The 288358-nt window shown below is 36.6% G+C and overlaps 1 protein-coding gene and 2 long non-coding RNA genes across 6 annotated transcripts; 2 read left to right on the forward strand and 1 right to left on the reverse strand.

Annotated features, from left to right (window-relative positions):
- Positions 1-11865: 11865 nt before the first annotated feature.
- Positions 11866-237986, reverse strand: adgrb3 (adhesion G protein-coupled receptor B3). Of its 4 annotated transcripts, XM_048205752.1 has the most exons (31): positions 237355-237974; positions 234832-235597; positions 129487-129597; positions 126090-126251; positions 122350-122514; positions 119353-119517; positions 113246-113410; positions 111989-112090; positions 109876-109982; positions 106049-106243; positions 101309-101377; positions 93987-94095; positions 85272-85418; positions 82734-82809; positions 75969-76071; positions 72110-72153; positions 58305-58431; positions 55865-55968; positions 55675-55777; positions 34759-34909; positions 29769-29838; positions 29339-29405; positions 28781-28866; positions 26793-26891; positions 25662-25833; positions 23303-23398; positions 22390-22429; positions 17379-18049; positions 15596-15631; positions 14917-15021; positions 12005-12972 (listed from the first exon to the last, which is right to left on the reverse strand). In XM_048205752.1, exons 2-31 carry the CDS (start codon positions 235580-235582, stop codon positions 12784-12786), a joined length of 4587 nt encoding a protein of 1528 aa, XP_048061709.1. In that variant the 5' UTR covers positions 235583-235597; positions 237355-237974; the 3' UTR covers positions 12005-12783. The 4 variants fall into 4 exon arrangements, with proteins under 4 accessions (XP_048061710.1, XP_048061709.1, XP_048061711.1 ...); XM_048205753.1 differs by lacking the exon at positions 14917-15021 and having other exon boundaries at positions 11866-12972; positions 237355-237986; XM_048205754.1 differs by lacking the exon at positions 129487-129597.
- Positions 17918-21334, forward strand: LOC125277348. Its single transcript, XR_007186884.1, has 2 exons — positions 17918-18055; positions 20416-21334. It is a non-coding gene; the product is annotated as an uncharacterized LOC125277348 (long non-coding RNA).
- Positions 164988-168060, forward strand: LOC125277347. Its single transcript, XR_007186883.1, has 4 exons — positions 164988-165090; positions 165716-165743; positions 166088-166180; positions 166969-168060. It is a non-coding gene; the product is annotated as an uncharacterized LOC125277347 (long non-coding RNA).
- Positions 237987-288358: the final 50372 nt, after the last annotated feature.

Genomic DNA, 288358 nt, shown 5'->3' on the forward strand with positions numbered 1-288358 from the left:
TGCGTCGTACCTTTCAAGGGATTGAAAGTGGTAATTGTACTGTCAATGGAGGGACAAAAAGCTTTTAGCTTTCATTAAAAAGATCTTCATTTGTGTTCCGAAGATGAACTAAAGTCTTACAGGTTTGGAACGACATGAGGGTGAGTAATTAATGACAGAATTTTCATTTTGGGTGAACTAACCTGATAACTGATAAATTCTGTGTTGCACGCTATCTGAATGGACTATATGCACAGAGTATTCCACAATAATATATAAGCCAGCTGGAAAACTTCTGGTGAAATGTCAGTTGTTTCAATGGAATCAATGGAATCAATTCAATGGAAAGGATTCCGGAAGAAAAGACAATGCTGAATAAAGTCGTAGTTTTTGTCATTTTTGGACCAAAATGTATTTTCGATGCTTCAAAAAATTCTAACTGACCCACTGATGTCACATGGACTACTTTGATGATGTTTTTATTACCTTTCTGGACATGGACAGTCTACCGTACAAACATTTTCAATGGAGGGACAGAAAGCTGTCGGACTAAATCTAAAATATCTTAAACTGTGTTCCGAAGATGAACGGAGGTCTTACGGGTTTGGAACGACATGAGGGTGACTCATTAATGACATAATTTAATTTTTGGGTGAACTAACCCTTTAAGTAAAAGTGTTTTCTATCAAATGGTGGATTTCCTACATTTTGAAACCTTCGGTTTTACAAATGGAGACAATCTCAGAAGAATGATCAAATAATGTTTGTGGTCATCACATTAAAAATAACATTTGAAGTGCTGGAAAAATGTTGCTTGTGCGTGTCTAATTACAGACAAGGCATTTCTCATTCAAACGTTCCCAATAGCTTTGTCTTTATTGCAATCAATAAAACTTGTTTATTGGCAAAATTAGGCAAGTGTGCTAACTGTATTAAAATATAAATAAAAGATTAAAAAGTCAACCATTGATGGTTTTGTGTCAATGTACAGCGACTACAGAATGGCAGGTCACCGGAAGTGCCTAAGCTGGCTTAACGAAAACCAGGAAGTAACCGTGCATATGTTCAATTGAGCTCTCTTTAGCCTCTTCTTGCACTTGAATGGTTTGAAATCGCTTGAATGTTTAAAGTGGTGAGAACTTAAAACACTTGCAAATGATAAACTTTCTCTCTAATATGGTTAAACTTTGCAACTAATCCGTGAATCATATATGTGGCCTATGAAAATTAAGGTGGAAAGAGATTATTATTATGTTTACTGGGAAAACCGGAAACATACCCAAATGTGAACACCCACATTTTTCATGTTTTTCCCCAAATAATTGAGCCCTAAATTGTCAAAAAAAAAAAAAAGTCCTTAGAGTAAAAAGTCCTTTTTCAGTTGTATTAACTATTTTTTCCTATTGAAATACTAAATATTGCAATGTCACTTTTCCCCCAATATCATGCAGCCCTAACAATAAGTATGAATAATTAACATAAAAGGTCATCTAGGATAGGCTAATAGGTTATAATTGTTCCCATTTTCATGGATGTCATAAAGACCCAACCAATTTCTGAGCCTTTCACTTTGCTGACCAGTTCCTGAAATAGCAGCAGCCCATCTGGACCAGAAAAGGCCATCCTTGCGGGGATGATAATTACTTAGTCAGAGGTCAAAGAATAGAAACTGGTACTTGCTGTGTGATGTCCTGTGCCATTATGAGCGCTGTTAAACTGTGTCCATAAGGAGCTGCTGGCAGCAGGGGAGTCATACAGCTGAATAAAACACAAGCTGATCCTACAGGGAGCCATTAGCAGAAGCCTCTACTTCAAAGCAATTAGAGAACGTCTTGGGACTTGCAGTGTTTATTGAAATAATTGAATGTCCCCTAACTACAGTATGTACTTCAGCGGAGTAATGAATGTTTATGCCCTCATGGCAGACTGTTTGATAGGATGCTTGATTCAGTGTTTTATGAAAGAAAGATGTTTTAATAGTGGCTCAGATTTAAACTTCACAAGCAAAAATAGCTTGTTACATTCATTTGTGTGAATCAATTCAAACCATGTCAGCTGAATATATCATTGCCCATGGAAAGCAGACTAGACATCACTGAAGATTTTTCTCCATGGAACAATTCACTCCGGTAATTCTTCATTCATTCTTCATCAGGCTAACTTTTGTTCTTTATGCACTTTAGAATTTGACGGCTAAACAAAGCAAAAGCAACTCCATTATTTGCCAATTTCAAGCTGAATGTAAGCCATTAGATACAATGTACACCAGGGATCTTCAAGTAGTTTCATTTGAGGGCCGGATTATCAAATCAAAAAGTTGAAGTGGGCTTTGCCCTCTTGGTAAAAATGTATTATTATTGTATTAATAATTAGGCTTAAATGAAAATATTCTCACAGTGAGACCATACATGGCTACTCACTCACTACCACTGTCAAATGATATTATATTATGATATGTTATATAGGCCTATAAAAAACACCTAAACAAAGACATGAATTATATATTCCCCTACTTACCTAATAAATATATTGCAATATAAATGGCTATAACACAGTTTTCAATATAAATATTCCACATTTCCACAAACCATGGTAATTTACTACAGTTCATTCATTGTAAATGTGTGTAAGGGTGGTGATTTTGGGATTTAAAAGTCTTCTATCTTCATTCATGGCACATTTCTCCTGTATTCCTCATCAGTTTTGTTGGGAATGTTGAGGCTGTTTCATCCGATTTAAAACTAGTTTAAAGGATTAGTCCACTTTCAAATTAAAATTTCCTGATAATTTACTCACCCCCATGTCATCCAAGATGTTCATGTCTTTCTTTCTTCAGTCGAAAAGAAATTAAGGTTTTTGATGAAAACATTCCAGGATTATTCTCCTTACAGTGGACTTCAATGGCCTCCAAATGGTTGAAGGTCAAAATTACAGTTTCAGTGCAGCTTCAAAGGGCTTTAAACGATACCAGACGAGGAATAAGGGTCTTATCTAGCGAAACGATCGGTCATTTTCGAAAAAAATACAACTGTATATGCTTTATATAAACAGATGATCGCCTTGCACGTGCTTCCGCTTTCCGTATTCTTCAAAAAGCTTACGCTATATGTCCTACGCCTTCCCGATTCTACTTACAGAAAAAAACGGAACTGGTGCCGCGTTCATTCCGTAAGTAGAATAGGGAAGGTGTAGGACATACAGCGTAAGCTTTTTGAAGAATATGAAAGTGCAGTTTTGGCGGAAGCACTCGTAAGGCGATCATTTGTGTTTATAAAGCATATACATTTAAATTTTTTTCGTAAATGACCAATCGTTTCGCTAGATAAGACCCTTATTCCTCGTCTGGTGTCGTTTAAAGATCTTTGAAGCTGCACTGAAACTGTAATTTTGACCTTCAACCGTCTGGAGGACATTGAAGTCCACTGTAAGGAGAATAATCCTGGAATGTTTTCATCAAAAACCTTAATTTCCTTTCAACTGAAGAAAGAAAGACATGAACATCTTGGATGACATGGGGGTGAGTAAATTATCAGGAAAATTTTATTTGAAAGTGAACTAATCCTTTAATCATTGAGTGATTTGTAGTTTAATAATGGTGACCAAAAATGAACACAGCTCCTTTAAGCTTTCGTTCCGTTATCCACTGGGCCGTGCTGCGTAGTTCAAATTAAACTAGTGAAACGCATGAAAACAGCACTGTTTGTTCTGTTTTTTTTGTTACTGATCGAGAAACAACTACAGATGATTCCGTGACAGAGCGGTCCGAAGGAATCCAAATCGCGTTTGCAAGCGCATTTGGCCAATTCACGGAAAAGAAAGAATCGAGACATAAGAATGATTAATTCATGAATAACTGGTATCGCTGGTTCTGTCGACCAGAAATACAGGACACAAATAACTGCTGAAATATTCACACTGAAAACGTTTCTCAGGTCAGTCAGAGGAGCGTGCATGGTACGAACAGTGCGTGTACAGCTACAGGCGCCACTGCAGCCACGTATCTAACCAAATTTAGCCGCACTGCCAGGATAAGAGGAAGAGGGAGATTGGCGGGCCGGATTTGGTTTGGGTTTCACAGCAATGCCATTTAAGAACAATTTTTGGTTACTCACAGAAGACAAAACCTTTCAGTCAAAGAACCATTTTTTTTTCTTTGTTTGAAGAAAATCAAACCTTATTCCACTATAAAGAACACTTTGTGGAATGGAAAGGTTCAATGGATGTTAAAGGTTCTTCGTGGAACCATCAATTCCAGTAAAGAACCTTTATTTTTAAGAGTGTATGTAAAGCTGTGATGTGCAGCTGTTTCACTCATTTCTCAATGCTCTTCTTATAAAGTGACCCTAAAATGTATTTGGACACTTAAGTGTGTTTGTGCTATATTTCTTCAAAATTAATGCTGCTTGTTTTGATACTTTATCTATGCAATGGCATGACATATAAAAAGCAGCTGTCCATGGTGCTGAAATCACGTCTGTTCAAGCCACATTCCCTTCATTATGACTTTAGTTAACCACATATTTTACAGTATTTACTTGTGAACTATATACAGTGGTAGAGCTGCACAATCCCATGATTTTAGTTTTTGTTTCAAACAGATATCACAATTCTCCCATGATTCTGAACAGACAACTAAACAAAATAACATGTAATTACTAGAGGTTCTGACAAAATGTTAATTGCTGCAGTCTATTTAAAATGTTTAATCTAAATTATTATTAAAAACACTATTTTAATGAATGATTGATTCAGTGACTCGCTCATAAATATGTTACTTGTTTCATTAAAGAGTGAATGAGCGTTTTTGAACAAATCTTTTTTTTTATACCATGGGCTGTCTGAATACTCTATGCTGATTGCCTCAAGGTGTGCAGTAAAACCGTTTAATCACCAGTTTAATCACCATTCTATATCAATGCACTGTTTTCATTGAAGCACACACACGCATGCGTCACTCGCACACAGAGATCGGAGATCGAGCTGCGCACACACAGAAACATTAAGGAGCACAGAAACTTATCAACACCGCCCCTGTGACTTTTATTAGCATCGCTACGTCTCTGCAACAAGGGGGTAATATCACTGGTTTTGAAGTAATTAAACTCACAGCTTCATTGTTAAAGGATTATTTCACTTTAAAATTAAAATTACCCCAAGCTTTACTCGCTCTCAATCCATCCCAGGTGACTTTCTTCTTTCTGATGAACACAATTTGAGTTATATTAATAAATATCCTGACGCATCCAAGCTTTATAATGGCAGTGAACGGGACCAATGAGTACGAAGCTCGAGAACGTGCCTCCATCCATTATAAACGTACTCCAGGGGGTTAATAAAGGCCTTCTGAAGTGAAGCGATGCGTTTGTGTAAGAAAAATATCCATATTTAACAAGTTATAAAGTAAAATATCTAGCTTCTGCCAGACCGCCTGCCGTATTCAATTTAAGAAGAAAGTGTATCTGATGACGGATGCGCCAGGATATTTATTAAAATAACAGAAAGACGGAAGTCATGTACACCTAGGAGGATGAGTAAAGCTTGGAGTAATTTTCATTTGAAAGCAAACTAATCATTTAATAGAGACACTGAACAGATGCAGTTAATTCACACAACCATCTCTCATCTCTCTCAATAATTAATTTAAAAAAAAGTAATCATTTTACATTCAAATAAATGTAATCTTACACTTTATCTCAGTGTCTGATTGAAAGCGGGCAGAATGCTGTTATTGTAGGGACATTGACTTGACATTTTCACACCCCTTAACATGATACAGAACAAAGCGAACTGTGATTGGTTGCTTTACATGTCGGTCAGACGTCCTCATGGGCAGTCCTTGATCAATGAAAGCTGCGACAGAGTCCAGACCTTCTGCCGTCAGTCTGGAGGTCTGACTAAGCGAGCCAGGCCGTGGATTATCCCTTACATAATGAATCCATTTATTATATAATTGTAATAATATCAAACGCTTTATTAGAAACATGTTTTGCCAGTTCATATCAACAATGGTCCCTTCTGATCGTGAATGGAAGTTGTAATCTGAGCACAAGTGAGAATACAGTGTCTGGGTTGACATACGCTTCAATTCCCTGTCCTGCATGTCTGTCAGAGATGAGTCTGTTCCACCTCTCCATATGTCCCCTGCTGGACTTACAAGCACCCACCAGGGCCCACTCACTGTGTGTGTGTGCAGAATTTCATTTGCTGTGATTTCCCGCTGGCCTGTAATGTGATGGATTTGACATTTTGATTTGCACATTGAAGAACAGAAGAGGACAAACGTATTTTCATTTCGGGCCATGGAGAATGAAGAACGAGGCCAGATCTGTTGCGCACGTCAACGTGCTTGGTCGATGTCATAATGGGCTTGTCTCATGCGCTTTATTATTTTTAATACAGTGACATCTCCAGTCACTTTCAGCCATACCCGTCCCTTCCTCCACAACTCATTACTGTGTTTTCTGACCTCGGAGGTCAACATTTGTCCACTAATGAATGCTTTGTCTGATAATCTGCATCATTAGATTGCAATCTTCTCTAAAGTGAAACTAACAAATCGCTTTATATGAGCCCGTCAAGTTGTTTTTCACGTTGTCCGCTGTTTGGGACAACTGACAAATTAATTCTTAATTGCATTACTTCTTGAGTTCTTGAGTGAGTCATCTAAACTTTGCAAAGTTCACTTTAGTTTTCTGTCCTATAATCATATTTATAAACCACTCTGTAAACTAAATAGTTGGCAGAACTCAAAAAAATTGAGGTAATCGGTTGAATTATTATTTATTTTTTTATCTAACTAACTCTGATTAAGTTAGTAAAACTTAAAATTTTGATTTTGTACTACACAAACATGTTAATTGCAATTGAATTGGAATGTTGACTAAGCTAACTCGTACAACTTTATTGCATAATCATCAAATCTTTTACAATTAGCTGTTAGCTAGTAGGGCTGAAATTAGTCGACATTATCGACATCGTCAACAATAAAAAAATTGTCGACAAATATTTTTGTTGTCGAATAGTCTTTTGATCTCATATGACCTATTTGAAGGGCCTGCAATAACACGGTTTGACCAGTGGGGCGCTGTAGCGCAATACTGTAATGCAGCCCTCCCGGATCGAATCCAATAGAAGAAGACACGGTTCTTCGGAGTGCCTAGTGCAAACGAAGTCGCACCCGTAAAATATGGGCGTTTAACATAGCATAAAACATAACGTTTAGCATAACTACAAAAAAAATGCTGTCATGCAGGGCCACCAACTCTCATTCAAACTGACTGTTTGCCACACGTCCATTATCTCACGCAGTGAAAGATACATCGCAGAGCAAAGAGGACACAGGCAACGCGCCGACAGATGAGACAGATCAGGTTACTTTTGATATAAAACAAAGTCTCAACTTTTAAATTCTGTCAGTTTGACTACGGGATTCAAACAATAGATGTGGTTTTGGCGCTCTTTAATGCGGCATTACAAATCGCTGTAACAACTCGGGTCAAGCGGCACGTGAACCTATCATCTCTTCCTCTTTTCTGCTATTACAGCACGAAATAAACATGAATGAACATCAAAAACTATGTTGAAAGATACAGTACAATTTACAAACAAATATGTCACAAAATGTTACATTTACCTCAGGAAAGCCATTCAATGACCATAAACTTGATAGTTAGAAAAAAGGGAAAAAAAAGAACAAATCTAGAGAGGAGCATTTTTCAAAGAATTTTTCCCAATATTACATATTCATATTTTTACTCTTATTAAAAAGTTATTACAATTCCCAGACCTAATAAAAACTCAGTACCAGTAATTTTAACAGTTTTTTTTTTTTTTTTTTTTTAATAACACATTCATTAAAAATACACTTTCAAAAGCTGAAGTGATTTCTTGTTTTAATTATTAAAGTATAACTCAGAATTTTAACTAATTGCTAGTGGAATAATCAAACAAAGCATACTGATTAATCGGTGCAATAATCGATGATTAGTCGATTAATCGTTCCAACAATAGGTAGATTAATCGATTATCAAAATAATCGTTTGTTGCAGCCCTACTAGCTAGCAATAGCAGACTTGCATGATGTGCTAATATAACTAGCAACAAGACTATCACTAAAGTTTTTGCATGTACGCAATGTTGTAGTGTTGTCAAAAGTACCGACTTCGGTACCTAGTCGGTACTGAAATTTAAAAAATGTGACGCTTTGAGCGCTGTTGAGTGGATTCGTAAACATCTCTGATTGGCCGTTGTTTTCACGGCTCATCGGATATGTCTGTGATAGGCTTCAATGATCAACGCTGTAAAAACGTTGTAAACGCTTACACAGATACACACGGGAGCGTTTGAAAGCAGGCGTCGATCGCGGATCGGTCCACTGTTAGACACCTGCTTTCAATCGCTTGTGCTCCCACTTTCAAAACGCTTTCAAATTCAAACACTTCCGTGTGCTTTCAAATGCTCCCACGCGATGATCATTGTAGCCAATCACAGGCATATCCGATGAGCGCGTCAACACAATGGCCAATCAGAGATGTTTACGAATCCGCTCAACAGCGCTCAAAGTGTCACGTTTTTAAAATTTCAGTACCGATAGGTACCGCAGTCTGTACTTTTGACAACACTACAATGTTGTACGCAACAAAATACTTCATTTATTCTTCAGTCTGACGCAAAGCATGCTGGGAACAAGAACTCTGCTGCAGTCATTCATTTTGCTAGTTTAGTAAATATAATCAGTTATTCAGTTCACTTAACTTTTTTTCTAGCAAGTATAATGAACTTTGGTAACAATTTATTTCGATGGTCCACTTTAGACATCCTACTAAACATAAGTAACTATGCTACTACATGTCAACCATACCAGTCATTAGAGTATTTTATTAACGCTTTATTTTGATGCTCCCCCAAAAGACATTCTATTTCTATAATTAACTTTGCAAGTGCATGTCGACTTACTCTACCAACCCGAGTCCTAACCTAACAGTTATATTCTAATGAGTTAGTTGACATTTAGTTGCAAATGAATAAAAGTTAGTTACTTATAGTTAGTAGAATGTCTAAAGTGTAAACCATTTTAAAGACATAAGGATTGTTTACATTGATATATACAGCTGTGTAATGTTTTTGACTGTAAGTGCATTCTTACAGTGCTATGATATTTTACCATCTAAATCCCTCAAAACACCATCCAAGATTCTGAATTTAGAGGCAAACCTGTTAAGTGTGTTTACCATGAGGCTGGTAGTGTTAGTTCATATTAGTGTTATTTGCACAACAGCCAAAGCGAAAAGGCTCTTCCCCCCCAAGTGGAGCTCACCTGAAACCCAAATACAGAAAAAGGCCATGCTGTTACATACTGCTGCTACTTATAGATCTGCAGCTCCGTATGACGTCAGGAGCATTTGTTTAGTGCTTTACCTCACCCTGTAACATTTTCTGAAATCTGGTGTGTCATTATGCATTAGACACAATGAGATTGTCTACAAACTCATGTCATGATTCGCACACCTTGTCAATCACAGGGACCAGGATTCAGTCTCGTCCAGCTGGACCTCAACAATATACCGGGATATAATTGTGGAGCTCATTGGGATTAGATTTAATACTTTTGCCAGATATGACTAGATGCTCACTGAAGACAGATGGGACTATAAAAGCGGTTCATAAGGGATTATACTCCTAAACTTCAGCTTACCTTCCAATATGAGCCTTGAGCGCCATCATCTCAAATGTTGATATTCATTAAAATCACACATACAGAGTGCATGTAAATCCCAGATTCATCCTCCACTCTATGAAAATGATTTTTTTTTTCCCCTGCAAAAGCAGCATTTGATGCCACTGTTAACCCAAACAGTAGAATTAAGTTTGTTTCATTCAAATATTACTAAAAGTTCAGGTTACACTTTATTTCAATAGTCCATTTTAGACATTCTACTAACAATAAGTAACTTTGCAACTACATGTCAACTAACTCTACTTAGAGTATTAGTAGACCATTAGGTTAGAATAAGTTGACATGTACTTACAAAGTTACCTTTAGTCAGTAGAATGTCTGTTGGGCGATCATCATAATAAAGTGGTAGCAGGTATTAAGCAGAAAGTGTACTAATTCTCTGACTTGTAGTTGACACTTAAGGTGCGTCCTAATTTGTGTACTTATACAATATTCTATAGCATTTTGCAGTATAGTGCGAGTAGTGCGTTCACTCCGAAAATTCCCAAAAGAAAAAGTGCACTTTAAAAACCTGGATCATGCACTTAAAGGGTTAGTTCACCCAAAAATGAAATTTCTGTCATTAATCACTCACCCTCATCTCGTTCTAAACCCGTAAGACCTTCGTTCATCTTCGAAACACAAATTAAGATACTTTTGATGAAATCCGAGAGTTTTTTTTAATCGTCCATAGAAAGCAACGAAATTACCACATTCTGTGTCCAGAAAAGTAGTAAAAACATCATTAAATGAATCAACATGACTAGAGTGGTTCAACCTAAATGTTATGAAATGACGAGAATACTTTTTGTGCACAAAAACAAATAAAAAATATTGACTTTATTCAACAAATTCGTAATTTTCCTACGCTATTTACACTGCAGCGCTTCCAGGTTCTACGTCCGAATGCTGGTTCAGTATTGGCCGGCTCCTGCGTCAGCATAACACGCATGCTTTGTGCTGCTCACGTGAACAGCATCAGCCAATACCGAGCTGGCGTTCGGACATAAACATGGAAGCGTAGAGAAGAAATTGTTGAAGAAAGTTATTTTTGCATCAAAAAAAAAAGTATTCTCGTTACTTCATAACATTAAGGTTGAACCACTGTAGTCACGTTGACTATTTTAACAATGTTTTTACTACTTTTCTGGACCTTGAATGTGGTCATTTCTTTGCTTTCTATGGAGGATAAAAAAACCTCAGATTTCATCAAAAATATCGGTAACACTTTATTTTAATGTGTTCTTGTTACAATTATAGTAATAACCATAAATTAGGCATAATTAAATGCAACTAACCCTGAACCAAAGCCTAATCCTACCCTAAACTTATAGTAAGTACATGCATGCATAATATTACACAGTACTTGTATGTATAACTACATGGTAATAGGGACACATTAATATAAAGTGTAACCAATATATCTTCATTTGTGTTCTAAAGATGAACGAAGGTCTTACAGGTTTGTAACAGCATGAGGGTGAGTAACTAATAACAGAAATTTCATATTTGGGTGAACTAACCCTTTAACTAAAAAAAGATAAAGTACTGAATGTTGGCCACTTCATGCACTCAACTGTCACAACTTTAATTACATAGTGGAGGGGGAGGGGCTATCAGAGTCTTGTTGAATGACAAAATAACTTTATACAATTCATGCACTACACGAATGTTTACATAGTGTATACGTGCGTAGTGTACAGTGTGTCATTTGGGACACAACTTTATAGTTAGCAGAATGTCTAACTATAGACCATCGGCATGAAGTCTCACCTTAAACTATATATTTTTTATAAAATGCAAGATGTTTTATAGATTTTCTGTTTTTTGATTCTCTCCTGTCAGGTCATCAGCCGATAGCGTAATTGCACATAAGGTACGCCATATGTGGCGTGCCGTTACCCAGAAGTGACTACACTTCCTGTTATTTTTAGCTCTGCTGTGCTATTTTTATAGCCATTGCCGAAGACGACGACTCACTCTTTCCACTAATGGCCCTTAAAAATACCCTGTTGTTATTTGCCTTTAGGTCTGACAAGTCATTACAGACCATTTTTCTGCTGCAGTTGAAGTAAGGACCTTGAGAATGAGAATTAGTCCTCAGGGATTCGTGTGTCCAGAAAAAGGCGTCAACAGAGACACGTAGCACGACACAGGAGTAAGTCGACAAGTTCTCTGAAGCAGTACGAACATATTTCCTCTTTTATTTACATTCCTTTTTCAAATGTTAACATTTTTCGCTATAACTCTCTCATCAAGTTGGCATTTTCTCTTTTCTCATTAAAATAAACTTGGCACAAGTAAAACATATGTAGACAAAAGTTTTATTTACACCATACAACATTTTTGATTTTTAAATATTTTATACAGGGCTGCAGATGAGAGAGCTTTACTGAGCTTCCAGGCAGATTCTGCAGTATTAAAGTTTTGAAATATATTATTCATAAAAAAGTGAGTATTACCTTTATTGCATTTAAAGCAATGAAGAATGTAGCTTGACAAACATTCATTTTTAAATGACAGAAAAAAATCCTCTTTGCCTCTGAATAGTTTTGTCTTTTCATATTATAAAGTAAAAAGTGTAGTCATGGCCAAACGGACTTGTTATAAACTTCTTAAAAACCTGCTCAAGTATATACATTGTGTTCCTGGGCTCGTCTCCCGCCGAACAAAAAACTGAACCCAGCCGCCGCTCGTGGGTGGACGTCACGTCGTGTCGTTTTTCTCTTTGAGGTCTCGTCTGGAAAGATAGCGCTTTCGGAACCGATTATTTTCCAAGTGGTACTTTTGAATCACATGATGTTTGATATTGTACATGTCTGCCCCCCACTAAATACACGAGTGAGAATACAAAAAAAAAAGATAACACAGATGTTTTTTTGTCTTTTTCTAACATCTTTATATCCGTCCTTCTTCCATCTTCTTCTCTTTTTTTTTTTTTTTGAAATCTTATTGGCACATATTGTCCCTGCTATACTCCTAGAATCCAGATATGTCTTTCCAAGGCTGCATGAAAAGTCTTCTGCGTTTTTGTTCAGTGCAAAATATGTCCACCTTCATCCGCGTCCCTGCTAACGCTTCATTATTCCTCAGACTTCTGTCTGAAAGTCTCCCTCCTGGACGTCCAAAGGGAGGTTGACACACTTTTCCCACTCAGCGTTAGTCATCTCCAGAGAGTTCTTTGTGTCTGATTCTAGTACATTCATTGTGGCGTAGTTCTGATATTCACTCGCCGGGTTGAAGCTCTCCCATGGGTTCTTGTTTTGCATTGCCTTGTCCTACGGAAAAGGACGAGAGGGTTCCGTGTTAGAAATATTCTCAATATGGTTACTCAAAGACTTTTGTTTTATGACACTGTCAAGCATAGAAAGTTGCACATGGACATGAATCATCAAGCTTTAATTCATGTTCTCTCACAGTGGCACTAAAATATTTGGACACTTAAAAATATATGAAAGTCATTGCATTCGATACAAATGAATCAATCCAAGTGGCCAATAAATGACGCTGTGCTGGTGCGGTCTTTCTTGAAAATAAATGTCACGTCACTTGGTTTGATATTTCGTTAATTCATGCAATGGCATTCATACATTTGTGTTCCAGAAACATGTTTGGGACCGCTGCATGTACACATCCAGAGCTCAATAATCAAAGTGTTTGACCTGACAGCATGTTTGGAGTGTTTCCAGATTCAGGAACATCTCAGATTTTTCAAGTGAATAAAAACACAGGATCATTTCTTTCAGTGGTTGGTTACTAAGCAACAGGCAGTGAGTGGCAAAGTTCTGCAGAGCTGATTGAACATGGGTAAAAGCGAGTAACATGTGACCAAATGGACACATCGCCAGGAGCTACGGCTATACCTGACATAAACATGCATTGCTAACACTGAACAATAAGGTTCAATTTGTTAACATTAGCTAATGCATTAGGGTTCTTAAATGCAGCATTTATCAATCTAGGTTACCTTATAAATCTAATTGTTCATTGGAAATTCATGTTCTTTCATAATACATTAATGCTAATTTATACAGCTTGAAATGTATGTATAAATTAGCATTAGCATAGATTAATAAATGCAGTAGAGGACTATTTCACTGTTAGTTCACGATGCCTGATGCATTAGTTTATGTTAAAGTATAGAACCTCATTGTAAAGTGTTACCCATGCATCTTGTATCACGATCGTATCTAGACGCTTGCACGATATGGAAATGCCACTTACATACTAAATTAGAGATTGCATTAAACAGAGATTTCTCCATCATTGATGGATAATTCAAAATGCTTTCCGTCATATTAACTGCTTAAAAAGCATTTGGTCTATTTCCTGCTTTAGCAACATTCTCACAGTAAAGAATGCTAATGCATTACAAGTGAATGAAAGAGGACAAAATCAAGTTTTTAAGCACCTTTGTGAGTCTACATTGGATTAACAGTCTAAATTGGAATAAGTCATGGGATATTTGTAATTTAAATCGGGTGACCATATTGCAAGACCACATTAACATTTACACCTGCATTGAATACGATCAGAATGTGGTTTCGGTGATCCGATCACAGCGCATTCTGAGTGCGTTGGCTTTTATCAAGGTCAAGAGCGTATGGACTGCGATCCGATCACAGAAAATGCATGCTAATAGCAGAGCTCGTGTCTAAAAATCGCTTAATTATCAAAGCGAACCTTCCAGTGCCAGTCAGCTGGAGAATGTAACAAAATGACACCGAACGCTCGTTTTCTACATGGTGCTGGATGGTGGAATGCAATTGTGTTGCAATTGGCCTGCCCGAATCAAACAATCCCACCTGCCTTACAATTACAGATAATTTGTGCAGCATACTGCGGAAATCACAGAGAACCACTCCAATATCTGAAGCAAATCAAGTGTTTTTTGTCCCGTGCATTCACCAAACAGTGAGAAAAAATAATAAGCATGTTAGCAGCTTATGGCCTTGTGTTTGAATGAGCATGGATCACAATGACGGCTCAGTCGCTCTTCCTCTCTCTCATCCCTTAATACTTCCTCTTCCACCCCCCGGGCCAGGCAGCGTACTATTTTTCCACATGAATACATTGGGTGGATAACTATTAATTCCTTCAGTCACTCACTTCCTGTGCACAAGAGTGGGGCGCCACAAGAAGACACAGCTAAACATAGACAACGCGGCGCCCCCCCAGTACTCGGTAATGAGACACACTGAACCCCGTTTCCTGTTACTCACCATGCCGCCCATATTTGGTATGTCTCGAAATCGGTCCAGGGTTTGAAATTTCTGATTGAGTTCCTGGAACAGCTCCATATGCCTTTTCCTGGTGTGCATGACTTTCTGCAATGGCAAGGGTAGGAGGGGGGAGGGAGGGGAAGGGGTAGGGGGTGGGATTTGGAGTTCAGTCAAGCTGAGAACCAGAACTTTGCAACAGGAAAAAACCTGGTTACTTTCAAAGAATTTATCACCGTATAAAAACGCCGTGCTCACCCTGCAAATTTGGCTGAATGCTATGACAAGGTTATGACAAACGGCACTGGCATATATGAAGGGTCAGTGGTAGCACTTGACATTCAATTTCACTTTTTGGTAAAGGGCTGAAACGCTCTGGGGGATACTGCAAGTGACCTTAGAAACGTGAAAATATACAGGCTATTTTTTGATTTTCAGCTTGAAGTCAAGGGATGTAAAAGGATAAAATGGGAATATGTGGTGGCTGACAGCATTGCTTTTATGCTAAACCACACAACGCTTCATAAATCGCAGTTGTGTCAGGACATGCTACTCCAATAAGCTTAAGTGCTACACAAAGTAGTTGTAAATTAAAGGGGCAACACAAACGCAACAAATGGCCCTTCGCTTGGTGCAACAAAGGCCTGACGCATGCACTTCGCCATGCAGAGGTTTCACTCACCTCGAAGTCTAGATCCTGGTACCTCGACTTTCTTCTCTGTAAAACCAAGACAGAAAGACAAAAAAATAATGTTGTTGGATATTACGAAACTTAGAGAAATAATTCTGCTGAAATCTGAAATTTGGTCCCATCTCTAAGAAGACGCATATGAGCAAGTATGTTTCTTGTACATCAAAGCAAGACTTGTATGCCTTGAAGCTTTTGGCAGGAAACGGTTTCGGCTATGGATCGGGTTCAAATGTATTTCCCCTCAAGGCAGCCGGTCGATACCAGTGCTTTTCAATATTTCAGTAATGATGAGAGGTTGAAATGTCTTACAGTGCCTCTGCAATGACCTTTAAGGCCAGACAAACTCTACATAAGTACGCAAACTTGACCTGTTGTACATAACACAAAAGAAGATACTGTGAAGAAAGTTTGGGTCTGAACAACATTGAACCGTTTTGACTTTTAATATACGGACAAAGAAAAAACGATATTGCAATCTGCAGAAGAACGTCATGTAGGTCTGGAGTAAATGACAATTATCATTTTGAGCTGAACACTCCCTTTAAAGTTGCATGAAATTAAAATTCACTCTGTTTTTTGAACACTTGAATTTTCACTCGAAGTGTAAGAGCATAATCTTCCAGTGAAACGACAGACTTCTGTCTGCTGATGAATGCTGGACTTCCAATCATTTAGTCTGCTTAAACCCACCCCTTCCTTATAATCAATCTGCTTCCATCCAATCAACAACCAATGGACAGAACCAATCAAAATATGGAAAAAAGATATGTTGCTACTTCCATTTCTTCATGAATTTAACTAACTTAAATATTTATTATAGTTTTTTTGTTTTGCTTGCCTTTTGCCTTTGGCTTAATTTGGGGAATTAAAGGGTTAGTTCACCTAAAATTTAAAATTCTGTCATTATTACGCACCCTTATTTCGTTCCAAACCTGTAAGACCTTCGTTCATCTTTGGAGCACTTTGCTTTTCACTTGAGCACCACGATGCATACCTGCTGACGCAGGAGCCAGCCAATACTGAGCCGTTATTCTGATGTAGAACCCGCTGCACTGTGTTTACAATGTGAAAAGCACCAGAGAGAGAAGCGAAAGAGAAGAAATTTTGCTAAAAAAGTATTCTTGTTGCTTCATAAAACTAACGTTGAACCACTGTAGTCACATGGACTAATTTAAATATGTCTTGGGTAACACTTTAGTATAGGAAACGCATATAAACTTAACCATTAACTTTTCCCTTAATAAACTCCTAATATACTGCTTATTAATAGTTAGTAAGGTAGTTGTTAAGTTTGGGTATTGGGTAGGATAAAGAATGTAGAATAAGGTCATGCAGAATAAGGCATTAATATGTACTTAATAAGTACTAATAAATAGCCAATATTCTAAGTAATATGCATGCTAATAAGCAACGAGTTAAAAGACACTAAAATAAAGTTTTACCAATGTCTTTATTACCTTTCTGGGCCTTGAAAGTGTTAATTGCGTTGCTGCCTATCAGAAAGCTGTCAGATTTCATCAAAATATCTTTATTTGTGTTCCGAAGATGAAAGAAGGTCTTACAGGTTTGGAACAACGTTTGGCAGCTATAACACATTTGTGGCAACAGTAAAACAGCAGCACAGCATTATGAATTGCACAGTTCGGCACACATATCGGTACGCAACATTGAGTAAAATCACGCTTGCGCAGCTAGAATCCTCTGCATTCATGTACTTGTGTAAAGCACGCCTCTGCCTAACTGTTTACACCCAAGACTAGATTCGAAGTCGCACCTCTAAAGAGCTCATCGATATAGTTGAACCAGTTTCGCTTCGTGACAGCCCTCCGCTCTCCTCCATTTCTGCCAGGAAGTTCTTCACAGCCGTGCGTGGCTCGAAGGGAAGATTCTGCATGTGTTCGGTCTGGATGGGATACTGCTGTTCCATTCCCATGTGCTCCATCCCCGAGTGGCCGAGGTTAAACTCTGCGCCCATCTTGTAATGCATCAACCTGTCATGAGACAGAGAGTCCATAGTCATGCTCATCTTGCTGTCCTCCTTCAGCAGGGTGGGAACGCTGCTGGACCCGGACGCCGACACCGCTGCGGAACTGCGAGGCAGGACGATGTAGTCCGTCTCCATCTGTCCCGGCTGGGGGTGGCCACTTAGGTCGTGGGCGCTCAGCTCCTGCTCGCTTTGCCTGGTGGCGTCGTCCGTACACAGGTATACCGTCCGCCGCATGTCTGCCGTGCTGTCCATACACTGGTCTCCCAGATCGCCCACGCCCATGGACATGTGAAGTCCAGAGGGCTGCTGGATAAGGACTTTAGACATGATGTTGCCAGGCAACGTGGAGTAATTGAGCCCCTCGGGACCTTTCTCTTCCTCCTCATCATTGAGAGAGATGCGGGAGAGGGTGCCGGTGATGGTGGCCGCTCGACAGGAGCCCATGTCTTTGTGGAGGGCTGCAGGTAGGAAGGAATATCATTAGTATAAATGTGTGATGCAAAAACGTGCACTGTGCTTTAAATGTTAATAAAGAACTGATTTAAATGTTGGTAACCAAAAAACTTAACCAATCAGAACATTTTTCATAATAGATCGGGTACATAGCTGAAGTGTCAATACTAACATATCCAACAATCACGGCCCTAGTGTGAGTTTATAGCTGCATTTCCACCGCAGGAACTTTCCCCAGGAACTAAGGACTTTGGGGTGGTACTCGGTGTGTTTCAACTGCAGGAACCAGGGCCTAAATGAAGTTTCGGGTAAAAATTTCCCCCTCAGAAAGTCCCTGCTCACGAGGTTTTAAAGTTCGAGAACTTTCGGGGGTGGGACTTGGGCGCTGAACACGCTGATTGGTTGTGTTCATGCAGCATTTTGATTGGTTGACTCCACGCAGCATTTTATTTCAACCACCATTTTAAAAGTCTGTTGCGGTGTGTGCAGTAAGAGTTAATCAACAATGGAGTTTAAAACATACGACCGATGGTCCAACAGCGAGGTTCAGGCTTTATTAAAGCTTATATGTTGCGCGCAGTCCTACGTCACCGGACTAATTTAGCCTGCAAAGGAAATGCAGACAGCAACAGGTCTGGGGGGAAAAATTAACAAAATTAACAAAATTACCCGGAACAAAAAAAATTACCTTTTTGTTCCAGGTAATTTTGGTGGAAATGCGGCTTATTCCCCAAAAACGCGTGACTTATGAAGCTACAATTCTAGCGGTGAATTAAAAAAAAACAAAAAAAAAAACAAAAAAAACAAGTATATTCAAAAGAGAATAACAATTACACTTTATTTCAGTAGTCCTCTTTAGGCAATCTACTAACTATAGGTAGCTTTCCAACTATGTACATGTCCGCTAACTCATTAATTTGCAACCACATCAACTAACTCTCATTAGAGTATTAGTAGACTGTTAGGGTTAGGGTTAGTAGAATAATTTGAGAAGTAACTTATAGTCAGTAGAATGTCTGTTGGGGGACCCTCACAATAAAGTGTTAGCAGATATTGAGCAGACTGTCTACTAATACTCTGACTGGTAGTTGACATGTAGTTACAAAGTTACTTATAGTTAGTAGAATGTCTAAAGCGGATTCAAAATAAAGTGTTACCTGAATAACTGTTCATTCCAGTTGAAGCATATGTCATGTTGTGAGCCAAAAGGTTTAATCAGCATGAACCAATTTAATACAGAACATATACCCCTGGTTTCACAGATGAGGCTTAAGCTAGTCCTAGACTAAAATGCATGTTTGAGCTGTTTTAACTGAAAGTAACTTGTATTTACATATCTTAAAATATGTCAATGCCATTGATTTGTCTCAAGATGCACACCAGTAATGTCTTTTTCAAGTGTATGTTAATAAAAGCTACTTAAATATCCTAATTGAACTAAGGCCTAATCCAGGTTTAGGCTAAGCCCTGTCTGTGAAACCGGGCCATATTCTTTTACAAGAGACCAAAATGATGCCTAGTACAAATGAGTTTTGCTGGTGAATGGCATGGTTGTGGCAATCCATCAGCACTAACCATCTAAACTGATCTTTTCAGCAAGAACTACTAGGGATGGGTATCGTTAAGGATTTAACGGTATTACTACTCTTACTGATACTGCTTATCGATCCGGTACTTTAACGGTATTCTTATCGGTACTTTTTTTTTTATATATATATATATATATATATATATATATATATATATATATATATAAAGAGCTGAATTAACTTTGCTTTATATTATATAGTGTCTGGCATTTTTGGTGTTTTATATAAGATACAGTAAGAACATGAACAAAGAAACAAACTGCAAAATACAATAAAACAAAGACACAAATGAAATAAAGTGCTTTCATTTGTTCTTGTGTTCATGTAATTAATATAGGCCTAGCCTATAAAAGAAATCTAAGTAAAATAACCAAATGTAAAATAACACTGCATGGTTTTCACAGTATAAATTAATAGATTAACTCTTATTAAAGCTAACTATATTCAGAAGAAGGGCTGTGAGTGATTTTCTCTTTGCATTTTGTTGTTTGATTAACACTGATGGCATATAGAAACAGCTGGCGACTCTGGCGAGATAGAATCTGCAAGATAATGTCTATATAGCAATAATAAATGCACGTGTATTTTCTTCATAATTTCTCCAGTACCGATAGCAGAACCGTTAACGTCAGAGCTTATCGATACACCGGTCTTTCAAAATTTAGCCTCGGGGCCAATTTAATACCGGGTTTCGGTACCCATCCCTAAGAACTACTGTATGCATTGACAATCCATAGACCTCCTTACAACACCTGCTGTTACAGAAATGTGTCCATATTTAGACTGGATTGATTCTGTTCACCTGAAAGAGCCACACACATCTCCAGATGCAATGTCAGAAGAAGCATCAGCACTCTGAGAACAGCCTGTCCTCTGCAACACCACTCTATCTCCACAAATCCATAAGGGAATTACTGCCACTGTTCATAACTGAACAAGGAGACCAGAGGACAACAACGCCTGCCTAAAAATCCTCCAGCTCTGATGGTAGGCCACACTAATGCATCACACAACATGGCGTCTGAAGAGCGCAGCAGAATACTGATAGAAGAACACAGAAAGGGCTTCAGGCTCAGGACAAGGACTCTCAGGGTGAAATCTGTTGACATGTCCTGGTCATATAACACCCCTATATCTTTATTTTTTTTACTGTATAAAATGAATGCAATATAATTTAGAATAATAGAATAAAGTATGTGTTACAATAATGAGGATCTATTTATCAATAATAAGATTTTTTTGGAAGTACATCACATAAAAAATGTTAATGGTCCTAAAATAATTATTAATTAATTTATTTTATTTATTATTATAATTATTTAAAATTTAGGGGTAAAATATGACCTTATTTTTGTGAGACTCACCCTTCTTGTTTTTGGTAGTTAAAGTAAATCTTGGATTAAAGTTTTATGCTGTCCTAATGAAGGACACACCAAGTCACAATATCACCTCTGAGCTGATCTTAATCCAGCTTTAATAAAGAACACTAGAGTCAGAGCGCTGTTATATTACACTTAATTTCAAAACAAAAACAAAATCGTGTGCAAATCGTGTTACTTGCTGCATTTCAGGACTACAGTGTAAGCTAATTATCTGATTTACAATGTCCTTGTTAATCAACTGTTTTTTTTTTGTTTGTTTTTTACGAGGTTTAAATAGCATTTGCCATAAGTAAAAATTCACAAAAAAAAAAAAAAAAAAGCCCAACATTCAGACAACTGTCATGACATCTGATTATGCAGTTTAAGTAATTTAGTGGCTCATATCGATGTCAAAATGAGCTCTGGCTGTGATAAGTGACAGGAAATTTTTATCAGTTGCTTGGTTTCTATTTATGTGGCGTCACACTGTGCAGCCCCACCCATAGTGAAGTCTAATTGGTCTTAACTGTCTAATTGACTGTGCTTGTGTTGTATCATGCAACATTTTCGCCTTCGGTGCAGACTGACATGTAAAAAATGTGATAAGAGCCACCATGTTGTCTAGGGGCATAACATTCCTACATAAAAACTGAAAAATGGCTGTAATGAAGACTTCATGCTGTTTTGAACTTTGTTGGCTGGATGTCAGAAGAATAGCATTTTTTTTAAAGAACACTTTTTCAGTATAACAATAAAACAATTCTGTCTAGACCTTGAAACAAAAATCTTGGTTTGAACGAATTTCAAGGGACTTAAAAGCTTCATTGTTCTTCATCAACTGTTTACTTAGGGGAGATAATTAAACAGTACACTCATGGATTCACGTTTATTCCATACGGCAGCTAGATAAAGATAAAAGGGAATAACGTGTGGAATAAAATAATCATGATTAATTCAACATCAATATATGGACATCTTTTACAGAAGTACTTTAGAGACATACAAGTGTTTTACAAAACTTTAAAGACTGAAATTGCCAGCACATTTGTGTGCTTAATTTTAACAAGATTAAATTTATTTTAATTAGGTTTATATATTATTTATACAATGAAATTAATATATAAAGTCCATGAATATAATATTCTATGAAATTAAAAATTAAACTTTTTATGCTTTAGAAGCAGTCCAAATGTGTATCAGTATCTATCAAAGAAAAAAAAAAAAAAAATCTGCACTTTATCTATGAAAACTATCACATTGGATGACTGTCCCATTCCACTGGGACCTCTACGGTTCTGATGTTCAACCTGAATGTTTAGTCTCTTGGGCCTTTTTTGGCCCAGGAGAGTAGAAGTAATTATGAAACACATTAATAGTGCACCATCTGTTTCTTACCTGATCGACATGCGATGTCCACGTCTTTCTCAAAGTCCGTCTGTGGAAAAAAAAGAAGCAGACAAAGCCATTGTAAAATTAGACATGCACAAGGAGTTTGATTTAGTACTAAAACATAAAAGCTTTATTTTAACTTTGACAGTTGCAGACATAAAAGCATTTTCCCGTCTAATCAACCATGTAAAATCAGAATAATACATCTGTAAGGTAATACAGTCCAACATATTAATGCTATCATGAGATTATTCTCAAATTGTATGACTTTGCTGGCTTGTGTCTGCAGTCTAACCACGTCCCAGAGCCTCACAGAGAAAACAGTCGTCTGTCGAACCCATTTATAAATAGAATGAGATTATTCAGGTATCACAATAGAGGAGCCATCGACAGTGGCGAATCAAAGGCAGTCTGTACACTGGAGGCCTCATTATAGTGAAATGCTTCTAGTAAAGAAACTTTAAATCAAAACATAAATGAGAACTGTGATCATTATGTGCCAGTGGTTCTGCACGGGTCACGCATCTCTGGAACCGTTTTAACAGCAATTACTCCCTCAAGCAAGTGAAGGATGAGAAAGACCGGTATGAAATATGACAAATGGGTCCCATCTGAGAAAAGCGAAGGCCAGAGGAAAGCCAAAGGATATGGATAAAAGAATTGCTGTTATTAATTAAGTAAAGACAATTCTCCATTTCTCCATATCCTGTCAGAACTGTATAAGCAATAACACTGTATAACAAAGACTCATAGTAGGGAAAAGCGCTCCATTATATCAAGAGGTCACAGCGCATACATCTAATAGCATCAAGCCAGATGCAAATGTTTTTGCACCTAATTTATGAGAAGAGCGTATTCCTGCTGAGTTTGTGACTGTACAGTGGAAGAATACTAAACTCTCGGGAGTCTTGTTTCTTACCATGATCTGTGCATGCCCGTTGGGGAATGTACCAGTCGCGTCAGCATTAATGGGGTCTTGACAGTTTCTCAGACGACATCTGAAGGCATCTTGAACCTGTGAACCATCATTTTAGACGCATTGTTAAACCTCGGCAACAACATATGTTATCATACTATACAAAACATTACGAAGAGGCACGTTGCTTCAGGGTTTTAAAATGTTTCTGAAAGAAGCTTCTTATGCTCAGCGAGGCTGCATTTATTTGATCAGAAATGCAGTAAAAAAGTAATATTGTGAAATATTGTTACAATTTCTCTTTCTTTTTTTTTTTTTTTAGGTTAATCTATTTTAAAATGAGATTTATTCTGCAGTGTTGGGTAAGTTACTCTAAAAAAAGTAATTAATTACTAGATATTGTTACATCTTCAACAGTGTAATTAGATTACTATACTAATTACTCTCTCCAAAAAGTATTGCATTACTTATTACTAATTAATTTCTAAATCCCATAATCGACCTCGACAAGTTGAACAATACAAAGACATGAAACTGGTCATTTAATTCTTTCAAATACATAATATAAAATAGCATAAATTATTCTTGAACTGAGGAAAGTATTTAAAGGAAGAAGGTTAAAGGTGCCCTAGATTCAAAAATTTAATTTACCTTGGCATAGTTAAATAACAAGAGTTCAGTACATGGAAAAGACATACAGTGAGTCTCAAACTCCATTGTTTCCTCCTTCTTATATAAATCTCATTTGTTTAAACGACCTCCGAAGAACAGGCGAATCTCAACATAACACCGACTGTTACGTAACAGTTGGGGTGTACGCCCCCAATATTTGCATATGCCAGCTCATGTTCCCAACATTATGAAAGGGATTACACAAGGGTAGCCAGTTAACGTCTGGAGCTGCACACAGCCGAATCATCAGACTAGGTAAGCAAGAACAACAGCGAAAAATGGCAGATGGAGCAATAATAACTGACATAATCCATGATAGCATGATATTTTTACTGATATTTGTAAATTGTCTTTCTAAATGTTTCGTTAGCATATTGCTAATGTACTGTTAAATGTGGTTAAAGTTACCATCGTTTCTTACTGTATTCACGGAGACAAGAGAGCCGTCGCTATTTTCATTTTTAAACACTTGCAGTCTGTATAATTCATAAACACAACATCATTCTTTATAAATCTCTCCAACAGTGTAGCATTAGCCGTTAGCCACGGAGGACAGCCTCAAATTCACTCAGAATAAAACTTTAACATCCAAATAAATACTTTACTCACATAATTCGAAGCATGCATACAGCATGCATGACGAACATCTTGTAAAGATCCATTTGAGGGTTATATTAGCTGTGTGAACTTTGTAAATGCGCTGTAATATAGTCGACAGCTTGTGTGGCAGGGAGCACGCGATTTAAGGTGGCGGCGCCGAGTGTAAATCAGTGCATTGTTAATGATGCCCCAAAATAGGCAGTTAAAAAAATTTATTAAAAAAAATCTATGGGGTATTTTGAGCTGAAACTTCACAGACACATTCAGAAGACACCATAGACTTATATTACATCTTGTGAAAAAGCATTCTTGGGCACCTTTAAATTAAAAACACATTTTAACATTAGACGTTAAATTTTGATATTAAGTCCACTATTTTTTTTATACAGAATTGTTCTATAAACTATACAGTATTTAATGCAATTACATTAGAAGTAACTGTAATTAAATGACAGAAAAAATAAGAATAATCCCTTACTTTACTTTTTCAAGGGAAAAGTAATTAAATTTCAGTAGTGAGTTACACCCAACACTGACAATATGACAAACTTTTGAGAAAAACAAGATGTTAATCGAGGAAAAAATGCAGGATTTAATTGGACTTGAAAAGTGTACCAGAATGGGCCAGCAGATGTGATCTCTAAATGACAAAATAAAAGGGCTTGTTGATGTCAGCCCAAAAGGAAAGTTGTTTCAGAGGCAGAGGGATTCATCAGAGATTCATTTGGGGATCAGTCAGGACATATTTTAAGGGTGAATATTGCTGGTTTGGCTGGTCTGAAAGTGGTTTTGTGAAATACTAGTACTCATGGTAGTACTCACATTAATGAGTACACGGTTCAGACCAAGAAGTACAACTGCTTTTCTTTATTTTGCAGAAGTTAATTGTATAGTAAAACAAAATCAAAATATCTTCTTTTGTCTTCTACAGAAGAAAGAAAATCATACAGGTCTGAACATGTTGGTCATTATATGATGACAGAATATTCATATTTTGGATGAGCTATTCCTTTAAAGAAAACTGGGCACGGAGTAAAATTAACTGGACCTGTGAAGGAACTGTAAGGGATTTTACTGGTTCCAGCCCTACCTCTCTTCTGAGGATACAGTGGACCATGACTATGACAAAGCCTTGCAGGGAGTCAAAGACCGCGAAGAGGATCTGGAATAAAATTGAGCGTTTGTCCGTCATGGCCAGCACTGCAGACATCCAGGTGAGAGCTAACAGAGGGAGGACAACACAGGAACTCCACAGGGAGGCCCTGAGACAGAAACAGAGATGGTGGAATGAACAAAAACGACAGCATTGTGGCATTGGTCCCAAAAATAGTTTGACCCATTCATTTCCTAAATAGGCATTCAAAAAAACACACAAACACAATTCAATGAAAAAGCTCTAAGCCTCAAACAAACCAACCAGCTTTAAGAGGAATCATAACATTAGTCTTTGATTTGAATTAAAAAAGTACATAAAAATCTGAAAAAAGGCAATTAAATTTGTTTGTGAGGGAATTACTTATCACTTGACTAATCATTGATAAATAAAATATAAAGTATATGATAATTATTATATTGTATTGCAGTAATAAAATAAATAAAATATTCAGTTATACTAGTAATTAACTACAGGTATAAAATACAATGTTTATTATTTTATTGCAAAAATATTCAAATATACTGGTCATTGACTAAGTATAAAATACGTTTATTATTATTATTATTACATTTTATTTAAATAATTATTAGAATATTTTATATACTAGTTTGAGAGTGTAGGGAGGCTACATCTCATAAAAATTACGTTGAACTCAAACATCCTCAGATGTCATGGTTGGTCTGTCTTGAAAGGTTTATGTGCCATTGTAAAAATATATATTTTTCCATTGGAAAAATTGTGGGGATTTGTACAGATGTCTTCTGTTGCACTCTATAGAACATATACGGTGAAGTGAAGATAGATTTTGTTTGCCAGTTTCATACCAGATGAAAGCATGCATGTCCAAACTGTCCTAAATTGCCGCCATTATCATCAAGAGCACAGCAAACAATCCATTGTTCCAATAGAGTGTGTCAACATATTACAGACGGAGAACAAGAGCCAGCTGTTCATTTAACACCTCCACAATCTCCTTCCCTGAGGCAAGGGGAAGGACACGCGCACACTCGCGCATGCAGCTTAATCAGCATAATCGATTTTGCTGAGGCATTGCTGGGTACTTACATGGCATTGCTGGCCGTTGTTGCTGATAAAGCAGTAGTTGAGACAACGCCACATTTGGCACATTTTAAAGTTAGTCCTGTATGGGGCTCGCTCATCTGCCTGCAGGACAGTCAAATAACCAGACAACACAGAGGGAACATATTTACATGGTGATCTGATTATACCAAAACAGTTTCTTTTGGAAGTGTGTAATTTCTGCATATTTAGTAGCACCAGAATTTGAATCGGTTTGTTTGAGCAGCTAGACTAAGCTGGAAATATCTCTAATGGTGTAAATTTGGATCAGGACAACCTGTTTCTGCAGTTATGTCATGCTCAGATGACACTATAGCTCTGTTCCAAAACCTAATGAGGTCTTATAGCATACTGTCAACACAGGTGACTACCTTTTAAGGCGGTTTAGCATGACACTCACTGTTGACTCCAAAACAGTTTGGTGTTGCTAAGAAAACAGGTTTTAAATCTTCTGTAATATTATAAATGTATTTACTGTTACTTTTGATCAATTTAATGCACCCTTGCTATATATTTTATATATATATATATATATATATATATATATATATATATATATATATATATATATATATATATATACCCATCGAGACATGGACTCCACTAGACCCCTGAAGGTGTGCTGTGGTATCTGACTCCAAGATGTTAGCAGCAGATCCTTTAAGTCCTGTAAGTTGTGAGGTGGAGCCTCCATGGATCGGACTTGTTTGTTCAGCACATCCCACAGATGCTTGATTGGATTGAGATCTGGGAAATTTGGAGGCCAAGTCAACACCTCAAACTCGTTGTGCTACTCAAACCATTCCTAAACCATTTTTGCTTTGTGGCAGGGCACATTATCCTGCTGAAAGAGGCCACAACCACCAGGGAATACCGTTTCCATGAAAGGGTGTACATGGTCTGCAACAATGCTTAGGTAGATGGTACGTGTCAAAGTAACATCCAGATGGATGGCAGGACCCAAGGTTTCCCAGCAGAACATTGCCCAAAGCATCACAATTCCTCTGCCGGCTTGTCTTCTTCACATAGTGCATCCTGGTGCCATGTGTTCCCCAGGTAAGCAACGCACACGCACCCAGACATCCACGTGATGTAAAAGGAAACGTGATTCATCAGACCAGGCCACCTTCTTCCATTGCTCCGTGGTCCAGTTCTGATGCTCACTGTTGGCGCTTTCGGTGGTGGACAGGGGTCAGCATGGGCACTCTGACTGGTCTGCGGCTATGCAGCCCCATACGCAACAAACTGTGATGCACTGTGTATTCTGACACCTTCCTATCAGAACCAGCATTAACTTCTTGAGCAATTTGAGCTACAGTAGCTCGTCTGTTGGATCGGACCACATGGGCCAGCCTTCACTCCCCACATGCATCAATGATCCTTGGCCGCCCATGACCCTGTCACCGGTTCACCACTGTTCCTTCCTTGGATCACTTTTGATAGATACTGAACGCTGCAGACCAGGAACACCCCACAAGAGCTGCAGTTTTGGAGATGCTCTGACCCAGTGGTCTAGCCATCACAATTTGGCCCTTGTCAAACTCACTTAAATCCTTACGCTTACCCATTTTTCCTGCTTCTAACACATCAACTTTGAGGACAAAATTCTGCCTAATATATCCCACCCACTAACAGGTGCCGTGATGAAGAGATAATCAGTGTTAAGTCATAATGTTATGCATGATCGGTGTACATATATAAACTTTTGAATGGAAGTGTAGATGTTCTTCTTTTCATTAGTTCATTTCCACACCTTAGCTATACTGACAGGATGTCAGGAAGCAGCAACAAGCATGTGTAGTTACTGCGAGCTGCCCAACCTTATTGAAACTGCCCAACCTTATTCCTTATTGAAAAGACCATTTTTAGTAAATTGTCAGGACACCTTGTGAACCCAGAATTAGGTTTTGGAACAGAGCTAATGAGTTTTTTGTATGTATGTGTTTGTGCAATGTTGCTAAATTGGCACTTACCCTGCTCTATGTTTTAGTTTCTTATCCAGGATCCCATCTCTCGAAACCAGTTTATTAAACACCAGAATGCCAATCACCATGTTAACCTGTAACACACACACACAAACAGTAACACTGTCAGGACCTGATCTGTGCAGTAAATTAACCACACATCTTCAGCATTGTTTATAGCATAAATGCAAAGGCTTTCTTTGAATATAAACAAATTATAGTGCTTTTCAATGTTTTTGAGTATTTTACAACTAGCTTCAAGCTGTACTATAAAAATACAACAATACAGAAATAAATCTACTGTTTAGTGTTGTGTAGAAGCGTGGTTGTGTGACTCTGTGCCACCCTTACATCTTAATTCAGTCTAGAAACGAACTGCTTAATGATGCATATAAATGACGGGGGGTCACACAATCTTCATTTCGTACTACAATAGAGTGAGGCAATTTTCCATTTCAACATTGGCACGCTAGACTAGTCCAGTAAATGACATAAAACATTATAAAGGCACTGGTGTGTGTAGTTAAGACTGGTAAATGACTGTAAATAAACAAGGTGTAAAATTACCAGCACCACTGCAGCAGCAGGTCCCACAAATGCATAGAGAAGACCACCTTCCAGAGATAGCCAACAGCTGCAAACACAAAAAAAACGAATTATCAGCAAATCTTGCATAAAATTTAACATCCGGCATCAACTTAATGGGGCATGGCAGTACACAGTCGTATCGTCCTTGAGTGTCTGGGGATCTGGAGCCATATGCCATGGTTCTACATGAGAGACTTTTAGTGTGGAACAAGAACTCTAAAGAGATCTTAAAACACTGTTTATATCCAGGTATCCTCAGGAGAACTAGGTAAGACTGTTGCAGTCTCTTGGCTCTGACTCACTACTTCATGCCACTGTTTTAATTGGAATGATTTTCATGTGCTATGTGTTGGATCTTTTACGTTTCTGGGTAGAGAAACCAATAAGTGAAAAAAGCAAGATGTCTTACTATTGAGGTGTCCCATATCCTTTTGCTTTCGTGAATCCCATTGAGATAGCGACCACCAAGGCAGGTAATCCTTCAAAAGAGACACAGGAGTGATTAAAGGCCACATACTGGGTAATCCTTCAGAGCTGGAGACATTCACAGCACATGTACAGTAGCTTCAGTCAGAGGTTAAGTATAAGAAGAAAGTAATGCGAGTGGAGCTTGTCCGTGCAAAACCAGCCGCTACGATGCTTAAGTGTTCTGAGTGGATGCTAGAGTATCCCTGTGAAATATGGGATATTTTTAACTGTTGTGTCACTTTGAAAAGTGTTAAATGGCTGACATTTACCCTTTTCATGCATGACTTATGACAACCTCAGTCAGGATTATTTTCCTGTGTTTTTATTGCTCTTAGGGCATTAAAAACAAGATTTGAAATGTTTTTTTACACATACTTTTCAATGAGATTTCAGATGTCCACTTTAGTGGACAGTATATGTTTATGGTTTTAACTGAAGAGGTACTGTATTAAACAATACAGTAATAACAACAATATTGTGTGTATTTAACAAACCAATTAATAAAATTATATAAAATCATGTGAAAACTATAAAATATATACACAAAATTGTGCAAACACAACTTACAACCTGTCAAGGTACAACTGTGGAAAACCAACTCAGATGCTACCATTAAATAATTAGTGTTGTGAAAATAATCTAAAGATATAAAATAGGGGAACTTAGCACATATATATATATTTCCGCCTTATTTTTATACACATACACACACACATACATTATATATATATATATATATATATATATATATATATATATATATATATATTTACACTATATTGCCAAAAGTTCTGGGACGCCTGCCTTTATGTGCACATGAACTTTAATATCATCCCATTCTTAATCCATAGGGAGTAATATGGAGAGAGCCCTTTGCAGCTATAACAGCCTCAATTCTTCTGGGAAGGCTTTCCACAAGGTTTAGGAGTATGTTTATGTGAATTTTTGACCATTCTTCTAGAAGCGCATTTGTGAGGTCAGGCAGTGATGTTGGACGAGAAGGCCTGGCTCACAGTCTCCGCTCTAATTCATCCCAAAGGTGTTCTGTCGGTTGAGGTCAGGACTCTGTGCAGGCCAGTCAAGTTCCTCCACACCAAACTCGCTTATCCATGTCTTTATGGACCTTGCTTTGTGCATTGGTGTGCAGTCATGTTGGAACAGGAAGGGGCCATCCCCAAACTGTTACCACAAAATCTGGAGCATTAAATTGTCCAAAATGTCTTGCTATGCTGAAGCATTAAGAGTTCCTTTCACTGAAACTAAGGGGCCAAGCCCAACCCCTGAAAAACAACCCCACACCATAATCCCCCTCCACCAAACTTTACACTTGGCACAATGCAGCCAGGTAAGTATCATTCTCCTGTCAACCGCCAAACCCAGACACATCCATCGGATAGAGAAGCGTGATTCGTCACTCCAGAGAACACATCTCCACTGCTCTTCAATGGCAGCGTGCTTTACACCTCTGTATCCAACGCTTTGCATTGCACTTGGTGATGTAAGGCTTAGATGCAGCTGCTCGGCCATGGAAACCCATTCCATGAAACTCTCTACGCGCTATTCTTGAGCTAATCTGAAGGCCACATCCAGATTGGAGGTCTGTAGCTATTGACTCTGCATAAAGTTGGCGACTTCTGCGCACTGTGCAGAAGTCGCATAGACTTATTGCACAGGTGGCAACCTATCACGGTACCACGCTTGAATTCACTGGGCTCCTGAGAGTGACCCATTCTTTCACAAATGTTTGTAGAAGCAGTCTGCATGCCTAGGTGCTTGATTTTATACACCTGTGGCCATGGAAGTGATTGGAACACTTGAATTCAGTTATTTGGAGGGGTGTCCCAATACTTTTGGCAATATAGTGTATCATGCATTTCTAATCAAACATCTGACATCAAGTCTGCAGTGTAAACATGTTACAGATTTGTTAAAATAATTAACCAATAACATGAGCAACAGTTGCCTTAGCAAACACCGCTGCAGATCTTCAGAAGCACATCATGTTTTCAAGTCAGGAACAATATAACTTCTAAATCGTTTGTGACATGAGAGCAGGTAAACAATCTAAGAATCCCTGGAGTTTTACACTAAAAACCAGCATGTGAAAAGCAATTACCACAACTGCTTTTGAACAGAGAGGCTGAAACGAATCAAACAGGTCTTGAGCTGAAGTATAATGTCATATCTGCTATCTTCCTAATACTCTCTCTCCATTTCTCTGTCTCTCATCTTAGCTGGTCTCGAGCAAGACTGCCATTATGAAAGGGCTCTTTCTGCTCCTGCCACTGTCCCGTGATCTGAATATTAACACCATCCCTCTCGCACTGGTGGCTGAATTTATTGATGCAATCAGCTTGTCTGAAGAACCAGTGAGGAGTCTTGTGGGCCCCCTCCCCTTTGCTGAGTCTAACCAAAGCTCCGCCCCTATCCACCAAGCAGTTTCATCCTCGACCAATCGGAAAGCGCACTGCAGTGCACTCAACGCCTCTGTTTCTCAAAGGGTCCTCAAAGACATTTAGACTCTGGATGGATGAAAAAAGGGGGAATATCTGAGAAGGATTAATGAATTTGACCTACAAGCTGTCCATAATGATATGGCTGTTCCCTCACAGATGTAAACTATACCTGTGGATTTATAGTTGAACAAACACAGCACAGTCTGCCAGATAGTGAGAACGACATGCCTCTTGTGTTCATATGACCTCAGTAGGGGTCATGCAATTAAACAGACCAGCTGTTTGTTTTCTGATCCTTAACAGATGTTTCAGATTAGTACCTTTACACTGAGACACCATTTATCTGAGACATCATTTAGTTCCAAATAAAATGAAAAGATATTACTGCATGGCTGTTTACTATAGAATTCATTCAGGGGAAAAAGTTTAGAGTAGGGCTGGATGATATTAATTATTCTCGTTTAATTTAATGACTTAAAAAAAAAAAAAAAAATGTTGCCCTCATAGTTCACTGACAAGGTTTGTACTGTAAGTATGCTTGACTATTAAAGGTGGGATACCAGTACATTTATTTGAATGCATTAATGAGAGAGCGATTGCATGTGTGAATTTGTCATACCATCTCTCTATTAATTGTGAAGCTGTGGGTTGTAAGTAGTTAAGTAGAAAAATATGTTTGTTGACTCTGCGTTTGAGTTCGCCTCCGTGTTGCTTCCATGCCGCTGACTGGACGGGGTGGAGTCACGTGACTACACACGTGGTAGTATGTTTTTAGGGGGAAATTATTAACAGGATTAAAAAGCTGAAATAACCGACATGGGAAAATTACGTCGGTTAGAGGTTCTGAATTTCGGTTTCGATTACTTTTCGATTAATCATCCAGACCTAGTTTAGACATGGTCAGAATGATCTGCTGAAGTTCAAACTGAGCATCAAAATAGGGAAACGGATGATTTAAATGACTTTGAACATGGCATGATTGTTGGTGCCAGACGGGCTGGTCTGAAGGCAAAAGGGGGTCCAACCCGTACCAGCAAGGTGTACCTAAAAAAGTGGTCCCACATTTTTGTGTTGTGTCATGTTAGAGGTAGACATTAAAGGATTAGTTCACTTCAGAATTAAAATGGAATGTCATCCAAGATGTTCATGTCTTTCTTTCTTCAGTCTAAAAGAAATGAAGGTTTTGAGGAAAATATTCCAGGATTTTTCCCCATAAAGTGGACTCCAATGGGGATCAACAGGTTTAAGGTGCAAACTGCAGTTTCAATGCAGCTTCAAAGGGTTCTACACAATCACAGACGAGGAATAAGTATCTAATCCAGCGAAACGATCTGTCATTTTCTATAAAAAAAATAAATAAATGTATACTCTTTTTAACCACAAATGCTCATCTTGCACTGCTCTGCGATGAGCCACGCATTATATAATCACGTTGGAAAGGTCACGCGTGACGTAGGCAGAAGTACCGATCCAGAGTTTAACGTGCAAAGACTAAGTCAAACGCCATTTGATGTTAGATGAGAAAATGAGAGTACTTCCGCCTACCTCACGTGTGACCTTTCCGATGTGATTGTGTAATGTGTGCCGCAGAGCAGAGCATTTGATCGCTTCGCTAGACAAGACCCTTATTCCTCATCTGGGATCGTGTAGAGCCCTTTGAAGCTGCATTAAAACTGCAATTTTGACCTTCAACCCGTTGAATCCTGTTGAAGTCCACTTTATGGAGAAAAATCCAGGAATGTTTTCCTCAAAAACCTTAATTTCTTTTCGACTGAAGAAAGAAAGACATGAACATCTTGGTTGACATGGGAGTGAGTATTGGTCTGGTCGTATTCACTTCTTAGCAACTGTTGGGAATGGAGTCACGGACCGATACAAAAGCAGGAGCAACAAGCTCATTTAATAGCAGACGTCACTCATCAATTCTTCCGCCATTAAGCTCTGAGATACTGAAAACAAACCACTTATGAATGAATTGTAACACTGAATCTAAAAAGTGAGTCTTGTTTTATACATGTGCTGTGCACTGGTGCATACAACTAATTCAAGAAACATTTCATGGATACCAATAATTTAATTAATCCACCATCAATGTTTTTAAAATTGCAAAACTAATAAACGGTTCACATATCTTCTTCTGTCATGTCTTTTTCCTCTGCACACAGCAAAACACTGCAATGATGGAAAGACAGAGCCTTGTTTGTTGCTAGGTAACTGGAGGGATGAGCATTTGCTCTTCTGTAATCAATTTGATGTGTGCGTAAAGTGGTCCTGTATAAGAAACCCTGGGGAGGTATGGAACATACGAGACGATATTTAAAAATTACCCACTCACATTGTCCATATTTGAGAAGTAAACACCAGCTGCATGGTGATGATGATGATGGAGCAGTACAAATGCACAGTAGTGAAGAAAGAGAGATAGAGGGAGAGATGTAGAGATACTGTAAGTGTTATGGAGATCCAAGCACTCACCCCATCCCAGGCAGAGGAAGCGTTTCCGAATGAGCCTGGTCCGAACTTTCCCTGTCACAGCCATATAGGACTGCCAAGCTTCTGTCAAAACCCAGCAGAAGGACGCCAGGAAAAAGAAGTGCAGAAATGCAGTTGTCATCGTGCATATGCCCTGTCCATTCAACAGAGAGAGAGAGGCGGAGGAGAAACTGATCAAATATTTTGAAACATTCATGTCAAGTCCAAATGAAGGTTTTTGGACTGTCAATCCAATATCACACTGACCGAGCCAGACTTTGGGTGGAAAGTACTAACATTCACTCATTAAAATGTATTAAAATTATAGGAAATGTGAACTCACTGAAACCACCAAGACTGAAAAAAATAGTGAGGTACAAAAAAATTGATCCTTTAATGCATCTACTCCCTTTGATTTTCACAAAAGGTGTCATGAAAAGTTTGCGACTAAAAAACAACAAAGTGGCAGAAAGAAAACATGTTTTGCTCCAGACTTGTCTAGACCATCATTTAGGACTGGGCATTGTATGTACCGTGTTCACAATGTGATCTTGTGGATATTATTTGGATTAAAAAATATATATACAGTACAGTCCAAAAGTTTGGAACCACTAAGATTTTTAATGTTTTTAAAAGAAGTTTCGTCTGCTCACTAAGGCTACATTTATTTAATTAAAAATACAGTAAAAACAGTAATATTGTGAAATATTATTACAATTTAAAATAACTGTTTTCTATTTGAATATATTTCACAAAGTAATTTATTCCTGTGATGGCAAAGCTGAATTTTCAGCATCATTACTCCAGTCTTCAGTGTCACATGATCCTTCAGAAATCATTCTAATATGCTGATCTGCTGCTCAAGAAACATTTAATGTGTACAATTGTACAAAATATTTGTGTACAATATTTTTTTTCAGGATTATTTGATGAATAGAAAGTTCAAAAGAACAGTGTTTATCTGAAATCTAATCTTTTGTAACATTATAAATGTCTTTACTGCCACTTTTGATTGATTTAATGCATCCTTGCTGAATAAAAGTATTCATTTCTTTAATTTCTTTTCAAAAAAAAAAATAAAAATTCTTACTGACCCCAAACTTTTGAACGGTAGTGTATAATGCTACAGAAGCTTTGTATTTCAGATAAATGCTGTTCTTTTGAACTTTCTATTCATCAAGGAATCCTGAAAAAAAAAGTACACAACTGTTTTCAACATTGAAAATAATCATAAATGTTTATTGAGCAGCAAATCAGCATATTAGAATGATTTCTGAAGGATCATGTGACACTGAAGACTGGAGTAACGATGCTGAAAATTCAGCTTTGCATCACAGGAATAAATGACTTTGTCAAATATATTTAAATAGTACACAGTTATTTTAAATTGTAATAATATTTCACAATATTACTGTTTTTTACTGTATTTTTAATTAAATAAATGTAGCCTTGGTGAGCAGACGAAACTTCTTTTAAAAACATTAAAAATCTTAGTGGTTCCAAACTTTTGGACTGTACTGTATATAATAATTTTATTCATAGAAAATAATGGGGTCATTAAAATATTTTTTGGAAAGAAATTAATACTTTTATCCAGCAAGGATGCATTAAACTGATCAAAAGTGTTTTACATGGTTACAAAAAAAATGATACTTCAAATAAATTCTGTTCTTTTGAACTATATTTCCTCCAAAATATTTAGCAGCAAACTGCTTTCAACATTAATAATAATAAATGCTTCTTGAGCAGCAAATCAGCATTTATGAATGATTTCTGAAGGATTATGTGACACTGAAGACCGAAGTAATGCCTTCTGAAAATTTAGCATTGTCATCACAGGAATAAATTACATATTAATGAGCAAACAACGTTTCAACCTATTCGGTCGTCGTCAGGTGATATAAATGAGTCAGTATGAGCAAATCAGTATGACCAAGTTTAAGTGATATAAACTTAAACATACTGTATTATTGGTCATATGGCCCACATCCCATGCTTCTGATTCCAAATCTAGAAAATCTTGCTGTAATTAAAACGTGTGATCTGGACATTCTTAACACTTTGCCACCAATAGCGAGCAGACAGAGAGTATGAGATGTCTTCAGCACCAAAAGCACATCTTTCTCACCAAATGAGTATCACTGAATTTGGCAGTCAGTGTGTCTCATGCAAATCTTTTAAGACTGGAATGATCAGCATGTGACAAAAACACCTCTCTCCTAAAACTGGGGTTCCCACTAGATCTGACCAATGAACTTCCATGACATATATATACATACAGGGCCTAAAATTTTATAAATCCTAACAATGCAATGCTGTGAGAACATGAACGTGAATAGCTAAACGTGAACAACGCTGAGCCTTGCCAATTTGAATATTCAAGTGCAAGACATGAAAGGGACTATATGCAGTGCCTTGTACTGTATTAATGTGTGCTGTTGCTTATAATTTGAATATCTGTTTTTTTTTTGTTCTTTAATAATGTTTTACATTTTATTAGGCTAGTAGTTTTAGCTGTGGTATCTAAATTGGAATAGAGAATCTAAAATGGTATCTAAAATGCTGGTGTCATTACTGCCCGTTTTTGCGAAAACAGTTTCATGGCCAGTAAAATATATTTATGGCCAGTAAATTTTCTTAAGTCACTGGCCATTGGCAGGTGTGGCAAAAAGTTAGTTTAGGACTTCAAGCTAAATCTCTCATGAAAGCTGGTTTACTGAGGAGTTGTGGTCTTATGAGAGCTCAACAGCATCAGGTGTCCCATCACATGCTGCCAGCTGATCCATTTTCACAGCATTTGTCTTGGCCACATCAGGTGGACCGGGATCAGGTGTAAGCAGGGTCTTCGTTACGTTCTGTCCAGCTTGTCTCTGGCTCATGTCAGCTGTGCTCTCAGCTCTCTTCTGTGCCATGAGCATCCAGGTTCTCCCTCTACCAGATTCACTTGTCGGCGGCTAGCTGCTGGGTAGATTTGCCTCCAAGTTCACCACCCTTAATGTGCTTTACCCAAGACATGTTCCTGTATCAGCATCCATGATGGGTCTTTCCTATCAGCCAATCAGCTTTTCGGGACTTTAGAGGGTTTTATACAACATTCTTATCAACCAATCAGCATCCATTGACTGAAAAACTGGCCTGGCAGTTCTACCAGGTGTCTGAAAAAGACAATAAATTTGCAACATCTTTGTGGAGACATTGCAATGACAGCAACAAACTAGAGCTGTGCGATTTTAGTGCATTTCTTTCCTTCACAGTGGTGCGCTTTCATTCCTTCCTAAAAGTCCAAACTTAACGTCCAAATCAGCTAGATCAATGATTGTGGTAAAAAGGAAGTCTATTGTTGCTAAACTGAAGGATGTGCTCGATAATAAAAAGAGATGTTAAAACTGCATTATGCTGCAAAAGAGATACTGTTCCTCAACCGTCTTTCTGTGCGCTTCTGTCCGAGATGGAGTGAAACACGGAAAAGCAAAGTGAACTCTGAGCTTTTGGATTCACACCTAAATGGTTAAATACACACAAATATGTCAACATGCCCGGTTTTTTGAGTATTCGCTTAAAACAGTCTGTTATGTATTAAGTGGACATAAACATTTGGGAAATAATTCACATGTGTAACAGTATATTTGGTCCTAAAGTTACAGCAGCCTAATAAACCTGCGGCCGCCTGTTTCAATGTTGATTAAAAAACAAAAGACAGAAATATCACTAGTTGCTCTCTACAGTAGTAGATTTAGATTGATTAATCTATATTTAATTTACACATTAAAGACTATGCAGTGTTGTTTTACACTTGATTACTTTCTGTTGATAAAGACTGTTTTTTTTATTATTTATTTCACAAGAATGCTCTATTTGTTAAGCTCTAAGCTGTTCCTAATCACCTCTAAGAGAGGGAATGGAATATGTTGCACATGTTGCTTGACAATAAATAGTTGTCAATTCATGATACTTTAAATAACACCATGGATCTATTTGAAGCATTATATTTATCATGTAGTATTATTTATTTCAGTGATCATATCGGTGATCAGTATCAGCCAACACTGCTTCCAGTGATCGGTAATCAGTGATTGGCCCCAAAAACCCTGACCTGAGCACCCTTAATATATATACACAAGTCAATGGATGCTGACTGGTTGATGATAATGTTGTAAAATTCCCTCTAAAGTCCCGAAAAGCTGATTGGCTGATAGGAAAGACCCATCATGGATGCTGATACAGGAACATGTCTTGGGTAAAGCACATTAAGGGTGGTGAACTTGGAGGCAAATCTACCCAGCAGCTAGCCGCCGACAAGTGAATCTGGTAGAGGGAGAACCTGGATGCTCATGGCACAGAAGAGAGCTGAGAGCACGGCCGGCATGAGCCAGAGACAAGCTGGACAGAACGTGATGAAGACCCTGCTTCCACCTGATCCCGGTCCACCTGATGTGGCCAAGACAAATGCTGTGAAAATGGATCAGCTGGCAGATGTGATGGGACACCTGATGCTGTTTAGCTCTCTCATGCTGTCATAAAACCACAACTCTTCAGTAAACCAGCTTTCATGAGCACATGCACACAACATCCGGGAGATTTAGCTTGAAGTTCACACCCAGGGTGCATCTAAGCCAGACGACTTCTGGACCAATGTTTCCTTCCGCATACACTGTTCCTTGACTTACAGAATTGTGGTTATATAATTAGTATAATCTCTACAATTAGTATACAACTTCACAATCTCTACAATTTGGATCTTTTTATAACTTTTAGTGACATGTGAAGGCCAAGTATGGTAACCCAAATTAGAGCAAATCGTGGACACACACCCAGAACAGTGGGCAGCTATTTTGCTGTGGCACCCGGGGGGTGATTGGGGATTAGCCCTCAGTCATTTCTTGCCGGTATTGAAAATGTATCACAAAAATATTAAGCAGCCCAACTGTTTTCAACATTGATGATAATTATAAGATGTTTCTTGAGCAGCAAATCAGCATATTGGAATGATTTCTGAAGAATGACACTGAGGACTGGGAGTATTCATCTTTGCATCACAGGAATAAATGATATTTTAAAATATAATAAAATGGAAAACACATTAGAAATTGTAATAATATTTTACAGTATTACTGTATTTCTAATCAAATAAATGCAGCATTAGTAAGCATTGGAGACTTCAATATTGTGTAAAAGCAGAAGTAGGCCTAACTACTAGGCCACAGCTAAGGATTTTTCAGCTAAATTTTCACACTTACTGTTACATAAACACTTAGCATTGTCTATTCATACTCCAGTGCTGGAAGATACTTTAAACTAGAGTTAGATACTTCAAAACATTTACAACTGGATCTCAGCACCACATTTTTAGAGGCATTTCTAGGCGTCAGATGCATTTCGCTCCATTTTCTGCCTAATGCTAGCTGCTTAGCAAACAAGATGGGAGGTGATGTGGCTCATGGCACATGCATGTCACCGCAGGACCTCACAGCCATATGGGCCAGTGCTAATGACTGATGAAGAAACACTTATGCCACACGGAGCATAAACTAACTGCTATAAATATAGTATCGATTGACACTCTTAACAAGTAGCTTGCATGACCGTTTAGGCAAATACACATAGCAAAAAACTACAAACAGAACAAAAACAAAGCATACTCCCGCAGGTCTCCTATATAGATAACATCACACAGAGCAACAAGGTGCGGTCAGATCACATTTAAAGGTAATTGAAAGCACATGAAAGCTCCTAACCTGAGTGGGAATTTGACTTGTATCTTTAAGTACCAAATGTACTATATCTGTATGCGTGTGGGTTTGCCTGAAGAGCTGGGCAGCAGAGGAAGTGGAGGGGGTGGCACACAGCCTCAGCTGAAATCCTGAGTACACACTGCCCTTTACAAAGGCAAATTGCCGGGAGATATTGAGCCCACTGTGTCTGTATCCATGGCAACAGAGGAAGTTCAAGAGAACGGTAAAGAACAACATAGCTGACGTAAAGGAAGGCGTGTGTGTATATGTCGAAGGGCTGATGCTGGTGCGCTCTGCTGGGATCCATGTACGTGAGCGTGAAGCCAGGGAGGGTTCGAGACATTAACTGTAAGGTTAGCGAGTTCATTTTCATACATGAACGATGAGACTCTGGTGTAATGCTAACTTGCTTCAGTAAGCTTCCGGACACACAGTTGAGGTTGAAACAAATATGAAAATAAATAATCCTATATAATATGCTTCAATTTATGAGAACTGTTAAATCATGGTAAAACAATGGACATCTAATGAGATTCAGCTGGGTTTCATTAATGAAACTGCATGTTTGAACTCACTAGAGAACATTATGTTGATACACTTCAACAAAATGCTAATACAACGAATGCAATAATGTAATGAATTTAAAGCACTTCACAAATGAAACTCATAATCAGATATCCTAAAGCTTTAATTGTGGAATAGCTTATTTTACAAGATGTTTTTTTAACAATATGAGTTTTAGTCAAAATAAAATAAAACATATCTATGATGTTGAAAACTAGAGATGCACTGCAAATCGTGCTGTAGTATATATATATATATTTTTAGGTTAGATCATATTCATCTTTATTGTCATTCTGCAGAGTGCAAGTACAGAGCCAATGAAATGCAGTAGCTCTCTGTTATGATTTAGAAAATGCATTTTAATCAAAATAAATAAAAAATTAACTCCAAGTTTTTGAAAACTTGAGATGAACTGCGAATCAACTTGATATATATATATATATATATATATATATATATATATATATATATATATATATATATATATTTTTTTTTTTTTTTTTTTTGATTAGGTTCAACTTGTCATTGTGAAATGCAGTAGTTCTCTGTTATAGTTTATAATATGCATTTTAATAAAATAAAATTATGAAAACTCCATGTTGTTGAAAACTTGAGATGCACAGCAAATCATCTTGGAATCAAATCGTGACTCCCTGAATTAAAATCTCGTGGTGCCTAAATATTCCCGTCCCCCTTTTTTCTTCCAGTTCTCCCCTAGTGAAAAATAAAATATACCAAAATGTATTTGAAATGAAATAATAATTTAATGTATTAAAATAATTGAATGCAAATAAATTACTGAAGCACATGAAATTGCACCATTAACGTAATTTAGGTCACGCAGATAGATGATCTTAAAAGGCTACAGAGATGACAGAGAGAATAGACTTATTCATTCCAGTGTCTGTTTCGCTTTAAAACACAAACACTCTGTCATATTGTGTCATTGTATCTGAACAGCGCGAGCCCTCCCACATCGCACTGTTCCTGTCTGAACGGAACGTCGAAACATCCCACCGCTGTATGGCAGTATGAAATGCAAACTATGTTTCACGGTTGGATAAAACAAACCAGTGTCTTGCTAGTAAAGTTTTGATGGATGAGGATTGCAATCAAAGTAAAGACGATTGTGGTGACGTACAGGAGTCGTACATTAAGCACGCGTGAGTCCGTTTTATTGATGCGCAAACAAATCATGTATGAGCGCTCTCAACGCTCTGATCGCACACTGTATTTATGCACAGACACATTTCAGTACATTCACGTTGTTTTCACACACATTCAGGATAATGTTTGGATTTGTCCTGTGTATGTTGCTGTGTACTTGAGTATATATGCAGGTCAAGGCAGTTGGTTTAGGTTTTTTTTGGCATCTCCATGTGGTAATTTTCAGTATCGCAACTTGACTGGTCTAAAATGTTTGCTGTTGCACATACTATACACTGTGAGTTCTGAAACATTTTTTTGCTGTGATTTTTTTATGGGTGCTTTGGCGTACCTACATAAATGTATGAATTATATGGACTCATATCATTTGGTTATTTAGTGTCCTTTTGGAGTCTGCAAGTGTCCTTTTTTGGAAAGACACCTAAATTCACCTTAAAAAAAAAAAAATACAGTTTTGTAAAAATAACACTTAAATCTGATGGTTTACTTTGCTGAATAAAGGCAATGATGGCAAAATGGACATGTTAAACAAGATAAAAGGTGTATGCTTAATTTCACGATACACAATAGGGCGTACGATTAATCGTGATTAAAAATTTTAATTTTTAATCTCCCTCAAATACATTTACATATTTATGTATTTAGCATAAATACCCTGCAACTGAACTTTTGGTATACGAAATCAATATACTTAAAGTCTGCTAAATTGAAACAACTAATTTTGTACTTAAAGGTGCCCTAGATTCAAAAATTGAATTTACCTCGGCATAGTTGAATAACAAGAGTTCAGTACATGGAAATGACATACAGTGAGTCTCAAACTCCATTGTTTCCTCCTTCTTATATAAATCTCATTTGTTTAAAAGACCTCTGAAGAACAGGCGAATCTCAACATAACACCGACTGTTACGTAACAGTTGGGGTGTACGCCCCCAATATTTGCATATGCCAGCCCATGTTCCCAACATTATGAAAGGCATTACACAAGGGCAGAACGTCTGGATGTGCACAGCCGAATCAACAGACTAGGTAAGCAAGCAAGGACAATAGCAAAAAAATGGCAGATGGAGCAATAATAACTGACATGATCCATGATAACATGATATTTTTAGTGATATTTGTGAATTGTCTTTCTAAATGTTTCGTTAGCATGTTGCTAATGTACTGTTAAATGTGGTTAAAGTTACCATCGTTTCTTACTGTATTCACAGAGACAAGAGCCGTCGCTATTTTCACTTTTAAACACTTGCAGTCTGTATAATGCATAAACACAACTTCATTCTTTATAAATCTCTCCAACAGTGTAGCATTAGCCCATTAGCCACGGAGCACAGCCTCAAACTCATTCAGAATCAATGTAAACATCAAAATAAACACTGTACTTACGCGATTAGACATGCTGCATGATGAACACTTTGTAAAGATCCATTTTGAGGGTTATATTAGCTGTTTGAACTTTTTTTTATGTTGTTTAAGGCAAGCGCGAGCTCTTGGGGCGTGGAGCACGAGAATTAAAGGGCCACACACCCTGAATCGGCTCATTTCTAATGATGCCCCAAAATAGGCAGTTAAAAAAATGAATAAAAAAAATCTATGGGGTATTTTGAGCTGAAACTTCACAGACACATTCAGGGAACACCTTAGACTTATATTACATCTTTTAAAAAAAAAAGTTCTAGGGCACCTTTAATGTGCTTTAGTTATCCGGAAGTACTGAGGTCCAACTAAAGATAAAGATATACTTATGTATATTTGATTGTGCTAAAATGGAACTATTGCAAGTATACTTTAGGTATACTATACAATATCTTTCATTTAAAATTATACAGTGATCATACTATCCTTACTAATAGTGACATTAAAACACATTTTGGCTTAATATTAAGAAATGTGTATTTTGCGATAAAGAAGCACTCCAAATGAAGTTTAATTATATTTATATCAATAAGTCTCAAGCGATATGACAGTAAATATGTTAATGAATTCATACTATACTTGTTTTGAAATACATGTATTTTAGGGTCTGTAAGCATTTGTCATCTTACACTTTGTCAAGGGTGATACTTCAAACAGCGCTGCTCTGTTGTTGTTGTTTTTTTTTTTTACAGGAATGTGTCTACGTCATTCTATCATAGCACTCACACGTTGCGCAGGGACCAAGCTGTCAGTAGATATCTATAGAATACTGCCTTCCTCACAAAGCTTAACTAAAAGGCAGGCGGAAAAAATACCACCCCAGATAACATCTACAGATGTCAATGTCATAAGTTTGCCAGTGCAGTAGGTCAGTTTGCCCATTAAGTTGTCATTAATTATGTATCATTCAGCTGTTCAAACATGAAAAAGACTGACTCATTTTACCCCAAGGCAAAGTTATAGATAAAACAAATTAGAGCATGTTTTTAGTGAAAGCTATCTCTGCAGATCATCAAAGTGGCTGATGTGTCAGAAGCATTCAAATTCTTGACTTTAAGCTTGATAATTTGATCTGTGAGTCATCCGTCATGGTTTCTTATCAACAGAGAATCCTTTCATTTCAGACGATTCTTCGAGGGAGCTTCAATATTCTCTCTGAAGATGTGATTAAATGATGCCATGAATAATAATAATAAAAAAATAATAATATAGCATAATTGTACTCATTTAAAAGTAAATATGTGATGGGAATATGTCACTGCATTGTCCTCTGCCAATGAGACTCTACCAAGCGGAATAAACTTCTGATAGTTGGAGGGAGCAACTTAAAATATTTAAACATATACGTAAATACCAAAGCCATTAATTCAGTACTGACATTCAATTTTGCAACTGAGGAAAATTATGTAAGAAATATGTTTTCAGAATGTTACACTGTGCAAGACTTGTTTTCAGACCATCTATCATAACTTAGATATTTTCCGGTTAAAACTTGAGTATGGCGAACAATTCTTACTTTTAACTAGTTGCTTATTAGCTTGCATATTGGATGATTATTAGTCCTTATAAAGCACATATCAATGCCTTAGTCTGCATGACCATATTCTACATCCCTAAATCCTACCCATAGCTAAACTTAAAAGCTACAACAACTACCTTACTTACTATTAATAAGAGTTTTTTTTAGGCAAAAGTCATAGTTAAAGGGTTAGTTCACCCAAAAATGAAAATTATGTCATTAATTACTCACCCTCATGTCGTTCCACACCCATAAGACCTTTGTTTATCTTCGGAACATAAATTAAGATATTTTTGATAAAATCCGATGGCTCAGTGAGGCCAGCAATAACACTCCCTTTTTCAATGCCCAGAAAGCTACTAAAAACATATTTGAAACAGTTCATGAATTATTCAACAGCTCTTTGACAGTGACCAGGTGACATAAAAAGTAGTCAATTTAAAAAGTATTCAATACTTCCATTCACTATCTTTCAAATATGCTCCGCAATATGACAGCTTTCTGTGAGCAGCGACTTAAATCTAAGCCAGAGCTGTAACAGCAGCGGGTGTTTGTAATATAGCAACGATCTCACAGATCAGCACAATGTAAAGGAAGTGTTGATATTGTAAGCTGTGGCTAAGAGTCAAACTGACATGATGCTGATATCCAGGCCAATTAAGCCAGACTCATTGTACAACAGAAAAGAATACGTTTCAAAAATGGTCCTATTCCCCCAGTCTGGATATTTCGGGAACCCTGCCTTCATTACACTCTTGAGCTGTAGCACAATATCTCAGTTTAACAACTATTTATTCGAACTCTGTCAAGATTATTGTTTGAAATGCTTTTCTCCTCGGCAATTAATGTTACATACTCCCCACATCTACCCTGATACAAACAGCACTCTTCAGCTGTTTGAGCAGGGTTGTTCCTGTTTTGACATAAATGCCTTTCCTACATTAATATTTATGATAAATGCTGCTGCTACGCCAAGATATGAAAATGTTGCTTTCTATTATTCAACAAGTGAGGTAAAATAAAAGCACAGATGCTACACTAGTAGCATCTAAACAATTCATAAAGTATGGCTGCACCAATCTCTGCTTAATAGGCAAATATTTAGTATATATACAACAAATAATCATACAGCATTTTCTTCACTGCTGCCTGGATTGACTATTACTATTGTCATCGTTCCCAAAACAAAAATTCCACAGGAAAAACCTCAGAGAGGTAAGTAAATTGCGAATGCTTTTCATCAAGTTCAAATGTTATTTGGATCGGTTCTTTCCAATCAAATTCCTTGATGTTTGTGTTTGGAAAGGTGCCGCGGGCTATCCTCACATCTTAGTACTTGAGGAGATAAACAAGTCAGCAACTGATCAAAAGGAAGTTGCACATAAATACAGACACTAAATTATAGACTCGTCTTGAAGGTGAAGATTAGAATCATTTACCTCCGTAAACATGATGTTTTTGAGGTCTGGTGCAAAATGATACTGAGAAATATTCAGGAGAGCTGACCATCACTCCTTAAGAGAGCAGCTACAACATGATGCTATGTTCCTGTCATTTAAAGTCAATATAAAATCAAGAAAAAGAACCCTTTTTACTTTGTAATGCACATTTATGGTCTTATTGTGCATGGTGCATCAGTTCACAATATTCAAAAATGTCTTTGCAATCTTCTATTAAACTATAAATCTTGCTCTGTCTTATCAACAAGTTTCCTTTTGGTTGTGCATCATACAGAACTGCCTTTTAAAGTCCAATTTAATTCTGGAATTTCAAATGAGCAAATATGATAGAGAATAGCAATTCAAATTTGAATGTTCAGAAGTAGAATCGAAATGAATTGAAGTGTAAAGAAATTTTAACTTTTAACTAGAGAAGAAAGTTTGTCAAGACTATCATATTAGCTTCACAAAGACTTGCCTCAAAGTTTAAAAAGGTTTAAAGCTTTATATGCTTTATGTACTTTGAAAACGAATATATACAGTGGTTGTTAGAATGACAGAAAGAATGAATGATAGATAGAATGAACAAATGAACGATAGACAGAATGAACGAATGATAGATAGGTAGAACAAACTATAGAACGAACGAATGATAGAACGAACGAACAACAGACAGATCGAACGAACGAATGATAGATAGGTAGAACAAACTATAGAACGAACGAATGATAGAACGAACGAACAACAGACAGATCGAATGAATGAATGATAGATAGAATGAACAACTGAACGATTGACAGAACGAATGAATGAAGAACAGAGGGAACGAACGAAGGATAGAACAAACGACAGACAGATAGAACGATATAGAATGAAGGAATGAACGATAGATAAAATGAACAAACAATAGACAACAAATGAACGAATGAAAGAACGATAGATAGAATGAACAAATGAAAGAACGAACGATATATAGAACGAATGTTAGATAGAATGAATGAATAATAGAGCGAACGAACAATAGATAGATAGAACGAACAAAAGATAGAATGAACAAATAGGTAGAATGAACAAACAAAATATAGATAGAATGAAAGATAGAACAAAGGATAGACAGAAAGTTAGAATGATAGAATAATAGAATGATAGATAGATAAATAGATGATAGATAGATAGATAGATAGATAGATAGATAGAACGATAGATAGAACGATAGATAGATAGATAGATAGATAGATAGATAGATAGATAGATAGATAGATAGATAGATAGATAGATAGATAGATAGATAGATAGATAGATAGATAGATAGATAGATAGATAGAAAAAAGTAAATTCGAAAAAAGTAGATAGAACGAACAATAGATAGAATGAACAAATAGGTAGAATGAACAAACAAAATATAGATAGAATGAAAGATAGAACAAAGGATAGACAGAAAGTTAGAATGATAGAATAATAGAATGATAGATAGATAAATAGATGATAGATAGATAGATAGATAGATAGATAGATAGATAGACGATAGAACAAATAGATTATGATAGATTAGATAGAACGAATGAACGATAGATAGAACGAATGAACAGACAACGAACAAATGAATGAAAGATAGAAGAAATGATAGATAGATAGATAGATATAATAGAACGATACATAGAACAATAGAACAATAGAACAACAGACAGACAGATAGATAGATAGATAGATAGATAGATAGATAGATAGATAGATAGATAGATAGATAGATAGATAGATAGATAGATAGATAGATGATAGAACAAATAGATTATGATAGATTAGATAGAACGAATGAACGGTAGATAGAACGAATGAACAGACAACGAACAAATGAATGAAAGATAGAAGAAATGATAGATAGATAGATAGATAGATAGATAGATAGATAGAATAGAACGATACATAGAACAATAGAACAATAGAACAACAGACAGACAGATAGATAGATAGACGATAGAACAAATAGATTATGATAGATTAGATAGAACGAATGAACGATAGATAGAACGAATGAACAGACAACGAACAAATGAATGAAAGATAGAAGAAATGATAGATAGATAGATAGATAGATAGATAGATAGATAGATAGATAGATAGATAGATATAATAGAACGATACATAGAACAATAGAACAATAGAACAACAGACAGACAGATAGATAGATAGATAGATAGATAGACGATAGAACAAATAGATTATGATAGATTAGATAGAACGAATGAACGATAGATAGAACGAATGAACAGACAATGAACAAATGAATGAAAGATAGAACAAATGATAGATAGATAGATAGAATAGAACGATACATAGAACGATAGAACAATAGAACAACAGACAGACAGACAGACAGACAGACAGACAGATAGATAGATAGATAGATAGATAGATAGATAGATAGATAGATAGATAGATAGATAGATAGAGCAAATGATAGATAGATATAGCAAATGATAGATAGAGCAAATGATAGATGGAACTATAGGCATAACAATAGACATAACGGACAAATTCATTAAAGATAGAACGAACAAACAAACAAAGAACAACAGATAGAATGAACCATTGAACGATAGAATGAACGAACAATAGATAGAACGAATGATAGAATGAACAAACGATAGCTAGAACGATACGTAGAACGATAGATAGAACGACAGATAAATAGATAGATCTATCTAGATGAGTGTCACTGTGGCCCCCAAACCAATCTCGCTCAATGAAATGACCCAAACTCCACTGAGATAATTGGAGGCTGATGTAACTGAAAAGTTAGACCAACTTATACTTTAAATTGAAAGTAAAAGTTCAGAGCCTCAAAGTGAATAAAGTCTGGTTCATATAAATCTGCCGTTTCATTTCCACTGACAGCTAGTACATACTGGCACTCGGATACTTCACAACGCACCACTGGATTAAATGGCACATTTTCTTGCAGCGAGAGATAAGAGAAAGTCTCGGAGCACCATTTAATAATCCTACAGCCCCATAAGACAATTTAGGTGCTGCTAATGGAATAAGCGCAGACTCTGCCTCTGTCCGGCTTACTCTTTTAAAAGAACTACAGCACAGAACATACATCTTTACCTCTCAACTCAACACACACTAGAAGAATACACATAGTAATTTCTCATAGGTCTCATAAAGGGTGTACTGCACACACACACACACATGCACAAAAAACATATTGTGCCACATTTCAACTGAAAAGGTTCCTATTATTTGCAATTTGTTGCATGTCCTCAGTTGCGTGTTTTATTCACTAACCAACACAACCATGTAAGAGCCATGTCTGTGTCTCCTACTTTCATAGCCACCTTTTAGTCAAACCTTATCAAGGTTGCAGACAACAACCAAAAAAAAAAAAGAAAATCACATTTTAAATAACTCACAGGAGACTAAACCGTTGTCAGCAGCCTTAATCATTTCGTGGGAGGGTAGCTGAACCGCTTTACATCTTTGATGCAATAAGGACGTCAAACCTTTGTTCCACTAAGTAAATGAATCATTCTATAATACAGCTTTTGCTTATAATGATGGTTGTTGATAGGTCAACATTTATTCATTTCCATTGAAGCAGATTTGCATTCATTTGGGGAAAATGTTGAACCCTCCCTCACGCTAAATGTAAAATGATGTGGTGTGGAATTAAAAAGGAAGATGGCAGTGTGTATGATCAGCACTGACAGGCCTTCAGATCAGCTCAACGTTCAGAGAAGCCGCAGGCTGAGTGCTCTCTCTCACATGGCCATCACGTCATATGTGTGACCTCCATCTGGAGGCAAAAACCTGCACCCTCTGTGACACGTATCCATCGTCTTCACCAGTGTGATGAAGCAGGAATTACACTAAATTGCTACTTGAGAGCGTGGCAAATGGCTGTAAAAAGAACTGGCAAGACAGTGATACACTAGAGAATGGCATTTTATTGTCATGGTAACACCGACGCACTGACCATTTAAAATGCAGTACTGATGCCTTAGATGTGGACAGAGTAGAGGTCCAGATGTAATTATGGCCCATTAATGGAGGACTGGACCTGCTGCACTGCTGTCATCAAGACTTACACTGTGCGTTTTCGTACCTCAACAAAATAAAGCAGATGCATGTCTAATACAAAAAAAACCCCTACGTAAATGGCATGTTTAATGGCAAATAACCCATGAAGACACCAAAGCTCTGTTCCAAAACCTTAAGGCATTATAGGCATGCTCCCAAACACAAAAGCTGTTCCAAAACGTAGGCAGCAAAACTATTCTGCCTTTAAAGATATCTCGTTTTGGCTACATTCTGAAGGCAGTGTCACATGTAGTGTACACGAATAAGGAACTAACAGAATACACTGCAATAAGCTTAGTGAAATTATTCAACCAAGATGGTGGATGGATGAAGAGAAAACTTAAAAAAGCATTGAACAAAATAGATTCATACATTGACTACGTTTACGTGCACGCTCATAATGCGATTATAATGGGATTTCGGCAATATTGTGATTGAACTTTACCTCATGTAAACACAATACTTCAATCAAACTAAAGCGATTAAGCTCATAATCATAGTAACCACAACTGCATACATCGATTTTAATCACAATAAACAGGCATGTAAACGCCTTAATCGCACTCTGACAAAAGTGCGCATGTGCTCGGACGTACACGGATGATGTGTTGTTCACACACCTTCACGTATGTTTTCCCTCAACTCCAAATCACTAAACACTTTTTAGCACAGTCTCTTCTCCTTATCTTCATCCAGAAATGCTGCGAAGAATTCGACGGCAGTGTAGGCAACCCCAGTTACAGTGGCATTGCTATGTTTATCACAAGCCGAATACTATTCAATACGTCCATAGAAATGTGTTTTGCTATTAAAACAGTGGCCAGTAACACACCTACTGAATGTGAGTTCTTCATTTGTGCTATACATTGAGGTATGAGAAGAATGGCGGTAAAATTAAACACTTTTAGTGAATAATCAGAATAATGAAATTGCATGTAATTGCAAGTTTTGCTCATCTCATGTAAACATCTTACTGTGATTAAAGTCCTTACTCTATAATATTAATATAATCTATAATGTCCTTATATATATATATATATATCAAAAGCCTCTAAGTGGCATCTGAAATTTTCTTCTAAAATGAGCATTTTTATCAAGCTCGTATGTTTAGGTTCAGTAATTTCACTTTAATAGCAATTAATAGGTCCTTTTCATTGCCATTAAATATATATAGTCAAACCAAAAATTATTCAGACATTTTCAATATATTTTTACTAGTGGGTGCAGGACACTATAGTTCATTTATGTAAGTGAGGATAGCAAAATAAAAGTAAACCATGGCATATTACACCCAAATATTCTTCATACAGTGGACTACCAGTAAAATTGATAAAACTTTGGAACCAAAAATTATTCAGACACTTTAATCCGACCATGTTTTGCTTAAGTGTTATCTGACATAATTAAGATACATTTTTTCTACAGTTTAAACTCAGTTTAACAGTTTAACTCTGAGATCTTGAAAAATTTTATTAACATTTATTTTTAAACTATAGTGAATAAACTGTATTAATGAATGAAATGTTCAAGGTGTCTGAATAAATTTTGGTTTGACTGTATATATTTACATTAATCAGAGTAAGAACTTAATAGCAGTAAGATGTTTATATATATATATATATATATATATATATATATATATATATATATATATATATATATATAAATTGCATTATTGGTGCACACTTAAACATACTCATTGTGAATGTTACGTAGTGCAAAGAAGAAAAAATATTCAATAATTAAAGTAACGCGTATTGAATTATTGAGTAATTAATTATTCAATATTTTTATATTGTACAGTTTTACATTCATTAAAGTGCAGTAAAACTAAACCTCTGTTTTTCATTGTTTCATTGTTGAATTATTGAGTCTCTAAAGTATTAAAAATGGAGAGAATACATTCCTGCAGTCTTCCTTAAAAATTCTTATATTTATTTAAACAGCTATGTTCTTTCTTGCAATGGATCTTTACCTGAAGAAGCATTGCTGTTAAAATAAACATGAAGATTTTGGAAACTGACTATGGTGTATGGGAATGTTTTCTGTACAGATGTCAGTGTCTTACGCACACGCCTGAGTTGGATTTATTGGGTCTATTAAAAAAATATTTTCTTTGTTAATTTTGAATGTGTTGCTTTAAAATTATTTAACAACATTTTATTTTATTTTATCATATTAGATAATAAATAATTAAAATAATTTCAAGCAGCATTACTTGATAGCAACAATCCACAAAAAAACGTTGGTCTTTTAAAATGTTTTATAGAACAAATAAAGTCTTTCTGTTGGTCCTAAATGCACGCTTTTATAACCCATACGCCCTCAAGGTGCAGTCAGAGGAGCCGCAGTCAAGCGTCTCACCAGGTGATGGAACAGAGCTAGAGTCAACGTCTTCTTTTGATCAGTTTAATGTAACAGGAAATTCATTTGTTTTAACCTTGGGAATTGACTTCCATCCCAGAACGCTCGTTAGAATTAGAATTGGATAAAGCTCATGCCATGTGCTGCCTGAGAAAAAAACTGCACTGAAATGTCTGACTGTGTGACTGAGTAATGTGTTATTCCCGCAACGGCGTTGACTCACTCAGAAGCCCTATTTGTGTGGGCAGCGTAGGAATAACGTTCCACTCTGTGTAAACCCTCCTCTGATGATAACCAAAAACCACCAGTTGTGCTAGTCCTGACAAGCTTGTAAGCAGTGAGAAATCAACCTCTTTTATCTTGTTTACTCAAACGAGGGCAAATGAGCATCATTTGTAAGCGTGAGAGTGAATAATTAATCTTTGTTCTTCCGAAGTTCTGCAATTTCCCATATCCAATCATCTCTGATGTTGAATTTGAAATGGTGAATGTGAGAAAATTTGACTCTAGGATCTACTGATCAGGATCTGAATCTTATAATTACATCTTGAATGACTTATATGCACCATCTCCTCACTGTGAGCAGGAAAAAAGAAATCATTTTGAGGATTGCCATCTAGCTGGGAGCCTATTTAGTCCCATTTAAAACGAATTGCAGACATGTAAAGAACTTAAAAATGCTTCCACCCTACCTGGATCCTAAAATTTAGGCGTTTACAATGGCAACAAATGTTCAGATTCATGTGGGCTCCGGATATTGCAGAGAGACTGTTATATAACTGAACCATTTGGGCTGTGAACACTAAGGGAGTTTTGCTTCAAGTTTACTGCGATGCATTATCTACTAATCATCATCACATACAGGATAAACTTTAGTTTAAAGGGATAGTTCACCCAAAAATGAAAATGATCCCAAATTTAGTACCGTAAGCCAGTTATTATAGTTTATAAAGTTATATAAATATGGATATTTTTGGAAAAAAACACACAAAAAAAAAACACATCAGTTTACATACTTTATTAACCCCCCAGAGCTGTATGGATTACTTTTATGATGGATGAATGCACTTTTTTGGGAATCAAAAAATGGTGCCCTTCACTCCTATTATAAACCTTGGAAGAACAAGGATATTTTTTTATTATTATACCTCTGATTGTGTTTGGTTAAAAGTAGAAAGATATATCCACCTAGGATGGCTTGAGGGTGAGTAAATTATGGGAAGATTTTCATTTTTTGGGTGAACTATCCCTTTAAGACTTGCAAGTAAATAAATCTTTTTGCTACTCATATCAGACAATTCTCACTCCCAGCTTCCTTAACTGAACAAAAAAAATAGTTTGATGATGAAAGACTGTTTAGTCCTTAGGGAAGTTGATCACTTGGAAAGAGGTTAGGATAGTTTAGATTTTGATGTCAAAACTCACTCATCTCAGCGAGAACAATGAAACAATGTCAATAAATCAAAAGAGTAACTTTTATGTCTCGTATGTGGAATTACAAACTCAGAGCAAAAAAGTTCACAGTCAAATGTCTATTCTATGGATTACACAGATACAATCTTTCTTGTCTCGTACCTGTGTATGTCCATTTTGCATTTGCATTGTATAATTCAGACTGCAGACAGCTGGATTTTGGCTAATGTATTTAGTGACTCTGAACATAAAGGCATCAGCATCATTTCTCCTTGGCATTGGACACAGAGCGATGTACTCATTTGCTAAAAATAACTGCTATGGCTTGCTGAGTACTAATTTAAGATTCAAATATAATCTAGTATACTGATAAACAATGGTGAGAAGAATCTCATGCCTGTCTGAACGCACAGAAAAAACAATTTACTCGTATAATGTCAGCAATAAAGAAATAAAATCCAACAGCAATTGTATCATGAATTGGGCTTCAAATCACACAAAGTTAGCTTAAATTAGAATAATAGAAGAATAAGCACCTGGCCCTTTTAGGTTCTGTTTAAATGAACCAATAACAAAAAGCAATTCAATTATCAGACATTTGCTAAATGAACCTAAACTGCTCCTTTGGGAGAATTAGTGTCTATTCAGCATAAGAGTATAAAATATAAGCATATAAAAATATGTATAGAAATTGCTTACTAGATGAAAAGAATGCAATTTGTTTATACAAACACAACATAAGCATATAACAAAATATGTAGCTCACTACACAAAGACTTGAACATCTGGATAGGTAGGTAGGTCACTTCAGAAAAAATTAGGGCAGCCAGCTTGAATTTAAGTGAGTCACAATGCCTCAAAATAGAGGAATTAAAACAATCTGGTGGGGTGGTATGATATACAAACAGCAGACAGAAAGTTCTTCACCAGTAATAAATAAACCAAACGTTTTGTTTGCATTATAAATCCGGAAATGTCTCGATCGACATAATATTAGCGCAGAGAAGCTGGCATGCAAGACAAGCCTACAAAACCAGCCCACACACAAGCCAAGAAATAAATACGAGAATCCAGAGTGGACATTTTGTTCAAGTACCAATCAACGTTCAAATAACGTTCAGTAAATGCTCGGTGGCCTTCGTTGCGATTTCAATCAAATCCGGCAGTATCCGAGTAAAATGCATTAAAGACAGATAAAAGTAGATAAAATTGAAATATTTACCGCATTATGTGTCTGCGTCTGTCCAACTAGTATCAGGATGTTGGAGCAGATGATTGAAAGGCAGAAATTGATCAGAATGATTGATCTCTCCGACCTGATGTACCTGAAAAGAAATGGTTTATCAAAGTTGCATTCCTCCAAAAGTGCCATGGCATTATTTGTAATATCCCTTGTACATCTATGCACTTACCTCCATAGAACAGCATACACCACGGCCAGTGTGATCAAGGCCAGACAGGACAGACCACAGCCCACTATTAGTGTCACAGATGGAACCCCTGAGTACTCCATAGCCTGTGAATGGCACACAAGAGCTTCAGTGAGCGATTTTCAAACCCTTGTACCGCTAATAAAAGCCCATTTCGGTGCCTTCATTATGGGGAGCTTGCTTATTGCAGCACAGCCATTAATACTGCACAAATTCAGAGGATTAAAGCACAAGCTTTTTTTGGTCTGTAATTCATTTTTCCCCATTCAATCTCCCCTTCACATGAATAAAATGTGTTTTGCCCCCACTCAAATGAACAGTGCTCATTATCAACAGGTGGGTGATTAATGTCACAAGGCATAATTAACTAAAATACATAACAATCTGTTTTAAGCCGTCAGTCCACTTTGAGGTTATCTTGGCAGTTATTTCCAGTAGTGCAAGTACAGCTTCTTGAATAGAGAAACATGGAAATCTCCAAAACGGAATGTCAGTCTTCAATTAACATTACAACTATGATACGTTATGTTTCACATTAAAATATGAAAACAATGGTCAGATGAATTAATTCTTTAGCTCAAATCATGTAAAATAGTGGTTTTTAGTGGTATTTTTGCATTCAAGAGCGAACAAACAAAAAATGCTTCAATGAAAAGCATAGGTTTTAAAAGTAGGGTGGGGGACTTTCAATTGTCTATCAAGAATACGATTGGCTCTTTAAACTTAGGATGGACTTTCGCTGACATATTGAGTTGTTATAATTTTTCCTATTTATTTTTATTATTTTATTGTATATATAAATATATACATACAGTATATATATATATATATATATATATATATATATATATATATATATATATATATATATAGTGCTCAACAAATTTATTAGACCACCTGTCATAATAAAGAGAAATTCTGTCAAAATTTTATCATCATTTATTAATCAAATAGCAAACTGAAACAACTAAATAGTCTGTATTAATACATAATAACAAAAACATTTATTTTAATTTTAATTTTGTATGGTCTCCATTGGCCTTGATAAGGCATTGTTTTTTTGTACTTTTCCACAGTCTCTGTTGACTTCCAAATAGTATCTAGTTGTTCCCCAAGATTTGCTTTTGATGAAACATTTGAGCATTTTGTCTTTGAATCCATTTAATCTTGACAATAATTATATTTTAGCATTAGAAACACTACTGACTAAAAAAGGCTTACACATACTGGTGTGGATTAACCATTACAGAAACATAAAAAATGATTTTGGTAATCACCAATACTGTTAGTTTAGGGCAGCTGTGGGACAAACCTTCCATTGGGTGGAGGTCTAATAAATTTGTTAAGCACTACATATACAGTATATATATATATATATATATATATATATATATATATATATATATATACCTATGATCTTATCTATATAAACCTATGAGGCCTTAACTAAGCCCTCGCAGTGCATATCCCAGCTAGTCCATTTATTTATGCCTTTTCCCCCAGAATTCCATCTGACAAACCCCCCTCAATCCAGCTCCCGGGAGTCACAAGTCATTTTGACATATCAGCCGTGCATTGCAATGATAGGAGTTATCAAACTTTGCCCCTGCTGCATCACTGAGATGCAGACAACACCATTATTTTCACACGGGAGCCATTTATTCACTGACTGGTCACATGGGCAGAGAAAAAATGGCTGCCTCTTACTCTGTAGGGTAAAACAGCCATGTTTTGCTGTCTACTGAATCTACTAGTAAAGAGACCACCGCAGATGGCATTATATCTCAAATGTGAAGCTTATCCAAATGCTATGAGCAAAGGTAAAAGGTAGATTAATATTATACAGTTACATTAATCTACATCAATAAGTCCGGGAACTTTAATAGAGGATGAAGCCATTATTACATAATATGAAAGCCATAATTTATTTGCACAATCCAGGAATACCTGCATAATATCTAAGAATTATTTTATTCATATAAATAGCCAATTTAATCTCACTGATGAAGAGGCTACAGCTGATGCCATCTCAAACGTGAACATATCCAAATGCTTTGAGCAACATTTAGGAAAGGCAAAATGGAGATTATGTCATTTTTTACCCTCAATTTACATCAATATGTGAAGGGGGAAGCTTTAATATATAAATCAAAATATTAAACGATTTATTGTTTATTTAAATATGTATGATATACACTCACATATATGCAGATATAAGTAATTACTTAAACACAGGAGATTCTGAGCACTCTCTCTCACACACACACACACATGCACAAGCTTTGCACAGGTTGATTACTATCTTAATCAAATATGACATAATTAAAGTCAGTTATTAAATATCACTTTGAAAACCACACACGCACTTTAATCAATACAGCATCTCTTGAGATGCCCCGTAGAAGACAATTCCAATACTTACTATTTCTCTGGGTTGTTGAGCCAAAATGGCGAAGGTAGATACCCGATCACATAAGCATTTGGTGTGGGATGCATCGGTGAGCACAGTTCTGCATCCTTTAGAGCTCCAGCTGCCCCAAGAATCGTTCCTACACAACACAGAGAAGATTAAATCGCTTTAACAAGCTTTTTCCCTGTGAATCCGTCGCTCTGAATTCTCAACAATGCGCTCTCCTCTCACCCACTTCACTTATTACTTAAGCGACAGAAAGTAAAAGCAACGCATTTCAGTGCAGATCGTATTGAGTGCGACTGAAGCGCTGAGGCTCTGTGGTGCTGAACGACTCACTGCTCACAGAGATACACTCACACCACACAGCAAAATAAACCCGAACCTGTGATTCCTTTGGACGCTTTTCCTCACGTTCTGCTTCAGCTTTCTCTTATCTCTCTCTATCGATATGTATTTCCACTCGCTTTTCTAATTAGCGCCCTTTGGACGCTTTCCTGAGGGAAAAATTCAGCCTAGAAACGGCGGACGGCATCAGATTGATACTCTCTTGCCTCCTGCCTCGCGCTACAGCGGAGGGGGGAGATACCTCAGAAATAGTCCCCTGTTCTTGTTCGTTCATCCTGATTACGGCATTTAACCGTAAATGTTTGAAGTTTATTCGATTTTATAGCTTTTGTTTTCACAGTATTCTTCCCCCGAAACGTAAACGTCAGGGAAAAACCGAGCCGAAGCGTTAACCACCCCGTGAAAACGGGCTGGATGGTAGCAGCCAATTTCTCCTTCTCTGGCTACCAAAATGATAGAATAGACATCTCACATATTTATTAATGCTTACACATCTTGTCTGATATTGCAGTGGTTACATCTAAAGATCGCAGGCTGATATCTAACTTAACTTAGCCTGATAATAAATCATTTAAAGGGGGAAAATGCTTATAAACATCATTCGAGGATGTATTTACTTAACTGATCAATGTTTGATTACATTGTGTAAAATATTCATATCTGAACCTCTGATATAACGAAATCAGTTAGTCAACACTGTAGTAAAAGTAGTCTACTATGATTAACCAGTTGATACTGTAACTAGTATAAAAGCAACACTGAATAATAGTGCCTCCAAACGATGCATAACAAATACAGCCCTTTTCCGGAGGCTGTATAACATGACACCCTAAGTGACTTTTCCCTGAGGAAGACGATGCAGGATTGTGTCTGCACATCTCCATAATTAAACCGCAGCAATTGCTCTCTTTTCAAGGTTTAATTAAGCTTTATAACTCACTCTTTTCCATATGCATGGATAGCATGCATAACTTTCATTAAATGCGAGTAACGGTCATTATGTAATAGCATATCTGTAGTTCATATATTCATATATGAAAATGCATGGGTCATCTGAAAATTTCATGACATTTCCAAGTACCCAAAATGTGCATGATCTGTAATGATCCAAACACATTTCATGCATACAGTACCAAATGACCCTTGGTTTTGGATCATATTTAGCTGCAGATATGTGTACAGCGTAAATCAGGCTGGATTGATTCGCTCATGGAAGACGAAGTGTGGCCCTGTCCTGTCTAACCGCATCGACAGCAAGCCAATAGCGACTGACTCCAGGCATCTATTAGGACATTGTGGAATGGATTTCTGTGGGTTACCATGTCAGCAAACCTATATGATTTGATCCACTCAATATGCGGTCAATTCATCCAAACTATATGACATTATAGAAGCAACACTATGGTATCATAATTATCAAAACAAAAAGGCTTTGTATATATATATATATATATATATATATATATATATATATATATATATATATATATATATATATATATATATATATGTCTTTACTTTGGTAATTCCAGTTCCAAAGCATGTTTCTGAAAGTTGAATATATTTTCTACCAGAGAGAAGGCAATTTATTTTCCGTTTAGTTGCATCTGTTCTCTTGTTACTCACTTGCCTCTTCCGGTCTGGGTGGAATTTGAAAGACACACAGTCTGTGGAGGAGTCTGTGGGTGTATGAATTACGCTAGGCTCAAGATAGACTCGGTTTCTAGGCAATTGTATGAGGAGAAACTAATGACTTTAAATAGCCGAAACGTGCCGCTGTCCATGGTACTGAATCACTACATTTAGGGTAGCAGTTAACACTGTAAACCATAGTTTTGACATTTGAGGATATATTTTGAATAGTTATAAGCATGACACTTTAGCAAAAATCTATATTGTCTCATACTTATGATTATTTAATAATAATCATTTATATTTTATACCAAATGTACTGTTAGGGTGCCAGGTTATTGGCGGTAATTCACTTCATAAAGGAAACTGCGTGCTTTGAACTGCCATAATGTTGAAATCAGGGGTCTATTCATGTCTGTTATGAGGTTATTTTTGGACTGTTTATTTTATACATAAGCCTGGAGTCTAACAATAATCCTTTAAAGGCACTTACACAAAGCAACTCAGCATTACACTTAATTCAATGCTGTATGAAAAAAGTATTGGACATCTGACAAAAAAATACAACACAATGCCCACCAACTTCTTTAGTCCTATACAATACCAATTAAGAAAATTATATATGTATGTGTGTGTGCATATATATATATATATATATATATATATATATATACACACACACACACACACTCACCGGCCACATTAGGTACACCTGTTCAACTGCCGATAACGCAAATATCTAATCAGCCAATCACATGGCAGCAACTCAATGCATTTAATGCAAACTGAGCATCACAATGGGAAAGAAAGATGACTTAAGTGACTTTGAACATGGCATGGTTGTTGGTACCAGGCAGGCTGGTCTGAGTATTTCAGAAGCTGCTGATCTACTGGGATTTTCACACATAACCATCTCTAGGGTTTACAGAGAATGGTCCGAAAAAGAAAGTATACTGTGAGCTGCAGTTCTGTGTTCAAAAATGCCTTGTTGATGGAGAATAGTCAGACTGGTTCAAGCTGATAGAAAGGCAACAGTAACTCAAATAACCACTGGTTACAACCGAGGTCTGCAGAAGAGCATCTCTGGACGCACAACACGTCGAACCTTGAAACAGATGGACTACAGCAGCAGAAGACACACCGGGTGCCACTCCTGTCAGCTTAGAACAGGAAACTGAGGCTACAGTTCACACTTGCTTAAAATATTGGACAATAGAAAATTGGGAAAATGTTGCCTGGTCTGATGAGTCTCGATTTCTGCTGTGACATTCAGATGGTAGGGTCAGAACTTGGTGTAAACACCATGAAAGCATGAATCCATGCTAATGCCTGTCAATTTTCAAGATGTGACAGCTGCTTGAGACTTTATGTTCAACAGGTAGAACATAAGAAAGCCACTACTTTTGAAGATAACTACTTCATTATATTAATAAGAAACATATTATGTCATCATTTTCAAGCATTTTATTTACGATATTTACCATGAATATATTTTTTATATAAAATTTTAGGATGCATCCTTTTTTCCCCCATCACTTTTCAGCATCATTCTACATTAATTTTCAAACATCACTACTTAATTTTTTATCTTGTGATGTGACAAATTAAGTTTTTTTTAAAGTGAAGTTCTCAATTAACAGTTTTTCTTAATAGTTTAGTTTTAAAAGTATAGTTCCCAATTAATTTAAGGTCATAAAATGTCATAATAATTATAAAATAACTTGGAAAAAAATACTGTTTAAAATTTAGTTTTAGACTGAATACAGCAAACCACATTACAGAACGTGTCACTAGTCACTGCATGTCAGCTACCCATAAACTAACACAACATGTCAATGCCACATAAGGTCATCAATATGAATACCAATTCTCTGAGTCTGTGACTCAAGTTCAAGATTACTACTACCTACGCCACTAGATAGATAGATAGATAGATAGATATTGATTTGAATATGAAATAAGGAACATAAAGCCATCTCTTAGGAAAAAAACACATCACAAGAACTTTGCTATACCAGTCATCACCTCTATCTCTTCAGAGCAAAATTTTACGAGGGAAAAATGGAGATTTATGTCACAGTGTGGCTGCCCTGTGCTTTTTCATACATGCGAAAATTGATAGAGTTGTAAGTATTCAAGTGAGAGTCTGCATGACCGATGCAGAGCTAAGCAACATTTGGCCTTAGAGAGAAAGATTCTGCCTTTAAATCAAGGTAACTTATCATTTTCACAATGCTAGGAAATATACCAAACCTTACTGATAGCTTTGGAGAAACCTGTCATCAGTTGTGCTGACATGGGGAAGAAATAATTTGAATCTGATTATATACAAACGCTATCCTGAAGCCATGTTTAGGATAACGTAAGCCATTTAAGTGAACAAGGCTTACAAGCAAACAGGATTATAATGGTGATTTCAGGTATTCGCAACACATTGGCCTCCTTTTTTCCTGTTGCTCAGTAGCATTTTGTAAAACAGTGCCTTTGTGCACCTACAAGAGAGGCTCTCTTGCCAATTGAACATACTTCATTGTTTTTCCGTGTAAATAGAGTGTTAATGGCAATCAACAACATGCATTCAAGTCTACATGAATGAGGAATCCAATTTAGACACTGTTTAACCTCAGTTTGTCCTCAAACTTCATGTTTTTCCAAACCTGTATGACTTTCTTTCTTTCGTGGTACACAAAAGAAGAAAAACAATAGACGGTGCTGTTCCTGTTTTCCATGCAATTACAATGAAAGGGGAACTAAAGCTTTCAAAAGGATGTAGAAGTGCCATAAAAGTGGTCCTCAAAATTGTATGCTATATTTTGAGTTTTTTTGAAGTCATATTACCACTTTGTGTGAAGAATAGACCCAAATTTAAGTCATTATTCACTGATAATCTACCTCTCCAGTGAGTTGTTAACCACCGCAACCCGGATCATTTATTCAGTGAGTCAAAATCAAGAATCAGATCAGTCTGATTCATTTCCAAATCATTTAGACCAGCTGAAGTGAACTGGACTGAAGTGAAATGATTCACTGAAAAGATTCAATCCAAAGGAACAATCATTCACAGATCACCCAGGGGTTAGGGCAGATAAGATTTTTAGTGAATAATGACTTAAATTTCAGTCTAATTTCCACACAAAGCTATTTTAAGAACATGGAATATAGTGCACGGCTGGTATTGACTATTTTTATAATGCTTTTTTGATGCTTTTGTGTCCTTTCTAAAGCTTCAATTTCAGTCCCCATTCACTTTAAATGCGAGACCTGCACAAAAATCCTCATTTTCTGTCCACAAAAGGACAAAACAACATGAGGGTGAGTAAATGATGACAGTATTGTCATTTTTGGATGAATTATTCCTTTAAAGGTTCCACTCAGCCTGAACCCATGATGTCAGAGGTTAAAAAGATGAGATTTCTCATTCGCACTGAGCTTGTATACGCTAGTGAGTATACATAATGACTTCCAGGAAGAAAGGCACAGAGTTATGATATGAATGTCATCGAAATCAGCAGCTGTTTCCCCACATTGTTGGAGAAAATCTCTTGGGGCTAATTAAAATTGCACCTCAAAATATGCACAATCATGCCAGAGAGAGCTGATAGAGTCGTGCATTTGTGTTCCGTAATTGTTTGCTTGCACAGGCCAATTTTGATTTTGTGCAAAGAGTAAACACGTTAACGAACAAATTTATTAATGAACATGCGTCCACGTAAATAATCATGCAAACAGATTAGAGACTTAACTCAACAGCAAATTTATTCAAATTTATCACCAACAGGCACGGAATCCACATTATTTGAGCCCAATAAGAGCGGCTCTTTTTTTGATAGCAAATATGAAGCCTGTTTATATGCCTGAGCTTTTCAGGGCAGAGACCCCTCCCTCTTTATAAGCTGCCTATAATAATACCACAGGGCTAAAATCCATTCCAGTGGCTCAAATTACACTCAAGGGGGCAGACTCGGGTGGCCCTTCATTCAATGAAAATTGAATTTGGTAAATACGATTTCTCTGTGTTCTTATCGGTCACCGCACAGAGAGGCCTGGCTCATACTCCCTCATATTGCTTCTGAAGCACCGTGTAATTTTCATATTTGAAGATGATTAAGATTAAATAGAAGCCATTTTCAATTTGCAGCATGGACCAGACAGAACTAAATAAGTAAATAATTAAATGACTGGAATTATACAGATATTATATAATTATTGAGAAAGATCATAACAAAACAACCCGAATTAACACGATAATCATGTTAAAGGGATAGTTCACCTAAAAATGAAAATTCTATCATCATTTGTTCACTCTCATGTAGTTCCAACCATGCATGACTTACTTTCTTCTGTGGAGCACAAAAATAATATTTTGAAATGTGCATACAATGAAGGTCAATGTTGTTTGGACCCCATTTATTTTCATTATAAGACTGTTATCTTCTTTTGTGTTCCACAGATTACACTCTTAGCTAATATACTTAAAATATTTAAGTTTGGTTGCATTACTTATAAAATATAAGTATATTCTACTAATTTGTGGGTGTATTTGAATGTGTTAATAAATGTAAGTTAAATGCACTTAAATTATGAAGTTTTTCTCCTGACCACGCCTCCTACACACTGGTTTGCGGCAGGTAATGATGCCATTTTGTCGTGGTGTGTGTGAATTCAAGGAGCTTTTGATGAGCAGTTGGAACATTTGTTTTGGCTGTTCTACAGACATTTTTTCCAAACATTTACCTTTTTATAGTTTTTCACCAAAGGAGAAAATCACAATTTTTAAGTTACCATCATCGAGGTCAGGGTTTGTTTTAGTTGAGCGCTTTTAACTGCATTAAAACCAACCAGACAAGCAAAGTTAAAAGATGATCAGGTGGTGTTGATTATGTTTTCACATAATCATTATTTGAACTGAATCACTGAACTCATTTAGAGCCCAATCTCTGAGTTAGATTTACATTATTGATTACAGCAGCACTGTGATTCTACGGTGGAAGATCAACTTTTACAATACAATTTTTTTTTTTCAAAATATTTTAGGCACACACAGACATCAAGAATCAGCGTATGAATCTCAACAACGTTGACAAGCAACATATTCTGATAAACAGATCAACTCTGAACATTAGAAAACAAGCTACTAAAAAGTCACAGAAAAACAGCAAAATTTAAATAGTGAGAATAAAGAAAATTACTAAGACAATTCAGCTCACAAATTATTCATGCAGCAATGCATGATGGGAGGCATGGATGAATTTTGATTGGTGGCAAGTTAACTTGCTTAGTACATTGAACTTAAATATACTAGGTGTAATAACTACAAAGTAATTAATATTACAAAACATTTTAAGTTAAATGAACTCGAATTATTAAGTTAACATTACATAATTTTTTTTAGGGCAACCAGTTTACTCAATTTTTTTTTAAGTAAATTCAACTTATCCGGGCTAACAGTGTAACAAAAGTCATACAGGTTTGGAATAAAATGAGGGTGAGTAAATCATAACCAAATTGTAATTTTTGTGTGAACTATCCCTTTAACTATGGAAGATTGTTTTTTTCTGCCACTAAATAAAAAAAAATAAAAAAAAAAAATCACAAAAAAGGTAATTGTGACTTTTTAATCTCACAACTTTTTTTCTCGCAATTGGAAATTTGCATCTCGCAATTCTGACTTTATTTCTCAGAATTGCGAGATTTAAACTTGCATTGCGAGTTATTAAGTCAGAATTGCGTGGTAAAAGTCAGAATTGTGTTATAAAGTCAGAATTATATATAAAGTCGCAATTCTGACTTTTTCTCGCAATTGCAAGTTTTTAATCACACAATTCTGACTTTTTCTCGCAATTGCAAGTTTTTATCACGCAATTCTGACTATTTCTCACAATTCTGACTTTTTTCAGAATTGCGATATAAACTCAATTGCGAGTTATAGTCAGAATTGTGAGATATAAACTCACAATTGCGAGTTATAAAGTCAGAATTACAAGATATAAACTCGCAATTCTGAGAGAAAAAAGTCAGAATTGCGAGTTTATATCTTGCAATTCTGACATTATAACATGCAATTGCAAGTTGTAAAGTCAGAATTCTGAGAAAAAAGTCAGTCTTTTTTCCCCTCATTTTTGCGCATTACATACAACTACGAGTTTATATCTCTTTCTGACTTTATAACTCACAATTCTGACTTTATAACTCGCAATTGTGAGTTTATATCTCGCAATTGTGAGTTTATATCTTGCAATTCTGAGGGAAAAAAAAGTCAGAATTGTGAGATAAAAAGTCGAAATTACCTTTTTTATTTCATTGCAGAAACAAGCTTCCATATTTAACTATTCAGGGGTACGTTTCCCAAAAGCGTCGTTAGCCAACTAATGTTGCAAGTTCCGTCGTTACTAACATAGTTTAACAATTTGGTGTTTCCCGAAACCATTGTTCAACTTCAAACGAACATTCACAAACTGCATCGCAAACTTGTGTGGTTGAAATGACAGCTGTGGTTAGAAGAATAGTTTCTTGTTTTTATGATCTGAACTTGATAAATTGTTATCTTGAGCAAAATAAGCAAGCTGACATTAAGTACAATGTATATCTTTTATTTCGAGTATATACAATTGTCATTTACATATTTTACTTTGTCATGAAATTTTAAGCACCGTTTTTGAAGAGTGCGCATGTGCTGTAGTACATAAGAATGAGCCTATGATTGAATCTGGAAATAAAGCAAAATAACTGAGAAAAATAAGAATTAGTCCTCAGATGCCATGTCTGTAATTTATAGCAAAAAAAAAAAAATCTATCATTAATTAGATCTCAAACGGATTCATTCAAGTTATTACTCCACCACCTGTGTGACATCATTCACCAACGTGGCTGAACGACAGGTTTGCGACAGTACGGTTTCAGGAAACAGTCTTGACTAGATAGTTGATTTGCTCAGCGATGCATCGTACTGTGGTAGTAAAGCAGCGAGTTACGTCGTTGTACAGGAAACGCACCCCAGATCATACCTTTTTTGGTATTTTTTAGTTCTTTTCGGAGTCAAAAAAATAAATACCAAAAATATATATATATATAAAAAATAACAGCACATGATATGTATGGTACATACAACACTAATTACTAATGTAAGTAGAAATTGTTAGCGCTACAAATATTTCTGTGTGACCAAACATGACTCTCATTTCTAGAAATCATCCTTTCCATAGAACCTGTCACCACACAGCCTGGCCAAAAGAAATACGTGCTTTATTAATTGCACACTGAGGAACAAAGGGGGAAAGGCTGCCAAATCCAAATGGACTCAGATGAAAAGCAAAGACGAGACTCGGTGTCTCTGAAGAGGGTCTCAGAGCTATAGTCACAAGCACAAGTGACAATAGAGAATATTAGATTCTCAAAATCCACCACACAACATTTATTCTAGACAAAGAGATGTCTCATGGTACTGACAGAGAAGCTGCTTTGGAGGTAGTTTAGCGGTTAAAAACCTGAACCCAAACACTTTCGGTTAAATCCTCATAAGGATCGAACCATGAACCATCACAACTATTCTTTTGACAAAATAACTAAATATTCCCTGTAGAAGATTTACTAGTAAGTCACTTCCGAATGACAAACCTCAAAAACAAATATATAAGAAATGAGCCACCAATACTGTTATGCTCTACAGTTCTCCAGAAAGAACATTTAACATTTTTTTCACATTGTTTCTACCTTATATCTCATGTATCAAATTATCAACAGGTACTGTCACGGTTCCAGTCATTCCCGGACTACACTTCCCATAATCCTCCCTGCCAATCACCTGCATTCACTCCACCAATCAGCTAACACTAATCACCACACCCAGCTGCCACGCATTACCTGGACTATATAAGCTAGTCACATCCTCACACACATTGCGAGGTCTTGTATACTCTGGTTACATTTCTGAGAGCTTCTTATTGTTATTGTCTGCCTGTTATTTACCCTGTCTATTCCCCGTCTATGATTCCCTGCTGCCTGCCTTTGGACCGTGTATTGTTTATTGGTCTTACGATTGTTATCTGCCAGCCCTGACCTATTACCTGCACCTCAACTACGATTCTGCCTACTCTCGGCCATACCTGTTTGCTGTTGTTCCACAATTGCCTGTTTTACTACGAACTCAGTCTAATAAAGCTTGCATATGGATCTCACCTCGTGTCCCGCCTCGTTACAGGTACACTACCATCCATTTTATTTTTTAAAATGTAATTTATTCCTCTGATGATCTCTTTCTGGTAACACTTTACTTAAAGGTGCAATACATGCGATTTTTGCAGTAAAATATCCAAAAACCACTAGGCCAGTGTTATACATTTTATTCACTTGAGTACTTACAATATCCCAAATGTTTCCAACTATTTGTAAATCGTGAGAAAATTGCAATTTTATCCAAGGCTCCGGGACGTGTGAGGAGTCGCCTGTCAATTGTGTCATACCCGCGTTAACCTTCGGTCTGCCTCGGTTTCCGGTTTTAATCGACAAGTGAACAACTGTTTTGATATATTTATAGACAGAAAACTAATTATAGCTCAACACGTTTAGTCTTATTGTTTAAATCAAATTTTTTTTTACCATGCCTCAGAGAAAAACATTATTTTGTTAAATAGCTAACATAGCATAATCAGATGCAGCTTTATTTTTAGTAACAGTAATACAGCATTTTCTCCATCATACAATACTTTTAAAATGAATTGCATGCCATTTATCAACACATGCCATCCAGCATTTAATATGATATTCTAAAATCAATCTAGCTTACAGTGTGCAAAAAGTGTCTCACAGCAGCCACCACAGAGCAGCAAATTGCACAGAGTACCGATATAACATAATTTTCAACACACTCAAATGTATCTAATATGATAAACAGCTGTTACCTCATAATCATGACCGGAAAAGCGTAAGCGGCGCCGGTGACTGTGGCATAATAAAAGTTCTGCTGCTCGTGAGGCGTGTGTTGCGCAATTGCTCCAGCGGCCTCGTTCAGCTCCCACAACACTCTGCCCTGCTCTGCTTCATACTACAGTAACGTTAATAATCGCATCCATGAACATGATTTCTTTCCGACTCCTATCCCTATTCTTTTGCACAGTCCGTTGAGGTGGAGACCACATGTCCCAAGATTCTGTGCTCAAACTTGGCATCATCAAGCTACGCCTTTGTTTAGAATAGGCCTCTAGCGACCTCTAGTGGACAGAAATCCTACATACTGCACCTTTATATAACACATTATAAAAGTATTTGTAATGCATTAATTATGCCATGTATGGTCTCATGAATATTTGTAACCACAGTTATAATACTTATCTATTCATTGTTACACCTTTAGAAAGTATAATGCATTAAAGCACATGACAATCAACCAATTTCAGATGTAACAATGAATCTGGAAATATTATAATACATTTTAACTTTGGTTACAATTATTAATGAAAAGATATTATGCATTATAATGTACATTATAAATACCTTTTATAATGCATTATACATAAAAGCTTTTGTCACAGCTGGCTGAGGATGATGATGTGGCGAGGAGAAGCGGATCTCAAATAGCAACTTAACTTTATTTAACATCCAACAAAGAGTAATCCAAAACAAAGAACAGGCAACATATCAGTGTGCATGACACACAAACAATACCAGACCATGAGTAACAGAACTGAGGGCACTATATACAGTACACGTGAACAAATGAGGAACAGGTGTGAGTAATCAATGAAACAATGAGTAACTATAGCTGTGTCTCATTTCGAAGGCTGCGTCCTCTGGAGGTCGCATTTGAAGGCTGCATACGTCATCGAGGCGGTATTGTTTAAGAAAGGTAACCATTAGATTGCAAAGTAAGAAAGAAATTACAGTATTTTACATCCTATATATCCTTGAGGATGTATGCAGCCTTCAAATGCGACCTCTGGAGGACGCAGCCTCTGAAATGAGACACAGCTCAAACACACAAAATGACAATAACAAACTAAAAGTCCTTGAAAATGACACAGAAACACAACAGAATATAATGGTAGTATGCTGTATAATACTTCTTCAAAAAGCACTTCAAAAAGTGGGTAAATACAGTTTACACTATCATAATGTATCCCCTCATATAATTTCTTCCAACTACAAAAATGATTACGCCAGAGCCAGAAGTAATGCCTTGCCGTGTTTGGGGATCTGTCCGTTTCATTTTTTACTCATTCTTCAGTGACATTGGAGTAATTATTCTCAAACAGCCTCTGAAAGGGCATTGGTGGAAATGACAATCTCACACTCCAGTTCCGTTTCCTGTAGAAGCTAAAGGTTGTGTCTTTGGTTGAGGTAAGCTGGTCCTTGATCTATTCTGAGAGACAGTATTCTCAGAATAACATCCGGATATGAATTCTTTCAGGCTAATTTACAGTATTTCTCAGAGTAATACAATGAAATGCTTTTTTGCAATCCAATTTACTTTCATAATTAGCCATATTTCTATGTGGAACAGGAAATTCAGAGAGGAAAAATAATGAATCATGAATATCATATAATCAGAATGATTTTACTAATTATACTCAAAGGGTTCTTTCACCCAAAAATGAAAGAATGTCATTAATTACTCACCCTCATGTCGTTCTACAGCCGTAAGACCTTTCATCTTTCGAACACAAATTAAGATATTGTTGATGAAATCCGATGGCTCATTGAGGCCTCTATTGAGAGCAAAGCCATTCAAACTCTCAAGATCCATAAAGGTACTAAAAACATATTTGAAACAGTTCATGTGAGTTCAGTGGTTCTATCTTAATATTATAATGCGACGAGAATACTTTTTGTGCGGCAAAAAAAAATAAAGACTTTTCAACAATATCTATATGGGCCGACTGCAACGCTGCTTCAGTGCTTTACGAATCGAATCAGTGAATCGGAGCGGCAAAGTCACGTGATTTCAGCAGTTTAGCCGTTTGATAGGAGATCCGAATCACTAATTTGAAACAAAAGATTCATAAAGCTCAGAAGCTTCATGAAGCAGTGTTTTGAAATCGGCCCATCACTATATTGTTGAAAAGTCGTTATTTTGTTTTTTGGCCGCACAAAAGTATTCTCGGCGCTTTATAATATTAAGATAGAACCACTGAACTCACATGAACTGTTTCAAATATGTTTTTAGTACCTTTATGGATCTTGAGAGTTTGAATGGCTTTGCTCTCAATAGAGGCCTCAATGAGCCATCGGATTTCATCAACAATATCTTAATTTGTGTTCGAAGATGAACGAAGGTCTTACGGCTGTAGAATGACATGAGGGTGAGTAATTAATGACATTATTTTCATTTTTGGGTGAACTATCCCTTTAATTTTCTATATATATTTTAAACATTTCAATTTACTTGGCTCAGTGGTTGTTTGGATAAAATTTCAACATTTTTAGCTTTATTGCTTTGCCTTAGAAGCAAGTTATTACATTTTGATTTAAGATTCCAAAGACATTGTTTCCTTGAATTGTGCACAATTACACTGATAATGGGCATTCGGGCATAATCAGGTCAGTTCTGATTTCATGTTGACTTTAGAGTGAAAAGACAAGAGGAGCCTGACAGCACTACAAGTGTTCAAAATATTTCCTATCAAATGGATTCTCAGAGAATAACACGATCAAAATTCTATTACTGCTAATGTCAACCACTGTTTCACCCGGATGGCAGTGGAAACACGTTTCCATGGATACAATGCTCAATATTTCAACAAGCTATTTATTATTGCCCATGAAGTTATTGTATTAAAGTCTCATTTTCACAAATCAGAACACAATCTTGCACACACTGATTTCAAAAACTGACTTTCACTTACATAATAGAGCTGTCCCACAGTGCACAGAATGGATTCATTGTTCCCTGCAAGAAAACACACACACACACACACACACTGTGATTGGACAAGCAACATAATGATTAGACATATCACAGTACATACCGATAAAGAGACATTTTCACTACGATAGCCAGTATTTCAAAACATAAGTCACGTTGTTTAATAGATAAATTAAACAGGAAAGGAAAAAAGGAGAAAAAAGCTCCCATTGTAATCATCTGGGCCATATCTTGATGACACAATGAGGAGAGAAATAACTGGTGATGGCAAATTAATTATCGCACTAATTACTGCTATTTGTCTGTTGATTAATGAGCCTGAAACATATGTCAGAGGTATTGTAGAGCTCCCCTTTGATTGGCTGTAGTGATTTAAAGAGGAACAGAAGACCATATTTCCTTCCAATTTCAACCCAAATGCACCCAGATTCGTCTTCTAGTTTCTCTTTAAAAGACCATATGTTTTATTCATTAATGTGCTTTTTACATCAATCACAAGGGAGGATTTGGATCACTTTGATTAGTGTTAAAGATCACAGGTTGCGCACCGTACAGCAGGGGCGTGCCGTCCATATAAGCTGTGAATGCTCTGCATACCCAAACCATTTGAGAGAATGAGATTGTGGACTTGCTAAATAATATTAACACTATACATGACTATAAATTCCTTGTAATTTGAGGTGTAACATAAAGCTTACAAAACAAAATGGTGGTGATATATATGTAACTGTCTGTCATTTATTTATTTGCCAAACGACTGTAATGTTTCAGTATATTCACAGCTTTGGCAGCTACGCTCTATTGCTATGTATCGTCATCATCGTCCCACGTTCTCATTGGTTTGCTGGCATGTGGGGGATTTCATGCGCAAGGAAAGCTGTCCACGAATTGCTCGTCCAAGCGGAAAAATGTGTTGTTGCTGCCAGATCTAGAAAATCACATTGCATTTGATACAAAACTAATTAGACTAGATAGGGAATTAATGTGTTTTTTTTTTCACAAAAACGTATAAACCGTTAAAGACAGATCTGCTGTAACAATCTGAGGTTGTTAATCGATAGTAATATATAAGCCTAAGTGTTTGTTAAAGTCATCAATGTGCATTATTTCAACTTATTTTTTAAAGAATACTTTTTTTTATTATACTTATTGTCACGTATTGTGTGGTAGCAGCGCACGATGAAGACGAAGAAGATAGCAATAACAGTCTTTATTAAACTTTACAAACTCGGGACAAACACTAGAATAATCTCAGGAACAGTAATGATACCATACATTAACCAGGAGTAACTCAAACACAGGGAATAAATACATAGGGCAAACAAAGGGTGCTAAATGAAACGCAGGTGAAACTAATCAGTAACTCTGGAAATAAACTATAGGGCATGATCAGTAACTATAGAAAAAAAACAAGGCTTGGGAACACAGGCAAACTAAGGGGCTGTTTACACAACATAGTTTTTAACTAAAAAAACTTTTTTATGTGTTTTGGCCGTTTATTTACACAACAATGGCGTTTTGGAGGTCTGCAAATGCAAACTTTTGAAAACAGGATTCAAAGTGTAAGTTTTTGAAAACGATACCATTATCGTCTCCATGTAAACTACAAAAACAAGCATTTGTGAAAGCTGTGACGTCATGCGCGTGTGTATTACGTGTTCAGTCTATAGGCGCGTAGTGTTTCCGCCGAACACAATAATCGCCGATTATTGGCCTGGCATGAATAATAAAGCCTCGTTTTTGTGGATCCATGTGAATGGGGATCGTTTGGACAACGTTGTTGTCTGTAAAAATGCAAAGGAAAAACATTTCCATTTTTAGTGCATCCTTGTCGTGTAAACGTACCTTAAAACATAATCAAACTGAACATAAACGTGATGCTTATGGGCCCTATAATACACCCGCCGCAATGCGACGCAAGGCGCAGCGCAAGTGCGTTTGCTAGTTTGCGTCCGGCGCCATTCGCGTTTTCCCGTTCAGCGCCACGTCCTTAAATTAGTAAATGCATTTGCGCCAGTTAGTGCGCCCATGGGCGTGCTGGTCTAAAAAAGAGGTGTGTTCAGGCGCATTGCCGGCGCATTGCTATTTTAAGGATCTGAAAATAGACTGCGCCATAGGCCAACTCAAACCTGGTCTAAAGTCTAAAGTCAATGGCGCAATATTTTTTTGTTAGAGCGCGTTGGTAGAAACTGCGCCTCTGGGCGCGTCCACAGTGCGCGTTGACTTTGCTTATTACACACAGGGATGCGCATAACACAAACATGCCAAATATTAAAAACAAAAGGATTACAGTGTAAAAGAATATTATTGTGTAGGCTACATAAATATAAAAATGTAATGATGAATAGTCATTGCATGTATTACAATTAGGCTACCTATTTTCAATTCAGCCTATTACTACTTATAATGATGAACGAAATTGTCCCGAAGATGAGCAGATCGGTAGCAGATCGAGCAGATCGGTTTCTTCGCTTGAAAAGCGTTCAGCTTTTCCGCCAACAAATTCCGCCATGTAAATAGCAATCCGCCATGGCGCGAGCGCATCTCGCTCTTAAAGGGAATGGGAGATGACACTCTGATTGATTCATTGAACATTACGCCCATTACTCATTAAGAGAATAGGGACAACCCATTTCAAAAATGCGCCCCGGCGCACGGACCGTTTTTCCGTCGTTAAAATAGCAAAAGTGGATTTGGACACGCCCTGAGTGCACCTGCGCCGTGCGCTTTACACTTTGCGTTTAGATCGTTAAAATAGGGCCCTATTGTCTTTTAAAATGAATTATATTTTACTTAAAAGTTATTTATAACAGGATACTTATGTTTATATGTATTATATTATACTTATATTTTAGTTATTATAATATTTATATTTATTATATTATACTTCTTTTTCAATTCTTTATTAAAAATTTAAATTTAAATCTACACCTGCCATGGTGTTTCAAATTTGTCATCTCTGATTTAGATCTGTTTATTTGAGTGTGTCCTAAGTCAATGCGTTTAAACGGTACCATTTAAACTACTGTTTGGTTACGTTACGGGGAAAAATGGGGGTAGAGGCACTCAGCATACCCCATAAAATAAGTCACCTCTCACCACTGCTGTACAGCATACAGTATATATTAATATGTTTTGTAAATGAATATGCTTTTTTTAAGGCGTATGAAACAAATGATAGACACAGCCAGTATTGCGACAAAAATTCATGTTAAATAAATCACAGTATACACAGTTGTTAAGGGAAATTTAAGAAATTTCCAATAGATTTGGGAACCTTTAGACAGATTAAAAATTGTAAACATTGTATGGTTTTTTGCAATTCAAATAAAGAAAAAATCCCTGTATTGGCTACACCAGTGGTCTCAAACTCAATTCCTGGAGGGCCACAGCTCTGCACAGTTTAGCTCCAAACACCTGCTCGGAAGTTTTTAGCAATCCTGAAGACCTTGATTAGCTGGATCAGGTGTGCTTGATTAGGGTTGGAGCAAAAGTATGCAGAGCTGTGGCCCTCCAGGAATTGAGTTGACACCAATGGGCTAGAAGTAAGATGAGGGATGGGGTCATTGTTATCTCTCAATGTCATTCTCCACCCAGCCTATTTAAAGGATTTCTATGAATGGATGGTCTTTGGGATATAAAGGCTGTAGATCATTCCCTTGTTTGAAAAATGGATTCATGCATTAATGGTATATTAACATGCTCCTTTGAACCAACAGACCAATGAAACAGTAAAAGAGTCAAAGGAGGTTTGAGAATGTTTGTGACCTCCATGTCGCCATCAATTAGCCTCTATGGATTGTGTTTGTGAAGCGTGTTGAGATCTGACTGGTGCTTACATTAGCTAGATGAGCTAACTCAATCTCCAGCTGGGCTTCTGTAACCCTGGGTTCTGGTCGGACAGTCACAGCAATCACTTTTGAGTTCACAGCAGTGTTATTCCTGTGGGTCAGATCACAGCCACACACAACAGTCAGTTCAAGCTTGAACGAGAAACGCTAATTTCATTCATTTCAATACTTCCATTATCATCAGCATTGATTTTTGTTTAAACTCCCCATTCTGCACATTTTAATGGAAAGAGCTCATTTAGCACAGAAGTATCTTTCCAGGTTGGACTCATTTTTAGAAAAAAGTGGTGTTTGTAATTATTTCACTTCAAATGAGATATTGTCTGCTAGCAGAGACCTGAAATGTTGATATGTTTGACTACACTGATTTTGGGAGATAGATAAATAAATAAATAAATAAATACTATACAATATCCAACTTTAAAGATATACAATGTTACAGTATATTAAACACAACAAATTGAAATCTGTTTTTTCCTTAAGGATTTTTTTTGATTAACTCGATTGATGATTGCCTCTGGGTAAAATGATCACATACAGATGAAAAGCAGTCATTTGTCATCACTAAACTCAGAAAGTTACTTCAAACACTTTTATGTACGTTTTTTTACTTTTTGATTTGATCATCAAAACCAATATTTGTTGGCTATGTATATATTTTAAACATATTCAAGTGCTTTCATTTTAAGCACAAGAGTACAAAATCATTTTGATATTAAGCTTCAAGTAGACTTAGAACTCAAAATATCTCTCTTTCCTTGCATGATTTCCTCCTCCTCTAACTAAACCAATTTTGCTTGTGAAACATTTGTCAACTTGAACTGTTTAGGGCATGATTTCATGGTCCATTTAAAAAGAAGCAAAAACAGAAAATGGATGCCCAACAAGTAGCTATACTCAAGAGTCTGCAGTGAGAAATGAATGTCTGAAAGTAACATTGACAGTCTGTCACACTCTTTGTTTTCGATTATCATAGTCAGAACGCACATGTATTGACTTGAAGAAGAAAACAAAACTCAGTGGACTTAGCCATGGGAAAAGGAAAAAAAAAAGTCTTTGTGTTAGTAGATCATCCTAAAGGCAAAAATGAATCCTTTTGAAATGAATGTATAAATTAGATCAAAGACATTATCCGTGCATGGTTAACCAGCCTCTTGGTTTGATTTAATCAAGCAGAAGTGGACTTGTATGGTGTCGTGAATCTCCACACAGCCCGGAAGGCATAAAATAACACAAGACTCTTAAAGAGATAGTTCATCCAAAATTAAAATTCTGTCATTATGTACTCAATCATCACTTTTCAAACCTGTATGACTTACTTTCTTTCATGGATCACAAAAGTTGAGTTTTAACAGACTGTTTTACGTTTTTGTTAAAATTATTTTACCATATAATGAAAATAAATGGTGACCAAAGGGATTTAAAAAGCATCATTAAAATGGTCTATAGGATTAATAGAACTTTTAAAAAATTACTTTGTACTACACAAACTTGTTAATTACAATTTAATTGAAATATTGAATAAACAAACTCATTATCTTTATGGTTAAGTGATAGTTAGCATTAGCACACTAACATGTGCTAATGTGAGCCTAATAAGAGCCTATCACTATACTGTATACTTGCATGAACTGTTAATCAACATGCAGTATATACAGCCTTGAGTTTTGCAGCCCATTCTTGACCTAACCGCAGGCTCTACTCTTCATCATGATAGTAATCCTACAAAACTTCAACATAACTGAAACACTTTTAAATAATAACAGAGCATTTAAAATAACCAGTGTTGGGCACGTTACTTTAAAAAAGTAATTAGTTATAGTTACTAGTTACTTCTCACAAATAGTAACATCATTATAAAAGTAACTAATTACCAGGGAAAGAAACTATTGTGTTACTTTAAAAAAAATTCAAATATGTCAAATAACTTGAATGCCCCCATTATTAAATATAAGTCTAAGAATAAATAATTCTTGATCCAACTCGTGACTCATGATCCGCTCTTGCTTATGAAATTTCTCTGTACTGTCATTAAAGAAAATGTAGTTTCATATATATGCTTAAGTAGTCCTATGTTATGTTTTAAATTCATTTACTTGATTATGAAAAGTGAAAATCATGAGTAAGATGCATCATAAGATATCGGGAGTCATGAAGTGGGTCAGACATGATTTTGACCACTTCATTAAGTTTTGTTTTATATAAAGACACTGGCGCATGAACTGGAGCGCGACTTATAGGCTAAATGAACCGAAACTCAGCGTATAGTCTGCTTGCCTCGCAGACATGAGAAATATATCTATAGAAAGCTTGAAATATCTACTTTAAAACGAAATAATTAAAAACAAAAAGAGTCTACTCTTATTATGTAATCCGAATGAAATGTGCATTTTCTCTCTAGGCGTGTCCAGTATATGCGGAGATGATGAAAGTCAGCAATGTCAACTTCATCTTTGCAGCCGACACTGATTCAGAAAACATTACTTTATTAATAAACAATTAAAATGTCTCCTTGCTGTTTTTTGTCATATTCATAATCATTACTTTTGCCGGTTCTTTATGGCAAGCGTTATGTGTGCATAGCCTATATTACATAAACGCTCATTATTAGTTTATTCTCTCCAGTATTTAAGAAATTAAATTAATATAAATGTGATTAGTCAACTAATGGCTTAAATGAACAACTACTATTCGACTAGAAAAACTTATTTCACATATTTCGATCCAGCATGTCACATGTTTATCGCAGTAGATAGGACCTTCAAACCAGAAAGACACAGCTTACATTTGACTAAAAGGTTTTTGTCTTTATGCTCAACTAAAGTGAAATAATGAGCATATTTCCACTTTGAGAACTCTTGCTCTTGCTTTGACTCGCCAGGACTGCCGCACATACTTGAATAAACGGAAACACGCCCACAGTGCGTCTTCGTGTTTACAGTGGTTGGCATCCACCAATCCTACAATGCGTCGCTGCTGTAAACAGGTTAGGCTGTAGACTACACTTCAGCCAAAATTAATTAATTTAAAAAAGTAACGTACAACGCACCATATGGTAACGGTAATGGAGTTAATTTATTTAAAAAGTAATGCGTTACAGTATTAGTTACTGTCAAAAGTAACTGCGTAACAGTAACGCGTTACTGCCCAACACTGAAAATAACAGAGCGTTAAACAACAACACATCTCACCCTATATTAATCTTGTGCAAAAACACACAAAATAACTTATTTATTAATATTACTTAATTTCAACTTCCTTACGTAGTATGATGCAAAGCATGCTGGGAACTTGATATCGGCTGCAACTCAGTCAGTTTAAGTTCTGCTAACTAATATCATATTTTGAGTTCACATAACATTTCTATATTAAGTACAATGAACTTTCAGTAGTATTTGAGTGAAACATACTCATTTCATTTAATTAGTTTAAATTGTTCGATTTTACAGTGAAGCTATACAACTGACTGAAACTTGAAAATCTTAACTGAAAGCCATAGTCACCATTTACTTTTTACATTTTATATTTACTTTCTTTATATGGAAAAGAACAGCTTGGACACTTTGGTATAAATTGTATAAACCTCATTTCATGTGAGCAGACAGATTTTAAATTTTTTCACTTTAAAATTACATTTCCTGTAACTGTTTGCGTCTAAATCACTAAAAACAAGGATCCAAACATTTTAACCGTTAACACTCATCATCATAGTATTCTGTCTTGCGATTAAATGTTCAACAATGTGACCCGTCATTACAAATCCCTTAGCTATGTTGCATTGTTTGTTTGTTTGTTTTTTAACACTTTTCTTCTGTTATCCTCCACTGTTTGTACTGTTCTCCATCTCCCTACTGGCTTCAGTGAATCCAACAAAGCTCAAGAACAGAGGAACGCCCTTTTTCTCTGTTCGTCCATGAACTCTCTCCCTGTCAGTGGGAATTCCATGGAGGAATCATACTCAGGTTTACTGAGATTTGATTGACAGCTCAGAGCCACACCAGGAAAGGTCTGTTCTGTCCTGTATGTGTCTCCGGAGGTTTGAACAGAAGTCCTCAAATGAAACAGCAGGTTTTGATCCAGAGCTTCAAGACGGACTCCGAGGATAACCAAGAATTTTCATTCTGACGTACAGTCTGGGAGAGAAAACACTAAAATACCTGCTTCTGTTTTAAGACTAAAGGAAAATCAGAAGGAATTTGAAGGAACAGCTCTCTTAAAACACATTTGTGTGTGTGTGTGTGTGTGCGTGTGTACAGTATTTACCACTAGGCTTTAACACATTAGCCACATAACTCAGATGCATACAAGGACAAACTCCTTATTAGTACTATAATAAACAATGACTGCACCAGGCATGTGAACCAAAGGATTGGAATAGCGCTGCAATCACGTCATGTCAGAATTGCCGTAATTAGATGACAAATCAGAGATTCTACTTTAAGCAGTTTACGTCCTCAGACTCAGAAATTATTAGTTTCTATGGCAACACTCGTGATGCCATAGGAATCCATCCAGCAAAATACTTCACTACATTAGTTTATATACATCGAAAGAGTAAATGTTGAGGACACTGTCATTTAGGTTCTTTTTTAAATTACATCATATGGCCAAGAAGTCTTAGATTTCTAATGATGAGAACTTGTAATGATGAGACAAAAACATGAATGGCTTGAAACTTGGACATATGGTAAATCCAAAACTGACATGAATGCTGCATATAATTCATATGCTAAATAAAAAGAGAAAACCCAAAAGACGCCTTCAGGAATAATTAAAAGTGACTGATTATAAACAACCAAACTGTGACATTAAAACCATCTTTTTTGTTATTCAAGATATTTACAAAACTGTTAGCTATGTCAGCAACTACCTGATATTCCTTTATATTGATCATGTTAGTTGAAGTATAACGTGCAATGGGTGCCGCCATGTTAGTTCGCACCGTAATTCAGAAAATCGTATCTGTCAGATTTACAACATGTAAATTCATCCACTTTTCCTGAAATACATGAAAGTGGCCGGTGAAGTGGGAGAAGAATAGAGTAAACTATATAGTTAACTATACAATGTATATCTGATATGAATAAAATACACCATCAATTTATAATTGAAAGGATTGTTATTGCTGCTTCCATAGACATATGTGTGTATTTTACAAACTATTAATGAAAAGTTCATTTGCAAAAACAGATAACTCCGTTTTTATTAATTCTCACAAATCATGTTTTTTTTTTTTTTGTTTTTTTGATTGTGCATTCCGAGTAATATCAATCAAACTGCAGTTGGGTTGTTGTAAGTAATACTAACTAAAAAAAAAAACAGGTAACTAACAAAATTAAAGTTAATTAAAAGTTTTTTTTTTTTTTTTTTTAGCAAAAGCAGATAACTCCACATTTCATGTTAAACCAAACCAAGTAATTTCTTTGTAATTGCATCTACACACACTCAAACACATGTGTGCACACAAACGCGCACACACACACACACGTTTGTTTTTGTGAATTGTGGGAACATTCCATAGGCGTAATGGTTTTTATACTGTACAAACCATATTTTCTATCGCCCTACACTACCCCTACCCCTAAACCTACCCATCACAGGAAACTGTGCACATTTTTACTTTCTCAAAAAAACTCATTTTGTATGATTTATAAGCCTTTTGAAAAATGGGGGCATGGTGTAATGTGACCCTCTCCTTGTACTACCTGTCATACCCATGTCATTATACAAATTTGTGTCCTGATATGTCACAAAAACACGCACAAGCACGCACGCATGGACACACACACAAACACGCAAACACAAAAGGACAACCAAGTGTTCAGAATAAGACGTGTGTGGTGTGCAAGGAGTCGAAATTATAAATCCTCAATCACTTTTAGTCAGCTCTGACGAAACTCCTCTTTTTGAAGTGACTAACGGCCTTGTCACCTGACCTGAATACTGTGCGCTGATTCGCTAAAACGGACTCAAACAACAAGGGCGCTTGTCGGTTTCTGCTGTAAAACGTGAACTTGCGATGCCTTGACAGTGGACAATACAAAACTTTTCTGACAAAACATATTTAGAGTTCAGAATGTGCTATATGTGGAGAATAACTTAGAGCAGTCAGTTCATTTTTTTTTTTAAAGTGGCGTTTATCGGTTTTTGCAAATAAACTCTTCAAATGCATTGTTTTGCTAGTACTTATGCGTATTTAAATATATGAAATCTAAAATAAACATTATGTGTTTGAAAACACTGCTGAGTGCGTCTGTCTCTGGCTCAGCTCCAGACAAAGCATGAAAGCACGTTTGAATTTAGCAGCCTTGTCAGCAACATAGTGTCGGCACAGATCTGGCCCACATCTGGTCCATGTGTAATCCACATGTACCAGGTGTGGGCCGGTTCTGGGCCACGCTATGTTGCTGTCTGGGAGTTGATCACGTGAAAATCTCAGAATTACAAGGTAACATATCCTGCTACGGGTCTCACAAATTTATAAAACTTGCAAACATTACACACATTATTTTAATTCCTTTCCTTAAAAAGGCACTTTACAAGATAACTTTACATAGAATTAATCTTGATTAGTTTTAATGAAGTCATTGTTCTGATTTAAAGTTTTAATCAATCAAAATCTTTTTAAGCAGGAACCCACTTAAGTAGTCCCTAGGGTACACGTACCCCAAGTTGGGAATCTCTCCTCTATAATATCCCCGTTATATCTTCGTAATATTTCATCTAAATGACCGGAGATGAAGCGAGTCTTACCGTGGAGCGGGCAGCATTAGGCCAAGAGTCTTGTAGAGAACCATTCCGAGAATGAATACAGGAGATCCATCCATGTCTGCCGGAAAACAGTCTAGGTTAGATGATACGATCATCACATTATGTAATCATATCAAATAGCATCTCCAGACAAAGGTGTGTTTGGCTCAGCTCCCTCTTCAACTTTATACTCAGCAACATGCAAGGTTTTTTGATAATTCTGAGTGCAGGTTTGTTTCAGAGTCAGACAGTAGGAATTCTCTCCTAATACCTTCCCCTTCCACATGGGAACCTTTTAATCCAAAGTAATTGAACAAGATTTCTTTTTTCAAAGCTATGGGAATTAATTAACCTCCAAACCTGCAAAATACTCATTAAATATCAGGTCTCTTGCCAAACAATATTCCTGACAGCTAATCCATCATAAATTTCCTGCCAATAATGAATAAAGTGGTAGATTAAGCTATACTAGCAAGGTTATTGATAACTAAGAGCAAAGGTCTTCCCTGCTGACAGGAAGGCTAATCCTGGTTCAAACAGCTCTGTACAGCCCTCTAGTCTAGCTCAAGGCGAGCTGGAGTGAGTTATGTATTAAATCAATCCTTCATTACTTTCCTCTGATACACTTCAGATAAGACTGATCACCCTAATTAAGTAAATAGTCTGGTGCTTCGGTGCTTAGCTCTCTTTACTATCATTGTTTGAGAGGATACAGCGAGTGCTGTGTCATCTGAATTGATGTGGTCGACCAAGTGCAGTCTTCTCTAAAACAGACAAATGGCAAGTGGTTGACATATAATCTTGTAATCTTAAAGCTATCCTATTAAACGGTCACACCATGTCAACGCTTTGAATTTTTAAATCACAACTGTATGGTAGTGATTACGAAATCCAAAATAACTGAAAATTACGTTTTTTATAGTGTTTTATAATGATGATTTTAAATGTAAAAAGTCTATTGGGATGAAGCATTTCCATGCCCTGAGAAATTAATATGTACAGTCAGTCATTATCATAAACTCTAACGGGGTGATCAAAACACTAATGTGAAGTTGTACATTACCCCACAGTACTGTATACCATTTGCATATTAAATGGCTACTTGTTAAACAAATAAAATATCATTTAATGTAGATGTAATGTAATGTAGTACATGATTTGGGTGTAATTTTATACTATTAGAACATACTAGCACAACTATGTATTTTTGTATAATGAACTAGTGGTCATTTTGCAGAAATATGCAAAAGTATAACAGAAAGGTGTGCAATAAGAAAAAACAAATATATACAGTATACATGGGTGATTATTCTTCCAACTTCTTTGTTTGTCCCCCACAAAGACTTTTGTGAAAATCAGTGAATTCTACTTTGCACTTTTTAATATGAACTTTATTTTTTATAGGCCTACCAAATAAAAACAATCCTGTCCTTTTATTTTGTTTTATGAGTGCAGCGTTTTGTCTGATTGTTGGCTTCATTTCAAGATTTCATATAGTAAAAAGCAACTCTAATAAAATAATCACCCATATATGGTTTAAATGTATAAAAGCTGTCAACTTATGCACTACTCAACTGCAAAAAAAGACAGGTCTACCAACTACTAGCTTTTACAATGTAGCCTTAAAGGTGCCCTAGAATTTAAAAAAATTGAATTTATCTTGGCATAGTTGAATAACAAGAGTTCAGTACATGGAAATGACATACAGTGAGTTTCAAACTCCATTGTTTCCTCCTTCTTGTGTAAATTTGATTTGTTTAAAAGACCTCCGAAGAACAGGCGAATCTCAACATAACACCGGCTGTGATGCAACAGTCGGGATCATTAATATGACCCCAATATTTGCATATGCCAGCTCATGTTCAAGGCATTAGACAAGGGCAGCCAGTATTAACGTCTGGATCTGTGCACAGCTGAATCATCAGACTAGGTAAGCAAGCAAGGACAACAGCGAAAAATGGCAGATGGAGCGATAATAACTGACATGATCCATGATTACATGATATTTTTAGTGATATTTGTAAATTGTCTTTCTAAATGTTTCGTTAGCATGTTGCTAATGTACTGTTAAATGTGGTTAAAGTTACTTACTGTATTCACAGAGACAAGACTGTCGTTATTTTCATTTTTTAAACACTTGCAGTCTGTATAATTCATAAACACAACTTCATTCTTTATAAATCTCTCCAACAGTGTGTAATGTTAGCTTTAGCTTTAGCCACGGAGCACTATCAAACTCATTCAGAATCAATACACAACTTTTTTTATGTTGTTTAAGGCAAGCGTGAGCTCTTGGGGCGTGGAGCGCGAGAATTAAAGGGGCAGCAGCCTAAATCGGCTCATATTTAATGATGCCCCAAAATAGGCAGTTAAAAAAATCTATGGGGTATTTTGAGCTGAAACTTCACAGACACATTCAGGGGACACCTTAGACTTATATTACATCTTTCGAAATCACGTTCTACGGCACCTTTAATATACTAGACATAAGATATATCAACAGTATTATCAACTTCCACAGTGTGGCATCATGTACATTACCTGCTGTCTGGGGTACAAAGATTCCTTTGGGAATGACAACTTTATCTTCAGAGTTTCTGGCCCAGTCCACCATCCCTTTCCGTCCCTTCATTGGAAAGTTAATGTCTGTCATCACAGATACTGCAGGCAGCCTCTGTATACTTGCAACTGAAAAAAATAAAATAAAATAAATAAATAAATAAATAAAAAGATAGGGTTATTGGTTACTAGTGATTATTATCATTAAATAAAACTATTAGAAACATTGCTGTTAACTGAAGTAAAGCTTAAATAATTGAAATACATTTAAAGTTGAAGCACCAAAATTATAAACTGGAATTAAACAAATAAATAATAATAATAATAATAAAAAACTAAAACTAAACCTGAAATAAAAATAAACTTCTATAGCAAATGACAAAAGCACATAATGAAATTACTAAAAATTCAACTAAAATTAACATGAAAACTAAAAATATAAAAATAAAAGCTAATTCTAAATATTAATAAAACTATAATAAAACTAAAATAAAAAGTAAAATAACACTGAATTACAACAATAATTTTGATGAATTATTCCTATTTATTACATAATATGCAGAATACATTTTTATCAATTAATTATACATACTTTCTAAACCCAGCTAAATAAGTAACATCAAAATTGCAGCAAGTATCTATTTTGTTTTCAGAACTTCATATTGTTTGGCATCATTTGAAGATAAACTAATGTTACATATGAGTATTCCTGGAATTAAGTGTTCTTCACCATGGTCTGAGTCAATACCATAATCATCTCAGTGTAAACAACAAAGACGCAAATTTGTGTAAACGATGATGTCATGCGTATTGCGTGTTCAGTCTATAGCCATGTAGTATTTATTTACAAAGTGACATCGCCATCTACTGGCCTGACATGCATAATACATTTTTAGTCGTTTTCGCAGATCCGTGTGAATGGGGATTGTTTTGACAATGTTGTCATCTGAACATGAAAAACACAAAGGAAAAACTTTTCCGTTTTTAGCACATCGTTGTCGTGTGAACGTACCCTTAGTCACATTTGGTTGCCAGATTGCAAAGATTAAGTAACCGGGCAGAAAATTTATCCTTTCAACAGAAAAGCTCTGATTGGGGATTTAAGCTCTTAACATCTGGCAACCGCAAGCATGAAAGCTCATAGAAGCTATAATATTTTGTCTCTTGTTTTCGAAAAAAATAACGAGAGATTTTGGTAAAGTTTTTATTTTATAACTAAATTTTCGTCAATGATATTGCATGTTGATATTGCATTGACGCACATTTTTCATCATAGTTTTGTTAACGAAGTTAACACTACTTTTAAATACCGTGGTGCAAACCCTGGTGCATGACTGATCTGTCCAGGAGAAGAGAGAATTGGCAGGTAACGAGCGTTGAGGTGTAGGTAAGCCTTCTGTGATTGTATGAGGAGGAGGAGGAGACTGGCAGTGCTGCCAGCTGCTGTGTGTGGGGAGCTGCATGGGGGAGGGCATTAGTCACAGGAGCACATGGGGCAGAACTGAAGAACAGTGGGTGAGGCAGCTCACACCTTAAGCTCTAAAGCAGCATGAGATCACAGGCCCTTTAGTGATCTTTACTTCCATACAGGCTGCTCTACTCACTGAAGGAATCCTGATCTATTTATGTACCACATAAATATGGAACTTACTTATAAGTAGGGTTGCAAAATATACCACAATCACATAAATATTATTATTATTATTATTATTTAATTGCTTGCATTTCCCCTATTTGCATTATGCACTATTTCTTGCATTGCCCCTATTTTTACGTTTAGATTACATGTGCCATTATTTAACACTCAAAGTTAATCTTTAAAAAAAACACTCATTTAAAAACACTTTTAAATACTGTAAATACTGTACATTATAATGTTATGATGCTTAAATTCATTCAGATCACTTAGAATTTTTTAATGTATTTTTTAAAATACATTTAGACAAAATAGAATCATTTATTGCACTGTACAATTTATATGATCAATAAGTCATGCTAACATACACTCATCAAAATAATTTAAGCAATTTAAAAAAAAAAAATATTATCCGGGATTCATCTAATTTTTTTTTCATATATTTTCAGTTTCATATAATTTAAGTTGAAATGACTTACAGCCAATTTGATTATACTTAAACATTTAAGGCAGCAACTGAATTTAAGGGTGCCCTAGAATCAAAAATTGAATTTACCTTGGCATAGTTAAATAACAAGAGTTCAGTACATGGAAATGACATGCAGTGAGTCTCAAACACCATTGTTTCCTCCTTCTTGTGTAAATCTCATTTGTTTAAAAGACCGCCGAAGAACAGGCGAATCTCAACATAACACCGACTGTTACGTAACAGTCGGGATCATTAATATGTACGCCCCCAATATTTGCATATGCCAGCTCATGTTCAAGGCATTACACAAGGGCAGCCAGTATTAACATCTGGAGCTAAGGTATCCAAACTAGTTATGAAAAGTAAAAGTCTACCAAATTACCATATTATTAACATGATGAACATTTAACATTTCGGTTTGAATTGTATATTGTTGTATACTAGTATGCAGGTTCACATAAAACAGTAGGCATTGGCATCGATATACACTAGTATTGCACTCCAAACACAGCCTTAAATAACCAAAAGCAGAATAAACAAACAAAGAGACCGCACATTAATGTTGAAGAACAGTGTTGTGAAGTGAACAGCTCCTCTTATATGCACAGGTTCTAATCATCTCCTTCAACAATGATTTATTCAGTGCATTTGCCGCTGTGTGTGAGATCCCTTTAGTTGGGATGTGTTCAACGCTTTTTTCCTGCTCAAGTCTGTAGTTAGACGCCGCTGTGGGTAATGGTCCTCAGGGAACCCAGCCAGGAGGCATAGGCACCTGTGCCCACCTGTAACTAATGAGCTTAATGACTGGATCCTACCGAGCAATATCAGGCCATTTCAGTCACGTCAAAAATTTTGGTGCAATCTCGGCTAAATGCAAAGGTTAGACTATTTATTGGAGTAGACGACAGGGTCTCTCAACTCATCTGAGCAATCAATGCACACAAATCGATGTCCATTAAACACATAAAAAAAAAAAAATAAAAAAAATCAAATTTCAGCTTTAAAGAGCTGCAACTAAGACAAAGTCATTGTTTATTCTTACGAGAAGACATGCAGTGGGAAAAGGAGCCTCTGCAATCAAGGTTATTTGGCTAAAAGCGGACACAACAGTGTGTCGTGCTGACAGAAGGTATTTATTGTGGTGTCAAGAATGTGCTATAAATTTGGCTGGAAATGATGCTGCAATATCTTACTATGACGGATGATTTTCATTTGGCTAGTACAGGCAATACCGCTTTGTTCTTTTAATCAAAGAGAGCAGACTTTGGCTAAGATGGTTGTTTAATTTCACTGAAAATGATTAGGAAATTGAAAAAGCTGATTTTCTTTATTTATATTTTTGTCTTTTGGCATGTAATATATGATGTTAATTGACAAAAAGTTAATAACTCACATAATATTACATAATATGCAAATAAATTAATTAATTAATCACATAAATTATATTTAATACATGACATTTGCTGAAAAAGTTTTATGGCAATCAATACAAATCTGGAAATCATGTTAAACATTACATCGGTGCTTTTGTGATAGTGTGTATGTATATATATATATATATATATATATATATATATATATATATATATATATATATATATATTGTCACAGAACCCTTGTTTCCCTGGACTTCATATCCCATGATCCTCCTGTTCTCCTCACCTGCACTCACTTCCCTCGTCAGTTCATCATCATCACTCATCACCTGCACCTGGACTCTATTGTCAGCACTCCCCATATATTGCACTCACTCCCTTCACTCCTCGTCCGTTCTCTGTTTATGTTAAGTGTATGTTTGGTTACTCCTTGCCCGTGTTGATTAAAGTATTGTCTATAATTGTGGAAATCCGTATCTGCCTCGTCTCTCTACCAGCTACACGTAACAGAAGAACGGACCATAAACGGACTGGATTTCCACAAGAAAAAAAAAAAAAAAAGGAAAAGGAAAGAACATGGACTCGTGGACTTTCCCCGGCTCCCTGGATCCAGCTCCTCCAACGCCTCTCACCCTGACAGCCAGCGATCGCCTTATCGGGCTCCTGCAGGTAGGTCGTTCGCTGGAGAGGTATGTGGAGGAGTTCATTGAGCTCGCTTATTTGTCGGACTGGCCTGAAGCAGTTTTGATCTCCCTGTTTTTGGATGGATTGGATGATGACACTATCCGTTTTGATGAACCTGTTTTTTGTTTCTCCTTAAGCGAAACTATCAATTTAATTTTGTGGTTAAATGGCTCCAAATTCTACGTGGATAGGGTTCAGGATAAGTGTTGTCGTCCAGTCCATCCAGAAACACGGTTGGCCGGGCCAGTCAGTCAACCTCCGGCTTCCTCCGCATACCCTTCCAGCGAACTCCCTGCCTGCCCCATGCTGGACCCACATTCCTCTACTGGGCCCAGTAAGCGGAGGAGGAGGAAGAAAGCGGCTCCAGTATCTCCAGAGCCCGCTCCAGTGTCTCCAGAGCCCGCTCCAGTGTCTCCAGAGCCCGCTCCAGTGTCTCCAGAGCCCGCTCCAGTGTCTCCAGAGCCCGCTCCAGTGTCTCCAGAGCCCGCTCCAGTCTCTCCAGAGCCCGCTCCCGTCCCTACGGGGATTCTAATTGTGTTTGAGGGGATGGACTGGCCCTTAGCTCCAGCCGCCGCCGCCAGCCGCCGCCGCCGAGCCCTCTGCTCCAGCCGCCGCCGAGCCCTCTGCTCCAGCCGCCGCCGCCGAGCCCTCTGCTCCAGCCGCCGCCGCCGAGCCCTCTGCTCCAGCCGCCGCCGCCGAGCCCTCTGCTCCAGCCGCCGCCGCCGAGCCCTCTGCTCCAGCCGCCGCCGCCGAGCCCTCTGCTCCAGCCGCCGCCGCCGAGCCCTCTGCTCCAGCCGCCGCCGCCGAGCCCTCTGCTCCAGCCGCCGCCGCCGCCGAGCCCTCTGCTCCAGCCGCCGCCGCCGAGCCCTCTGCTCCAGCCGCCGCCGCCGAGCCCTCTGCTCCAGCCGCCGCCGCCGAGCCCTCTGCTCCAGCCGCCGCCGCCGAGCCCTCTGCTCCAGCCGCCGCCGCCGAGCCTGCCGCTCCAGCCGCCGCCGCCGAGCCAGTCGCTCCAGCCGCCGCCGCCGAGCCAGCCGCTCCTGCCACCACCGAGCCCTTTATTATGATGAACTTTGCTCTAAAAGTCTCTAATTCAAAGACTGTTTTCCCTCCCTGCCTCCCTCTCCCGCCTCCTCCCACTAATGTACTCACTGCACCTCCACCTCAAGCCCCCTCGCCCAGATCTCCACCTCAGACCTCTGGGCGATTACCTTCACCCCGGCTCCAACCTCCCTCTGCTCCACCGTTGCCCATCAGTCCACCAGCTTCACCAGTATCCATCCTGCCTCCACTCACACCTTGTTCACTCGTCAGCCTGCCCTCCCCTCTGGACTACACTCCTCCGTCTCCACTCCGTCACTCCGTCCCTCAGTTCCAGTTGGCCTCCTCACTCCCCCCGGTGTTCGTTTTGTTGAATGTCTTACTGCTTCCACTGCGGCCTTCTGGAGCCCCGGCTGCGCTTCGGTCGGCGGAGCCTACAGTTTCGCCATCTCCCGCCGGTCCTTCACCGCCGCCTGGGCTCAACGGCCCTAAGCCTTCGGTCCCGGACCAACCATGGCTGCCCGCCGCACCTGACCCGCCGTGGCTGCCCGCCGCACCTGACCCGCCGTGGCTGCCCGCCGCACCTGACCCGCCGTGGCTGCCTTCGGCCCCTGACCCGCCATGGCTTTTGAACCTGCCCTGGAGACCTCCACTCCAGTCTGCTCCTCCCCCTGCTCCGGCTTGAGGTCTCCAGGGCGCCCACCCCCCCCCTCCCGGTTGTTCCATCTACGGCGCGAGGACGCGCCTACCGGGAGGGGGGGGGTAATGTCACAGAACCCTTGTTTCCCTGGACTTCATATCCCATGATCCTCCTGTTCTCCTCACCTGCACTCACTTCCCTCGTCAGTTCATCATCATCACTCATCACCTGCACCTGGACTCTATTGTCAGCACTCCCCATATATTGCACTCACTCCCTTCACTCCTCATCCGTTCTCTGTTTATGTTAAGTGTATGTTTGGTTACTCCTTGCCCGTGTTGATTAAAGTATTGTCTATAATTGTGGAAATCCGTATCTGCCTCGTCTCTCTACCAGCTACACGTAACATATATATATATATAATATATATGCTGCTGTGAGTAAGACATAGTGCTGCTGCACAAATAGCATATATCAATAACCCATAACAGATCTAAACAGGTGGAGCTGAGGAAGGTGGAGGATTTTAAAGGAATGTGATTTTAAACTGAAGCGTGTTGCAAATTGCTATAGAGAATGTAACCAGCCATTTAAATGTGTGAGCAACAAAATCATTGGCTGCAAATGTGACATGGACCAATCAGATTGTGCCAAGTATTTAACGCTGTAATTATCATCAGCTTGTGTTAAGACCCGTCAGCCTGTGCCATCTAGAGTTTCATGACAGAACTATATATATATATATATATATATATATATATATATATATGTGTGTGTGTTTTTGTGTTTCCCTGTCTCAATATCACCTCTGAATCTTAAAATAATTGAGCATTGATGAGGCTAAAACTTTACCTAGTGTTTAAAAGAACTGAAACACATTTTTATAAAAACATTGATTTTGAGGCTGCATAATGAAATTACTGGGTAGGATTGACTTTAGAATTCTGAATGCTTTAATGCATCCTAAGTAAATCCAAAGCTTCTGAATAAAGCCTGTTCAAAGTTAGTTTACAATTCATTTAATATATATGGCTGGTAATCAGATAATAAAAAAGTGGGCTACAAACATGTGTTTGTGTCTGGACAGACAGACATGTGTTTTAATAATGTTCTTGGTTGCCTGAGTGATTTGCTAAAGCCTCTTTTTGCATCTGTACTGTAGCAGCAGCTGTAAGATGCAACATCACTCAGTTTCACCTTCAGACTACAAGAAGTTGTTTCGATCACAGGTTTACTTTGCCTTGTAAGTGTGTGTTTTATCTTACACACTGAAATGTGGTTGTCATGTCTGAACTGGCTTGATGAAGATTCATTTTTGCCTGAAAAAAATGTCGAAACATCTGTTCTGCAAACATTTTTTGTGCTAAACAAGGTTTTTTTTTATAAATGTGACAGCAGGTAAATAAATATAAATGGCACTTCCATTGATGAGATACAAATTAGGGCTCTAAAACTCTCTAAAACTCTGATTATTTTTATTTAAATGGCCAGTGAAAGGTGTTTAACCTTTAAAAATCTCAGGAGGTCCAAATAAATATTAGATGAGCTGTTTTGGATATAGTCAAGAAGGTCAAGGTCATTAAATTCAATGCTTATATGCATTTTTAAAAAGTCATGAGACACCAAATTGTACTACATTTACAGAAAAACTGATAATGAAATCTGTAATTTCAGAATGGTTTCAATTCAAATATCAGTAACTTTATTTTAGGGTCCAATTCTCACTAGTAACTAGTTGCGTATTAGCATACATATTACTAGGATATTGGCTGTTCATTAGTACTTATAAAGCACATATTAATGCCTTATTCTGCATGACTCTACACTCATTAATCCTACCCAATACCTAAACTTAACATCTACCTTACTAACTATTAACAAGCAGTAATGAGGAGTTTATTGAGGCAAAAGTCATAGTAAATAGTTAGTTAATAGTGAGAACTGGACCTTAATCTAAAGGGCCCCAAAGATATTTTTTTCATACTGTATCTCCAAATATTGCATTCTCATAATACCAGAATTTGAATATCTGGATATGTCTTTGTACTGAACAAAAGGCCATGACACTTTCTGTCAATGTTTTATGGCAACCTACATAAAACAAGGTAACATTAAAGAAGATATCAAAGGTGCCCTTCAATGGAATTAACTTTTTAATGATAGTTGGGTTTATAAGCACCATTCTAAGCAATATAGACTCTATATATGTATCTGCTGATGGATAGGAAGGTCACCCTAATCCATTCATTTTATATTTGTTGAGCTCTGCAATTCATGCAGATTGCAATTTCATGGGTCAATGTTCTGTGTACTCGAATAAGGAGAACTAAGCAAATGTGCTTCACCACCGGAAGCAATTTTTTATTTATTTATTTTATTTTTTTGCTCTTTAACTTTGATTGTGTTTAAATTACTGTAAGGGAAATCAGTATTCATGTGTGAGCTGACATTTAGCATTGGAATTCTTTGAGTGACACAGGAGTTTTATAGAAAAAAGCATGAGTCATGCTTCATTTTTTAACAGCCTTACTTTATAAAGTGAAATAAAAAAGCAATCAGACAAGAGGACAAAAAAAATTGTGTTTTCGAAAAATCAAAATCAAAGCACGCTGCAATAGATGTAACGGAATCCAAAAACAGTCTCCTCTTTTTCAAGCTGAAATAAGACACGGCTGTTTGCATTAGAATTTAGCACATTAAGTGGAAAGGGCTTGATTTTAATTAACATTATCGACTGGCGGTTGTTTGCCCCCCTCCATGCACCATTTATCCTCAATTACTGACGACACACAGAACTGACGAGAAGAGTCAGCAAGACGAGTGGTTTGTGGGAGTGGTTCTGCAGTTCTCTTACCCAGATTTCCTGTCATCAGATAGGCATTGTGGAAGTCTTTCATTCCCAGCCCGACGATGTGGATGAACTCTTCAATGACCTGCATGAGCTCCACTGACCCTGGGTAAATCTAAAAAAAGGGAATCATGGGGGACAAAAGGAGAGAAGTGAAAAATGTTACTAAATGTTTGCAAATTAATTCCAAACACGTTTACAATCTGACTTTAAATGGATTTGTAATCCAATTCAGTTTAATTATCTGAAATTAAATAAAAGTTTTGGTGTCAAACTTGAAGGCTTAAAAAGTTAGACAGATATATTTCATAAGACAGGCAGAAGGAATGATAGAAGAAACAAATGATAGAATGAATGAATGACAGATACCTAGACAGTACAATAGACAGAACAATAGATAGACAGATAGATAGATAGATAGATAGATAGATAGATAGATAGATAGATAGATAGATAGATAGATAGATAGAAGGACAGACAGACAGATATAGATAGATAGATAGATAGATAGATAGATAGATAGATAGATAGATAGATAGATATAAGGACAGACAGACAGATATAGATAGATAGATAGATAGATAGATAGATAGATAGATAGATAGATAGATAGATATAAGGACAGACAGATATAGATAGATAGATGATAGATAGATGATAGATAGATGATAGATAGATAGATAGATAGATAGATAGATAGATAGATAGATAGATAGATAGATAGATAGATAGTTACAGAATAATAGAACGATAGAATCATCGATAGAATGATAAATAGAATGAAGGAAAGAGAAAGACAGACAGATAGATAGATAGATAGATAGATAGAATGAAAGACAGACAGACAGAGATAGATAGATAGAATGATAGAATGATCGATAGAACGACAAAAAGAACGAAGGAGAGACAGAGCTAGATAGATAGATAGATAGATAGATAGATAGATAGATAGATAGATAGATAGATAGAATGTTACAGAATAATAGAACGATAAAATGATCAATAGAATGATAAATAGAATGAAGGAAAGAGAAAGACAGGCAGACAGATAGATAGATAGATAGATAGATAGATAGATAGATAGTGTGATGGAAATATTTTATGTCAACATGAAATGTACAGAAAATGCAGACTAAGGATGCTTAGGTCAAAGACCAGTCACATGATTAGCTTAAATCATTACAAACCAATCACCAGAACAAATCACAGTGATGAAGACATTGATTTTTACTCAACTGTAAGACTTAAATGTGCATGTATCTTTCTATTCATTGAGACTCACTCTGTTGTTGTGACAAGTGATCTCCCGGCCGTAAATAAAACTTCATTTCTACAAAGAGCAACTTGGAAGTCGTGTCAGGTATATGCTGCGCAGCTAAGGAATAGAAGTACTAAAGATTCTACGCTCAAAAGACCACAGCAGAGACAGTGATAGTGTTGGAAGACTATAGAGTCGCCCTCGGGGTGAGGCTGTAATACTCGGAGTTAGTATTAATGATCCTATGTCGGACCAGCGTACACCTGAGAAGGACGGTGAGAGTGTATAGATGCTAAAGACCTGTGTGCTCATGTGTGATTGAGGTAGTGATAGTAGCTTCTTGACGGGACACCGTCACCTTATTTCGGGAAGGGAATTACCTCGAAATATTGGAAATGTATTAGAAGTATTCGAGAAGGGAATTACCTCGAGATACTGTAGTATTATATTGTATTATATTCGGGACGGGAATTACCCCGAAGGTACTGTAGTATTGTGGTACTGTAGTATTGTATTGTATTATATTTGGGATGGGAATTACCTCGAAGGTACTGTAGTACTGTATTGGTACTGAGTATTATATATTATATTGACAACTGGAGGTTGTTTGAATTGTCAGTAGTCGGATTAGTATTGAGAATTTCCACGACAATAGATAGATAGATAGATAGATAGATAGATAGATAGATAGATAGATAGATAGATAGATAGATAGAACGAAGGAGAGACAGAGCTAGATAGATAGATAGATAGATAGATAGATAGATAGATAGATAGATAGAATGTTACAGAATAATAGAATGATAGAATGATCGATAGAATGATAAATAGAATGAAGGAAAAAGACAGACAGACAGACAGACAGACAGATAGATAGATAGATAGATAGATAGATAGATAGATAGATAGATAGATAGAATGAAGGACAGACAGACAGAGATAGATAGATAGATAGATAGATAGATAGATAGATAGATAGATAGATAGATAGATAGATAGATAGATAGTTACAGAATAATAGAACGATAGAATCATCGATAGAATGATAAATACAATGAAGGAAAGAGAAAGACAGGCAGACAGATAGATAGATAGATAGATAGATAGATAGATAGATAGATAGATAGATAGATAGATAGATAGATAGATAGATAGATAGATAGATAGATAGATAGATAGATAGAACGAAGGAGAGACAGAGCTAGATAGATAGATAGATAGTTAGATAGTTACAGAATAATAGAACGATAGAATGATCGATAGAATGATAAATAGAATGAAGGAAAGAGAAAGACAGACAGACAGACAGACAGATAGACAGATAGATAGATAGATAGATAGATAGATAGATAGATAGATAGATAGATAGATAGATAGATAGATAGATAGATAGATAGTTACAGAATAATAGAATGATAGAATCATTGATAGAATGATAAATAGAATGAAGGAAAGAGAAAGACAGACAGATAGATAGATAGATAGATAGAATGAAAGACAGACAGACAGAGATAGATAGATAGAATGATAGAATGATCGATAGAACGACAAATAGAACGAAGGAGAGACAGAGCTAGATAGATAGATAGATAGATAGATAGATAGATAGATAGATAGATAGATAGATAGAATGTTACAGAATAATAGAACGATAAAATGATCAATAGAATGATAAATAGAATGAAGGAAAGAGACAGAGACAGATAGACAGATAAATAGACAGATAAATAGACAGAACAAAGGACAGACAGATATAGATAGAATGACAGACAGAGACAGATAGATAGATAGAATGTTTCAGAATAATAGAATGGTAGAATGATCTATAGAACGAAGGAAAGAGACAGACAGACAGACAGATAGATATATATATATATATATAGAAGGACAGACAGAAATAGATAGATAGATAGATAGATAGATAGATAGATAGATAGATAGATAGATAGATAGATAGATAGATAGATAGAATGTTACAGAATAATAGAACGATAAAATGATCAATAGAATGATAAATAGAATGAAGGAAAGAGACAGAGACAGATAGACAGATAAATAGACAGATAAATAGACAGAACAAAGGACAGACAGATATAGATAGAATGACAGACAGAGACAGATAGATAGATAGAATGTTTCAGAATAATAGAACGGTAGAATGATCTATAGAACGAAGGAAAGAGACAGACAGACAGACAGATAGATATATATATATATAGAAGGACAGACAGAAATAGATAGATAGATAGATAGATAGATAGATAGATAGATAGATAGATAGATAGATAGATAGATAGATAGATAGATAGATAGATAGACAAAAGCAACACCCTAAGCAACAGTCAGCCTAGTAAAAGCCCTTAGACTGACTCTTTTGGAAAGAGACTATAAAGTCTTTTTAAAGGGCACTTCCTCTGTATCTCACACTTTAGAGCCCTGCATCCTGTCTGCTCAGTCCTTCACAAAGACAAACTCATGCAGCAGAGTGATTGTGCAGGGCTCAGAGCCTCTCCAGAGGACCAGCCATCAGTGTCAGCGCAAATGCGCCGGAGGAATTCAGGCCTGTGGCTGGAGCACTGGCTCACTGCCCTCCCGATTCCACCGTCTCTGCTTGTCAAAGTACCTGTTCTCTTTCAGTCAATAGCATCACGGTCTGCTGATCCAATCCTTGACCTTCAGGTGACTAAACTTAGCTATTTACATCTGACATCACTCTGAAAGTCTGCAAAGATCTTTAGAGGGAACAGAAGGGCTAGGAGAAGTTTTATCAAGAGCAGGCTTTTTTCAGGCTTTCATTCAGGCTCATCAGTTCAATTAATCATTATTTAAAGTCAACTATCAAATGCTATTTGCTTGTTCACAACTTTCAGGACTTGACTGTATTCAACCGAAATATATAGTATATAAATAATATTAATAAAAAACACTGCTCTGTGTTTGTTGTACTAGTTTAAAACTGTCTAAAGTCAAGTTGTCTTAACCATGTTACCCATCAGATTTACTGTGTGGATTTATAATGCCATATGACACTGTGCTTCCTATTTCTCTCATCTCATTAGCATCATCTGAACCCCCTCTCCTCATTACAACAAAAACACATTGCAGCTGATCTGCAAAAGACAAAAAATATATAAATAAAAACACGGGTGCAGAAAAATAGCACTGAGTGACATTTCATAATTAGCACCCTTATTGAGGTGCAGAAACAGGGTGATGGAGTCACATATCTAATAATCCCCCTGGCAGGAGTCGGGCTCTGCTTTCGCATGGGGGCCGATCTTGGGCCAAGCCAATCAGACTGGCTGCAGACGGGGAGAGAGCTGCTGAGGCCACGCAGGCGGATCGGCCCATCCCCCTTCGGTCAGACTGGTGGGGGACAGCAGAGAGCATCCCTCTCCATGGCAACAGCGCTGGGCTGCTGAAGTGTGCAGGGAAGACAGCAGTGCGGGAAATGGCCGAGGCTGACGGCCATTAGATGAACCAGCACTGTTGCTGCACGGAGTGTCATGCAAATACAGTCAATTGTGCTGTCATATGTATTTTCTACTATTGTGTACTCATCTGCTGTATGGATTTCAGCCATAAGTCATAAGTAAACATCCGACTACTATATGCTAACAGATATGAAAATAGCACTTTTGTAACAAACTTTAACAGGCAATTTCCTTCACTAACAGAAAGGTATCAAAATATAATATTATAATATTTAATACATATAATATAATATAATATAATATAATAATAATATAATATAATACATATAATATTTACTGCTGTGTACAGCTTATATATATATATATATATATATATATATATATATATATATATATATATATATATATATAAGCTGTACACAGCAGTAAATATTATATGTTTAACTCAAAGTTTTTACATTTTTGTATATAAATATAATATTTTTGTAGTAAATATAATTAATATAATATAATATAATATAATGAAATGAAATGAAATGAAAATAGGACATTTGACATTTAAAAGGCAGTTTCTTCACTTACAGAAAAGAACCAAAATAATACTATATGATTTTTGGTTATAGTATATTATATTTTAAAAGCTGTTAATATTATATATTTAACTAACTTATTTTTTTGCCTGTAGAATGTTTGTGTATGTGTGTGTAATAAGTTATAACGTTTGAAATATGTTTATTATATTATATAGGTTCCAGCATCCCTGCAACAAACAAGTGGTTTATAATATAATATAATATAATATAATATATATATAATATAATATAATATAATATAATATAATATAATATATATATAATATAATATAATATAATATAATATAATATAATATAATATAATATAATATAATATAATATAATATAATATAATATAATATAATATAATTAGGGCTGTCAAACGATTAATCGCGATTAATTGCATACAAAATAAAAGTTTGAGTGTGCCTAATATATGTGGGTGTACTGTGTGTAATTATTATGTATATATAAATACAAACACATTCATGTATATATTTGAGAAATATTTACAAGTATATGTATTTATTTATATTTTATGTAATTTATATTATATATAAATAAAAATATTTTGTATATAAATAACATATTTCTCTTAAATATATACATTAATTTGTGTGTATTTATATATACATAATAATTACACACAGTACACCCACATATATTAGGCAAACTCAAACTTTTATTTTGTATGCGATTAATCACGATTAATCGTTTGACAGCCCTAAATATAACATAATATAATATAATATAATATAATATAATATAATATAATATAATATAATATAATATAATATTACTCTTCTTGTATATGGTTTAGGATATGGAAGATAAATTATATTTATCTCAATTCTATTTATAAGCAGACAGTAAACCATGTTCTCCTTCATTTCAAGTTGTGATTATCCGAGGCAGTCAAAGCCTCTTCTTTTAAGCACTTCCTTTAAAAACTTTCCCTCCCAGCTCGAACAGCACAGACTGCCATGAATCTGAGGTGTGAACTCTAAACTGGCAATCAAAGCTCAGGCAAGCTGACTCTAAAGAAGAAAAGACAAGACAGACAGACAAGATAAAATCCTGGGTGATCTTTAAACGTCAAGGCTTTCTAAGGTCAGTCATTTGACAGAGCCGGTGACAACCGTCTCAGATGTCCTTTAATGATTTGAGGAGCTTGAAGATTCAATCTGTGACAAAGCAGAGGAGGAACATGAATGGAAAACAGGTGTGCCGGTCTGCTCTGGGGGACCGTTTAAACCATGCAAAACACCTTCAGCAAAACAAGCGACTGGTTACGTGACCTGATCTCCGAATACACTCCTGACTGAAAAACTTATTACTTTTCTTTAAAAGCCTTGTGACACTACCCTACTGTAAACTCCATTAAAGGGCTAATACAGTTGACACACGGCACCCCGTTTCACTCAAGGACACGTTTTACCACAACTCTCAGACTACGGGTGAAAACATTAGACGAAGGAGCGCCAAAGCAGCTTATGTTTGACAGACAGTAACATTACCACTGTCTGCTTAAGAGGAATTACCAGTTCAGGCTTAAAGGAAAGAAAGACACATTTAAGACACTCAATTTGGTCCAAAGCAATAATAATGCAGTTGGAGATTTTGTTTGAGTTTCTGAAGAACATTCAGCTTTGCGGAAAACAAATCCCCCAGGCTGCTTTTACACCGTCTCTCAGAGAGTGAGAGGAGACAATGCCGTCACGGCTGACGGAAAGCACGAAGGCTGGACATATGCTGCCAATGCTGCTGCCACCAAGTGGATGTAGAGGATATTGCAAATGTCCTTCCACCAATCAGCACAGCAGGGAGGTCGGTATTTGGCAGAGAAGGTTTGATTTGACGCAGCCCAGCCTGTGGAGACAGGCACCTCTTTGACCCGACAATTACCTAAAGCATCTGCACTGGTGATGGCAATCGATTCGCTGAGGGCTCATCACACAATATACAGCCACGGAGTGACACACAACACCAGATACTCTCCACAATGTGACTGTAATAAAGCAATCTCGAGCTTCAAAAGCACACGTTCACAATGTTCGGACCCACCTGTTGTGCGTCTTCCCACTTTTCTCTGTTCTCCTCTTCCAGGAGATTGCTGATGATCTGAAAAAAATTCTGGGGAGAGATGAAACTGTAGTTAGTAAAACGCTGCTGTCACAGGAACAGACTGGTAACATTATTTGTGTAGGATCATAACAAAGAAGCATCTCATTTCAGTCATTATGCTTTGAAAGTTTAATATACATAATTTATACAGTTTGAAATGTACAAACACTGTGATACTAAAAAGGTTTTGCATCCCATTTTTCTTCTGACACTTTTCGGAGTAAAACAGGATATTGAATTTGATTTGATTTGTAGAGTAAAGCCTATTTAAAATGCATTATAATCCTTATTTATTTTTGTTTATGCCTTTAAAGGGTTAGCTACCCAAAAATTTAACCAGTTAAACGCAAAAATGAAAATAATATCATTTATTACTAATCCTCATGTTGTTGACCTTCATTCATCTTTAGAATACAAATTAAGATATTTTAGTTGAAATCTGATGGTTCAGTGAGGCCTGCATTCACAGCAATGACATTTCCTCTCTCAAGATCCATAAAGGTACTAAAAACATATTTAAATCAGTTCATGTGAGTACAGTGGTTCAATATTAATATTATAAAGCGAGGAGAATATTTTTGGTGCGCCAAAAAATAACCGACATAACGACTTATATAGTGATGGCCGATTTCAAAACACTGCTTCATTAAGCTTCAGAGCGTTATGAATCTTTTGTGTCGAATCATGATTCGGATCGCGTGTCAAACCGCCAAACTGCTGAAATCACGTGACTTTGGTGCTCCGAACCGCTGATTCGACACAAAAGATTCATAACGCTCATGAAACAGTGTTTTGAAATCGGCCATCACTACATAAGTCATTATTTTGCTTTTTTGGCGAACCAAAAATATTCTCGTCACTTTATAATATTAATATTGAACCGCTGAACTCACATGAACTGATTTAAATATGTTTTTAGTACCTTTATGGATCTTGAGAGAGCAAATGTCATTGCTGGCTATGCAGGCCTCACTGAGCCATCGGATTTCAACAAAAATATCTTAATTTGCGTTCCGAAGATTAATGAAGGTCTTACGGGTGTGGAACGACATGAGGTTGAGTAATACATGACATTATTTTCATTTTTGGGTGAACTAACCCTTTAAAGTATATAATGCAGGATATAATACATGGATATGGTTGCTAATTTTTTTTAAAGCTTTGTGCTTTTAAATAATATTAATACAAATTTGAAAAAAAAAAAAAATTAAATAGTAAATTAATTAAAAGATAAGTTCACTTTAAAATGAAAATCACCCCATGATTTACTCACCCTCAAGCCATCCTAGGTGTATATGGCTTTCTTCTTTCTGATGAACGTAATCAGAGTTATATTAATAAATATCCTGACGCATCCAAGCTTTATAATGGTGATGAACGGGACCAATGAGTTTGAAGCTCAAGAAAGTGCATCCATCCATCATAAACGTACTCCACATGGCTCCAGGGTGTTAATAAAGGCCTTCTGAAGCGAAGCGATGCATTTGTGTAAGAAAAATATGCACTTTTAACAAGTTATAAAGTAAAATATATAGCTTCCGTCAGACCGCCTTCCGTATTTAACCTACACTAGGCGCTCTGAACTGTGCCTGAGCACATTTGACACACAAAGCCTGGTTCGTTTGACTAGCATGATCGCTCCGTACCATGCACGGGTGCAGTTCGTTTCACCATCCCTAGCCCACTTGGAAAAGGTGGGCCAGAGCACGGTTCAGTTGGGCTCAAACGCGGAACGGATGCGCTACTGTCATCATTACGGCTACAAACATTTTTATTACTACTTGGATAGTACACTTTTCAATTAACTGAATTAATTCGAGTGTATTTGGGTTTACAACAGGTCTGGTTCTCACCTTACTGATGAACAAGAATTGGAGTAAAACTGCAAGTTCCTCCATTAACATCAGCTGCCTTCGAAATAATCCTCTGATACTTGCAAGTGAAAATCGCTATGCGGCATAAATTATAAATCTATTAGGCAGAATCTTAGAGAAAGTGATTTTCTTCCTCTTTTCTTCCATACAAAAAGTTGTAGCGGGGGAGTGGGGAGAGCGTAAGCGTTTTGAACTGCGAGTTTTGAACTGCGAGAGGCATTACACTGTCTTCGTACTGGCGGAAGTTAGATATTTTACTTCATACCTTGTTAAATGTGGATATTTTTCTGACACAAACGCATCGCATCGCTTCAGAAGGATTTTATTAACCCGCCGGAGCTGTGTGGAGCACGTTTATAATGGATGGATGCACTTTCTTGAGCTTCATACTCATTGGTCCCGTTCACTGCCATTATAAAGCTTGGATGCGTGAGGATATTTATTAACATAACTCTGATTGTGTTCATCTGAAAGAAAAAAGTCATATACACCTATGATGGCTTGAGGGTCAATAAAGCTTGGGGTAATTTTCATTTTAAAGTAAACTAATCCTTTAAGGCTGCAATTATTCATGACAACATAAAACAAATCACGAGATGTATTATAAGGCATTACGAATGACTGAATTTATTCTTCATAATATATTTTAGAAACTCTGATGAGTTTATATCACTGCACAGCACCCAGAGAATATTGTTCTGTATGTCAAGGACTAGGTTATGTTACAGTATAATGATAATGAATTTGCATAATAAAACTCTATTGTAATGAAAATTGTGCCCTTTTTATGAAGCATTACAAATGCAATAATGTAGTTGAGGAGGACTATTGTGAAAGTTTAGCTGTGATTGTATTAAAAAAAGTAGCATGGATTTTGCACCTATTGCTTAAATATATTAAGGCTATTCAAGTATTAAACTGACTTTAAATTGAAATTTTACACAGTCCTTGAAAAAGCAAACAAGAACTAGTTCATATCTGGAATGTTTGTTCCCTGAAAAAGCAATAATGAAGAATCTCCTCTGCATTTTCAAAGTCTAAAAACAAACAGTGTCATGAGGAATTACAGCACTGATTTACAGAGAGATGATGGGATATGTCCAGCGGCATTGGCTCTAAAACACACCTGGGATTTCCTGCTGCTTTCAATTCAGAGATTGGTTGATCTTTCCTAAGCACTCGAATGTGCACAGAATTACAGGAGAAGAACAGAGAGCGTTGGTCGTGTTTGAAGGCAACTGGGAGAGCCGTCTACTCAAAGAATGGAAAGAGAGCTGATGTGTGCTGCGGTGACTGGGCTGAATGAGATATCCAGCTGGACGTGTGCCTGTCTTTTTTTGTTGTTTGCTGCTCTGCCTCTGTGCCACGAAAGGCAAGAGAGAGGCAGCGTCTTGGATCCGGCATGCTTGTTTTTCTACTTGAATGCTTATGCTCCCTCTGGTGGTAATGCGTCCACTTAAACACAGCATTAATACGTTCCAAAACACACAACCCACCCCGGCACACATGCGTGGGGAGGAGGGGCTGCTCCGGTTCACATCAGGGCTTGGATAAAACCTCCCACACCGACCCAACACACAAACATACACGCAAAAAAAAAATCACATTACACTCCGTATTATGTAAAAATACCCAGATTCTCACAAACAGGTCATGAGAAATCGGTTTATTTTGGCATTGGGAAGGTTATGACAAGGCTTTGAGATAGAATGAGATAGACTTAGTGACTATCTCTTATCAGCAGCTGGCTCACGGTGTCACAATCCCATAAGCTCTCTGTGAGGGGCAAGAACGGTGAGATATTTATCAGTCACGGTCCCAAGTAGTGACATTGCCATTTTGAAGGTGCTGTATATGCTAACTTCAACCAAACGCATATAATATCTGGAGAAAGCTATCGGCATTCCCGTTCATCTTAATCGCAGTTCCTTGACTAGCACGTCACCCTTCTGAAACACGCCAGTGGTATGCTGGAGATGAGTATTTTAGAGCCAATCACAATAAATTCCATGTGATTAATTAGGAAAACTATGTCATGTGGCTGATAGATGCCCTTCACTAGCGACTAAATATAATTGCATTAAATGCTTTTATTAACCCTTTAAAACATCATATATTGAAATATTTCCAGTTTATTCTACTGTTCAAAAGTTTGAGGTCGGTAAGATTTTTTAACGTTTCAGAAAGAAATCTCTCCACGGCTGTATTTATTTGATCATAAATACAGTAAAAACAGTAATATTGTGAAATATTAAAATAACTGGTGTCTATTTTAATATTTTAACATGTAATTTATTCCTGTAATGGCAAAGCCGAGATTTCAGCATTATTACTCTATTCATCATCAAAAATCATTGGAATATGCGGATTTGATGCTCAAGAGACATTTTTTTATTATCAATTATTAATATCAATGTTGAAAATAGCTGTGGTGGAAACTGTGATACATTTTTTAGGATTCTTTGATGAATAGAAGGTCAAAAGAACAGCATTTATTTGAAATAAAAAGTTATGTCTTTACTGTCATTTAATATTTAATGTATTCTTGGTCAATAAAAGTTTTCATTTTTTATTGTATAAAACATCTTACTGAACCAAAAATGGTGAATGTTATGCTGCTTGCAAAAAAATAAATAAATAAATAAATTCTTGTAGTCAGGACATCAGGACATTTTATGCATATACTGTAGTATTAGTACTTTCAACCTGCATTACCAACATTTAAGACTCTAAATTAATACTATTGCATATATAACCTTGGAGGTTGGCAAAACAATAAAAACAACAACATTGTTTTCTCATTTACCTGAACGTCATCAGAAGAGGGTTCATAGCTGGCCCTTTTGAAGGTGTCAGTGACATTTCGAAGAATCTCCACAGAGGAGAGAAGGTCGCCTGCATAAAAATTGCGTCTCTGGGTGAGATCCAGGAGGACCTTCGTAACCTGGGACATGCCGTCCCCTGCCAGATTCCTCTGACCTTTAGCAAGGTGCCCCTGGACCTGAAGACAGACAGAGAAAAAGACTGGGTTCTGTGTGTCCTTCAAAGACTGTAACACTAACTCCTGCTCATGTTACAAACATGAATGAAGTTGTGGTACACAGAACTACCATTACTATGGTGAAGGGTGTCATTTCTGTTCCTCAAGTAATATTAAACGGAATTTGTTATATGATGTTTCTCAAACACTCTGCAGTTACAAAGGTGGTGGTTTTAGCCTGTTTCTATGCAGTTGCTAAGGCATTCTAGGTGGTTTTAGCTTGTTGCTATTAGTGTTGGGTGTAACTCATTACTAAGCAATTAATTACTGCAATTTAATTACTTTTCCCTTGAAAATGTAAAGTAAGGGATTACTCTTGATTTTTCTGTATTTTAAATACATTTACTTCTGATGTAATTGCATTAAATACTGTATAATTCTATATAAAACAACAGTGGATTTAATATGAAAATTTAATGTCTAATGATACAATGTATGTTTTTAATGTATCCTTCTCCCTTTAAAGGTGCCCTAGAACTTCTTTTTAAAAGATGTAATATAAGTCTAAGGTGTCCCCTGAATGTGTCTGTGAAGTTTCAGCTCAAAATACCCCATAGATTTTTTTAAATTCATTTTTTTAACTGCCTATTTTGGGGCATCATTAACTATGCACAGATATATAGGTTGCGGCCCCTTTAATTCTCGTGCTCCCCTGCCCCCGGAGCTCGCACTTGCCTTGAACAGCATAAACACAGTTTACACAGCTAATATAACCCTCAAAATGGATCTTTACAAGATGTTCGTCATGCATGCTGCTTGCATACATCGGATCATGTAAGTATAGTATTTATTTGGATGTATTACATTTGATTCTGAATGAGTTTGAGGCTATGCTGCGTGGCTAAAGCTAACATTACACACTGTTGGAGAGATTTATAAAGAATGAAGATGTGTTTATGCAGTATACAGACTGCATGTCTTTAAAAATGAAAATAGTGACGGCTCTCTTGTCTCCGTGAATACAGTAATAAACGATGGTAACTTTAACCACATTTAACAGTATATTAGCAACATGCTAACGAAACATTTAGAAAGACAATTCACAAATATCACTAAAAATATCATGATATCATGGATCATGTCAGTTATTATTGCTCCATCTGCCATTTTTCGCTATTGTTCTTGCTTGCTTACTTAGTCTGATGATTCAGCTGTGCACATCCAGACGTTCTGCCCTTGTCTAATGGCTTGATCATGGGCTGGCATATGCAAATATTGGGGGCGTACACCCCGACTGTTACGTAACAGTCGGCGTTATGTTGAGATTCGCCTGTTCTTTGGAGGTCTTTTAAACAAATGAGATTTATATAAGAAGGAGGAAACAATGGAGTTTGAAACTCAGTGTATGTCTTTTCCATGTACTGAACTCTTGTTATTCAACTATGCCAATATAAATTCAATATTTAATTCTAGGGCACCTTTAAATAGTGGTCAATTTAAGAATAATTTATGCAGTTTTACATTACTTATTTGAAAGAATTAAAAGAGCAGTTTCACATCGATCCTTGTATTATTCAACTGATCAAGGTTAATATGGGACTTAGAAAGTAATTAATAATAAGTAATGCAATATTTAATACGTATTTAGTACAGTAATCTAATTACACTGCTGAAAATGTAATTAGTAACTAGTAATTATTTACTTTTTAGAGTATCTAACCCAGCACTGTTATGTTGAGTTGCTAAGGTGTTCTAGGTTGTTTTAGCTGGTTGCTATGCAGTTGCTAAGGTGTTCTAAATGGTCTACATGTTCTCCCATTTTGTCATTCACCAGGGGGGGAAATCTGGTCAAAAATAATAGCACTCCACAAATAACACCTTTCCTCAACAAGCAGAGCAATTTGAGGTATCAAAATTGTTCAAACTCTCAAGCTAAAGTACTGTACGTGTAAAAACTACCAGTCATCCTATCTTCCACAGGTACCATTCAAAAGTTTGGGGTAAGAAAGAATTTTGTATTTTTATTCAGCAAGGACGCATTAAATAAATAAAAAGTAACAGTAATAAACAGTAAATATATTTACGATTCAAAATATCACAAATATATTTAAGTTACAAAAGATTTATATTTCAAAAAATGTTTCTCTTTTGAGGTTTATATTCATCAAAGAATCTAAAAACAATGTACCACAATTTCCACAAAAATATTATCGATAATAATAAGAAATGTTTCTTGAGCAGCAAATCAGCATATTAGAATGATTTCTGAAGGATCATGTGACACTGAAAACTGGAGTAATGATGCTGAAAATTCTTCAGCTTTGTCATCACAGGAATAAATTACCTTTAAAACCTATTAAAATAGTAAACAGTTATTTTATATTATAATAATATTACACAATATTATGGTTTTTACACTTTTTTTTCAAATAAATGCAGCCTTGTTGAGCATAAATTATGACCCCCAAATGTTTGAACAGTAGTGTATCTGCCCCAAATTTTAAACTGGGATAGGAGTATCAAAAAATGACACACTTCACCACATAGCAACAGGCCAATGAACAAACAGGCATAAATCACGCTGACATGATGTCACACATGATGTCTCAAAAGAATGAGACTGAAGAGTCGGGACAGAAGAGAGAGAGAGTGAGAAGAGAGAGAGTGAGAGTGTGTGTGTGTGTGTGTGTACACACGTGTTTTGTGACATATCAGAACACAAATGTGTATAATGACATGGGTATGACATAGGTATTACAAGCAGAGGGTGACTTATGAGGACATTACCCCATGTCCCTATTTTTCAAAAGGCTTATAAATCATACAGAATGAGTTTTTTTGAGAAAGTAAAAATGTGCAGTTTTCTGTGATGGGTAGGTTTATGGGTTAGGGTTGGTGTAGGGCCATAGAAAATATGGTTTGTACAGTATAAAAACCATTACGCCTATGGAATGTCCCCATAATTCACAAAAACAAACCTGTGTGTGTGCGTGTGTTTGTGGGTCAGGTTTTGCTTGCACTGACCAAAGCCCCCAACAGGACAGTAAAACCTGACCAGCCAGCAGACCCCACAAGGGAAATGACTTAATAAAAATAATAAATAGTGCCTTAATTAATTTTTTAAAAGGCAAAAAGGTGTGAGAGCTAGGGGACGGAAAATATCATTACCTCAGTATAAAACCAATACAGATCTACAATGGAAAGTCTCCCCTATGCTTTTTCTGCATGCGTATGTGTGTGTGTATGATACATCTAAAGCTTCACTTGGCAATAGCACAACATGTACTGCAATTGAGAAAGACTCAGATAAGAAGAGGAAGCTGAAAACAAAAAGAATGAAAATCATTCATTTGTGTCCAGCGGGTATACGTTCCCAGAAAAAAGCTCCGGTGGAGCTGGAACAGCCATCTTTAGGATTTTATAGGAAATTAGAGCGAGTCCTCCATTAACGCGGGGTCTCGAAAACTGCAATACTAGCGGTTTAATTTGCCTCTCCGATGATAGCAGTTTATCTCGCAGACCTGCGTGGTGGTCTGGGGTGCTGGGTGGGGAGGTACTGCTGGAAATAGTTTGGGTGATCGTGACGACTGCAGGGATAATTTATGGCACGTCACAAACAGAAGCAGAGCGCAGGAAGCTGACTTTGCACCTACTGATTGCTGCAAGTATCTGTATTCATTTGCAATGCATCGAGCGTAGCTGGGTTGCTCCCAATAGGCCACCCCGCGGTGATCCAGTGAGCAGCGTCGACTAGTGGTGCCTGCAAAGAAGGAGGAGAGAGAAAAGAGAGATACAGAGACAGAGAGAGATACAGAGAAGGGGTTTATACTTGTTCTTGTAAGTCTTTTTTCCTTTTTCATTCCACCTGCCAGCCCACACATCTTTCAGCGAGAGGAACGCAGGGATAAAAGCAGCAGCCTTCATCAGCATCTAGATGCGGCTGTTGCCAGATCACATGCGCTGCACATGTGCCACTGCAGTATAGCTATGTGCGCGAACAAATGAAACTGTAATTACATGCTTTAAAAGACTGATCATAATTCCCGCTAACAGAATTACGATGTTAACCGACGGCAGCTGTCATGCACCAATTTGACTTTTTTGTTTTTGGCGACTGCGAACGGAACCCTGCAACCTGAGATATCAACAAAACTGCCTCCCACGCGTGGGAACGAATAAACAAACGCACACAAATTTCTCGCCTCCGATCCGTCAGAGCATGTCACACACGTACCGTATCGCATTAAATACGCGTCCTTGCCTTTTGAAACCACCTCACCACACCCACCCGCACCCCTCTACCACACACGTCTTATCAGCTCTCGTTCCAACACGGTTCCACCTCCTGCTACCCAGCCAACAGAGTAACACGCTCGGCCCACCTGAGACGCAGCTGCAGCCAGCCGCCTGCCCCCAAGCTGAGGCATCCAAGCAGGGAAATCCAGCCCACAGATCACGGAAAACTCCCACAGAGCCGGATCAAAGAGGACATTCTCAGATCTAGCCATTAAAACACACGGCACCACAGAGGGGTCTAACCAGATTTAATCTCACACGCACACTTACGCGAAGATCACACAAACCTCATCCAATCACGCTTGTGCTCAAAAATAGGACAAAGCAAAAGTGAAGAGTTCTCATTCTCAACCTGCATTATGTTTTATCTCCAATCATTCCTTTCATTCCCAATTAATCGTTCCCCAAAAGCTTCAACTATTTCCAGCTGTTTGATTTTTGTTGCTTTCATTCGTTTTCGTTGCAATGGGGATGGAGTTTAATTTCATTCCAACCTCACAATGAATGAAGATTTTCCAGCATTTCATGCTGCTGGCATCAGATCCCACTCCAGTGCTTTTGCATGACCCGAAAATTTTGACGTGGGTTATGCGGAAAACAAACAATGTAAATCTAACTAATTCCACCCACAGCTTGACACACTGTCTCTTTTATGTATAAATGGTATAATTAAATGTTCTCAACCCAAAATAAAAAAAATACAAAAGTACATTCGGGCCTATGGTGGCAGTCCTCCCACATATAGAAATATATCCACAAAAGACATTAATCCATCTATACAAGCATTTGAAGTCAGCCTCTGCTCGCCTAGTTCTAGTTATACTGGACTGCTTGCTGTTATCTGAGTTCATGGTGCCTGCATTTTTTATTTTACTTCCAGCACCTGCTCTTTCAAGGACATTGTAGTGGTGTACTGGAGAATCTTCACAACAGGATATAGCAGGAGGTTACAGGAGCTCAACAGAGAACAGTACAGCACCTTCTGCCATTTTCAGAACACAATCAGTAGGGCTCACACCGGTCCGAGAAGAAAAAGAAAAAGTTGGGGACGCCTCTACAGCGTATCTCGAAGAAGAATATGGAGAAACGGTTTCTCTCTTTTTTATATTTTCCCCCTTTATGTCTCCGCTGCAGAAAGCGGCCTCACAAAGAATTTGACAAAATACTGGAGGGTTCAATGGTATGCAAATGACAAAAAAGTCTCTAGGTACACACAGTATAAGCCATTTAAAGGCAGTCACAGCAGTGCTGAACATACTAGTCAGAAACATTTGTCATCGTAGCCTTTACGAATTTATGAATAATTTCAATATCACTGAAGTAAATGCACTGCAAAAGAAAAGGAGAACAAAAAAACATAATCTGTGTTCTTTTTTCTTTTCTTTTGAAAGCGTCTGTGACTATTCTTCCTTTGTGTCTTTGTGTTTAGCTGAGTGCTCTTCAACCACTGACTGTGGTGGCTTTTCTTACCCGTGGCATTGGGCGGACACCTGTTGAAGGCCAGTTCCCCAGAGGGAGTTCTTCTCCACAGCATGGACACAGCATAGTCCTCCGGGCATATTTCATAAGGAGCTATGGTTCAGGAATAAAAATACATATCTTTAGTAGAACTATATATATTTTTGGAAATTATTATTATTATTTATAGGACATTTGAGAGAGGACAAGTAAATGATGGTGGAGAATGGGGAAAGGGATCAGAATATGATGCAAGAATTTAATTTCACATTGCCCACAAATAAAATTTGTGGCCTTATAATAATTGCTGCAATGTTATGGAGCCTTTCACATGACACGCAGGAAAAAATATGTATATCGTGGCCACAAATTAACAATACGACTTACTAATACATCAGAACGTTTTACTAATTCGTAAATCATGTGCACCATATAATATTTCGTTCCCTCGTTTTGCTAAATCGTGACCACATTGAAATAATTCAAATCGTTCCCTTATTTTTGTTACATCAAAACGAGGGAATGAATTAGTTCACCATGGCCACGATTTACTAAAAAAAGGGAACAAATTAATAAGTTGTGGGAATGAATTCTTAATTTGTGACCACGATATATATTTTTGTCTGCATGTCATGTGCGGAGCTCCGTATAATATAAGTAAATAAATAAAATGTTGAACCTAATGTGTCTCTAATGTACATACATAATTAGTTTTATAGTTTAATTATATAGTTTTTTTTTATACATAGTTATATAGTTTTTTTTGTTATAAATACTTTTTATATTGGTTCTTCAATGGCATCATTGTGTAAAAAAAATCCTTTGGAAAACTTTATTTTTAAGATTATATTATATTGTATTATATTATATTATATAATATTATATATTAAACTATATTATCATATATTATGATAAGAATGATAAATTCAGTCAAATATGTACAAACATTTACATCAGAGTTTATATAACTGTACAAGTAACATACCTAAATACATGTATATGCATGAGCATAAAGCACTGTTTCCATGGAAACTGTTTCTAATACTTGAGAATAGAATGACATCATTTATGTGACATTAAATACCCATTACTGGTCAAAATTGTGTTGATCATTCCTGGCTGGAAGATACAATTATGGTATATGTTCATTATTACCAGCGCAAAAACGGGCATGGAAAAGATAATTATTACCACATCCGTCTCTCATTCATCCCTCTCTGCCTATTCTGACATAATTTACTCTTGGGGCTCAATTATTTGCAGGGTTACCTGGGCAACGCTGCTCGCTGCATCTGCGGACCTCCTCCCCGCTGCCATCGCATGGCTGACCCGTGACCGCCAGACCCTGGCATACACGTACCCTCCGCTGCCAACCACCGTCACAGGACTTAGAACACCCACTCCATGGTGCCCATGCGTTCCACTGCCCATTAGCTGAAAGACAGATAGACAGACTGTTAATTGTCAAGTCACATTTATTTATAGAGCACTTTATACAATATTTAACAGAGGCCAGCTACTAAGAGCGACTGATGCTAGAGGCTGCAATCTTTAGTGTCCTTGTTAGCAGGCCTGCCTCCTATGCCGGTGCGAGTAGAACCAGGGAGGCTAAATTGGTGCCGTGACCCTGATGGGAGTGAGGTTTAGGGTGGGTGAGTGTAACGGAGGCCAGCTAGTAAGAGTAGTGTGAGTAAGCCTCACTACCATGGCCTCAATAGCCACACTAACCACTGACGCTAAATACTGTGGTCTTTAGTGTCCTTGTTAGTGTGCCCTCCTCCCATGCCAGAAACGACGGTTCTAATCCCACTCGGAGCAGTGCGGGTAGAACAGGAGGGGTTACATTGGTGCTGTGACCCGGATGAGAGTGAGGTTTGGGGGATGAGTGTAACGGAGGCCAGCTAGTAAGAACAGTATGAGTAAGCCTCACTCCCCTGGCCTCAAGAGCCACACTAACAACTGACACTAGAGGATACGGTCTTTAGCGTTCTTGTTAGCGCGCTCGCCTCCCATGCCAGAAACGACGGTTCGAATCCTGCTTGGAGCGGTACGAGCAGAACCAGAGGGGTTAACATTAGTACCGTGACCCAGATGGGAGTGAGGTTTAGGGGGTGAGTGTAACGGAGGCCAGCTAATAAGAGCTGCGTGAGTAAGCATCACTCCCCTGGCCTCAAGAATCACACTAGCGACTGACGCTAGATACAGCGGTCTTTAGCGTCCTTGTTAGCGCGCTCGCCTCCCATGCCAGAAACGAGGGTTCAAATCCCGCTTGGAGCGGTACGAGCAGAACCGGAGGGGTTAACATTGGTACTGTGATCCAGATGGGACTGAGGTTTAGGGGGGTGAGTGTAACGGAGGCCAGCTAATAAGAGCTGCGTGAGTAAGCCTCACTCCCCTAGCCTCAAGAATCACACTAGCGACTGACGCTAGATACTGCAGTCTTAAGTGTTCTTGTTAGTGCACCCACCTCGAATGCCGCTCGGAGTGGTGCAGGTAGAAACGGAGGGGTTACATTGGTGCCGTGACCCAGATGGGAGTGAGGTTTAGGGGGGTGAGTGTAACGGAGGCCAGCTAATAAGAGCTGCGTGAGTAAGCCTCAATCCCCTGGCCTCAAGTATCACACTAGCGACTGATGCTAGCATCCTCGTTAGTGCGGCCACCTTCCATGCCAGAAACGCTGGTTCCAATCCCACTCGGAGTGGTGCAGGTAGAGCCAGAGGGGTTACAAATACAGATCGTTTCAAAGCAGCTTCATAGTAATAAATAGGAAAATAACAGAATCAATGATGCAAACTTCACCAAATATAAGACAAATTCAAATTCTGCTGTAAACCAGTTCTAAAAAGACAATAGTGTCATAATTTTAGTGTTAGTTTAGTTCAATAACTTTGTAAAGTTGATCAATTATGAAAAAGTTAAATTCAGCTATAAGCAGCTTTACAGAAGGCAATAGTGTCATTATTCAGTTCAATGTTGATTCAATTCCATTCACTAACATTGTCAATGTTGCAAAATTAATCAATTATGAAACAAATTTGATTCAGCTATAAAGCCGCTCTGCAGAAGACAGTGGTTTCATCATCCAGCTCAATTCATTTGAGGTTTTGTTCTCATCTAGTAGTGTATCTAAATAAACAATATTACTAAATATTACGAGTCTTTTAAACCCTAAGCCAAAGGCGACAGTGGCAAGGAACCAAAACTCTTATCAGGTGACAGAAATGGAGAAACAAAAAAGCAGTATTAGTCGTGTGGCCAGACATCTGGCCAAATGAATGAACATAGTGTGATTTATGATTCTAGGCTGCATCACAAGTCAGACTGTCTGGATCATCTTATTCTGTTCATCTTCTCCTACATTCCATCTTTCAAGCTCGATAATTACATTGAACCATTTTGTGGATGTGCACTCTTGAAAGTTTTTCGAGCCATCTTCCGTGAAAGTTAAAGAATTATGAGAAGTACAGTGTGGAACATTATAAAACACACTCGTTTGCAAAGGAGGGTTTGGCGCATTAAAAACCATCCAGTTTCTTGTCATGTTGACATGCTCTAGAGGCCAGAGATGCAATAAAACCAGATTTTTGGCAGAATTCGCTCTTGATTTAATTAATAAAATCATTACCACGATACTTGCAATGATGGGATATTTGTCTCTGCTTTATGAGCATGAGGGTGCCCTACAACTGGGATAATAATTTTCCTCACTTTGCCAGTCCCGAAACACATTTTATGGTAAAGTTTTAAAAGGCTTCAGGATGTTTTACGAGCATCTAATGAACGGAGTAAAATATTGTTTCTTGGCACTGGAAAGGGAAAAGTGAAAAAAGACAGATGTTGCCCTCAGTTGTGCTATAAATCATGTGTAAGAGAGGGCATGTTTACCTGTAGACCAACATTCACCTGTGCTGTACCTTGTGTTCAAGGACACATTTACATTAACATTTACACTATGTGGAGGCTGCTGGAATGTTACTCTGAAATCAATAAATATGGTCAATTCATATAAAAGCACTGGGAGATACAGTATTTGACCTCTACGCAGCTTCATATAAAAGCCTTTAATCAAGGCACCTCAATAAAAGTGTCACAAAGTCCAGTTAAAAAAAGGCTCAATATCTGAACTTGCACAAGCATTCAAGCAAATAAATATTCTACCATTCAAAAGCAAAAAGTCCTCAGAGTTAGTCTATGTTTTATCATATATGTAAGGCTTCTTTTTTAAATGATCTTCAGGTAAATAGATTTGCATTTGCAAATGCTCGCAATACAATTCCGCTTTATATTAAATATAATAAAAAGGTATATTTCACATAATTTTGACTTCATTTCAGTCCCACTTTATATAAGGTGTCTTTAACTACTACTGTATGTACTAACATCTAAATTAATCATTTGATACATTTGATGCACTTATTGTGTATATACATTTTTACATTGTACTTCTATGAATAAAATAATACCTGGTTATAATTACATCTATAATTACACTGTTGGCCCTTCCCTTACCCCTTAACCCACCCTTAAACCTATCCACACCAACAAACCTGTCCCTAACCTTACCCACAAAGCTGCACAAGTGTTTTGCAACACAAAATGGACACAATAAGTACACTGTATTTATTTTGATGTATTTTTTGTAAGTACATAGTAGTTAAAGACACCTAATGTAAAATGTGACCTTTATTTATTTTTTTATTTTGACTTTATATCTCACATTTTCAACCTCATATCATAACTGCAACTTCACGGTTAAATATAGGCAAGTAAAATAACATTTACAACAATAAAAACACACAATTCAGAATTCAAATATTACAATGCCGACATTACTGTTGGTTACATTTTGGATGTTTAACAATTTATCAATGCAAGGCAATTTAAATAACATATAGATATTTCATATATAACCTCAATTCCATATCTAAAAATAAATATTAATATCATATAACATTTTTACCAATCCGCATGCGCTGTGGTTATGCACATAGTAAACAAACATCTTCCATTTTAGCTTTGATGCTACAACATAGCGCGTCTCACCCTGTAAGCAGCTTCAAACTCACTGAGACTCTCTGTTATCATGAACCACATAGAGCAAGAAACTTGCTGCTTACAAGAATCATGCTGTGGGGCCCCTGTGTGTTTTAAAGAACTACCTGCCAGGCATACTGTGCATGCGCTCTCAAGCGAGATCCACCACTGTGGTCTATCAACACAGACTTAAGCTGATGCTTGACACAGTATATAGAACAGTTTCTTGACTGTTGAAATGATGTCATAGTTAGCTTGGGGATAAAATCAATGTTTTTAAAACAAAGTTTTATGGCGTTTTTTTCCATATCTGTTGCTACATGTATATCCTACTATCCTATCCTATTTGTTTAGTAAATACACTGATTTTAAAATGTATAATCTTTCTCTCCTGTAAAAATGAAACAAAAATAATGACTTGTCTTGTATCCAATTCCATTCACTACTGGTCAAAAATTCAGAATAATTTGAAAGAAGTCTCTAATGCTTACCAAGGCAACATTTATTTGATCAAAAATACAGTAAAAACAGAAATATTGTAAAATATTATTACTATTTAAAATGACTGTTTTAATATATTTTAAAATGTAATTAATTCCTGAAATGGTAAAGCTGAATTTTCAGCATCATTACTCCAGTCTTCAGTGTCACATGATCCTTCAGAAATCATTCTAATATGTGGATTTGGTGCTCAATTCTTAAATACAAATCATTTGAATTTGTCATTGTTACATAATATTTATATGTGCAGTTTACTTTATTAATGTTATGTTAAATTTATAAAAGTTTAATATGTAAGGTGAACACATTTATTGACTTAATTTACCTTATTAAATGAACTATTTGCTCTACAAAATGCACTTAAAAAGAATAACTCGTTGAACAAACTCAATTTAATTGAGCAGGAATTCCATCCTATAAATGTGTATATGATTGCTCACAGACTAAACACAGGCGCCACTCTTCTGCATAATAGTAACCACAAAATTTAAAAATATTACAGAAACTCCTCTAAATGTCCAACATAACTGAACATTAAACACTAATATAAACTTGAAAAGCATATAAAATAACACTTTAATCCCTAAATTTACTTTCCTAATGCAGTCACTTGCAAAGCGTGCTGGGAACTACGGATCCACTGCCCAGTTAGTTATGTCAACATTAATTTGTGCGTTTCACTCAGCAATGTTAAGTTGACTGAACAAACACTTAAGTAAAGCTGACAATACTCACTTTTAGTAGGAACAACTCAGTTAGATTAAGTGCATGAGGTTTTATAAGTAATGTGAACAAGGATGGATTGAGTGAAACTATAACCCTTCCCTAAAAGTTCATTTTTTTGAGCGTTGGGGATTTGTTGCTTTTCCCTGTTGTTCCGAACTCGTATCAAACTGTGACCCCAAAACCGAGGTATGTACCGAACCGTGACTTCTGTGTACTGTAATTCTTATCAATTATTGCTGGTACTCAAATATTATTACTTAAGAAATTATTTATTGAAAACGGTTTTTGTTGCTTAATATTTTTGTGGAAACCGTGATACATTCTTTGACTAATAGAAACACTTTTGAAATGGAAATATTTCGTAACATTATAATTTTCTTTACTTTCACTTTAGATCGATTTAATGCATCCTTGCTGAATAAAAGTATTATTATTTTAATCTTACTTACATTAAAATTTTGAACAGTAGAGTATTATGGTTTCCACAAAAATATTAAGCTAAACAACTAAAACATATAACTAATATCAACACTGATAATAATAAAAAATGTTTCTTGAGCAGCAAATCAGCATAATAGAATAGTTTCTGAAGGATCAAATTCTGGCTTGTATAATATTTCAAAGTATTAATGTTTTACTGTATTTTGATCAAATAAATGTTTTGGTGACCATAAAAAAAACTTATTTCAAAAACAAACAAACAAACAAAAATCTTAATTATTCCTTAATTATTATTAATTATTATCTTTTCACTTATGTATACTGTTCATATTTTGAATCTTCTATGATGATCATTTTTCAATTTCTGAATTACAATGTATTTTGATACTTTTGAGACTCAAAACAATTTTTTTTTAATTTATGATACAAAAAAATAAAATATAGTACTTAAAAATTCCATTCATACCAGTTGTGCATTAACCTACAAGGTCTTTGATTTGACTCAATCCAACTTCCTGTTTTAATAGACAATAATAAACATAGTCATCAACTAATTCATGGAGACATTAAAACTGTCCTTTCTCTTTTTTCCCTTTTTGTTGGATACTGAAAGAAAAATATACACATAGATTGCCCTTTGAATGAATGAGATTCAGAAGAAACCTCAGTCATACCTGTACACTCAGGATTGGAGCATTCTCTGCTCTCCGCCCAATGTCCTCTGCACTCAGATCCCCCATGAGCAGCCGCTGAACACTGCCTCTTCCTCTGCTGCGTTCCGTTGGCACAGGTCACCGAGCAATCGCTCCATGCACTCCACTCCTGCCACTGCCCGTCCACTGTGGGCACCCATGCAGAACGCAAAAACAGCATCCCAAATAGAAAAGAGAAAATATGGCAGAGAGAAGAGAGAAGTAAGTTTCCTCAAGTTAGTTTTGGAACATTTAAGTCCTGCATATTCTGATTAAGCCGAAATTACCTGCCATATCTATGTCCTTATATAAGGTGAAGTATGTCATTTCTGTGCCACTAGTGGCACCAATTGGAACTGCAATCTGTTTGCTCGGTTCTACTATGGGCATGATATAACACTTAACGCTTGCAACCACGAGGTCATGGGTTTGCTTCCCAGGGAATGCATTAACTAATAAAATGTATATAATAAAATTAGTGCTTTTTAGTACTTTAGTATTGCATTTAAACAAATCAAGGAGAGGGGTGAAAATTACTTTTCTATGCAATAGTAGTTGTGATTGTGGGCAAATAAAATAAAATGGGAAAAAAAAAAAAAAAAAACAACATAGAGGGACTTTTTTTGACTAGCAACCACGCTTCTTAGCAATCACATAGCATAGCAATGCCCTGACAATCACACACAACAATCTTGCATCATGGTGGTACAGCTTTTGCACTATTCATGTTTTCACTTAAATATCTCTGTAAGATATCTAGTTATAAAATATATATAATCTAGTTATATTTGAAATTCTGTTTGGAATAGAAATGACACATTTCACCTTTCAAGGTTAACCTTCTCATATATGGAACATTTGCTTTTATATAATTTCTGCTAGTATTGAAAAATTCACAATTTTTTGAACATGAGTGCTTCAATTAGAATGTAATCAGGATCAGGACAGAAATGATATATGAAACAGAGAGAAAGGGGGAGAGAGAGAAAGAAAGAAGAAAATCACATACATTTGGAATTAGGGCTACTGTCAGCCTGAATAACCCCATTAGCCCCGGGGAAAGAGGTAATAATACTGCCTGAGTGCCTTAGATAGCTTGTTAACTAGCCAACATGACCCAGTAAAAGCTACTCTTATACTGAATATTCTGTGCTTGTAATGCGTTCCACTCCCAATCCAAAAGAAAACTGTTGAAAACGGTGGAGGCTTTTCCTCACACGTGAGCTCTGAGGTCAACTTTAAAAGCTTCAGACTAAAATATACAAGCCAGAATTTGGCAACAGCACAAGCTCCGGGTGAGCTGACGCGACAAAACACAACACAGAGGTGTAAAGAGGGGCTAATTGCCTCTTTTTTGCTGAATGGGACGAGACTTTTAAAGCATGAGACAAACAAAGCTGACCAAGATTGGACAATCTGTTACAGTATTTACCCATCTACAGTGTATAGAAACTCAGCATATTTAAAGAGGCTATCATTCACAGGTGATTGTGCTTAAGTGATTTTTACTTCAGCTCCATTCTAGGTTGAATATGAAACAATGTTTGTCTCAGCCTTGTGGGTTTTACTGCACACCACACGTGGCTGCTTTCCACATGCCAAGAAGCCTTGTGAGCGCATCCATTTTGTCCCATGTAATAAACTATTCCGTAATTGATCCTGTAATGTTCCACCACTGGCAGCTGCTGCTTACTCCCCAGAGCCACCTCCATGTGAGATGAGCTTTGATTCTTTATAGACAGGATCAAACATTGAGGGGCTTCCATGTCAGGCCTAATTCCACCAAATCATTCTCGGAGGACGATGGCTCACAACCGCATCCAAATTAGTGGAGTGGTCTTCAATTTACAACAAAATTGATTACGGTTAGAGAACGGCTAGAAAAGCAAGAGGCTCAGGGGAACACTGAAGGCATCAGATTTGGAAAAGAGAGAGAATGACTCAGTAGAGAAGAGAAGAGAGGTGAGTCAAGACGAGAAAGAAAGAGAAGACAAAAGGAGAAGTAAAAAGGAGAAAAACAAGAGAGGTGAGACAAAAAGAGAAAAGAAAAGTGGGATGAGAAAAGAAAAGAGAGTAGAATAGAAGGAATAACAAGAGAAGTAGGGAAGGGAAGGGAAGGGAAGGGTATGGTATGGTATGGTATGGTATGGTATGGGGAAGGGAAGGGAAGGGAAGGGAAGGGAAGGGAAGGGAAGGGAAGGGAAGGGAAGGGAATGGTATGGTATGGTATGGTATGGTATGGTATGGTATGGTATGGTATGGTATGGGGAATGGAAGGGAAGGGAAAGGAAGGGAAGGGAAGGGAAGGGTATGGTATGGTATGGGAAGGGAAGGGAAGGGAAGGGAAGGGAAGGGAAGGGAAGGGAAGGGAAGGGAAGGGAAGGGAAGGGAAGGGAAGGGAAGGGAAGGGAAGGGAATGGTAGGGTAGGGTAGGGTAGGGTAGGGTAGGGTAGGGTAGGGTAGGGTAGGGTATGGTATGGTATGGCATGGCATGACAGGGTATGGTATGGTAGGGTAGGGTATGGTATGGTATGGTATAGGGAAGGGAAGGGTATAGGACAGGACAGGGTATGGTATAGGGCAAGGCAGGGCAAGGCAAGGCAGGGCAGGGCAGGGCAGGGCAGGGCAGGGCAGGGAAGGAAGGGAAGGGAAGGGAAGGGAAGGGAAGGGAAGGGAAGGGAAGGGAAGGGAAGGGACAAAAAAGACTGAGATGAGAAACAAAGATGAAGTGAGATTAGAAGTTATGACATGAGAAAAGAAAAGAAGAACACAGACAAGATGAGACAAAATGAGAGGACAAGAAAATAGAAGTAAACTACTGGAACACAAAAAGAGACACAAGATGAGAAAAGGAGACAACAGAAGAGAAGAGCACAGACCAGATGAGGTGAGGTGAGTCAGAATGAGCCGAGATGATGCGAGAAGAGGCAAGTTGAGACATGAAGATTGGAGAAGGCAGTGAATCTAAAGCAGACAGACCTGGGCAGAGGGCAATGTTGCAGAGTTTGCTTTGGGTCTCGGGTCCATCACACGCTCTTCCTCCGTGCTGGGGTGGAGTGCACATCCGAGTGCGGGTGCGATGACCCCGTCCACAGGTGAAAGAGCAGAGGCTCCATGGAGACCACTCTTCCCACACACCGTGCACTGCCAACAGAGGACAAGAGTTAAGACACATACACTCCGCTCACGGCACACATACACCCACACCCACACACAACCTCATTCAAATGCAGCAGTGAAACACCTCTAGCACTGACTCTGTGGCTGCTCAGCGAGCCTGTTTATCAACAGCTGTTACACCGCCGCAATGAATCAAAACAACTGCATCATTTCCCCTTTTCTTTACAATTTACCTTTCCCACTCCACCCCCATCCCGAGCACCACGGCTGATGACATTCTTTTGTCTTTGCGTGATGAAAGACGCGCCGGGAGGGCTGCCGCAGCAGTGCTGCATTCGTCTCGGTTCTCTTAGCGTACTTATCAAAGTCCCAGGTGTGCGTTCTGTGCGTGCACTTACTGGGGCTTAATCCAGTCATCAGTGTCAAGACTGCTGGGCACCGTTTCCCCTCCAAACGTCAAATCCCCCTCTCTAATGCTCTTACTGTATAATGAAAACTCCAGTCCCACTCAAAGAGCATTAATTAAAAACAAACTCTCATTGAAGCACTCATGGAAAGCCAGTCTTCGCAAAACCAGCTCAATAACTTTGCCATTAACAGGAAGATTTTTTTTATTTGCTGCTGGACTCTCATCTATGATGAGATAAAAGGTGATGTCACCAAATAGTGTGTTGTTCTTTTGACTTGTATGTAAAGGTATTCGATGGACTTGACTTTTTTTTTTTTTTTAACTGGGGGGTTGTGAACCAAAAATAGGTTAAATCAATGAAAATAACAGAAAAAATAAAATGCAACTATCTCTAAAATTGTGCATAGTTGGAATAGCTAAATAAATATGCTTATAAAAAAGTATGTTTTGTTGTCTACAAAGTCTGTCCAATTCTAAATTATTTCGAAGCTTGCTACATTACAGTTCAAAAGTTTGGGTTCAGTAAGATTTTTAGTTTTTGTTGTTGAAAGAAATTAATACTTTTATTCAGCAAGTCATAAGTGACAGTAAAACCTTTCACATTTTTACCCCAAAAAATCCTTTTGAAATAAATGCTGTTCTTTTGAACATTCTAACTTAAACTAAATATCTTTTTAACATTGATAATACTATCATATGTTAATTGAGCACCAAATCAGAATGATTCATATTAGAATGATTTCTAAACACTTAAGTAATGGAGTAATGACTGCTGAAAAATCATAGCAAGAATAAATAATAAATATTTTTTTTTAGTTTTAATCAATAAATACAGCCTTGGTGAGGATAAAAGATGTCTTTCAAAACATTAAAATATCTTACTGATCCATAGTGTAAGTTATTAACTTATCTGACATTGTCTTATCATCAAAAAACAAAAACAAATCTAAAGATTAAATGTAGCCAATTTTCCTATTCAGCAATATTAATTTGTTTTATATGAATATATCAAAATGTTTTCTTTTAAGGACATTTTACTCATTTTTATTTACCCTGTTAGGTCGCCACTTGATATTCAATGTAAAATCAAGGTTCTGAAGCAAGAGTAGAATGAAACATGACATTTGTACTCAACAATACAACAGAATTTTTTTTTTTTTTAAACAAATTGACCAATTTATTATTATTATTTGTGTAAAGCAGAGATCTCCAAACTCGGTCCTGGAGGGCAGCTGTCCTGCAAAGTTTAGCTCCAACCCCAATTAAACACACCTGAACCAGCTAATCAATGTCTAACATACAAGAAACTTTCAAGTACAGTAGGTGTGTTGAAGCTGGTTGGAGATAAACTCTGCAGGACAGCGGCCCTTCAGGACCGAGTTTGGAGTTCTCTGGTGTAAAAAGATGTCAAGAGAGGAATTCAACTATATATGGCCAACTGTATGAACTCTCCCAAACTATGAAGCACATACTGTAGTGTGAAAGCATTGTGTGCTAGAGCATAACTTATTCCAGAAATGCTTTTATTTTGCCACATAATACAGTAAAATGATGTAAATAAGGGCTGACCTCAAAAGAAAAGAAATGTTGTGCTCAATTAGGCTGCTGTCCAAGCTATTCCAGAGGGGGAATAAATGGATTTATTTGAGCATTCAAGAGACATGGTGGTCTTATTTCCAATCCTTTAAGCTCTGGGCCGGTGGTCTAGCCTTATGTCATTTATATGTGCCTCCGAGCCTTTTCCAACACCAGAATAATCTGAGATGCATTTAAGTTTTTGATATGGTTTTGAAAAATTCTGCACTCAACAGCAAGTGTGAGAATCATCTTTAATCTTGGATGTGAAGCAGCTCCATTAATGTTTCTTAAAAGTATGTGCAGGAAAGTTAATTAGCAGCATTTATAAATCCTTCCCTTGACTGTGAGCAAAAAGTGTAATTTCATAGCTGTTTTAGTGCTATATATATATATATATATATATATATATATATATATATATATATATATATATATATATATATATATATATATATATATATATATATATATACATAGTGGTCAAATATTGCTGTTTATCTTACAAACCAAATTATCAAAGCTGAAGATGATTACACTATCAGTAACAATTTCCATACATATACAAATACACACACACACACACACATTTTATGCGGACTTTCCATAGACACAATGATTTTTATACTGTACAAACTGTATATTCTATCCCCTAGCCCTAAACACACACATATACACACTGTATATCTAGCACGTGTCAGTAAGATTTGTATTTTTCATGGCGTAGGGAAAAGCTGCATATCAATAATACTGTGTAAACCACATTGATTTAGCCATATAAAAAGTCTTAAAAGAGCTGAATTGCCATTTTTAGAGCTAATGGTGTAAACAAAACAAGTCTCTTTTCATGCCCCTTTACTTAAAATAAAAATCCAGTTAGCTCGTGACATAAGTTCAATGCTGCTGAGGTAACGTGTAAACAGCATTAATTTACCGATACCAAAAGTCCTAAAAGAGCTGAACTGCATTTTCAGAGCTCGTGATGAAGGAAAAAAAACAAGCCTCTTTTCGTGCCCTTTTACTTGAAATAAAAAACCAGTTAGCTCCTGACAGCATGTTCAATGGCGCTGAAGTATTGTTGAGCCTAACTCCATTAAGATGGCACCTCCGAAAATGATGAATTAAAGGTCGATACCTCCAGTAATTAAAGATTTTAAAACAAGAGGGTAATTCAGGTCGCTTTCCTGGCCACAGGGGGATAGATTAGTCTTTTCACCCTTTCTTCTACATTTTTCATCTGCATGCACCAACAAACACTCTTCTGACAAGTTTCGCTTTGTGTTTGAGCAAGGTTTGTGTTGGAATTATATAAAAACCTTAGCTAAGTCATACATTGAAAAGAGAAACAAAAAAAGAATGATAAATGAATGAGAAAACTGATGAAGCAAAATAAAACAAACAAATTACAAGAGGAATGACTGAAAAAAAATCATAGCAGACACAAAGATAAATAATAATTATGAAAATAATAATAATACATTGGATATAAAAGCATAATATGAAGCAATGACAGCAAATAATTAAAGGAGTGAATGAAAAATGACAGCAATTTTCTGCCCTGAAGATGAAAGATATAGATTCTGAAGGACAGTCCAATGTTTGCGACTAACACTACCTGGGCAGGGGGCAGTGTTATTGCACACCCTGGATTCTCTTAAAGGGCCGCTGCAGTGTGATCCGTAAGGTGAGACACATGTTCTTGTTCGCACCTGCGACCCTTGACCGCATGTAACTGAGCAAGAGCTCCACTGGGACCACTCCTCAGCACCAGGGTCACCTGTAGGAGAAGGGTGACACCAGTTAAAAGCAGTAAAATGGTCATGTGACACCCCGAGGGGGTGGAGCCAGTAGGAGCAGGAGGGGCCTCACTAAGTTACACACTAAGAAGCCACAGTAAATCTTAAAGGCTCTAAGAGATAGTGGAACGAGCTCAAAAGGAGCATCTTTTCTCATATATTTGATATGATCCTGCCTGAATGACTTTCAGGGCTCATTGATCCAGAGCAGAGATGCCCGGTCATGCTACGTTTCTGCAGAGTTTAGCTCAAACACACATCAATTTAGATCCTGAAGACCTTAATAAGTTGGTTAGGGTTAGAGTTACACTAGGTTGTGTCCAAAACTGGAAAAATGCTAACACCTTGTCTACCAAGACAACTACATCTGGTCTTATTTTGACCAGAAATGGCATGATCTCAAAGGGATAGGTCATCCAAAAAGTTCTGTCATCATTTACACATCCTCATTACATTCCAAACCTGTTTGACTTTCTGTTTTGTCCTTAAAATGAAAATGAGCCCTACTGACTTTCACTGTATGGACAAAAAAAACAGACATTTCTTAAAACATCGTCTTTTGTGTTCCATAGAAGAAAGTCATTCAGGTTTGGAATGCATGAGGGTAATAAATGATTGCAAAATTTTTGGGTGAACTGTCTCTTTAATTATTTCTCACAATCCTCTGTGTGAGGTCGGTTAATAGAATAAAAATGGTGTCTGACAGAGCAATTGAAATTTAGTTTATAAAAATAATTTATAACTTATGATATAGTTTAAAACTTAATAACTTATGATTCCATTTCAGCTGAGAAATAAGCATTAAATATTCATTAGGTTATCTCTAAGCTCACTTGAATTTGTTCTAGATCATTAGACATGACATTACGGCTCGGTCCTAAACGGGTTTCCTTAGGAAAAACCTTCGTACAGACATGCTGTCTGTAAAATCATTGACTGACCGGGAAGCAAGACGTCTGCCTTTGGATTCGGACACAGCTAAACTCTGCAGGAAGGAAGATTTCCAGGAGCACAAATGAGAAAATTTGTCCTGCTGGTTAGACAAGAATGGCCCATATAGTATAATGGCATTAAACATAATACAATTTATAAATATATTAAAAAAATTACATTGACAGTTGACAATCAAAATCCTGATTTATGAATAATTCATACATCTATGCATATTCAAAGCAGGATCATACTGATTTTACTGTGTGGCCACAATATAAATGTCATATTAGGAGCTTTTACTATCTTAGCATCCTAAGAAATACTAAAGTTTAACGTCATTTATATTTTAAAATCATGCATGCAACCAATTAGATGAAACAAACTGAAAGTAAAAAGGCAAAAGAAACTAATAGATGAAATATATAAAATATGATAAACTATGCAGAATGCATGCAACATGGCTTCTAAAAGTTAGAGAATGATCTTTGATGAGAGTTAGTTTTCTACTAACTACGGTTGCACAGAAGAACAGACCTCTGGCCCTCAGTCTAGACTGTGGTTCGCTCTTTTAGATCTCCTGGATTTATGCTAAAGCTTCTTGTCTCTCTTTGAAGCGAAATCAATTAGAATTGGAGATTGTCGAGAAAGAAGGGAACGGGGTTCATTTCCCCCAGCATATTCAGCAGATCACAGCAATTTTCAGTAGCGCTGGTCACATTTGAGATTCACTTGATGGAAGAACTTTCTATGTCGAATCCAAACAATCGAGGCTGTTGGAAGTTCCGTTTGATTACGGTTCCTGAGCTGGAAAACATTATGATTTACCAACTGTAATGTCAATTCAATCATTGGCATTGTTTGCTGGCATTAGAATACATGATTGCTAAATAAAGTTTATGTAATTGTTGGTTTAAAAAAGCATATAGGCTGCTTTCTGGGAAACACATAGAGATTAGCTTTGTGCTTTATATGTGTTCACTAAATACTGCACTCTGGATCGGCTGTAATTCCCAATGAGCAATTGCATGGCTAAACCAAACACTAATAAGACATTTGATTTCCAGAGAAATTTTGACACTGCCAAACATTTAATAAGCAAGAAAATTGTCTCTCTAAAAGCACATGTTATCAATATCCACAATATATCGATCAAATTGCCATGTAATGCTGAATAAAGGGATAGTATGAGAAGGAAAATGTTGAACTTAAACATTTAATGTTTTAATTTTGCCTGTCATCAGCAAATAATGGATATAATAAACTTTATGTTTTAAGAAAGAGTTGAACAGTCTAATGAGCATATTGACCATAAATACTTTAGGATCTTATGCTCAAAAAAAATGTATGCAACTTTTTTTTTCAGTTGCTAGTACACTCAAGACTGGTTTGTTTGTTCTAACTTCCAGAGAATCTACTGGCATGCCCTTGGGTACATATGGACAATTTTCTATGCCATTCTCAGAGATTAGTTTAGATTGAAAGGTGGATCAACTCTGGATGAAGTGGTACAACAACTAAGACAATCTGAAAATGAGAAACTAAATGTAGGGTGAATGACTTTCTGTTCAGATCTTCATTTATTAAATGGAAATAAATCAACAAACACATAAAAAAGACTGGATTGGAATGGAAACAAGGTTGTTAAGGTTTAGTATGCACAATGATTTGCAACTTAAATGATATTAAGTGCTACACAAATGTCACAAATATACAAAAGGTGCAAAACAAAATAAGATGGCTGCTTAACGTCCCTCCCCATTATAGGTGTAAATCATCTAGGGTACATGCAGAGGGGGGGAAAAATCAGGGAAATTAAAGCAAAGGAAAAGAAAGAGAAACATTTTCAAGTTTCTACAAGTAATGTTTTTTTTTTTTTGGCACTTTAAAAGGTAATATATCAGGGTTATTTAGGCTCTAAACAGCTGGATAACCACATATGTTTACTGTTAAATCTGTTAGCCAAAAACTGTTTGTCATTTAATTAATCTCTGTTTAAACAAATCTGGGTTATATTTACTTTTAGCTTTTAGTGGTTAAAGTCATAAAAACTGTCAAAACAAATAGAAACCAGAAATTCCAATTGGGCATCTTCGACAGTATGCAAAAATGGCCAATTCTGTTTTTCTCAGCGTATTAATAAAGTGGAAGAGGGACAGAAAATAAATATGATAAATAAACATTGTCACTTAAAGGTGCAGTACAGAAGATAGCATGCAAGTGACTTAAGATGAAAATTAAGTTTAGTTTACATAGGAAAGGAAAGAAGCATAACTATTGTATTACCAGTTTGTGCCATAAATTTAGCAGATTCATCTCGCTCCTGTAGGCCCTTTGTGTCATGTACTGATCTTGGCCGCTGACTTTTTACAGTATGTTCTCCGATCATTCCATATTCTAGGGACAGAATAGAGGTTCATGAAAACTAGGCTTTGATACAAATCTTCAGAAAGAGAGAGAGAAAAGGGAAAAAAAGAGCTTAGAAGAACAGTTCTGGAACGTAGAGGTGGCTCGCAGTACATGGCTTTAAAACAAAATAAAAGTATATCACACATGGACAACTCGATTTAACTTGTCAGTCTTGTCGTTTATCTTTAGCCTTTCGAGGAAAGCAGAGAACAGTGCACAGAACGGTTTATCAGTGGTGAGCTGGGAGTATTAATTGAGCTTAGAAGCACAGCTATGACACATAGAAACACATGCAAAATCAACTTACATTGGATTTTTAACAAGACGTTGAATTAACCTCCACCCCTCCCCTCCCTTCCCGAAAACGAACAAAAAAGAAAGGATAAAAAAAAAGAGAAAGGAAAATGTGTAAGCCATTGGAAAGCCACAGAGGAAGGAAGGGGGGTGGCGAGGGTAGGGGGGGGGGTGTCATGGACATGCTAGATTGATCCACAGTGCCTGCAACAGATCCAGGCTTTTGGAATAATTAGTTAGTTAAGACCCAGAATTAGTAAAGGAATTATGTGCTGCTATATCTAGAAGAATATCAAAAGATGAATTATCTCGCAATTGTATGCTAAGCTGTATATCGCTCGTTTTGGATTAATTACACTCTTTTCGGCACAACAATATGCTTAATTTGTCTTTGTTCATATCAATTAATTCATTAAAAGTGCTTCATCAGAAACAAACACAGCGTCCCGATTCGAAAAAACTCACCGTGAGCGTAATCGTTACCCCAGTTGCTTTTTGAAACTATTTTTGCTCGTCTCGATCCACGTATAAAACCTTTGCTCTTGTCTTTAATTGCAGTCTTGTTTTCAACAGATGGAGTTGAAACACATTAAAAGCAACAAGACACAGCCATGCTTCCATTGCTAATTGGGAATTACTTCATTGATGTGAGCGGAAAAAGACACACAACTTCTACAGTAAGTCACCCAAAGAACAGAAACCCTGATGTTACAAGCAAAGGTTTGAGGTGAACGGTCACCGGCTGTGTATTTAAGTGCTACACTGAATATAATGCAGCTATGGAATATATCAGGCCCGTGGCTGCAAGAGCCATTTGGTCGTACACATGTTTATGGCTCTGCCCTTGACACAGGTGGGCCTAGATCATTTCCCCACTCCCTTTCTGCTTTCTACAGTACAACTTAAAAGAAAAAAAAACAAAAAACAAAACAAAACATTCAAAGCACTGCCTCTTCCATGCCCACAAAACATACTGTATAAATTATAGCAATGTCACACTACAACATAAGTCACAAAAACATAGTTAGTGTGGGTGGCAAGGGGTTGTCCTCAAGGAACACATTTTTATAACTCTGACACAATGCCACGCTGGAACCACATTTGAAGATGTTACAAGTGGGAATGTGTGTTGGGATAATAAATAAGGATTTTTCAAAATGTTCTATGGAAGTTCTTACCCAAAAAAGCAACATTTTAATCATGTAGTTCCAAACAAACATGACTTTTCTTCTTCTGTGGATCAGAAAAGGTTCAAATTGACTTATACTAACATTCTTGTTTTTTTGCCATATAATGACTGTCTAAAAAAAAAAAAAAAAAAAAAAAGAAGCATCATAAAAGTACATCCTGTGCTAAGTCTTCTGAAGTGTTTTGATAGCTTTATGCGAAGCTTTGAATGACATTTGAGTCATTGCTCACTGAAAATCTTAACCTCTGCTAGCTCTCAAAACAAATATGGCACCTTTAGACAGGGTCACGGAAACGTTGTCATTGAGAGCAACAAAAGGAGCGCATGAGTAAAAGATTAGCACATTTTCATTTTTTTGGGTGAAGTATTCCTTTAATATGAGAACAGAAGGATAGTTTCTCAATCATTTTGTCTAGCAGAACTTAGTAACTTAAACAAATAAGCATACAAATTAACGGATAAAACCTTGCATCATAAGTGGAATACAGTCTCGCATGTTAATAAATGATTTGGACAGATTCATGTTTATGCACTGCTGAACTAAGAGGTTTGAAGAATACTTTTTTTTTTGTTTTCTGATTTTTTTGATTTGCTGCAGACAAAAATTTCATAGACGTTTTATAAATTGAAATTAGCTCTTAAAAGAATAGTTCACGCAAAAATGAAAATTCTGTCATCGTTTACTCACCCTTATGTTGTTACAAACCTGTATGACTTTCTTCTGTGGAAAAAACAGACAAAAGTAAGTGAAGCATCAAGTAAATAAAGCTAATAGTCATTCACATATTGCAAATACAACTTATGTGTCTGATTAGCACTATTTTTTTTTAGAGCGTGTCATTTAATTTAACGCTAAATTTTAAATCACATCCACAAATAAATTCTGTGTTGCAGTTTAATTTGATAAAAAGATATATATTTTTTTAAATTCCTGTGTGTTTTTGGCCATATACGTAGCCCCGCACATGACATGCAGGAAAAAAAAAAATAGTAGGCTAAATTGTGCGCACACATAGGAACGAAATGCGCACAATTTAGTAAATCGAGGGAACGACTAATCCAAAATTATTTTGGACCCCTTCAAAATATCCTTTCTTTTGTGTTTCACGGAAGAAAGAAAGTCATATGGTTTTGAAACAACATGAGGGTGAGTAAATGATAGCACATTTTAATTTTTGCGTGAACTATCCCTTTAACACCAGGAAGGTACTTTTGTATCTTTGAGCACTGAAAGCTGTAATCATCATTTTCTCAGCTGAAAAGACCCATATGGTCACTAGCATTGTGTGATCGCTGGTTCCTCCATAATATCTATTAATTAGATTACAGAAACTGAGCAGTATTGATACAACACTAAACCAGAATGAACAAGCCTGGTCTAGCATGGAAATCCAGGCTGGTTTATACTGCTCTTTACAGCAAAGATGACAAAATATCTATTGGGACACAGGCAAACTTTGGTATTGGAGAGAACACATCCATATTGTCAGAGAGAGACGTTCCCATTAGAGACAGTAAACTATATCAAGCTACATTGATTGAGTCTCAATTGTTCAATAGAAGAATCACAAATTCTCTACAGACCTAATGAATCCTTTAGCATCACTTCTACAATAGCATGTTTCCACAGCAACAGTGAGTCAGAGAAAGACAGGAGGAGAAAAAAATAAAAAATAATAAAAAATAACTATTTAAATAGGGACTCGTTTGTGTGGGATTCATGGTATTTGCCTTTGCCAATCAGCAAACAGACACAAGTAAGTGAAATGTCAAGTAAATGATGCTAATAGTCATTCACATATAGTAGAGCTGGATAAATTGAGAATCACGTTTTTTTTGTTTTTTGTTTTTTTAATAGAGATCACGATTCTCCCACGACAAAATGTTAATTACTGCAGTCTATTTAAAATGCTTAATTAATTTAAAAGAATATTTAAAAAAAAAAAAAAATTGGCTTGAATGAATGATTCAATCACTCACTCATAAATACTGTACATTGGGCCCTATCATACACCCGCGACACAAGTGTTTTTTGCTAGTTTCAGCCCAACGCAGTTATCATTTTCATGTCCTGCGCCACATTGTTTAAATAGCAAATGCATTTGCGCCCATTTGTGCGCCCATGGGTGTGCTGGTCTGAAAACGAGGTGTGCTCAGGTGCATTGTTGGCGCATTGCTATTATGAGGCGACTGAAATAGACTGCGCCATTGTCCAACTGAAACTTGGTCTAAAGTCAATGGTGCAATTTTAAAAAAAATTTTTTTTGTTATTTACTGACATGCGCTTATAGGCGGGTGCACAACGCACGCACACTCTGATTATTACACACACAGGGACGCGCAGCAGCACACAAACATGCCAAATATTAAAAATAAAAGGATTACAATGTAAAAGATTATGATTGTGTGCATAAAGATAAAAATGCTTTGGTGGAATGCGGCTTTTCCCGTAGATGGTCTGCTAGCTCGCTTTAACTGAGCAGATCCGTTTCCTCGCTAGAGAAGCGTTCAGTTTTTCTGTCATGTCAATAGCGAATCCGCCATGGTGCGCGCACAACTGGCTTTTAAAGGGAATGGGAGATGAGACACTGATTGATTTATTGCATGTTACGCCCAAAAACACACCCATGACTCATTAAGAGAATAGGGACAACCCTTTTAGACCATGCACCGGGTGCACCAACTATTTTTCCCATCCTTAAACTAGCAAAAGTGGATTCGGACATGAATTAGGTGCACTTGCGCCCTGCGCTTTAGACCGTGCGCTTAGATTGTTAAAATAGGGCCCTTCACTTGTTTCATTACTGAATGAATCAGTGTTTTGAACGAGTCTTTTGAATGAATGATTCAATGAAAATAAGTTTTTTCAACAGTCACTTATCGCCACCTAATAATGTAATTGATACAGTTGTTATTTGAAGCACCAAGTTAATTTCAAAAGGGGATTTGCTCTATTTTGATCGCTACAGTAGACATCAGTGTTTATATCATAACTATTAGCTTTTATCCCAGTGCTTCTGTGATCATTTGAATTACTGTGACAGAAATAATCATACTGTGTGGTTGAAAAGGCTGTTTATGAAGCTGTTTCATACTCTAGGTCAGTGGCAATGCAGATTTGAATGTTCGCTGTGATTTTGTCAAAGGTTTACAGAATACAGGTAGTTGTCATTTAGGATAGGAATAAGATCACGTGGGTGTTTGAATCGAGATCGCAACCTTTTAATGATTATTTGTGGAGCTCTAACATATAGCAAATACCACTTACATGGCTGATTAGCACTATTTTAACAGAGCTTGTTATTTAATTTGAACACTCTTTCCTTATAATTTAAATCACATGCAATAAGTAAATGCCTACATGCATTATTATGCATTAGTTATATTAAAATGTTTAATTTGATGATTTCAATTAACAGATTAAAAGTTCTACAATATGATTGACTTTTCCAGACTGTCTAAAGAGACATGTCTTTATGCATTATCCTTGAGCTTTAGCATACATTTTAAAGATTAAAAAGGTTTGTAATACAGATCTGTTTGTGATTTTATAGTGAGCACAGCTGAGGTCAGGGGTGGAAATCACAGAGCTCGATCCACAAATGTCACCCAGTGGCCCAGCTGATGAAGAGCTCATCAAACACGTCCACAACATCACTGAACAAGAGGTGCTGGTGAAAGCTGTAATCAAGGCAGCTGTGATGTTTGAAGTGTGAAGAGCACTGTGAAGAATACAGAGCTCTTTGGTATATGTGATCACACATAAGACCTTTGCTCTGAGAGAGTCCATCTGTCAGAGCGTTGGAAATGAACACAACTGTTCACTACAAATAGCGCATAAGGATGTTTCTTCAACTGTGGGCACATTTTGACCCTGTGGAAATGACTCCCTAAAAACATACTTTTCACATTCTTACTAGTTTGATTTTTAATAGTTTAATAGTTTATTTTTTTAAATAAAATGGCCAAAACCTGTCTTTTCAAGATAAATTTCATAGCTATTGTTCTATAGTGTCCTAAAAAAACCTATTCACAAAATTACAGCTTGACTAAATATGACACAGTAAAAAATATTCTGTTACAAGTGATATTTAGCTTGTTTTTCCTTTGTTGTTTTCACACCTCACATATCTCATATTTCATCTCAAGATGTTCTTCACTGACACTGTTGTCTCCTTGGTAACCATAACTTTTGAGAAAAACTAACTAAAAATTTTATTAATTTACCATTGGATCCCAATATCCCATTTTTATATGTTTGGCTTGTGCAGATTATTCTAGTTTTAAAATAATAAAATACTTTTAATATTTTTATCATATTTTTTTCTTTGTTCCATAATATACTTTATATATATTATATATATACTGTATATACTGTATATACTGTGTGTATATATATATATATATATATATATATATATATATATATATATATATATATATATATATATATATATGAAGACTTCAGATGCAAAAGCCTCTAAGTGCCATCTGAAATTTTCTTCCAAAATGAGCATTTTTATCAAGCTTGTATGTTTATGTTCAGTTATTTCACTTTAATGGCAATGAAAATGACATATTAATTGCAATTAAAGTGAAATTAGTGAACCTAAACATGCAAGTCTGATAAAAATGCTCATTTTGAAGAAAATTTCAGATGGCACTTAGAGGCTTTTGCATATAAAGTCTTCATATATATATATATATATATATATATATATATGAATTTTGAAGGATCATGAGACACTGAAGACTGGAGTAATGATAGCTTTGACATCACAGGAATAAATTACATCTTAAAACGTATTAACATAGAAAACAGTTATTTTAAATTGCAATATTTCACAATATTACTGTTTTTACTGTATTTTCAAGTAAATACAGATACTTCTTTCAAAAACATTTTTTAAAATCTTACCAAAGTTAAAATTTTGAATGGTAGTGTAATATATATATATATAAAAAAAAAAGAAATTAGGAGTAAAACAATCTGAAAAGTAGCTGAAATAAATGAAGGCATGATAAACATTTCTTATGTCTTGATATACAGTAGTGCAAAGCTCTTGAGGTCTTGAACTACGAAGAGAAAACATCCTGTGAGATGATCAGGGCCACAAAAAACAAAAAGAAAAAAAGAAAAAGAAACAGTCCTCGCTTGATTTATGGTTCAGGAAAACTCAGCTGCAACTACCACTGTCCTTTGTTTCATCGGAGGTTCAGTACGGGTGCCGTCAGAACAAAGCCAGTGGCCCATAGCAGCTGTGGTGATCAAACATGAACCAGAGGCATGAAGCTCAGCCCAAATGTTCATCTTCTGATGCTGGAACAGCAAGAATTTTGTGCAGTCCTCCAAAGTAGCTACCCATGATAGATTACGTCCAAGCTATCTATATTACAGTCCAAGTAGACAGCTATCTATGTTCTGGCTCTCTACCCACACTAGATGGGAATGGATAGCCCTGCTCTTTACTCTGACAATAACTTGAAAAATAGGGGACATGCTGTCTAAAGGGATTCACCCCGCGTGATTCAGACTCCAGCCCGCTTTCTGTGCCGTGGCTAAAGAGCAGCTAAATCACATGTAGGCTTGTTCTGACAAAAAAAGAGATGCTATTCTGTCCAAACACCCAGAATGAGAGAACTTGGATGATGGGAGTAGAAAGAAGAGTATGAAAGCTTTTTTCTGCCACAGGATTTATAAATAAATAATAAAGGTAATTGCTACTTTTTATCTCACAATTCTTACTATTTTCTCACAATTGCGAGTTTATATCTTGCATTTCAGACTTTTTTTTCCTCTAAGAAATGATATAAACTCGCAATTGTGAGTTATAACATCAGAATTGTGGAATATAAACTTGCAATTGCAAGTTTTAAAATCAAATTGTGAGTTTTTAAGTAGAATTCCAAGTTATAAACTCAGAATTGCATGTTATCAAGTCAGAATTGTGAGTTTTTAAGTCAGAATTCCAAGTAAGAATTCCAAGTTATAAACTCGGAATTGCATGTTTTCAAGTCAGAATTATGGGATATAAACTAGAAATTGCGAGTTATAAAGTCAGAATTGTGAATTTTTAAGTCAGAATTCCAAGTTATAAAATCAGAATTGCATGTTATCAAGTCCGAATTGTGTAATATAAACTAGAAATTGTGAGTTTTAAAGTCAGAATTGTGAGTTTTTAAGTTTATAAACTCAGAATTACACGTTATCAAGTCCGAATTGTGGAATATAAACTAGAAATTTCGAGTTATAACATCAGAATTGTGGAATATAAACTTGCAATTGCAAGTTTTAAAATCAAATTGTGAGTTTTTAAGTAGAATTCCAAGTTATAAACTCAGAATTGCATGTTATCAAGTCAGAATTGTGGGATATAAACTAGAAACTGTGAGTTATAAAGTCAGAATTGTGAGTTTTTAAGTCAGAATTCCAAGTAAGAATTCCAAGTTATAAACTCGGAATAGCATGTTTTCAAGTCAGAATTGTGGGATATAAACTAGAAATTGCGAGTTATAAAGTCAGAATTGTGAGTTTTTAAGTCAGAATTCCAAGTAAGAATTCCAAGTTATAAACTCAGAATTGCATGTTTTCAAGTCAGAATTGTGGGATATAAACTAGAAATTGCGAGTTATAAAGTCAGAATTGTGAATTTTTAAGTCAGAATTCCAAGTTATAAACTCAGAATTACACATTATCAAGTCCGAATTGTGGAATATAAACTAGAAATTGCGAGTTATAAAGTCAGAATTGTGAGTTTTTAACTCAGAATTCCAAGTTATAAACTCAGAATTACACGTTATCAAGTCTGAATTGTGGAATATAAACTAGAAATTGTGAGTTGTAACATCAGAATTGTGGAATATAAACTTGCAATTGCAAGTTTTAAAATCAAAATTGCGAGTTATAAAGTCAGAATTGTGAGTTTTTAAGTCAGAATTCCAAGTTATTAACTCAGAATTACACGTTATCAAGACAAACTTGTGGGATGTAAACTAGAAATTGCGAAATCAGAATTCCAAGTTCTAAAGTCGGAATTATGAGCTGACTTTTTTCTCAAAATTGCGAGTTTATATCTCACAATTTGGACATTATAACTTACAATTGTGAGTTTATATCTCATAATTCTGACTTTGACCTGGTTGCACAGACAGGGTTTAGATTAAGCCAGGATTAGGCCTTAGTTCAATTAGGGCATTTAAGTAGCTTTTATAAACGTACCCTAGAAAAAAAAAAACATGACTGGTTTTGTGTCTTGAGACAAAACAATGGCACTGACATATTTTAAGATATGTCAGTGCAAGTTGCTTCAGTTAAAACAGCTCAAACAGGCATTTTAGTCTAGGACTAGGCTAAAGACTTATGTTAAACTGGGGGTTTATTTCTCAGAATTGCAACTTCATATCTCATAATTCTGAACTCACATATCTTACAATTCTGAGGAAAAAAGTCAGAATTGTGAGGGGAAAAAGTCATAATTACCTTTTTTATATTTTATTCCGTGTCAGAAACAAGCTTCCACAGAAGAGAGCAGGACACCCAATGAAAAAAACACATGAAAAAGATACATGCATAAAGGCCCCGAGATCCATTCCCAGTGTCATACATGAAGGAGACACATACATATTCAAAGCACAGAAAGCCTTTTAAATTATGATGATGTTAAAATCCTGCATAAAATGAGGGAAGTGATGAATGTTCACACAAGATAATGATCCAGAGAGAGGAGAGTATCAGTTGGATGTTTCAAAAGGTTGCTTCTGCACTCTGTAATCTTGCAAAACACACCGAAAGCTCTTGCTATTCAGAATACACACTGTGAGTGGTTTTCCTAGGGTGAGAAGTGCTTAAAAGCAGACCAGAGGCATAAACAGGGCCTTGTGAAATTCAATGAAGTCCATTATTCTATGAAATATTTACTGACAATATGGTTACAGTTACAAACAATGACAGCGTAGACATGCTACATGACTTGTTCTTGTACTAGACAAATTTATGCATAATGCACTTGACAGCAACACAGAACTATGAATTTGATCTTGGACTCTTTAGCTCTGTGTTCTTTTTAAATTTTACCTCACAGCTGTTATGCTGATTGTCTGGGAGAATAAATCAGCCTTAGACAAAAATTCATGAAACAAACACAGCGCACATAATTTGCACCATTGGGTGAGAGAAATAAGTGCAAAATTTTCCATGAATAAGAATTAAAAAAAAAAAAAAAAAACCTCTTTAGTATGTTAATTGTTTCTTCTAGGCAGCAATGAGATAATGAGATTAAATTGAGAGAAGAAAATGAGATGTTTGCTGAAATATATATCAAAACTGAGAGATTTCAAACTATGCTCTATGGCCTCCTGGATTAATTTGCTCCAGTTTTTATTTGTCTGAAGAAATTATAGAAGAAACATCAGAGATAAAGTTGATACTTAGCCAAAATAATTGAAATCTCTAGCGCTGTGACAGAGAATTGTTTTTTTTTTTTTTTTTTCCTTTGGGGAACATGAAAGTTAAAGGCAGCTCAATACCATAGAGAACTCCTATCAGGTACACATTAAACAATAACAAAAAAATAATAAAATAAAAATGGTTAGAAAACAACTTTAAAATATAGTTTAATATGACAAAATCAGGTACACCGTAAAATAATACAAAAATAAATAAAATAAAACTAATTGACAGAAAGCCTACAAATTAAGTTCAAAATATCATTTAAAGGATTAGTCCACCTTTAAATAAACTTTTCCTTATAATTTACTCACCTCCATGTCATCCAAGATGTTCATGTCTTTCTTTCTTCAGTCGAAAAGAAATTAAAGTTTTTGATGAAAACATTCCAGGATTTTTTTCCATATAGTGAACTTCAATGGGCACCAAACAGTTGAAGGTCAAAATTAGTTTCAGTGCAGCTTCAAATTGTTCTACACGATCCCAGATGAGAAATAAGGGTCTTATCTAGTGAAATCATCTCTCATTTTCTGAAAAAAATAAAAACATAGTTTTAACCATAAATGCTCATCTTGAACTAGCTCTCTTCTTCTTCTCTATTAGAATTCCAGCAGTGTAGACACTGCTAAGTGTATTACTGCCCTCCACAGGTCAAAGTTTGAACTAATTGTTATATACTATTGAACTAGCATATTGCATATACAAATTAGTTTAAAACTTTGACCTGTGGAGGGCAGTAATACACTTAGCAGCGTCTACACTGCTGGAATTCTAATAGAGAAGAAGAAGAGAGCTAGTTCAAGATGAGCATTTCTGGTTAAAATGTGTAAAATTTAAAAAAAAAATTCAGAAAATGAGCGATGGTTTCACTAGATAAGACCCTTATTTCTCATCTGGGATCGTGTAGAACAATTTGAAGCTGCTGTGAAACTAATTTTGACCTTCAACTGTTTGGTGCCCATTGAAGTTCACTATATGGAAAAAAATCCTGAAATGTTTTCATCAAAAACTTTAATTTCTTTTCAACTGAAGAAAGAAAGTCATGAACATCTTGGATGACATGGGGGTGAGTAAATTATCAGCAAAAGTTTATTTAAAAGTGGACTAATCCTTTAAAGAGGCCATATTATGCCCTTTTACAAAATCTTGATTTTGTTTTTGGGGTTTACTAGAATTGGTTTTCATGCTTGAATGTTCATAACACACATTATTTTTTCACATATTTTCCATTGTCAGTAACGCTCTGCTTAGTTCCTGTCTCTGTGAAGCTCCTCCTTACTAAAAGCACAATGTGCTCTGATTGGTCAGCAGAACCAGTGTGTTGTGATTGGTCAACTGCTTCGAACATGTTTCGGATGTCAAATAAAGTTCTGTCACGCCCAAATAAAGTTTGAATGTCACGCCTCTTACCATAACACCTTACCCTACTAACACAATTCAACCTTCTTTTTTTTGCATATGCCTTGGGCAGGAATTATTTAAATGAGGGATAGTGTGATATGTTCGTTCTCAGAAGGAAACTCAAGAAAACAATTGAGGCATTTCAGGGAGTTCAAAAAATAAAAAAAATAAAATAAAATTCAAAATAAAATAAAATGGTAATTTAATGGAGTTGTACAGCGGCACAGTTGTTATTGCACACTATGCAATTAATGTAGAGAGGAGGCAAGAACAAATCTCATCTCCTTCTTAAGTACCAACAGGACAATATTTAATAATGCAAGAGTAAATGGCAACATAAATGAGCAAAACCAGTGGGCAACATCAATGCTATACACAAAATACACAGCTCTCATAGTAGGCGTTTCTCAAAGAGAAGCACTCTGATGTCAGGCTTGAGGGGGAGGTGTGAGACATGGCCAATGTCATCTTGAAGTTTCCATTCAAAAAGCACTGGCATCTATTTTACATCAATAAACTGTTAATAAGCTTAGCGACAGCTCATACTGCCCTGACCACCCCTGATTACATCTAGCCTGACGTGGTCATACTCAATTCTAGTTCGAATATGAGTCTGATACTGCTCCATTGGGCTTTGATTATGGGGGCGTATTTCAACCGATCCAGGAAAGTCCTCAATTGGATAGACCTACAACTAATCAGAGCTACAGAGTAAGTGACGTATGTTGAGCGACGCATAGTTGTCAACAGAACTCTTCTTAGCGACCATCGGGGCCAGCTGATAAATCAAACTTTTGCCGAATCCCGTAGGAAGGACGGCAAAGACATCTTTCCCATCGACAAATGCCTTGATCGCGGTCCTCTGTTCCTTTTTTAAAATTAATGCACTGTCGATATCTAATATAACGGACGCGATGGCGGAATCTACACATCTCAGTTCTTCAACAGCCATCATTGTTGTAAACTAATTGACCTTTCGCAAAGACCCGCCCCCCTTAGTTACTGTTGCTTTGTCCGACAAGCCGTGGCGCTGTCACGCCACACAGAGTGGAAAATACATCGCGGAGCAAAGAGGAAACTGACAACACATCGACAGACGAGACAGAGCAGGTTACTTATGATATTAAACAAAGTCCCAGCTTTCAAACTGTGTAGTTATTAAAAAAATTCAAACAATAAAAAACGTTTTGTGGCTCTTTAATGGGTTGTGACCATGACCGTGACAGATTGCTGTAGCGCCTCAGCTCAAGAGGCTCGTGAACCGATCATCTCTTCCTACTAGTCCATTTATAGCATCAAATAAACATGAATGAACATGAGAATGAATGTTGTTTCAAACGCGGAAAGACGTCAATATGCACAATTTTTCAAGTTTAACTCCACCGAGGTTAATCTTCTAACTCCTGACTGCTTTGTCGGACAAAATGGCGGATGCGGCGTTCTGATTGGTTAGATCGCTTGTCAATCAAACTCCCCAAGCGCTCTTTGATGACGTGGCTGATTACGTTTCTGGTGATAATCTGTCAATCATCGCCCTGACGATGTGATTGGTCCGAACAGTTTCTGTTTGGGCATAATTACTCCTCTACGGATCGAGTCCAGACCGAACTCCCCGACCTCAAAATGTTGTGGGCGGGGCTAAGTTCGGCTGGCATCCAGGCTAGATTACATCAGGGTTTATTGGAAAATCGTACCATAATGCAGGGCCGTAACCACCATAGACATTGAGGGGGACAAGTCCCCCCCAAATAATTAGAAAAAAATATTAAAAAAAAAAGGTCCCCCCCAATCTTCAAGACATGGTTATGGCCTTGCCATAATGCATAAACAAATGCAGATCAAACCCATTCAGTTGGTGAAAACAGGGTTTGTTTAAAACATGCTGATCCAACAAAACCCGTTAGATGTTGGCATTTGAGGGAACAGTGCAAGATAACCATAGAAGTTGTAGCTTCTTTCTAGGGTTTTTGAAAAGGAAAAAAAAAATCCTTTTGGTGAATCCTTTTTTCCTTACAAGTTTCAGCAATTCAAAAAGTGCTGATATATGCCTTAAAATTTTGCTGAAATGAATTCTCAGCTTGTGCCAGCAGCCTTGTGCATAATCAAGCCTTCTCCCCATCAGAAAATACAACATATAGCCCACTGTCTGGGTTGTAGGTCTTGCGGTAGGCCATTAAAAATAAAGCTTACTTTAAAGGAGCCATTTTGACTACCGCAGCGTACGGGAGAGAATATGTGAGGCAGTATTCACCGGCTCTCACGTAAACCGGCCTGTCAACGCAGAGAAAAGGAAAACGTTCGTGCTCCGGCATCTAACTCAGATTAAAAGCAGCCAGATGGGAAGACAGAGATTTATCAACGCCTTAAAGAACCTTTCAAAGCTGTGCCTCGTACATCACTTTCAGTTCTTTCGAGACAAGCAATTTACCCTCCCACCCCGTCACAAATCTCGCACCGTGGAACCACCACCTCAGACAGAAGCAAACCTTATTTTCAGGGCACACTTTTGACTGGTTAACTCTGAATGTATCTGAAATTACTTAACGGTCAGTGAATCATCGTGAGAACGGCTCTTTTAAAAACCGGCCGGCACCTTTTTCCCTCACTTGTCATTGTGCATTATACTGTACAGTCACAAAGTTTCATGTGTTTCGGGCCACTTTTGCGTTGAGCAATTATGCTCAGCCTTGATTTAAGTGGAAAAGCTTTTTCAAAATAACTCAGCGATTCTTTTCGAAGGGGTTACAGCATAAGGTGGGAGGACATTTTTTTTCCGACTGGAACTGTCCGCCCACTGCTCTCGCTGTTGGCAATCACATTCAATTCAGCCTAAATGCTTGCTGTATAGAGCTGATGCTCCACGCTGGGGACACGGGGATTTAAGCCAAATAAGCAAGCTGAAATACAATCGTTACAAAACTGCTGTGGCGAGGAGATGAGATTCATGGTTGCTCGAAAGATTTCTCAAGGCGTCAATATCAAGTATATTTCAGTACAGACCAATTACTAAAAAAAAAAAAGCAGCAAAACGAGCAGTATTAATTGCAATCTAAAGGAGTGTCACGCAATAATCCATTACGTTCAGCTTACCATGTGAATATTTCATTCACCCAATGATAATAACAGTAATAAAGCATATGGGCACAGATCGCAGACCTTCTGTCGAGGAGGGAGGTGAGAGAAATCATGAGGTTCAAATGACAAATGGCCTGCCAGTCAACAACCCCAGCGTCCTCATATTGTTTCAATATAACACTGACACGCAGTTTCCTCCAAGCACACAGACGTTTGAAATACTCTTTTAAAGCGGTTCCAAAACTAGTGAGCTGCCCTCACAGGCTGCTTCCCTGTAAGACAACATCCTAAATGAAATATAATGCTCTATATAGGGAACTCTGTAGGTCATTAATTAAAATATACTGCAGTAGTGCAAAACTCACAGGAGACTTGACTTGAATTGATTTCAATTGAGCGTGTTGCTCAGATAATTATGGAAGCTTGTTTCCGCCACTGAATAAAAAGTAAAAAAGGTAATTGTGACTTTTTATCTCACAATTCTGTCTTTTTTTCTCCAAATTCCGTGATATAAATTTGCAATTGCTAGTTATAAAGTCAGAATGGCAACATATTTCCTTGCAGTTCTGACGTTTTTTTTCTCAGAATTGGACTTATTGGGAGTTTATATTTCACAATTCTAAGAAAAGAAGTCAGAATTGCAAGATATAAACTAAAAAGATATCAAGTTTATATGTAGCAATTCTGACTTTATAACACGCAATTGCGACTTTATATCACAATTCTGACTTTATATCACACAATTCTGACTATATCACACAATTCTGACTTTATATCACACAATTCTGACTTTATAACACGCAATTGCGACTTTATATCACAATTCTGACTTTATATCACACAATTCTGACTATATCACACAATTCTGACTTTATATCACAATTCTGACTTTACATCACACAATTCTGACTTTATATCACACAATTCTGACTTTATATCACACAATTCTGACTTTATAACACGCAACTGCGACTTTATAACACACAATTGCGACTTTATATCACAATTCTGACTTTATATCACACAATTCTGACTATATAACACGCAATTGCGACTTTATATCACAATTTTGACTTTATATCACACAATTCTGATTTTATATCATACAATTCTGTCTTTATAACACACAATTTTGACTTTATATCACACAATTCTGACTAAACTCGCAATTGCGAGTTTATATCTTGCAATCTGAGAAAAAATTGCAATCGGAGTCAGAATTGTGAGCTATTTTAACGATCTAAACGCAAAGTGTAAAGCGCACGGCGCAGGTGCACTCAGGGCGTGTCCAAATCCACTTTTGATATTTTAACGACGGAAAAACAGTCCGTGCGCCGGGGCGCATTTTTGAAATGGGTTGTCCCTATTCTCTTAATGAGTAATGGGCGTGACGTTCAATAAACCAATCAGAGTGTCATCTCCCATTCCCTTTAAGAGCGAGATGCGCTCGCGCCATGGCGGATTGCTATTTACATGGCGGAATTTGTTGGTGGAAAAGCTGAATGCTTTTCAAGCGAAGAAACCGATCTGCTCGTGCGCGAAGTTAAACGTTTAGTTAGAAGTTAAACGAAGTTACATTTTTATATTTATGTAACCTACACAATAATATTCTTTTACACTGTAATCCTTTTGTTTTTAATATTTGGCATGTTTGTGTTATGCGCATCCCTGTGTGTAATAAGCAAAGTCAACGCGCACTGTGCGTGCCCAGAGGCGCAGTTTCTACCAACGCACTCTAACAAAAAAAATATTGCGCCACTGACTTTAGACTTTAGACCAGGTTTGAGTTGGTCTATGGCGCAGTCTATTTTCAGCTCCTTAAAATAGCAATGCGCCAGCAATGCGCCTGAACACACCTCTTTTTTAGACCAGCACGCCCATGGGCGCACTAACTGGCGCAAATGCATTTACTAATTTAAGGACGTGGCGCTGAACGGGAAAACGCGAACGGCGCCGGACGCAAACTAGCAAACACACTTGCGCTGCGCCTTGCGTCGCATTGCGCCGGGTGTATTATAGGGCCCAAAATGTCACAATTATCTTTTTTTTTTTTTTTTTTTTTTTAATTCTGTGGCAGAAACAAGCTTCCGTAGATAATTGTGAGATATTCAAATAAGCATGAAAATACATTCCACACAGACATATTGCGAAAAATATGCATTTTTTTATTATATTTAACATGTTTTAGTAAATAACTTTTTGTATTGAAAGAATTATGAATATATTTCCAATAGAAATTTCTTTCACTTCATCCACGTCATCCACATGTCAAAGCATTATGGGATTGTCTTCTTTGCAAAGTATACCATTCAAAAGTAATTTTTTTATTAATATTTTTATGCAGCAAGGAATTATTAATTTGATCAAAAGTGACAGTATGACATTTATTTAATATAAATGCTGTTCTTTAAAACTCTCTATTCATCAAAGAATCCTGGAAAAAAACAACAACAACAGTATCAAAGTTTCCACGAAAGCAGCACAACAGTTTTCAATCTTGAGCACCAAATGAGCATATTAGAATGATTTCTGAAGGATCATGTGATGCTGAGGACTGGAGTAATGACTGCTAAAAAATCAGCTTTGACATTACAGAAATAGAATATATTAATACATAAAACAGTTATTTGAAATTGTAAAAATCTTTCACAATATTATTGTTTTTACTGTATTATTGATCAAATAAATGCAGCCTTGGTGAGCAGAATGAGCTTGACCAATTCAATCCCCTTTCATTTACATAGAAAACAGCAGCTACAGGGTGTGAAATAATGACAGAATTTTCATGTTTCATGAACTATCCCTTTAAGTGAAGTGTCCAGTAATCCTCTAACCCACTTCTCACACAGTTGACACTTTAGGCAGAACTTTATTTGACTATCTCTCAAGGAGTGAAACATACTGCTTGAGTGCTCTGATACTCAAGGAAGCGGAGTGTCTGACTGACTGATGTGTGTAACCTTGCATGAAATGAGTCTCCTCTTCCTGCCCACCCCTAGTCTCCGACAACCCTGATCTGAGCTAGTCATCTCATCACATAACTCTGTCCAGCATGCGGCTCGTAAGAGGTTCTACGCAACGGCAAAAAAGTTCCCCACTTTAAAGCAATGAAAAGCCACATCTCGACCTTTCTGTGTAAGCTGGATGCATTCTGGGATACGCTTTGAAGCACGGAATGTGAGATGGCAACGTCGCTCCGAGATGGCTCGCTGTTTTCAAGCTTCACAGGGAAAGGGGATGGAGTTGATTGCAAAGAGCGCAAGCCGTACCAAAATGTTGTTTTGTTTGGATGATGAAAGCCATGTTACTGGTAACGTCAGTTTCGGAGGAGTGTATTATCAGCATAATCTGGTGCATCAAGCATGTAATTGTTAAAGCCTCTTTTTACAGAATACCGCATCCCCCTTAACTCCGATTTTATACAGCACACTGGGTATTATAATGATTTTGGCCGGAGTGACGTAAAAGATAGGCCCTGTTTCATGGCTCAATGACTACATTTCCAATATCAGGTCTGAGTATGTCCCATGCTCAGCTTACAGCAAAATCATTTTTATATCACTCATGACCAACAAGTCACACACACACACACACACACACTCAATCTCAGCAGGGAGGCAGAAAAACATGCCCCAAACTCGCCCATCTGTGCTTCTGTAGTTAACAGCAGATTACTAAAGCAGAGTGATGGATCAGTGTGAATATATCTGTATAAGAGTAATACTTATTATTGTTGGTTTAACTTAAAAAAAAAAGTAAGTAACCTGGTTGATACAAAGTTAGAGATGGGTTTAATTGACAGAAAATAATATTATCTGAAGAACATTAATTATCTATGTTTATTTGACAAAAATGTTGTGAAAATCATGAAAATGTTTTTTTACAGTATAGGTCCAATCAAATTCAAGGCACCCTGGACAAAATCTCCACAAAACAGAGCTTGTCCTCTTTGAATGCAAGAAATGTAAATGGGTCATTGACAAATAAAGCTTCAAAAAAGGTATTTATGTCAGGCGGTACAACCAAATAGTTGTATACTGCAGTTTTACCACCTGACATGGAAAGTGTACCAACCTACACATATTTGAAATTAGCAGTTTTACCAGTATTTGAGAGAGATCTACAAATCTTTTCACTCTGCCACAAGGATCAGTGGGAGTCATCTGGATGATGCATTACCATGTTTACTGTCATTACCTTGTCAATTCAAAATAAAAGAGCCAAGTTTGCAGTTGTGCCACCCTTACATTTAAAGGGATAGTTCACCCAAAAATGAAATTAGGATGTTTATCTGCTTACCCCCAGGGCATCCAAGATGCAAGTGACTTTGTTTCTTGAGTAGAACACAAATTATGATTTTTAACTCAAATGATGATTTTTAACACCGGATGCTCAAGGCAGTTGGACATAGTGGTGTATTAGAGGTAAAAAATGATATAAATACTGTTCGGTTTCTCGCACAAACTGATCATTTCGTGTCTTAGGACATCAATGTGTCGTCACGAGCCGCAGGGTTTAATTTGGATTTGTCTGTGCGTGTTTTTTTTTTTTTATTCACATAGATGGTGTTACCGTTTCAATGCATTATACGACTGACAGACGGCAACGGTTGGAGTTAAAAATCATCATTTGTGTTTTACTGAAGAAACAAAGTCACCTACATCTTGGATGCCCTGGGGGTAAGCAGATAAACATCAAATTTTCATTTTTGGGTGAACTATCCCTTTAAGATGCTGGACAAAAGTTTTTCAGTTATCTCAACAGCTTTAAAACTACTAATATAAAATGTTTATATAAAATGTTTCAAGCCTAAAATGATCCCATAGTATTTAGGTTTTAAAAAATATATATCATTAAGACACCATTTTAAATAGGATTCTCGTCAGTTCATTTATTCAGACAGTTGCACCACCTGACATTTTGGGGGTTTAAGATAACAAAACATTATTTAAATGTACTAAAAATGAATTCAAACTAAATGGGTTTTATAGAATAAAGTGATATATGTCAAGAATTTATCAAATTATTTTAAGTAAATAAAACACTTGGACACAAAAATATGCACATCATGTCAACGACCCAAATATAAGGCATTTGATAAAAATCTGTTCTGTGTCCACATAAATAAATATAATGAAATTCGTATCAATATATTAATACATACACATACTGTATGTGTATCCATGGATCAATTATGTATTCACAAAAGCTGATCGCAATCTCTGCCTGAACACAAAATGGCATCCTACTCTATGTAAAACAGCAAACTGTTAACTGGCAGGAAAAAAAATAAATAAATAAATAAAAATAAAAATGTAATGTCCAGTTTGGGGTAGACAGAAATTAAAAACAGCAAAAAAAAAAAAAAAAAAAAAAGAAAAGAAAAGAAAAAAAGGGGAAAAAAAGGTGTGTGTGCGTGTGTGTGGGACAGGACAGTAGAGTAGGAAAAAAATCAACAAGAAAAAAAGTCAAAATGTACTGTTCAGTTTAAGGCAGAAAGCAATGAAAAAAAAAAAAAGAGAGAGAGAAAACATGGTTACGTTTGGGGTCCATTCAGAGTTCCTGCTTATAAATTCACAATGATCTCATCCGGCAGTACCACATAGGGCACCTAGATGGCACTCTCATGTTGTCTATGCCGTGCTGCAAAGGGAGCCCTGTTGCTGAGAGAGACACACACATGATCTTGAATATACACACACCCACACATAGTTCAAACCGCCCAATGCCAGTTCCGTCACGGACTGCCTGGAAGAGCCGTGGCCCGATTCTGTTTTTCCGACAAAATAAACAAGTGCATTTGAATTCAGCCCACCAGTACTTACAGCCTAATGCACGTCAATGAGGCAATAAGCTGCAGCGCAAATATGCGGCTTTCAGTATTTTCATTTCTCCTCACTTAGGTGCCTAAAACATTCACACAAAATAAATCAGCCAGATACAGACGGAGCTCATGAAAGCGCAATGAAAGCATTAAAGCAGCGGAATATATCCGCAGCCCTGGAAACTGCTTGGGATTACGTTTAAATGTCATGATACCATTATGTAGTCTGTGAATTCTCAGAGACTAGTTTTCATCAAAATACTAATCTGTGCCATCAAATCACATTCACAAATGCACTTTCATTCCATAAAAAAAGGATAATGTTTGAAAAGGGACATCTTTGAGATGTTGACCAAAAAGCATTATAACACACCAGCTTTAACAAAAGGTCTGTGCGGTTCTCATAATTGCAGTCACATATCTCCTTCCATTAATATTTTTCCACTATTCAAGCTTCAGTTTTATGGATAAAAAATTAGATCTATTGTTACTGGGCCGTATTGAACTGTTTTTCTGTTTGTGATAGGTTGCATGCATTGTGCTCAGCCAGTTTATTGATGTTGAGCAATGACTGAGCATGCAACATCAGCTCACTAATGGTACTGATCGCAAAGAGCAGAATGTTAAGAAGATTACGTGTGAGAGAAGCATAAATTATCTCTTATGTAACAAAGAATTCATAATAGGTTCATTTCACTTAGCGTTGTCAAAAACGATTTCACTCAAGTCTTAAAGAAGTACTTTTAGTATATATTTTGGTCTCAAACTAAAATGTATCCATAGCAAACACTACTTCTATGTAAAGTCAACAAAGTTATGTTTTCTTTAGCATATTTACATTTATTAATTTGGCAGACATTTCAACAATACATTGTATGTTGCTCCCATGGAAACAAAGCCACAACTTTGGCTAATTTGCAAGTTACAGATGCATTGAACAGCTCAGAAGATATGCTGTCATGTCAGTTCCTGGTGCTGTTGGAATATTTATCGATTCCAGACAACAGCTTTTTTATTTTTTTTTCCACAGATTTTTGGGCTATGCAATGTCCTAAGAAATGCTGGGTTAAAAACAACCCAAGTTAGGTTGAAAATGGACAAACCCATCGATTGGGTTGTTTTAACCCACTTAAATGTTTTATTTAACCTAACTACTGTTTAAAAATGACTATTTGGCTGGCTTAAAATGAACCCAAAATAGTTTGGAAATTAAAAATCAGACACATTACGTAACAGTCGGGGTGTACGCCCCAATATTTGCATATGCCAGCCCATGTTCCCAACATTATGAAAGGCATTAGACAAGGGCAGCCAGTAACGTCTGGATCTGCACAGGTGAATCAACAGACTACGTAAGCAAGAACAACAGCGAAAATGGCAGATGGAGCAATAATAACTGACATGATCCATGATAGCATGGTATTTTTAGTGATATTTGTAAATTGTCTATCTAAATGTTTCGTTAGCATGTTGCTAATGTACTGCCAAATGAGGTTAAAGTTACCATCGTTTCTTACTGTATTCACGGAGACAAGAGCCGTCGCTATTTTCATTTTTAAACACTTGCAGTCTGTATAATACATAAACACAACTTCATTCTTTATAAATCTCTCCAACAGTGTAGCATTAGCCGTTAGCCACGGAGCACAGCCTCAAACTCATAGAGAATCAAATATAAACACCAAAATAAATACTTTACTCACATAATTCGAAGCATGCATACAGCATGCATGACAAACATCTTGTAAAGATCCATTTGAGGGTTATATTAGCTGTGTGAACTTTGTAAATGTGCTGTAATATAATCGAGAGCTCGTGTGGCAGGGAGCACGTGAATTAAAGGGGCGGCGTGCTGAAAAAATCAGTGCATAGTTAATGATGCCCCAAAATAGGCAGTTAAAAAAATTAATTTAAAAAAATCTATGGGGTATTTTGAGCTGAAACTTCACAGACACATTCAGGGGACAACTTAGACTTATATTAAATCTTGTGAAAAAGCATTCTTGGCCACCTTTAATAAATCATACTTTAATAAAGATATTTTAATAAATGTCCATTTAGTAAATATATTAATAAATGTTAATTCCCAACATATTTTGGGTTCATTTTAAGCAAGCAATACAGTAACTTTTAAACAATAGTTGAGATAAATAAAACTTCCAAGCAGGTTGGGCAAACATTTAACCCAACCGCTGAGTTTGTCCATTTTCCACCCAACTTGGTTTGTTTTTAACCCAGAATTTTTAGAGTGAATCTTATCGATCACTGCTTTGTACACTTGATTCTCATCTGTACACAAAATAGCTTGCTAATACTGTACGTGGTATTTAAATGGTGCATTGTGGGTAACAGTTTGCGAGGGCATCCACAGATGCGACCTGCAGTACATGAACCTCCCACAGACTCTGATCAGCTGTGAGTGTGAGGATTTATGTGATTTTGAATTCATACTGGATGCTCTGAACACTGAAATGTAGGACATTTTGTAACAATATACCACAGATAACATATCAAAGTTGAGTGGTATGTTCACAACATGGGCTCCCCAGTGAGCACAGTTACCTGACTTCAGATCAGGAGCTTTCACTGATCAATAATAGCATATATTGAGACAACATAAGTGAAAACAACACAATCAGGGATGTAACCAAAGCTATGAAAGAAAACTACATATCCTTATGCCCTTTAACAAAACTAGACAGAGCTTTCAATGTCTCTGCATTATTTCAGCTTGTTGAATCATTGGATGAAGATATTGCACTACCGTCTAGATGAAAAGGACAAGATGTATATATATTATATATTTGATAAGTTAACTTTATCTGCACAACTCTTGGACAAGAGTTAAGCATGCATGAAACATTTAATGTACAAGCTGATTACTACTTAATTTACAATCGATATAGCAAACAGTCCATGCATAATTGCTGGTCGGCTGCCCACCCTGCATAACTCCAGTTGACACTGATGAGGGCTAATTTCTGGCTGTGTCTCATTCCGCTCTCCTTAGATCTCTTATGACGAGTATATCGTGAACCTGAATTCAAGGCACTGGAGCGCTGGTGACTCAATTACCTTGACATAATTACAAGGTCGGACTATAAAACAGACTTGGAACTTATCAATAACATTGATGTGTAACACACCATGGCTGGTATGCTTTCACTGTCATTTGTTTTGTATACTTTGCATCTTTGGAAATGGGAGAAAGTGGGTCTTAAACCACACCATTTTGTCTGAAAAACAGGGAAGAAAAAAAAAAAAAAATCAGTAACATACATAGCATAATAAATAATGTAATACAGTTTACATTGAAGACATATCTGCCCACTTATTTATGTATTTAATTAATTAACATTCTATTTATATTGGGAAATCTTATATTCAAGTTAGAAATATCAAAAAGGCTGCATTTATTTGATCAAAGATACAGTAAAAACAGTAATATTATGAAATATTATTTCAATTTAAAATAACTCTTCTATTTTAATATATTTTAAAATGTAATTTATTCCTGTGATGGCAAAGCTGAATTTTCAGCATCATTACTCCAGTCTTCAGTTTCACATGATCCTTCAGAAATCATTCTAATATGCTGATTTGATGCTCAAGAAATATTTCTTATTATCAATGTTGAAAACAGATGTGCTGCTTAATATTTTTTTGTGGAAACTGTGATACTTTTTTTTTCAGGATTCTTTGGTGAGATGAGCAAAATTAGTTTGAAAGAGAAATCTTTTGTAACATTATAAATGTCTGTATGGTCACTTTTGATCAATTTAATGAGTCATTGCCTAATAAAAGTATTCATTAATTTATAAAAAAAAAAGATTAGAGACCCTTAAACTTTTGAACAGTATATATTTAGTGTAGAAATTATATATATATATATATATATATATATATATATATATATATATATATATATACTTTTGAATTTGTTAAAAATTGTCTAATTTCAAGGATATATATATTTACTATATATATATATATATATATATATATATATATATATATATATATATAAAATATACAGTAAATATATATATCCTTGAAATTAGACAACAATTTTATATATACATATATACATACACACACACACAGTATCTCAATATCTCACTATTTTTGTAAATATTTTATTATATATCTTTTCATGTGACAACACTGAAGAAATGACACTTTGCTACAATGTAAAGTAGAGTGTACAGCTTGTATAACAGTGTAAATTTGCTGTCCCTTCAAAATAACTCAACACACAGCCATTAATGTCTAAACCGCTGGCCACAAAAGTGAGTACACCCCTAAATGAAAATGTCCAAATTGGGCCCAATTAGCCATTTTCTCTCCCTGGTGTCATGTGACTCGTTAGTGTTACAAGGACTCAGGTGTGAATGGGGAGTAGGTGTGTTAAAATTGGTGTTATCGCTCTCACTCTCTCATACTGGTCACTGGAAGTTCAACATGGCACCTCATGCTTGGCTAGTCCAAAAACGATATTTTTTTTCTCCCCATTGGCAAAAAGTACACATCTAACAAATTGTAGTGAGGTTCATGTGAGGTTAAACAATTGCTTTGGTGACCACAAGAGAATTAATAATGAGTTCTTGATTTTCCAACACAGAACAGATCCTGTGATTGACACATCAAGGAATGCGCATGTCTTCTCCCGTAACGTCATGGAGTTCAAAGGAAATGCTGAAGGAATTTGGCATAAGCCACCAGCAAATCAACCGTTTCAAGCCCTTAATATTCCTTAATGGCCACTGCCAAGACCAAGGAGTCCATGCCAAGAGCTGCATCTGTCATGTGAAAAACATGCCACATTTTTTTTCACCTTTAATGTAGACTTTAAAAATAAGAAACATCTCTTGTGGCTTTGAGTTATGAGTATGGATGTCCAGATCTTAAAAAGCAGCCGTTAAAAGAGCGCCTACAGAGTGGACAGACAGAAAGCCCCCATTTAATGTTCCCGGCTTGTGCACTCAGAATAAAGGCCTCTGTAATGGCCACGCACTATTATAAGAGCACAATTCCTAAAAGTACCCTGACTGATGGAACTCCCATAACTCATATTCCCACTGCAGTGCTGCTCCTGTCACCTGCATTACAACGACAAATTCACCAATCGCTGACCACCGTTCTTGATCTAGCAGACACGGAGCACGTTTTGTCATAAGCGCAAGGCAGCCATGAGGAAGATGTCCAGTGCCAGACTCGCCTTGGCTCATTGATAAAGCTCATGTTAAGGCAAATACGCTTTACTCAATCCATAATTCAAAGAGACGCAAGAGACAAGGGCAAAGAACATTGGGAAGACAGCCGCAAGAGCCTCCCTGGACATAATGTGCAGATGCAAATTCATTAGAGCGGACAATATCACACTTAAGGACATAAAAGGTTAACTAAAATGGTTTGCTTTATGACTGATTTTAAACATGATGAATATAAAATCACCCATGAACTCAAATTGCATTGCAATTAAATTACATATTTCATTTGAACAATTCATGAATTCTAATAAACTCAACAATGCAGAGCTCATTATCGTGGCAAAAAAAGAAAAAAAGAAAAGATTTTTGTAAAAAAATTATTTAGTATAGCGCTATTAAGAAATGTTTCTCTTATTTTGCATATTATATTCCATTCTGATTGTCTATGCCATGTTTTTGGTTAATATTTATTTGGCTGAAAGAAACTAATGGTGAGTTATCATTAGAGCTATTAAGATTATTACCTCTGGAAACAGTGGAATCATATTTAATCCTTGCGGCAATTAAAAAAGCAACAGTAAAAACAGCATGCTTCACAGCATGTTATCCAGATCATTACTTTCATTAGAAAATAAATAAATAACTTCATCAAATCAGAACATGGTGTTATTGGTGTTACTGTTAACACATAATCTATAACTTCAAGAAGAAAGACAGATAAATACAAGGTTGATGTAAGTGCTCAATTGTAAAATACCAGTCTGTGTTAGCATTCACCAATGTCATCCTCTGATAAATTGAATCCCACCCAGAGAGGAATGCCTGTGATTGCGGTGTATTTTTTTCAAAACAGTTCTAATTTATTTTGACCTTCGCCGAATACCGTAACTAAGAGTAAATCTGCTGTTACGCTACCCGGTGCACCATCATTATGAAATGTGACATTTTTTTGCAAACTTTCTGGGAAAATAACACCTGGTTGTTTGAGTATTACTAGTATCCAGTGTTGGGGAAAGTTACTTTAGTAATAAAAGTAATGCATTACAATATTGCGTTAACCCCTAAAATGTAACTAATTGCATTACTTAGTTACTTTTTATGAATTAATGCATTACGTTACTTTTTCTCACCTGGGCTGGGCTGGGCTTGCTTGTTTGTTTTTTAATTACAAAAAAAAAAAAAAAAAAAAAAAAAAAAAAAAAGTATTGTAGAGCAATTGTAACACACCAAAAGTGAAATGAATAAGCCTCAGGCTGAAGGAAATGCATATTTACACCTGTACAGTAGAGGGCGCAGCTCAAACAAACCTTTCAGCTGTGCTGACATTCTGGATTAAAGAAGAATAGGATACAGGAGAAGGAAGTTCAACACTCAAATCATCATGTTCACATAGCGCATACAACGCCTCTGCACTTTATTTCTCTCAACATGGCGACAGGAGAGCTGTCAGTCAATAAATGTGGAAAAGTAACTTTGATATTTTGTTGTAAATTGAAAAATATGGTACTTTACTAGTTACTTGAAAAAGTAATCTGATAATGATACGTAAGTCAAGTTACTTGTAATGCGATACCCCCAACACTGCTAGTATCCTATCTATCAGATTTACAGGAAAAAAGAACAGAATTAAACCACTAGAACCACTATTACTGTAGCAGTGTCTATATATATATATATATATATATATATATATATATATATATATATATAGTATACACACACACATAATATATATACATACAGACTTACTGTATGTAAATAATTGCAACAGAAACTGAAAACGAATACCATTTAAGCACAAAAGTAGCATAACATATAGGTCTGTTTGCCTGGAGGGGATTATTTAGATTTGCCATTTCCATGTTAACAGTGCAGATATTTCAGCAGTGTGTGTGTGTGTGTGTATATCCATAGGCTTTCTGGACAAACACAAAGTGACTCATGTATCCACTATGAGCTATGCAGCTCCAGCTGAAAACAGCAATACTCTAGAGTTATTAAAATTCTATCAGTGCTGCTTTCACTTCCACCCCAAACACACACACAGTCAGACACACACACCTTACACAGATCAGCAGGACATGAAATATTCACTCCGTGGCTTTCTAGGACATATTTCTATGATGTACAAATAAGGTCCAATGCAAGATGACTTTTTTTAATAACTATGACAATTTCATAATGAATAAATTCACAGGGTTAAATGAATTTAGCTTGCTTTTGAACAGTGTTGTTAATCTCAACAGAGATCGATACATGAAGATAACGTTCGCTCGGGTTGCACCGTCCTTACAGAAACGTACCTGTGAAATAACATCACTGCAAGCATCAGATTTATTTATGTATCCGAATAAGGATCTGAAGCACGTAACGTCTCGCAGAACCACCGGAAGCTGAACATCCTGCTAAGAAAGCACACAGACAGCTGGCAGTGTAGGACAGACGGTTCACAATGCTGTCCGTTTCCTTAAATAGGTCATCGTTGATGAGTAGTATTCAGCCACACCCCCCTCCAGGCAGTCATTCCATGACACTTATAATCTTTCTGACCATGTTGAAGCACACATGACCATCAGATAAGTTAACAGGGTTTACTGATGTATATGGACCTACATAATCTCCTAAAGGCTGCATCACAAAATGGATATGACAGACCAGTGATGCAGTGGGAAAAAAAAACAATGCTTTTCAGCCTTTCCGGTACATCCCTCATGTTAGCAGTCCAGGACTGCTTTTAGCGTGGCTTTTGTAAATGAAGCATGAAATGGCTTATCAATGATGGACTTCTTGTTCTAAAGAGCCACGGAGGCAGCCAAGAATAGCGGCGCTATTGGAAATTAATTGTTTCTTAATGCGTACCGTCGTCGACGCCCACCGTTGCAAAGTTAAGCCTCGTTAATGTGTGCAATTAACCGTCCGACATTCTCTGCTGGTCACAAGCAGATGCTGGAATGTATGGAACTGCTTATCATTCCACACACTTCATCCTGCAGTGTTTTGACATGGCATGAGAAACAGAGCAAATATGGAGTGACCAGGGTTGGGTGAAATTCAGAATTGAAGGATCCACTCCTTTGCAATTCATGGGTGAATTTGAATTGAATTGGATATGACCCAAAGGACTTAAACTAGCATTTCAATATTGTGTCATTCCCTAAAAAAGTAACTCATTGTGTAACTATGTACTTTTGCATTATTTTTTCTCACTTGGGCTGGGCTTGCTTGTTTGTTTAAAAAGAAAAAAAAGGAAATGCAAATTTATGCCTGTACAGTAGAGGGCGCAGCTCAAACAAATCTTTCAGCTGTGCTGCCATTCTGGATTGAAGAAGAGTGTGATATTTTTTTCCCCAAATGGTTCAGCAGAAATCCCCGCCTTGCAACCAATTTCATTGGCTCAGGTTACAGTGACGGGTAGGTTTAGGGATCAGGGTTGGGTGTAGGCAATCGTTATTGTGATGAAAAGCTTAGAATCGGCTTTAGGGCGGGATTCCACTGAACTGGTTTGGGAAAAAAAAAATCATGCTGAAGAAGAATATGATGTAGGAGAAGAAAGTTCAACACTCTAATTTTAATAATAATAAAAAAAATTAAAAATAAATGTGATGTTTATCTAAAGTCATTTTTGCTTATTTGTATTGTTGAATTGTATCTTTGAAGGTCAGCAGCAAAGATATTAGTGAGATTAAACACAAAGTATATTTGTGTAATTTAACATTTAATTATTGCAGGTCTGCATAACATTCTGAGTTCGCATTTCACTATTTTAATTCATTTTGAGGAATACTAAATCTGTTTTTGTTTTAGTGAGATGAGTAAATGCATGCTCACGTTTATTCTAAAACTACAATAACCATCATGTTTACTAGAACTGGGATAATGCTTTTGATGCATCGCGATTCGTGGATAATTTCTGATATTTTCCAAATGCATTGCAAATCGATTCTGAGCTTAGTTTTTAACAGCAGATGGTGCTCTAGGCTATTTTTTAACCGCATGCTCAAATGCTCATGAAGAAGAGCGCTTGAGCGTTCGGCTGAATCTGACAATGTATTTGCACCTCAGAATGCTTTTATGACGCAAGATTAATGTAAACAGCCCACTGCAAACACCCTTGTAATTCGCTTCAACCTTTTCGAAATTTATGAATGATTATTTTATAGAAGGTTCAAGTGGTGTGTGTAAGGAATTGGAAGGAAGCAGAGTACGGCTGTTTGTAAAGTACGTAGTGCCATCTGCTGTAACAAACTAAGCTCAGAATCGAATTGAGAGAGAATCGCGATACATACGGAAAATATCAGAATCGATCCAGAATCATTTCTCGATTAGTGATGCATCAATGTATTGTCCCAGCCCTAATGTTCACACAGCGCTACTCCTGATTTCACTCAACATGGGGACAGAAGAGGTCAGTCTATAAATGGGAAAACAAAGTAACTTGCATTACTTATTTGAAAAAGTAACTCATATTTTGTTGTAAATTTAAAAGTAATGCGTTAATTCACTAGTTACTTGAAAAAAGTAATCTGTACATAATCAACTCACGTTACTGGTAATGTGTTACCCCAACACTGTGTGTGTGTTTGTGTGTGTGTATAGATAGATAGATAGATAGAGTACTGTAATTAGTTGTCATTTTTAACTTTATAATTTTAAAATTAATTTTAAAACGAAACTTTAAACACATTTCTTTAAACATTTTAATTTAAACTCTTTGAATTACAATTACAAAAACATCCTGTTTGCCATCTCAATTCAATTCAAATTCAGCAATTGATATGCCTTGTTATAATGCCACAAGAAAAAATGTTAAATCCTTTAGTCTCCTTAAAAGATATACTCACATGCATACTGTAATTTGAACACCATCTTTCACCCATAATGTTCACATTTTTAATATTTGTTCTGAATGATTAAAGTCAGGGAGCATTAGGGAAAAGTCCCTTTTGCTCAGTTTCAAAGCAGTGCCATCCGCTGTGACATTCAGAAAGATTGAAATGCATTATCTGCCTGCACAATGTGTGCTGTTCTCCCAGGCAGCGAGCGATGCTGGAGCGCTGCTGAGCAGCCGAGTGAGAGAGACACCACAGAGAGTGAAAAGTGGAAGGGCCTTTTAGACCCGTTGACTCCCTAGATCTTCAATAACTGCTCTTGAATAGCCTGACTGACCTCCTGTCAGCTGGGCCGCCTTACTCCCAAAGACCCTGTCCGACACATTCTCTCAAATCCCCCATGTCTCCCACTCAATAGGCTAAAGGAAAGTGTGTTTTTAAAGAGGATGCAGCCACACCTATGCTTTCACTCCTTGGAGAATGTCACAGACAGCAACAGCCCTGTGTGTGTGTGTGTGTGTGTGTGGCAGGGATGTCTGCTTCAAAGAGACAGACAAGTGAGACAGGAGACTCCTAAAAAATTAATAAAATTTTGCAAAAAATGGCTAATTTATCTACAACAATAACACTATCCAACAGCAATACCAGCAAAAGTGGCTCTGTATTAGAGGCGTGGACGCTTAAAGCAAGCGTCTGAAAACAACAGAACTGCTAATCGCGCGAATGTGTCATGCCTAATTGCCTTGTGTATCTCTAGCATCACTGATGGCTATCTTTACCTAAGACAAGGTGGTATTAAGCCAAAGGATTGATTGCTTGCATACGGCTTACAAATCAGAGAATCTGTTTTTTGTGCACACCCTCTATTTTTCCCTTTGAAGATCATTACGCAATCAATGCATTTGTTTTGCACGACTGGATATGGCCATTTGTTTTATCTTAAACAGCGTGGGCTCCAGACATGCGTCTCTAACGGTGAACCTGATTTCACCAGGTAAGCCTACAACACGCCCCTGGATCAATATCTTTTTTGGTCCTGGAACAACATTCCAACCAACCCCACATGGAAAAAACCTATATAAACATATATGTTTCAATATAGGTTTTGATATAGGTTTTACATATATGTGACATATATAAAATTGGCCGTTTTCCTATATTATATGTACATATATGTACATATATGCACACATATATGTACACATATATGTACACATATATGTACACACATATATATATATATATACACATATATGTACATATATGTACACATAATATAGGAAAACGGCCAATTTTATATATGTCACATATATTAAAAACCTATATCAAACCTATATTGAAACATATATGTTTATATAGGTTTTTTCCATGTGGGACCAATTTCACGTGTTCGTGTAGCGGTGTGTTTTCTGCGTTGTGTCGTAATCAAAGACAGACTGCGAAAAATCTTGCCATCAGGTCCTCACTTTATTCTGTATAACACAAATGGCAATATATGAGGACTTGTGCAGCATACAAACAGCATGCGGCAGCAACACACAACGCTGAGAAAGAGAGATATTAAAAGTAACTTAAGTAAAGAAAAATAATCAACGAAACATCTGAATGTACATCACAGAGGGGTTTTGGATTACAATCATACAAATATATCATGTGAATTCAGCTGTTACATGAAACATGGCCTTAATTGAATCACCGCAAAAACTTTGTGCGACCTACCGCTGTGATGTCTCATGCAGACTGGGAAGCAGCAAAGTGCGTCAACACCCCAAGTCAGCATGGCGGCAGGAAACCCCAAATATGGTCATGGCAAGTGGAATCACAAAATAATTGTCTAAATACATAACTGCTACATTCGCACATACATAAGTTCTTGCATAATTTTTTTCGTTAATTCTTAGTTTTTGCCTTGATAATAGAAAATATGAGCTAGGCATCATGTATGACAGTCAAAAATGAGATATGAGCTACAAAATGACCAGATCCTGCCATTAGCTATATAGAAGACATATCTTGTATGTATAGGGCATATATATGGATATGAAGAAGCAATACAGGAGACCTATATTTCCTGTATATGCACATATATGCACCTCAATTTTGCCTATATGTGGCATATATACACATATATGCAGTATATATACGCATATATGCAGCATATATATAGCATATATGCAGTATATATGCGCATATATGCAGCATATATATAGCATATATGCAGTATATATGCGCATATATGCAGCATATATATTATCATATATGTGCATATATGCAGCATATATGTACATATATACTGCATATAGGTTTCATATATGCGCATATATCCACATATAGGTTCTTTCCATGTGGGACCAATCAGATCTGAGACACAAGTTTACAGTTTAGGTCAAGTTTAGCAAGTTTAGAAACATTTATGGGGAATGTTAGATTTAGGCTTGGTTAAGACTGAATTTTCACACAGGAATGTTGTTCCAGAATCAACAAAATAATTTGACCCTGGAACATGTCTTACTTGGCAGTTTTATGGAGGGGATGAGATGTGTGCAGCAAAAAAAGAAAAGAAAAAAAAAAGTATTATTATTATTATTATTATTATTATTATTATCAGTATGCGTGTCTCATTTTCCAGTAAAATATCTAAACAAGATAAATTGACTTGAGGGACAAAATTGCATTAGATAAAACTTGGTTTCAGAGAATATGCCTTGAATTACATTTATTTTTCATACCCCACTGGCAAAGTTTTTTTTTTTTTTTCGCAAACATTTTATTAGATGTTTGCATTAAACATTTGCCAGTGGGGTACAAAAAATAAACTTAATTTAATATTCTCTGACAACATTGTTTATTATTTTATGCAATTTTGCTTCTCAAGTCATTTTTCCTTGTTTTAAGGCCATTTTTTATATATTTCTTTACAGTAAAACATTAAAACCACTGAATAAGAAAATCATTTTTGTCAATGTACTAATCAGTAAAGTGAAAGAAGGCTGTGTCCTTGGAAGATGGCCTGTCTTAATCTAATTAGAATTTATTAAACTCTTCACAAGTTGAAGGACATAAGATGAGGACAATTTTGTCTTCTTTCTGTGGGTCCTGAGAAGTCAAATAGCCTCTCAAGATACACTGTCACAATCACTGATTTCTAAATAAATGAATATGATCACCTGTGAATAGAGTTAAATGCTCTTTGTTTTTGTTGATTTAAAGGTACCCTAGAACTCTTTTTCACAAGATGTAATATAAGTCTAAGGTGTCCCCTGAATGTGTCTGTGAAGTTTCAGCTCAAAATACCCCATAGATTTTTTTATTATTAGATTTTTTAGCTGTCTATTTTGGGGCATAATTAAATATGCGCGTGCTTCCCCTTTAAATGCTCGCGCTCCCCGCCCCCAAGCTCGCGACTCTATAATACATTGCATAAACAAAGTTCACACAGCTAATATAACCCTCAAAATGGATCTTTACAAAGTGTTCGTCATGCAGCATATCAGATCATGTAAGTATAGCATTTATTTGGATGTTTACATTTGATTCTGAATGAGTTTGATAGTAGCCTATGTGTGGCTAACGGGGCTAAAGCTAACATTACACACTGTTGGAGAGATTTATAAAGAATGAAGCTGTGTTTATAATTCATACAGACTGCAAGTGTTTAATAATGAAAATAACAACATGGCTTTGGTCTCCGTGAATACAGTAATAAACAATGGTAACGTTAACCACATTTAACAGTACATTAGCAACATGTTAATGAAACATTTAGAAAGACAATTTACAAATATCATTAAAAATATCATGATATCATGGATCATGTCAGTTATTATTGCTCCATCTGCCATTTTTCGCTATTGTCCTTGCTTGCTTACCTGCATAAAGTCTGTTGATTCTGCTGTGCACAGATCTAGAAGTTAATACTGGCTTGTCTGATGCCTTGAACATGGGCTGGCATATGCAAAAGTTGGGGGCGTACATATTAATGATCCTGACTGTTACGTAACAGTCGGTGTTATGTTGAGATTCGCCTGTTCTTCAGAGGTCTTTTGCAAAAATCTAATTTACATAAGAAGGAGGAAACAATGGTGTTTGAAACTCACTGTATGTCATTTCCATGTACTGAACTCTTGTTATTCAACTATGCCGAGGTAAATTCAATTTTCAATTCTAGGGCACCTTTAAGTAGGTTATTTTTAATCTCATCATATACACTGTAAACCCTAATGTTGTCTTTACTTAAACAATCAAGTACTGTTGACTAAACATTACTTAAAATTTTGCATTTTGGACCTGTCACTTAAAAATATGAGTTGATTTAACTTATTTAGTTTCAAAATGCATAAACTTAAGATTTCAAGTGATGTGAGCTCAAAATCATGATTAATCCTTTGAAAAAAAATAGGTAATTTTCACAAATGTAGTATTCTTGACTGTAAAATTATAATACCATGTGCAACTTTTGTGCAAGGTCTTTTCTCTCTTTTTTTTATCAGAAAACAAATGGCTTCAATTACAATTATTGACCATAATGGGAATAAATATACTTATTTTTATTTGGGGAAAAAAACTTTTCAAAGTGGATTAACTTTAATACATATTACAAGTGTTTTTGTGACAATGGGTTGCTCAGTTTTCACTCAAAAGCCTTTTGTATGCACGTACATTTCTGTAACGTTAATATGTTAACACACATACATGGCACAAGAAAAAAAGCGTGTAAGAGTTCCTCACAGCCTCCTCCCACGTTTCTTCAAAAATCATCCTAATCGCCTCATTCTGTTATTGATATGGTTTTGTTCGTTTCTTTTTATTTCATGCGATCAGAAACATGCCGCTCCGTTTCGATGTTCAAATCTTTCCCACTTTCCTCCGAAAGCGGCTGTCAGATGGACAGCGTGAAATTACTTTAATACAGCTGTATATTTCCGACAAGCGCGTGATGTGTACAATCGGGACAGTTTCAATGAAGTTGATAGTGCAAACGGTTGAAGAAAATACACCTTGTTTGTATTTATGTGCGACCACACACATTCAGGTTTGCTTAATCTGTTTTTGCTCTAATGTGATTGGCCATGCAAGGAGTTCTGCCTAGCAACAAGAGAACTAATGCACTGATTGGTGGATAACAAAATTGGTCCTGACCTTTTGGCCTGTTCAGTTGCTGGCTGCTGACACCAAATTTCAAGACGGAAGTTTTTCTTCGTGTGCTATGTTCGGTAAGTAAAATTATGTATCTATATAAAGTTATTTTGTGTGATTTTTAAGAATGAAATATCTCTATTTAAATCCTTGTGGTACGTTTTTATAATAAAAGACAACGCAGCCAAATTAGGCTACAATATTTCCCGGTAATATATTGCCAGCGTAGCCATCAAGTACGTTAACGATATGGATTTGTGATGGTATGATAACTGAGATATCAAATGATTCTTTGTTTGATTTGTAATACTGAAACATCTTAGTTAATACACTTTATCATATTTTAAATTTGTTTTTCTGTGGGAAACGACATGGCAACCACTTTTGAGATCAGTTAACGTTATTTTTTTCCACCGCTCAAACTTTGTCAACCTCGACATTAATTAACTTTAATTAAATTTAAATTTTCTAAATGATTTTGTGATGGTATGATTATTGAAACGACAACTTATTTCTTATTTTACCAGTGAGGTATACATATTTGATGAAGTCGCCTAATCGTTTTCCTGTGAGAGAAAGAACATGCCAGCTATTGCTTAACGTTAGACCATGTGGGTTATTTTTTCCCGGGCAAACTTTGTCAGTGTTTTTTTTTTTCACTGACTTCGTTAAACTGAATATTTTCAACTTTTTCTGTTACAGGTGACATGAGATAAGGAGATGTGGAAATGTAAGTATTGCATTTTTGACTCTGCAAAAAGAGGGGAACTTCTCAAACATTATCGTTTGAAACATGGTGGTCATACAAAAACTGTACCATTTCCATGCCTACACAATGACTGTCTTTGTACGTTCAACTACCATTAGTAGTTTATGACAGAATTGTCATTTTTGGGTTCATTTGTCATTTCATTTTGTCAACATGTAATTTATTGAATTTATATTTTCATATCAGTAATCTGTAATGTATGATGGATAATCTTAATTTAAATAATATATTCTAATAACAATGCTTAAAATATATTGATAGTGAGATTTTCTGGCATTAATAGAATTTCATGTTTTTCTCTAAAGTCAGACCAGCCAACTGAGGTCCGAACCCTTGTTCTTCGAGGACTGCCTATCATGCTCGGAGATGAAGACTCTTCTTTCTTCAAGTCATCTTTAGTAAGTACATCTGTTCTTAAAAGGGATAGTTCACCCAAAAATTATTACCCCATGGTTTACTGACCCTCAAGCCATCCAATCAGAGTTATAATAAAATGTATCCAGGCTCTTCCAAGCCTTATAATGGGTGTGAATGGGGGATGAGATTTTGAAGCTCAAAAAAGTCCATCCATCCATCATAAAACTGCTCCATATGGCTCCAGGGGATTAATTAAGGCAATGTGAAGTGAACCAATGTGTTTGTAAAAATATCCATATTTAAAACTTTATAAAGTGAACTATCTAGCTTCAGGCGGACTGCCTTCCATATTCAACTTACGAAGGGTAATGCCTCTCAAAGTTCAAAAACGTTAAGGTACATCCTACATTATAAGTCACATCACTTGCGCTTTTTCACTTATTCCAAAAGCTGGATATTTTACTTTAAAAAGTTTTAAATATGAAGAATTTTCTTACCAAAACCCATCGAGTAACTTCAGAAGGCCTTTAACTAACTCATCTATATATTGAAAGGCATGAGTGTGAGTACATTTTCATTTTTGGGTGAAGCATTCTTTTAATATACAAATGAAGCTAACGTTTCTATCCAAGTTTTCAAAATAATAAATGTAATTTATAATGCATACTTTAAAAAGTGTATACCAAATTCTTTGCAGGAAGCATCTACATTAATATAAGTTCAAATGTATACATGTCAGTATAATGGTGGATTAGGGTTAGTGATTTGTTTTTTTAATAAACTTTGGTTCCTAATCACAATACTATATTTATACCTGTTTTTTCACTAGGTGTCTGATCATCATAACACTATCCTTGATGTGCCAGTGGGGATCTTATTCGAGGACACTGATCTTCAGCCCCCAAAATCCTTGCATTTGACTTCTTCGATTGGAATAATTCTTGAAGGCCAAGTGGTGATGGACAAAATGCAGGACCTCCCACAGGCAATCTGTCTTCTCTTCGGTCTGATTTACACACTAGACCTGCATTTCCCAAAATCATTTGCCAACACGTTTAATTTCATCCAGCGTGTACTAATGTCAATGGGACAAAATGCTCATAAGCCTAGAGTGTAGTCTCTGGCAAACCAGCTATTTGCTTAAGAAACATCACTGTGATACTTAAACATTGTATTGGGTTTTTCTCCCCCTAGATTTACTCAATTATCCATTTTATGAAGAATAAAAAGTGTTTAAATAGTTAAATGCACAGAGTTCTTCAATTGATGTGCAGTTGTTAATTTGAGATATTGTTGCCATTGTTACACCTCTGTAATGTGGTTGTGACCCGGTAATATTTCCATTACAGTGTAGTTTGTACTGTAATATTGTGACATTTGGACCAAAGACACTGAACATGTTCAGTATGTTATTTTAGTTTGCCGTGTTTGCACAGAGCTTAAATGGTGAAATGCAGTAAGAATGTAGTTCTTATGTTTAGCCTACATGTTCAGTACATTTAACAATTGTGATGCGTAAAAAGAGAAATTATGAAGTGCACAGAGTTGTACAAATGATGTAAGTGCCTTTACACCTTTTACAGTGTTGTTGTGAACCAGTAATATTTCCACTACAGTATAGTTTGTACTGTAAAACTGAAATTCTGGATAAAGACACTATCTGTTGAGTATGTTTTATTTTAGTTTGCTATGTTTGCACAAAGCTTAAACAGTCAAATGTAATAGTTATGTTTACATTAACATAATTGTGATACTTGAGTGAAGTATATATGTGCAATGTATGTTGTGCAATTGATGTACTGCACTAGTTAATTTTGTTACCACCTTTACATTGTGGCTGTGACCCATTTCCATTACAGTATAGTGTTTACTGTATTTTCATTAATATTGTGACATTGTCAATAAAAATTCAAAGATTAAATATGCTGTTCACTGTTTTATTTCAATTTAGTGTGCACAAAGCGATTTAAGTTAACTTAAATCGAGTTAACTTAAATATATAAGTACACTTGAAATTAATACCAAGTTAAGTGAACATAATTGTTTAAGTACATTAAATAAGTGCCAAGTTTGGTGAACTGAACAATTTAAGTATAGTCTACAAAACCGCCAAGTTAAATAAACTAAAATATGCAAGTTTTGGGAGGCTCCATTACTCAATTAAATTGAGGCAACGAGTTTACTCAATTAATTTAGTTCAGTCAACTTATTAGGGTTTTCAGTGTATGCTGTCAGATGAATCCTGATTTATTTATGCTGCAGTGGAACCAAATCATTTTACTGATATACAATTCCCAGACAGAATCTGCAGACATTTCTGTGGAATTCTAGTTAAATATTCTAAAATGTGATAAATGGGGCTGAGAGTACACATCACAGAGCTAGCGTAAGATGAGCATTTGTGGTTAAAAAGTATATACATTTTATTTTTTTTAGAAAATGACCGATCATTTAGCTAGACAAGACTCTTATTCCTCGGCTGGGATCGTGTAGAGCTCTTTGAAGCTGCATTGAAACTGCAGTTTGGACCCATTGTACCCCAGTGAAGTCCACTATATGGAGAAAAATCCTGGCATGTTTTCCTCAAAAACCTTAATTTATTTTCGACTGAAAAAAGAAAGACATAAATATCTTGTAATTTCATAATTAATTTAATAATCATAAACAAGATAAAGTAGCATTTGACTTTTCATGTGATCTTAAGGTCACTGATATAATTTAAGTCTCAAATAAATTGTCTTTAAAGTTGCCATCGAATTGAAAATTGAATTTACCTCGGCATAGTTAAATAACAAGAGTTCAGTACATGGAAATGACACACAGTGAGTCTCAAACTCCATTGTTTCCTCCTTCTTATATAAATCTCATTTGTTTAAAAGACCTCCGAAGAACAGGGGAATCTCAACATAATACCGACTGTTACGTAACAGTCGGGGTGTACGCCCCCAATATTTGCATATGTCAGCCCATGTTCCCAACATTATGAAAGGCATTAGACAAGGGCAGGCAGTATTAACATCTGGATCTGTGCACAGCCGAATCATCAGACTAGGTAAGCAAGCAAGGACAATAGCGAAAAATGGCAGAAAGGGCCAGCAGCCTGAATCGGCGCATTTCTAATTATGTCCCAAAATAGGCAGTTAAAAAAATTCTTTTAAAAAAATCTATGGGGTATTTTGAGCTGAAACTTCACAGACACATTCAGGGGACACCTTAGACTTATATTACATCTTGTAAAAAAACGTTCGATGGCACCTTTAAATGATCACGTTACTTAGGCCAGGTTCACACAGCAACAGAATACAGTTGTCAGTTCTGTATTTGAGCCCATATTACAGAACAGAACTGTGTGTGAACCTAACCATATTATGGGCTCAAATACAGAACTGACAAACATATTCAGCAACAGGTTCCGTTCACAACCGTATTCTGTTTCTGTGTGTACCTGGCCTAAGTAACACGATATTTACAGTAGTGACAACTGCATTCTATAATCAAACTCACACCCATAAATCTTTAGGACTCACAACCACATTTTCATTTGCTGTGTGAACGCAAACTGACTGGACAAGTAGTAGGCTGTCATGTAATACAGTGGGAGAGAGACGCTCTGTGTTGCTCAAACACGTGTCTACAGTGTGCTGTGGCTTTTATGTGTGGTTTCGGTAACTAACAGGCACTGGAGATTTGAGCTGTGTGTCATCTTTAGGTTTTAGATCACCTTTTGGTTTTAGATGTCACTTTTCTCCACCGGACTGGAGCTGTTCCCGTCAAATTAGTGTTCAACGTGTGTATCAAATGTTCCACTTTCCACCCAGATACAAAAGCTGCTGTCGGTTAATGGAGATTTGACAGATGAACTTGCGGCTCGATTGGAGTCTTGTCATGTCAAATGTGATAAGACTTTTCAGTTTTATGGACGTCACCATCTTTAATATTACGTTCCCACATTATATTAAGTGGCCTTAACTACTATGTACTTACATCAAAAAATAAGTACACTGTAGTTATTGGGTTCATATTGAATTGAAAAACACATTTGCAGCTATTGAGGTGGGATATGGGTAAGGTTAGGGAAAGCTTTGGTGGTATGGGTAGGTTTAAGGGTAGGGGTAAGGGTTAAGGGATGGGTCAACAGTGTAATTATAAATGTAATTACAGAAATTAATTACAGATGTAATTACATGCAGGTGTTTTTAAAATATAAGTACCGTGTAAAAACATGTATGTACACAATAAGTGCATTGTATCAAATGATTAATTGAAATGTAAGTACATAGTAGTTAAGGCCACTTAATATAAAGTGGGTCCGATATTACTTTGGCCACTGCCACATCAGCCACATTATGTGTAAGAGAAAACCGGCTTGACTCCCGTTGCATGTTCATACAGACAATATTTGAGACGCAACTGTAAGCTGCTGTGTGAATGGGGCATTTCGAGATTCAAACCTGTAAGTAAATGCGGTTGTCATTACCCAGAACTGACAGCGTGAACATAGCCTTAGTGCACCTTTAATTTCTGCCATTAAAGCCAATGAAATTCAACCCATTTTCTCTGCTGTAAGTCTAAGAATTCATGAGTGCAAGCATAAGGTTTCATTATTGATGGGCTTTAATTTATCTTTCTACACCTGGCATTTAAATAGTAGAAAAGCCAGAATAGTTAAACTGTCTTTCTCAGTACCAGCTTTCTTAGAATCAAAAGAAAAGCATTACATTTGTAAAACTGCATAATTTATTGAAGACAAATGATTTTCATCAGTATATGTGCAGCAGAGCGCCACTTGTGCTGCATGATCAGATTCCTGAAGGACGGGCCAAAACTAACACCTCTAGTCTGAGGCTTTTGTTTCGGCATGCATTCTTCAAGATGTAAAATACCCCATAGGCTCAACAGCTTTCACTCCATCTGTAGCATACAAACTGTTTCCAACATGTGGATTGTGAGTTCTCAGTCTTGAAGAGCGAGACTTTTGACTACCGACATACATTCTAGTCCAGTTTGGAGCCTGTTCTGGCCAAAAAACACCCATTTAGGCCCTGTTTACAAAACTTCTGAAGAAGCCCATACACAGACCCTCCCCTCGAAGAAATCAGGACGGAATTAGTTGAAAGTGGACAAAAGAGACGGATTAAAATACCAGGTGTAAATGGGTATGCGTCTCTCTCATCCTATTATAATCTGATCGACCAAAATGTATATTAATACCAGGTGTAAACAGGACCTTAGACAGGTAGAGACCATCTGACCGTTATGTAAAATGACCAACCACAGTTAGCATTTTTAGACATTTAGGAGTGCATACATCTAAAAACAAATGACACCACCATAATGCAATGAACTGGTAATTTGTTACCAGAAAAAAGGGGGGACTCCGTCTCCACAAATGATTATAAAGCCAATCCAAAAAGAGTGCGTAGACTCCAAAAGTATAGATTCATTAATACAACTCTGCATTGAAATATTCATTTTGGCTTGAGTATTTCTTGTTTACTTGCTACTTGTTACCAAACCCTTTAAAAGGAACACTCCATTTTTTTTGAAAATAGGCTCATTTTCCAACTCCCCTAGAGTTAATCAGTTGAGTTTTACCATTTTCAAATCCATTCAGCCGATCTCCGGGTCTGGCGGTACTACTTTTAGCATAGCTTAGCATAGTTCATTGAATCTGATTAGACCGTTAGCAAAAATTTCAATATTTTTCCTATTTAAAACTTGACTCTTCTGTAGTTACATCGTGTACGAAGACCGACGGAAAATGAAAAGTTGCGATTTTCTAGGCCGATATGGCTATAGCTACTATACTCTCATTCCGGCGTAATAATCAAGGAACTTTGCTGCCGTACCATGAGTGCAGCAGGCGCAATGGTATTACGCAGCGGTTGTGACCCCCTGCTTGCACACGGAGCGTGCCTTGCAACCATGGAGACATTTGTAAGAGACGCTGAGTAATATCATTGCGCCTGCTGCACCCATGGTACCGCAGCAAAGTTCCTTGATTATTACGCCAGAATGAGAGTATAGAAGAGAAAAGTTTTAAATAGGAAAAATACTGAAACTCTTTGGTCATTTTTGAGCGAGATGCTAACGGTCTAATCAGATTCAATGAACTATGCTAAGCTATGCTAAAAGTAGTACCGCCAGACCCGGAGATCGGCTGAATGGATTCGAAACCGGTAAAACTCAACTGTTTATCTAGGGGAGTTGGAAAATGAGCCTATTTTCAAAAATAGTGGAGTGTTCCTTTAACATCTTGAAAAGAATTAATGCCATGAATCCCACATACTCTGCAAATCCAACATTCAGTTTTCCCTGGAAAATACTCAACCTACTGTACATAACCTGACCCTGACATATCACATATATTACAATTCCAATGTTGAAGGCTTTGATGCTCATGTTTCTTATTAACATATTTAAGCCTGTACAGCAGTATTTACCTCATTAAAACGGGTTAGAAGATCAAACAAATGCAACAAGTAAGCGACCGAATAACCCACAACATTTAAAAGGATTTTAAGAAATCAAACGGGTCTTCACAAGTTAGTGAGGCCTGACACATCAAACCAAAAGCAACGTGACGCTTGTCTCTAGTGTTATCATCAAAATAGAAGAAATCTTGCAGTAACAACAGCGACTACACACTCTGTTGCTAGTTCTCGAAGTCAACAGCAGACCTATTTTAAGTAAGTAGGTCAAGCAGGAAGAGGGAATGAGTCCCGTAGTCGACTAGTTTTATAATTCAGTCACATCTAAACACATCAACTGGTTTAAGTAGGTCCCCTGGCAGAGGAGATCCGCTAAATGCAATTAGGTGAAGTCATTAGACAGTTCTCGATACAGCCAGATGAACGGATATGAGTAATGCCACATAAACCAGATAGATTCACCTCAATAAATGTAAAAAAGGACTTTGGAAATCAAATAAACGTGGAAATCATTTACGAAAAGAGAAGGTAGCCATGTAAAAAAAAAATACTGAATAAAAAATCATTCAAGGTGCAGTAAAAAATGAATTGCATGAGGACAGCACACTGAGTTTCCCTTTTAAATATTAAAAAAGGGATTTAGAAATGCTAACAGAGCCAACTAACGAGCCAAGACACACTCACATGGCATTTAATTCAAGTTAATGCAAAATCTCGTACATTCATTTCAAGTTGGCATGGTCAGCATTTCTGCAGACCCCAGGCATCTCACTGAGGAAAAATTCATCATATATCTTATTAATAATTCATCTTGCACGTCTTTGACCCTCTCAGATCTTAAAATGACTGCCCTCCCTTCGTTTTCCACAGCCACGCTCGGAACGAGACATTCAAAGCATTACGAAAGACACGGACTCAATGAACATGTCAACTATTCTTCATACGTCCACAAACACCCAGAACAACTTTCGTTCTCATCGACATCAACACACAAGACACATTAAACATTTCCTCGGGGAGCTGAGGTGGTATCAATCAAAGTAGCTGTTTTTTCTTACTTAAACGGTTTCTGTCTCACTCTCTGTCGCCTGTCTTTCTGCTCTTGTACTTCCTTCTCTCTTCTCTTCGGTACTTTACCAACTCCCCATTGCCAAGTTCCTCTCTCTTCCATTTCCACGCCGGTTTAGTGGTTTGAATGATTAATAAGCAGCTGGGAGCAAGGATCAAGTCGCATCTGTTATGCCTTAATATCTGAAATTAAAGTTCTAATGGGAAAAAGAGCAGAACTGGAGTCCATTCTGGAGCATTTTCCAAAATGAGCATCCCTGAAATCTGGCTATACTATTTTCATAATTCCATTTACAATTCCCATGTGCTTGGTTTTAGTGCTCATAATATGCAGGTGTTTACTCTATAATGTGTCCACAGCCTTTTGATGCTACATTATGTGCTTTTTCAACTAGAGTACAAAGTACAGCATGCATAAGATACTGTAGTGCAAACAGACTGCATTGCTCTCATTATATAAACAGGGTATTTAAAATGTATTTGGACACTTAATGTAAGAATGACACTGCATTATAATAAAAATGTCAAACCAATTTGTATGTTTTTAATTGGCAATAATGCATGTGCTCTTCAAAATAAAGACAAAAAAAGTCATCTTCATGTATTCAATATGATGAAAAGGGGGTTTTCACAATGATTTTTGGTTACCCAAAGAACCTTTCAGTAAACAGTTCTTGAAAGAACCATTTTTTCTTAGCGCAAAGAACACTTTTAAAACCTCAAGAACATTTTGTGCAATGCAAAATTTCTATTGATGTTAAAGGTTATTCATGGTGCCATTTATTTATAAGAGTGCACCTGTGGTTTTTACATCCACTACAAATATCTTGACTCTTGAAGTCATTATAAAAATGGCACAGCTCTTACATTTACAAAAAAAAAAAAAGCTCTTACATTTCAGAAGACACTTGGTTTGATATTTTGATATCTAATGCAAATGACATTTTATACAGTTTTAAGAGTGACTTGTTTGACTTAAAGGGATAGTTCACCCAAAAATGAAAATTTGATGTTTATCTGCTTACCCCCAGGGCATCCAAGATGTAGATTACTTTTTTTCTTCAGTCGAACGCAAATTATGATTTTTAACTGCAACCGCTGCCGTCTGTCAGTCAAATAATAGCAGTGATTGGGAACTTGAACAATAAGAGTCGAAAAAACTTCCATAGACAAGTCCAAATTAAACCCTGCGGCTCGTGACGGCACATTAATGTCCTAAGACACGAAACGATCGGTTTGTGTGAGAAACCGAACAATATTTATATAATTTTTTACCTCTAATACACCACTATGTCCAAGTTCGTTCAGCTTCCGGCTAGTGAGGTCTGATCGCGCTCTGACAACGGAAGTGATGTCTCGCGCTCATTGAAGTATATGGGCGAGACATCACTTCCGTCTTCAGAACGCGTTTTTTGACCTCACTAACAGGAAGCTGAACGAAGTTGGACATAGTGGTGTATTAGAGGTAAAAATTATATAAATAATGTTCGGTTTCTCGCACAAACCGATCGTTTCGTGTCTTAGGACATTAATGTGTCGTCACGAGCCGCAGGTTTTAATTTTGATTTGTCTAAGCAAGTTTTATTTACTGTTATAGTTGAAGTTCCCATCTACTGCTATTATTTGACTGACAGACGGCAGCGGTTGCAGTTAAAAATCATAATTTGTGTTCGACTGAAGAAAAAAAGTCACCTACATCTTGGATGCACTGGGGGTAAGCAGATAAACATCAAATTTTCATTTTTGGGTGAACTATCCCTTTAAGTGTCCCAATACTTTTTAGGCCTGTATTTTCAAGTGACAGCTGATATATCAAATATTTGGCCATTTATATACACTGCCCGGCCAAAAAAAAAAAGTCGCTGTTTGGATTTTAATACTTAAGAATCTATGAATGGATCATTATTACAGTGATTATTATGTTTCTAGCATGTTATATGTTTGGCAACGGGTCTTTTAACCCTTGTGGAGTGTGTAGCTTTTTATTTCTTAAACAACCATGTAGGAAGACACATCATGGTCATATTCCAGGATGACAATGTCAAGATTCACCAGGGTTAAAATTGTGAAAGAATGGTTCAGAGAGCATGAAGAGTCATTTTCACACATGAATTGGAACCAGACCTTAATTTCATTGGAAGTCTTTGGGATGTGCTGGAGTAGACTTTATAGAGTGCTCACCTCTTGCATTGTCAATCACAATATTTATTTTCATCGAGAGGTGCATCAATTTCATCGAGATCTTGTATTGACAACGCAAGAGGTGAGCACTCTGTAAAGTCTACTCCAGCACATCCCAAAAACTTACACTGAGGTTAAGGTCAGTGCCAATTCATGTGTGAAAATGATTCTTCATGCTCAATTTGAGCCTGATGAATCTTGACATTGTAAGAATCATTAGCCTCATTTCTCTTGGCTAATTAACAATGTTTGTTGCCCTTGTGTTAATTTCAAAGTTAACAGACAGCTTTAATGTATATTACAATTTCTGTATTCAGTTTAAGTTAATTATTAAATATCATGTAAAACATGCGTTTGCTTCATGTACTTTTTTCAAATCACTTGCTAACTGCAAATTATATTATATACCAGGGGTCTCCAAACTCTGTCCTGGAGGGCCACTGTCCTGCAGAGTTTAGCTAAATGAGTTTGGAGAACCCTGTTATATACTGTAGACATTATATTTGCAGTCCAAAAAAATCCATATCATCCACAAATAATATCTTCTATGTGCTAACGTTATTTTGAAACACATTAAAAATAAAGAATTCTGAATGTCTAATAATGCAGAATAATTAATCTTCCAGTCTACTGACTGAGCGTGATTGTTCATTTAATGTTCTAATTTGTTGTTCCAAGTCTATTTACTGTCTATTAAAAACCTTGTCATTTAAAAGATAAAATAAGGTAAGACCTTCTCTTCATGCTGGTACATACAGTATATGGCCATTTAAATGTGACAGTGTCAGAAAAACATGACAAAACTAAGCCCTCATTAACAAATGGAAACGATTTATACTCTAACATACACAAACACTAACATACAGAAACAAGAGTTTCAAATGCAACGCAAATTCATTGTTAAAACAAAGACTGACTTTTTTCCCCCATCTCCCCACATTTTAACGTTACTAGGCAACCAGTTTTGAGAATTCTGACCCGACAGTATAAAAGGCTGCTCTTAAAAGAAAGGAGATTCCTTGTCAATTTTGCACAACAAAAAAAAAAAAAGCCTGTATATGAAGGGCAGTTGAGTGGGAACCGAAGCTGTGGATCAGAGAGTGAAAGAGACCTGTTTTTTCCCTACTCTCTCTCCCTCTTTCTCTTTTTTTCTGGAAGAGAGAGCTTATTCGTCTAAGAGGCGACATCCTACCACAGGAGGAGGGGTTGTGACCAGAATGGAGAGTAGCTAAATTGAATGGACCGGGCCATAAATGCTTTTGGGAGAGAAGGAGAAGCCACAGAAAGAGACAGAGAGGGGAAGAAATAATGAAAGGGGAGAGAATGCAATGTGACTGGGTGGAGGGCTGAAAAGGAGACAAAGCCGACCTGCAGAGTTTACTTCAACAGTGTGACAGAGCATTGAGTCACTGCATAGCTGCCTGAACTGAGCAGTTATTGACTACGTTTTAGACTCCCACCGCTGCCAGTCCTGGAGAAGCCTATTTAAGAAGGGAACTTGTCAAGTTACACAACTTAAAATTTTTTAACTACTGTCAAACTACACTTCTGACTTAGCTACACTAAAAGCTACTAACTACATGTAGCCATCTACAGTAGGGGTTGCACAGACTTGTTGATTAGTTGATTTTAATGCCATGACGCTTTTAGCTTGATGTCGAAAGTCACTGGTCATGGCCTATAGAGGGCGCAACAGAATAAGAAATCTTTGAAGTCCACTTTTACGCTGCGTTTGATTATATCATCTGAAAGCTCAATATTCATCGGTTGAATGCACATTTTAAAAAGCTTATTGTACAGGTCAGGTAATCGCCGTTCGAAACTAATGCACTTCTGCATTGTTACGCACACACATACAGACAGTAGCTAGATCGCGCGCACAGGATCATTCGGTAGCGCAGAAATGTATTCTGTTCTGTAATTCATCAATAAAATAGCTTAAAAACTGAAAATTTCTAGCATATATTTCTTAGTAACCAAAACCCACAGCTTCATTATTTGTAGAGAGAAGCTGCCAGGTAGAATTCATTCACTAATGCATTCATATAAATGTAATCTTTACTGTGCTACTTTATCTGTATCTGATTTAGAATGAGCAGAAATCTGTGAGAAATATAACAACCCAATGAGAAAAGTACTGATAAAAATAAGCTGTTCTGTAGGAGCAATAGCCTTGTGGGCAGCGCTGTGTCATATGTCATAGCTGTGCACAAGGCAACCCGCGTTCGAGTCTCAGCTTGAGGTTCAGGCTTAGTTGTTCATTAATGACTTCATCAGCAACGTCGACTTTTATCACATAAAAATCTGAACTCATTCAACCCCTAATCTACAGTGAAGTGTTATAGTGAATTATGACATTTCTGATTTAAAGGGTTAGTTCACCCAGAAATGTCATTAATTACTCACTCTCATGCCGTTCCACACCTGTAAGACCTTTGTTCATCTTTGGAACACAAATTAAGATATTTTTGAGGCCTGCATTGCCAGCAAGACAATTGAGGCTTTCAATGCCCAGAAAGCTACTAAAGACATATTTAAAACAGTTCATGTGACTACAGAGGTTCAACCTTAATGTTATGAAGCGACGAGAATACTTTTGTGTGCCAAAAAAATAAAAATAATGACTTTATTCAACAATATCTAGTGATGGGCAACTTCAAAACACTGCTTCATGAAGCTTCGAAGCTTTACGAATCTTTTGTTTCGAATTAGTGGTACGGAGCGTGTATCAAACTGCCAAAGTCACGTGATTTCAGTAAACGAGGCTTTGTGACATCATAACTGTTTCGAAATTTCAATGGTTCACCACTGGGGAGCATGACTTTAGCAGTTTGTTACACGCTCCGAACCACTGATTCGAAACAAAAGATTCGCAAAGCTTCATGAAGCAGTGTTTTGAAGTTGCCCATCACTAGATATTGTTGAATGAAGTCGTTATTTTTATTTTTTGGCTATAAAAAAGCTAAAATGTTGCACAGGGGCTTGCACGAGAAACACAAATCTGTGAAAAGCTTTTTTCAGTCTGGTTCCTTTACATGAAACGTCCAACTAACTGATTCATTCATTAATGAATCATACTGTCCAATTACTGATGCGCCGATATTAAAGGGATAGTTCACCCAAAAATGAAAATTTGATGTTTATCTGCTTACCCCCAGTGCATCCAAGATGTAGGTGACTTTGTTTCTTCAGTAGAACACAAATGATGATTTTTAACTGCAACCGCTCCCGTCTGTCAGTGGTATCATGCAAGTCAGCGGGAACTTGGACTATAAGAGTAAAAAAAACACGACAGACAAATCCAAATTAAACCCTGCGGCTCGTGACGACACATTGACGTCTTAAGAGACGAAACGATCGGTTTGTGTGAGAAACCGAACAGTATTTATATCATTTTTTACCTCTAATACACCACTATGTCCAATGGCATTCATCACTCGATTCGTTTGGTCTGATCGCGCTCATATATTCATTGAAGTATATGCACGAGACATCACTGCCGCTGTCAGATCGTTTCGTGTCTTAAGACGTCAATGTGTTGTCACGAGCCGCAGGGTTTAATTTGGATTTGTCTGTCGTGTTTTATTTACTCTTATAGTCCAAGTTCCCGCTGACTTGCATTATACCACTGACAGACGGCAGCGGTTGCAGTTAAAAATCATCATTTGTGTTCTACTGAAGAAACAAAGTCACCTACATCTTGGATGCACTGGGGGTAAGCAGATAAACATCAAATTTTCATTTTTGGGTGAACTATCCCTTTAATATCGGCGCATCAGTAATTGGACAGTATGATTCATTAATGAATGAATCAGTTAGTTGGACGTTTCATGTAAAGGAACCAGACTGAAAAAAGCTTTTCACAGATTTGTGTTTCTCGTGCAAGCCCCTGTGCAACATTTTAGCTTTTTTATAGCCAAAAAATAAAAATAACGACTTCATTCAACAATATCTAGTGATGGGCAACTTCAAAACACTGCTTCATGAAGCTTCGAAGCTTTACGAATCTTTTGTTTCGAATTAGTGGTACGGAGCGTGTATCAAATTGCCAAAGTCACGTGATTTCAGTAAACGAGGCTTTGTGACATCATAACTGTTTCGAAATTTCAATGGTTCACCACTGGGGAGCATGACTTTAGCAGTTTGTTACACGCTCCGAACCACTGATTCGAAACAAAAGATTCGCAAAGCTTCATGAAGCAGTGTTTTGAAGTTGCCCATCACTAGATATTGTTGAATGAAGTCGTTATTTTTATTTTTTGGCTATAAAAAAGCTAAAATGTTGCACAGGGGCTTGCACGAGAAACACAAATCTGTGAAAAGCTTTTTTCAGTCTGGTTCCTTTACATGAAACGTCCAACTAACTGATTCATTCATTAATGAATCATACTGTCCAATTACTGATGCGCCAATATTAAAGGGATAGTTCACCCAAAAATGAAAATTTGATGTTTATCTGCTTACCCCCAGTGCATCCAAGATGTAGGTGACTTTGTTTCTTCAGTAGAACACAAATGATGATTTTTAACTGCAACCGCTGCCGTCTGTCAGTGGTATAATGCAAGTCAGCGGGAACTTGGACTATAAGAGTAAATAAAACACGACAGACAAATCCAAATTAAACCCTGCGGCTCGTGACAACACATTGACGTCTTAAGACACGAAACGATCTGACAGCGGCAGTGATGTCTCGTGCATATACTTCAATGAATATATGAGCGCGATCAGACCAAACGAATCGAGTGATGAATGCCATTGGACATAGTGGTGTATTAGAGGTAAAAAATGATATAAATACTGTTCGGTTTCTCACACAAACCGATCGTTTCGTCTCTTAAGACGTCAATGTGTCGTCACGAGCCGCAGGGTTTAATTTGGATTTGTCTGTCGTGTTTTTTTTACTCTTATAGTCCAAGTTCCCGCTGACTTGCATGATACCACTGACAGACGGGAGCGGTTGCAGTTAAAAATCATCATTTGTGTTCTACTGAAGAAACAAAGACACCTACATCTTGGATGCTCTGGGGGTAAGCAGATAAACAGCAAATTTTCATTTTTGGGTGAACTATCCCTTTAACGGTCATGTGTGTACAATTATGTGAATCCAATCCGTTGAGTTTGTTTCTGTACAAAAGCAGGATATTCTTCACAATGCCAACAAACCCCCTTAACCCTGTGACAGCTCTCTGCATGACAGATCATCTAGACATGAAACGCATCTAAATTATGCAGTCACCAAGCAGTGCTCTACCCCAGCACTCGCCATCCTACCGCTGGATAAACTTCTCAATGTGCAGGCTCAAGCAGGAACTTTTAGCATGCTTCCCACCTCATGAGTTTTCACAGGGCTTTGTCTCCTTTTGGAGGCGCTCACTGCTCTGCTGTGACGGCCTGTCAACGTCAGCCTGCAGATCGCCTGCAGCCCCTCTTCAAACCATTAATCTAAATTAGTGCTCTGACAAAGTGTCAAAACATTGAAGCTCAAATGTGATGTATGCTCCAGAGGACCCCATCCATTTTCACCCATCTCATGACATTGACGTGTGTAAATGCGTAAAAGTACAAAGGATAATCAAAATAATTGCAGGAAAAACCTTAGAAATTGGTTGGAATGGGACTACGAGCAATTTTAGTGAAGAGGCAAGATCGTTGATCGAGCCCTTGAGATCTCAAACACTCCCCATGAGGAATGACGGGAGTGCTTCACTTTCAAACTGTATTAATAAAAAATAATTAGAACTGGTGCGTTCGCCATGTCACAGATAATAAAAAAGAGCTAACTCTAGAGTTGTACTGATAAGAAGCGAGTTTAAAGGAATAGTTTTCTCTAAAATTGAAATTCTGTCATTCAAACCCGTATGACTTTCCTTCTTCTGGGAAACAAAAGTAGTAACTCTGAAGACTTGGTTAGTTGCTCTTTTACAGTGGTTGCACTTTTTTTAATCTTAGTGTCACTTTCATTAAACATAAAAAACTAACAAAAAATTAATAAGGTAAAACATGTACAGTACATGTTCTAATTTGCCTATATGTCAAAACAACAGATTGCAACAGCGCCCGCTCCCTTTTTCAGCGGCTGATACCAGAAGTATTTTTTCCATTCGTTTTTCCCATAGGGATTTAAAAAAAGTCTTTGTTAAAGTTCTAAGGCATGAACCAAACCAATCAGCTATGAGGTGAATCACAACACTAAACTTTGATTTGAAGTAAAAAAGTTTTTGAAAATCACAAAGGTACAAGACCGTATACGTAAAGGTGCCATAGAATTAAAAATTGAATTTACCTCGGCATAGTTAAATAACAAGAGTTCAGTACATGGAAATGAAATACAGTGAGTCTCAAACACCATTGTTTCCTCCTTCTTATATTAATCTCATTTGTTTAAAAGACCTCCGACGAACAGGCGAATCTCAACATAACACCGACCGTTACGTAACAGTCTGGGTGTACGCCCCCAATATTTGCATATGCCAGCCCATGTTCAAGCATTAGACAAGGGCAGGACGTCTGGATGTACACAGCTGAATCATCAGACTAGGTAAGCAAGCAAGAACAATAGCGAAAAATGGCAGATGGAGCAATAATAACTGACATGATCCATGATATCATGATATTTTTAGTGATATTTGTAAATTGTCTTTCTAAATGTTTCGTTAGCATGTTGCTAATGTACTGTTAAATGTGGTTAAAGTTACCATCATTTCTTACTGTATTCACGGAGACAAGACTGTCGTTATTTTCATTTTTTAAACACTTGCAGTCTGTATAATTCATAAACACAACTTCATTCTTTATAAATCTCTCCAACAGTGTGTAATGTTAGCTTTAGCCACGGAGCATAGCCTCAAACTCATTCAGAATCAAATGTAAACATCCAAATAAATACCATACTTACGTGATTAGACATGCTGCATGACGAACACTTTGTAAAGAACAATTTTGACGGTTATATTAGCTTTGTTTATGCTGTTAAAGGCAAGCGCGAGCTCTGTGGGCGGGGAGCGTGAGCATTTAAAGGGGGCGCAACCTAAATCGGCTCATATTTAATGATGCCCCAAAATAGGCAGTTAAAAAAATTAATTAAAAAAAATCTATGGGGTATTTTGAGCTGAAACTTCACAGACACATTCAGAGGACACTTTAGACTTATATTACATCTTTTAAAAAGACGTTCTACGGCACCTTTAACAGCTTTAGTGAGAGAAAGAACTACAATTCCATGAAGCATTGCAAATAGCATAATCGAATTTAAAAAAATATATAAATAAAAAATATATAAATATATAGGAAAATATGAAGTATATTATATATACACAAATATTTAGAGAGATTACATAGTTTGCAGTGCTTCATGGGAGTGGGCAGAGCTAAATAGCTATTTTGGTGCATGTTTTTTTTTTTTTCCGACTCTATGATTGGTGTAATTTTCTGCACACCATCATTGGTAATGTGAGTTTTTCACTAGGTATTCCACTGTTAAACATGATTATTTTGTGTGAGGGCTGACGGCTTCAGCAGAATAAATACCATGGATTAACAACTTTGTAGCTCACAGTAAGGCTGTTATCACTAAAAATCAATTTCCCTGTGCAGAAAATGAATGGAGTTTTTCTGGAACACAACTGTTGCACTCTATTGTCTTGATGGGGGGAGGAGTCAATTAGGTCGTGCTCAGGTACGGCACGCATTAGTGATCATTTAAAGTTCATTATCAGCAGCCATCATTATGGAGCACTACTTAATATCAAATAAAAGACAGCGGAATTCAGATACATCTCAGAATAGCTTGTATTATCCTCTTGTAATCTCCCATTGGTGAGTAGCTACTTTGGGAGGCTTAAGCCCTTGATGTTTTATCCAAAGCCCCTGAAATTTTTGAAGATTCATATAACATCAAATAATAGATTTTAATATAGTTTTTTGCACTTTGTTCACCCTAGCCTAGGTGATGAAAAAAGAGAAAAGGTTTTTTTTTTTTCAATCTAAACATTATGTGTTAAACAAACATCTTTGACAGTTGCAACTAATGTGCTATTTCAGCTTCTCGTGACATGTTTTTAAAACACTGTGAAGTTAAAATTAGTTGAACTATTAAAAACATGTCTTGAGATTCTGCTCTCTTTTCTATTTTTATTGTATATTTAAAAGCACAAAGGCATTCTGTGTGAACTGTTTGTTCATTTAGATCACAGCAGTTTTAAAGCCCTCATTACCTGTTCCAGCCAGTAGGTACAAATGTCAGGCGGCAGGTTTCAATAAACCGTTACTGAATCAAAGAGCTGATAAGCAAAATTCTGCGAAATTGAGTATATATGCCAAACATCTATGCTCTTAATAACTACACTCTTTTACATGAAAATACAATAAACATGGACTGCAAAAACAACATAATTTTTTTATGTCTTCTGTGATATTCTTCTGATGCCATATGATGGTTCTTCTGTGAGGAACATATCTAGATCATTAAGTCAGTGAGTCTCATTCACAAATTAATCATTCAGTTATGTGAAGTGGATGAAAATATTTGGAAAAATTATTACTTTTCTCATGAACTTTAATAAACACAACCTAGAAAAATATGTGATTGATGGAGATTTCAGGTACATAATGGTAAACTATAATATGTCTTAAATGGACAGCTCCTGATCCAATTTACTGTAATTAATGATGGATGGATGGATGGATGGATGGATGGATGGATGGATGGATGGATGGATGGATGGTTTTGTGTTCCACACAAGAAAGTAAGTATTTTGGGTCTAAAATTATTATGAATAAACTAATCATTCCTATCATTACTCTTTCAAAACATTAGATTAGAATGAGCAATACTAATAATTTTAATTTATCAATATGCTATTGAACCATTCTTAGTAGAAACATGCAATACAATATACACAGTTCATTTGGACAATATGACAGAAGAAATAGGAAGCAAATAAGAGTTCAGCAGTACAATATCAAAATATAGTGGAAACATTACAGCAGAATACATGTATGTACAGCTTTCATACAAATGATACAAAAACTAATAAATAAATAAAATGACAAAGTTGTCAATTTTTAGCATAAATATTAATCACACAACCTGTCAATTCCTGTTAAAATACTGTAATATTATGCTGAGCAAAATGGCAACTTGTGTATCTCCTTTTTTTTTTTTTTGTACCTTTGAATATCTGACCTAAAAAGAGAAATAAAAAACAACCCCATCAAGGTATTTTATAAGCACATCTAGAGAGATACAGGCAGATTTGCGTCCTTCTTCAACTATGTCCCAAAAGAAGAGTGAGAGAAAAAACAAAACAAAACAAAAAAAACATCTGCAGTTACGAACATAAAAAAAAAAAAAAAAAAAAAAATGGGCTAACACAATTATAAACCTATTGTGTTTTACTGCACCGCTATCTATGTGCATCCTCTGAGTAAAATCAATTCAGTTGGCTCTTGGTAACCTAGATGTTTCAGCAAAATGATACATACTTCAAAGGACGAAGCTATATTTATTTATTTATTTATTTATGCAAGTGCGACCACTGTAAACTTTATATCATTAAATATAGGTGTGAAAAATGGGAGCCATGGGTGCTGTTAAATCTAAACAGCATTAAAAAATTATGAATTGGAGCATGCTTTTCTGTTTATTCACAGCATGATGTGCTTTGAAGTTATGTCCAATCGTTATGTGGTGCATACGAATCAAATGTGACAATGTAAAGAGTCTATAAAATCCTCCACAGCAGGGTAAAGCTGGAGCATATTTTCTTTTGTTTATTGACTTAGTTACAGGCAAATATATTGTTAGTAATGCAACTCGAAGTCCTCATTAATACTGAAACTTGGAGACTTTTGGAAAATAAACTATTCAAAACTTGGTATAAGGCTCTACTATGGAAACAAAACAAAAGCAACATTAAAAATTTTTTTTTTAAAAATTGATATTTAGCCATTATCATGAAGAATATTCACCTCCTCACCAAAATAATCAATATTACATTATACAAATGTGTGGTTTGGACACATTAAGGTCATAAATTGTTAAAACTGTGAAGAGAAAAAAACAATTAGACAAAAAAAAAAAAAACAGTGTTCTTCTTTTGCCATTAAAACTGCAGTTTTAAAGCAGTTTTAAAAGCTTTTAAAGGGTGATTTTCCATCTGTTAAATAGTTGTGCTAATATTGTTTCTTGCACATCACTGGTGCTAACAGGTCTCAAAGCTGAACTAATCGATCTAATTACTTCTTGCATACGTTTTCAATGTGCCGAAGAGAGACTTCGCACATAAACAGCGCTGGCGCGGCCCACACCTCGTATGACATAAATGCTTCATTTCCAATTCACTACTCTCCTTTCTTGCTATAAATAAACACCCCATGACCACAAATTGCTTTTCCATCTTGTATAAAAGTCTGTGTTGCACTGTGCCTCCCTGTGGAGTGACACAAGGTCACTGTCCTGCAGGACCAGGTGGCACCTCTTGGCTGAGCTGGAGGCATCATCCTCTTCAAATATCTATGGTAATGAGGCGGAAGCCGTGCGACAGTCCAGCCAATGGGGAGTCAGAGCATGTCGGTGACTCAGGTGTGGGTATGAAAGAGTCAGAGAAGCAAAATTAAGGCTCTGAGATGTCAGGATGACTTCAACGACACGCCAGGGGACATGCTAATTATAGCAAATGGAAGTAAAGCAGGAAATGTTGATGAATTATCATCCGGGGCTATGCGAGATGGAACTTTGGGAGGGGAATGCGAGATCAAATGCAGACTGGAGTATTAGACTGGAATATAAGATCAAATGATGAAGGTCGAGAAACCCTTGCTTCGCTTTCTGTGATGCACAGTGAAGCAAAGTTATTATAATGCAACCGGATTAGGATTCTACAGAACGGGTGCCATTTGTGTCCAACATATAAATGTAAATGAGTAAAAAATTACTGGACCAAAAACACATTCATTATTTTCATATGCTTTGTATATTTTCATCATCTTTCATCAGTGTATGTCTTTTTGGCAATATGCACATATTGATGAAATATATAAGATATAAACAGAAATAAAAAATAGCATTTATTTTCTGTAAAGAACAAATGTAGATTAGATAGATAGATAGATAGATAGATAGATAGATAGATAGATAGATAGATAGATAGATAGATAGATAGATAGATAGATAGATAGATAGATAGATGAATGCTAAACAGCCATTTAAATGTTGTGAGCACGAGCAGCAAGCTCATTGGCTGCAAATTCGACATGAACCAATCAGCTTGTGCCAAGTAGTTAGCGCTGAGAATATCATCAGTTTGCGTTAAGGACCCATGAGCCTGTGCCTGTGTTTCATGACAGAACTAGGCATATAAAACTGATTAAAGTCATAATTAAGACCCAACATAATTAAACTTATGTCACAGTTGGTTGCAATAAAGATGAATGCAGGATCTAAACGCAAACGGTTTACGTTTTACACAGAACTCAGAAAAAATAAACACGAACGGAACAACCAAATCTTACACGACGATAACAGACAATGTTAATAACGAAATAAACCTTAAATACACTAAACAAACTAATTAACGAAATGAAAAGCAGGTGTGCAAATTAATCAAACAAATTAATCAAACAATGAAAAACTACAGCAATGAACTGAAAACCAGAACACAAAACTAAGGGTATGTTTACACAACAACAATGTACAGAAAAAGGAAATGTTTTTTCTTTGCTTTTTCGCGAACAGATGACAACTTTGTCAAAATGACCCCCGTTCACATAGATCCGCGAAAACAACAAAAAAGACTGTTTTACGCATGCCAGGCCAGTAGTTGGCGATGTCACTTTGTAAAGAAACACTATGCGCAAATAGACTGAACACGTAATACGCATGCGCATGACATCACAGTTTTCATAAATTTGCGTTTTTGTTGTTTACACGGAGACGATAACGGTATCATTTTCATAAGTTTGCGTTTTCAGGCCCCCAAAATGCCCAAAACGCAAAGTTTTACATTTTTTGTTAAAAACGGTGTCATGTAAATAGCCCCTAAAACACATGACAAAAACATGACTTACGACTTAATATAGCTAATACAATAAAAACAACACTTATAATATTTGTCTGAAAGAATGTTTAAAACAAATAGGGGTGGGAATCACAGTGTACCTCAAGATACGATCGCGATACACAGCTCACAATATCACGATACAGTGATTCTGCGATAATTTATATATTCCTAGACAATCCTACAATGATACATCATGATATCTGTCTAACTATGAAAACAAAATGCCAGTGAAAAGGTTAAGTGAAGGTTTTCTCTCTTTAATAAAGTCCAAACTGTCTCTACTAAGAAAACAACACAAAAAGTTTCAGTGTGTAAGCGCTCGGTGAAGAACGTCAAAGATGTCTACGGTTGTCACATCAATGGTATAAAAGTGCGTCCAGAATTTGAACTAAACGTGGCTCTTGCTATTAACCTCTCTTTCTTAGGCTCTTAACTTATGTTCACGTTTCCCTCATTCATGTGCTGGGAGCAGGGAAATCTATTTAGAGTGCCTTATTTTATTCATTAAAATATCGATATTTGGCGAAAGCATATCGATTCTCGAATTGCACAGAGAAGAACGAAGATATATCGCCCTAACAATATTTTGTCCCACCCCTAAAACAATGTTTAAAATCACCTTATTAAATTGGAAAAGGCACTTTTTTCATATGGCCCAGCTAACTAATTGATTATTATTGATTTAAGTAATTTTGATTTTTTCCCTTATACTATAAAGGTCTTGAAAACCTCTTCCTGAAGGTCAGTCTTTGTCCATGATTTTAATTGCTCATTGGCTTAAACCAACATTTCCTTCAGCCCATCCTCCAGAGTCCCGCTGTTCTCAAATGCTGCAACTTAAATGTCAAGATATCAACTGCTGATATTTGCACATCCTTCCAATCAGTCAGCAAGAGAATCTTTTAACTCCATGTCAAGGCTCTGAATTACTAATAATGAATACATGCTGCACCCAACTGTTTCATTCCCACCTCACTGCATCCAACCTCATCCTTCAAAAACAAATGAGCGTCTGCTAGAAAATAAGCCATGTACGGTTGATTACTTCCTTTTTCACACATCATAAGTATTTTCAGTCCTCCTCATTCAGTAATTAGGAACAATCATGTGTCTGTTCTAAATGCTTCATGATAGGTCTATACTCCAGTATAGCATGGCTCAATTTAACCTCTTGATCTGAAATCTACCTCCAACAGATATGCAGACATGTGATTACATTAGATCAAATAAATTACCTGAAATAATCCACACTAATCTAATTTGTATTCATAAGTATTTATTTGTGAAGTGTGGTTACAGAGAATTTACTTTTTAATGTTTGGATAAACACTGCTGGGTAAAAGATCTAAATATGGACATAATATATCCATATACAACTTTAGAGACATGCAAATCTTTATGAATTCTTTGAGGTTCTGAAATCCTGTAAATCATTGATTGATTTTCTTGCATTTCTAAAAAAAAAAATATATATAGATCTACATCTTTCGTACATCTAAAAAAGAAGGTTAATTGCATAAATTTAACAGAATCTCATTTAACGCAGTTAATGCTTTTGACATTAAGGTTTCATTCTGTTCTAAGTTATTTCTAAAGACTGGTCATTACAATCGTGACACACAAATTAGTAAATTAGTGAAACTTATGTATAACAATGAAGTTTTTTACCGGTAATGATAGTTAAAATTCAGAAATTTCATTTCCAGCAAGTTTCTTCATTCATAGAAGAGTTTTAATAATGAATTTTCATAAGAAAATGGTCAATAAATTGATATTGCATGTTTTAGTGTCTATCCAAACATTCAAAAATGTTTGTACGAAAAAATACGAATGAAATCCAACCGTAATAATTGATGTAAATTCAACACACACATACTGTAAACAGAATGTTAAAAAAAATGAAATGTATTGTTTAAGAAGCCTAATAAATACCTGTGTTAAAAAAAAAAAAAATAGAGAGAAAAAAAACCCTCATCATTACTTACCTTTTGGCGTTATTTTGGCTCCAGATTTTTTTTTTGCGAATGAAATATTTCTCTGATCAGTAAGACAAACTGCACCACACACTCTCAATTAGACTGAATTTGATACTAAAAGGCAGGATATTTATCTTTCATATCTGGTCTTGTGTTCATCACGCCGAAAGACTTTCTCTCTAGTTTTTCTGCAGACTGAAGCAGTTCATTTGCACCATCCATTCTTCTTTTGATCTGAACAAGATGCCTATTCGCTGCTAATGAAAAGCAGCATGATCTTATCATCACCATTCTTAACTGTAGGAATGGTGTTTGGAAATATTGCCTGAAAGGTTCCATCCTGCTCTCATCATGACCACAAAATAATTTCCCACATTCCAACTGGGTCACTATTATGCTTTCTGCCGGGCTCCAGACGTGATTTCACATGGATCTTTTTGAGTAATGGCTTCTTTTGTACCACCCTCCCATACAAGCCAGTGTTATGTAGAGCTCTAGATTCAGCTGGCACTTTTACTCTGTTCTCAGTTACTGAACTCTGTAGCCCCTTCAAAGTGATTGTTGAGTTCGCCGTGACTTCTCTCCCAGCTCTCCATCATGTTCAAGCAGGGAGTGTTGAGAGACGACCTTTCCTAGACAGTCTCTCTGTGCTTTGATATAGCTTTAACTTCCTGATAACTGAACCAAAGCTTCCCACCAGGACATCCAAACACCCTTTGCCTAATTTATTTGTTTTACTTTAAGTTCTACGGAAAATTCCTTAGTCTTCATTTTCACAGCAGTCATCCAGATTCATGAACTGTAGGGTTTTATCCAAAAATTGCGGTACTTATTTTAATGATTCACAGGTAGAAGCTAATTTCAGGCAATTGTGTTCCTATTAGGACATTTTTTTCACCTGTTAAAATTCTGAGCTTCTGCAATACCAACATGATCTCATTATTATTCTTAGGTTTTTGTAAATAAACTGTTTCTAGCACACAGACTTTTTAAAGTTTGGATATAGAACTGGTGGGAACTGGAATTGCCAAGACTATAAAGATGTTCCAAGGTAATGTAACAGAGATGACAGATTAAATTTCACTGTGTTCTAAAGCTCTTAAATCATCATTTGTGAGCACACAAAATACATTTTATACTAAGCTTTGATATAGCTTTGAAGTACACTTCACCACACAAAGAATGCAAATTACTTTAGTTTTGTTACAAGTCCCATCTTGATTGACTTATAAATAAATTAGGCATTAAAAATGTATTATTCAAAGTTTCTACATCATTTAATGATAAACAAGAATCCTGCTCTGAGACTATTTCTGAATACTGAATTCAGTGACCTGTAGCAGTACCTTTAAATGTTCCAGTAATTCAGTTCCCACCAGCATTTCATTGACAGAACAGATGATTTGTAAAAGCGGTTATTTGATACTGTATGTTTTAGTGGCCCTTACAAAAAAAGAAATCTATTCAAGAATGCCATTAGTATACTTATTTTAAATTAAAATAAGGTATATTTTCATTCTACCTTTATGTACTTCTCAGAAATATACTTAAAATTACATTTAACTATACTTGAAATGCTGACAGATCAAATCTAATTATATTTGGCCTATACTTGTATTTAATATTTTGATCACGATATACTTAAATGTATAATTAAGTATTAAGTATACTTGGCTTGTATTTGAGTTTGATTGAGTAGCCTATTAAATATATACTGTCTTATAAACTTGCATGCTTTGACATCCAATACAATAGATTTGTTTAAAAATATTGAATTGATGAAACAGATATGTTCCAAACTCTGATTATGTGAATTTTTGTGTAATCCACTGGTAGTGTACATAGGAATTTCTACAAATCTCCTTAACTCTTTCCCTGCCATTTCCCAAATGGCAACGGGCGGTATTATGCATATTCTGAAAGAGTACAGAAATGTTGCTTTTTTTGGTAATGAAACTTTTAAAAAGTATGCATTGTTTGTTTGTTTGTTTAAAAGCAGAGACTCTCTTCTTTTGATATATTGTATGTTTATATACAGTGGTGGTCAGAATTATTGGAACCCTTGGTAAATGTGATCAAAGATGACTGTAAAAATAAATCTGCATTGTTTATCCTTTTGATCATTAATTCATCACAGTTGGAGAATTGCAGAGATTAGTTGAGTCTAGAGTCTCTGAAAGCCTAAAAAAAATGATCAAACAGCACCAACATCCCCACAAGTTGTTCGGGAGGGTTTCAAGAAAAATCCTCATCGCTCATCCAGAAACAATCTCCAGCATGTTCAGTTGTCAGACAAGACTGGAACTTCAAGAGGGACCGGCTTCTATCATCAGATGAAACCAAAAAAAGAGCTTTTTGGCAGCAAACCCACCAGATGGGTTTGGTGCACACAGGGATAAAAAGTACCCCATGCCCACGGTTAAATACGCTGCTGGATTTTTAATGATGTGAGCCTGTTTTTCTGCTGGAGGTTCTGGACATCTTGTTCAGATACATGGTATCATGGATTCTATCAAATACCAACAGATAAAAAAATCAAAACCTGACCACCTCTGCTAGAAATCCAATAATGGGCCGTGATTGGATCGTCCATCGGGACAATGATCCAAAACAAACATCAAAACCAACACAAAAATGTGTCACTGAGCACAAAATGAGGCTTCTGCCATGGCCATCTCAGTCCCCTGACCTGAACCCTATAGAAAATGACTGGAGTGAACTGAAGAGAAGAAGCACCAACATGGAGCTGGGAATCTGAAGGATCTGGAGAGATTCTGTATGAAGGAATGGTCTCTGATCTCTTGTCAGGTGTTCTCCAAACTCATCAGGCATTACAGGTGAAGACTCAGACCTGTTATCGTGGCAAAAGGAGGTTGCAAAAAGTATTGAATAAAAGGGTGCCAATAATTGTGGCCAACGTGTTTTGGAGAAAAACATTTATTTCATAATGTGATTTTCTCCCCACTTTCAATTCTTTTCCTTCAATGAAAGGTTAGATTTTTGCTAATTTTATGAATTAAAGATCAAAAGGATAAACAATGCAGATTTATTTTTACAGTCATCTTTGATCATATTTACCAAGGGTGCCAATAATTCTGACAAAATATTCCAAGGGCCATGAAAATTTTGTGAAAATGATCAAATATGCTGATGCCGGGCTGACTTTAAAAAAAACACGCAGGGAAAGAGTTAAAATACAGTTAAAGGTATATTTCAAGTATAAAATTAATACCTAGGAACATAGTAGTATACTTTAAAGTCTGCGTGAACCGGAAGTTGCAAACAATTTTTCTCCAGTTTTGTGACATATTTCCAAGTGAAATGGAATACTGAATAGAGGGCAGAGTTTTACTTTAGCGCTCCTCCTCTCCATCTCTCGCTCATAGCAGACTAATGGTTGCAGGGGACTGGTTTACGAGTTTTCAACCCAAGCCGTCAAACTGACGTTATCAGAGAAGGAATGCCATTCTAGACCGAAAGTAACTTTTCCGATTTTGATTAAAGATTACCGCGACAAACAATTTTTTTCTGTGTATTAACTTGCACGGATTAATTGTTTACCACAAGACTAGTAATATGCACTAACAAAGTAAATAGGGTCGATTTTGATTTCATGCTGACTTTAAGTGCCAAAATAATATATAAATAGTAAACTATAAGTATGATGTTAAGTATATTTGCAGAATAAAGTCTTTTTCTGAGAGTAGGCTATACTTCAAAGTTTACTTTCATAAACAAAAAAAAAACGAAAACTAATGAAATCACCCTAAAAATATAGGAAATGTACAACAATGCACAACAATGTCACATACAATATAATGATTAAATCTGTGCTTTGACATAAAAGCATTCTTACAGTAAAATAAGAGAATATGCAAAGGGTGTTTATGATATGAAATGAAAATACATGTAACTGTTTAATTTGCTTTGCTTAGCAGAGGTCATGTTTACATACGGTCTGCCATAACCAGTGGAAACCTTCGTTTGATGTTATAATGGGCAACATATGGCATCTGCTCTAATCAAGTGTGGACAAGTTAGTATGCATACATCTGTTTGGACTGTTGGCAACTATGACATGCACAATTACGTGCAGCAGATTGACATGCTTTTCGTATCTCTCTGCACAGAAACAAGAGACAATGTCCTTATACTGAACACAGCAACAACATGTAAATATCAAGACATTTGTTCACAGATGCATTTTTAGAACAGAATTTATGGCAACCAAATCTAGGTCAAGATATATCTGTTACGTTTCTGAATAATGAATATGTAAAAAAAGAAATCATTTAATAAAAATCTACTATGCTGCAATAAGTCGCTTTAGTTTGTAAGGTCTAGATATGACAATCAGAGGCAAATGCAATCATGGGATATTAGACAATGATGAGCAAAACCTAAGACGACAGACTCTGTAGAGATGATTGTTTTCATATTCAGAACTGCCTTAAGGGAAGTACTCATATTTTATAATGTGGTCATTAATTCTCCTGCACTGTGATATTAGTTTAGCTTTATTAAGGAGTTCTGTTGCATCTCAGTGAAGACAAGAATAGTTCCTAGTACATATCCTAAATGATTCACAAGTCATCCATTATGAATGACTAGGTTAAAACCTAGCCACAAACAAACAGACGAAGACCGCTGAAATATCTGAGTGTATTACTTTCACGCAACCTGAATAATGTGATGAAATTGCTGGCTTGTAGGTGTATGTTTTAACACGGTGGTTCTCAAGACGTGTCGAGACCTATAAATGGGCTGCAGGTCTGTTTTGCTATATGATTACAGAGAAGAACATGGAAAAAACAATAAATGGTATATACTGCATGATAGGAAAAAAGTAAAGTGAACCACATAGTAAATTTGATTCATTTGTGTGTAACAGTGTAGCAAAAACAAAACTCTTCCTTTTTTATTTGTTTTAGACATAACTCATAATCATGAGACAAAAATGAAGAACTTTTAAACTACTCTAATTACACGTTTTTGGGAAACTTATTGGCCAGATATAAAAAGCTCATTGAAATCATTGTGTAGCCTATATATAATATTAATATTAATTAATATTAATATTATTAATAGGCTGTGCAACTTTTAAAAGGAAGGATAGATGTTTTTTAGGGCCCGAGCACCGATGGTGTGAGGACCCTATTGTAATTGCTCCTGAAGTCAATTCTTCTTCTTCTCCGAAATGAATCACATTTTTGAGGGCCTAAACATGCTCGAAAACGCATGAAACTTTGCACACGTGTCAGAAGTGGTGAAAGTTGACGTCTGATATGGGTTTCAGAATTAGGTGTGGCAAAATGGCTCAAATTTCAATTAAGCTCCCTTCGCAGTACGTTTCACGTACAGGTATGAAATTTGGTAGACACATGTAACAGCCCAATACCTACAAAAAAGTCCCGCAGTGTAAAATCTGAAAACCCAACAGGAATTGAGATATTTTGAATTTTCTCTGCAAAAAATTAGGCAGTTTTTGCCATTTCCAGCTGTTGTACTTTAACAAACTCCTCCTAGAGCTTTATTCAGATCAAAATCATATTTGGTCAGTTTAATCTAAAGGCCTTTGCGACATTAAAATGCAAAGATCTAGAGTTTACGTTGAAGGGTGTGTCCGTGGCGGCCTGACAAATTTGATGTTTTGCCATGAAACAGGAAGTTGTTGTAACTAGGGCATAAAATGTCCAAACTTCATGTTTTATTAGAGTCCTGGCCTGAAGACATCTACACGGCAATATTCAGTTACAGTCATAGCGCCACCTGCGGGCAACAGGAAATGGCATGCTTTACACTGTAATTCACTCCCTGAAACACATTTAAATATGCCATGAAGTACCAAACATGCTAGAAACATGTTAAATCATGCGACACTTGGCTATCTGGCGTTCTCCTCTTATATTTATATACTTAAAGGTGCTCTAAGCGATCCTGGGTGGAGTAACTTCCTGTTGACGTTCAAAGTGTCAAACAAAACAGAGGCTATTTAGACCCTCCCTCCTCCTCCTCCTCCCCTCCGTGCTTCCTGAAAGTCATGAACGCGCATTTAAAATCATTCTTGTTGGTTATTGGCTGGAGCATGTTTATTATGTTTCATAGTCCAGGCTGCACCAATTTGTTTTTGTTGCTGTTTTCGACTACAGAGACCGCGTTTTTTTGCAGTGTGTTCAGGGGACAGGCAGCTAGCGGATAGTGAGGAGATGTTTGCTGTATGTGACAAAAAATGTTTTGGCCTAAAAACAAGTGACATCGCTTAGAGCACCTTTAAATGCATATTGCCCACCGTGCTCTGTTTTCCTAAAGCCACCAGGTGGCGGTGACATGGGTGTGCACGGTTTTCATCGTTGCCTGCAGCTTTAATTAGAACTGTTTTTGGTGAGGTCAAAGGCAGGAAGGAAATCAATTTCCACAGAACTATGGCCCTATTCAGGGTAAAAAAATATATATCACTGTTTATTTTTAAAGACATTTTGACATTATTGCCACCTCCAATGTAAAAAAAAAAATCTGTATTGAGACCAGTATTAAAATTTATGAGTATTCTCATCACACATTTAATCAAAAGATCAGACTTTTGACCAACCTACCATGACAAGTGCAAACAAAGAAAGCACTCGGTTTGGGCTACCTTCCTGTGTCCATTAGTGTAACACACAATAAGGACATGATTTTTCACTCCAATCTCAGAATTATACCAATGCAATAGTTTGCTGATGCAATCCAACCCACAGCACAGTAGAGATTTCCACTGGTCACGTGATCTGACTGCTAGAGTCTGCAGAGGTACATCCCCTGTTTTTTACATTATTGTCTCATAGTCCTTCTCGGATAAGATAATATTCTGATACAGACTGATTCACATGGCTGGATCAATTACTGTTAAAGCATCATCATAACTTGGTGCACACAAAGCAGAAGGCGCTGCCAATATCGCTCGTCTGGCGGGGCGGAAACATGCCCTCACATTGCTTTCATCTCTGCATGCACCATGATTCATAATTCATTATTTGTAAGAATGAATGAGAAAAAACCCCAACAAGTTATCTCAGCTGTGCAATTCATCTAGGCATAAAAAGCAACTAAACAAGGTCTTGTGCATTAAGCAAAAAGAGGGAGGGAGAGCTCTTCTATAGGCCTATTCAAACACAAAAACATAATTGATAACTCAGAAACTCTTAGAAATATTTGAATTGTGTGCATGCATGATTAAGGACTGAAAAAAGCATTTGGGGAAATCACTTTTGATTTACAGCATATGTTTGAATACGTTTTCATGCTTGCCAGCAAAAATGGAAAATGTGAAATGTCTTCAAACATTTATATCTTGCTCCATATAAAACTTACTGCAATGTTAAAACTATTGCAGAAAAAGTGAAATTTCACTAATTTAACTTAAATCCCCAGCCTTAGCACAAGACAATAGCCCCTTTCACATAGCTAACCCAGTGTAAATGCACAAATGTGATACACATGACTACCAAAATAGCCTACCTGTAAACTCACTGACGTCAATCATCAGAGATGACCTTTAAACGCTGAGCAGTTTTCTGCATCAACCTGGATGAGGAGACGCGCTTTAGTATCATTTTAGTTAGCCTACATTTTTTTAGTGACCGGCGGAAGGGGATGGACGCGGTTTTGCTCTTAAAAACACGAAACAGACGCATATGTTACTATAGTACTGCAGTTAGCCCAATAACTGCCGAGCCGCAGCGCTTATGGAAAACAAGGCAGGATCTCGAGCGTGAGGCGTAGCGCAACGGTCAGACGTCCATATAGCGCATGTTTACACAGAAAAACAATTAAAAGCAGTGGAACTTGACGTTAACAGCTCCAAGAGAGCTTTACGGTTGGCCCAAAGCAAACGTCAGCGCGTTCGGACCTCTAATATCCATTATTTTTTAACACACTGAATCATATCGGTATTTTAGCATTTTGGTAATGTTAGCCTACAATACTGGTAAATTGCCAGAACCAATTAACCGGTATTTTTCGAAAAGATCCTGTTCACACATTATATCTTACCAGTAAAGACTGTAGGAAAGGGCCTAATGATGAATTTGATCGTTGTGCACAGTGTAATTTAGAAAAGTAGACTAGAACCTGTTCCTGGATCATTATTTGCTTTTGCAACAACATTCCAATCAAACAATCATGACCATCAACAACCTGAAGGAACTAAAAAGCAGGCATACCTTAATATACTACCATATATATATATATATATATATATATATATATATATATATATATATATATATATATATATATATACATACTACCTTATATTATACATATATATATATACATACTACCTTATATATATATATATATATATATATATATATTAGGGCTGTCAATCGATTAAAAATTTTAATCTAATTAATTACATACTCTGTGATTAATTAATCTAAATTAATCGCATACATCATTTTTGCTGTGAAAGTATTAAATATTTCAATTCAAATGAATCAATGCAGGGTTTTTCCTGGGTCAAAAATGGTCTTCGTGGTGACAGACATGGTCATCCACACAAACAGTAAAAAGTGCCCTACCCACGTGATCTGCGAGCCCGATACTGACAATAAAGTACCCGATTTTATAGCTTTGTAAGAGAAGATGCTTTTTTGCTAAACCTGAAAAGTATTAAAAAGTAGCATTATATTAACTAATAATATAATTTTCTACCATATACAATTGAATGCACCTAGCTAACAACAACTTGCTTTGTTCTGGTTTCACCTCACTCCAGTCTGAACTAACTGATTTTATAGGTAGGCCTAATTTACTACACATTGTCATTTAAATAACCTGAAAATATTGTGGATTATTAAGGCTAATTTTACTAACCACTCTTGCTAAATGGGGTAAGCACACTTATGTTCTCATTTCAGAGTTGTTTGAGTAAATGATTCATTATAGACCATGTGGACAGATCAGTTGTTGTCATGAATCATTAAAATGAATCTGTTCAAATGAGTCATTAGGTCGCGAATTGGACATTAGCGGACGTTGACGCGTTGCAAAAGCGACATCGCAAAAGATTTGTCCACACAGAAAACACTTCACCACTGGATAGGATTTTCTTTTTGTTTACTGAAAGTGTGGTTTATGTCAGTTGCACGTGCAGGGCGCCTGTCAGAGAAGATGAGGTGACGTTCTTTTGAGCACTATTCAATCACACCCAGCGGTTATTCAGGAAAAACATTCTCCGAATGCGCCTCGTGAAACATGGATTCGGTCTTACGAACTTTTAGCATTGTGTCAGTTGATTTAGATTATTATGTGTGAGGTAGAGAGAGTGCAAAGACGGTGCTTACTTTGAAGAGAGCTCGCGCGCACGAGGGAGGAGCTCTGCTCGTTCTGTCCGTCAGCGCAGCAGTCATCTCCCTCCTTCATTTTACAGTCGAATGGTGGCTAGAACGGCGCCAGGTTCAAAGGTCAATGCGGAATGGATTAATCTGCGTTATTTTTTTTAAGGTTAAAAAAAAATCTCCACCTGGGACCCAGGAATAGATTGTTTAAGTCTGGATGTCCTGTAAAGAGCACATTCAGGGCTTTTCAGAGTTACCAAATGTTCAGAGGTTTCACCATGACCACACCCTCTCCTTGGTCTTTAAAAATGGATGACATTAATTTAGTGATCAAATTTAACACCCTCATATTTTGTTATAATCATTTACATCTGATTAATTTTCAAATTGTTTGTCATAAATCAACATTTCAGGAAAATGTTATGGGGTTTCAAATCAAAATATGACTTTCTGTTACAAAATAGGGCATTGATTTCATACATGTCCACTGTAGAGGACACCAGGACTTAAATCATGTTTATCAGGAATTTTAGGAGACACCTAAAGTGGATTGCGAAATAAATTATATATCAATAATCCTATTAATTATTAGATATTATTAGGAAAATGATGACAATTATTAAACTTCCTTTTTCATTACATGTTGCCCCAAAAACACATGAATATGCAAATTAGATACAGTGTATAGATGCATTGTATTGAATGGAGAAACACATGTATGGCTATTTTACCCACATACTGCATAAAGTAAAATGATATATCAAATCATTCTGTTATACCTTTCATAACATAGTTGAGAATAATCTTTAAACAAAATTTTGGTTAAAAAAAATCCTGAAGCCTAAAAATTGTTTGGTGAATTTAAAAAACAAAAACAAATCCCATTGTTTTTGCCTATACATGTCATGTCATTTCATGTCACTTTATTTTTAAAACAACTTAGTCATGGTGTCCACTACAGAGGACATAGCATAACATATGAATAAAATATAATTTTTCAAAAATGTTATGCTCTAAACAATATAATGATGTGAAAAAATACTGAATTCAATCTTTATTTTTCTGGGTCCCAGGAGGATGAATATATACACACACTATAAACAAACAAAATAAAGAATTAAAAAAGCAAACATATTATAATATTGTTTTTCTTTTGATATTAAGTTAATTTTTTTTTCTGTCATTGACCTAGAAATCATTTAAACACCAACAATGAATAAATGTATATTGTACTAAAATAAATGCAGAGAATGAACTTTCTCTTCATTTCTAAAGAACACCAAACTGCAAACCAACTCAGCCAGATCTGAAGGCAGTGATTGGTTAAAAGGAATATCGCTCCAGGAACAAAGGATTCTGATCCAGGAAAATGTCCTACTTTGTCTTTGTTATGCGAAATACAGCAGTTATTTCGCAGAGACTGTTCATGGATAGAATGGCGATGACATGATAGAATGATAGAATGTCGATGTCCCTTGTCCCTGCAGAATTTTAAAACTAAAATAACTTTCAGTTTTGGCCACTTTAAATGCTGACAGCAAATGCAAGACCTGGGTTGTTCAATAATTCAATGGAAACCTTTTTGTCCTCTTTGGAGCAGACAGACAACATCCGAAGATATACTTTGTCTCGGCTGACACTCTCCATTCACTCACAGAAAGCCTACATTACTCTAATTTTACAAAATGATAGTTACAAAGTTTTGCAGAGCATCAGGTTGTAAAGCATTAAGCATCATTACTCTTTCCTTTGCAAGTCAGTCACACATTTATTTTGGTGATTGTTGAATATTGGGCCAAAGATTGCACAGCCTTAAATTAAATATGGAGAAAGAGCAAAAGCTTTTTGAAAAAGCTCTAATAAATGCCCACTCTTCGTTCCATCAGAAACTGACAGTAAAAAAACAGCATTATATTCTTAAAACATTTTCTGAGAACGCTCTAGAAAGCACTTATGTGACAAAGAAGAAACTGAGTGAAATATTAATAAAAAAAATCTATTTGATTCTTGTCTAGTAACTATATGATATGACTTACAAGGCATCTTGTACTTAATGAAATGTTGCTAAGCAAAAAGAAGGGGAAAAGCTAAATCCTACACAAGCATATATACTATACATACTCTAATCACAATTTATTTCATAAACCACGTGAGAGAAAAATGCAATAGTTCAATAAATATACATAGCATATATAAATAGTAACTTTTTAATAATTTAACACACACATACATGTATAATGTATGTGGTTGTAAACATTTGCATGCACAATGGGATTGTTGCTTAGAACATGTCATGCTGCCTTAGAATATGAGGCATCTTGTGAGGCAGCCTATGATGCCTATCTATATCCTGGAACAGAGCTATACAATAAGCACAATTTAACAATTTAATAATGTAAGAATTGCTATTAAACTGAGAACACAAGTTCTCAGAATACAAGTGATGCCATTTTAACAGACTCAACATAAAATTAAAGCTGCTGTATGTATATGCGCATTAGCAGAATTAGAAAAATAATTCCTGAACAGAAGTATCTATTCAACTTAAGCATCATGCACATGCCCTATAAGTTGATTTGGAATACAAGTTCCAAAAAAAAAAAAAAAAATACTAATAAAAATGTAAAATACACAGTTAAAAAGCAAGGGATCAGCAAGTGTCATTTTTAAAATACTTTTGATCAAGGATGAATGAAATGAAAACATTCAAAATAATATGTTTTAAATAAACGCTGTTCTTTTGAACTTTGTTCATCAAAAAATCCTGAAAAAATGTATCAGGGTTTCCACAAAAATATTAAGCTACACAATCGTTTTCAACATTGATAATAATAAGAAATGTTTTTTGAGCAGCAAATCAGCTTATTAGAATGATTTCTGAAGGATCATGTGACAAAACTAAAGTAATGATCCTGAAAAATTAGCTTGCCATCACAGGATAACATTAAAATATATTAAGATAGAAAATGGTCATAAATTCCCACATGGAAAGAACCTATATGTGGATATATGCGCATATATGAAACCTATATGCAGTGTATATGTACATATATGCTGCATATATGCGCATATATACTGCATATATGCTATATATATGCTGCATATATGCGTATATATACTGCATATATGTGTATATATGCCACATATAGGCAAAATTGAGGTGCATATATGTGCATATACAGGAAATATAGGTCTCCTGTATTGCTTCTTCATATCCATATATATGCCCTACATACAAGATATGTCTTCTATATAGCTAATGGCAGGATCTGGTCATTTTGTAGCTCATATCTCATTTTTGACTGTCATACATGATGCCTAGCTCATATTTTCTATTATCAAGGCAAAAACTAAGAATTAACGAAAAAAATAATGCAAGAACTTATGTATGTGCGAATTTATGTATTTTTGTATTTAGCAGTTATGTATTTAGACAATTATTTTGTGATTCCACTTGCCATGACCATATTTGGGGTTTCCTGCCGCCATGCTGACTTGGGGTGTTGACGCACTTTGCTGCTTCCCAGTCTGCATGAGACATCACAGCGGTAGGTCGCACAAAGTTTTTGCGGTGATTCAATTAAGGCCATGTTTCATGTAACAGCTGAATTCACATGATATATTTGTATGATTGTAATCCAAAACCCCTCTGTGATGTTTTTTTCATGTGGGTTACGATAATATTTGATAACATTACAGTTTTACTGTATTTTTATCAAATAAATGCAGCATAAGCATGGTGAGCATATAGAAGACTTTTTTTTTTTTCAAAAACATTAAAACCAACCCCAAATGTTTTAATGTTAGTGTGTATTTCATAATATTATATATATATATATATATATATATATATATATATATATATATATATATATATATATATATTTATATATTTATCTTTGCTTATTTTTCTGTAAGTTGCATGATTATTGTATGTAAAACATGCAAAAATTGGTTTCATTACAATCAGCACTATTCATTTTTAATGATAGTGGAGTAACAATGACAAACTTCACCATTAAACAAGTATCAGAAGCACAGAAAACTCCTCACTGATGTTTACTAGACATGTTGTTCAATGAATTCATTCCTTTAGTTTGAAACAATGGGCCTCAAGCTCTACATAAAACAAACCACGTAAAACAGTATAACTTAAAAGCAAAGCGTTGGTTAAAAACTATCGATTCTTTGTCTATGCAGCCCTCTCCACGTGGGTCCTCCAGCGCCTGCTGTAGTCTGGGATAAATGCAGCAATAAGCTGTAATTCATTAACCTCTATCTCTAACACTTTACTGCTGTGCCAGCAACATATGTCAGGACCAATCCGGCTCCATCGAAGGTTCATTCCGTCCAGCATCCATAAGATATGCAAATTATAGAAGGTGGAACGTGCATTGGAGGGGTCTGCAGCGTGGATGGGAAATGGAGGGTGAAATTCACCTCAAGGATGCAACAGAGATCCCACATATATTGCCACTCTGGATAAAAGGTCTATGCGAGCATGCAGCCCTCTCACATGCCCTGCTGTGATAAGCCTGGACAGGAGAGTGAGCAATCACTGATTAAATCGGTGATTTAGCCCACGCCGGCACCCACCCGCAGCCCTGACCCCTGGGTTAGAGACTGCAGCAGATATCTGATCATGAACAAAATAGCTCTCAGCTGGTGGGGCTCCTGCGCTTGGGAATTTTTCAGTGGGGGTCAAAGGTGTGATCCATACGCAGACACAGGGGGCTGATTCGGGAACAGCTGTGAACAACACTCCACCGGAGTGAAAACAGCACTGATTAGCCCGTTAAACTTGACCACACTGACAAAACCCGCAACATTATCACAATTACGCAAACACAGGGTTTAATAAAGCATTTTTAATGCTAATGAAACAAATCTGATTGTTGCAACAGAAAAAAAAAAAAAAAAAAGAGTAGATGGATCTCATTTCATATCAAAAAATTCAAATTCATTCATTTTGATTAGAGGGGAAACACACTGTAAGAACTTTTATTGTTTGTACATGTCTTTTAAATGTATTATGTTGCTATTTTTTGGTTGCATCAAGGATGTAAACAAAGACCAACGCGTTTTTGCTTTGCTAGCCAGTTAGCTAAATTCTACTGCATACTTCAACAAATGCCAACAAACACCAACAAACTTCTATGTTCATAGACAAACAGTTGTTCATGCTATAAATTAAACGATACCTTTACAAAAATGCTAATACTCAGTCACGTATTCAGCTACAGTAAAGCTTTAATCCAGATAAAACCGGATATATTGAAAGCTAACAAACAGCAGTAACATTTACAAGTGACAGCATATCTAAACACTTTGACAAATACAAACGGAAATACTTACCATTCATAAACGTCCTTTAAAAACTGTGCTTGCAGAGGTTCTGCTTGACCCTCTTTATCATTACTGCTATCTGGGTCTGACGCTTCAGCGAATCACAATACACTGCGCCAGCTAACCAATCTGAGCCCATTGCTGAGCCCTGGGGCCGTGGTATCATAGATCCAGGAAGCCAAACTGGCCGTTCAAATTACAATGGAGACAGCGGTGTAGAATAAAGGTAAAATATATGAAAAATACAGCTTTTTTTTTTTTTTTAAACAAAGCATTAAGACTAATGTTAAACTGTGCCCCATGAACACAGTCAAGCCTAGAAAAAAAAAACAGTGAACCACCCCTTTAACGAAGCCTTGTTTCTGAAATCACATGACTTTGGCAGTTTGATACACACTCTGAACCACTGATTCGAAACAAAAGATTTGTAAAGCTTCATGAAGCAGTGTTTAGAAATCGTCCATCACTAGATATTGTTGAATTTTGTCATTATTTTGTTTGTTTTTTTGGCACACAAAAAGTATTCTTGTCACTTCATATCATCAAGGTTGAACCACTGTAGGCACATGAACTGTTTAAATATGTCTTTATTAGCTTTCTAGGCATCTGAAAGTGTTAATTATCTTGCAGTCAATGCAGGCCTCACTGAGCCATCGGATTTTATCAAAAATATCTTAATTTGTGTTCTGAAGATGAACGAAGGTCTTACAGGTGTAGAACGACATGAGGGTGAGTAATTAATGACAGAATTTTCATTTTTGGATGAACTAACCCTTTAAACAGCATAACAGATTGTTTCTGTGCTCTTACATTAAAAATAAGGTGGATACAGTGAGGTCCAAAATCCAATTTAAGTCTGCAAATAAACAAGTTTTAGGATTTAGAAAAAATGTACAACAAATCTGTATGGCACCATTTTTCAATTCAACATTTAATTCAAACTGTCAAACTGCTAATATGATTTATAATTAAAAAAACATTTATTGAAGTAAATAAAAAGAAAAATAGAAGCATTTTTCAGTAGTAATCTCTCAGACTTTTGGACCCTAATACATGCTACACTTTTATCAAAATATCTTAAACGTATCACTAAACAGTTTCTTCTCATGTTCAACTAATTTTGCTTTTACTTCTATCATTTAGCGAACTGACAAGATATTCTCTCACACACAGAGAATGCTGATCCTTCTCACTATCTGTTTTCTTTCTCTAATTTGTCACTGCTAATCAGAGAAGAAAGCTGCAATCATTGCACCTCAGTGTTGAAGCAACATGCTGATGACAGCCAAAATCTTCTTCACTGATCTGATGAGCATGAGAGATGCAGTGAAGTACACTTGTGGACTTGAGGACTTGTATTCCCAGATTGAGACAAGCATCTGTTCACCTCAAGAGCTGCCGACTTGCATCAAGAAATGCCTAAGTACAATCACAAAATTTCCTTAAGATCTGTAGTATGATTTTGAATTTGATAGAAAAGAAGAAAAAAAAAAAGATATGTATGATCATTAGCCATACCTAAAGATCCATTCATTTTGATTGGAGGAGAAAATATCCAACCTTATTTTGCAATGTGGAAGTAAGCTATTTTCTTTGAGTGTGTTGAGACTTCCCATTCAAGTTGTGAGAAATCAAGATTAATAAAAATGCAACACATTGAGAAATTATGCCTTAAAAGGTTAGTTCACCCAAAAATTTAAATTTCTGTCATTAATTACTCACCCTCATGTCGTTCCACACCCATAAGACCTTCGTTCATCTTCAGAACACAAATTAAGATGTTTTTGATGAAATCCATGACGTAAACAGAGAAGCTCTGAACTGCGTTCAACTGCGTACAAGACTGAGAGACAAATTTGTTGAATAAAGTCGTTATTTTTGTTTTATTTTTGCACACAAAAAGTATTCTCGTCACTTAATAACATTAAGGTTGAACCACTGTAGTCACGATGACTATTTTAACAATGTTTTTACTACTTTTCTGGACCTTGAATGTGATAATTTAGTTGCTTTCTATTCAGTTTGTGTTCTGAAGATGAATGAAGGTCTTATGGGTGTGGAACTGTTGAGAGTTGATGAGTGTCAACTTAATGTTGATATTTTTTAACAGTCTTTTAATAAACCTTTTTCAGCAATGTTATGTTACCAGATGTAATTTTTAAAAACCAACTGTTAATTGCAAAACATTCAACACTGAATTCATCAAATCCATTGCTAAAACTTAGGCTGCATCCAAAATCACATACTTCCCTACTACAGGTGTGGTCATTTAATTAGAATATCATCAAAAAGTTGATTTATTTCACTAATTCTATTCAAAAAGTGAAACTTGTATATTATATTCATTCATTACACACAGACTGATATATTTCAAATGTTTATTTCTTTTAATTTTGATGATTATAACTGACAACTAAGGAAAATCCCAAATTCAGTATCTCAGAAAATTAGAATATTACTTAAGACCAATACAAAGAAAAGATTTTTAGAAATCTTGGCCAACTGAAAAGTATGAACATGAAAAGTATGAGCATGTACAGCACTCAATACTTAGTTGGGGCTCCTTTTGCCTGAATTACTGCAGCAATGCGGCGTGGCATGGAGTCGATCAGTCTGTGGCACTGCTCAGGTGTTATGAGAGCCCAGGTTGCTCTGATAGTGGCCTTCAGCTCTTCTGCATTGTTGGGTCTGGCATATCGCATCTTCCTCTTCACAATACCCCATAGATTTTCTATGGGGTTAAGGTCAGGAGAGTTTGCTGGCCAATTAAGAACAGGGATACCATGGTCCTTAAACCAGATACTGGTAGCTTTGGCACTGTGTGCAGGTGCCAAGTCCTGTTGGAAAATGAAATCTGCATCTCCATAAAGTTGGTCAGCAGCAGGAAGCATGAAGTGCTCTAAAACTTCCTGGTATACGGCTGCATTGACCTTGGACCTCAGAAAACACAGTGGACCAACACCAGCAGATGACATGGCACCCTAAACCATCACTGACTGTGGAAACTTTACACTGGACCTCAAGCAACGTGGATTGTGTGCCTCTCCTCTCTTCCTCCAGACTCTGGGACCCTGATTTCCAAAGGAAATGCAAAATTTACTTTCAACAGAGAACATAACTTTGGACCACTCAGCAGCAGTCCAGTCCTTTTTGTCTTTAGCCCAGGTGAGACGCTTCTGTTTGCTGTCTGTTGTTCAAGAGTGGCTTGAATGTGACAGCTGAAACCCATGTCTTGTATACGTCTGTGCGTAGTGGTTCTTGAAGCACTGACTCCAGCTGCAGTCCACTCTTTGTGAATCTCCCCCACATTTTTGAATGGGTTTTGTTTCACAATTCTCTCCAGGGTGCAGTTATCCCTATTGCTTGTACATTTTTGTCTACCACATCTTTTCCTTCCCTTCGCCTCTCTATTAATGTGCTTGGACACAGAGCTCTGTGAACAGCCAGCCTCTTTTGCAATGACCTTTTGTGTCTTGCCCTCCTTGTGCAAGGTGTCAATGGTCGTCTTTTGGACAACTGTCAAGTCAGCAGTCTTCCCCATGATTGTGTAGAACTAGACTGAGAGACCATTTAAAGGCCTTTGCAGGTGTTTTGAGTTAATTAGCTGATTAGAGTGTGGCACCAGGTGTCTTCAATATTGAACCTTTTCACAATATTCTAATTTTCTGAGATACTGAATTTTCCTTAGTTGTCAGTTATAATCATCAAAATTAAAAGAAATAAACATTTTAAATATCGGTCTGTGTGTAATGAATGAATATAATATACAAGTTTCACTTTTTGAATGAAATTAGTGAAATCAACTTTTTGATGATATTCTAATTATATGACCAGCACCTGTATATAGTAGGCGAAAAACAGTATGTGACAAAAGAAGTATGTCCGCATTCACAGTACTCATAAAAGAGTAGGCAAAAAGTAACCCGATTACCTACTTCTTCAGGTCGAGATTCTTAAGTGTGCATATGACGGACACTTTACTCTCCCATGAGGCCACGGGAGCAACGCAACTGATGCTGTATGTCACATGACAATGACAACCTGGCAGATGTAGCATGTCCAAATTACATTCATACTACACACATTCATAATATTTAGAACAATTTTTTTTAGCAGTCGTTAAGTAATTTCTTATTCAAAATAAGTACCTACTCAAGAGAGTATGCAATTTTGGACGCAGCCTTACTGATGTTTGTGTTTCTGTTGTCCCACTAAAATGACGTCACTTCCAGTAGGATGATGTCATCAAAGGAATGTTATTTAAAAGCACAATACAAAATACTAACACTGAAAGTGGCATTGAGGACATAGGGAAAAAACTATGAAATGAATACCAATTAAACAATAGCAGGTTTAGTTTGAAATATTTTCATTGAATGATTTAAAAAATAACATCTTTATAAATTGCTTTTTTTTTCTTCTTTTTTCCACCTGCTTAAATCAAAGTATTGACATTGACATACATTGACTTAATTTTAATTCTTTGATAAAAGAAAATCAAATAATACTTTTCTATCTTTAAAATTGTGACTTTAGTATTTTATATTTAATTTATTATTTTATTTATTTAAATTAATTTATGGGATGACCATATATGGAATTGTATATGCCAATATATATATTTTTAAAGAATAGCAAGAGTCACACCAGCGTTGATGTATTTCCACTGCAAACAAAATGAATAGCACAAATTTCCATGACCAAACAACCTCATGTTAACATGACTATAGTATAGAGGTTATTTGCATCATGTAAACATTAAATGCCGTGCATCGATCCCAAAAATGGAAAACAGTGCCATACTAAGCATCTAATCGGTTGAATTTATGCACCATGGCTGTTTTCAGCATCTCTGCATATTTTCTCCAGCAACCCGACAACCACAGACAAAAATAACCATTTAAATTATGAAGTACCATATGCCCGTACACTCTATGGATTTCCTTACTGTCCCCAGTGCAGCCACAGAGAGCTGTAGCCATGCAATTAAACACCTTAATTATCAAACTGCCCTTTCACCATAATAAGATAAATGTTAAAATTAAAATGCAGATTCTACTATTCAGTCTTTTTTTTTTTTTTCCAACCCAGTTCCAGGTTCAGAATGGTTGCCATGGCGATATGGATCCTTAAGAAAATAAATAAGTGCCATTGATAAGCTAACAGAATTACAAGTTATTTAACATGTAGAGGCAGAAAGCGTTCATCACAAATACCAAGCAACAAGCCTTCATCCAATTCTGCATAAAGAGGAAATATACTCCGCCACGACTGTGCAAACAAGAACGTGTTTGATTTGGTTCAAGGTTGGAAGAAATGAAATGACTGTGAAGGTATGGTAAAGGCAAGAAACAGACCACTTTAATAATCAAGATGAAAACAATCACTATGTCTCCTTGGAAACATGTTTGTACCGATCAGAGATATATAGGAGCAACGAACGAACTACAAATTGGACATTCCAAAGCTCAAATGCAATAATGAAAGCTGTTACATTTCATGCCATTTATTTGTTCCAGGCTGACATTTTTTATTTGAAGTACATTCAAAATGAATGACATTCCAACATTCTGGCTTATGTCTGACCGTTAATACTGCTAAAATAAAGAAATACAGAATGTGGTACACATGGTTATGGAAACACAATTTAGTATTTTGTCAAAAATGCAACAGGGTATTGTAAGATATAGAAATAGTTATATTGTGGCATATAAAGTCACATTGTAAAATATAGTTGCAGTCGTTACATCTAAAGTCACAATTATGAGAAATAAAGTTGGATTTATAAGACAAAAAGTCTCCACTAGGAGAAGTAAAGTCACAACTGTGAGAATTAAAGTTGCGCTTGTCAGATATAAAATCACAATTGTGAGATATAAAGTCAAAGAGTGAGAATTACAGTTAAAATTATGAGAAATAAAGTTGCATTTGTGAGAGATAACTGTGAGTCATATTTACCTTTTCATTTGTTTTACTCTGAGGCAGAAATATATTGTGCCAATGGGTAAATGGGAAGAAATGCAGGATTTCTGTTTGTTTGTTCACACATAGACGCATTGGACAATTCATAGTAAAACAAAAATTAGTGTCTGAATGAGGCATGACATGTACCTGTTAAAAGCTAAATTGTCTCCATTGACCAGTGGCGATGGGGAGCAAGTTTATCCAGTGCATACCAATATTCAACCAGACTAACAGAGTGCAGTGTGTGTGTGTGTGTGTGTGAGTGTGTGTGAGACCAGCTGACAGGGTAACAGGCAGATTCAATCACAAGTAAATGTGCTGATTACCAAGATCACAGTCTTCCTCTCACACACTCGTCCCCTTGAGAAAATCTCTAAACTACATATCAGCGCTGTCACTTAAATTCACAGAGCGTGAGCAACCCCTCCCCCCGGGCCCAATGATAGGCTATACGACAGAGGACCTTAGTGGATGACCCTGGACTACATAGATTTAGCTCTGTTACAAAACTATATAGTGAGCTGCCTCAGTGGCTGCTGTCAACATAGGCAGCTGCCTTCTAAGGCAACATATTAAAGGTCTGTTTTGAAACGCTTAACATAAAAAGCAACATGGGGTACGTTTACACACTAATGTACAGGTGATAACGTTGTGAAAGGATTCCTGTTCACACGGATCTGCGAAAACTAATAAAAATGCTGTATTACGCATGTCAGGCCAGTAGTTGGCGATAGGGATGTATCGATGCACTACGAGTCGGTTGAAAATCGATAAAAATATGAAACGATTCAAGATGGTTGTGATGTTAAACGAATCACAATATAAATTTTAAAAAGCATGGGTGCTGCCGTTGAAGCTGATTACTGTGACGCTGCTTACAGGCGCGAGAGCAGCGAGCATCAAGCGTTGCAGCGCTAAGCACTGATGTTGAGGATGACCGATCCTCATTCAAATGGCAGGTTGGCGGCATTTACAAAGGCTAAAAATGAAAGTGTTGAGGTGCAAATACCGCAAGATGATGATATTAAAGGATTAGTTCACTTTCAAATGAAAATTACCCCAAGCTCTACTCACCCTCAATCCATCCTAGGTGTATATGACTTTCTTCTTTCTGACGAACACAATCAGAATTATATTAACTCAACAGCAGGCCCGGATTGGCTAATCGGGAGCACCGGGAAAATTCCCGGTGGACCGGTCTGTTTACTTGGCCGTGAGGGCCAGTGTTGTCATGGCACTGAGTTGAAATATGGATGCTCTAGAAACTGTCGACACGGCCAAATGTACTAAGCTGAGTAGCCTAACTTTTTCCTTAAAACCAATCAGTGATGGATTTAGGCCTGGACGACATGGGCAATGGCCCAGGGCGGCATCTTCCCAGGGGCGGCACGGGGCACCCGTGCAAGAAAAAAAACAAACTAACGAATGCGCGATCGGGTTTTTACCGCTCATTTGTACGTAACACCAATGATATCATGTCACTCTATGGGTATCGGGAGGGGCTCGGAGTGTGCGCCCTGAGAAGACAACTCACTCAAAAGTAGGCCTATACGAGAAGAAGGGATGAGGTGACGTCTGTAGGGGGAGAAGGACAAGTTCTAAATCAACACTAAATTACGGTAAGGCAAAAGGTCTAAGCCACCGGAGGCCGATTTAAGTAACGTAAATAAATAAAAAGGAAGAGGGGAAACACGCAAAAGATAAAGCAGCTATTACTCATATTGTAATAATAGTAGGCAAATAATAAAATATAGGGCCTATTACTTATGTTATGTTGCTAGCTATGCTATTACACATTGGCCAACAATATTCATTTTTCTGTCCAACTAGCTTACATAACCAGACAGTAAAATGTGATTTTGTAACATACTGCAATTTTTTTTTAAACAAACGTAATACTTTAATATTTTACTCTAAAGTTGTGCAATTTGGGGGGATTTATGGTATTTTGTGTTATTTATTTGCCTCAATTTGTAATTAATTAAGTATATACATTTATATAAAATAGCATTTTTTTTTTTGGTAAATCGTCTTTAATAAAGATCTACATTTCTCAATTTCATTCATAGTGATAGACATGAAAAATGTGCCTGGGTTTAGTGGACGATTGCTGCCATCTACTGGAAAGCAAACACTTAATTAAATTAAAATTAAAATAACATGAATTTTTAACTACAGCCACTAGATGGCTAGAGAAATAATCAATGGTTCGCATTATAAAATCATTATTATAACAATAAAAATGACTCTATATCAAATTTTAGCATTTTTTGTACTATAATTTTTGAAGATATTTTTGAAAAATACAATTAATTACAAGGCTGTAGAGAACAGTGCACTATTGCAGACTTATATACTGAGGTTTTAATTACATTATTTTAATATTGTGAGTCGTGAATTAAAGTGGGCTGGTCTAAGGCATGAAACTCCAGGGCTGAAAATGAGTCCCAATCCAGCCCTGCTCAACAGGACCAATGAGTATGAAGCTCAAGAAAGTGCATCCACCCATTATAAACGTACTCCACACGACTCCAGGGTTAATAAAGGCCTTCTGAAGCGAAGCAATGTGTTTGTGTAAGAAAAAATATCAATTTTTAACAAGTTATAAAGTCAAACATCAAGCTTCTGCCAGACCACCTTTCCCTATTCAACTTGCTCCATATTCAAGGATCTAAGGATTATCACAAAACAGCATTGGAAGATCTGATTGGAGGGACTTTTTGGGATTAGTTCTAAAATTTCAATTTAGATTAGTCAAAGATATTTCAATTTCACAACGAAATATGCAGCATTTTGTCTTAGAAATAATTATTTAAAAAAAACACTTTTTCATTCATAATTTGCCTTAAATTTCATTTTGTTAAAAAAATAATAATTGTGAATTGAATCGTATCACAGGGTGAGTAGATTGAATGAATCGTTACATCCCTAGTTGGCGATGTCACTTTGTAAAGAAACACTACGTGGCTATAGACTGAACACGTAATATGCATTACATCACAATTTCCGCAAATTCACATTTTCGTAGTTTACATGGAGATGATAATGGTATCGTTTTCAGAAATGTGCACTTTGAAACCTATTTTCAGGCCCCCAAAATGCTGTTGTCGCGTAAAAGCGCATAAAAGTTTTTTTTTTTTTTTTAGTTGAAAACTGTTTTGTGTAAATGGCCCCTTAGTTAAACAGTCACAATTGATTCTAAAATCACAGCTGATTCTAATTACATCTAATACACTTATTAGTGTCTGTTTATGCCTTAATCCAGCCAGCTTCAAATTCAGGAATACTCTACATATATATATATATATATATATATATATATATATATATATATATATATATATATATATATATATATAAGAACTGTATATCTTTAAGAAAGCCTCTGCAGGGAAAATCACACAGGAATGCAATGGTGGATCTCTTGCCCATGAGATCAACATAAACCGAACACAACTCCTTACATTAAATATTACATTAAATATTTATGTTTTAGAGACACAGACTAAATGAATTCTAGACTATAAGCATTTGTAGTCTAGAATTCATTTAGTCTGTGTCTCTAAAACATAAATATTGAAAGACCTTGACCTACACTGTGTTTTGTCCTTAGATATGCATGAAAAGAGGAATTACATTTTACTCATCACATCACAAAGAACATGATACCCATTAAAGACTCTTCTTTTGATCTCCCATACAACTGCTATAAGGAGTAAACCCCATTTTCTCAACCACCCGTCAAGAAAATGCGTTCAGGCTGTGGTCCAAAACCCACAGCAAATCCTATACTACAAAATCCACTCAGCGTGAAATACACAAAGAAACATGCTCATAATTGCCAATTAATAAGCCCACACAATGGCCATTTCTAATAGAAAACGTTTTACTGAATGATTTGTCTGTAACAATGCCTGGGTGGATTTTTTTCTTTTCTTTTTTTTTCACTTAAAGTATCCTTGGAGATGTTCCGTCACCTATTTGCCTCAATCCTGATTTTTTCTTAAAAAAATGATTTTTGGGAAATTGTCTCCAGCTTCCTGTCGTCTAAAAGAATGAGGTACTGCGATAGAGGGCAGGGGAGGAGAAAGGCTGCTCAGGTGGGGTGTTGCTATTGATTCCTATGTGGGGACAATTTCCTGAGTGCCTCTGATTTGTCTGTCACATCCCATTATGACTTGTGTGCTTTGAGTTCCACTTTCCTCTGTGTTACTGCATGAGGTGTCGCAGCTTTTTATGTGCCACCAGTATTGAGGGAATGTATTGAATTCTCTGCAGTTTGGTTATTATTGTCTGCGAACTTGATTTACCCATCTGGGCGAATTTCAGAAAGCAATACTGAAATGCTGTAATCAAGTTACCTATTGTAAAAGTGTTTCAGTCAATGTGTGGGCAAGGTTGGTGGGGGCATGTCTGGCTTTTGGACACCTCGCTGTGCTTAGGTCTGGAAGTTCTGGCAGTCACAATAAGGAAAAATTGTCATGTATGAAATACTGTATCTACCCAATAGAAATTCTCTCATTGACTTTTTTAAAGACTTCAATGCATGTGTATGTCTCAGTACTATGGAGGTAAAGGATCAAAGTACTTTTTTTTTTTTTTTTTTTTTCATAATTAGGACCATGCTGCCTAAAATGCATAGAAACACTGATCATGCAGAGGTGGATATCTATTATAACCTAGCAGAACAAAGTACAATACCGAATGTATGAGATTATTCTGTGGTATGATAAAGCTGAACTTAAGTTGTATGATTATCAGAGAAGGTGTTTATTATATATTAAAAGAGCTGTTCTAATAAAATATTTGTTCAAGTATAGAAGTACCAAGACTAAGTAGTTAATAAAAAATAAAAAAAATAGAGACTTTTTTGAGACTTTTAAAGGGTTAGTTCACACAAAAATGAAAATTCTGTCATTTATTACTTACCCTCATGCTGTTCCACACCTGTAAGACCTTCGTTAATCTTCGGAACACAAATTAAGATATTTTAGTTGAAATTTGATAGCTCCGTGAGGCCTCCATAGGGAGCAATGGACACTTCCTCTCTCAAGATCCATAAAGGTACTAAAAACATATTTAAATCAGTTCATGTGAGTACAGTGGTTCAATATTAATATTATAAGGCGACGAGAATATTTTTGGAGCGCCAAAAAAAATAAATAAATAACGACTTATTTAGAGATGGACGATTTCAAAACACTGCTTCATGAAGCATCGGAGCAAAAATGAATCAGTGTATCGAATCATGATTCAGATCGCGTGTCAAACTGCCAACGGCTGAAATCATGTGACTTTGGCGCTCCGAACAGCTGATTCGACACACTGATTCATTTGTGCTCCGATGCTTCCTGAAGCAGTGTTTTGAAATCAGCCATCACTAAATAAGTCGTTATTTAGTTTTTTTTGGCGCTCCAAAAATATTCGTCGCTTTATAATATTAATATTGAACCACTGTACTCACATGAACTGATTTAAATATGATTTTAGTACCTTTATGGATCTTGAGAGAGGAAATGTCATTGCTCCCTATGCAGGCCTCACGGAGCTATCGGATTTCAACTAAAATATCTTAATTTGTGTTCTGAAGATTAACGAAGGTCTTACGGGTGAGGAACGGCATGAGGGTACGTAATAAATGACAGAATTTTCATTTTTGGGTGAACTAACCCTTTAACAGCAGAATCTAAGATATGAGACTTTGCCAGAGACAAAACAAAACAAAACAAAACAAAACAAAACAAAACAAAACAAAACAAAACAAAACAAAACAAAACAAAACAAAACAAAACAAAACAAAACAAAACAAAACAAAAACAAAACAAAACAAAACTTTTGACACTTTTAAAGCAGAATCTAAGATATGAGACTTTGCCAGATAAAACAAAACAAAACACAAAACAAAACAAAACAAAACAAAACAAATAAAATAAACCTTTTGACACTTTTAAAGCAGAATCTAAGATATGAGACTTTGCCAAAGATAAAAAATAAAAATAAAAAATAAAATAAAATGTATCCTGAACCACAGAGAAAGTCTTTATTTTACAAAAGAAACCAACTCCCTTAAATGACACCTGCCACCTTTTCTGCTGTGTAAGAAACCTTTTGAAACATTTAATTCAATCTGCTTACTGAGCCCAACAGGAAAATCAAATTATCTAGACTTTTGCTGAGGTATCTCAACCTGCGCGCTTACACCACAATGCACATGTAACGCAGGACTGCAGGTGATTCCCTGTCTTCTTCCTGTAATTGAATGTGATCATCCTTGAAACATCCACAGTTGAACATTTATCCAAGGCGTTTGGAAAAACGAAAGGATTAAACAAAGTTGACAACTTCCTGCTATAGTGTCATTGCAACATTTGCATTTCACAGGAGAACGCCAACGAATGAGGATACTTTTCATAAACATTGATGACATTTCTTTCATGTTCCACTTTCCATTGCATCAAAGATGATTCTAATAGATAATGCCAAGGTTATTTGTGATAGTAATCAAAGGAATTGTAATTGTAAAAGCAAGCAGAGACTGCTTATGCATTGGGTGGAAGTGAAATTAGCATTCGTTAGCATAATCACATGGGAACAAAGAGAAATCATCATTTCCTTTAAGGACGATGCGTCAGAGAATAACGCCTTGAGAAACTATCTCAAAAATAACTCAGACCAAGGTCAGTGTGTGTAGTGCATTTTTTCTTTTTCGTTTTCTTTCTTTCTTTTTCTTTCTTTTTTTTTCTGGGGACATAAAATGATCTCCACTCTAATTGTTTTTATCTCTTATCTCCCAAATGGGGGAAAAAAAAGAGTTACAACAACTCTGGGGGAATTCACTAAAAAGTGCACCTTTGCACCTTCAGCACAGAAATCTGCATCTTATTCACTAACCACCTGCAATCCAATTTAACAAGGAGTTAAATGCATTGACATAGAGTTGCACTTTATTTGAATTGTCATCAGCAGTTTTTTTTTTTTTTTTTGTAGCATGAACACGCCTTCTTTCTATGCAAATTAAGCTCATTATATCTTGTGCCTTTATATTTATGCAGTCAGACTGCAGGAGTCTGCTGCATCCTTCCACAACATAGCACTCAAAACCAACCCGCAAGAACAAAAATTATGCCGTGCAAATTGCCTTCAGATTTTGTGGATACGTTTGCGCCATTACCTGATTTGCATAACTCGTTTAGTGAAGCTGAAACAACAGACAGCGTATGAAAAACGGTGCTATCAGTGGAGTCAATTCTTTCCTAGCGAATTCCCTGTCTGCATTTTGAAACTCATACAAAGTGATCCAGCTTCCATAAAAATCATTCAAATCATCAAAACATCTTACTTAGCTCTGCCCTGTATGTCATGTTTTAACAGATAGAGCAAAATGAGGCAGACCGTCTAGGAAGTCAATTAAAACGTGTATTCAGGGCAAAACATGTCTGAAACTACAGACCTTAAAAGAAATTTGCAAAACTTCTGTAAATAAAAGTGTCCTGAAAAGCTTTTTGTGACATTTTGATTAGCTCTTTCAAGATTTTTTTTTTTTTTTTTTTGCAAATGTGTCAAAAGAGGCAAAAAATACAGCCTGTGTTGATTAAAACACACACACACTTCCATGTTTTATAAGGGACATTCCACAAACTGTATATTATTTCTCTTAAAGGATTAGTTCACTTTCAAATGAAAATTATTTTTCATTTTAAATTATATTATTATATTAATAAATACCCTGACGCATCTAAGCTTTATAATGGCAGTAAACAGGACCAACGAGTATAATATATTCCGTATTCAACTTACAAAAGACGTCGCGTCAGTTAAGCTTTTTTCATAAGTTGAATACGGAAGGTGTAGGATGTAGCGTAAGTGTTTTAAACAGCGAGAGGCATTACACTTTCTTCGTAAGTTGAATACAGAAAGTGGTCTGGCGGTAGCTAGATATTTTAGATATTTTACTTCATAACTTGGATATTTTTCTTACACAAATGCATTGCTTCGCTTCAGAAGGCCTTTATTAACCCCTCGGAGTCGTGTGGAGAATTTTGCTTTGGACGGAGGCACTTTCTTGAGCTTTATACTCATTGGTCCCATTCACTGCCATTATAAAGCTCGGATGCGTCAGGATATTTATTAATATAAGTAAGATTATGTTCGTCAGAAAGAAGAAAGTCATATACACCTAGGATGGCTTGAGGGTGAGTAAAACTTGGGTAATTTTCATTTGAAAGTGAACTAATCCTTTAACCCTAACCCTACACCTAAACACAACCCTCATTGAAAACTTTCTGCATTTTTAAATTTTTAAAAAACACTAATCTGTATGGTTTGTGACCCTGGCCCACAAAACCAGCCATAAGCGATAATATTTGTAGCAATAGCCAACAATACACTGTATGGGTCAAAAATCATTAGGATATTAAGTAAAGATCATGTTCCATGACGATATTTTGTAAATTTCCTACTGTGAATATATAAAAAATTCATTTTTGTGAGTGGATATGCATTGCTAAGGACTTCATTTTGACTACTTTAAAGCCAATTTTTTCAGTATTTTGATTTTTTTGCGTCCTCAGATTCCAGATTTTTAAAAAGTTGGCCAAATATTGTCCGATCCTAACAAACCACACATCAGCTTATTTATTCAGCTTTCAGATGATGTATACATCTAATTTAAAAAAAAAAAAAAAAAAAAAAAAAAAAAAGACCTTTATGACTGGTTTTGTTGTCCAGGGTCACATTTATGAGCTGTTTTCCTCATAGGGACCAAAAAATGTCCCCACAAGGACAAGGATTTTGAATATTGCCATCATTGTGGGGAGAACAGTAAAAGAACAGTAGGTTTCTTACTGTGCAACACCCTATTATAATAATATATGGTTTGATAACAGCTTGTGTGACATGTACATTTAAAAGTGTCATTTTAATTGCTAAGTTCTTTTATTCTAACTCACAGAGAGTTGTACTACACTTGCAGCGGCTGTTGCTAACCTATAATTGAATTTTCAATTCCACTATCAGCATATTACAGAGGCAACAACGATTTCAATTTCGATTTTCAAGTGAAACACAATCGCATTTTCAAATTCAATATGACATTGTACGTCGCATGAAAGGAAACACGCATTATCTCTGTTCTCATTACATTACACAGCTGCTAAACAAACGCTGCCCTCAAATAACCCAGCGGAGAAAATAATCACTTTTGAAACATGCTTCTTGACCCCCGTCGACTAATCGGAGTCTTACACGAGGCGGCCCAGGGTGACTTTAAAGTGCAGCCTTGCTCGACTAAGGTTGTGTCAGTCTGTGTGTTCGTCAGCTCTCCCTGGACGCCCAACTCTCCGTCAACTCGTCCTTGAGAAGCACTCTCATCTCTGCGGTTTGTCCTATCACATCACTGTTTTATGGCTGTAACATTAATAATAGGCCAGTTAATCTCATTGCCCATTTCTGAAAGTTCTCTCTCTTGGTGACTAAGTTTTATTTGTGCATGCTTCCTACATTATAATGAGGGAGAAAATAAGCCTATTTTCCATTCTAATGCTTTATTAGACTAATGAAATCTTTTTAACTTGTTTATTTTGGGTCTTTTATAACAGTGTGTGGTTGTATACTGTGGAATTTCAAACATTAATTATTCATGTCCCAGTTGTATCTAAAGTATTACACTTCAACATAAGTAAAAGAAGTTTTCTATTTCATTTTGATCTTTTACTATCCTTAAAATGTTTTTGAGTAGTCTTCACTAGGAGTTCTTCAATTTACTATCAGAAGACAAGACATAAGCTGTGGAATGGTGATACAAATAGTGCAATGAGATCTTCCTGTTATTAATCTGGGCTGCGTTTCCCAAAAGCATTGTAAGCCTAAGTAGATCATAGAACCAGGGCTTGATGTTTTAACACCCGCCAAACCGGCAAATGCTGGTGGATTTCATCAGTGGCATGTAACGCAGTCACTCCTGCTAGCCACATTATATAATATATACATTTTTCAATTGTAGTCTTTTAAAAAGGCATATGAAATTATAATCTAAGTGCAAAATAGTATTGTCAAAAATATAGATTTTTCGATACATATCGATACTGAAATATCTGAAATGCTTTCAAAGCTCATTTTCCGCAGAATACATACACAATACCAGCTGCGCTTTCTCGATTTCTTATCTCTCCGACAGCGAGTTGGCCTCCCCTCACTCACTCGTTTCGTTTGTTCCAGGTGAATATTACTGGTGTTACAGGACTTGAATTTCGATGTGGGATTCCATGTATTGCGCATAATTTTACTCATTCCCGCAGATATTGTGCTCACACCCAAAGTGTGCACATATAAAGCCATCTCTTCATTTACGCTGCTTACTGCGCTAAAACAGTCAAATACACAAAACAATGTCAAAATGCAAGTCTTGTTGAGTATTCACATAAACACAGTCAGTTTAACAGTTGAGAAAGAAAACGCATTTGTAACAGTATAATGGATCTGTGTGTCAGGTGTTAAAGTGATAGCAGCCTAATATACCTGCTGCCAAATTATGAGATATTTACATTTAGTCATTCAGCAGACGCTTTTCTCCAAAGCGACTTACAAATGAGACAGCAGAAGCAATCAAATAAACTTAAAGGGATAGTTCACCCAAAAATGAAAAATTGATGTTTATCTGTTTACTCTAAAACACCACTATGTCCAACCGCGTTCAGCACTCGTTAGTAAGGTCTGATCGCGCTCTGACAGCGGCAGTGATGTCTAGCACTCATTGAAGTATAAGCGCGAGACATCACTGCCGTTGTCAGAGCGCGATCAGACCTCACTAAGCGAGTGCTGAATGCAGTTGGACATAGTGGTGTATTAGAGTTAAAAAATGATATAAATACTGTTCGGTTTCTCACACAAACCGATCGTTTAGTTTCTTAGGACATCAATGTGTCGTCACGAGCCGCAGGGTTTAATTTGGACTTGTCTATGCAAGTTTTATTTACTCTTATAGTAGAAGTTCCCATCCACTCGCATTATTTGACTGACAGACGGAAACGGTTGGAGTTAAAAATCATCATTTGTGTTCTACTGAAGAAACAAAGTCACCTACATCTTGGATGTGCTGGGGGTAAGCAGATAAACATCACATTTTCATATTTGGGTGAACTATCCCTTTAAGTACAACAAGTGCTGTGTCAAGCAAGGATTTTTTTTTTTAAATAAATGGAGAATAGAAATAGAAAAAAGAAAAAGTAAGACATGACAGCAGCGTCTGATTTGTGAACGAGCTGATTCTTTTTAATGGACCTGTTAATGAACTCAACAACTCACTGATTCAAATGATCCGGTCAGAGCAAGTCTCTAGTCAACAATTCACAAGTCTGGCTTAAAATGAGAAAAGAACGGGAGATCCTCTGAGCTTGAGTGCACGGACGAAAAGTAAGTTACAATACCGAATTTTAGGATTTATTATTGTAAATGAAACTCATTTTTAGGTCACAACTGTCAGTTGTTTGTGAACTAAATCTGCCATAAAAGGGCTCATTGTATAAAATGATTGAATGTGGACATGTCCACATTTGTGTATTACTGTCTGAATGGGGAAGATTTTAAATAAAAACTAAACATAACGTTACAACAAGGCAAATTAATGCCCATGCATCTTCCCCGCTGTTGTAGCAATTTCCAATGATTTTTCTTAAAATGTTAACACATTTTGTTCCTCTCTCTCTCTCTCCAACATTGCTTCCTGTCAGCTTACTATCCTGTCATAATAAAGTCAAAAACAAATCTTTAAAAACATTACTGGAGTAATATTTTATTAGGGTATCTGTACTTTTACTCAAGTACTTGATTTGTGTACTTCGTCCACCACTGTTGCTCACCGACACTGACTTCTTTCACCAATGCTAAATTATCACCGAATGGATTGCTTACTTCTGCCCTGTCAGGATAAAACAGCTTTTGTGACTGACAGTCTCATTTGGTTTGAATACAGGTTAGATGTTAATGGAAAATCCTCTTTTCTGCTCACTGTAATTGCCATGCTTTGATGTGCAATTGTGACAGTGGAACACTAGATAGTGATCTGAATGTATAATATCTGTTGGAGTATTGTTCTGCAAAGAAAAGTTACAATCTTTGAATATGCATAGCATTATTGGATGAATGGGTGAGACTGAAGAAAACAGCTGTATAAAATAGTTTTAAAAAAGGCATAAAACATGGAATTTCATGGCATGCTGCAAGTATTTTTGTTAATTTCTCTCCGAAATGCCACAGGTGTTAAAATAACACAGTAAATGCAAGTGCTTGAGGATTGCATTCACTACAAACAATACATTCAGGATGAAGCAAGCCACTGTATCTTCAGAGACACATTACTGGCAGCACATATTCATGTGACACTGTGTTTGAAGTATGAAGGACAACGTGAACACAAGCACATTTGGCTCTTGCTTTGATGTAGTGAATTAACTAATCACCTCGTCCTGAAGGTTGGGGGGGGGGAATCACATATACCAACCAGATGCAACAACTAAAAATGAATGGTAATGTTAACATGACTCTTTTGCTCTATTCAATAACTACATTCAATAACACTACAGCAATAGTCATAATAAAAAAAAAGTGTTTGTGTTATATTTTGCTTATATATTAAACATTATGAGTGATTTTGAAGAAAAAAAAATTACTCCACAGTAGTAGTAGTATTAGTGACAATATAGTGACTATAGTGAATATAGGGGCCAAATAACAAATAAATTAATTTTAAAATGCATCTTTTTTTCAGTAAATGCTTAGTAAATATATAATATAAGATAATATCATAATGCTTAAATAATTAAGTTGAATGATAATTAAATATGAGCCATACTGATTGCCCACTAAATACATGCACAAAGAAACACACACACACCAAATGAATATTTGCTTTGAAGAGAGAAAAACAATGCTAGTTTAGTAATCATATTTCTACAGAGAAAATGTCTTAAATTTTCAACAGGAAGCGTAGCCGCATTCCATAAATCCTCTTGTTCGAGTTATTTTCTCGGTGCATGACAAAAACTTTCCTTCAGAATGATATCAGCACCCGGCGGATGTCACTATTATCATTACAAAGTGACTGAGGCAGCCATGAATTATCCAGCTAAAGGCTCAAACCCATCCACTGTCCGTACAAATCAGTTCAGCTCATTTCACACTTGGAACGACTTATTGTAAGCTATTCACATAAAATCTGAATCAAATGCATGTTGGACTGGCTCGAGCGACCAAATATTTTTGATCAGCTAAATAACCTTGCACTGTATCACACTTTAAAAGTGCATGAACAGAATCAGTGCCTTGAGCAGGCCATTGTTAGCCACAAAGACAAATTTGAGCTTCTCTACGAGAATGACTTGCCATATAACTGTGCCAAATAGATGCAGTACGGACTCCCAAGAGATGCCAAAGAACAAAAATCCCCAGTAATGTGAAATGGAGGATGTGCTCATTATATCTGTTTCAGATAAACAGAGGTAAATGAATATTAATGGAGGATTTATCATCAGCCTTTAAAAATATGGGCTTAATTTCTGCCATGCTGAGAAGCCTAAATAATTGAAATAACACAAAACTCAGGACAATTATCGTCTGCAATTTTGCTCCACCCACTTTCAGACCAGATGTCAACAATAACTACCAATGCAGTTTTTCGCACAGAAACAACAATTCATTTTTATGAGGACAGGAAGACATGAAATATCACTGGCCATTGCGCTTGTAAAGCTCAATTGGGCATCATCATAATTTTGTGACAAAATTGTAATTTGTGACAAATGAGTAATTTCACACCTGCCTGCCATTTTAAAAGGTATTCTCACCTCAACTGCACCAACGCACAGTATCTCCATTCCTTACAATACTGCATTCGCAAAAACTACATCATATCACTACAACACTGTCTCAACCAATGATGTGAGTTTTGGACTAGGGACTATCTGACCAATAGCAGACAGTGGGGCGTGTCTGGGGAAACAAAAAAAAAAAAGAAGAAGAAGAATATGATTGCAATTCCATTTAGTGCCACTAGTGGTGAAGAAATCAGACACAGCTTTAAATGCAGTGCTGTAGTAATTGTTTCACCAGGATACAAAGTATATGACCTCACAGGTTCTAATCAGGGAATACTTTAATTAAGCACATTTATGCAATGTTTATTTCTGCAGGTTCACTGCTTGTTGTTATCTGCATTCCCTTCTAATCAGACAGTGACAAACGGTAGGTCAACGTGGCCACTGAACAGGGTCAGCCCAAAGCATAATGAATCAATGAGTGTTTGAAAACATTTCAGCCTAATGTGTCACAGGAGAAAGTCTTCTCACAAAGACTCCACAGAGAGCCATTCTGGCTGACTATTGATGTGAAAATTAGCGGTTAATGATTATTTCACTCACTATACAGTTATTACAAATACAGTGGTGCAAAAGTCTGAGAGCACTAGTGAAAATGCCTCTATTTTGCATTTTTTTTAATTTCATGTGCTGTTGTATTAAAACATTTACCTGGAAAATCGGCCATTGAATCAATTCGATTTCTAGGGCGGAGCAAATAAAAGCAAACAAGAAGCAGAGTAAACCAATCAGAGAAGGGCGGATATGACGTTAGCAAAGCTACAAGAGAGTCTAGGGATGTGCAATGATTAATCGCTATTAATCGTTTGCAAAATAAAAGTCTGCGTTTACGTAATATATGTGTGTGTTCTGTGTATAATAATTATGTATATATAAATACACACACATGCATGTTTAAATAAATACATATATTTATATACATTTTATATTACATATAAATATTTTATATATAAATCTAACATTTTTCTTAAATATATAAATGTATGTGTCTGTATTTTATATACATAATTATTATACACAGAACACACACATATATTACGTAAACACAGACTTTTATTTAGCAAATGATTAATCGTGATTAATCGTTGCACATCCCTAAGAGAGTCAACAGCGAAAAGTAAATAATTAATGTGTTTTGGTAATTTAAAACTGAATTCACGGCTGAATAGAACAAACTCTCAGGTCTCCCGTGCGTAATCTTTGTTGATATTGAAGGGACTTTCGCCGCACTAGAGTGACGCTGTTTGCGTCACTGAAATAAACGAATCTGATTGCACGGTACGGTTTGGAGTTGACTCGAGGCGCGGCGGAGGGCGGACTGACCGGACTGATATATCTTGTAGAAGATATATCATTCTGGACTTGCCAGGCAATTAAAACATTATACAGTTATTACAACTATAGTTATTACATATAGTTATTGCACAGTTATTATATAGTTATTACAAAAAATAAGAGAAAGTTAAATCCAAATTAAACTTTCAGTTTTAAATATCGTTTCAATGTGGCCTCATATTTTTGGAGCCCATTTGTATAGAAATTTTCACTAGACAGTCAATTCAGAGTAAAATAATCCTGAGAGATAAAAGTCACTGCAGAAGTATGACCTAACATTAATCTTATATCAATGTTTTGACAACCAGCATAATCTTCCAACTAGATCAAATCTGACATCGTTTTGATCTGAACTACTTTCGAATAACCAGGAAAGCCAAAATATTTTGGAGGCCATGATAAGATTACAAATGCTCTTGGAAAGTTATGTCTGAAAGACCAGAATTAATGGCAAAATAGTGTCGTATGTAAACACAGTGAACGTGATGATGATGATGATGAACACTCTAACAAATGATCATAAAAAGCTTGAGTGTTCTTCTCACTTGCAGTTCTCAGCATTTTTGATGTCCCAGTCACTGTGTACTTTGACCCTTTCAAAGTATAATCCTCAAATCAGAAGCCATCAAATTTCCTATGCAGCACGAGAGCATAATTTTGATGATGATGCTAGTAACAGGACCATATGGTCATTCAGCAGTCAGGGACCTCCCAGGAAATCTAAGCAACTATGCACTTGCCAAACATTTGTGGGATGTAACTGATTGGCAGAGAAAGGAAGATGGTATAAATGAGAAATAAATTATTTGGGAAATGCAAATCAGGTTATTTGCATAAATATTACTTCATGCCAATCAATATTAATTAAAAATGGTGATGAAAGAGTTTGATTTGTCTGCAGCTATTCTGAAAAATTTTCAATATTCTCAAATCACATAATTAATCTGAACCGTGTTATACAGGCCAAACCGGCCTCCCAGCGTTCAGAATATGCAAATGTGAATTTCTGTGCTCACTTATTTATATACACAAAACATTTGAAATCACAAGTGGAGCCTTGGGATTTCTTGTTTGTCCACGTGATCAATTACAGCTATCCACCTGATTTGACTTTGTAAACACAGCAGCGCGTACGACCCAAATAATTACAAAACAGTTTTGCTCAGGGCTACCTTTCCCATCATGTTTTCCAAAGTGACACAGAGGAGCCTAATTCGGTAGATTAAAATTGAATTCAATATGCACCCAGTTATGGCTGTTCTATCCAACAGGAAAATATGCAAGAGAGATCATTTTTGATAACATACGGCAATCTGACAATATATCGAGCGTTTTATTGTTTGAAAGAGAGATGGCAGCTGCATAGAAACGATTATGGACTTTGGGTACTGAATATAGTCAAATGAAGTCACTATTCTGAAATAGTCAGATGTGCATGCAGTTGATATTTTAAATAGTACCAAAGTATATAAGGCATATTCTGGATTAAGGATGAGTAGAGCTCAGTTGACAATGTTGATTACCACAATTTCATTTCCATTTGTCCCTCCTTTTCTTAAAAAAATTAAATACATAAATAAATAAATAAACATAAAAATCGGGGTTACAGTCAGACACTTACAGTGGAATGAGGCCTAAATGTTTATGTTTATATATATATATATATATATATATATATATATATATATATATATATATATATATATATATATATATATATATATATATATTACAACTTTACAAAATGTAAAATTAGCTTAAGAATAATTAATAGAATGAAATAGAATAATTAATCTATTAATTAATAATTAATAGAATAAATTAATATAAGTGCTTTATAAGATAAGAAGATTCCCATTTCTGCTTTTAATTCCTAATTATGGCCCCATTAAGTTCCATTTTAATTGCCTAACCATAACCTTTATTTTTGCTTTTTTTAAGATAAGGATGAGTTTTGCAGTCTTGTAAAACCACATACATCCTTCATGATTCCCTACAACGTTTATGAATCATGCCACCTTAAATGTATGTAAAAAGACAATCTATCATGATCTCATTAGCAATTATATTTCTGTCATGACAACTCTCAGAGTGTATGGCATGGTAATGGATATGACAATGTTAATGTATTTGGTCTTGGCAGAATAGACCTGCTACGCTGCTGCTGCTATTGCTGCTATTACAGAGCAAGTACAAGACTTGCTACTTCCAATACATACACGACATGCTGCTATGAGCAAGGCATGCTGCTGTACAATATAGTATACATGAATTACCCATAGCAGATCTATACAGGTGGAGCTGGGGAAGGTGGAGGATTTCTGAAAGCGTGCTGCAACTGCTATGCTGTCAAATGCTGACCCAGTATTTGAGGTTGGAGCAGATACTGACACAGGCTACAGCATCATTGCTGTATCATTGGCTACTGATACAGCAGGAACCAATCAGCTGTGCTCTATAGAGATTGATGTGATTGCAAACAGATTGAGTTAAGGACCTATCAGCCTGTGCCATCTAGAGTTACAGGACAGAACTTTATATGCATTCATATGTAAAGTTGGTTCTGGCACACCAACATTTTCATTATTCAAAGCAGCTAAAATGCAAGAACTGTACATATGAATAACTTCAAAGATGTAAAAACTGTTTAGGGACCCTTGAATTTATGAAATTAATAAGTTGATTTATAAAAAAAAAAAAAAAACTATAAAATATAAAACTATAATGCAAAAAAATCACTGCGAGTTAAAAAATAAAAAGTCACATATGTTTACATGACCATCATGTACTAAAAACGGCATAGTTTTCCGTTTGCATTTTTCACGTACAGATGACAACTTTATCAAAACGATCCCCGTTTGCACAGATTTGCAAAAATGACAAAAACACTGTATTATGCTGCCAGGCCAGTAGGTGTCGATGTCACTTTGTCAAGAAAAACATAAAACATTTTCATCATAAAACTTGCACTTTGAAACCCGTTTTCAAAAGTTGCCATTCCAAAACATTGTTGTCATGTAAATAAATGTCCAAAACGCATAAAAAGTTTTCTGTTTTTAGTTCAAAATGGTGTTGTGTAAATGGCCCCTCAAATACTTATTTGATAGTAAACTATGCAAAATATTTAAACATGTTTAAAAATTAAAAAAAAACTTTACAAGTACTCCAAATTAATATTACTAAAATTGACCATATGTCAATTCTACTAACTTATTGATGCTTGTCAGCATGTCCATATTGTATGGGTATTATCCAAAAATGTATACTTAAATTTTACATATTAATACCTACAAATACCAATGAGATCAGACTTGTGATTCCTTAAATCATTCATCCCGGATCTGTGCATTAAAACAGACCTTTTTGCGGTGTTATGTGGTGTTCCCCACTTCCTCCCAAGCACACAAGTGCAAATCCATCTATGAATAAAGCGGTTTAATGTGTTTGTGTTCTTGCCATTGTCTGATGTCGCATACCTGTGATATCCAGAAATTGCACAAATTCATCACATTTAAAGGTTGAACACACAGGAGAGTTAGCAGTTCCTATTACTTTTTTTCTTCTTGCTGGCTTTGCAAAAAATAACACAGGCGTCATTATAAAAGGCTTTAGAAGTAGTTTTACTTACATGAATTTGATTGATATGAGCTTCACATATAATCCCTGCACCACGGAGGGTTTGAATGCTATTGGTAAATGCAATTTTCAAGGATGTACATATGCTAAACACTCCCTCGTACCTATATCAGAGTCTTAATCTTAAAGTCAGTAAATAAATCAAATGGTTCCTATTTAAATGCACATTCCTGGTGCGTTCGTAATATGTAAGACAATATATAATGTTACTGTAAAATATTCTTTAAAAGAGATAAAAAAGAATGAGTTTACACAACATGTTTTAACTAAAAATGGAAAACTTTTGATGCATTTTGGACATACATTTACACAACAACAGCATTTTGGGGGCCTGAAAACGCAAATTTTGAAAACAGGTTTTAAAGTGCAAGTTTTTGAAAACGATACAGTTGTTGTAAACTACAAAAACGGCAATTTGTGAAAAGGGGGATGTCATGCGTATAATGCGTTTAGTCTATAGGCGTGTAGTGTTTCTTTACAAAGTGACATCGCCAACTACTGGCCTGGCATGCATAATACAGCATTTTTAGTAGGGGGTCTTTTTTTGTTATAAAAAGCAATGGAAAAATTTTTCTGTTTTTAGTACATTGTTGTCATGTAAATGTACCCTTAGATTTAACAAGGCAATGCAAATACTTTCACAGTAAATTATTGTTAAATTATGTACACCTATCATTCCCTTTTTAAGGGCATTCCATTTTGAGTTGAAATTTTGTTTATATGTTGTATATTATTTAGAGTTTCCACTAAAAAAAAAGTCATCACAATGTACAAAACTACCAGCCTAGCAACAAGATGAACACTGAAACAATATTACAGTAGCCTGTTTCATTCAGAAATATCCTATTGCAAAGGTAAAATGAGTTGTGAAGTGAATTTTACATTGACTTTAAAAATATTTTTTTCATAAAACAAAAGACACCTCTAGCACAAGCATAACATTTGACATTTACAAAAAAGAATGAAGGAATAAAGATAGATAAACGCATTCTCCCCTCAAGAAATGACTAGAATTCAAGATGGCCTCCAAGTTGAGAGAACAATGGTGATGAACATGATGCGCTGTGACTACTGATCCAAAGTGAATAAAAGGCTCCACTATGCAGTGGAGATGCACAGCCTTCTCATGGCCCCTAGCTTCAATAAAAGGGGCCTCGCTCTTCTAAACTAGCATGCGGTGTTATCAAGAATTCATTTGATTGTAACAATAAACCTAAAGGTTTTAAGACATTTTTTTTTTCTGCAAATGCACCTATAAGAAAGTCTACAAATAATTCATCAGCACAGTGATGCAATCCACCCAACACTCTGAGGTCAGAGAATACTAAATAAATCATCACGCTCTTCATTCTCATTTGTAACCATTCAAGTTTCTCTGAAATCTGACATTTTAAATTCCAGTGGGTGTATATTATCACTTGTGCATGACTCAGCACAAACTGACACACTGTGGACGTGCACTTCATTAGCATCAGCCGAATTCCCCTTTCTTGCTCCGCAACACGCTCTGGAGCCCTCAGCCTGACAAGGGTCGTTTGCACAAAGTGACAGTTCAGTTCCCCCACAGATCGAAGTGCAAGGGGCCCGGACCCTGCAGTGCAGTCAGGCAAGTTTCTTCTCCAGAAATGGTCAGGCAAAAGAGCAAACGGCCACTGCTGTCTGAGGGCAAACCAGTGGTGGAGAGAGAGACAGAGAGTAATGAGAAACAGCCTCGAGATGTTGCTCTTCTTCAGCAGGGCTTCATTTGTGACTAATTTAGGCGACACAATTCGGAGCATCTGACTTTAAGCCATCACATCAAGTGTCACTGTGCCTGGAGAGGAGATGATGCAGAGATAAAGAGAAGAAACACGACTTGCTGAAAATAAGAATGTGGGATAGCCCGCATGTCCCATATATGGCCACCACACAAAAGCAGGGAGCCCTATGGGGACCACTGTAAAAAAGATCATCCATAACAAGACTGTGGTACAAAAATAACTCCATGCCACGTAACATATGAGTTACATGGGCCTATCAACAATATAAAGGACTTGGGAGTGGGACAAAAATAGAAAATATTGAATTAAAGGGGTTATGATCTTTTGACATATAAGAGGTCTTTGTACCATTAAAACATCCTGCAAGTTTCGTTGCTTAAAAACATCCTCCTCGTTATAAACAATGCATTTAATCAAGTTTCAAAGATGGCTTGTTTTGATATTTTGCGGATCTGTGACGTCGCACGGCAAATACATCTGCATATGACTGCCTATGGAGCAAGACATTGCACCATAGGCTCCGCCCACTAACATTCAGATGCTTAAAGGTTCACATTTGCCTACACCGAATGTGCGTTCCCGTCAAAAGCAAATAGAACCCATTATAATCAATGATGCTGTCTACACTGGATACAGTATACAGACGCCCATTCACTTTCTGACATACTCCATGCACTTGAGTCTGTCGACAACAAGACAAATGGAAGAGTAAAAGAACGTTCGCTTTGATGCATCCAGTTTGAACAGCTCTTTGCATCTCTGTACAGACTTCAAAAGGATCCCTTCGTTTTAATGGTGTCCCGGATCATGTTAGAGGATTTTATGTTTGTTCGGAGCATTTTGTGTTCTAAGCAAGGCACAGTGTAATGATGAGTTCGCAAAGAAACTTTTGTTGAAAGATGAAGCAGCCATTTCTATTGAATGTGACAGCAGCTGCATCACAAACCATAAGTGAATGATTTCATAATGTTTTATTTTATGGATAATGTTTTCAAATGTCATGTTTCAAATGTTTCCTACGCAGTGATGTTAGCCAATCATAAAAGTGGCCATTTACTGACAAAGAGCCGCCTCGTAAAAACGTATCATTTCAGGCAGAGTGTCAGAATGAGGTTTGAAAATAATCATTTTTCTGCATATATATTTTGTTGAAGGAACATATTAAAATGATTTTAAAAAATAATTAAATGCCTTTTTTTTAAAAAGCACAAATGGTCAACATTTCAGCACAACTTAGTCCAAAGCCATTTAATGCTATTTTTTCACTCCCAAGTCCTTTATGTCATATCAGACAACCATGTCATTTCGAGTTGAATGCTGGAGCTGTGAATAAATTGTGGCAGCCTATTTTATAGACTACCTTGCAGTGCAAAACTAGCCTTGGCATCCCATTTTCCTAGCTGCGGCTTCATGGTCAAGGTTGACATTTCTACAGAAATCACTAGTTAGAATGTATGAAGGCTGATGAGATGGATTTCACTGCTGTTTATATGTCGCTGACGTTCTTGTCAAACTTTTGTCAAAAAGTGCCACATTTTGAAAACGGGTTCCAACTTTAAAAGTTTCAAACATTCTAAAAGTGTACAAAAGCCTTTCCCGGTTACATTAGCAGTGATCAAAGATGTGTCCTCAAACAAATTACTATCTGGCTGTTTCGATTCAGATCTGTGTATTGAAATTATAGTTAGTTATAGTCAAATATATCAACCTGTTTGAGGCCATGTTTAACAAACCTAACGTGTTAATACAGCAACACCACCATAAATCGGTTACTGCAATATTACCGCAATCAGCTAATGCCTGCTCAAGTGCATTTAATGTGCACCAGCATCATAATTATCCATTATGCAAGTCTAATATGTTTTTACATTTCAAAACGCTTTACTTTCATCCTCAGCAAGGCAGCATTTCAAACACTGATGTTATCATAAAGTATAATCAAGCTCATGTTTTTGCTGGCCTGCTGGATATCATCTTGCAGAGTGCAATGAACCAGAAAACCAGTTTTAGTGATCCTCTCATCGCCCCATTCAACGGACACACTTTGTTACATGCACACAACCAGGCGTGAGGGATATCAAAGACAACCATTTATTTTGGACCCACTCTGTACAGATCTCTCTTTTTTTTTCGTCGTGGCTGTTTGAAGGCGTACGCCATTGAACGCTCATCCGGGAGGGCAGAAGCTTCATTTGACACTACAGCGGGGCTTGTGTGCTCTTTTAAACCTGTGATAGCAATCCACTAAAGCCTCCGCTCTATAAATAGAAGCTTTCAGTGTAATCTTTGAAAAAAGAGAAAAAAATAATCTAGTGCATATGAGCTTCTCTAAACATGCAGATATCTGAAAGTTTGACTTTTTAATAGTAAAGCCAGTGGCTATAATGACAACTTGATACAAAATGCTTTGAGATGGGATGGGAGTTCTGTTTAAGAATTCATGCAGAAGGAGTGATATTAATTATAGAGTCTGTGCCGTAATAAAGCGCTTACACAATAACTGGGGAACAAAATAATCAATGGCTTAATCTTCATTTCAAGCTTGATTCATATTTAAAACATTATAAAATGAAAATCACTCTCAGCTACAAGATCATAAATGGAATATGACACAGTTTGGAATAGAATATAAAGCTAATTTGAAAAGGGGGGTGAAAAATGAAATCGGGGGGCCTACTTAACTCTACTGAACCTTGATAATTCCGAAGCACAGTGTTCCGCTTGATCGGAAAAGCTGCCACCTTCTCCCTATGGGGTTATTATTTTCAGCAAGTCAAACCGGAATACCATAGGACGGTTACTCCCTCCCATTCTCTCTCTCTCTCTCTCTCTCTCTCTCGCCACCTCATTATTCATTATTTTTGAATCACTGTGCTGGAATTGAAGTGAGACTGTCAGCATCCATTCTCAGCCAACAATCTCTGTGAGCTGTTGTCCTTTCACAGTATGCTGGGTCATTCCTGCCTCCAGTTGATCTCTATCTTGTGCCAGTTGTGAAATGTTACAGATGCTAATTAGCTGTAATATCCGTGACCCCGATGCAAGTCCATTATGCATCATCCCCCTTCAGAAATGCTAGCAAATTCCTTCAAAGGCATTTGTGGCAATCTGTTGCTGCCAGCGTCCGTGGCAAGAGACAAAGCTGGACAGCAGAGGGACGACTGACAGGAAGACGCTTGTCATTGATGGAGGCTGACAGCAGCATTACAATTACATTTAGGCCAAGAGGCTAAGTATGGTGTCAGGTGCTTTAAGCAAGTTCAATTGACCCTCTTCACTGCCAAAGCTTTCCCAAAGACAGTATTTGGGGATTCTTTTTAATGCCGTTTGGATTCACGATTGAATTCCAAAAGACTGAAAAACGTTTACTAGATTAAAAGAGATGACATGATGTAAACATACATTAGACTTAGTACCCCTGTTTCAAAAAATAATGAATTAGTTAATTAATAAATCACCATCCGGGTTGTGTTACACTTCTGACATTAAATAAAAAAAAAATAAAAAAAAAAAAAAAAAACATAAAACACATCAAGAAAGAACATTCCTGTTCGGTACACCCAGAAACTGTTGTGAAACTAAACAAAAAAGTCATAGACATCAGTAGCAGAGCACAGTGAGCTGTTTTTAGTGTTCTTTTATGTGGAAGGGTGGAGGAATACAAGGGGGCATCATAACGACAGGGTATAATTAAGCTGTGAAATGATCTCCAGCATTAAAGGCCTGCAGCTGTCTGGTTCATACTCACCCTCCTTGGATGGTCGCCGCACCTCCGCGCTCAGATTGCACACCTGCGCCGAGCGCACGTTTGGAGTCAGGCATCCTTCGGTTTGGGGGTTTAAAGGCAACACCACGTTACTGAGCATCAGCACGCTCTCAGATTCCCCATCGCCTAAATGTTGTGGGCAGGTGCATTTAGCATAGACTATTCCACACGATTCAGCCTTCTCTCCTTTCAAGCAGTTTTCCAACCACGTACATAACACCTGACATCCAAACTGACTCGGGCTCGCCTTGTTTAAAACCACAAACTCCACCACAGACCTTTCCTCCTCCTCTGTCTTCTTCGTCGTCAATCCGTTGTAATCGTAGGGAAACACTCGCCGGAGCTGCACAAAATTTTTGTCGTAATGCAAAAACACATAAATATTCTTGGCGTCATCACACAGGTGCACGATGGACTCGTTGATCCTCAACAGCTCGTTGATCTTCTCGTGGGAGAAGTGATCGAACTGGTAAGCCAGCAGAGAGAATTCAGAACAGCTAATTTCTCGTTTGTAAAGTTTTAGGTAGATGCTGTATTTGGTAGGATCTGGGTTCTCCAACGTCCAAGTGCAGTTTGTGAAGTTCTTGGGAAACATTTCATTTATCGAGTAAGATCCATAGATAACTCCTTTCACCAGCGTGGAACACCAGAAATCTTGGGCACCAGTATATCCAAACATAACCAGGAGATAGGTGGAAAATATATAAATCAACAGATTACGAACAGCCTTCATCCTATGTCATTTGGCCTGCAAGAGAAAGAGAGATGATGCACTACATTTATTGTCAGCCTTTATGGTGGGTAGTGATGAGTTTCAGTCTGAGATCTCCTAACTATCCAATTAAGCTTTGTGTTAAACACATACTTACCTACATTGTTCGTTTGAACCGCCTATTTTCGATCATAAACTACCATTCTCGAGATTTATAGAGATTTAAATGATTCTTTCCATGGGAATGTAACACATTTCGGATAAACATTGCCACCTTGTGGTGTTTAATAAATTGGGGGTAATAACTTTGGGCATCTGCTGTGGCAGGATAAAACAACATAATATTTAGCGATTAAATAATCATTTAACGTGGTCATTTCACACTTAATGATCTTTACCGTGTTTGAATGAGTGACAGTGTCGGACACAGTGATCATTGACATTCAATAGCTTTATGGTCGTTATATTAAGTCGCGACTCGTTCATTTGGAAGGATAAAAAAGGCTGGCATTACATGTCACCAACAAACAAACCCACCAACCAACCAACAAACAAACAAACAAACAAAAACATTTTTATCACAATAAAACGTGTTTTATTTAATTGAGAGTAATATGTCACAATTCTGCAGTGATCTACATGTCTGACCGCATAATAACATCTACATTTCTCAGTCTGCTCGGTCTATTCAACTTAGTCTAAAAAAACCCCACATACATTTATTAAATATTGTCTTTTATATAATACAGGGAGACCATCATATCCGATTGTATGTCTGGGTGGAATGGAATGTCGTGATCTATATAAGGATTAAAGCAGCCTTACATTCAACATCTAATTCCCTTACTGAATGCAATTTATGCTTTCCATGAGGCAAAAAAACTTGTGCTTCTGTCTCCGCGACGATCTGCTATACGCATTTCATCATAATGTGTGCAAATGTGTTTAATTCCCAAATATTCTAGAAGTCTGAAAGAAAGGCGGTGGAGAGAGAGAGAGAGAAAGAGAGATCCAGCAGGAGAGAAAAGCTATTCGATGTCTTGTTTGCATGAATCCTGCAGGCATTGCAGCTGTGTGCAGTGTCACAGCATTCCCAAACCGAGCCTTTATTTTTATTATTTAATCACCTTAAATGCGGCACTACTTGCACGACGTAGCAAAACGCGTACGATGCAATACAGATATGTTATACACGACTATATAGGACGAGACAGTATTGGCGCACATTGCAAACATAGCGCGCTACTTTTGCTTTACTTGCCCATCTACGATTTTGCGTCGCGCGCTTGCACTTTCCGTTGATTATTATAGGAGCGTTCCAGTCCAGTTTGTCGCGCCGCGTCACGAATGTGAACGGATTAGAGAAAAAAAAAAAAACTGTAGCGACAATGAATAAATAAATAAATATATAAAAACTGCAGCGACGTGTATTCATGTTCACTCTCTCTTAGGAAACCCAAGAAGTCTAGCGTGATTGTCAATCGTCAGTTTTTATTTGGAATATGGTCATCAAAGCGGATTTTCGATATGTCGGCGCCAAACTCCATTCTATGTCATTTTCCTGCGAAACTCGTCGATCATTGTTTAACTTCGCACTGGCCCTGGTGTAACGTTGAAGTCCTCTGAAATATTGACGTAGTTTGTATTGCATTAATCAGAATAAACTACGGGATCTTTAACTCGTTTATGCATTGAAGAGGAATAAACTTGGGCGAGGGCCATCTCATTATCGTACAAACCCACATATTTGCCTATCTACCTATGTATAATAATAATAATATAAACAGACTTACCTTGCACTCTGAAAGCTATGGCTATTTTTCCCACATACTTGGAAACATCCTTTAGAAATGAAACGTGTCGCTCCCCTGCGAATCGATATCTCCCATTGCCTATGAAGTCTAGAGCAACAAGACGGTCAATGAGCAAAAATGCATTAGACTCCAGGCTGGATCATCATCTCGCTCCTTTTTTTTCACCTCAACGCAACCAAGTGATGAGAGCGCAACAGAAGTGAGCAGACACTAGAACAAGGGCGAAAAATGCTGTGAATCTCGACTGATCATTAGTCGTTGTCTGCCCGTCCCTCAAGAGATGCCCAGGTCGGGTAGCAGGTAGAGCGCAATCCCTGACGGATGGAGGATGCTGCTGCTGACTCGCTGTAGAGTGAGATGGAAAGCGCTTTCTCGCCGAGCCTCAGGACTGGAGCTGCAATATCACGTCACTGCCACTAAGATAAGGCACGTATGGACGTCTCGAGCTGCGTCTCTCACCATCTCACCCCCCTTCCCCTGGATAACATAGAAACTCTTTATAAATGAAAATCAAGGCAGAGGAATGTCCCTCGGACTGGAACTAACGACACGGTGTCTTTTCTGCGACCGCATGGACTGTTTTATCACAAGCCAATGGAATAATAATTCATAAGCGGCTTGTTTCCTTGGGAATTATATATATATATTTTTTTGCATGAGATTTCGAGAGATGTGTACAGGAACTCGTGAAGTTGCTTCATCTTCTCCTTATCGCATCATCGTAAAGAATTAGATTTTTGGAATCGAGAAAAAATAGGCTGTAGTCTATTCATTATTTGTGTTAATTGATATAGGCTATCTACTGAGAAAATTATTTTCTAAAGACAACAAAACTTGCTGAACTTGGAAGATGCATCGACGTATAATGACTTTTGGGCTAGGATTCAGACGGGACACGTGTTTTTTTTTTTTTTTAAGTTGATGATGATTTAGATATTAAGATAATTTTATTTGATTTTGCACTTGGGTTTGTATTTGCAGCGATCTGTGGCTGTCCGTTCAAGAATTCACAATGGAGACCATAGCAAAATATCACAGGTACATTTATTTTTCATACAATAAAACTGTGATATCAGCAGCATTTGTCATAAAAAAAAAATAAATACATAAAAATAATCCGAATAAAATGGCAAATGTTCTGAAGAAGGATATTTTGGACACAATGTGTTTAATAACACTAGGCTATATATGTACAAGGGTTCTCAGTAAATAAAATATAGCCTACAGAGACTCTCGATAGACTTCTAAAATCACATATGGGCAAGCTTTAGATTAAATGCTTATCACGATTATGGAATTTCTAATTTTTAAAAAATGAATGATAAACTTCTAGTAAAATGTAGGTAGGCTAGCTGATGCAGTCAACAATACAAATTGTGATTTAGCACCACTAAACGTCAATCATCTAAAATACTTTTAAAGCAAATATTTGTGACCTGAAAAAAAAAACAAACAAACATAATAGTAATATTTATAAAGTGATGCATAATGTTAATAGGTTTCTGATGCTTTATCGGCGTAAGTTACCCCGATTTTTTTTTTTTTTCAATGCAAAGCGCATGAGCAGTGCTGTTTCTATGGTTACCTACTAGCAAACATTTTCAGTAGCGTCTATTTAGCGACGAGTGCAAATATACACACTCTGACTTTAGGATAATTTAACAGTAGGTTCCTTTGAAATGCGCATCGCCTGAAATTTAGGCGAAAGTAGGCGGCTGCAGTGAGAGGAGTGAAAAAGTGCAGCCAAGACGGACAGTTCCTTTCTTCTCGTAGTGGATCAGACACGAGATCATATCGCGGGATTCACACTCATGTGCTGTGTTGCTTATGAACTGGATGTAATTTAAAGGGATAGTTCACCCAAAAATGAAAATTATCTAATGATTTACTCACCCTCAAGCCATAGGTGTAGCTATATCGACGTTCTTCTTTCAGACGAATACAATCGGAGTTATATTAAATAATGTCCTCCAAGCTTTATAATGGCAGTGAATAGGGGATGAGATTTTGAAGCCCAAAAAACTGCCTCCATCCATCATAAAATATATCCACACGGCTCCAGGGGGTTAATGAAGGCCTTCTAAAGCGAAGCGATGCGTTTATGTAAGAAAAACATCCATATTTAAAACTTTAAAAACTAAAATAACTAGCTTCCAGCAGACGGCCGTAGCGGACGGGCACGCAGGGCACGTGTTGGGGGGGCCCCGCTTGTTGGGCGGCCCGCAGTAACCCGGCTTGCGTCAACAGACGATGATCATGTATCGACAGTAGCCAGAGATATTGTCAAAAGCATCAAATATTGGCAATATTAAGAGGATTTGGCATTTCCAATTAATGTAGGCCTGTTACATTCTTCTATTATTATTATTACTATTAGGCTACTTTTATTATTACATTAATATTATAATAAAATGCCCCGCAATATAATTTCATAGCGCATCACCGCATAGGCCTAACTGACTGTGAGGATAATAAAAGATTAGGCTATTAGCTCATCTTTGAAAATGTTTTAAACATTTTTTAGGTCTACAATGAATTATAGGCCTATAATTAAAATTATTAACAATCTATAATTTTTCTTAACACTGCAGTCATCAATGAAAATTAAGAGATACTTCAAGCACCGACTTTAAAAAACAAGCTGTTTAACACGAAATACTATTCTTCTCATTTGTTTCTATATGTACGGGCGACAAGAGAAATAATGGAATAAATTAAGTCAGTTATATACCATTATCAGCATATTATGTTGAAATTCGTCTCTGAGAGAATATGCTCCGTTAATGCAGCGTCAGACAGCTCCATACTTTCACTTTGAATAGCCTACTGACCGACGTTAAGCTTTTATCGGCATAACTCGTGCAAAGTTTACACTTTCCTTCCTGTGTGATATCCATTGGCTCCCTTTCTTGGTTTAAAACGAAATAAGAGCTTTGTGATTGACTGTACAAATAGCTTTGACACAAAATCTGAGGTATATATTTAAAGACTGCTAAAAGCTACAGGAAAAAAAGAAGCAAATGGATTGCTGCAATTCACAGAAACAGCTGGACTCCAGGCAGAGAAACATGGATTTGCGGTTATCACTGTGTGTCAAATTGTTTGATTTTGAGTTAATATCATACCGTATATTTTGTATTGTTATGCATTTTGTTGACAACTCATCAATTAAATATTTACCATCTTATATTCTGCATAATTGGGTGTTTTTAAATAAACACCAACAAAAACTATACAAGTTTTAGGGCTGGACGATATGACGATATAACATTGATATAAGTGATTACTCGGATTTAAACCTACCTATATTGTAGTTATATAAAATATTCATAGGCAGATTTGCTTTATGCATTTCCCCGGCGTCGAAATCAGGCACATATAATTGTCAGAAAACACGACTCCTGGCGGCATGTCAATATCCATGGATTAGGTTTATTTGACAAGTTGTAAGAAACACTTTCGAGTCCAGCCTTTAGTGTAATCGTTTGTTTTACTCGCGTTTTTCGCAGTTTCCCCTATTAAAGGATTAGTTCACTTTCAAATGAAAGTTTCCTGATAATTTACTCACCCCCATGTCATCCAAGATGTTCATGTCTTTCTTTCTTCAGTCGAAAAGAAATTAATGTTTTTGATGAAACATTCCAGGATTTTTCTCCATATAGTGGACTTCAATGGAGCCCAAACGGTTGAAGGTCAAAATTACAGTTTACACATTCCCAGAGAAGAAATAAGGGTCTTATCTAGAGAAACCATCACTCATTTTCTAAAAAAAATAAATAAAATTGTATACGTTTTAACCATAAATGCTCATCTTGACTAGCTGTATTCTTCTTCTCTATTTGAATTCCAGCAGTGTAGACGCTGCTAAGTGTATTACTGCCCTCCACAGGTCAACTAAATTGTCATATACAATATGCTATTGCAAGTATATAACAATTAGTTCAACTTTGACCTGTGAAGGGCATTAATACACTTAGCAGTGGAATTCTAATAGAGAAGAAGAAGAGAGCTAGTTCAAGATATATAATTTTTTTTTTTTTTTTTTTAGAAAATGGCCAATGGTTTCTCTAGATAAGACTCTTATTCTTCATCTGTGATTGTGTAGAGCTCTTTGAAGCTGCACTGAAACTGTAATTTTGACCTTCAACCGTTTGGGCTCCATTGAAGTCCACTATATGGAGAAAAATCCTGGAATGTTTTCATCAAAAACCTTAATTTCTTTTCCACTGAAGAAAGACATGAACATCTTGGATGACATGGGGATGAGTAAATTATCAGGAAATTTTCATTTGAAAGTTAACTAATCCTTTAAATCAAGTCATGCAGCAGGTGCTTTTACCACTCAGTCCAGCTGAGAGAAAAAAGCTGCGGGAAAGTGATGTCGATGCATACCCTCTATTGTTTTGAATGGGAGAAAGTGTAACGCGCAATATGGTGGAATAAGTCCCACCTTCTAAATAAGAGCCAATCGCCAATTGGTAAAGTCATCGCATCACTGCAGCGGCCATTAGAAGCTCCGGTTCCTATGGAAACAGTCAGACGCGCTCCTCCGAAATGAGACACGAGATGCACATTTAGGACTGCACATGCGCATTAACTTGATCCAGCCTGAAAAATACATGATTCGAGCGTTTAGAAACAAAGTTTATGAGACAGTTGTTGTCAGATATCATTGGTGATTTCAAATATGAAATTTAATCGAAAGTTTGGCAAACAGCTTTGGAGAATTTGATGTTTCCCCATTCAAAGAAATAGGAGTTGCACTTGAATGCCTGAGAGGCGTTTCAAAGATGGCCGCCGAGTGAAATGACTTGTCTTAAAGGGACTTTGGTCAGGCAGCTCACTGATTCTTGAGAAGTGGGACAAAACAGGATGCAATTTTGAAAAAAATAAACCTTATACTCGGACAAATTAAACATCTTACATGTACTAAGCTACTGAGATTTGCTTTGATACAACCTCCCAACTTTTCTCTTTTTAATCAAAATGTGCTTTTTACCTTGCCATCGCTTATGTTGTGTCAACACTGTCAGACACCAAAAACACAAATTAATTTTCACTCACATTATGCAAGACCTATAATAAGTATAGTAAACACTAATTTTTACCAAGGCTGACAGAGGCCACACACAAAAAAAAAAAAAAAAAAAAAAAACACCTTTCAATATGTATATATATATATATATTTATTATTAGGATTTCCATCTGTGTTTCTTAATTTGGACTGTGAAATATAACTTTAACCTTATGTTTAACAGAAATCAAGATGATTTTAACATTTCAAAACACATTCTCATGTTAGCAGACAGATTACATTTTTACCTATGACCAACAATTCCTCAACAAATATAAAATATCACAATGAAATATTATCAAAATCTTAATCTGACGGAGTTGACATAGACCTGACGGAGTTGACACTCCTGACGGAGTTGACACTCCTGACGGTGGTGACGAAAACCTGAGTTTGTTGTCATTTTAACTGTCAAATACATTGAATCAATCAATTACTGTATTAAAACAAACACATGTTTGTTAGCAAAACAAAAATAACAACTTTATTCAACAATATCCATAGAACCTGTAAGAGCTGAACGTAAACAGCATAGAAGAATGACACAGAAGAGAAGATATTGTTAAATAAAGTTGTTATTTTTTTGTTTTTGCGCACAAAAATTTATTCTCGTCTCTTCATAACATTAAGGTTGAACCACTGCAGTCACATGACTGTTTTAACAATGTCTTTAGCACCTTTCTGGACCTTGAAAGTGGTGGTTAAATTGTTGTCTATGGAGGAGTCATATACTTCTCGGATTTCATCAAAAATATCTTAATTTGTGTTCTGAAGATGAAAGAAGGTCTTATGGGTGTGGAACGATATGAGGGTGAGAAACTAAAGGTTTAGTTCGCTTTCAAATGAAAATTACCCCAGGATTTACTCACCCTCAAGCCATTCTAGGTGTATATGACTTTCTTCTTTCTGAACACAATCAAAGTTATATTAATAAATATCCTGATGCATCCAAGCTTTATAATGGCAGTACTCGGAAACCACCTGTTTGAAGCTCAAAAAAGTGCATCCATCCATCATAAATGTACTCCACACGGCTCCGGGGGGTTGAAAAAGTCCTCCTGATGAGAAGCAATGCATTTGTGTTAGAAAAATATCCATATTTAACAAGTTATAAAAAAAATATCTTGCTTTCTATATTCAACTTAGAAAGAAGAGTTTTGAACTGCGAGAGGCATTACAATTCCTTCCTAAGTTGAATACAGAAGGCGGTGGAAGCCCCCAGAGCCACGTGGAGTACGTTTATGGTGGATGGATGTACTTTTTTAGTTTCAAACAGGTGGTTTCTGTGCACTGCCATTATAAAGCTTAGGAGCATCAGGGTGATTTTTAATATAACTCTGATTGTATTCGTCAGACAGAAGAAAGTCATATACACCTACGATGGCTTGAGGGTGAGTAAAGCTTGAGGTAACTTTCATTTTAAAGGGGCTCTATGTAAGTTTTTACTTTAATAAATCATAAAAATACCCCAATATGTTAGCAGATATTTAGGTAACATGCTAAGTTTAACTACTTGTTTCTCAAAAAAACATTGCTACAGCCAGATATTCTACTTTGAAAATGTGCATTCCATGTCGGAATGTCTGTTTTTGTTTTGGTCTGCGCCAAACCGTGTGCTTGAGTTTATCCAATAGCATTTCGACATCACAGGTTGCCAGTTGGCGGAAAACACCACATATTGTAGCCATGGAAACCAGCAAACAAACTGGGTCAGAGAATCGAAAATTCTACCTAAAAGCCTCTGAATCCATCTAAATATCTCTATGAACAACAGCATATTAAAAGACAGATAAATCAACTCATCAGCTTTCATTGTCAATTGCGCTCCCTATTGTTGCTGGCAACCCGTGTCTTTGAACGAGGAGGCGGGCCACACAATATTTTGAATTTGGACTGCAGTACCTATTTTGAACACTGGGTGTCATTCCTGCATAGAGCCCCTTTAAAATGAACTAATAATAATAACAATTCCTTACATTTATATAGCGCTTTTCTGGGTACTCAAAGCGCTTTACATATAGAAGGGGGAATCTGCTCAGCCATCACCATTGTGCAGCATCCACCTGGATGATGCGACGGCAGCCATATTGCGCAAGAACGCCCACCACACACCAGCTTATTGGTGGAGAGGAGACAGTGATGAAGCCAATCAGTATATGGGGATGATTAGGAGGCCATGATGGACAGAGGCCAATGGGCAAATTTGGCCAGGATGTCGGTGTTACACCCCTAACTAACGCCTAACCCCAGACCCCTAACTAATCCTTTATTGGCAGAAATTTCATTTTTGAGTGAACTAACCCTTTTAGTCTTATGGTCCCTCAACACTAACTCTGCTAGAAGTGATGACTATCAATCCACAAAAGTAATATATGCTGTCAAGTCACATATTTAGTATTTCTACAATATTAGAAAAACTGAACACTATTTTGTATTTAATATACTTAAAAATGACTTGAAAACCACAAAAATATGATGACTTCATGTTGAATGTCAACTCCGTCATTGGCCTGTCACTACCGTCAGACAGAAAATCTGACGGTGTTGACACATTAGGCATTTCTTTCACAAAACAAATATTAGCCATTTTGTTTTCTCTGTTAATGCTAGATGCTAATAGTACCTGCTTCAGGAGAATAAAGTGATCTAAAAATTTTAAATAATTTCCTCAGAAATTGGAAGAGGGTGTTGACATATCATGGTTGTGACACAGGAAATATTAACATTAGGATTTAAAATATTCTAAAACCATAAAACTTTCTAAAGCCTGTCTGACATTGATGTACTCTGCAGAGGTGGAATGTGGCAAGGGGGTCCCTCAGAGTGACAGCTGCCCCTGATATTCCCTGATTTTATAACATTTTAATGAATGTCTGACGGTGTTGATAAAAAGTGGGGACACAACTTTGAAATCTTATAAAACACGCATGTGTCATTGAAAAAAAAAAACTTGCGCTGACATGAGATATTAAGTGTTGCTTTTGATAAAACAAGCTTTTTCATCATTAAAAAAAAAAGCATTTTCATCCATTTTATTGCATATGAATGATTGAACCCTTCTCTGTGAACACACTGTTTTAGATGTACAGAGAATACTATAAGTGTCATACATTTTATATAGTAATGATAAAATTAAATTGAAGGGATAATTGTGATAGATACATTCTATTAATAATCCCTCATAACTTTTACAATAGAAAATATTTTTTAAACCTAATAGCAGTCACAATTGCTGGACATGTTTTGTCCCATCTTTCAAGAATCAGTGAGCTCCATCACTGATGATTTAGATATTAAGATAATTTTATTTGATTTTGCACTTGGGTTTGTATTTGCAGCGATCTGTGGCTGTCCGTTCAAGAATTCACAATGGAGACCATAGCAAAATATCACAGGTACAGTTATTTTTCATACAATAAAACTGTGATATTAGCAGATTTTGTCATCAAAAAATAAATAAATAAATAAAAATAAACCGAATAAAATGGCAAATGTTCTGAAGAAGGATATTTTGGACACAATGTGTTTACTAATAACTCTAGGCTATATATGTACTTTTGATAGACTTCTAAAATCACATATGGGCAAGCTTTAGATTAAATGCTTATCACAATTATAGAATTTCAATTTTTTTAAATGAATGATAAACTTCTGGTAAAATGTAGCTGATGCAGTCAAGGTAGTCAATACAAATTGTGAATTAGCACCACTAAATGTCAATCATCTAAAATACTGATGACCTGGATCAGGTGTGTTTGATTAAGGAGACATGCAAAATGTGCAGTGTTGGGGTGCCTCCAGGACCAGGATTGGGAACCACTGCCATAGAGAGATAGAACTGTCATAGAGTTTGGGAATATTTACACATAATTTATACACATTTAAACATGATATCACAGTTTCACAATAAAACATTTTAAAAGAGAACAATACACAATACATATTACATATCACAATACATATTGTTTAAACCAATAAGCATTAAGCTGTGTCGACATCAACTCATTTTCCAACTTTTGATCAGAGCAGTCAATGTAGAGCAACTGTGTCAGACTGCGGAATCCGACACGGTCATCGGAGCAAGGCGACCCACACTCGGGGACACATTTCAAACCAGCATGCATTTCGTGGTGATTGTTTCTGCGCAGATTTTGCTCATCTCAAACAAGCCTAATAGCATTATTTAACCATATAAAAACACGTTGGAAACTAAACATTTGGATGGAAAAAGTAATTTTTGGTATTCTTTGGAAATTTCGATTTGTGAAAAAACAAACAAACAAAAATCAGTTGTTTTGGATGAAGCCATAAAATATCTCATGGCTACTCTTGTGATATTGCGTTTATAAAACAGTTCGACGGCACGAGTGTGTAAACAAATAAAAACAACAACGGAGTGTCTTTAAAACCCTCTTTTGTGCAGCACTACTTCCTTCCGCCACAGATTCAAATCTCAAGTTGACAGTTGGAACAAACCTCCATTACCAATTCTAAAATGTCACTTCAGAACTAGTAACGAAGGAAAGTTGAGTCGCTTCACTGAAACTCATTGAATTTTGTACAGTATGAGAGAGAGAGAGAGAGAGAGAGAGAGAGTAGGCTATTACCTGTGTCTGATATATTGCATTACATTCATTCTTCAAGTCGATGTCCATAATATTATATCCATTATAAAAGTCCGTTCGAATGTCTGCTTAGGAAAGCGATCTTGTATTTGTCCTTTTTATAGCTATGCGAATTTTCCATAACCCCACAGCACTAAAACAACTTCCTTTGAAAAAGATCCTTTCAATTTAAAAGTCTCTTGTGACTCACTGACTCATTCTCCTGTAAAGTGTTGCCGCCATCTAATGGCGTATTAATGTAACTTTTCACTCAATCTATATTACGCACTAATGGACATATTTATATAAAATAATATTTATTGAACAACAAATAAACACAATTGTACAGTTCAGTCAAACGTAAAGCACTAGTTATAAAAAAAAAAAAAAAAAAAAAAAAAAAAATATATATATATATATATATATATATATATATATATATATATATATATAGTATATAAGTATATATATATATATATCAAGTAGTATATATATATATATATATATTGGTCACCCTTTACGCTTGTATGTGGGTTTTACAAATATTTAACGAATGAAAAGGATTTTAAAGAGCTTGTGCCAAAACTTGTAACTCCATTGGATCCTCAGACTGTCAGTCAAACCTCTTAAATCTTCTTAAAACCTCTTAATAACCTCGTGAAGTGCGCACACAGTTTGGTCATCTCGTCTATGCAATGCAAAGGTAAATAAAGAAGTAAGGTAACGTTTATTATTATCAAATCTAACATAGCACAGTTCGACTTGCTCTGGAACAAATAATAGATTAATAACACCAAAGATTACCCATTTTATGTACTCAAATTTGAATTATGTCTCATGTTTAACCACTATAAGAGCCAGCGGTAAATCCCCGAAGCACTGGACGAGATGAAGCTGTTCTCGGCTGGTACACAAGCACTGAACGGCCGCTGACGCCCTGGAGCGCACATCTCCGAAAACGTCTAAACAAATTGTAAAATAGGCGCTATTATTAAATATGAGTCACATATTTCCGGTCTAAACAACTACATTCTCGTCTAAAAAACTATTAAAACTACAGTTCGTGGTACAACAAGTCAAGTAGTATTCGCGAAAATTACGGTGGATTTGAACGGCCGCCAAGACGGTCATTTCAAGCGGAGTGATACAAACGGTGAAAAGGTAGGAGTGCTGTTATCACTGAAATATCGCACGGCTATCAGCCAATCAGATTCGAGAACCACACAGAACTGTTGTATAAATATATATAGAAAGACAATATGTAATTTTAATGTAAAATATTCTCTAAAAGAGGCAAAAGTATTTATAGTTAGAGCAGTTTGAATAGCTACTTTTACAGTAAAATAATTATGTACGATCAGAGTGTTCCATTTTAAGTTGAAATTTTATCAATGTTATCAAGTTTTATCAATTTTTGTAATTCTTTTAAATATTTTTTCCACAAAAAAAGTCATTACGATGTACAAAACTACCGACATAGCGACAAGACCACTTAAACAATATTACAGTTGCCTAATATTAATACTGATCAAAGTGTTCCAAAGTCATTTTCACTACACAGATAACGGAGACATAAGATGGCGCCAGTGTCCATAATGCTTACAACACTGTAGTATTTACATTAAAGTTCTGGTCTGCTTTTTTTTTTTTTTTTACCAACCATAAAATTATACAAAAAGTTATACATCAGGCTACAGAGATTTCCAGAATTGTACTTTTTTAAGTAACTTTATAAAGTACACCTTGTAACAGGTTGGAGCCTTTTTTGCCATCAGAACTGCCTTAATTCTTCGTGGCATATATTCAACGAGGAGCTGGATTTTGGCCCATATTGACATGACAGCATCACACAGTTGCTGCAGATTTGTCGGCTGCACATCCATAATATGAATCAACCGTTCCAGCACATCCCAAAGGTGCTCTATTGGATTAAGATCTGATGACTGTGGAGGCCATTTGAGTATAGTGAACTCATTGACAAGAGACCAGTTTAAGATGATTTGAGCTTTGCGACATGGCGCGTTATCCTGCTGGAAAATGCCATCAGAAGATGGGTACACTGTGGTCATAAAGGGATGGAAATGGTCAGCAACAATACTCAAGTTATGGCAATTACACGATGCTCAGTTTAGTATCCCCCACATCATTACACCAGGACCAGCATGAGCCGATGATGGTAGGATGGATCCATGCTTTCATGTTGTTTACACCAAATTCTGACCCTACCATCTGAATATTGCAGCAGAAATTGAGACTCAACAGACCAGGCAACGTATTTCCAATCTTCTATTGTCCAATTCTGGTAAGCAAGTGTGAACTGTAGCCTCAGTTTCCTGTTCTCAGCTGACAGGAGTGGCACCCGGTGTGTCTTCTGCTGCTGTAGCCCATCTGCTTCAAGGTTCGACATGTTGTGCGTCCAGAGATGCTCTTCTGCAGACCTCGGTTGTAATGAGTGGTTATTTGAGTTACTGTTGCCTTTCTATCATCTTGAACCAGTCTGACTATTCTCCTCTGACCTCTGGCATCAACAAGGCATTTTCGCCACAGAACTGCAGCTCACTGTATACTTTATCTTTCACACCATTCTCTGTAAACTAGAGATGGTTATGTGTGAAAATCCCAGTAGATCAGCAGCTTCTGAAATACTCAGACCAGCCCATCTGGTACCAACAACCATGCCATGTTCAAAGTCACTTAAATCAGCTTTCTTCCCCATTCTGATGCTCAGTTTGAATTTCAACAGTTCATTTTGATGTCTACATGCCTAAATGCACTGAGTTGCTGCCATGTGATTGGCTGATTAGATCTTTACGTTAACAAGCAGTTGAATAAGTGTACAGTACCTAATAAAGTGGCCGGTGAGTGTAGACACTAAAAACAAAGTAACAAAGGCCTACTGGTCAAGCACCTTATATGTCCATATCAGTAAACATGGTAAGCACATGCTATAACTTATTTAATTAACTCCTGGCTTTTAATGTAGAACTACATAATTAGGCTAATGGATACAACCCACAGTAATATTTTTGCAGCACACTGATTAAATGATTCATATAATTACTAAGTTATGGCTGTAGTTCACTACATGGCCAGAGGTACAATGCTCCATTTCATAAACACTAATCAAGCCTTTCTCGTGTCTGTAACAAGGACATTACAACATCAAACTAACTTGATCAGAAGGAAGCTGACCACAGCCTTGAGCTTTATTATCTCTAGAGGCTTTATTTCAGCATGATGAACAAGAGTATCATGTTTTCAATGTAAGATGGTTCAGGTGAGGAGCTGCACAGCCATTGTTTCTTTGACCTCTGAGAGTAGCTTCCATTATTGTGTGCTTTATGGGTTCTGCCTTGGGAACTGTCCTCATGGTTTTGTGTAAATCTGATTTATTTTTGACAAAGTGTCTAAAGACCTGCTCTATTTATGCCTACTCAATGAGTGAATAAAACAGGCCACAGGGTCAATCCATTTGGGATTGGTTTTGTATTATTGTAATTCTCCTGATATCCTTCTTTGACTTGTTTAATGTATCATTCTCAGGTTCAATGTCTCACAGATACATTTAATCATCCAACTCAGAATCTCAGATTCAGTAAAACTCGGGGATACGTTATATATTTAAGGAACTGTTCGATAAAAATTGTCATAATTTGTTCACCCCACCACAAAAGAAGATATTTCTTTCTATGCAATGAACATCAATGTTTTTCAAAATATGTGTGTGTTTTGCAGAATAAAGCAATGCCTACAAGTTTGGAATGGTATTGGAAGGGTAATAAATAATAAATAATAACAGAATTGCCATTTTTAAGTTCACCATCCCTTTAAATCAGTGATTATTTCCCAAAGGTCAGGGAGATGCACACATTCCCCTGGTTTCCCAGACTGAAATTAATGTTTGAGCTGTTTTAACTGAAGGAATCTTGCACTGACATACACTATATTGCCAAAACTTTTGGGACGCCTGCCTTTACGTGCACATAAACTTCAATGACATCCCATTCTTAATCCGTAGGGTTTAATATGGAGTTGGCCCACCCTTTGCATAGCTATAACAGCTGAGCCTGAGCGTGGCAGCGCGGGCATGTCACTGTAGAGCGTGAGCGCGGGTATTTCACACACTTTGGATGCGTCAGCATCACATTTGCATAGGCTGTACTATTTTTTTTGTGATTGATTGACTGCCAAATCAAAATATTAAACGGAACGATAAAATAACGTTATTAACTGGTTAATGGCCATTTCAAATTAGCGTTCCTGTTCAGAACGATTAAATTGGATTTCGTTTCCGTTTCTGGTTACGTTCCGGTCAAAATTTCGTTCGTTTCCGGTTTTCGCTTTCGTTCCTTGAACCGGTTCAGAGCCCTGGGCAAAATATCTTTATTTATTAATTAATCTCTTTTATGCAGTGCTGTAAAAGTCTTTCATTTGACATTCAGACACACAGCTCACTGAAAAAAAGTCAACAATGAAAATCTGTTAGTGAAACAGCTACAGTATAAAGTATTTGATTTATGTCAGTGATGAGCGACATGTAAAAGCGTATAAAGAAAGAAAAAAAAAAGTAAAAAATCTAGAAAAATAATTAGTCACATAAACATTTCAATGACAGGGTGTCATTTTTTTGTTAAATGGGGAAGGTTTCCCACACCGCGCCTGCAACAGTCATTTCATAAGCACCAAACTGGATAATTGACAGTATGAAGTGTTTGTAAAACCACCGGGAGGTGTACCACACATTTACACAAGGACACATAATTCTTGCTGTCATCTATTAAGTCCATACAAAGATTTTTATCAGTAGCAATCTGTCAAAGCATACTCACTAAGAATCAGGACTGATATAAAGCTGCAGACAAAACAGACTAACTCTCTCCACACACAGACTTTCATAGTAACAACTCTGTCAAAAAAACATCATATCATCAAGGTTTTCAAGTAACTATTCTATCATTTTGATGCTTCTTTCCATTTTTTTCTGTACAGAAAATGCATTTAGCATTTAATAATTAACATCCATGTCTCGTCCACCCTCAAAAACTTAATCTAATTTACAATTAGTATACAGAAAATGGGCCAAAACAACAAAGACCATATTAGAGAATATCACACCTATTCTGAAATCTGTGCATTGAGTAACTGCTATTAAATTAAACACATGGCCAACTGTTAAAAGATGTCATTAAATTATAACATTCAAGAAGTTTTGCTATATTGTGGATAGTCATGGCTAGAGGGCGTTGTTATGAAAATGAATAATGGTCTCCTTTTCAATTAATCTGAATCTGAATTTGAATTGAACACACCACAGAAAGCTGAATTGCAAATTTAATGACAGAAAGAAGTTTTACGGAATTGTTTGAAAAATATAAATAAATAAATTACACAAATATAATGTATTCTGAGAAAAGAAGTGCTCTCCACCCTAGTCCACAAATATTAATTAAATATGATAAAATATAAAATGCAAATAGATACAAATTTCTATAGTTCGAATTATCTGTAGTTTAAGCTATATAAATGCATTTCATACATTTCGATTAATTTAAATTCTACTTCCTCACATTTAAATTTAGAATTTTTTTTTACAGCTTTAATTCAAATTCAGAAACTGGATTGGAATTCAAAACCATTTTCAATTCATTTCTGAAAGGCACACAACCCATGGTTTGTAGCTTTGTTGAGTTCATATGCCAAGTGTTATATACAGATACAGTATTTGTTTACCTTGTTGACATCTCATAATAAAAGTTTACCACAATTCAGCTCATCACAACAGCATTATAAACACTTCACCTCCGATAATTGTGTATAGAAGTTCATATTGTTTTTGCAACTAACACATAGTGTAGATTGCAAGTTGATGAGCCCTAAGAGTCAATCATAATGCAATAACACAGTGCAACCAATTGTTTTTTACTGTAACTTTATTACGCAGACTGAGAGAAAATTAAATAAAAAATAAGGTCCAAGGGAACTATAAAACTCTATTTACACTATCACACAATCTGGTTCATGTCTATTTATCTTTCACAGCAATTTGCTGGGATAATTGCTTGTTTATTTTTGCATGTTCAGTTATTTACATGTGTTCTACAAAGGTCACAAACATATACAGTACTCTGTAGAACATGAACGTCTGTAGAACATCAACATTTTGATACATGGTGCTTTGCTTTGAAATTTCATTCTTTTTATATCTGTAGTCATAATAACAGTTAACCTTAAGTTACTACAAGTGTTTCCTTTAAAGGATTAGTTCACTTCAGAGTTAAAATTTCCTGATAATTTACTCACCCCCATGTCATCAAAGATGGTTATGTCTTTCTTTCTTCAGTCAAAAAGAAATGATGGTTTTTAAAGGTGCCGTTCGAACGTTTTTTTACAAGATGTAATATAAGTCTAAGGTGTCCCCTGAATGTGTCTGTGAAGTTTCAGCTCAAAATACCACATAGATTTTTTTAAATTAATTTTGGGGCATCATTAAATATGAGCCGATTTATGCTGCTGCCCCTTTAATTCTCGTGCTCTCCGCCCACGGAGCTCGCGCTTGCCTTAAACAGTGCATAAACAAAGTTTACACAGCTAATATAACCCTCAAATGGATCTTTACAAAGTGTTCGTCATGCATGCGTCAGATTATGTGAGTATTGTATACTGTTATATTGTTTACATTTGATTCTGAATGAATTTGAGGCTGTGCTCCGTGGCTAACGGCTAACGCTACACTGTTGGAGAGATTTATAAAGAATGAAGTTGTGTTTATGAATTATACAGACTGCAAGTGTTTAAAAATGAAAATAGCGACGGCTCTTGTCTCCGTGAATACAGTAAGAAACAATGGTAACTTTAACCACATTTAACAGTACATTAGCAACATGCTAACGAAACATTTAGAAAGACAATTTACAAATATCACTAAAAATATCATGATATCATGGATCATGTCAGTTATTATTGCTCCATCTGCCATTTTTCGCTATTGTTCTTGCTTGCTTACCTAGTCTGACGATTCGGCTGTGCTGCTCCAGACGTTAATGCCTGCCCTTGTGTAATGCCTTTCATAATGTTGGGAACATGGGCTGGCATATGCGAATATTCGGGGCGTACACCCCGACTGTTACGTAACAGTTGGTGTTATGTTGAGATTCGCCTGTTCTTCGGAGGTCTTTTAAACAAATGAGATTTATATAAGAAAGAGAAACAATGGAGTTTGAGACTCACTGTATGTCATTTCCATGTGAACTCTTGTTATTTAACTATGCCAAGATAAATTCAATTTTTAATTCGAGGGCACCTTTAAGGAAAACATTCCAGATTTTTCTCCATATAGTGGACTTCAACAGTAACCAATGGGTTGAAGGTTTAAATTGCAGTCTCAGTGCTGCCTCAAAGGGCTCTACACGGTCCCAGATGAGGAATAAGGTTCTTAACTAGTGAAATGATCCGTCAATTTGTAAAAAAATAAAAATTGATGTATTTTTAACCACAAATGCTCATCGTGCATTAGCTCTGTGATGCGCCACGCCTTACATATACACGTTGAAAAGGTCACATAGGCGGAAGTACTGAGGTAAGGCGAAAAACTCCATCTCATTTTCTCCTCCAACTTCAAAGTTGTCCAACATCGTTGTTTTACCTTTTTTTTTTTTTTTTTGTAAATGCCATTTGATTTAGTCTTTGCACATTTGCTTTGTAGACACTGGATCTGTACTTCCACCTACGTCATGCGTGACCTTTCCAACGTGATTATGTAATGCGTGCCGCATTGCAGAGCTAACGCAAGATTAGCATTTGTGGTTAAAAAGTGTATATGTATATATATATATATATATATATATATATATATATATATATACAGGGCTTGACATTAACTTTTTTGCTCACCAGCCAATGTGGCTAGTGGTTTTCCAAAGTTACTAGCCACTCAGCATTTTCACTGGCCACAATTTTGCTGTTGGGAAATTACATTTTATATGATTAAAGTTGACTTTGGCATGCTTAAATTACTTGATTTTGAGTCATTTTACTTGATTTACAAGATTTAAAACCCTTTCAAACTTACAAATGCAGATTGACCACCCAAATCAATACTATACATTGTATATATCAGGTATGTACAGTTATTTTTGTTAAGTTATATAAAAAGAACAAAGAAGCAAATTACAAATAGTAATTTAAAAAAAAAAATATATATATATATATATATATATATATATATATATATATATATATATATATATATATATTTTAGATACATATGTTTATTTAGCATACATGTATACATTTATTTCACATTTGTTGATGTTTGATTAACATTAATGACAGTTTATTTGGGGGCTGCTGAATGCATGGACGTCATATACTGACACATATCCAGTTTTTACCCACCTCTTTACGTCCACTTAGCCGTAAGCCATAGCCGACTGTATTCACGCGAGATACTCCACACGATGCATTTTGACATCTGTGTGTGCGTGTATTCAGACGCAAGGAGAACTGATCGCGCACGCGAGCGCTTCTGTTGTGTCATTCAGCGCGATTCCGCCTATCCCGCCTTCACTAACCGCAAGTTAATCGATAAAGAATTGTGACTGAATTGTAATTTTGTGATACGACGAGCTTGGCTAATTTTCATTTGGCTGTATATATATATATATATATATATATATATATATATATATATATATATATATATATATTTTTTTTTTTTTTTTTTTTTTTTTTTTGGAAAATGACCAATCGTTTAGCTAGACAAGACCCTTATTCCTCAGATCGTGTAGAGCCATTTGAAGCTGCACTGAAACTGCAATTTGGACCTTCAACCCATTGGTAGCCGTTGACGTCCACTATATGGAGAAAAATCCTGGTATGTTTTCCTCAAAAACCTTAATTTCTTTTCAACTTAAGAAAGAGAGACATAAACATCTTGGATAACATATGGGTGAGTAAATATTCAGGAAATTGGAATTCTGAAGTGAACTAATCCTTTAACACCATGGGTCATGCCTCAAACTCCAACACACACTTTCATCAGCTGAGTGTCACATTGTGCTCCAAGGATCCTGAAGTTCAACAAAAGAACCTCTATTTTGTTACCAGTAGTCCTTTTACATTTGATCAGAGAAAGAAATGAATATCAGTCGCTCAAGGAAATAGGAGGAGGCATGAACGGTAACCAGCAAACAGCTGCAAATGTAACAGAGGATCTTTTAATCCTAAACCGAAAAAAGTCCCCATTCTCAAATCACCACTTCTTGTTCATTAAAAATCAGTGATCTCTTGCTTCACAGATTGCATTCCCCTGCCTTTGGTTGTTCTGGCACGGCTTGTGAGTGTTGCATCGAAAATCCTCCTCAGGCGGCCAGAGGAACATCAGGAGTGACCTGGAGGCGTCCCACATACAGCGGCCATAATGAAGAGCGGGGAGCTTTGGGAGCTTTCAGCTCAGTGAGCTGTGATGGTGGGGGAGAAACTATTCAAAGCCTTATTGAAACATGAATACACTGAGAAGGGTGTCTCCTGTGAGGAACAGGGGCCAAATATCAGGCTGCAGGAGCCGCGGCATCTTTCTCTGTCAAGTCACGACCATGCACTTTTTTCTCCCCGCGGCTGCATTTGCCCTTGGAATAGGTGTGTTGCTGAATCTATCGCAAGTAATATTGTGTTGTATACAAACGGTGTCTGAGCATCCACATGTAATATTTTCAAGATCCCCAATCTACACTTCCCCAACCAGATAAACACACACACACAAACAAGTGGAAATATCTTGCTTCTGAAAATTGTTGACATGAGACATGAGATTCCTCCCACTAGACATCTTGAACCAAATGAGTCAGGGGAGAAATTGAGATTAAAGGAAGCTCAGAAACAGAACTGAGTCTGGAGCAGAAAAAGCCTTTATTTGCTGTTTTTAGTACATGAATATTATAAACAAGTTCAGAACCATGTCTGGATTAAAACTGTGGTAAACAAACAAGTATTTAATAAAAGTTACGTTCCTCCACTGAAATCCCCAACCAGGCAGCATGCAAACAACAATCATGAAAATTTCGCAACAATATGGAAATCATTGGGAAAAGTGTCCCAACTAAAGCTTCTTAAAAAAACCCCAGAGTTACAGAATTATCACAAACTCCCCAGTTATATATATATATATATATATAATATTTTAAACTTGCGTGTGAAAGGGTTAAATAAGGATATTTGTTTTACAGAAATGCATCAATTCGCTTCAGAAGGCCTTTATCTGGAGTCGTATGGATAAATTTTTTATGGATGGATGCATTTTTCTGTCTTCAAAATTTGACCAGCCATTCACAACCATTATAAACCATGGAGTGAAACTTTACTTCATGAAAGTTGCATTGATACATATTTTTGGCTTTAATATTTGTATTGTCTGGTAACCGTTTTATAAAAGCAATAAGATACTCGAGGCTAGTGCTGTATTGGCTGAAGTGGCTGCAGGCACTCAGCCTCAGCCTCTCGTTCCTTATTGCTTACATAAACAACATTTTTGTGCTAACATTTTGAGAGCATTATTAAAGACCAGACAACTTTGAACAAACGTTTGATTAATGTTACCTGAAGAATGTTTGTTAATAATTTTGAGAGAACCTTGCCAGAACGTTAGCCGAAGTTTTGAGAATGTTCCCTGGGTTAGCTGTGTCAATAATTTGCTAAAAACAATGGGATCTTCTCTTACAAATCCAAAGAACTCAACTAGTGTTCTGTCAATCAAACAGCCTGTGACAGATGGATTTTAGCTGTACTTCCTATCTTAATGTTTGGAGGGTGTGAAACACCACCCCTGAAGCAAGACTTGGTATTTTCCTATGACGTGTCAGCTTTCCCCCTTAAGTCCAACTTCTTATTACTTTGCTTCTTATTTGCCAACGTTATTGTTTCAGCCCACTGCTTTCCCCGAGATGAACCAGCAGCTATTATTCAGAGCGGTGGAATTAATTGGTGAATCCCTCACATGCTTTGAGAAATGAATAGATCTACATAATCAATTACACTGTGTGGGATGCTGCCAACAAAACTTTGGAGAAATGTCTGCTTCATGACAAAAGAAGAACTGTGGGGAGCGCAGACAGAGAACGAAGCGAAGCCTGACAGGGTTTTATAGGAATTTTGTACGAGACAAAAAAATAAAAATACTTCACAGACTAGTGTGACTGTTTGCCCTTTTCTACAAAACTACTGCTCCACATTTCTGGAGGCCCAGCATGGAAGCTGTTGAGCATCGGTGCAATGGTTTTCATCTGGTTGTAGATGAAACATCATGACTTCTAATGTTCTGGCAGATGGTTGTGCTTGTGTCATGTGGATGAATCTTACTGTGCCAATTAGTGTTTAGAAAACTCTGAAAGTCATAATAAAGCTTTGTTTCTGCTGTTTTTAATCTCGTTTAAGATGGTATGATGTTACATGCCTACTTTGAAATGTTATTGGAAATTTTATTGGCTCTTTCAGTAGTGAAACTGTAATTTAACTTCAGCTTGGTTACACAGGATATAACTTGCATGCGTCCGATATAAATTCTATGATTAAAATCACATATAATGATACCCTTATGAAGAGGTTAATTGTTGAGGCCATTTTATAAAACTGAACTGTAATTATATATGTCCTATAAAAGAAGGAAATGTTCTCAAGCAATTATTCCCCTTAAATACACTTGCATTGTTCAGTTTTATTTTTACATGTCATTATTTCTTTCATTTTAAAACAAGCATGACCAATTCATAGCATGCTTTTCTTCATCAGATGCTTTTTTTCCCTGTTGAGGCACTCCATATGTGTGAACGTGAACGTGTTGTGGATTTGTAGAAATCATTCCATTCAGCCGTTTTTGGATCCTACCCTGGAAAAAAAAATTGACAGGATCTATTTCACATGTCTATTAAAGAGCTGACATTTACATGTTTGTCTTTGGGCTCTAGCATTAGGCCAGCACTGATGCAGCTTAATTTCCTCTGTCAAGATGCCATGGTGCCTACGAGCGATTCTGGCATGTGGCGTCTCTGTTCCGCTTCATCCCCTCACACCTGAGGCATCGCAGTCCCTTCAAGCGTATCAAGGACCATTTCACAGCCCACAAAAATCTAAGCCAGATCTATTTATAGTATAGAATAGTATCAAAGTTATATATTATGCTAACTGGAGTCTTGCTTTGCTTAGAAAAAAAGAACCTTTCTGAGGCTCAATAGTCACATTTAATCTCAGAACTTTTTGAAAATGTATGATACATGTTAAGATGCATCGGCAGCTGGAGTTGAATAAAGGGGTGAAAGCAAGACAATGGTTTTTGTGCAAAAAAGCAAAGGTGCAAAAAGACAAAATTATACAGTGAAGAAAGAGAAATCAATGAATAATAAAAAAAACAGTAATATATTTTCAAAAAATTATAATTAAATAAATATATTTATCTTCTACCAAATAAAGTGTGACTACAGCTGCCTGTGCATCCTAAAAACTAACAACACATTTATGGGAAAAAAAATGGATAACTATGAAACGTATTTAAAATTGTCAAGTTGTTATTTTTAAACATTGAAGGTAAGGTAGGCATTAGGCAAAACTTTTCATAAACATTTTTTGTTATGCTGGTTGAAACATTCTTCACATCCTGATAGCAATCACTAAAAGAAGTAGTCATAATAAAAAAAAAAATTAAAAAAATGTACATGCATCTTCTGTGGAAGTCTCGGGACCAAAAAGTGTTCGTCCAATCATTGCATTCGATAGGATGTCCTACCTGCCTTTTAACGTATGGATTTCTTTCCCTGCATTCCATTCGGGAGGGCTCATCCCTATGGCCTTTGAAAAGGGTTTACCCTCTGGAGTGAGAGGGATGAAGTTGTAGGGGGTCAAAAAAAAACGTTTTTCGGAATGCACTTTAGCGTCATCTTAACGAGACAATCAATGAGGCGCCTTCGTCTTTTTCCCCCTGGTGTACTCCTTGTATTATTACGCATTAATTTACTGTAGTAACATTATAAGCTACTGCCGGTCTTTTACGTTAAATATAATGTATATTGTGTCTATGTATTTGAAACATTTAAATGGACTGATAGAGGTAGCTGTAAAGTATTTTTGTTGAAGTACAATGTCATTTTGACCATAATAATGTACCAAATAAAACTCATATAAATATTACAGTAGTATAGAAAAATACTATACATACATTTATAGGTAAAATCGAACTCCGAGCCTCCTGTACCCATTCAACTTCCCTGCGCAAAGGATCATGGGGGCCTGAAGTGTCCATCAGTTGTACCCTTCGAAATCCTTCATTCCGAAGGGCCCTTTGAAGTGGCCAGTTTTGAGCACTTCGGTTTGGAACGACCCTTCAATATGGCAGCCATGATTGTTTTCACTATCCCATTTGGAACACACCGTATACCTCCACACACCCTGCTCGTGCAGACATCACACATCATCAGCATGTTCCATGAGGCTAGACTTGATGCGCCAGAGAAACAAGCGTGAAACAGCCATCTTTGGAATTTTATCTTTAAACTTCATTTTTTTGCGGTAGTTCTGTATATTCCTATGGCAACGCTGTTGAAGCGTAAGCTGATGAAGTGGATTTATTTTTTCCATTCATTTCTTCAATAAGGATTGAAAAAATATTTTGAGAGCGTAGGGAGTGCATCGGAGTGTGTTTGGACTCTCTGATTGGTGTCATTTTCTGTACAGCATCATGAATAATGTAGCTTTTCACCACGTATTTTGCTCGTAAACACGATTATTTTAAAGCTAAGTTGAAATAATGTGGGCTAGCAGCTTAAACAGAAGCAAATACTATCGATTAACAACCTTGTAGCTCACAGTAAGGTTGTCTTTAAAGGTTTATAAGTTATCATTAAAAAATCAATTTCCCCATGGAGAACATTTAAGGAGTTTTTAATTCCGGAACCTGACTGTTGCAGTCTATACAGACCCTGCATCCCAATGTGCATACTATCCATCCTAAATAGTATGTGAGATTAGATTACAATGTCCCAAATCGTAGTATGTTGAACAGAGTATGCCAAAAGTCCCCAAATGGTCTACTATTTCTGGTAGATTTTCGAAGTGTGAATCCATGCACACTGTAATGGGTAATACTGCCCGCAACCCATTGCTCTTTGGAGGAGGATTCGGTTCAGAACTATAAACACAAATAAAAAGTGTTAAAAACTACAAACATGGTAAATGTGCACAACTGACGGTTAAAGGGTTAGTTCACCCAAAAATGAAAATTATGTCATTAATGACTCACCCTCATGTCGTTCCAAACCCGTAAGACCTCCGTTCATCTTCGGAACACACTTTAAGATATTTTAGATTTAGTCCGGGAGCTTTCTGTCCCTCCATTGAAAGTGTTTGTAAGGTAGACTGTCCATGTCCAGAAAGGTAATAAAAACATCATCAAAGTAGTCCATGTGACATCAGTGGGTTAGTTAGAAGTTTTTGAAGCATCGAAAATACATTTTGGTCCAAAAATAACAAAAACTATGACTTTATTCAGCATGGACAGCAGGACTACTTTGATGATGTTTTTATTACCTTTCTGGACATGGACAGTCTACCGTACATACATTTTCAATGGAGGGACAGAAAGCTTGGACTAAATCTAAAATATCTTAAACTGTGTTCTGAAGATGAACGGAGGTCTTACGGGTTTGGAACGACATGAGGGTGAGTTATTAATGACATGATTTTCATTTTTGGGTGAACTAACCCTTTAAGTAGTGAGGTTTAGGGTAAAGGGGTTTGAGTGACTATAATCAACATTTAACCTGTTAAATTTTTTTTTTTTATTTAATGTTATCCATGTTTTCATATTTCATCTGCAACAACGTGAACTTTTATAAAGATCCATTTGGCGAGTAACTTTTAAATGCATCATTATGCTAAAATATGAGATTTCACCGCATGAAAGACCCATGACTGGCAGATCAACATGCTACTTCTTTTCTCTCAAATACAGTAGGAAATGAAATGAAATGAAATGAAATGTGGAGGATGTTAACTATGACATGACTTGCCAGTATACGGTGACAGGATCCACATGAAATACGCAGTTTTATGACGTGATAGTATGTCCCAAGTTTGTATACTCTCTTCTGATACTTTTTCTTCACAAAAAGAGTACATATTTTCAGGGTGTAGTACAAGTAGGCAAACTGGGACACAGCAAAACAGTCACAGAGCGCCACAAACAAACAGCAGCCACCTTTTACAGTTCCTCCTGAACCACAAAAAACAAGCTTATGCCATGTTTATGCCATGTATTTACTGTAATTACGAAATGGCAAACCGTGAGGAGTCGTGAAGTTTCTATGGCAACACTATCAACACAGAAATTAATCTGCAACAGTCAGATGGTACAAATCAGAGCTCGTTAAGATGTTTATGTTCATTATTATTATAATGTTATGTGCTTTGAGACATGAGGTAATTCAGGGTCATCTCTCGTGACGCTTTGCAGACTCTGCTCTGGCTGTGTGCGTTCATGTGTTTTGGAGGAGGCGTGACTTTGAGGAGCGCTATGAAGGGAGGGTTGGATCTTATGCTTTCAAAGCTAGCTTGCTATTGCTAGCCTCTCCGAAATTGCCTACCCTACCTTTAAATGGTATGCAGTGGTATAGAATGACAAAACACTAAAAAGTATGATTCATTTTGTTGAAATGGTTCAATTCAAATTAACCAATAATAGTGATGAGTCATTCATGAACGATCCGTTCATTGTGTCTGTCATGTGACAAATGAACGAAAGACTCAGAAAGTAAAGTAATTATTTATTTTCCCTGTAAATTATCTTTGGGTGCAATATAATGACTTCTTTATTCGGAATATGATCAAGATTACGTAGGTGGATGTTTTTGGGGAATTTGGCTGTTAAAAGTATAAAATTTAAAGCTACTCAAATTAACGAAATGACTTGAATAAAGATTCATCATTTTGACAAACAGGATCGAACGAGAGTCAGTAAAATGATCTGAACTTCCCATCACTATAACCAATTGAAAAATGATTCAATGCTTTGAATGGTTTAGCTTCTATTGCAGCTAACTATTTTTCAAATGGACAGATTGACTGTAGAGTACGGTAACACTTTATTTTAGGGTCTTTTAACTAGTTGCTTATTAGCATGCATATAATAGAATATTGGCTATTGATTAGTACTTATATAGCACATATTAATGCCTTATTCTGCATGACCTTATTCTACATTCTTAATCCTATCCAATACCTAAACTTAACAACTACTTTACTAACCATTAATAAGAAGTAAATTAGGAATTTACTGAGGGAAAAGTCGTAGTTAATTGTTTATATGTGTTCCCTAAAGTGTTACCCCAGTGGGCACTGTTTTTCCTTGTCCTTGCACAATATAAACATTCATACAGTCTTTATCCTGAATAAAACTAAGGTCACTTACAATAGTTCAGCATATCAAATATCCTCCATATTCTACTCAACACAGTGCTTAAGTTATTTCATTTTTTTATTTTTAGAAGAATAAATAGCATTTTCCTTTGTACTCATCTCCTTTTGTAATAAGATTTTTTACTGAGAAGAGGGTTTTTTTGTATTTGACGCTTTCACAAAAGGGTTTCAAGCCAAATAGGTCAATTTCTGAGTGAGAATAATCTCTGGAGCACACAGAGTTTATTCAAACCCCCTTAATCTGTCGGCACTGATTACGCAACACAGACATTGTTGATCTAATCATATCATTTTGTACTCTAATTCATTGCGTATTGTGAAATGTATTTGAATGAAATAGAAAACAAAAACACTTTGACTCCATAAATATATAAATACTTAAATGCTATTCTTTGTTGTATTCTACAAAAAAAAAATTCAGTCCCAAACACCCACAGCAAATAACATGTGCCTATAATTATAACACAATATCTTCTCAAGGCATCTTGTTGTTTAACCCCCATGTCTTACCTAACATACTAAATTTAGCACTATTAAACTGAAAGATGTGCTGAGAAAATGACCTTAAATGAGATTTTGAGAGCATGTTTCATTTTATTCACCCCCTCTGCTTCTCATTCTGCACACTTGTGGTGTTCGCTTGAGCCATTGCTGAGTTTGTTAGCGAATTTTAAATCAAGGCGTTTCTTCCCCAGCAGTGCTCCTGTTTTTCAGAGACAATGCTCCAGTGCCACATGAATCCTCTGGGTCTTTCTTCCTTTTCCTTTGAACACTACACCAACCACTGGGCCCTCGGCTGCCCCAAACCTCCAACACGGTCTATGCAAATGTTCAACCAGAAGCTGCCCTCACCATACGGATGAGAGACCAAATGCATCTGAAAGTATCAGCGTTTCTCACGAGAGGCCGAAACGGTCCCTTGAACGGGCATATGGCGGCAGCAGATGTGGCTGTTTGGAGGTCAGTTTTTAGAGAGAGTGGATGAATATGCTTTGGATTCAGTTGTTACAAAAGTCACTGTATTCTCTCTAAAAAAGAAGAAATTTTTCCCAGGCATTTAGAAGAAAGTAAAAATGTTCTCACTGTCACCTGACTGAATTTTGTGGGATGGATTTAAACACTGAAGTATGTAACAGGAAGATGAAAGCATAATTAAATTAGCTAAAATATTGAATAAATGCAGACACAAAGGATGGACGACATGTAAAACTTAGGGCTGCACAATTAATCGAATTTCTAATCGCTATTGCGATTACGGATATCACAATTTCATAATCGTTCAAAGGAGCGATTACAACAAAAAATATCCACTTATATTAATCTGTGTGCTTAAAGGGTTAGTTCACCCAAAAATGAAAATTATGTCATTAATGACTCACCCTCATGTCGTTCCAAACCCGTAAGACCTCCGTTCATCTTCGGTACACAGTTTAAGATATTTTAGATTTAGTCCGACAGCTTTCTGTCCCTCCATTGAAAATGTTTCTACGATGCACTGTCCATGTCCAGAAAGGTAATAAAAACATCATCAAAGTAGTCCATGTGACATCAGAGGGTCAGTTAGAATTTGTTGAAGCATCTAAAATACATTTTGGTCCAAAAATAACAAAAAATACTACTTTATTCAGCATTGTCTTCTCTTCCGGGTCTGTGTATATCCACAGTGACGCTGCTTCTTCTTCTTCTACGGCGGTTGCATCAAGGCTTTGAATGGACAGAAATCTCTCAGATTTCATAAAAAATGTCTTCATTTGTGTTTTGAAGACTTAGAGTGTCTTATGGGTTTGAAATGACATTTTTCATTTTTGGGTGAGCTAACACTTTAAGCATTAGCATACTTTCTAGAACTACACTATCTAATATGCTCATGCATAAAACAACTTCTGGGTAACTAAAATACTCACTCTGTTTTGTCAAAAATGGTGACCAGAGAGCATTTTTTAATTGTATTTGTCAGTAAATAAATAATATAAAGTAATCCACATTACTCAAATAGAAAATATAACTAGGATATTGTGGTACAAACTCAAGTTGTGTGTCACTGTGCTTGTTTCTTGAAAAATGTCATCTGTGTACACAATCCCAATATTGAGCAGGTCAGAGCACAGAATACAAAGAAAAATATATGGAAAATATTAAAAAGTTAATCATGCACCAATAACAATGTAAATCAGAATTTACCCATTCAGAGTCCAGTTAGTCCACTATCAATCTGGCCAATGGAAATTAAACAGCATGGACCCCTGAAACAAGCTCTGTAACTTCAAACAGACTTTACATAATCCTAATGCTGAACAGATCTAAACACAGTACATAAGATAAATAAAGAAAAATATAAGGTAATCAATGACCAAAGGCAATCTAAATCACCCTTCATTACTCCTTGATTGATGCAATTGTTATCATGAAAAGCTTTCTACTAAAACTCCTACGTTGCATTTTACTTTCTCTGACTGAAAGGAGCCAATTAGCAGTTTAACTGTTTCTAATCTAGGCATCTGATGACTCACAATAGAACTGATTTTTCATAATGTTAACTCAAAAACTGACTCACCTTAAATCAATTGTAACACGATTAACATACTGAAGATAAAGAAGGACACCATTTTCTAAAGTAAAATATAGGAGCAGAGAACAACATTTATCCACCTGCACAGGTTGTCAGAGTTCACTCACAAGGCATCTGTTCAGTGTTTGGGAAACTTCTCTCACTCAGCTAACCTACGGGTAATGAATAAATGATTCTGAGTATGTCACATGTGACATCCATCAACACTTGTGAGAGACTTTCAGTGCTAAGCGCTGCTCTAGATGCAGCTAATTAAAATTTTTGTGATAAAATAATTAGCCTCACTTGCAGACAATGGGCTGGAAAATTCCTCTTCCTTATAATTAAAATAAGAAGATAAGAAAGTGGGAAATAGTCTTTGTGGAGAGTGTGTCTGCAATCCATTGCAGCTTTTTGTGCAAAGCATGCTGGGTACAATGATGAGGACGCTTGACAATTATTTTGTAACAATATGCGTCATTGAGAAATGGATAAATGCATCAATATATGAATAACACTATTATGTAAGCCACAAAAACTTATCAGAATGATCACAGCGGCAGCATTTACTACTGGAACAGTCATTTTAAATGAATTATGGGTCCCCTGCAAAGGTGAAAACCATGCTCTCTCAAATATAATATTCTTATGAGAACAAAAGCAGGATTCCCTGTTGAATAAGAGCTTTTCTTTGTTATGAAATACATGACATTTTGTCAAACCTGATGCTCAATTATCTTAGGAAAAGAGCTCTGTGGGGTTTCTCGAGCAAAACTTTGCAGCGAGACCTGACAAATGTGGTGTATAAAAAAAACGGAGAATGTTGAAACAAGAAATATGAATGCACATCAAAAATGACTGTGGTGACAGTTGTGAAAATATTACACTTTAACACATTGCAGTGCAATATTCTTAATCAAAAAAAGTAGCGTTTAGCATCAGCCTTCTTAAAATGCCAATTTGGGTAGCATTCAAATCGGAGCAGGATCCAACTCCCACTAAACATCTCTGCGTGTTTCCATGCTGTGAAATTTTATGACCCATGCAGGCAGTCTTAGAATGATGTACTATCTGCCAAAGATGGTCATGATCTAATGCAAAATGTTCCTTTAATGATCCAGCACCTTATATACTGTCTCCTGTTGACATATTATTGTACTTAGGATGCATAAAGCTTCACTCCTTCTAACACTGCAATATAATTTCTCTTGTATTGTATTGCTTAAATCTATCAAGACCAAGAAAATGGGGGGAAACGGAACGTTATGATAAGAACGAGCTCATTGCTGAAGCTCTGATAACAACTTGTGGATTATTCTTCCGCTATTGAAGGAAAGCATTGTCGCAATCACATCGGTTCATAGAAATTTGAGACATAACACAAAGAAATCATGTAGGATAAAAGCAAAAGGCTTTCTCATTACTCTCTTTTGGGGAAATCCTTAGAGAGTTTCTCTGTTCTTGTAATCTCCTAGTCTGAACAAAGCAGAAAGTTTACTTATTTAATTTTTTAGAAAGTAATTTATAAAAAAGACCATGGTCTCAGGCCCTATTTTCACAACTTAGAAGACAATTTCACCCAAGAAATGTGTTCCACTTCATTAGAGTTGACTGCTTAGAGATTAGCAGTCAATTTACCAATTTAGAGTCCGGTTTATAATTATAAATTAAACAGAATGGACCCCTGCAAACAGCTCTGTAACTTCAAACAGACATGTGCAAAATTAGATTATAAACATATGTATGTTCAATGATCAAAGCATTTGCCATATTCAGCCAGATATGCTTTAAAATGTGTTAACATTAACCTTGCAAGGCCTCAGAATGAAGCTTTGCCATTGGAATCTTTAAACACCAGCAAACTAACAGTATCTTTTTTTTTCACTTAATGGAATAAAGGTATAAAAACCTCTTCTTATACTAATCTTGTCTTAGAATGACTGTTAGGTACCAATTATTCACCGAAACAATTGGAAAAGATGTTTGGATCGCCTCCTTTTTACGATACCTCACAATCATTTTAGACTGCAATTATTTTAAAGCTTATTAAACAAAGTGATTGTTAGGTAAGACTTTGGGAATACGGCTTAATTTAGCTTATCTCATTAACAAAGCTGAAGTTTAAAGAGAAATGTGAGTATATCCATGGCATTCATGATTATTTTCTTTAGGGGATTCTTGAAAAAGTAGCTACTAAGTTTTCCAAGCCTCCTACTGAGCTTTCATTCCTGTGCATGAAGATATGAGAGGTGTTTGGCTTGATTTTGTGTAATTTATCAAGTCCAGGGGGTTTCAGGCTTCATTCATACTTATTGATACAAAGGGAGTGTTTTCAAATGGATTGTGATTATGCTAATGAAATACATTGGGCAATAGGCTAACGGCTACAAATGAGCAGTTTTCATCTCCAATTATTCAAACCGTGGACCACAAGCGTGGCAACCTCAGATGTCCCTCAGATGTGCTTTTTAGTCCATTCTTGCAAACAAATTGGATAAGCATAAAAGCAATGCGATTAAAACAAAAAACAACGTAGCGCTCAACTCAAAGCATAATGGCTATTTCGCCAACGTCGCATTCAGTCTAATGCACTGCTATTGGGCAAACACAAACATCTTCTCAGCATGGGGTATGAACATGTAATTGATCGAGAGAGGGAACGAGAGCGAGATCCCCCATTCACAAACGCTCTGAGTCACTAAACGCCAGCCTCATATTTACCAAACTCCTTTTCAGTGGGGCTGGTTGTTGTGTAGGCTTGAGGCAGGCAGCTGCATGTAAATGAAGCAGCATGTCTTTGTATGCCTTTGTTAATGCCAGGTTTTGCAAGATATTTTAAGATCTGGAGCAGTGCTGAGAAGGTCTGCCGGTGCTGTCTGACTCCCTAAAACGTATAGCATTTCTGCGGGTCATGATTTAAAAGTGGTTATGTCTGTAACTCGCAGATGCACACACACACACACACACGCTTCGGTGACTTCTGTGTGTGTGTGTTATAAGAGGTTGAGAGCTCACTAAATGCACAGTGTGCTAAACATTCACCACAATTTATACACTTTATACAGTTATACACTTCAAAGATAAAGAACTATATATGCCTGAAGGGGATATTTGTTTTTAATGACCTTGCAAGTTTGATTAAACCATCAAAATATGAGGAAAATGTTTTATATATTTTTACTACAGATACAGGTTTTATTTTACTATGTATAAAAAAACAAAAAGCACACAGGAAAAAGCATACATTGACTACAACATAATCAGTTATTAAAGGATTAGTTCACTTTCAAATGAAAATTACCCCAAGCTTTACTCACCCTCAAGCCATCCTAGGTGTATATGACTTTCTTCTTTCTGATGAACACAATTGGAGTTGTGAATACGGAAGGCGGTCTGAAGGAAGCTAGATATTTTACTTCATAACTTGTTAAATATGGATATATTTTTGTACACAAATGCATCACTTCGCTTCAGAAGGCCTTTATTAAAGGGATAGTTCACCCAAAAATGAAAATTTGATGTTTATCTGCTTACCCCCAGCGCATCCAAGATGTAGGTGACTTTGTTTCTTCAGTAGAACACAAATGATGATTTTTAACTCCAACCGTTGCCGTCTGCTGGTCAAATAATGCTAGTGGATGGGAACTTCTACTATAAGAGTAAATAAAACTTGCATAGACAAGTCCAAATTAAACCCTGCGGATCATGACGACACATTGATGTCCTAAGACACGAAACGATCAGTTTGTGCGATTAATCGAACAGTATATATAATACACCACTATGTCCAACCGCGTTCAGCATTCGCTTAGTGAGGTCTTATCGCGCTCTGACAGATGTCTCGCGCATATACTTCAATGAGTGTGAGACATCACTGCTGCTGTCAGGGCGTGATCAGACCTTACTAACGAGTGTTGAACGCAGTTGGACAACCGATCGTTTTGTGTCTTAGGACATCAATGTGTCGTCACGAGCCGCAGGGTTTAATTTGGACTTGTCTATGCAAGTTTTATTTACTCTTATAGTAGAAGTTCCCATCCACTAGCATTATTTGACCAGCAGACGGCAACGGTTGGAGTTAAAAATCATCATTTGTGTTCTACTGAAGAAACAAAGTCACCTACATCTTGGATGCGCTGGGGGGTAAGCAGATAAACATCAAATTTTCATTTTTGGGTGAACTATCCCTTTAACTCCCCGGAGCCATGTGGAGTACGTTTATGATGGATGGATGTGGATAGAAGCACTTTCTTCAGCTCATACTCCCTCTCACTGTCATTATATGCCTTGGATGCGTCAGGATATTTATTAAGATATCTCCAACTGTGTTCATTAGAAAGAAGAAAGTCATATACACCTCGGCTTGAGGGTGAGTAAAGCTTAGGCTAATTTTCATTTGAAAATGAACTAATCCTTTAATATTTAGTTAGTTCGCACTTGTTTTTGCATGTGTTTATAATTTCTTTGTCAGCTTTGCCAAAAATTATGTCTACACTATTTGGAGATTCATCAAGTTATCAAAAATAAAACAACTGACTCTAAGCACAACTATATGCTTACAAAATCTTTAACAAATTTTTAATAATATATAATAAAAGGGTGTAGATGTCAATTTTCCTAGGTTGGACATCACTTTTGGCCACTACTGTATATGGTTTCTAGTGCCTTAATATATTTTTCAGAAAAAAACGAGGCTTTTTATCTGCATTTATGAACGGTATTAACCTTCATATGGTTAGCAGGAGACCTCTGATGAATTCTAGCACCACGTGAGAAGGCAAATAAGAGACAGGTTAAGCATTAGAGATGAGCACTGCAGAGTATGTATGTGCTAAGAATTGCTTACCAGCAATTATATTGCAATAAAGAAAAGTCTTAAGGGTGAAATGTGATTTCTGAACTCTTAAGACTACTACTACTCTACTCTAGTACTCTACGACTACTCTTATTAACTACTAATTATGACTGTTTCCCAACAAGTTTCCCAAACATTCTGCTCACCTGCTATAGGTTAAACGAACAGATAAAATATCCTCAAATGTATTGTCATTAGCAGAAATATTTAGACATTCTTTCATTTCCCTGCTCACAGCACAATACATTTATTTATTTATTTAAAAAAAGTCATATTTATTCCCAGCACACATGTACAATTGTTTTCCAAGAAATCAAATTCAGCCCAGTGCAAATTCAATAGCATGTCTCATTGAATCTCATTTTGAAATATTGTGCAATAAAACTCCTGATAAAACGAAACTAAGTCATCTCTTACTGTTTCTCATTTAACTCCCAGTGCACATTATAAATTTACACAATATACACTACCGTTCAAAGCATATTAGAATGATTTCTGAAGGATCATGTGACACTGAAAACTCAGCTTTGTCATCACAGAAATAAATTTTAAAATACATTAAATAGAAAATAGTTGTTTTAATTTGTAATAATAATTCACAATATTACTGTTTTTACATTTTTTTAACAAGTAAATGCAGTCTTGGTGAACAGTCCCTCCGTAAATGATCAAGTATCACTAATTAATTCTGTGGCATTCTAAAATAATCATTCATATTTTGATTTGACTAAAACCTAAACTAGTTTCTTCTTTAGCAAGCAATGTTTTGTTTTAGCTCAGTTTAATGTCTGTTTACTGATGCCATCCAATTCAGCAGCCGGTACACAACCAGGGCTAATTATTGTGTCAAAATATGCATGTGAACACATCCTGGTCCCGCCTTGAACAATGGCTATTTAGGGACTCTTAGCTGAATAATAAATAACGAAAGAAATAGAGCGAGGTTAGACACTCAGGAAGCTGCCTTCTACAGATCTAGTTATCTGAGCCTTTTAATATAGTGCAGATAATAACCACAGTTTAGAAATCAAACTTGCTTCCTGAAATATAGGCTATATCATTACTTATTAGATTGCACTTCATTGCCCAGTATATTCTGTACATGGAATAACTTTTATGCATTGTCTGTGCAAACAACTCAAAACCATTTTCTTTTGGTCTTTCATGCCATGATAGTTAATGTTAATGATAGTTAATTAATGTTGTTTGTATTATAATTATCAACATAAAAAGAGACTTGTCTTGTCTTATGATTAATGTCATAATTTACATTCACATTCTTATTAGCCATGATTGTTTCTGACTGAATTATCATCCATTAACAAGTGGATCCACATGCACTGACAATAATATAAGCCACCTTGCTAGTAGGCGGCTGGTAGTATAAGTATATAGTAAAAGCAGCAACACAATAGATCGCTAACATTTTCCAATTTGACAGCAGTGACTCGAAGGAGTTTGGAAATTCTGGATCACCGCTCATTATAACATACACAAACAAAATGAAAACTGCTGCTTGACAATTGGAGAACCTTTCACATTGTATTAGACACATACCTGTGGCGAGTGGTGGAGGAAAAAAAACTGCTATGGCAACAAGTGGAGACATGTCCCTACATCCCCACGACCCCCACCATATATGACCAGAGAATAACACACATAAGACATGATGTTAAAAAAAAATGAGGGTTAGTTCACCTAAAAATAACAATTCTGTCATCATTTACTCTCCTTCATGTTGTCCCAAACCTCTAAGAATTCCGTTCATCTCCGGAACACAAATGAAGATATTTTAATGAAATCTGAGAGACTTCTTTCCCTCCATTGACAATCTATGCAACTACCACTCTGACACTCCAAAAAGTTCATAAAGAGATTTTAAAACTAATCCATATGAATCAAGAGTTTTAGGCTGGATTTTGAAGAGGCACGATCACTTTATGTAATGAACAGATTGAATTTAGGCTTTTATTCATATATAAACATTGATCAGTGAACATAAACAGAAATTCAACCATACATACTTGATGCCTGAGAACAAACCTCACTGGTTCTTGTGGAAACTCATACATGATGCGTAATGCGAGAATGAACCTCACTGGTTCTCACAAGTCAAGCAAACATGCTTGAGCTTTCATTTACCATAACTTCAGAAAACTTGGACTAAACTCCTCAATTCATATGGATTAGTTTTATGATCTTTTTATGAACATTTTGAAATGTCAAAGTGGTAGTTGCGTGGTCTGTCAATGGAGGGACAGAAATCTCTCAGATTTCATTACAAATATCTTAATTTGTCTTCCAAAGATGAACGAAAGTCTTATGGGTTTGGAACAACACAAGAGTGAGTATGACAGAATTTTCTTTTTTGGTTGAACTAACCCTTTAAAAGAGGACCTATTATGCCCCATTTTACAAGATGTAAAATAAGTCTCTGGTGTCCCCAGAGTGTGTATGTGAAGTTTTAGCTCGAAATACCTCACAGATAATTTTTTATAGCATGTTAAAATTGCTACTTTTAGTGGTTGAGCAAAAACAAGCCGTTTTAGTGTGGTCCCTTTAAATGCAAATGAGCTGCTGCGATCAGCCTGAGAGGGTGGGGCTTCAAGAGCTGATTCACCAGTTACAGGAGTCAGTCAGGACACAATATAATGGCAGAAACTGCGAATATATGCTGCATGGAGATAGAACAGGTATAGTTTAGTTCAATTGCAGCTATAACTTATATTGTCTTCTTGTTTTTAATCCACTATATTAGTACAGGCCTGTTGTACCGTCCAAATGATGGCCAAAACTATACAGATGAGTTTTATGATGTTTATTGTACTTCACAGATGAAGTGTCTGTTTTCACTCTATAAAATCGCTGTAAGAGCTTAATAAAACACTGAAAGTGTGCATTAAAATATTAAACTCTCTCTCTTTTCTTTGTATAACCAACATACGTAGCAAAGAACACAGAAAAACTCGTTACAACTAACAGTAAACAAATATATAAAGACTTTATGCCTTTCCGGTGGTGCTTAATAAACTTTATACCCGTAAATAAACTCAGATGAACTGTAATAAAGTGCTCTCACCATCATTACTGCCATATCCAGTATCACTCTGGAGACTGTAAGCTGGATCACAAACAGTTTTTACTTGTATATCCTTGAGTAGCACATTTTTAGCACAGTCTCTGTTTTGTATTGTCCCTTTGTATTGATATTCATTCACTAAGCAGTCCGGTGTGAAATGATTCGCGCAGACATACACGAATTTCAACAGAACTGAGGGAGAATTTTTTGGAAAACCAAGTTAATCCACCTCGTTTTCAGAAGCTCAGATTTAGGTAGTAAATGAAGAGAGCTCTGTGGATTAATCCATTAAGCTACAGCTAATGTTTGGGAGACATTCTTGTCAGTGCAGCAATGGCGGACTCGCTGTGAACACGCTGTGAACGCGCTCAGGGCGGTTCTAGGTTCAAACTTCAGTGTCTGTCAACATTCGTGGGCGGGGCCTGTGGATTTTGTGATGTCACACTGCCAGGGATCTGGAAACGGCTTGTTCTGAGACACTGCTTATGATTTATGGGGATTAAAAAAAAGTAGGAAGGTGGAAAAGGAGTGGGTGGATTTTTATCACTATAGGGTGGTTCTGTACATACACTGCCAACACACATTTATGTTCAAACACCATGCAAAAGTGAATTTTGCATAATAGGTCCCCTTTAAGAGAAAAAAGTCATAAAATTAGGAGCTTAAAGGACTAATATTGTGGGAACAAAGTACAAATATTCTGAGGAAGAAAAACCACAATATTGCAAAAAAGCTGTGAGGATCACAATTAGAACAGACTGCCAAGGCTTCAGCTTCATCAATACAAGAAATGAATGTGGAGGATTTAGTTAAATCATACTTTAGGACAGGATTTACCAACAAAGCCCACAAGCCCGCTCAACAGTCCGTTCCAGCCCACGAGGCTGCTCCAGAGTCTGCTCCAGCCCAGAAACCCATAGCTTCCTCCAAATTTTTGGGGTGGGGCCATATACCTGTGGCCATAGTGGCCAAGCCTGGGGTCCGGGCCAAGGCCATGGAGGCCGCACCACCATGGAACCCTGACCTGCCTGATCTGCCATGGCGGCCTGAACTGCCCTGAACTGCCTGATCCGCCATGGTGCCCTGAACCGTCTGATCTGCCATGGCACCTGGATCTGCCTGATCCGCCATGGTGCCCTAAACTGCCTAATCTGCCATGGCAGCCTGAACTGCCTGATCCGCCATGGTGCCCTGAACTGTCTGATCCGCCATGGCGCCCTGAACGGCCAGCTCCGCCCGGGTCACCTGTGTTGCTGGCTCCATCCTGGAGGCTTCATATCTACCTGCCCCGCCACTCTCACCCTCCTGTCAAGACTCCAGGACGCCTGCCCTCCCTCCCCGGTTGTTCTATATACGGCGTGAGGACGCACCTACCGGGAGGGAGGAGTACTGTCACGGTCACCATCTCTCTCAACTTCCGTGAACTCCATTTCCCATCATCCCTCCTTCTTCTCACCTGCTCACGCTCAGCAATCACCCGCACCTGATCATCGTTACCTCATCACCACAGCAGGATTTAAGCACACACTTCACCCTAGCACATTGTCTGGTCTCGTTTTGAGAAGGATGCACTTACCTGCTACACTTACCTTTGGATTGTTTATACGTTATTCCTCCATCATCTCTCCTGATCCTCTGTGTCTCCTTCATCTCCCTAATCTCCTGTGTCTCCAGTGTCTTCTCCTCCAGACTCAAACGACACTCCACTCACCTCTCCAAAGTGTGTGCTCAGCTGCTCACTTCCACGATCTCCTCCAACCACCTGCAAAACAAGGAACTGTCAGTATTATCATTCATTATTGCATTCCTGCTTTGACTCCCATACTCACCTGCCTGTTTGCTTGCCTACCACATTCAATAAAACTCTCATATTCATTTCTACGTCGTTGTGAGTCTGTGTTACGTAACAACATGATGGCAAAGCTGAATTCTCAGCATCATAACTCAGAATCAGTCTTCAGTGTCACATGATCTTTCAGAAATCATTTTAATAGGCTTTATTTAACGTTTTTTTTTTTTTTTTTTTTTTTTATCTTGCAATGATACAACTTATTCTTTAAATCTTGCATTTTCCTTTAACATTAAACTAAAATGCTGATGTACTCTACATCAGTGCCACTAGAACATTCCATCCCTGATGTCACTGTCTGGCATTATTCAGTAGATTCAGAAGACTTTCCTTTCCTGCATGATCCCACATTTTGATTAATTCGTTAAGCAGCTGCATAGCAGAATAACACTGTTATTCAACTCAGCTCTTCTACCAAAAGATAAAGTGTCGTCATAAAGGGCATAAACCAAAAGGGCGAATGGGCTTCTAGGCTTTTTTTTTTCAATTTGTTTTCCATTTGTAAGTTCCTTCTACCAGCAGAGATAAGGCACTATGCATCTTTGAGATGAAAACAAGGGAGTTACAAAAAAGGGCTAGACTTGTGAATAAATACTCACAATGTTGTTGTTCCTGTCAGCACTTCAACAGTAACTATCTAATGATCACCAGGAGACCAGTGTACAAAGTCAAGTGGCAACTGTGGGCAGCATAATGATGTTAGTTCTATGAATATTAATGGTTTTCACAGAATTTAGTTTATTTATTTATTTATGATCAATACTCATTAAATGAGCCAAGGTACCATTGGCAATTTTCTTTTTCTCTCCCTTTACAGTGTTCTGTCAAAGCACGTTGGATCGCATCCCCTGGAGAGGGCAGATCAATTGCCCGGTCTTTATTGACAAAATGACACGATTCTCCCTCCCTGCATACAGCCCTGCGGTGGCTGCACACGAGAGGTAATACAACCAGATGGGGGAATATATAAATGCCCAATGCTGCTCACCTGGGGGCGAATTTATACTCTCAGAAGGAATATTTCTTTCCGATCCCTATGTGAATAGTTAGGAGATATTAATGGGGTAATTTGTGCTGTGCATCTCCCGGGGAGCTTCATGGGAGAACTCCAGGAGGATTCATTCCTCACTTTTGGAGAAACTTATGCAGCTGGACTAAAACTGGACTCATTAAGCGTTGAAATTACAGCCACTAAGTTGGAGAATGTGGGATCTCCACGTCTGGCACTGGTAGCTGTTGGTGCAGGGTCGCATCCAGCCCACAATCGCAGCGTGAAATATCACATCACTCAGCACCGTCTCGCGTCCTCTCGTTTAGAGGTTGATGAATGCCACCCAGGAACTGAAAGATGAAAACTCTGAGCTGTCGGGGAACATTTTGGATGGCGCAGTTGACAGGGCAAACGTGGCAGAGCCATATCGCATGCTGCTCTCAGCAGCGGGTCCAGAGACATGCTCACCGCCACCAATTAAATGCAGCCTGCGATCACCTTGGATGGGCACAGGGCAGTGGTCTGTACAAGCGTGCTGTGTCCTGACAAATAATAATTAGCCTCAGTCTACGAGAGCATGAGACCAAGGAGAACAGATGTAAGCAATCTACAAGCACACTGATGTTAATACTCAAGTGCGTATACATGCACTTTGAAAAAAGCTCAATTTCAAGGAATTATGCCTGCTAATGGTGTTTTTTAACTGAACATGCTATCTGAATTAATTTACATCGATCTCATCAGGCTTATTATAAATGCCTGAATAATAATCCTAACTTACACAGAAAGGGGCATGTCAGGACTGAAAATAATGACAGCAAATTCATTTAAATGTTCATGAAGCAAAGCTATAGACCTCTCATCATAGTTGGGGAAATTTCTATGGTGGTGAACTGAAACTACAACAAATATCATGGTATCACTTTACAATAAGTTTTCATTAGTTGAAATCCGATGGCTCAATGAGGCCTGCATTGCCAGCAAGATAATTAACACTTTCAGATGCCCAGAAAGCTACTAAAAACATATTTAAAACAGTTCATGTGACTACAGTGGTTCAACCTTAATATTATAAATCTAGGAGAATACTTTTTGTGCACCAAAAAAACAAAACGACTTTAAAAATATCTAGTGAAGGGCGATTTCAAAACACTGCTTCATGAAGCTTCGAAGCTTTACGAATCTTTTGTTTCGAATCAGTGGTTCAGAGTAGTGATCGACCAATATTGATTTTTTAGAAATGATACCGATAATTAGTGCGTTTATGTGTCCGATAACCGATATCCAGAAACAATATTTATTTACTGTTATACTTCTGTTTTTGACATGATTACAACACCACTGAAATGAACAAACCATTTTATAACTATCACTCCCTCCTTGCATAGTAAACAAAACAAATCTTATTTATACACCAATAAATAGAGGGGTCTGAAAGTGCAAAAAATAAAAAAGTGCACTGTTACTGAACTGTTTTTGTTGAAAATTAGTAGTCTTTCATGTTAATTTTAATCTTCATATTACAAAAATAATTTTATTTATAAAAAGCATCAGCAGCAACACTAATGTTAACAATAAGCAAAATAAATGTACAATGTCTAATTTCTTTTAAATGGAGAAATAAATTAAAGACAGGAGTCATATCAACTTTGCATAAATGTAATACTTCATTTTAAACTACAGTTTTAGTAGATTTATAAGCTGTTTAGTAGACTAAAGTAAAGAGTGAAGAATAATTTACTAGATAATTTTAAATAACTGAATAATATTCTCTGGAATATAACAAACAAAACATCGTATTTTATTGCATTTCTCAACTGGTATGTTATATCAGACTTATTAATAATGTTTTTGCCATTCTAGATTATGAAATATCTGCTGACAAAGCGCCGTTTATCTATGCATTTACACAGAACTATACCCAAACTATAATAATTAATTTCCATAGAGTTGCGTTTACTTGGATGTTTATTAGCGAATTAATTGTTGTATAGTAAATGTTTATATAATTACGGTGTTTTAAACAAGTGAATCTTGTTAAAAGTTACATGCGGTGGCCGTGCTGGAGGAGCATTTCCTACGACTTCACGAGACTTGATGAGCATAGACAACAGAGAGAGAATTAAATTCAGCGCTTTTATTTCCAACACGTGCTCATGGCTGTATTATTTAATTCATGTAAAGTTACATCTTTATTGTGACGGACATGTTGGATTATCTTACGTGGCTCTGTGAGCTTGTCTGTATTTTTATTAGAGACAAGCTGCATAAACTAGCTACATTTCAGGCATTTATGTGACACATCTAATTTGTGCATTAATGGCTGTTATGTTAAATAAAGGTTACTAATTACAGCAAAGCAGGTAAGTGTACTTTACATGTGCACGCCATTGTCTCGTCTCCACTCAGATGCGCTGTAATAGTGATCCTGCGCGCAATTCTCAAAACACCCACAAGATGGCGGCGTTTATCGGTAAATCCGGTATTACAAAACCGATATCCGATTATGGTAAAATGCTTAAATATCGGGGAAAATATCGGTAAATCGATATATCAGTCGAGCTCTAGTTCAGAGCGTATATCAAACTGCCGAACTAAAGTCACGTGAACTATTGAAATTTCGAAACACTTATGACGTAACAAAGCCTCGTTTACTGAAAACACATAACTTTGCTGCTCCGAATCACTGATTCGAAACAAAAGATTTGTAAAGCTTCGAAGCTTCGTGAAGCATTTGAACTAACCCTTTAATAAAGGCCTTCTGAAGCGAAGCAATGCATTTGTGTAAGAAAAATAGCCACATTTAAAATTTTTAAAACTTGAATAACTGGCTTCCGCCAGACGGCCGTACACACGCCGACTTAGGCCAAAAGAGTAACCCCTTACGCTTCTCTTTTATTGAAATCCTTTGACATTTCTCTTTAAAAAAATCTTGTTTTAGACTTTTAATTCATGAATGGTGTTTTTTTTTTTTTTTTTTTTTTGCTCTCTCCTCTGCACTTCCGCGTTTGTCAATACGTCATGCGTTGGGTCAGAGGTCACTCTTTTGCCGTAAAGCGATGCATATACGGCCATCTGTAGGAAGCTAGTTATTTTATTATTTTTTTTTAAGTTTTAAATATGGATTTTTTTTTTTTTTTTTTTTTTTACACAAACAGATCACTTCACTTCAGAAGGCCTTTATTAACCCCCCGGAGCTGTGTGGATTACTTTTGTTATGGATGGATTCTTTTTTGGGCTTAAAAATCTCATAATCTTTTTACTGCCATTATAAAGCTTAGGAGAGCCAGGACATTATTTAATATTACTCAGATTGTATTCGTCTGAAAGAAGAAAGTCATATACACCTAAGATAGCTTAAGGGTGAGTAAACAATGATGTAATTTTCATTTTTGGGTGAACTAACCCTTTAACATTAGTTAAATGTATCAGCTAACATGAACTAACAATGAACAAAACATTTGTTACAGCATTTATTAATCTTTGTTAATGTTAGTTAATAAAAAAATATAGTCATTCATTGTTTGTTCATGTTAGTTCACAGTGCATTAACTAATGTTAACAAACACAACTTTTGATTTTAATAATGTATTAGTAAATGTTGAAATTAACATTAATTTATATTAATAAATGCTGTGGAAGTATTGTTCATTCTTAATTCTAAAGTAGTTAACTAATGGTAACTAATGAAACCTTATTGTAAAGTGTTACGAACATCATTTTGCATTCCCATTTGCCCCAATAGCAAAAGGAAAAATCCTTTTGATATAGTTTCTATGACTTCCAAAAGAGGAAATGTTGGTCAGAAGAGAGAAAAATGTCAAATTAACCATCACTCCCCTTGCTATTGTATTAGAAACATTCAGCAGCATTAATTAATTAACAGCAGCATTAATTAGTTTACTGTCATTTAATGCCATGCCAAGGTAATAAAACGAGGTATAGTGTATGTATGTATGTATGTATATACATACATACATATATATGTGTGTGTATATATATATATATATATTATATTTTATATTTTATATATATATATTTATTTATTATTATTATTATTATTATTATTTTTTAAATGGTTAAAATGGATTGTGTGTGGCTAGTGAAAAATACCATATGCAAAATGGTTTAGTGAATTCACACCCAAAGTGCTCTAAATATAGATTTTACTTCCTTTTTTTGTTTTATAACCCTACCCAAATTTGAAGAAATTTCAGAGCATACTAAAGCCTTGCAGTTGCTCAAAGCCTTTCATTCATGCTCATATCTGCAGTGTGTCTTCATATTCTCTATGAAGTCCGAGACTTGGATCTGGGCTGCTGGGAATTACCATGTTGGGCTTTTAATCAAGTAATAGATATACAACACCAGTGAGTCTTTGTTTGCCGTGCAGGGCTGTGCTGGGCTGTGCTAAAACAGGATCAACATAGAAAATAAAGTTAACACCAGAGGGTGCCAAAGCTTTTTGTGTTCCTACATCTCAAATCACTTATGTTTTTAACCTATCCTCCCCTCCCCCCTTTGTACTTTAATGCATTTCATATATTTAAAAAGGGGGGTTAATAGCCCTTTTAATAGATCACACAACTTGAAAATATCTGCATTTTCTGTCTCTGCCACCTCAGGGAAATAAACCCAGGAAGCTGCTAAGAAGCTTGGCTACATTCAACTGTCAAAACAGAACTGTTCAAAGGCTTTTTTGGCCAGAATTTAAAAGCAGCAGGTAGTCTATGTGAGGCCAACTCTCTGAGTGATAGGTTTTTTTTTGCTCATGAGGGTACAGAGATATTGCAGCAGACATTTCCAACAGTCACCATCCGCACCGCAACCCAGGGCATTGCCACTGGAAATGTGTCCCAACACTTGAATGACCTGCCAAATCGGCAATAATAAACTCTATTAGTAATCACCTCAAATGTTCGGGCTGTGCCGTTCGTGCATTCCTCCAGCTGCCAAAATCATTTGGGAGTTTGGAGGTGTGGTTAAAACGCTGACAGCAGCAAAAAGAATGGAGGTAGAGAACTCAGATAAGGAAAGTGAGCATACTGCATGCAGAGTTGAAACAAGCTGAATTTTCTGGGCCAACATGGGATTGTCAATTTGAGACACCTCAACATATTCACTATGACAGAATATTTACTAAGGTCAATACTTTGGGTCTGACGGTCCACTGGGAATTAATGCAATCAGCTGACCTTTAGAAAAGAGCAGAGGTCACAACCACTCGTCATCCATGACGCTAATAGACTATCTTTTGGTCTATAGACAAATGGGTGGGGCTTTTGAGGTCATTAGCACTGGAGGACAAGTCAGATGACGAAGAAGTCAGATGATTGCCACAGACACTAAAAAGTACATTATTAGCATACTGAAAGCATCTAAAATAATAATTTAGTGTAGAAACGACTTAAAGGTGCCCTCGAATGAAAAATTGAATTTATCTTGGCATAGTTAAATAACAAGAGTTCACTACATGGAAATGACATACAGTGAGTATCAAACTCCATTGTTTCCTCCTTCTTATATAAATCTCATTTGTTTAAAAGACCTCCGAAGAACAGGCGAATCTCAACATAACACCGACTGTTACATAACAGTCGGGGTGTACGCCCCAATGTTTGCATATGCCAGCCCACGTTTCCAACATTATAAAAGTCATTAGACAAGGGCAGCCAGTATTAACGTCTGGATGTGCACAACCAAATCATCAGACTAGGTAAGCAAGCAAGAACAATAGCGAAAAATGGCAGATGGAGCAATAATAACTGACATGATCCATGATAACATGATATTTTTAGTGATATTTGTAAACTCTTTCTAAATGTTTCATTAGTATGTTGCTAATGTACTGTTAAATGTGGTTAAAGTTAACGTACCATCGGTTATTACTGTATTCACGGAGACAAGAGAGCCGTCGCTATTTTCATTTTTAAACACTTGCAGTCTGTATAATGCATAAACACAACTTCATTCTTTATAAATCTCTCCAACAGTGTAGCATTACCCGTTAGCCACGGAGCACTATCAAACTCATTCAAAATCAGAAGTAAACAATATAACAGTATACAATACTCACATAATCTGACGCATGCATGACGAACACTTTGTAAAGATCCATTTTGAGGGTTATATTAGCTGTGTAAACTTTGTTAAGGCACTGTTTAAGGCAAGCGCGAGCTCTGTGGGTGGAGAGCACGGGATTTAAAGGGGCCGCAGCATAAAATCGGCACGTTTATAATGATGCCCCAAAATAGGCAGTTAAAAAATGAATTAAAAAAAAACTATGGGGTATTTTGAGCTGCAACTTCACAGACACATTCAGGGGACACCTTAGACTTATATTACATCTTTTAAAAACATAATCTAGGGCACCTTTAACAGAAATGCAGATATTTACAAATCCATTTGATCATTATTTATTTATTAAATCTTTGTTTGCCAACGCCAATCTGTGCCTTAAAAAACATCAATATAATATAGCACAGTGTAACTTTACAAATGCATTTTTAATAGATGCTGGCCATGTTCATTTTATACATTTTAGGGTACATCCAATACAAAAATTTATGTGTAAAAGCCAGTTCACAAAATTAATGATAACTGTAAAGATAACTGTCTCTTAATAATAATTATGATATCATCCACACACCAATGGATGATAATGTTCTGTTTATCATAAGCACTTGCTTTAAAGGGATAGTTCACCCAAAAATGAAAATTCTGTCATCATTTTCTTACCCACAGGTTGTTCCAAACCTGTATAAATGTCTTTGTTCTGCTGAAAATAAAGGAAGATATTTGGAAGAATGTCAGTAACCAAACAAATCTCATCCCCCATTGACTACCATATAGGAAAATAAATACTATGGAAGACAATGGGGGATGAGATCTGTTTGGTTACTGCCATTCTTCCAAATATCTTTCTTTGTTTTCAGCAGAACAAAGACATTTATACAGGTTTGGAACAACCGGAGAGTGAGTAAATGATGGCAGAATTTTCATTTTTGGGTGAACTATCCCTTTAAATGCTTTAAATTGGCTGTCAGTGGTTTCATTGTTGATCAACTGGAAAAAAAATTGACTGATTTTAATGATATAGTTCCTATATTGTTAACATTATCGTCCTTGGTGTGAACAGGCCTTAAAAGTAAGCATAAGAATACTAATGAGATCAAGCTGGATTTCACAGGAAAAGATAGCAATTCATGAAAAGAGCTGTGTGTGTGGAAGAGAAGATTGTCGCTGTTGCTTTCCACCAATGATGACGACCACTCAGCAAAACATAAAATATAACAAATTCTGCCACCCAGTTGCCTCTCATTATAATACCCATTACCGAAATGAAAAATTCTGTTCAACAAGTGAAGATGCTTCCTCTGTATTATATACTATATGTTCTTGCCACAAGCTATTTCATAAAGTGGTGGAGACAAAATCATCCTAAATGTCCCTACCATAAATGACATGTATTTTTTCCCTCCCAAACAATGATTAACAGTGTTGCCCCGGTCTGTCGCCACATCTCACAGTGAGAGTTGCAAGCCAATATGTTTGCTAGCTAAACTTAATAAAAGTTCTGGCTGATCTATGGTTTGCCACAGGAGGTGGGGGATAAATTCTGTGGCTAAGTCGTGCATGTCGAAGACATTTTGGGATATCTGCTAGAGATGCTGCCAGGAACGGCTCCCAGCATGACAGACGGCCTCTAGGAGTGACAGATGTCTGATATGCTGGCATGGATTTGCCAAACCGTGATTTGAGCCTCCTCCCTGGCTGAAGAGCACCATTACCACAGAAGATTGAATGCTCCCACAACCATATGCAGCTTGTGATGCACCATGTAAGTGACTCAAATACGTTAGCCTGAATAGAATGTCTTCACGACTGAGTGTGAAGTTACAGCGGACTGATCTCATGTCGTTATTGGTAAAATTAACAACAACAACAACAACAAATAATCATGTTCTCACACAGTGAAAAATACATTGTGGAGCAAGGAGGACACTGAAAATGCAGCGACAGACAAGACAGAGCAGGCTACTTGTGGTATGAAATAAAGTCTCAAGAAATTCAAACAATAGCATTTTGTGGTGCTTTAATGTGTAGCGCCTCAGTTCAAGCAGCATGTGAATTGATAATCTCTTCTAGTTATAGCACGAATTAAACATGAATGAACATCAGAACTGCAAAAAGATGTCAATACACACCATTTTCCAAGTTCAAGTCCACTGATGTTACTCTGCTAACAGGTTTGGTTTGTTTGTCGGACATAATGATGGATATCTGTGTGATGAGCAGGGTGGGCGAGAGCCGTGAGGGAATGGCGCGAGTCGCACCGGCCTCGAGTCTCTCACGGAGGAGCTCCGGAAGCATAAAAGGAGGAGCGACAACAGTGAAGGACGAGAGAGGACCAGGCCTGGACTTTATTTTATGTTTTATTATGTTTGTGTGGCCAGCAGACATCCATGAGGGTCTGCCGGCATTATGTTCACCGGTTCCCGCCTCCTTCTTCACATATATACAAACTGTGTTACATTGGTGCCGAAACCTGTGAGGAAGGAGGGACATGCTGTTGGAGTGCCCTCACTGCTGAGGGGGATCGCAGTGCTGCGGAGGTCGGGAGTGTGAAGACCGCGAGAGGCTGCCCGAGGCTGTGGTGCTGGAGCCTATGAACAGGTGGGACGGAGAGCTCGCTGCCGTGCTCCTGGGACGAGGTGGGGTGGCTGCCATCCAAGAGGGAGCGGAGGAGTCGCCATGAAGGGGAGGAGCAGGGAATGGCGGACTCGCTGCCGGCTGCCCTCAGTCGGAGGAGCCATCGCCGGCCGCCAGGGGGCGAAGGAGGATTGAGCCGTCCACCGAGCATCCAGTACCATCGCATGGCACCGCGAGGAAGAGCCTCTTCGGCTGGCTGAGGACCGAGCGGCAGTGCGTCCGGGAACAGGACCAAGAATTTCTCTTCCCTCTCTTGTTCTATCGCTCCCTGTGCTTCCGTCTCCTTTTCTCTCGTTTTGTCTGTCCTTACCCTCAGGTGCTGCGGCCGCCAAGACAGGCCCCGGGGGGGAGTAGAGCGCAGTCTGGGTACCCCCCGGCCTGCAAGGGGCGATAGGGGTATGTGACGAGCAGGGCGGGCGAGAGCCGTGAGGGAATGGCGCGAGGCCGGTTACGCGAGTATTAACGATCTTCACCTGCGAGTCGCATCGGCCTCGAGTCTCTCACGGAGGAGCTCTGGAAGCATAAAAGGAGGAGCGACGACAGTGAAGGACAAGAGAGGACCAGGCCTGGACTTTATTTTATGTTTTATTATGTTTGTGTGGCCGGCAGATGTCTGTGAGGGTCTGCCGGCATTACTTCCGTTTTGTTTATTTTGAATTAAAGTTATGTTGAATGTTCACCTGTTCCCGCCTCCTTCTTCCCGTATATACAAACTATGTTACAATCTGCATTATGATTGATCAGATCGCCTGCTATGAAATTTCAATGGTATAAAAACTTTTGATATATAAAAATCTTATTTAAAGTAAAAATTACTATATCATGATATATATCGTTATCGTGACATAAAATTACTCGTATCGTGATATAAGATTTTGGTCATTTCGCCCACCCCTACTTTTAGCAGATTAGAGTTGGTTAATAATAGTTTTACATTTTGCGATGATACAAGCAAAGAAGTAGTTGAGATATGCTATATATTGCCCTACACAAGTATACTATATGCATGCAGCCAGATAAAGTTGGACATACTTATATTCAACTTTATATAAAGAGTTGGCAGATAATCTAGTTACATTTTTCAGTGGAATGAAAATAATCAGGCATTTGAGATTTGCTATATAGTGTATATTATGTATGTGGATAAAGTTAGATATATCCAAGATTTGCTATAGAGGAATGCTGTAACTGCCTAAAAACGAACTGCTCGGTCCCTCCATTTCATTTTTTAATAATAATTGCCTTGTCTGCATCTGAAGAAACATTACTGGATTATTAATTGGATAAGTGGAAAGCCCCGACGGTTGTGGAAATAATGCCAGGAGAGTTTGATTAATTTACTTCCCTGGCAAAGTCAAAAATAAATGATAAAACCTCTCTTTTAATGCAGAGTGAAAAGGTTTATCCTTTCACATAATGTTCTATCTAGCATTGCCCACAGTGACAAGCAGTTGAATTGAATTAGGAAGATGTGGCTTGGGGCTCTGCTACAGCTGTGGCTGTTTGATATGGGGTTTAAGGTGAAAGCAAAGCTGGCTGGACCTGAAAGACCAGTGAAGACACATTCAATATTAAATAGCAGGCTCCAAGCAGAAACCGATTGCAGCCTTTCGTCCCGTGGAACAAGTCAAATTAATGTGCCATTATCAAATAGTCAGTGTACGGGGAGATTTGGCTAATTAGCAATGCTTGGACTTACTTTGTTTAGACCCTACATGGATCTGTTCTATTCTTGTTGCTCCATAAATGATTTAGACCACAAATAAAGGTGGTCAGCTTGTAGAACGATCATTGTCCTTATCCATTACATGTCTAAACAATGCATCTCTAGGTTCACTTTACTACCTTTAAACTACACCAATTGACTTATTGTCATCAACGGGATCACAAGAAACACTTCTATTCAATTGGGGGCACATCTTGAGGGTACTAGCATACAGTGGCAACAAGTCTAACATCAAAGAAAGCTAAATTTACTTTTTGGCTGTCAGTCTGAGGAGAACATGCTTGCCAGGTCTCCCCAGGGTACGTGGCAGGGCCAATGTTTTCGATATCCCTCGCTCCAGATTGGTTTCAAAGTGCTGAGAGAAAATAGATATGGTCCCATGGAGGCCAGCATGCCGCACAAGTGCAATCGTCAGATTAACTGGAGGGGATGAGGTCAATGTTTCTGTGCACTGAACCAGTTTCTTATAGGCCATGTCATCTGTGCTAAACTGTTACGCTCACAATATAACCGCTGCAGAAAGTGTCACATCTGTCTTTTTTGTTAGAGTTGACAGATTGGATTCCAGCTTAAATTATGGTTTACATATAATATTATTTATATTTTAATTAATTTTTCAAATAGGATTGCTTTTTTCATACATTGAATACAGAAGGTGGTCTGGAGGAAGCTAGATATTTTACTTCATAACTTGTTAAACATGGATTTTTTTTTTTTTTTTTTTTTTTACAAAAAACAAAACAAAAACACATTGCTTCGCTTCAGAAGGCCTTCATTAAAAAAAGACCAGCATATGGGTTTGGACTAAAAATAATTCTTGTTTTAGGGTGAGCTATCCCTTTAAAACATTCTCAAATGATTTATTCCTCCATCATAAGCTCTGTGTCCAACACTGATGAAATGTGCACCCTTAAGAGTAACCATTAGCAATGAATCTCACAGCTGCATGCTTGCAGTTTGCGCAGTATTGATTATACAATATACATCATGTCAAATAGAGTCAATTTAATCGAAACATAAATGAGAACACTATGGGAATAGATAACGCATAGAAAACACATGGGAATAAGTTGACCTTTGCTGTGAGAAT

This window comes from Megalobrama amblycephala, linkage group LG10 (genome assembly GCF_018812025.1).
Source record: "Megalobrama amblycephala isolate DHTTF-2021 linkage group LG10, ASM1881202v1, whole genome shotgun sequence".
Taxonomy (NCBI): Eukaryota; Metazoa; Chordata; class Actinopteri; order Cypriniformes; family Xenocyprididae; genus Megalobrama; species Megalobrama amblycephala.

What these genes read in the sequence shown, in the direction of transcription:
- adgrb3 (XM_048205752.1), bottom strand. Translation starts at nt 235,582, where the DNA reads ATGAAGGCTGTTCGTAATCTGTTGATTTATATATTTTCCACCTATCTC. An exon ending in AGTTAGCTCATCTAGCTAAT is followed by an intron (nt 72,154 to 75,968) that starts GTAAGCACCAGT and finishes GTTTTCTTGCAG; the next exon opens with GGAACAATGAATCCATTCTG. An exon ending in AAACTAAAACATAGAGCAGG is followed by an intron (nt 26,892 to 28,780) that starts GTAAGTGCCAAT and finishes ACTGTCCTGCAG; the next exon opens with GCAGATGAGCGAGCCCCATA.